Source organism: Mesoplodon densirostris, chromosome 5 (assembly GCF_025265405.1).
Source record: "Mesoplodon densirostris isolate mMesDen1 chromosome 5, mMesDen1 primary haplotype, whole genome shotgun sequence".
Lineage (NCBI taxonomy): Eukaryota > Metazoa > Chordata > Mammalia > Artiodactyla > Ziphiidae > Mesoplodon > Mesoplodon densirostris.
In genome coordinates this window covers 126,194,634-126,482,991 of record NC_082665.1, presented here as the reverse complement: position 1 = coordinate 126,482,991, position 288,358 = coordinate 126,194,634, and the positions used below count along the sequence as shown (strand labels likewise).

At 41.2% G+C, this 288,358-nt stretch overlaps 5 protein-coding genes and 1 pseudogene across 6 annotated transcripts; 3 read left to right on the top strand and 3 right to left on the bottom strand.

Annotated features, from left to right (window-relative positions):
• Nucleotides 1-19,159: 19,159 nt before the first annotated feature.
• On the bottom strand, nt 19,160-124,151 carry KAT2B (lysine acetyltransferase 2B). The gene is made up of 18 exons (XM_060099482.1): nt 123,753-124,151; nt 89,682-89,808; nt 73,274-73,419; nt 67,942-68,034; nt 66,481-66,662; nt 58,822-59,013; nt 53,371-53,477; nt 48,370-48,495; nt 45,783-45,919; nt 43,149-43,357; nt 41,374-41,500; nt 34,899-35,009; nt 31,569-31,712; nt 26,883-26,997; nt 25,297-25,333; nt 24,994-25,057; nt 24,811-24,895; nt 19,160-21,161 (listed from the first exon to the last, which is right to left on the bottom strand). Exons 1-18 carry the CDS (start codon nt 124,047-124,049, stop codon nt 20,968-20,970), a joined length of 2,493 nt encoding a protein of 830 aa, XP_059955465.1. The 5' UTR covers nt 124,050-124,151; the 3' UTR covers nt 19,160-20,967.
• Nucleotides 124,152-144,000: 19,849 nt separating this feature from the next.
• PP2D1 (protein phosphatase 2C like domain containing 1) lies at nt 144,001-164,344 on the top strand. Its single transcript, XM_060098865.1, is given in 4 exon segments — nt 144,001-144,023; nt 146,989-147,096; nt 147,098-148,029; nt 163,536-164,344. Coding segments are annotated over 4 exon segments (1,872 nt in total).
• Nucleotides 164,345-164,385: 41 nt separating this feature from the next.
• On the bottom strand, nt 164,386-197,150 carry RAB5A (RAB5A, member RAS oncogene family). 2 transcript variants are annotated; one of them, XM_060099479.1, is made up of 6 exons: nt 196,786-197,150; nt 193,464-193,719; nt 171,443-171,594; nt 171,013-171,135; nt 169,465-169,558; nt 164,395-165,943 (listed from the first exon to the last, which is right to left on the bottom strand). In XM_060099479.1, exons 2-6 carry the CDS (start codon nt 193,624-193,626, stop codon nt 165,828-165,830), a joined length of 648 nt encoding a protein of 215 aa, XP_059955462.1. In that variant the 5' UTR covers nt 193,627-193,719; nt 196,786-197,150; the 3' UTR covers nt 164,395-165,827. The 2 variants fall into 2 exon arrangements, with proteins under 2 accessions (XP_059955464.1, XP_059955462.1); XM_060099481.1 differs by lacking the exon at nt 171,013-171,135 and having other exon boundaries at nt 164,386-165,943.
• Nucleotides 190,381-191,038, top strand: LOC132491292 (nucleolar protein 16-like). Its single transcript, XM_060100170.1, has one exon. The coding sequence runs from the start codon at nt 190,407-190,409 to the stop codon at nt 190,941-190,943; it is 537 nt and encodes a 178-aa protein (XP_059956153.1). The 5' UTR covers nt 190,381-190,406; the 3' UTR covers nt 190,944-191,038.
• A 5,539-nt stretch (nt 197,151-202,689) lies between the features above and the next one.
• On the top strand, nt 202,690-243,162 carry EFHB (EF-hand domain family member B). Its single transcript, XM_060100169.1, has 13 exons — nt 202,690-203,610; nt 210,656-210,718; nt 211,176-211,319; nt 212,019-212,199; nt 212,918-213,028; nt 216,758-216,887; nt 223,269-223,352; nt 223,944-224,011; nt 227,942-228,096; nt 233,733-233,940; nt 237,663-237,875; nt 239,774-239,955; nt 242,989-243,162. The coding sequence occupies exons 1-13, from the start codon at nt 202,690-202,692 to the stop codon at nt 243,160-243,162; spliced, it is 2,634 nt and encodes an 877-aa protein (XP_059956152.1).
• A 13,217-nt stretch (nt 243,163-256,379) lies between these two features.
• On the bottom strand, nt 256,380-282,135 carry LOC132490538 (centromere protein U-like; annotated as a pseudogene).
• Nucleotides 282,136-288,358: the final 6,223 nt, after the last annotated feature.

Genomic DNA, 288,358 nt, shown 5'->3' with positions numbered 1-288,358 from the left:
CCAAAATGGTGGCATCCAGGAGATCTCACACTGATGAATATTGCAAATTACCTCTGCCACTATTTGCCTTGTCCCCACAGGTTGTCACAGCTACCCCCGCCTCCCCAGGAAACCCTCCAATATCAGCAGGTAAGTCTGGCCCAGGCTTCTATGAAATCACTGCTTTTGTCTTGGGTCCTGGTGCGTACGACACCTTCTGTGTGCCCTCCAAAAGTGGTGTTTGTGTTTCCCCCAGTCCTGTGGAGCTCCTGCACTCAATCCCCACTGGCCTTCAAAGCTAAATGCTCTAGGGCTCCTCCTCCTGATGCTGGACCCCCAGGCTTGGGAGCCTGATGTGGGGCTCAGAACTCTCACTCCTGTGCAAGAACTTCTGTGATATAATTGTTTTCCAGTTTGTGGGTTGCCCATCTTGGGGGGGTGTATGGGATTTGATTATATTGTGAGTGCACCCCTACTACAGTCTCATAGGTTTCTTGTTTATGTCTTGGATGTAGAATATCTTTTTTCGTAGGTTCCAGTCTTTTTTTTTGATGATTGTTCAGCAGTCAGATGTAAGTTTGGTGTTTCTTGTGTAAGGAGGTGAGCTCAAGGTCCTTCTACTCAACCATCTTGTCTGTGTAAGAGGAAGGGTTTTAAGTTATCCTTTGCTCTCTTGCAATCAGAAGTCTCTGATCCACTGTGAAGATTTTTTTAATCACAAAATATGATCATTTTAACAGCCATTTCCTATTTCCTGTGAAATTAAATCCCATCTTCTTCCCGTGGCCTATCTTGGTCCCATACCATCTCACACCACTCCTCTTTGCTCCTCACATTCCTGTCCTGTTGGATTTTCTCAATTGATTTTTGACTCCCTCGAGGATTTCTCACCCTGTATTGTTTCCACCTGCCTTCCTCCAGATTCTGGCTCAGTCACTCCCCATTCACCTCAGCAGACAACTTAAAAGACACATCCTCTGGGAAGCTCTCCCTTAACTCCCACTTAGCAGACTGTGCCTTCCTTTCCATGGCTTCATAGCTCTATACTAGTGGAAGCTCCAGAATTTCTCTGTACATGGGGCCCAGAGGTGATGGTTTTGTGAGGATGAGGGTGAAGTCACATTTGCTATACAGGTATCTTTTTAAATTGTATGTGTTTTTTTTTTTTTTAATTGTTGTGTTAGTTTTAGGTGTACAGCAAAGTGATTCCATTTTACGAATATGTATATATTCTTTCTCAGGTTCTTTTCCATTAAGGTTTATCAAAAGATATTAAATATAGTTCCCTGTGCTATACAGTAGGTCCTTGATGTTTATCTATTTTTTTGATTTTTTGAATTTTATTTATTTTTTTATACAGCAGTTTCTTATTAGTTATCCATTTAACACATATGAGTGTATATATGAAAATCCCAATCTCCCAATTCATCCCACCACCAACCCCTGCCACTTTCCCCCCTTGGTGTCCATACAATTGTTCTCTACATCTCTGTCTCAATTTCTGCCCTACAAACTGGTTCATCTGTACCATTTTTCTAACTTCTACATATATGCGTTAGTATACGATATTTGTTTCTCTTTCTGACTTCTTCGCTATGTCTGACAGTCTCTATATTCATCCATGTCTCTACAAATGACCCAATTTCATTCTTTTTTATGACTAAGAAATATTCCATTGTACATATGTACCACATCTTCTTCATCCATTCGTCTGTCGATGCACATTTAGGTTGCTTCCATGTCCTGGATATTATAAATAGTGCTGCAATGAACATTGGGGTGCATGTGTCTTTTTGAATTATGGTTTTCTCTGCGTATATGTCCAGTAGTGGGATTGGGGTCATATGGTAATTCTATTTTTAATTTTTTAAGGAACCTCCAAAATGTTCTCCATAGTGGCTCTATCAATTTACATTCCCACCAACAATGCAAGACGGTTCCCTTTTCTCCACATCATTTCCAGCATTTGTTGTTTGTAGATTTTCTGATGATGCCCATTCTAATTGGTGTGAGGTGATACCTCATTGTAGTTTTGATTTGCATTTCTCTAATAATTAGCAATGTTCAGCAGTTTCTCACGTGCATCTTGGCCATCTGTATCTCTTCTTTGGAGAAATTTCTATTTAGGACTTCTGCCCATTTTTGGTTTGGGTTGTTTGTTTTTTTAATATTGAGCTGCATGAGCTGTTTATATATTTTGGAGTTTAATCCTTTGTCCACTGATTCGTTTGCAAATATTTTCTCCCATTCTGAGGGTTGTCTTTTCATCTTCTTTACGATTTCCTATATTGTGCAAAAGCTTTTAAGTTTCATTAGTTCCCATTTGTTTATTTTTGTTTTTACTTCCATTACTCTAGGAGGTGGATCAAAAAAGATATTGCTGTGATTTATGTCAAAGAGTGTTCTTCCTATGTTTTCCTCTAAAAGGTTTATAGTGTCTGGTCTTACATTTAGGTCTTTAATCCATTTTGAGTTTATTTTTGTGTATGATGTTAGGGAGTGTTCTAATTTCATTCTTTTCCATGTAGCTGTCCAGTTTTCCCAGCACCACTTATTGAAGAGACTGTCTTTTCTCCAATGTATGTCCTTGCCTCCTCTGTAATATACTAGTTGACCGTAGGTGCGTGGGTTTATCTCTGGGCTTTCTATCCTGTTCTATTGATCTACATTTCTGTTTTTGTGCCAGTACCATATTGTCTTGATTACTGTATCTTTGTAGTATAGTCTGAAGGCAGGGAGTCTGATTCTTCCAGCTCCATTTTTTTTCCCCTCAAGACCACTTTGGCAAATTCCCTCGTGGCACAGTGGTTAAGAATCAGCCTGCCAATGCAGGGGACACAGGTTCGAGCCCTGCTCGGGGAAGATCCCACATGTCGTGGAGCAACTAAGCCCGAGCGCCACAACTTCTGAGCCTGTGCTCTAGAGCCCGCGAGCCACAACTACTGAAGCCCGCGTGCCTAGAGCCCGTGGTCTGCAACAAGAGAAGCCACCGCAATGAGAAACCCGTGCACCACAACAAAGTAGCCCCCACTCGCCACAACTAGAGAAAGCCTGCGCGCAGCAAGGAAGACCCATTGCAGCCAAAAATAAATAAAGATAAAATTAAATTTTAAAAAAAAGACCACTTTGGCTATTTGGGGTCTTTTATGTCTCCATACAAATTTTAGGATTTTTTGTTCTAGTTCTGTAAAAAAAAATGCCATTGGTAATTTGATAGGGATTGCACTGAATCTGTAGATTGCTTTGGGTAGTATAGTCATTTTCACAATGTTGATTCTTCCAATCCAAGAACATGGTGTATCTCTCCATCTGTTGGTATCATCTTTAATTTCTTTCATCAGTGTCTTATAGTTTTCTGCATACAGGTCTTTTGTCTCCCTAGGTAGTTTTATTCCTAGGTATTTTATTCTTTTTGTTGCAATGGTAAATGGGAGTGTTTCCTTAATTTCTACATGAATCTCACCTCTGAATTCACAGATGTTATACCCTGTCACATGGCTTACATTTCATGTCCAGTAATAGATTTTAGTCTTCAAAATCTGGCAACTCACCTTTGTATCCTTGTCATTTTATACACGAGATGTTTAATAAATGTGGAATATAGTAAGAATTCATAGTATAAAAGGAATTGGAACTACAGTTACTATCTAGATACATAATATCTAGATACGTCATGCAACAAACTAGGATAATTACTCTTTAGCTGTAGATGTGGTTGGTGTTGCACAGAGTTTAAGAATACTGACTCTGGGGCTTCCCTGGTGGTGCAGTAGTTGAGAGTCCACCTGCTGATACAGGGGACACGGGTTCGTGCCCCGGTCCAGGAAGATCCCACATGACGTGGAGTGGCTGGGCCTGTGAGCCATGGCCACTGAGCCTGCGTGTCCGGAGCCTGTGCTCTGCAATGGGAGAGGCCACAACAGTAAGAGGCCCGCGTACAGAAAAAAAAAAAAGAAAAAGAATACTGACTCTGGATCAAGAATCCCAGCATGCTACTTCTTAGCAGAATTGCTTCTCTGTATGTTTTTATTAAATTTTTGCCAGGATTCAGTGACTTAATATGCTTAAGTAAAATGCTAAGAAGAGTGACTGACACCTAGTCAGTGCTTCATAAGTGGTACATGGTAAGGAAATTACTTGATTATATGAAGCCAAGTAGTATTCACAGATTGACAATCTGCTAGTTCAAATCTACTTTGTACCAATGCAGATTTTTTTTTAAAATTCGCATTATATTAATATTTTAAAACTTTTAGGTAAAAGGTCTTTCTAATTTGTAAATTTGTAGTATTAGTTTAAATATTATATAATGTTTCACATTTCAAAACATCTTCACAGGGCCTCCCTGGTGGCGCAAGTGGTTGAGAGTCCGCCTGCCGATGCAGGGGATACGGGTTCGTGCCCCGGTCTGGGAGGATCCCATATGCCGCGGAGTGGCTGGGCCCGTGAGCCATGGCCGCTGAGCCTGCGCGTCCGGAGCCTGCGCATCCGGAGCCTGTGCTCCGCAACGGGGGAGGCCACAACAGTGAGAGGCCCGCATACCGCAAAAAAAAAAAAAAAAAAAAAACACATCTTCACATTATTTAAACACATCCTCACTACAGCTTTGAACAAAAAGGTGTGTCTAATAAGGCAATAGACACAGGAAGGTGAATTGGCTTCCCCAGAGCTATACATTGTGCTGCATATAGGAAGTGTGCTGAAAAGTAGTCCATTTATGTGATTCAAAGAACAGACAAGTGACCTATGGTAATTGGAGATGCGGTTGAGAATTGACTGGAAAGGGGCACAAGGAAACTTTCCTTCTGTGAATTGAAATGTTGTGTCTTCTTTAGGGTAGTGATTACAGTAGTGTATACAGCTGTTAAAAGTCATCAAACTGAACACCTAAAATCTATGTATAATATTGTATTGTTAATTATGCTTTGATTTTTTTTAATGTTAAAAAGATATAGGAGGGGGATGATCGAGATGGCAGAGTAGAAGGATGTGGAGCTCACCTCCTCACATCAGAAACACATCTACACATGGAACAATTCTCATAGAATACCTACTGAATGCTGGCAGAGGACTTCAGAATTCTGAAAGGGCAAGAAAGATCTCCACATAACTGGGTAGGAAAAAAGAAAAAAAACAAGAGAGAGAGGAATCAGGAGAGTACCTGTGTCCCTGGGAGGGAGCTATGAAAGACTAAAAGTTCGTGTACCCTGGGAAGCCTCCTCACTGGCAGAGAGATCAGACGGGACAGAGGGGGAGTTTCAGAGCCTCAGAGGAGAGTGCAGCAACCAGTTTATGGCAGGCAGAATGGAGAGAGACCTGCACAGAGGGTCTGTACTGCTGCCTGGCACTCCCCAACCTGAGGCGTACATCTGCAGGGATGGGCAGGATCTGGGTGCTAAAGCTCAGGCTTCAGAGGACAGACCTGGGGAGAGGACTGGGGTTGGCTGTGCGGAGACAGCCTGAAGGGGCTGGAGTGTGATGCAACCGCAAACAGGAGGGTACACAGAGGGAGCTGGGACCCACCACAGAGGCAAGGCACCATTGTTGGGTGCAAAAATGGAGGGTCGGGGCCCATCACAGCAGCCTCTCTCTCCACACACACACAGCCAACAGGGCACCACCTCCACAAGCTCCAGGAATGCCCACCAGCTCTTGCCTCCTTGGACTCCAGGAGCTGATGCCAGCTGCCACCACTGCCATGGGCTCCAAGAGAGGGCACCAGCTCCCACCTCTGCACATCCCCATCAAGGGGATAACGGCCAGCACAGGCTGAGGAAACAGTGGCAGGCATCCACTAAACAGTCCTCACACCAAAAATATTAAACCCACACAAGCTACACAGACATGCCACATAAAAATAGCCTTCCAAGACCACAGTAGGTATTTTTTTCTCTGACACTCACAGAATAAGGGAAATATAAGTAAAGTTGAGAGGTACTTCCCTGGTGGTCCAGTGGTTAAGAATTCACCTTCCAATGAAGGGGACATGAGTTTGATCCCTGGTTGGGAAACTAAGATCCCACATGCCATGGGGCAACTAAGCCTGTGTGCTCTATAGGCAGTGCACCACAACTAGAGAGCTCACATGCCACAACTACTGAGCCCATGCACTCTGGAGTCCCCGCACCACAACTAGAGAGCCCACACACTGCAACTACTGAGGCTGCATGCTCTAGAGCCCACACGCCACAACTAGAGAAGCCCGTGCACTGCAACTAAAGATCCCACATGCCGCAAGAGATCCCATGTATCGCAACTAAGACCCAACACAGCAAAATAAATATTTTTTAAAAAACAGCTTTTGCACAGCAAAGGAAACCATAAACAAAACGAAAAGACAACCCTCCCAATGGGAGAAAAATATAAAAACAAAATAAAATAAAACTGAGGAGCAGAGGAACACTCCCAGTTAAAAGACCAAGAGAATTCCCCTGAAAGAACAACAATAAAACAGACCTCTTCAGTCTAATAGACACAGAGTTCAAAAGGAGATAATAAAAATAATGAAGGGATTAAGAAAGGCTATTGACAGAAATGCAGATGTTGTAAAAAGGAACTAGAAACTATAAAGAGGAGCAAAGAAAAATTAGAAAACTCATTCACCAAGACAAAAGCTGAGCTAAAGGCAATGAATAGCAAAAAAAAAAAAAAAAAAAAAAGCAAAATGAAAGCAATACAAGACACCTATGGGATAATATAAAGCATGCCAACCTACACATAATACCGATTCCAGAAGGAGGAGAAAAAGAAAAGGTGATCAAAAATGTATTCAAAGAAATTATGGCTAAAAACTTCCCAAACCTAAAGAAGGAAACAGATATTCAGGTACAGGAAGCACAGAAGTTCCAAAACAAGATGAACCCAAACAGACCTAAACTAAAACATATTAAAATGGCAAAAGTTAAAGAGAGGATTCTAAAGGCAGCAAGAGAAAAGCAAAGAATTAATTATAAGGGAACCCCCACAAGGCTATCAGCTGATTTCTCTACAGAAACTTTGCAGGCCAGAAGGGAGTGACAAGATATATTCAAAATTCTGAAAGGGGAAAAATCTGCAACCTTGGATACTCTACCCAGCAATACAATCATTTAGAATAAAAGGAGAGAGAAATAATTCCTCAGACAAGCAAAAACTAAAAGAATACAGCAATACTAAACCTATCCTAAAAGAAATATTGAAAGGTCTTCTCTAAATAGAAGGGAAGCAAGAAGATAAAGGAAAGAGAAAAATCACAACTGAAAAGCAAATCACTTAAATAAACCAGTATACAGATTAAAAAGAAAAAAATTTATTTTTAATTTTGTAAAAGTGATAACTGCAATGACCAGCAAAAGGATGAACATGAAGATGTAAAAGAGGACATAAAAATCATAAAATGTAGGGGAGGAGAGTAAGAAAATGCTGATTTTTTTTTTTTTTTTAGAATGTATTTGAGCCTATATGACCATCAGTCTAAAGCAAGTAGATATAGGAAGGGGTTAACATGCTTGAAAAACAGGGTAACCACAAATCAGAAACATACACCAGATTCACAAAACCAAAAAGAAGAGAACAAAAGCATAAAATAAGAGGAAATCAAACCACAAAAGGCCAAAAAAAAAAAAGAAGAAACACAAAATCAACTGGAAAACAAGGTTTAAAATGGCAATAAATACATACATATCACTAATTACTTTAAATTTCAGTGGACTAGGGACTTCCCTGGTGGTGCAGTGGTTAAGAATCCACCTGTCAATGCAGGGGACACAGGTTCAATCCCTGGTCTGGGAAGATCCCACATGCTGCAGAGCAACTAAGCCCTTGCACCACAACTACTGAGCCTGCACTCTAGAGCCCGCAAGCCACAACTACTGAGCCTGTGTGCTACAACTACTGAATTCTGCATGCCTAGAGCCCATGCTCCACAACAAGAGAAGCCACTGCAATAAGAAGCCCGGGGCCTCCCTGGTGGCGCAAGTGGTTGAGAGTCCGCCTGCCGATGCAGGGGATACGGGTTCGTGCCCCGGTCTGGGAGGATCCCATATGCCGCGGAGCGGCTGGGCCCGTGAGCCATGGCCGCTGAGCCTGCGCGTCCGGAGCCTGCGCGTCCGGAGCCTGTGCTCCGCAACGGGGGAGGCCACAACAGTGAGAGGCCCGCATACCGCAAAAAAAAAAAAAAAAAAAAAAAAAAAAAGAAGCCCGCGCACCACAACGAAGAGTAGCCCCTACCCACCACAACTAGAGAAAGCCCATGCACAGCAACGAAGACCCAATGCAGCCAAAAAATAAAAAGTAAAATAAAAGATAAAAAGAATTTTTTAAAAATGTCAATGGACTAAATGCTCCAATCAAAAGACACAGAGTGGCAGGTTGGATTAAAAAAATAAGAACCTACAATATGCTGCCTACAAGAGACCCACTTTAGGGCAAAAGGACACACATAAATTGAAACTGAGGGGTTGGAAAAAGATATTTCATGCAAAACAGAAATGACAAGAAAGAGGGGGGTCACAATACTCATATGAGACAAAATAGACTTAAAACAAAGGCCATAAAGACAAAGAAGGACACTATATAATGATAGAAGGATCAATACAAGAAGAGGATATTACACTCATCAATGTATATGCCCCTAGTATAGGAACACCCAAATACATAAAACAAATACTACAGACATAAAGGTAGAAACTGATGGGTATACAATAATGGTAGGAGATTTTAACACCCCACTCACATCAATGGACAGATCCTCAAGACAGAAAATCAGTAAGGCAACAGAGATCCTAAAGGATACAACAGAACAGTTAGACTTAATTGATATTTTCAGGACATTACACCCCAAAAAACCAGAATACACATTCTTTTCAAATGCACATGGAACACTCTCTAAGACTGATCACATACTAGGGCACAAAACAAGCCTCAACAAATCTAAGAGTATAGAAATTATTTCAAGCATCTTTTCTGACCACAACAGCATGAAACTAGAAATCAACCACCGAAAATGAAATGAGAAAAAAACAACATGCCAATAAAAAAACGAATGGGTCAGTGTTGAAATCAAGAGGAAATTATCAATTAAAAAATACCTTGAGACAAATAACAATGAAAAGACAACCATACAAAAGCTGTGGGATGCAGCAAAAGCAGTTTGTAGAGGGAAGTTCATAGTGACACAGGCCTTCCTCACAAAACAAGAAAAATCTCAAATAAACAACCTAACCTACCATCTAAAAGAATTAGAAAAAGAAGAACAACAAAAACCTAAATTCAGCAGAAGGAAGGAAATAAATAATAAAGATTAGAGAGGAAATAAATAGAAATTAAAGTCAGGAGGTGATTTTTTGAAAGGGTAAACAATATTGACAAACATCTGGCCAGGCTCACCAAGAAGAAAAGAGAGAGAATCCAAATAAACAAAATAAGAAATGAAAAAGGTGAAATAACAACCAATACTCCAGAAATACAAAAAACCATAAAAGAATACTATGAACAGTTATATGCCAACAAATTTACCAACCTAGAAGAAATGGACAAGTTTCTAGAAACATACAGCCCACCAAAACTGAATCAAGAAAAAATAGTTTGAACAGACCAGTCAATAGAAGTGAAATAGAATCTGTAATTTAAAAATGCTCCCTACAAACAAAAGTCCAGGACCAGATGGCCTCACAGGCGAATTCTTCCAAACATAAAAAGAAGAACTTATACTGATCCTTCTCAAACTCTTCCAAAAGACTGAAGAGGAGGGAACACTCCCAAAGACATTCTATGAAGCCACCACCACCCTGATACAAAACCAGACAAAGATACCACCAAAAAAGAAAATTACAGTCCAATATCTTTAATGAACATAAATGCAAAAATTTTAAACAAAATATTAGCAAACAAACACATAAAAAAGACCGTATACTATGACCAAGTTGGATTCATCCCAAGTTCACAAGGATGGTTCAACATATGCAAAATCAATGTGATACACCACATTAATAAAAGAAAAAACAAAAACCAAGTGATCATCTCAACAGATGCAGAAAAAGCATTTGATAAAATTCAACATCGATTCATGATAAAAACTCTTACCAAAGGGGGTATAGAAGGAACATATCTCAACATAATAAAAGCTATTTATGACAAACCCACAGCCAATATAATACTCAACAGTGAAAAGCTGAAAGCCTTCCCACTAAAATCTGGAACAAGACAAGAATGCCCACTCTCACCACTTCTGTTCAACATAGTGTTGGAAGTCCTAGCCCCAGCAATCAGGCAAGAAAAAGACATAAAATTTATCCAGATTGGAAGGGAAGAGGGAAAACTGTCATTATATGCAGATAACATGATACTATATACAGACAACCCTATAAACCACACAAAAACTACTAGAACTGATAAACAAATTAAGCAAGGTAGCAGGGTACAAGATTAACATACAGAAATCAATTGCATTTCTTTACATTAACAATGAATTATCAGAAAGGGAATGTAAGAAAAAAATACCTTTTAAAATTGCACCCCCCGGGGCTTCCCTGGTGGCGCAGTGGTTGAGAGTCTGCCTGCTAATGCAAGGGACACGGGTTCGAGCCCTGGTCTGGGAAGATCCCACATGCCACAGAGCGACTAGGCCCGTGAGCCACAACTACTGAGCCTGCGCGTCTGGAGCCTGTGCTCCACAACAAGAGAGGCCGCGATAGCGAGAGGACCGCGCACTGCGATGAAGAGTGGCCCCTGCTTGCTACAACTAGAGAAAGCCCTTGCACAGAAATGAAGACCCAACACAGCCCTAAATAAATATATAAATAAATTTAAAAAAAAAAAAAATTGCACCCCCAAAAATAAAATACTAAGGAATAAACCTGACCAAGGAGGTGAAAGACTTATATACTGAGAACTATAAGACATTAATAAAGAAAATTTAAAGTGATTCAAAGAAATGGAAAGATATCCCATGCTCTTGGATTGGAAGAATTGTTATTGTTAAAACAGCCATACTACCCAAAGCAATCTACAGATTTAACGTGATCCCTATCAAATTACCCATGACATTTTTCACAGAACTGGAACAATAATCCTAAAATTTATATGGAACCATAAAAGACCCAGAATTGCCAAAGCAATCCTGAGGGAAAAGAACAAAGCAGGAGGCATAACCATCTCAGACTTCAGACAATACTACAAATCTACAGTAATCAAACAGCATGGTATTGGCACAAAAACAGACATATGGATCAATGGAACAGAATAGAGAGCCCAGAAATAAACCCACACACCTACGGTCAATTAATCTTTGACAAAGAAAGCAAGAATATACAATGGGAAAAGGTCTCTTCAGCAAGTGGTGTTGGGAAAGTTGAACAGCCACATGTAAATCCATGAACTTAGAACACACCCTCACACCATACCCAAAAATAAACTCAAAATGGCTTAAAGACTTAAAAGGAAGGAATGACACCATAAAAATCCTAGAAGAGAACCTAGACAAAACATCCTCTGACATAAATTGTACCAATGTTTTCTTAGGTCAGTCTCCCGAGTCTATAGAAATAATAGCAAAAATAAACAAATGGGACCTAATCAAACCTGCAAGCGTTTGCACAGGAAAGGAAACCATAAACAAAACGAAAAGACAACCTATGGAACAGGAGAAAATATTTGCAAACAATGTGGCCTACAAAGGCTTGATTTCCAAAATATACAAAGAGCTCATACAACACAACAACAACAAAAAAACCAACCCAATCGAAAAAATGGGCCAAAAACCTAAATAGACATTTCTCCAAAGAAGACGTACAGATGGCCAACAGGCACATGAAAAGATGCTCAACATTGCTAATTATTAGAGAAATGCAAATCAAAACAACAATGAAGTACCACTTCATACCAGTCAGAATGGCCATCATTAAAAAGTCAACAAATAACAAATGCTGGAGAGGGTGTGGAGAAAAGGGAACCCTCCTACACTGTTAGTGGGAATGCAAGTTGCTGCAGCCACTAGGGAAAACAGCATGGAGGTCCCTCAAAAAACTAAAAATAGAGCTACCATATGATCCTGCAATCCCACTCCTGTGCATATATCCAGACAAAACTTAATTCAAAAAGATACATGCACCCCTATGTTCATAGCAGCACTATTTCCAATAGCCAAGACATGGAAGCAACACATAAGTCCATTGACAGATGAATGGATAAAGAAGATGTAGTTTATATATTGGGTTGGCCAAAATGTGCCTTCGGTTTTTAAGTAAAAATAAAAGACACATTTTTCATTTTCACCAAGAACTTTACTGAACAACATATTCACCCTTTTGTTCCACTACCCTCTGCCATTGCTCAGGCAACTTCATAATTCCATCTTTCCAAAACTTTTTACCTTTTTGAGCAAAGAACTGTTCCAGGTGCCTTTTACAGTCTTCCAGGGAATTGAAATTTTTTTCATTAAGACAATTTTTTAAAGACCTAAATAAATGGAAATCCAAAGGTGCAATGTCCAGTGAATACAGCAGATGAATCAGAACTTCCCAGCCAAGCTGTAACAGTTTTTGCCTGGTCATCAAAGAAACATGCAGTCTTGTGTTATCCTGATGGAAGATTATGCATTTTCTGTTGACTAATTCTGGACGCTTTTCATCAAGTGCTGCTTTCAGTTGGTCTAACTGGGAGCAGTACTTGGAATTAATCATTTGGTTTTCTGGAAGGAGCTCATCATAGAGGACTCCCTTCCAATCCCAATATATATATAACATCACCTTCTTTGGATGAAGATCAGCCTTTGGTGTGGTTGGTGGTGGTTCATTTCGCTTGCTCCACGATTTCTTCCATTCCACATTATTGTACAGTATCCACTTTTCATTGCCTGTCACAACTTGTTTTAAAAATGGAACATTTTCATTACGTTTATGTAGAGAATTGCATGTGGAAATAGTCAAAAAGGTTTTTTTCGCTTAACCTATGTGGAAACCAAACATCAAAGCGATGAATATAACCAAGCTGGTGCAAATTATTTTCAACACTTGATTTGGATATTTTGAGTATGTCAGCTATCTCCCACATGGTATAACGTTGACTGTTCTCAATTAATGTCTTTATTTGATTGCTATCAACTTCAACTGATTTACCTGATGGTTGAGCATCATCCAGCAAGAAATCTCCAGCACGAAACTTTGCAAACCACTTTTGACACATTCAGTCAGTCATGGCACCTTCTGCACAAATCTTTTTTTGTGTTTCGGTGTGTTTTTACCTTTCTTGAAACAATAAAGCATAATATGCAAAAAATGTTTCTTTTCTTTGATGTTCAATATTAAAATGGCTACACAAAAATTCACCAATTTTGATGACTTTTTTATTTAAAAAATTTTTTAATTAATTTATTTATTTGGCTGCGTTGGGTCTTTGTTGCTGTGTGGGGGCTTTTCTCCAGTTGCAGCAAGCAGGGCTTCTGTTGTGGAGCACGGGCTCTCGGCACATGGGCTTCAGTAGTTGTGGCTCACAGGCTCTAGAGCACAGGCTCAGTAGTTGTGGCGCATGGGCTTATTTGCTCTGCAGCATGTGGGCTCTTCACGTACCAGGGCTTGAACCCATGTCCCCTGCATTGGCAGGTGGATTCTCAACCACTGCACCACCAGGGAAGTCCTGATGACTTTTTTAAATGCATGCTGATATGACAGCCGTCACATACAATCTAACAAAACCGTTTCAAATGAAGTTAAAGACAACTAAGTGGGGCTTCCCTGGTCGCACAGTGGTTAAGCATGTGCTTGCCAATGCAGGGAACACGGGTTCGAGCCTGGTCCAGGAAGATCCCACATGCCGCAGAGCAACTAAGCCCGTGTGCCACCACTACCGAGCCTGTGCTCTAGAGCCTGTGAGCCACAACTACTGAAGCCCACGTGCTGAGGGCCCGTGCTCTGCAACAAGAGAAGCCACTGCAATGAGAAGCCTGCGCACCACAATGAAGAGTGGCCCCCACTCGCCGCAACTAGAGAAAGTCCCTGCACAGCAACAAAGATCCAACTCTGCCAAAAATTAATTAATTAATAATTTTTTTAAAGACAACTAAGTGCTACTACAGCCATCTTACAGAAAAAACTGAATGAATCTTTTGGCCAACCCAATACAATGAAATATTACTCAGCCATAAAAATAGAATGAAATAATGCCATTTTAAGCAACATGGATGAAACCAGAGATTATCATACTAAGTGAAGTAAGTCAAAAAGAGAGGACAAATACATATGATATCACTCATATGGGGAATCTAAAATATGACAAAAATGAACTTATCTATGAAACAGAAACAGACTCACAGATATAGAGAACAGACTTGTGGTTGCCAAGGGCAAGGGGGTGTGGGGGAGGGTTGGTGTGGGAGTTTGGGGTTAGCAGATGCAAACTATTATATACAGGATGGATAAACAACAAGGTCCTACTGTATAGCACAGGGAACTATATTCAATATCCTGTGATAACCATAATGGAAAAGAGTATTAAAAATGTATATGGGGGCCTCCCTGGTGGCGCAGTGGTTGAGAGTCCGCCTGCCGATGCAGGGGACACGGGTTCGTGCCCCGATCCCGGAGGATCCCACATGCCGCGGAGCGGCTGGGCCCGCGAGCCATGGTCGCGGAGCCTGTGTGTCCGGAGCCTGTGCTCCGCAACGGGAGAGGCCACAGCAGTGAGAGGCCCGCGTACAGCAAAAAACAAAACAAAACAAAACAAAACAAAAATGTATATGGGACTTCGCTGGTGGCACAGTGGTTAAGAATCTGCCTGACAATGCAGGGGACACGAGTTCCATCCGTGGTCCAGGAAGATCCCACATGCCGCAGAGCAACTAAGCCCGTGTGCCACAATTTCTGAAGCCCACGCACCCTAGAGACCGCGCACTGCAACTACTGAGCCTGTGTGCTGCAACTACTGAAACGCACGTGCCTAGAGCCTGTGCTCCGCAGCAAGAGAAGACGCCACAATGAGATGCCCACGCACTGCAACAATGAGTAGTCCCAGCTCGCTGCAATTAGAGAAAGCCCGTGCACAGCAACGAAGACCCAATGCAGCCAAAAAAAAAAAGCATCTATCTATATATATATAGATATAACTGAATCACTTTGTTGTATAGCAGAAATTAACACAACATTGTAAATCAACTGTACTTCAATTTAAAATATATATACATATATATGGGATGTTAAGTTGTGCACAGAGCTACAACCATACAAGTGTGTTTGGGTATGTTGAGGAGAAGCAGTGATGCACTGACTTACTTAATAGCACTCTGTGGGAAAAGATGTGAATCGGAGCTTATCACAAACTCAGTATGAACCAAGTGTGTGTTCTACTCAACTCTTAAAACAGCCAACATCAACCCAACCTAAAGACTTTATCACCTTTGCTTGTGTTTGTTGTTGGACTGCCCTATCGAACAAAAAGGCAGATTCTCTGTTCCTACATATTTTTAGCATAAATTAGATATCCACCTAATAACTGTCAAAAATGGGAAAGCAGAGCAAAGAACAGAGCAAAGAACAGAGACCAGTGAATTTCAGGATGGGTCCAAGAACCAAGTGAGCCAGTATGCAGAAAGTTTGTGAACATGTGCATTATTTTGAGAAGGTCTTTTGGTGCAACAAATTCTCCAAGGGATTTCTTTAAAAGAACTTCAAACCTAGATAAACAAAAACTGATAAACCTTCGTTTCAGCTCAGAAAATTATACATGCACAAATAACATTTTTTAAGCTAACTCTGCCAAGGTGGTGGTACTGGGCTTCCCAGTAACAAGAGGGAGGCAGGAAGGTTGACTTGTGCTTTCCTGGCTTTTCTCTGCTTTGTTGAAATTATTGCTTTTAATAAACCCAAAGAAAATCTCCAGCTTTGACATTGTTAGCTTCCTTTTTCCACAAAAAAAGCAAAGATGCCCCCCCCAACAGAAACCAAGGCATAAATATACATGAATTACATTTGAAAACTTTTCGTGATACATACGGGTGTTGTCTCACCTCTGAAGTCCTCTGCTTATTTGCCGAGAGTCTTCTTCCAAAGCTCTTAGAAGCTTTTAAATAAACACCAAGGGGCTGGTCTGAAGAATATCAGCTTAAAGGGGTGATACATTATTAACCTGTCCATAGTACCTCAGTCTGATCCTGTTTCTACTCCTTAGGTTCCAAAATTATAAATTTTACTTCCAGGTAACATGAAAACCACAAAGTCATCTTTTCACTCTTTTCTTCTGATGAATACAACCAGAGTTGAGATTTTTGACCATGGATATATGGGCTGGGATGGGAGGGCAACTTAGTCTCCCTTCCGGATGTTTACTTGTCCGTAGAAGGACATCCCTCAGCCCTGGCTTCCCTCCGCCCCTCATACCTCCCTCCCCCGGGAGGAACCTGCCTCATTGATGAGTTAAGGGAAGGAAGTGGCCTAGCTCTGCTCCGTCCTCACCTGTACCTCTTTAGAGTTGACCTGCCTTCAGACAGCATCACTGTCCTGGGCCGTGCACTGTCAAAGGCCCTGCCTTGATAGGGGGACATCCGCAGTGGTGCAGAGCTGCTGGCAGCTGGTGAGTCAACCAATTCCTGGGGTTCCGTATCAGAAAGCCCATTTTCCATAGATACACAAGTCACAACCTCCAAACTGCATTTTATTATTTATAAAGATGTTTTGGCCATCATGTGCCTTAGTCTGTTGACTGCTTAGCTGGTTCAGAATTCAGAAAGGAAGCAGTGTGCTCTTTGACGGGTACTCATACCCCAACAGGATAAAGTTTACTTTCCTACACTCAGCACTTTGAGTAACAGTAGAAGCTCATATGGGAGATGTCTAAAAATCAGCTGTATTTTTTTCTGTCCCTCTCCTCATTCATCTGTCTCACAGATGCAAAGTAGAAAAACTGGGGGCGAGTGCGGGACTGTTTCTAAAACCATAACACTCTTCTTTAGCTGGATTTTTTTCCTGAGTGACAATGGGCAAGATGCAGTGGATCACTGCAGAGATACAATAAGTGTCTCTCCTCTTGAAAATCTCTCACTGATGGGCTGTGAATTTTTTTTTTTTGATGATGATTTTTTTTATTAGTTTCTGCTTTATAACAAAGTGAATCAGTCATACATATACATCTGTTCCCACATCCCCTCCCTCATGCATCTCCCTCCCTCCCACCCTCCCCATCCCTCCCCTCCAGGCAGTCACAAAGCACCGAGCTGATCTCCCTGTGCTCTGCGGCTGCTTCCCACTATCTATCTACCCTACGTTTGGTAGTGTATATATGTCCATGCCTCTCTTTCGCTTTGTCACAGCTTACCCTTCCCCCTCCCCATATCCTCAAGTCCATTCTCAAGTAGGTCTGTGTCTTTATTCCCGTTTTACCCCTAGGTTCTTCATGACATTTTTTTTCTTATATTCCATATATATGTGTTAGCATACGGTATTTGTCTTTCTCTTTCTGACTTACTTCACTCTGTATGACAGACTCTAGGTCTATCCACCTCATTACAAATAGCTCAGTTTCGTTTCTTTTTATGGCTGAGTAATATTCCATTGTATATATGTGCCACATCTTCTTTATCCATTCATCCGATGATGGACACTTAGGTTGTTTCCAGCTCCGGGCTATTGTGAATAGAGCTGCAATGAACATTTTGGTACATGTCTCTTTTTGAATTATGGTTTTCTCAGGGTATATGCCTAGTAGTGGGATTGCTGGATCATATGGTAGTTCTATTTTTAGTTTTTTAAGGAACCTCCATACTGTTCTCCATAGTGGCTGTACCAATTCACATTCCCACCAGCAGTGCAAGAGTGTTCCCTTTTCTCCACACCCTCTCCAGCATTTATTGTTTCTAGATTTCTTGATGATGGCCATTCTGACTGGTGTGAGATGATATCTCATTGTAGTTTTGATTTGCATTTCTCTAATGATTAATGATGTTGAGCATTCTTTCATGTGTTTGTTGGCAGTCTGTATATCTTCTTTGGAGAAATGCCTATTTAAATCTTCTGCCCATTTTTGGATTGGGTTGTTTGTTTTTTTGCTATTGAGCTGCATGAGCTGTTTATAAATTTTGGAGATTAATCCTTTGTCAGTTGCTTCATTTGCAAATATTTTCTCCCATTCTGAGGGTTGTCTTTTGGTCTTGTTTATGGTTTCCTTTGCTGTGCAAAAGCTTTGAAGTTTCATTAGGTCCCATGTGTTTATCTTTGTTTTTATTTCCATTTCTCTAGGAGGTGGGTCCAAAAGGATCTTGCTGTGATTTATGTCATAGAGTGTTCTACCTATGTTTTCCTCTAAGAGTTTGATAGTTTCTGGCCTTACATTTAAGTCTTTAATCCATTTTGAGCTTATTTTTGTGTATGGTGTTAGGGAATGATCTAATCTCATACTTTTACATGTCCCTGTCCAGTTTTCCCAGCACCACTTATTGAAGAGGCTGTCCTTTCTCCACTGTACATTCCTGCCTCCTTTATCAAAGATAAGTTGGCCATATGTGCGTGGGTTTATCTCTGGGCTTTCTATCCTGATCCACTGATCTATCTTTCTGTTTTTATGCCAGTACCACACTGTCTTAATTACTGTAGCTTTGTAGTATAGTCTGAAGTCAGGGAGCCTGATTCCTCCAGCTCCTTTTTTCGTTCTCAAGATTGCTTTGGCTATTCGGGGTCTTTTGTTTTTCCAAACAAATTTTGAAATTTTTTGTTCTAGTTCTGTGAAAAATGCCAGTGGTAGTTTGATAGGGATTGCATTGAATCTGTAGATTGCTTTGGGTAGTAGAGTCATTTTCACAATATTGATTCTTCCAATCCAGGAGCATGGTATATCTCTCCATCTGTTTGTATCATCTTTAATTTCTTTCATCAGTGTCTTATAATTTTCTGCATACAGGTCTTTTGTCTCCTTAGGTAGGTTTATTCCTAGATATTTTATTCTTTTTGTTGCAATGGTAAATGGGAGTGTTTTCTTGATTTCATTTTCAGATTTTTCATCATTAGTGTACAGGAATTGGGCTGTGAATTTTTTGAAACTTCACACAAATGCAACAATTCTGAACACCTTCCTCAACACACTTAAGACCTAAGAACTAAGGATGTAATCAGTCATCAACCAGATCGTACATTTGCCCTGTAAACTCAATCTGCCAGAAGAAGAAAACACACCACCAGAATAAGAGCTTTTTAAAATATAATTTAAAACTATTTTGTACCAGTACAATATATTAATTTTACAAATGTAAAATTTTATCCGCTGTTAAAGCATTTGCAAAAACCACACATCCTACTTCAGCTTTATTGCACAATATCTATAAGAAAATATTAATTTTTAAATTAGAAAACATAAAAATGCTTTCAATATAGAAGAGACAATCTGATTTTAAAGACAATACTCTATAAGAATGTCTACCCAGAAAATAACAAACTTTCACAGGATACCAAGCTGGCCAGATGGTTCGGCAGATCCAGTACAAAGCATTGTTGAAAACCAGTCCAAGTTACTTAATCCAAACTGTATCATCCTTCTTCATTAGAAATCCAGATGCCACACAAGGTGGTTTCTAATACTTTAAAAAGTTGAGGCATTTCTCAGTTGTGAGCATTCTGAATCTATCTTATATATTAAAAACAATCCTTCCAACTTCACAGCCATCTGCAGGGTTTTTTCCTTCATGCAGATTATCTCTGGCAACTGTGTTTAATGTCTATCAAATAATCATTTCAATTCTTTTATGCTGATAGAAAACATCAAGTTAAACATACCTTTAAACCTAGTCCTTTACAAAAATCAGTTTATAAATTTGTATCATAAAAATTAGTGTCGAGACCATCAAGGTGGCCTTCGTTTGTTTTATATGAGTTGGTTCTCCCAGAGCTGGGATGGCGGACGTCCCACTTTTCAATGTAGTGTTAATCAGGAAATAAATCCAAGCACTAAGCTGGAATCCCAAGACGGGTTAATAAGGTTGTATGATGGATTTTAGTGGGATAGTATTACCCTGGGTATATATACCAATGTAGGTATTAAAATACTGACAGCAAATCTTGGTGGTAATTTAATTCATCTCCGACAATGAATATAATCTGGAGATGCAATCAGTGAGGTTGTGTGTATTGTAGAAAGGGAAAAAAATCCTTATTTAATAGAACAAGGATTCACTAAATTTGATACATTAAATAGATTATACATCCTTTTTTGTTAAAGTATGTTGATTCAATCTCAAGTGTTTTCAAATGGATGCCTTTGTGGCCCAGGAAAATGCCTTTTGGAACTTATGGCCTGCATAAGCAAAGTCAAATATAGTATTACACACTCGTAGAGAAAGTAATCATTAAAATAGTGGTTATGCACTCACAAGTTTGCTGTAGGTAGACAGAATTATCAAAAACCCAGATGCTTATAAAAAAGTTTGCATTATTTAGAATTTCTTCCTTAGGAATCAAAGCAGTTGCTTTCTGGAACTGCATTTTTTCAGAACTGCTCAAAGCACCTCACCTAGATGAGTGTTTTTTAAAAATATATATAAAAAGTCTACCATGAGACTTCAAACATCACATATTTCACCTTTTACGGGCTGTTTATCATGCATCCCTTCCTTTAAAGTCCTTCAGAATAAAATAAAAATAAACTCTCACACTCCATTAGAAAAAAAGGGAAACATTCATGGTCTGAAAATTTTCTGCATTCCCCCAAATCTTGGTACTATGTGCAATTTCCTCATATACAAGTTTTGAGGAAACCCCTGATCATCTATTATTGAATATTCAGCTAATGGACATGCCATAGAAAGTTGATATTAATTGTAGTGAATAGATTAAAATCTATTCCATAAAATAAAAATGTTCTATGACTTCAATTTAAATACATATCTGAAAAGCTAAGAGGAGGTTTTCTGTTTGTTTTTTAAAAGTGCTAATTATTACAAGTATCTTCAATACGTTATGTCCAATTCTTTGTAAAACTAAACCATGCTTTAGGCACACTGCTTGATGAGTTTCTAAGAAGCAGAAGAAAAAAAAAATATCACTTGTCAATTAATCCAGCTTCCTTAATTTTACTGAAGAAGAATTTCTCCAGGATATTGGCACATTTGTAGTATTCACTCTCAGGGGGGTTGTACTCTTTGCAATTGGTAAAGACGCGCTGTAAGTCTGCCATGAATAATTTCTTAGACACGTAGTACCTATTCTTGAGGCGTTCGCTCATGGTTTTCAGATCTGCACAGGAAAAAAAAATATTAGCCATCTTTGACTCCTTTTAAACACCAGCTGACAAAAGTGAGACAGGAAAAGAAATCTATGTCATCAGTTTGATCACATTTTCACCATCCCAATGCCTTTCTTTAAGAGAAATTCATATGATCAAGGAAAACAGTTCTTGAGTCTTATGTTCTTCCTTTTGTGAGGGTATCCTGTGCAAAATCACAGTGTTTTAACATTGAAGGGACCATTATTAGTCATCTGGCCCAATCCGCTCTTCAGCACAAGGAAGCTAAGTAGATTAGCAGCAATAAGTACGATGAACTAATTACTGTTAGCTCTTCATTCAGAATTATACAGAAGAGGCTTTGTCTATACATGGAGCACAGCAGGTGGAACATTTGTATCGAATCATTTCATTACTTAAATCAGAACAATCAGACTGAGTTTGTTTCTCTAAATTCACAGTTGTTCTGGTGCTGTAGAGATAGAACTAAAATGGAGAAACAGATCATAAATACATCTGCAAATATACCAGTGACCTTGCATGTAAAATGGTTCCGGTGAATTTAGTTTCATGCTCCATCAATGAAATAAGAATGACAAACTTTACTTAATAATCTATTTTCTAAAGCAAGTAAGCCCTGCGAGACAATTGTCAAAAAGAATATTTTCCCAATATATCTACTTGCTTTAAATTATTTTACAAAGGAAAACAGTGCTTCATCTAAACTTGTAAGAATATAATGGGGCTTCTTTAATCTTCACTCTCAGAACCAATTTAAAGAATTCCATGAAGATTAGAAGATGCTAGCATTTGTCTATTTATAGGTCCCTAGTTGTCTCTAAGTCTGGTTCTATCACTAAAAATTATATCAACTATTAAACTGGATTAGCAGATACACTACTATATGTAAAATAAACAACAAGGTCTTATTGTATAGCACAGGGAACTGTAATAAACTGTAATAAACCATAATGGAAAAGAATATGAAAAAAAATTATATAAACTCTGCATGAAAAAATAAGTCAAAATCACTAAAGAAATACGTCTGACTACCAACAACCCAAATTCCCACTATATTATCAAATTTTCCAGAGGGAGAGAAACTGACAACCAAATACACTGAGATTATCATTTAATAAGGTAAATAAACTTATGTGCAACATCCCAAAATGGGGAGAAATTCATTTGCATCAAAATCCTAAATCTAAATCTAAACTCCAAAGGAAAAATAGGAAATATCTGCTTTCACCTGTTTCCTTTGACTAAAGCCTTTTTTTTATATATATATAAAGCCTATCTTGGTTAGAAGTATGTTATCACATCTGTGAATTCAACTTTCCATTTTCTTTCTTCTCTAACTGAAACAGCTTGGAGGGAGAGAAAAACTGAAAAGCATTAAGCTACACAAAGGCTTGACAAATAGCCCAGTAAACGTGTCACCTGAGTGTAACTGAACAGCTGAAGAGGTGCTCTCGTTGAATAAAGAAAGAGCAGTGGAACCGGCCTCTCTGAGTAAAACTGGATGCTTACCCTCCTCCCACCTAAATGCCCACCACTTAGGATATGATGCCTGATATCATGTTTACAATGTTTAGAAGGAAGAGACATGTGACCAAAAAAAAAAAAAAAAAAAGTAAAGGGGGAAAAAGAATGAAACTAGACACAGAGAAGTTTACAAAAAAGCTTTCCCCACTATTTTTTGGAAGGCGGGAGGAAAGGAGCGATGGGGAGAGCCTCAAATACAGCAGAAACAAATCATGAAGGTGTTTGGAGCTTTCTGAATAATTACAACCAACTCTGCAAGTTTCCTTTCTCTATTTCCTTTCCATTCTAAAGTTATAGATAACAGCTTCCTTCCTCTGGCCTTCTTAGAAGCTTTTGGTTGACCAAATGGCCTGGGTTACAAAAGAAGGTGACTGAACACTAGTGAAAGCAAACATGGAGACACCACTAAATTATTCATTAAATCCCCAAAAGTTGGGAATTCTGGGTAAATAGGAAAGCCCTGCCTAGCTACCCACATGTGGGAAGCTTGGGCCACTCCTCAGACACTGTACTAAATGCCATTTCCTTAACGAAACAGGTTGGATCTCATCCATATGGAAGAAAAGAGGGTTTTTTAGGGCATGGGGGGGAAGAGAAGAAATGTTTTTTGAAAAAGCCATGAAGGCAATGGTAGAAAAAATGAAATTACTGATTGTCAGTCTTGTCCTCAAAGACATGACCATCTTAGGGGCAAGGGCATCCCAAGAAAACAAAGCATTGCTCCAACCAAAGAGCACCATTTATTGTTTTCATTAACACTGCTTACACACACCTCAGCCCACCACTGGCCTTGTTTAGTGGGGTCAATTGTCCCCTCACGAGCATTCAGCTGTGCGCACAAGTGGTGTTCAGCTGTGCGCACAAGTGGTGTCCAGCTGACGAGGTTCCCACCCTCCTCTGGCTGGACCAAGCAGAAAGCTTCCAGAGGGCAGGCTGTGAGTAAGCTATGACAGACAGGACCCACTGGACCTGCCACCGCAGGGCTTCAGAGTGCACACGGACAGGGCCGTAAACCGTTCTCCCCAGGCTCACACAACCTCCCTTGAGCATTTCACAAAAGAACTTGAGGCAGCCCAGGTGATGAGGATGCAAAGGACTTAAAGGGTTTTAGCATATTTTTCACATCCTGGGAAATACTGATTCCCAAGTCACACCTCCATTCAGAATTCTACACTCCTTCAACCTTTACTGATTTTCATGTACTGAAATACACAGAAGCGAGGCAGATAGAAAAGGGAAAGAAAAGCGTATGGATGTGTGTCCACTTTAAGGACCAGAGACTACTGAAATCATTACCACCACTGTGGAAAACATTCGTGTGATAATGTCACAGAAAAATCTACAAATAACTCTGTTATCGGGAAGCTAATGGATCTATTTCACTCTTCCTTTCACATCTTAAGACCTTCTTAGCACCAGGTAGAAAAGGGACAGAAGATACAGGCTCTCTCCAGAAAAATGGCCACACAGCTGATTGGAAAAAAAAAAATTCAGCTCGTGGTCTGTCATCTGCACAATGCCAAATTAGTTTAATTTGGGGATTCTCAATTGACTCAATTAATCATTCCTTTTAGCCTGGTGCAGACACAGCGGCAAATTCCACAATTCTACATTTCTAAAGGTATTTTTTTGTTTGTTTTGGGATGTGGGACAAAGCTTAAAATACAAGTATAATTAGTGACGCTCAGTCTCCTTCAAGAGCATGGAAAATCAAGAGCTGCCTTAATGATTATTTCTCCATCTAAGAGTACAGCAGTCAAGCAGCTTGATCTAACTCCGTTTACCTTCAAAAACTCAGACTCTCCAAGCATTTCAAGAGGACAAGCTGATGTTTTTCCATTGGCAACCAAACTGAATATAGTCAAGGTTATGTCCACACAGCTGACTCTCATCTCCAGTGCCATCTGCAGCTCGCATTGATGGTGTGGGCGCTACAGGGCAGCGGCAGGAGCCTAATGAACACGGCCATCCCCTCCCCTTTACCCTCCTGCTCTGATTCCACCGGCCCTCCACCCTACAACAGAAGAGTGCACATCAACCTTGGCACCCCTTTGTCCCCCACACCGCCATCCAGAGAGTTTTAAATCTATACTTAGAAAATTTTAATGGCATTACCCATGGGGAACCTTATAACTTCATAATATCCTGGAGCTTCTGTTCTCTTCACGGGTTCCATGAAGGGCCAAGCGCTTTGGTGGCTCTTGGGTAAAGAAAAAAGTAAGGTATCTAATATGGAAATGCCATGTGGGAAATCATTTCAAAATATTTGCATGAGGTGAAGGAAAACAAAACACCCACCTTCACCTGCTGGAGGATGCTCTTGAGGGTGCTATAAAGCTGGTCGGGGTCTTTGGGCTCTTTACTTGAAAGGAAAAGAATAAACAAGAAGGAACAATGATTACTTTTCTCTTCTCTTGCCAAGTGATTCCAGCTCATTTTTACATAAACTTAAAATTAGAAACATTCCAGAATTTTTTAATGAAAATTGAAACCTAACAAGTGTTGTGATGGTGACTACAATCAATTTGCCTGTTTTCTCTAAGTTTCTGGGAGGGGAAAAGAAAACACTTGTATTAATATCCTCTGGCCCATCATACTTACTTTTTCTCTTTTCCACTCGGTTTCCAGCCTGTCTCTCCTATATATCAACAAAATTAAACACTGAATGAGAACTGCTTTTGGTCAAGAGAATAACATATTTAATATTTATCAAAAATACAATTAGTTATAGCCACGACTCAATAAATGTCTATATCTGAAAAGAGACTGAACTTAACTACAGTTCATTCTTTACTTCCTCATACACCTGACAATACAAAACATTTCCAAGACTGACCTTGCTCTGTTATACTTTTTAAAGCAGGAATTTCAACCTTTCAGAGGAAGGCATAAAAAACAAATATGTCTGGTACTGTGGGTGTGTATTTTTTTAAAACCCTAAGTCACAGTTTTTGCTAATCACCCTGTGAAAGGGTTAAGCTGTTGTTTTAGGTTGGAACAAACTCTGTCCTGGTCTCTAGTTTATTTGGGGCAGACCCTGCTTGTAATGCAAGATGGTTTAGTGTAGCAGAAAGAAGACACAGCCTGGAGTCCAATCGACCAGGACTGATTTCTTGTTCTCTCCTTAAAAGCTAATGTATCCGAGATAAGTTAGTCAACCTTTGCCTCTGTTTATCAACCTATAAAACAGAACTCCAAAACTGAGCTGATGTGATTCCTTTTGAGATTAGTTGATATATGTAAAAACACACAAAACAAACAAACAGAAGAATGCCTTGTACATGTAGGCATCCAGGGACAGGGTAGCTATCAATAAGGATAATACATGCAAGCAAAGTTTCCAGGTGTGACAAGAAAAGTAAGATCTGCTGTAGGGTTTACTCTGTGATGAGGAAATATATCTTGCCCATATAATGTCCTATTTTCTCTGGAGAATTTTAGTTTGCTTGCTTTGGTTTTGTTCATATTAAATCTTCAATATACTGGATGATCCTGGATTTGAACCGAATATAAGTACCGATATTCATAGCTTTTGATCTACAAAAACAGCTATTTTATATGTTTTAACCCAATACAACTCATCTCTAATATACTCACAGAGAAGAACCCTTGGGAAAACTACTCTAAAATAGGGAACTTGAAACAAAGTATATGCTTTGCAATCATCTTGTTTAGAGGTTTGTGGAAACTAATTCAGCCCAAGCACAGTTCTATGCAGGCTGCACCCAGGAGGGCAGTGAGGCAGGGTACCAACAGCAAGGTGTCTAGAAGAGGCCAGGATGGGGCTGCTACTATTCCTGACATTCACTGGCCATGCGCTGTTTAAGGTTAAAGGGCTTAACCATCCTGAGACTCAACCTTCCCCTCTGAGTAGAATTCCCTGCCATCAAGGTCACATATGGGGAGTGTCCAGCACGGTGCCACAAATAACAGGCTCTCATAAACGATGGACATTAACAGCTACAACAAGAAGAGGTCAACTAAATTCTCTTCGATTTGTTTGCACTGGGAAACAGAAAAAAGTTGTAAAAGGAAAGCATTTGCTCCCTTCTTAAAGACTACAATAACACAAATGGAGACAGACAGGGGAAAAAGCTTTCCAAATCACTGCATTCTGGTATAATTGTTTCCAACACTGTCATGGCATTACCAAAAGGTTTTGCTTTTAGAAGAAGATCTATACATACGAATTCCAGGAATGCTTTCTATAGGGATCTGCCGGACTCCATCTTTAAAACAGGAAAGTCCCGGGTAGACTTTCCGAATCTGGGCTTGTTTTCTTTCTATCAGCTTTTTAATGATCTGTAAAGCACAAGAAGAAAATATGTTTAGTGAAAGAAGTCTGTGGCTACAGTTTAAGTCAGTCTAAGGAGTCATTTTCCTAACAAAATTAAGTCTTCAGGAAACAAAAGGGTGAATGCTATTAAACAGTAAGACATGAAAGCATTCTATTATACCATGCCTTTAATGTCATTCACCCAGCCGTCTTTGAATACTTGTCCCCTGCCATTGAAAAGAAGCCAATACTGAGAGAACACACTGCCTCAAGGGCCCACTGTCCTCTTTAGCATAAGCGCCAAATGCTCTGCTCCCTCCCCTGGGAGCCTCAGCCTCAGCAGCCCAGGCAACGTCTGAACCTCTTCACATCCCATGACCAGGAACTGTTCCCTTCTACTCGAGGGGCAGACAAACTCACGAAGTCCCCAAAGCCTGGGAGGATGGTTCCTATTATTCACATTTTTCAAGGCTTGAGCCCCAACCTATGCTGTCTGCATCTAAAATGCAGCTCTAATGAGCAAAGGCAACACAACCAGGATGGGGGCCACCAGAACTGATTAGGGAATTTTGAGAGGTGTCCATTTGTTTTATAAAATAATTCCTAATGCCCTGAGGTAACTATTTCCAGAGCAGTTTTCCCTTTAAAAAAGGAAAGGAAAAAATAAAATAAAATAGCCCTCAAAAATCACCATCTTGAGATTAACCATATCATAACTGAATTTTGGAAAACACAAAACAGTAGCAGTCATTCATCGAATTCACAAAGGAAAACAAAAAAGTTCTAGTTCCTAACTGCTTGATCTCAGACATAAGGCTGGTAAATGCCATAGCATGAACGCATAATCTTAACAGTTAAACATAGGACTTCATAAAATGAATGGGACTGGCAAAATATATTCCTGGTAAATCTATTCAGGGCTGTCCAATAGAAATATCATGTAAACCACTCATGTAATTTAAAATCTTCCAGTAACTACTTTAAAAGAAAGAAAAAAAAGTAAAAAGAAATAGGTGAAATTTTAACAATATATTTTTATTTAATCCAATACATCTAAAATATTATCAGTGCAGCATATGCTCAAGAGAAAAAAAATATGAGATATTTTACATGGTTTTATTCACACTAGGTCTTCAAAATCAGAGTGTATTTTACACTTACAGCACATCTCAGTTTTGACTGGCCACGCGGCAAGCACTCAATAGCCACGTGTGGCCAGTGGCTACCACCTGGGACAGAGCATATCTAAAACGATGCTCTGCATTTGTTTGTAAGTCCAAGTCTTTTTAAAAAAGAATCCCTGGAAACAACCTAAATGTCCATTGACAGATGAATGGATAAAGAAAATGTGGTACATACATACAATGGAATATTACTCAGCCATAAAAAAGCATAAAATAATGCCATTTGCAGCAACATGGATGGACCTAGAAATTATCATACTAAGTGAGGTAAGTCAGACAGAGAAAGACAAATATATGATATCGCTTATATGTGAAATCTTAAAAAATGATACAAATGAACTTATTTGCAAAACAGAAACAGACTCACAGGCACAGAAAACAAACTTATGGTTATCAAAGGGGAAGGGGGGGAGGAATAAACTAGGAGTTTGGGGTTAACATATACACACTACTATATATAAAATAGATAAACAGCAAGGTCCTACTGCATAGCACAGGGAACTATACTTAATATTCTGCAATAACCTATAATGGAAAAGAATCTGAAAAAGAATAGATGTGTATAACTCACTTTGCTGTATACCTGAAACCAACACAACATTGTAAACCAACTACATTTCAGTAAAAAAAATTTTTTAAAGAAAGAATCCCAATGACAATTTCTTATATGAAGGCCTTCAGAAAATATAATTTCAAATATAATTTTGAAAGTTTTTTCTCTTCACCAAGGATGCCCTCAAATGTAACAGCCTAGCAGGTGGCTTCCATACCCTCAGGTAGCACCCTTGAGGTGACTGGTAATGGAGGTGGGGCGCGGGGGGCTTCACAACCTCTCTGAGCCTCTGAGGATCACTTTGGAGAAAGAAGACATTTCACTTCCGTTCCAGTCTCTTATCTTCACCTCCCTAGAAAATGTCTTCACTTCATCACCATGTTGTCATCTTTCTCTACTCAAACCCATCTCTCATTCCACCGCTGTTGGTGTTAGTCTTCCCAAACAGAAAATTGGGGGAACTCCCCCATCTTTACTATTTCACCAAGTTTTAGCATGTCTTCCTACAAAGATCCCATTGCTTTTCCTCACTCTTACTTTGGCCCCTCCAAGCCCAGTCTCACGTAGCCTCACATGTGAACTGAGATTTAAGAATTACCCCCACTTCCCAGCCCCCCAGACACACCCACACTCAGTCCTGCCTGCTCACGGCCTGTTCACACTTTCTCAAGTAGTGGGCTTCATCACCCACACGCCTATGGTCCCAGGTGTGCAGATACCCATGAATCCACTTATGTTGGACTCTGAATCTCTGCTCATGCTTGATTCCCTTCCAGGCCACCCCATTCTAGACACATGTCCCATGACGCCACCTCCGAAGATGCGAGATGATGCTAGGGCCGCTGCATCCCACCCTGCCTTGGAGTCCTCACTCCCCACAGCACTCAGCTCCCACCCGCCGCTCCACCTGTGCAACTGCACTGGTTCTCTCTCCACCCCCGCTAACCACAACCACAAGTGACTGCTCTGTATGCTTCCACAGCGGGGAAGACCCTCCATCTCCCTACAATTTGTTCCTTCCCACTATTCGTCCCTACCTTCCCCAAGGGGGTTTCCAGAGCTGGAATAAATGACACTTGTAAAAAATCACTTGAATTCTGTGGAAGAAGATATTATGTGAATCCAAATACCTTCTTAGGGTGACCTCCGATCTCTCATGCATTCAGTGGTGCGCCTGTTAGGGAAGGCTGGAGGCTGAGAGGGAGGTGGCGGGGGAGGAATCCAAGGGGAAGAAAGGGGAAGGGGATGGGGCGCTGTCTTCTCAAAAGCTGAGGCTTTGCTGCCATCTAAAACAGCTCTGCGCAGAGGGCTTCCCCTGCATGCAGGAAGGGCCCACTGATCTGGACTCTGAATTTGCAAACCCCGCAGGGGGCATCCTGCTCTTGGCTTCTACTGCGGAGACAAGCTGCGCTGCGAATTCAGACCTGCTCATGAAGCCCAGCCTGCTGTGCTTGTATTAACTCTCCAAGCACCCTATGTGGAATTCTGTCTTAGGCTGACGTCTCTGACCAAGAAACAACAGAGGTTGTTTTTATTTTCTAATTTAATAAAAGCCTTTTGCTCACTTCCATGGGAAGCATAAGAACAACTCTGAGCTACTTTAAGTAAAAGGAAAATACTTACTGAGCACCTACTATACACCAGACACTGCGTAAGGAGCTTTACATCTGTTATGTCAGTGACATCTGACAAGTAACTAAGAACTGGGATCAGGGAAATGAGCAGAAACCAGAAAACAAAGACAGGTTTAAGGCAAAGGTCTTTTTTGTTACTCGCTAGAGAAAAGTACACTCGAACGAATAACAGAAGTATAAAGTGGGACTGATGTGGGGTGACCCAGGTGCAAGTTCCCAGTTTTTGAACTCCAAGAACTAGGGGGACCAAGGGGATGATCCTGGGCTTACCACATAAAGTTCATTCATTTAATAAACGGCTTCTGTTACACTCCCCTAATTATGATCTCTGTTTCTTTTCCCTTAGAGAAATGTAAAAATTACTATGTAGTCAAATCTATCAACGTTTCCCTTTACTGCTTCTCTTTTAGTTCATATGCATAAAAGATTTCACCCAGCATCAGATACCAAATCACTTGGTACTTCCCTTGGCAGTCCAGTAGTTAAGACTCCACGCTTCTACTGCAGGGGGCGTGGGTTCGACTCCTAGTCGGGGAACTAAGATCCCGCATGCCATGCAGTGTGGCCAAAAAAAAAAAAAGAGTCCTCTCCAGGTAACAAATCACTTACTATCTGGAAGTATAAGCCTTCAGAACTTACAATGCAGAAAGAGAGGTGAATACAACCTAAGATAAATATGGAAGGTAATGACTAACTGAAATTCAAATGAGTGGATCAAACTAGTGCTCAAGAAGTTCGAAGAGGAATGGAAAACAGGCGGAAGCGGTCCCATCTCTATCTGTGTGTGTGTGTGTATGTGTGTGTGTGTGTGTGTACACGCATTGGGAGAGGAAGTGGGTAAAGGATGAAGATACCAAGCAAGAGGGTTAAAGCATCAGTAACAGCCTTTGGAGATCAGTTTAGAAAGGGAAATAAAGAGGTGGGTTTGAGAAGGATGCATGAGGCCAGCAGGTAAGAGGCCTTGAAGGTGACATTAAGATTTACTATCATATTTTACAAGTTTTGTATTTTACACCAATTTAACAGGTACTGACCCCCTGAGAAGTGGCGATTTAGAGAGAAGATAAAGGATACCTTCAAAGAAGAAATCTAGACAAAACAGAGCAAACCGAGGTCATGGTACCCAGCAGGCCCACACCCACAGAGCCCAGGGATGCACACTTCACCCCAAAAGAGACTGGTCTGCGCAGACCAGTCGGGTTCCCCCGAGTCAGTCATGTACTTACCTCCTTCTGCTTCTTAATGATGACAGAAAATTCCGTGTATGGGATCTGTGGATTTAGCTCACATCCCATTAAAGTGGCTCCCTCATAATCCTTGATGTAGCCAACATATTTGGTTTTAGGGATTTTAATTTCTTTGGAGAAACCCTGCAAAATCAATAATTTCATTTATACAGGCTTGTGCATCAAACATCCTCTCTGAGTGCTAACTATGTGCTAGGCCTGTCTTGGTGCCCAGCACAGGTCAAAGCTCTCATCCTATTATCCTGGGGAGAATTAGCATGCAACCCTTTCAAGAAGTTCAGAAACATCAAAAATCAACTGTGCAGGGCCTCCCTGGTGGCGCAGTGGTTGAGAGTCCGCCTGCCGATGCAGGGGACACGGGTTCGTGCCCCGATCCCGGAGGATCCCACATGCCGCGGAGCGGCTGGGCCCGCGAGCCATGGCCGCAGGGCCTGTGTGTCCGTAGCCTGTGCTCCGCAACGGGAGAGGCCACAGCAGTGAGAGGCCCGCGTACAGCAAAAAAAAAAAAAAAAAAAAAAAAAAATCAACTGTGCAAATAGGAAGCAATTCAACATAAAAAATAAACCTAGTAAAACACAAATAATATTAAAAAGTCTTTAACAAAAATGGCTATTAAGTAAAAATAAGGTTTAATTTTGCATTAAACTGCACAATTTCTCCCAAAGTAGACAGGGGGCCTCTAGGATGCTCCACAATCAATAACTAAAATTGATCTAAATTCTGAAAGCAAAATTTGTCCAAAAATATAGCAATAAGAACCTTGATGTTGAGGAAATGAAACACCTACTTGATAGGCAAAAAAATTCCAGACGGATTTCCCTGGTGGCGCAGTAGTTAAGAATCTACCTGCCAATGCAGGGGACACAGGTTCGAGCCCTGGTCCAGGAAGATCCCACATGCCACGGAGCAACTAAGCCCGTGCGCCACAACTACTGAGCCTGCGCTCTAGAGCTCGCGAGCCACAACTACTGAGCCCACGTGACTAGAGCCCGTGGGCCACAACTACTAAGCCTGCATGCCTAGAGCCCGTGCTCCACAACAAGAAAAGCCACCGCAATGAGAAGCCCGCGTACCGCAACGAAGAGTAGCCCCGCTCCCCGCAGCTAGAGGGAGCCCACGCACAGCAACGAAGACCCAACGTAGCCAAAAATAAAATAAAATAAATAAATTTGTTAAAAAACAGAAAAACTTCCAGACCATCACGACAGTGGTTGTTTCAGTGATATTAATGCTTTGCAGTATATTCATTTACATACTTTAAGCTGTAATAATATAGTTATACAGGGCATATAGTCATATATATATATATATATATATATATATATATATATATATATATATATATATATATTTTTTTTTTTTTTTTGCGGTATGTGGGCCTCTCACTGTTGTGGCCTCTCCTGTTGCGGAGCACAGGCTCTGGACGTGCAGACTCAGTGGCCATGGCTCACGGGCCCAGCCGCTCCGCGGCATGTGGGATCTTCCCAGACCGGGGCACGAACCTGTGTCCTCTTCATCGGCAGGCCTACTCTCAACCACTGCGCCACCAGGGAAGCCCTAGTCATATATTTTTAACAACTGTCTTTATGGTGCCTATTTCAAATTTTTGCAGAAAATTACTTGGACTTTAAATTTCCTGCCTCCTCTTTCAGCAAAAACTTATTTTCCAAGCAATTATTGACATCAGCCTCAAAGAGGACCACAGACAAGTCATTTAAGAAGCATGCCTGAGATTTCATCTCTACAATGTCGTTACTGCCTAGGAAAGCTGACACTCAAGCCCCCAGTAAAACAAACCCACTGAGTTCTCTATAGTGAGTTTTATTATGAAAGTCACAAAGGCATCCTAAAGAATGAGGAGAAAATAAATAGGAGGTTACTTATCTGACATCAGAGGAGTGAAAGCTTTCTAGTCATATAAGGACTTGTATTTTAAAAAGAGGTTAATAGATTTTATGTAATAAAATCTTTAAAATTCTGTACATTAAAAAAAAATCCATAAGCAATGTGGAAAACAAATGACAAATGGGAGAAAAATCATAAAATAAAAGGTTACTACCTTTATATATATAAGTTCTCATAGATCAATATAAAAATAAATATTTTAATAGAAGAAGAGGCAAAATGCAATGAATTGGCAATTCAAAAAAAGAAGAAATACAAAGGGTCAATGAACAAGGAAAAACAAGTCGAACTTCACAATAATCAAATAAATGCAAACATGCACAATTTGTCACCTAGGAAAGGGGTAAAAAAAATTTTTTTTTCAATTATGAACTTGTTTCCTGAGCTCCCTTATACATTGCTGACAAGAGGAGAAATTATTTGGCAGTGCAGAACAAAACCTTAAATACTTCTGGAAGTGCACATTCACACATGGACACTTACTTAAAAAAATACCTAAATGTCCCCCAAATGTGGTATTGGTTTAATAAATTATTCTCCATTTATACAAAATTTCAGAGAAGCATCAAAAATCATATTTGGAAAATCAGACTATATTAAGTTAAAAATGTAAGTGATTAAATTACATGCAATAATGAGCCAATTTTTGTATTTATATACACAGAAACACACACAGAGAAAAAATATTAGAAGGGTATCTGTCAAAACGTTAACAGTAAATTTCTCTGGGTGGTAGAATTACAAGCAATTTTTCTTCTTTTCTTTGTGCTTCATTTCATTTTCCAAAATTTCTACAGTAACTATACATTACTTTTGTCATCAGAAAAGTAAATGCAAAATGTTTAGGAATTTAGAATTACAAAGCACTATTAAAAAATATGTAGCAAAGTATAATCCTCAGAGTGCTGAAATGGAAACTTCCGACAGAAAGAACTAAGATGCAGCCAAGCTCCCAGCCGCCTGTGTGCTGTTGGACCAGGATTGTTTGGAACCCTTTGTAAACATTAGAATTTCCTCTCTGCTGTCATAAATGAAGGTCTTCCAGAGACTGAATCTATTTCTCTCATTCATGGAGAACTCTAGTCCCCCAGCAATGGGAATTTCTCCTTAACCTGGGGATAGCACATTTTAGAATGTCAGGATGTAACATTACACTTCACTTATAGATGACGTTCATTCATTCACTCAACAAACATTTATTTAGTACTTACAATATGTTGGTCATACCCTCTAGTCCAGACTGAAGCTTACCTCTTGCTTAAGGCTTGCAAAATAAATGGATGCCCCTCTTATAAGCAGAAAACAGTGGGGTGCGGAGGGTGGGTACTTATTTGCATGAAAGCTACCTGAGTGCATATTAAGAAAAGGAATGACAGAACAGGGTTGCACGTGAAAAAAACCCACCTGCTTCTTGAAATATCCAATTGCATATTCATCTGCATAGGTGAGAAAGTTCAGGATGTCATGTTTTATGTGATATTCCTTCAAGTGGTTCATCAGGTGTGTTCCATAGCCCTGTGGCAAGTCAGTATGCAGACAAATATATTAGTTTCTGGAGAAAAGAAAGTCCCATATTTTCACTGGGAAATACTGGCAAATTTAGGAGTATATATTGCCAATATAACACCAACACCCTTCTTGCATTTCTGAACTTTGAAAATGAGCTGTAAAACAAAACAAATTCAAAATCCTTGAATGGAGATGCAATCATCTTTTGAAAATACAAGTTTCTGGCTCTTCGAAAAGAACACACCAAGGCTACAAGCTGCTCATTCAGTCCTAGAGATTACACGTTGAATATTAATAAAGAGGTTTTTGGAATAAATACTGATTATGAATTTCTGCTTATGGTTAAAGTATATGAGAACCTGAGATGAAAAGAGCAATGTAAATGAGAAGGGCTAATCTCTACTAGAATATTAACTAATCCAGGTGTTTCCTGCATACAACAAATCAGCAGTCCTTCCAAAGAACTGTATCATTACATACATAGGGTTTTCAACTTGGTCTTATCAGACCTTTCCAAGCAAAGTCTGAGAAACCCCGAACCTCTGAGTGAGCCAGAAGACATTAGGAAGTAACTAAAAATAGTGAACAATGTTAAATAAATTAATAGTGAAATATGAAAAAAAAAAGTAAGTACCAGATTTTTTGGTGATGTACAATGCTTAAAGAAAAATCTATAAATTTAAAGGGATGGTTTTAGACTCCCATAAAAAGAAGATGGAAGTAAACCCAAGCATCCAGATACAAATATCTTCACATCAATATTTTAGAATTTGGTGACACACTTTTCTAAAGAACTCAAACATGCTCATAGGTATGTTATCATGGAACTATAGGCCCACAGGGGAGAAGGATCTTTGGAAGTCGTCTGGTCTAATCCTATCCCATGTGACACTAGAAGTCTCCTGCCATCTACCTTGGAAAGGTGAGCTGCTAGAACACCTCCAGTTTAGGGTGCTCGCTCAGTCCTTAGACCAATTAATTTTCAACCACGGTTATGGTTGGGAAGTTCTTCCTATGTTCACCTGAGATCTGACCCCTTGTCCCTTCTACCTATTGACCTTAGTTCTACTCCTAGAATAACAAAGACTGGTCCCTGCTTTTAACAACTCTCCAAACCCTTGAAAATTATCCTCCCTCACCCATGCCCATTCCTACCTCCCAGGTACTAAGCCAAGCTTCAGTTGTTCTTCATATGGCATGATCAGAAGACCCTTTCTCAATCTAGTCACACTTTTCAGGGTTTTCTCCTGTATAACAGGAGTCCCCAACCCCTGGTTCGTGGACTGGTACCTGTCCGCGGCCTGTTAGGAACTGGGCCACACGGCAGGAGGTGAGTGGCGGGCGAGAAAGCGAAGCTTCATTTGCTGCTCCCCATCGCTCCCCATCACTCACATTACCGCCTGAACATCCCCCCCACCCCTCCCACGGTCCGTAGAAAACTTGTCTTCCATGAAACTGGTCCCTGGTGCCAAAAAGGTTGGGGACCGCAGCTGTATAACAATACCCTTCTAAAGCATGGATCCCAAGACCAAGTATAATAATATTCAGGGGACAGTCTGTCCAGTACATAGGAGAAGAGTATTACCATCTCCCTATTCTGGAAATTATTCTTCCATTGATATTACCCATGGACATGTTAGCTTTTCCCAAACATATCACAACACCGACACATTGTGAGTTGGAATAAAACTTGGATAAAAAGACGAATGAAATCTCTCTCTTCTTGAGAAGATAGTAAAATGGAGAAGACAGACATACAGAACTCATAATTACATATACAAGTGGCTGTTCAATATGGTAGCCACTAGCCATGTGTAGCTTTTGAGCAATGAAAATGTGACAAGTCCAAATGAGACATACAAGTGTAAAATACACACCAGGGGAAAAAACTCTCATTAATGACTTTTAAAGTGACTACATGGTGAAATGGCAGTATTTTGGATACATTAGGTTAAATAGAAAATATCAAAATTAATTTCACCTGTTGCGTTTTACTTTTTTTTAATACGACTATTGGAGATTTTTAAATTACACATGTGGCTTGCATTTGAGGCTCACAGATGTATTTTTATTGCACAGCACTGGTACAGAGTGATGTATTTGTACCTATAATAGAGAAAAAGGCTATAAGATATTTAAGAGGGAGAAGGAAAAGAAGATGTGCAAGCTAAGCCTTAAAGAAGTTTTGTCAAGTGGTAAGAAGATGGACTGGAAATCTAAATGTAAGGAAAAATAAACCCATACAAAAGTATTATAAAAAGATACAGGAAAGTGGGTTTATAACCTAGGGATGTAGAAAGGCTTCTTAAAGAAAATATAAAATGTGAAAGCACAAAGGACTGATTATTAAGTAGACTACTTCAAAGTTTAAAACTTCTTTTACAGATTTCATAAGCAATTTAAGATACCATAAACAAAATGACAAAATGGGATGGTATAGATATACAAGATATTATAAAAAATTAACATCAAGAATGCATAAATGATACCTTCGATAGGATCAATACAAAAAAAGATAAATAAAATCATCAAAGGAACAGGCAATAAATATAACCAAGAAATTAAAAAAAAAAAGATGTTTGATCCCAATAGTAATCAGAGCACTCCATCACGAGATGCAATATTTCACTCAGCAATAGGCAAATTTCTTTAAGGTTGACAATACCCAGGGAAATGGTACTCTCCAGCACCACTGGTGAAAGTGTAAATTGGTAAACCCACTGAGAAGGGTGATCTGGAAATAATTTTTTAAATTGAGACTCTGGCCATAGTCATTCCTACAGTGATGCCACTTTTCAGCATCTAGAAATCATTTCCAAACAGAGCACCGTTAGTGATAGAAAATAACTGGAAATAAACATGAATGCCTTCCATAGGGAACAGTTACATAAATTATGGTCCATCTACATTAGGCAAATCTATATAAAAAGAATAAAGTAGCTCCATATTAGCACTGTCCAATAGGGATTTCTGCAATGATGGAGATATTCTGCATCTATGCTATCCAATATGGTAGCCATTAGTCACATGCAGCTACCAAGGACTTGAGTGACTAAGGAACTGAATTTTAAATTTTATTTAATTTTAATTGATCTAAATATAAATTTAAACAACCACATTTATGTACTAAAGTTGAAAGATCCCTAAGATATAATGAAAGGTTTTTTTCAATTATGTACAGTATGAATTCTAGGTATGTAAACAACAACACACCACACAGACAGGTACATGTCCATGTACATAATATAGAGAAGCACCTAGAAGGATGCACACCAGGCTGACAATGAGTGGATGGCAGGGGGAAAGGGGGATGGGATTTTTGCTTTCTCTGAAAATGTATCTGTACATGACCTATATAATTAAATATTATTTTAAAAGAAAAGTTGGGGGAAAAAAACCAGAGAAAGGGAAGGGTTGGCTACTGCATGTGCACAAGAATAGTAATATCTAGGAATCAGTAAGAAATATGTCCTCTGATGAAACTCACTTTAACCTAGATGTGAGTTTAACCTAGATGTGGTTGATGGAAGAGAGTCAGGCTTTCACGGTATACACCATCTTGTAAGGAGCTAATAGAACTATACATTTTCTCCCCTTCACCCACAATCCAAGGATTTTACTCAAGAAGAATAATAATGGTTCTTTTGTAAATAGCTTCTCAAAACCTACATAAGATATTCTTCATCAACAGCCACTAATCTGTCATTTCTCCAAAGAAATTTTCCAGATTCCAACTGCTCGTGAGTAGGGACTGAGCCTTTTAACTTGAATCCTCTCTGTGTACTTCCTTGGTTAAAGAGGCACTTACAGTGTTAAGCTATATGCAAATGTTTAGATTTTTCACCCCAGAACTATTTCCCTCCTTTGTATGCCTTTATTTTCAACTATCACCAAAAGGATTCCTTTCCAAATCTACCTGGTAACTTCATTGTTTATTTAAATACTTACTATGGTAAATAAGTATTAGCCATGTAACTTTAAAGTTGCATATAATGTCAAACCCAAATAGTTCTTAGATAAGCTATTCTAAAACCAGTTGAGGAGCTTTAAGTAAATTCTCAAATGTTATCTTGCATGTGTTTTGAGCAAGATAAATTCATACACAAATCTTATTTAAAGCATTCACAGGAATTAGTATATAAGCTTAGTCTCCAAAATGAGTGCATGCAAATTTTAAAGTATCGTTTAGCCAAGATTTTTAATATCTCAAATCAAAATTGTAAACCTCCACTTACAAACTTTCTGTTTTCCCAAATAAGTGCTACCAGAATTGACTTCCATCAGATGCATCCATTCTATCCAGTTTTGAAAGATTAATCTTCATTTTCTAAAACCAGTTAAGTCACTTACAAAAGGTGGCTTTTCTTTTAGTTTTTCCTACTCAGTTTGTGATGTTTGGCCACCTCCCTTCAAGTCTTTAGAAAATTACATGGTTTGGGGAAAAAATATACACTGCCCTTCTGGGAAGTAATAAGACAAAGCGTCCAATTCATATTAAACAGCTTTAGTTTCCCTCTGGTATCCTAGAAGTGTCCAAGGCAACCTTAACCAACCTTTCCAAACAAGCTGCTTGGTGTAGCTTTCTTTGCAAACAAAAATTAGGCAATCTTCTGAAATTATAAACCAAGGACATATTTTCCAGCTCCTCTCCCTATGAAAAGCCAAACCAAATTTTTCTTTTAAGTAAGTTCCTAAATTCTGGACACTTACCGTTTCTCACTTTGGCTAGGGGGAAATAAACCTGTGATAAGCACAGCAACAGTACCATCTAAAGACATAGAGTCAAAGTTCCTTGAAAAAGAGCCAGAGATCGGTTTCAGGTAAATGTGGGCCCTCACCTTCTCCAGTCAGAATGATGAATTTGATACTGATGAATTTTGTCTGCCCTTGGATGCTGAGTGTTGTGAGTCAAAGACAAAAGCCCCATTTGTGCTTTGTGAGAGGAAACCACAGCAGCTGTAATTGGCACCGTGACCATTACACAGAGGAGAGCTGTTAATGAAGCCAAAAGCACCCATGGCCTTGGTTTCAGCCGGCAGGCAGCGCATGATTCCTTCCAGAGATCCATTTTTGGTTTCTGTAGCTGGCACTGCTTCATTGTTGCTGAAGAAGGCAACAATGTCCTTAGGCCAGCACTGTCCAAGCCCAGTGAGCACCTGAAACGTGGCTAGTCCAAACTGACACAGGTGTGAGTGCGGAATACACTCTTGATTTCTGAGACTTGGTACAAATCAAAGAATGTAAAATGTCTCAATAATTCTTGAACGCTGAGTACCTGTCGCAATGACAACGCTTTGGACATACTGAGTAAAATAAAGTATATTTTTTATAATTATTTTTGCCTATTTTCTTTTCTTTTCTTAATGTAGCTACTAGAAAATTCAAAATCACATACATGGCTCACATTTGCACATTGCATTATAAATCACGGGACAACGCTGCCTTAGACCTGCCAATAATTTTTCTCAGCAGCCATCAAATCCTGAGCTACTTATCTTTCCACCAATTGCCATATTTTTGCATGATTTTAGGGCTCCCAAAGTACCAAATGAATTATAGCCTGAAGACACATTTCTGGTTCCACTTTCACAAAAGCAGCAGAGGACGACACAACACAATCTAAATCTTTCTGAAAATTGAGAATCTGATTTATTCCAGTCAGACTGCAATGCCAACCACACTATCAATAAGACAGTCTCGCTCCTGGGGAAGAAGGGACCCATGCCAAGGACAATCGGGAAGGCAAATCAGACACACACACATACATACACAGACACACACACACACTCCAAAAAGACCCACATTCCAAACCTGCATGAATATTTCTGAAACTCAGTCATAAATTTATTCAAATATGTCATGACTTCCCCGACAGAATTTCTGTAGTCCTTGTCCCCCATTAGGCACAAGGTCATAAGAAATCTTTCTGAGGTGTGAGCCACCTAAATCATCTCCCTAATCCACATCGCACCACACCCCTTCTGGTGGTGCAGTGTCCCCAGGTGTGTGTAGACATGTCTGCACGTGGAAATGATCAGTAACACTGAGACATGTTTCCAAACATCTCTTCACTTGCTGTAAACTTTGCCCGAGTTGCACCAGGGGCTATGTGGTGTCCCCAGACCCTGCGCCCAGGTCCAACAAAGCCTGGTAGAGCCTGACTGTGGATACAAGGAAGTGTGTACACTACACACACACATACACACACACACACACACACACACATCCACCCGCAGTGAGAGGATGCCCCTCGAAAAGTCCTGGACTCCACTTGGACCCTTCTCTGGACCTGGAGACCCTGCCCAGCTCTGCGGCTTTCGTGAGAAGTACCACATTCTGCATTTCTTCTAAGACCTTGGGTCACTCTTACCTTGACTTGCTCATTTGAGGTTACAGCACAGAAAACAATCTCTGTGAATCCTTGGGATGGAAACATTCGGAAACAGATACCACCAATAACACGGCCGTCTTTAATTAAAGCGAGGGTTTTGTGTTTCCTGAAAGAATAAGATTATGTCAAAGTTTTACTTCTCTTGGTTATATAAGTATACTGTTTGGGGTGTTCCTCATGAACCAGCCAGGAAAAGCAGGGGGTTGTTTCCTCGTGATTTTTCCATGGAAACCTCCTCTATCTAGCCACCATCTCGCCAGACCATTCTTTACTGTGGACTTCTTAGAGCAAGCTTGCCTGCCTGAGATGGCACCAGAGCTTCCGTGAGGACGAAGGTCAGCCACCTAAGGAGGCTCTGAGGTTACAAATAAAGAACAGAGCAGGTGCTGACTGGTGCTGGAACAGGGCCACCCCTGATGCCCAGGGACCCACAGTGGGAGTCCAGAGGGAGAACACAAAGGCAAGGACAAACGTGGTATGTGTTTCTGAAGAGTTTAGTCTCACTCAAAAATAGCACGGGAGATAGCTAGTGGGAAGCAGCCGCATAGCACAGGGAGATCAGCTCGGTGCTTTGTGAGGGGTGGGATAGGGAGGGTGGGAGGGAGGGAGACGCAAGAGGGAAGAGATATGGGAACATATGTATATGTATAACTGATTCACTTTGTTATAAAGCAGAAACTAACACACCATTGTAAAGCAATTATACTCCAATAAAGATGTAAAAAAAAAAAAAAAGGCATAGAAACAATATGGAAAAGAAAACCAAATCCACAGGTACAATTTGCTAAAACCTGCATTCTAGAACCCTATCAGGCCTTCTGCCTAAAACATCACTCTGAATAGTCACATGCATGGATCACAATGCACATAGGCTACTGGGTTCCATGTTTTAAAATACATTCAAGTAGGGAAGTTTACTTTTTTTTTTTCTTTTTTAATGTAATGGATTGTCAAAGTTAACCTAATACCCCAATAATCTTCGCAGGGCTTACAGACCCTGGCGACAATGGTACCTAGTTAAGATACCAAAATCAAGAATATTTTTTTTTGTTGTTTTTTTTGTTTTGTTTTGTTTTTGCTGTACGCGGGCCTCTCACTGTTGTGGCCTCTCCCGTTGCAGAGCACAGGCTCCGGACGCGCAGGCTCAGCGGCCATGGCTCACGGGCGCAGCTGCTCCGCGGCATGTGGGATCTTCCCGGACCGGGGCACGAACCCGTGTCCCCTGCATTGGCAGGCGGACTCTCAACCACTGCGCCACCAGGGAAGCCCCCAAAATCAAGAATATTTTGACTGTGAAAAAAGTGGGACGCCTTCTTAGCGTTATATATTCCTTCATTGCTGTAATGAATGAAGCACAGGACGGTCACCAGCAACTTAAAATATAAAGCCTCGTTAACAAAAAATTGACGAACTGTTGAAAAATTAATCTTAATGCCTTTAGCCATGGCAATTATCGTGATGCCACTCTGTATCCACAGTGTGACGAGAGGCAGCAGAGCTCGGTGGGTGACTACGGCTGACTTTCACTATCTGAGTAGTTCCTCTTTCATTTAAAAGGGAAAAATGGGGACAGGTGATCCCTGGCGGTCCAGTGGTTCAGACTCGGCGCTTCCACTGCAAGGGGCACAGGTTCAACCCCTGGTTGGGGAATGAAGATCGCATGTGCCATGTGGCGTGGCCAAAAAATTTTTAAAAAAAAGAAAGAAAGAAAGAAGAGGGAAAAAAGGGAGAAGAAAGAGCAGAGCACAACTTACGGGTCAAAGACAAGCCGTGTGATGTACTCCTTTGGCATCCGGGGCAGCTGATGGGAAAACACGTTCTGCAGCCCCACCAGCCAAATCAGTATCTTCTTGTTGGGCTTCTGGTTCAGGGAATTGCCCACTACGTGAAATTCAATCACGCCCCTGCGCTCCTCCAGCCTTGCCGCTTCATCCCTGGCTGAGTGTGCTGACAGAAAACTGGTCTGGGACGCAGGAGACAGGAAAACATTACACAGAGCTCTTCTCTTAAGACAGGAGGGATAGGACATAGCAAGGCCTCTCTTCTGTGTTCTAATAAGATGCACATTTGTGGATTTTCAGGGTCCCAACCAACACACACAAGTTATGAAAACAAAATAGGTAGGTAGAGCATTTTGAGGGACCAGAGTATTCTACGTGTACACAGAGATTAGGTGTAGATCAGGAGTCACCAAACTTTCTGTAAAGGGCCAGGGAGCTCATATTTTAGATCGGCAAGTCATAAGGTCTCTGTGGCACTGGCCAACACTGTTGTAGGGTGAAAGCTGCCGCAGACAACACACAAATGACTGGGTGAAGCAGAATTCCAATAAAATGTTACTTAAAGGTGGGGAAGGCAGACTGGATCTGGCCTGAGGGCTATAGTATGCCAGTCCCTGGTTTTTAGGAACTCCATCTGGCTGAGCATTATAGCACCCGCGGGATGACAGATCCCAGTACAAGCCCAATAGTGGCAGTCTTATTTATACTGTCAGCACCTCTTCTTGGAAGATGGTTTTCTTTGCACAGGGGTCTCCGTTGACCACTCTCAACCACAGCTCGCAGCACAACCTTGTGCTAGCACTCAGTGGGGTGCAGGTTAGTGTTCAACCAACAGCTCCCCAAGGGAGAAAAGCCCATTGGCGGCACGTGCTCATTTCACTGTTCTATGGCGGTGCCCAGGTGCCCGGATGCCACCGTGGTCAGTTTCAAGCTACCAACATATTTAACAACCAGCACACAAAATTCCTGAAAATGTAACAGTTGCCTTGCAACACCAGTACAAGTCAACTCCAGGACACTACTAAATCCACCCAACACATCCTAAAATGTGTGACTATATCCACATTTTACGGCTGAAAAAAACTGAGCTAAACTAATCGGTGAAGTTACTAAATCCTCAAAAGACAAGTACACAAAAGGTACTACAGTCATAAGTCCCCAGGTCTGGACATCTAGAAGGAAATGGAAAGAACAATTTTGTAAGAAGATCTCTCTCTTAACAACATTCTGGTTCTCTGAATTATCCTCACTACCATGAAATAAACTTCTAAGGAAACATGACAAATTAAAAATGGATACTTTGATCTAGCAGAGCCATACTAAAAACAATTTTGAAGATGTTTTGCAAAATAATCTCCGAGCCATTTCTTCATTTTCTGGAAGCTGCCAGAAACGTCTTAAACTGCTTTGCCGCTGGATAGGACACAATGAGACTGACAGCAGTCCTTTTACCAGAATTGCTTTACTTGAATCTAATCATGGGTAAACAGACAAATTCAGGTAGAGGGACATTATGCAAAACCAGTGACCAGGACTCTGCAACAACAGTGCTGCCACAAAAGACCAAAAGAGGGCTGGGGAACTGTTCTAGAATAAAGGAGACTAAAGAGGTGAAGAGAGGAAGTCCCTGGTGGTCCAGTGGTTAGGACTCCATGCTTCCACTGCCGGGGGCACAGGTTCAATCCCTGGTCAGGGAACTAAGATCCCGGAAACCACACAGCATGACCAAAAAAACAAGAGGTGAAGAGATAAGAACTACATGCAGTGCATGATCCCTGACTGATCCTCCAACAGCAGCAGCAAATGTTATAACGGACAGAATTTGGATATACGGGAAATTTGAATATGGGCTGTATATTAGGCCAACGGTCTAATATAACTTTGTCTAAGCAAACTTTTCTATAAAGGGCCAGGGGACAACTATCTTAGGCTTTGCAGTCAGACTTCCCCTATCTTACACTGCTTTTGTAGTGCAAGGCAGACACAGACAATACACTTCAATTAAACTTTATTTACAAAACCAGCAAGTGGGCTGGATTTGGCCCACGGGCTGAAGACTGCCAACCCATACATTAGATAATACTGTAACCTAGCTACATTTGCTGGAGGTGATAACTGCATTGAGGTAATGTGAACAAACAGTCTCAGTCTTGGGAGATACATGCAAATTTAGTTAGGGGTGAAGTGTTATGACATCTGTATTGAATTCCGAAATGGTTCCTAATGCTTCACAGGAGAGAGACCGCGACAGAAGGAAAGTAAATGAGGCATGTTAACGACTGGTGAATCTAAATAGTCTCTGGATCTTTATCATGGAGTTTTTTGCAACATTTATGAGGGTTTAAATTTTTCAAGATAAAAAGTTGAAGGAGGAGAAATGCCTTCAACTGCGTGAGATTATGTTTCCCCGTGATGTGACAGTCATCAAGGGGAATCAGCTCTCCATCGGCTTTTCTTGCCTTTCCGACCCTGACCACCAGGCAAAATGCAAACCAGGGTAGCATGACATGCCCTCTCTCGGCAATACCATCCCCATTCCCAACAGCTGGAGTGGCCCGGAGAGTAGAAGGGGTCCACCAGCTGGCTGCCTAGGTTCACCCTGCTGACCTCTGGCCCGAGCATCGCTGCAGGGTCTGTGATGGTGGACATGACCTCGTGGATTAATTCCAGTGGAATATCGCCCATCACTCGGGGTTTCTTGGCCTCCTCCAAAACATGAGAGTCATTCATTTTCCTCTTTTCTCCTTGATGATCAAAATAAAAGGGTAAACGATGGATTATTTTAACCACAAAGCACATGCCAACTAATCCAACTAATTTTCTAATAACACTGACAGGTGTGGACATCAACCCTCCATGTACCAGGGGAGGGGCACAGTGGAAGGCAGGAGAGAGAAGGGAGGAGGTCTCACAGTAACTGCCAACCATAGATCTATTCTAAATAGTTTCTATTTTCCATGATAATTTTTTAACTTGACATATGAGTTATTAAGCCATGTGTCTCTTCATTTGCATATTAAGGGGTGAGTCTAGTTATCACTTTGTGGTCAGAGAACATGGCCCATATGATACCAAAGGTCAAAATTTTTCGAAACTTGCTTTATGGACTAAGACTTGACCAATTATTTGTAAATTAAGTGTCTTCTTGGAAAGCATGTGTATTTTTCTGATTTTGAGTGCTCTCTACACGTTAGATTAATCTTGTTGATCGTGTTTGCAGGGCTTCTGTCCTTACTGACAGTTTTGTCTGCTTGATCTATGAATGAATCAGAGATGTTTCTTCCAGACTTCAACTGTTGGTTGGTTTGAAGTGATTATTTCTCTTTGCAGTTCTGTTAATTCTCCCTCTTTCATATATGTTTGCATGTATGTATGTATAGATATATGTGGTCATATGCATGTCATGTATATACGTCTATATATTTAAAATATACTCATGAACTGTTTTATTTTCCTGGTGAATTTAATGTTTTCATCACAAAATGACCCTCACTATCTCTCACAATGCTTTTTTGCCTTAAAATGATGCCTCACAAAGTGAGCAGGGCCATTGGCCTTTGAAGTAGGTATACTCTCAATATGTTACATGCTGGGAAAGGCTGGGCAAAGGCAAGGAGAACTCTCTCCCACCTTCCTCCTTAGATTACATGGTGGCTTTCTGTCCCTTCTACTATCATGTTTGGTTTTTCTTTCTTTCTTTTTTTTCCTTCTGTCATAATGCATTTATTTTTACAATTAATTTTTTTTTAATTTTTATTTATTTATTTATTTTTTGCGGTACGCGGGCCTCTCACTGCTGTGGCCTCTCCCGCTGCAGAGCACAGGCTCTGGACGCGCAGGCCCGGCGGCCATGGCTCACGGGCCCAGCCGCTCCGTGGCATGTGGGATCTTCCCGGATCGGGGCACGAACCCGTGTCCCCTGCGTCGGCAGGAGGACTCTCAACCACTGCACCACCAGGGAAGCCCCATAATTTTTACATGTTCAAATCTAATTTATTCCTCAGGTGCGAATCCCACTAAGCATGTTCCATATAGCATTCCCATCAACTTTAGCTAAAAAGGAGCAGGGCAATGTCAAGTATCTCGTCTATACAAGATGCTTCTCCAAATATTATATGTTACTTACTGAACAGTTTTGGTTGAGTTCCTGTTTTCATAACTTTTTACTTGTTGTGATTGGAGGTGAGTGAGAATATTTTCAGTCATTTGACCCAGAAGCCTTCCAAAATTCCAAGATTCCCCAAGATTAACATTATGAACTATTTATTTTGGAGCTGAGGCTTATACCCAATACGCCCCAAACTTGATAGATTGCTAACAGTGATGTGATAAGAAAGCATCTTAGGCTGCATCCCAGCTCACTGGCAAAGAGTTTCCAGGTTAGTTGGTGATGCCTCCCTCGGAAGTGGGAGAGACAATGGTGGCAGCAATGCTCCATGCTTAGTACTTCATTCAAAATCCTCTTCTCTCCCCCTTTTATGTCATTTCTTTAATGTCAAGCTTTGGTCATGCCCAAGATTTGTCTGAGGTCAAGCCTGTGGACAGAAATGCAACCTTCAAAACATCCTGTAACTGTGAAGTGCCTTTAGGATTAAGAGATGTTTTTGCCCACATGGCAGATTACATTCAAGGCCAAATTCTTTCCCCTCCTGTATCCACGCTCTGCCATGTGATTTCGCAGTTCTTCCTATAAAAGGAGTAGGGTACATTTCCCCACCCCTCTACTCTGAGTTTGACCATGTGATTAGCTTTGATGACAAAATGAGGCAGGTGTGATGGGGTACCAGTTCCGAGCTTAGGCTTCAAGAAAGTGTATTTCTTCTTGTTTTCTGGTGCTTCTGCCACCATAATAAGGACATATTCTGCCCCAAGGGAAGGGGAAGAAACCCAATGGTCCTAGAAGGAGGGTGAGAAATATGCAAGCCCAGCCTGACGGAGACTAGCCGGGATTAGCCACCTCTCAGGCAATACACAGGATGAGTGAGCTATGATAATAAAAGATTACAGTTTTAAGACTCTGCATTTTGAGTGGGTTTGTTACACAGCAATAACTAACCAATACAGCTCAAAGTGAGTTCCGACCATTGAGATCCTGGACATGTACAATCTGTTCGAAGTCTACCTTTGGCACTCCTCAGATAATAAAGCTTCTAGGGCAAATCGCAGTCCTCTATGATGCCCTCGAAGAGCTTACCTGGGTTTGCCTCAAGCCCCGAAGCGCCTTTACAGGAAGGACTGTTGCTCCCTCCATTCTGTTGCTCAAGGGAAGCTGAGTTTGAATTGAAGGTAACTGTCCCGGCCACAGGAGGTGGATTGATAACTGCCCCCAGGAAAAGGAAAAGAAGGTATTAAATGACTTCTTTCTTAGGCAATAAGGAACCAAGTGCACATGACACCATCCCATTCCTGCCCATCACCCCAAAGAAGTCATCTTTAAAATAAAAACTATGGGGCCAATGTGAGTATGATAAGAAAGACAGGGATGGATTATAACCCATTGGATAGAATAAAGATATCCGAGTCCAAACTGATAAAATAATAAATGCATAAATAAATAAGTGGGGAGAAGGTGAAACTCTTCGTACAGGAGAATGCCAACAAATAAGAAGGGAACGATGGAAGCTGGCAGGGGCCGGGGGAAGCAGCCAGTATATAATAATTGATTCAGGGAAGAATCATCTGTACAGTCTAAACCTTGTGAATATAATTTTTTTTATATTTTTATTTTTATTTATTTTTGGCTGCGCAGGGTCTTCGTTGCTGCGCTCGGGCTTTCTCTAGTTGTGGCAAGTGGGGGCTACTCTTCCTTGCAGAGCGTGGGCTTCTCATTGTGGTGACTTCTCTTGTTGTGGGGCACAGGCTCTAGGCGCACGGGCTTCAGTAGTTTTGGCACGTGGGCTCAGTAATTGTGGCTTGCGCGTTCCAGAGTGCAGGCTCAGTACTTGTGGTGCACAGGCTTAGTTGCTCCGTGGCATGTGGGATCTTCCCAGACCAGGGATTGAACCCATGTCCCCTGCATTGGCAGGCGGATTCTTAACCACTGCACCACCAGGGAAGTCCCAATGAATATAATTTTGATAAAGACAGGATAGTCTCAAAGTATCTCCCCACAGAAGTACTTTTTTTTTTTTTTATTACAAAAGGAGAAATGGTATCACTGCAGTGGAGAAACCTCATAAACCCCATCCTAAGGCAGTGATCAAACTGCACACCAGCAATAATGGGAGAGGACAACGTTACATGCCTCCCGATGTGACACAAAAATTGCCATAAACCACATCACTGAGATGAGGGGCAAAATGGAAAATAGCACATAGATTAGATAATAATATTGCATCAAGGTTAAAATCCCTTACTTTGATAACTATACTGCGGTTAAATAAGAAAACGTCCTTACTCTTAAGAGATACCCACTGAAGTCAGTAAAGGGGCATGGCGTTTGTAACTTTCAAATAGTTTAGAAGACAAAAAACATACATATATGCACACATACATATGGAGCGAGACAGAGACAGAGAAACAGGAGAAATGATGAAGCAAGTATGGCAAATGTTAACAATTAAACAAAGAACATACAGCACACAGGACTGCTTTGTCCTAGTTTCGTAACTTTTCTGTAAGTTCGAGAGTATTTCCAAACAAAACCTTTTTGTTTGGCCTTTTTTCAAAAAAGCCATCATAGGAAGTAGGACGTTGTTTGCTAGCGTGATGCTGATCCGTAGCTGATGAGGCGAGGCTGATGAGGGACACGGACATTCTCAGTGCAGACAGATGCCCAGAGAGCACATTCATCTTGGTGTCAAGGCAGCCACAGTGTGGTCTACGGGGGACTTTCCCCGTAGCCAAGAGAGTGATGGAGTAAGTAAACCGAGCCACGGAGAGACATGGACCCACAGCAATCCTAACTGAACAGCAACTGGTATGTAAAGAATCAGAATACACTGATTCACAATGTTGTGTTCGTTTCAGGTGTACAGCAAAGTGAATCAGTTATACATCTACATATACCCACTCTTTTTTAGATCCTTTTCCCATATAGGTCATTACAATAAAAAAATTTTTTAAATAAAAATAAATAAAACGTAGGTGAGGAAACCACCACCCCCAGAAGAAAAAGAAAATAACGGGGGATCAGAATATACTAAAGCACCAGGCTGTATGGCTTTCCTCCCAGCTAACAAGCCTTCTGAATTTCTAAGTACACTGGAGCGATTCTACACAAAGGGGAAGCTCTGGTGATTCAGAAGACATCTGAGTACCTTGCAAAAGTTCAGAGCCATCATTATGAATGTCATTTATCACAGCTGCATAGATGTGCAGACATGCCAATTAAGTAGGTGATTACACTTTTCTTTTCCCCCAGAGAACACACTGCAATTACAGCAGAACAGGAGAAGACAGCCTGCTTCCGACAGCGGCAGGTAATACAGACAATCCAGCTGAACTGGGTGACAACCTGAGACACAGAGATGAATCTGAAATTCCCAGAGGGTCAGAGACGACCCGCCTTCTCCATCTTGTGTGATGACAGACAACACAATGGAAGTGGGACAGACTGGGAGGCATCTTGAGCAGCTGAGGCTCAAGGGAAGTCTTCACCCAGAGAGAAATCCTCTCCAGAAGTCCCTCCAGAAAAGAACTAAGATGATCCTGCCACAGAGCTCTGGTGTCCCCGGCCCATGTTCTTCACTCATTCCTTCCACATGTGCTTGCCTGCACATTTGCAAAGCACACTGGGGCCGTGCAGAGCAGCGGTTAGAGCTCTGGCTCCTAACACAGTGCAAGAGACAGGAATTAGACCCAGTGTGAAGCCCAGTCCCATCACTCAGGAGCTCTGCTTTTGGGCAACTGGTTGCTCCTCTCTGAGCTCTCATTTCTCATGCACATAAAGGAGATAATCACAACAACTTCTCATGGTTTGCGCTAAGGCTCAAAGACAGGAAGCAAACCTCAGGGCAAGCACTTACTGGAAGTATCAGCTATTCTCGTGGCAAAACTGGGTCTCTGATCATGCAGGAGTCACACTCATAGGAGACAGAGACGTACAGAGAAAAGGAGGCGAGGGCAGCATGAGGTGAGTGCTGTGTGACTCAGACTGCTGTACGTCAGGTCACCTGAGGAGCTTTTAAAGTCTCGATGTCCAGGCCACGTCCTTGGCCAATTACATCACACCCTCTTGGGAGGGGCCTCAGAGATCAGTAGTATTTTTCTTTTATTTAAAATAAATCATTTTGTTTTATTTATAGCTCTTCTCAGTATCTAAACCAGTGCCGTAAATATTGTAGAAAATCAGGAGATAATTGTGGGAAAGAAGGAAATTATTTTCAAACATACAGAAGCATCTACTGGCAAAAACCGATAGAAGAAATTCTTAACTATTTATTGAAACAAGAACCTCTATATGGCATATTTTACTGAGTCACTAAGAGTCAGGCTATAAATTTAGGTGGTTTCTAAACTTTTTTTAAAATTTTTCTAAATTTTTAATATAAATTTTCTTTCCTTCCTTGAGAGCATCCCAAATTAATAAAGTTCTATAATTAATCATACCACAAATAAATAACACTATGCAAAATCAGTAGTATTTTAAATCACATGGGTGATGCCACGGTGCAGCCAAGTTAAACAACCGGCGATAGGATATTATCAAGCTTCCACGAACATTTGGAAGAAAGGAGATCCAGCCCTTACGAGAAGGCATGGGGAGAATTAGGAAAGAGTTTGTGGGAGAGATGCCATTTGAAAGTTAGGTAAGATAAAGACAGAGACAAAGTGAACGACATGGGGACAGAGAGAGGAATACAGCACACATGCCCAGGTGCTACACAGAGCATGTCCAGGAAGTGCTGACACTCAGGTCTGGAGCTCTGTGCATGCACAGAAAAGCCCCAGAGCGCTACAGGTTTTGAACCAGAGAAACATGAAATTATATTCTATGACCTAAGGTGAAAAAACAGCACAAAAAAATGTTTCTGGTAACAAGAAGCCAGACAAAGCTGGTTTGATCCAAACCAAAATACCTCATTCCCTAAGGACTCTGCTTGGGAGGATTTAATTATATGCATCCAAACTTGGGCTCTAGATGGACAAAAAATGGTTTCATCACCTTCTCAAATGCAGTATGCTGAGTGAAAGAAGCCAGAGTCAGAAAGCTATGATTCCACTCATATGGCATTCTAGAAAAGGCAAAACTACAGGAACAAAAAACAAATCAGTGGTTGCCGAAGCTGGGGGTTAGAGCACTGAATGGACTACAAAAGGGGTACAAGGGAATTTTCTGGGGTGATGCAGTTGTCCTATATTTTTTTTTCTATATTCTGATAGTAGTGATAGTTACACAACTAACTGTGTGTGTTTGCCAACATTCACAGAACCACATACTAAAAAGGTTGCCTTTCACTGTATGTATTCAATTTAAAAAACTGGGGGTGGGGGAATGGCGAGAATAAAATTACCCTTTGCTGGAGGCAATACTTAAGAGCCCCCATATTACACATTGAACTAGATCTACTAAAAACTCAACATCAAAATTCTGCATTCTATCTTTCCCCAAGGCCACATACAAATTACTGCTCTGGCATCTCTTGCCAAACTTCTCCAAATTTTCCGAGCATCCAAGGCAGGAGTTCAGACCCTCTTTCTAGGGTCAGTGTGACTCCAGAAGTTACACATCTTCCTTCCTCACAAAATGCTCGCTGAGGCCACTGGCTGACCCGAGGCAATGCCAGCTGACGCCCTGACCCCACTTCACGTCCTGAGACTCACCATCCTACCATTATCCATGAGAGCAACTTGATGCCCAAACCAGACCCCACAGATTCAGAAACCAGACGGGGACATGATTCCTGGGCATATGTGGCCATTGATCGAGACTGTAGGTGTCTTCAAAAAGAGCCAGCATTGACTGCAGACCTGAGCCGCCTGGGTTTAAACCTCCCATACAGCTAGCTGTGAGGCGCGGGCTGAGCAAACTCCCATAGCAGGAGCAGCAGCTGTTGTTATTTTAACTGTTTGGTTTGCACCTGCTCTCCTCACCAACAGAGACGTAGATGCAAGATTTGCCAGAGCTTTTACGTTTTTTTGCTGGTGCTAGTCTTCAATTCTTGATGAAAAACACAAATAAATGCAGAGGGAACTGCAATGAACACTTCCTGGTTGTTTTCTGATTTATGCAAAAAAAAAATTTTTTTTTTACCTGTTTGGATTCCTAGCTGGCTGGTTCTGGAAGAAGCTGAGAGAAAATCCTGATCCCAGATGGGAGAGTTTTGACTATAAACTTCTTCTTCTAACATGGACAGAAACCTAGGCACAAGGGTAAAGGCAAGCATGAGGTCAAAACTAATGCATTACTAGAGGGACAAAAGCCCTGACCACCCACAGCAATCACATGAACACCAGCATCCCATCTTCAATTTAGAAATATGCTAGTCAATTATGACTCAAGTCATGATTTAGTTGGGCAGCCCTGGTATATTCTAATAACAGAATGCATTTCTACAGATGTATTCTCTTTGGGCTCTGCATAGATAGATACGAGCTAGACTACACAGAGCCTTACATCAGTGGAAATGCATTCCACCCAGTCCCCCTCAGGGAATCTCGGAACCAGATTCCAGCCCTCCACAGAGTGGTCACTGTCACCGTCATTTCCATCACAAAAGCCGCTATAGTATTTATGGAATCCTTACCATGTGTCTGCACTGTCCTAAGAACTTCTTTTTTTTTTAATTAATCTTTATCAGAGTATAGTTGCTTTACAATGTTATGTTAGTTTCTACTGTACAGCAAAATGAATCAGCTATACAAATACATATATCCCCTCTTTTTTGGATTTCCTTCCCATTTAGGTCACCACAGTGCATTAAGTAGAGTTCCCTGTGCTACACAGTATGTTCTCATTAGTTACCTATTTTATACATAGTATCAATAGTGTATATGTGTCAATCCCAATCTCCCAATTTCTCCCACCAGCCCCCCTTTTCCCCCTTGGTATCCAGATATTTGTTCTCTACTTCTGTGTCTCTATTTCTGCTTTGCAAGTAAGATCATCTATACCATTTTTCTAGATTCCACATATATGCGTTAATATAAAGTATTTGTTTTTCTCTTTCTGAGTTACTTCACTCAGTATGACACTCTGTAGGTCCATCCATGACTCTACAAATGACCCAATTTCGTTCCTTTTCATGGCTGAGTAATATTCCATTGGATATATGTACCACATCTACTTTATCTATTCCTCTGTTGATGGACATTTAGGTTGCTTCCATGTCCTGGCTATTGTAAACAGTACTGCTATGAACATTGGGGTGCATGTGTCTTTTTGAATTATGGTTTTCTCTGGGTAAGAACTTCTTATTGAATCTTCACATCAACCCAATGAGTTACGTACTTTATTTTTATTTATCACACACATACATAGCTCTTAGTATAGGACAGACACTGCTCTAAGTAGTTGGTGTATATTAACTCATTTGATCTTCCTAACAACCCTATGAGATAGGTTCCATTATTGTACCCATTTTACAGATGGAAAAACTTAGGGCACAGAGAGGCTCAATAACTGGTACAAAGTCCCACACCAGTAAATTGCAGGGCCAAGATCAGAACGTGTGATTAATTACTACGTTATATTTCCTGTTGTGTTATAAACAAATATCTCAAGTTTTGGGGGCCCACAGAAATCACCCGAATACCTTGGTAGAAGTATAGATACCCAAACCCCACCTATGCTTACTGAATTGGAGTCTGGGAGAATGGTCTGGGCAACTGATTTTTGACAAGTACCTTGGACAGTTCTTATGTGCCCCAAAATAGATGAACTATGATTAAAATACCAACACAAATCTATACTTCTGGTACTGGAATGTCTTCCTGAAAGCCTCTTTTTAAGGCACATTCATTCTCATGGAGGGGTATAGAATAATGGCTAAGAGCTTGGGCTCTAACATCCAATTACCAAGCTCACCACTTATTATTTGTGTGACCTTGGAACAAGTTCTTAACCTCCCTCTTCCTTGGTTCCACTTTTATAAAATGGAAATATCAACAGTACCTCCTATAGAGGTGGTAGTGAGGAGTACACTAATGTCATGCTTCAAATGGTGATGAGCCCTTAGGAAGTGCTCATTCATTCACTCAACGAACACTGAATGCCCACCACATGCCAGGTGCTGTGCCAGGTGCTGGAGGACAGAGGGAACACAACCTCGTCTTGCCCTCAAGAAGTTTACACTGCAATGATGTAATAAAGCTTAGCTAGTATATACGTCTACTATCCTGTCTCTGAAATTTTGAAATCCAAAAGCCCTTAAAAAAAGTATTTTCCCTAATCCATTTGGCAACAAAACATACGTAAGACTACTTATAGTCTTTATAATTATAAATGGATTTGCTTTGGGGGACCTGCCCCAACCCCTAAAACTATGATAATGTATAGTCCATGTGTTATGTTACCTTTATAAAGGTGTCAAGTTACCTTAAAACTTGAACTGAGAAACATACCAAGTATGAACAACTGATCAAGGACCTGCATTAACATCATCATCATCATCACAATTACTGAAAGTGCCACTAGTCTTCTCATGAATCAAATCCGGCAAGACTTTAGAAGGTCTCAGGGTGGGAGAGGTTGGGTTTTTGGAAGTGAAGACAGGTGGGGAAAGGTCCTGAGGGTCTTCTGACTTGCTGCTCATACTCAGAAGATTTAAGAATAAGGTGCCATTTGCATGAACATCTACCTGCACTCAGTTGTGTAATTCATGGTTTACAGACACGACATGAGTCGCCTTTTGCCAAGCAAGCCACCACTAACTTATGCTTTAAAACACTTTAGTATGCTTCTTATCTAACACAGAAAGACTGACAGCAACAGGAGGTAAAATCCTTACTAAGATCACATTCTGACCTTGCTGACAAGAGGGAAGTTTCTCGATGCATTTCCCCCTTTTGCTAAGCAGACCCTGCCTTCACCTCACACAGCCCTCGAGATTTCCCCAACTGCCCTTTATCACAGAAGTAAATTCCTCTCCTTTTCCAGGCTTCTTCTTTATCAGTAATTATATAATGGGAACACTTCACAAAGCCCTAAAGAGACTCACCAAAGAAGAATGCCATTAATAATTTAGGAAAATAATCATGTGTGTGTTATATAATATATATATATAATATATACATACATACATATATTTAGTTATTTCAATAAAATAAAGAACAGGCTCATCTAATGCTATGAGAAAACGCTTGTTTTATATACAGAGGATACAAAATTGTATGTAGAATAAAAGAACGCAGTACACGGAGAAAAAAATTGAAATATCTAAAAGCACAAAAAGTATATCACAGTGGTAGGGTTATAGTGGTCTTTTGCTTCTTTGTTCTCTGTGAATCAAATTTTCATCAACATGTCCATTTATCACTTTTAGAACGAAATGCAGATACTAAAGCTTTTAAAAACAACTGTGTAAATAGGTGGATGGGGGTGGCATCGGGGAAAGGCACACGTTAAAGCCAAGCAGAAGAAAGGGCAACATATGAAGAGCAGGAAGATAAGGATGTAAGCTCTGAAGATGCATCTGAGAATCATGGCAACCTCACCAGGTGTGAGAAGCGGTCTGCAGCCCTCACCTTGAGCTGGTGCCCAAGATCCAAATGGCACCTCCGGCTTCAATATGAGATTCTGCCGCCAAATCCGCAGGTATAAATCCCTAACAGCTTCAAATGTTGTCAGATTCAATGAAAAGGGATTTAAAAGGAGAAGTGGGTGGTAGTTTTACCCTACCATTAGTAACAGAGATAAAAGGAAAGCAACGTTGATTTTTCAGCTGAACAGCATAAGCAGGCCAGAACTATGGGCTGAACGAACAAAACACTATAATTAGCAAATACCTGCAAGAAGCAAAATGAGTTTGCTATGGGAAAAATAAAATTGCTACTATGCAAGGTAATTAAAATGTCTCTTTAAGCACCACAAAAGGTGTGAGGGGGGAGGGGAGAGGGGTCCTCTTTGTCCCTTGGCTTAGAGACAGAACGACTACTATAATCTGAACACATGAAACGCTACTTATGTGGCAAATGTAATAGAGAAATAAGAAAACTGCTTTAATCTCTATGGAAAGAAGCTTAGAACAGTTAAAAGGTAGCCACTGAAATACATGAGCTCGCCCAGAGTTCATTACCCCTTGAGGGGCAACATTCAAACTGCAGTTTAAGTGCTTCTGAACCTTCCTCCCTGGAGGATACCAAAGGGTCCATGTCCTGCCTCAGTCTCGTGTGCTGGTTGCCTTCAGGAAATACTGAAAATCAGGTGGCTAGGACTTATGTTCAAATATTGGACGTTCAGCTAAAGCTCATTAGAATTATCCTCTACCTAACGTTTGAGATTCGTGTTAAACTGCAAAAAAAAAAAAAAAAAATTGTTCAGTCCATTTTCATCAGAAAACCATTTTTGTTGTTGTTTGTTTTGGGCCTCACTTATTTTTAAAAATTAAAAATATCACCTTAAAAACAAAACAAAACAAAACTATCATCTTTCCTGAGATACAAATTGGGTAAACCAGAAATAGTAATAACAAAAAAAATCCAGTTTCTCAGATAAAACAGGATTTCATCAATCTTTGCTCAAAGACTATAATGGCTCCTCTCTGAAACTCTGCTATCTTGCAGTTCTCCATGGCAGAACTCTATCAGACCTAGAATGTCTTTTCAAATGATACCTTCCACCCCGCAAACCAGTGCTACTCCAGGCAGAATGAACTGCCTCCTTCCTGTCTTGCTGTCACTGCTCCATGACAAGTCATCACCTGCACCCCCAGCCTCTCACCAGCACCCAGTCTCTTAGCTTAAATTTTGCGTTCTTCGCACTGAAAATTCATTTCCAAGGCCAATGGTGTGGCACTGCAACTTCCTATCCCTTTGACACGTTTCATGTATTTGAAAAACATTTAAATGATTATTCACATGTTGGAGTTCTGGCAGGTGCGAGAAGCAAGGTGCACAAGAGCATGCACATTCTACAAGAAACTGAGTACACAGGCACAAAGATCATTCTGAAGGAGGCCTCTCTATTCCCGGCCGGCCCCGCTCTTGGGGTCTAGTTCACTCTAGCTGAGATGGGACTGATCCGCCAATCTTAGCAAGGGCTGGATGGGACTTCCCTGGAGGTCCAGTGGTTAAGACTCCGTGCTTCCAATGCAAGGGGCGCGGGTTCAATATCTGGTCGGGGAACTAAGATCCCACATGCCGCATGGTGGGCCAAAAAATTAAAAAAAGGAAATGGCTGGAGACGTGGGATGGAAGAAACAGCCACCTGACTTCTCCTGCACCACTTCTGGGAAGATGGAAATGGCTTCTGCACCACCTTTCCCACCCACGCCCACTAGCATCCTGGCAGTTGAATATACAAAACAAAGCATCCCCCCTGCCCCATGAGACTCAGGTGGGATGAGGCAAGGCTGAGAGAGCAGTGGCACAGAGTCAAGCTCATCTCACATGGGCTGGAAAGTACCCATGGAGGCTCCCAGAGGGAGCTGAGAAAGATGGGGTCCCACTTTCCCACCCCTCCTGATTGTGTCACTGAGGCAGGCTTTGCTGTGTATCCATCAGTCTTAAGCCCTTGCATCAAAGACCCACAGGAGCACTCCCTTACTTTGGGAAATGGGTGAGGATTAGAGTCCGTTTCTCGAGTGGCAGTTTGTCTTTTTCCTGCCTCGCCTGTTCCAGGAGCTGTCGTCTCATCACGGTGAAGACGGAGCGGAGCAAGGTTCTCCCGAACACCTGGGCGGTCTCGTACCGAGGCAGACTGTCACAGAACTGGGGCACGTTGCAATAACACAGCCACCTGCAACCAGAGGAGAGCACGCCATCAGTATCCCTTAAGCCCCAGACCATGTGGAACACCCAAGGACAGCTACTCTGTATCATCAACCTGAGCAGGAGAAACCAGGTCTGCAGTGACAAGCAGAAGCATCACCACCAGCTAGTAAAACGTGGGAATTAGGTTAGCTCACCCTGCCATAGCCACTTGGGTCCAATTCTACTAGAATCATTCCATTCTGCAGCATCCTTTAAATAGGAGGAGGAATTAAAGGGGAAACCGAGGAAGTCCCTCTTGCAGAAGACTCAGAACTCCCCCATCTAATCCTCTAAGTAAAATTTAAGGCTTCTTTAAAATGCCTACGCAGCATTCCCATACCTACACAGCTTTGGTGGGAAGATAAAGATCTTCAAGACTGTTCAAAACTCAGTCAAAACGCAGGAAGTAATGAGCTTCCACCATCTGTTGCTTAGGTACGTTTTCAATGACTCAGACTCAAAGTCAAAAATGCATTTCAGCGTTGCACAGGGCTGGAGGAGTTCCTGGAGCTCAGAGGGAAACCAGGGATTTCCTGAAACCTGATCACAGTTCTGGGGCACACGGGCTATGTAGAGCATATGATTTAGAAAGCTCGTTCAGCCAAGAGAAGCTAGAAAATGAGCGTCCATCCACAACGGACCCACCTTCTCCAGGGTCTCCCGGAGATGCAAGCCCTGAAGTTCCCAGCAACATGGGCACACAGTGGGGCGCAGAGGGCAGCAGAGACCAGGGTCAAGGGTCGAGGCTTCATTGCCCGGGTCCCGCTCCTTGGTAGCAGATCCAAACATCCTCTTCCAGGACAGGACTGCTTTCCCCAAATAAAACCCTCTCCTCCCTGCATGCCTTCCTGATCTTGTTTAAGATGGGGGGCCATGCTCTGATGCACCCAAACTGCTGAAGGATGCCCCAATGAACTGTCAGCCCCTCAATAAAGAGTGAAGCAAGATTCACTTATTCATGCTTCTTGACTTATTTTTTATCTTATTCTGTATTACTTCTTAGTTCTCCTGTGTATGGGGTGGGACTGTTTCATCTTTGGGGAAGAAACCTTTCATTAGTGTTAGTTCATCTACTTAGATTCAAAATTAACCTTAAAACCCTGCTACTATTTCTGTTCTCCTCTCAACTCTTCTGTCCTAACAATTCACACCCAAATGTCATTTTATGACACAATACCCAGATGGGCATCTTAAGGGCTGCACTGTATCTTGTCAAGTTGGAAACAGTGACCTTGGGAGCAGAAAAAGCGAGGAGGTTCACTGATTTTGTAATTCATAAGGCACTTCATAAAGAAATTCATCACCTTCAAAGACAATCTTTGCTGGAAGTTAGCCTGTGGCCACTAAATGAAGTTAAAATATTTGGAGTTGAAGGGAGGCCAGCTCCCAGGGAACTAATTATGAAACTACAAATGTAATCACAAGCCATAATTATCAGTTCAATTTCATGAGACTTAGGCTATCATAAGATTGTTTATAAATGTTAATAATATTAAAAGTATGTCCAATCTGCTGCAATGGAAGATATATAAGGATTTAAGGATTTAGACCAGTACTGTCCAATAAAGCCTCTATGATGATGAGACTGTGGTATACCTGTGCTGATACAGTAGCCACCAGCCACGTGTAACTACTCAGCACTTGTACGAATGAAGAGCTTAATTTTTTTTCTTTCTTCTTCTTTTTTTTTTTTATTGAAGTACAGTTGGGTTACAATGTTATATTAGTTTCAGATGCAAAGTGATTCAGTTTTATATATACACATATGTGTATATACATACATGTGAATATATAATTCTTTTTCAGATTCTTTTCCCTTATAGGTTATTACAAAATATTGAATATAGTTCCCTGTGCTATACAGTAGAACTTTGTTATTTATCTGTTTTATATATAGTAGTGTGTATATGTTAATCCCAAACTCCTAATTTATCCCTCCCACTCCTTTCCCCTTTGGTAACCATAAGTTTGTTTTCTTGAAGAGCTTAATTTTTTTTTAATGAATTTATTTAATTTTTGGCTGCGTTGGGTCTTCGTTGCTGTGTGCGGGCTTTCTCTATTTGCGGCAAGAGGGGGCTACTCTTTGTTGTGGTGCAAAAGTTTCTCATTGTAGTGGCTTCTCTTGTTGCGGAGCGTGGGCTCTAGGCACGCAGGCTTCAGTAGTCATGGCACACAGGCTCAGTAGTTGTGGCTTGCGGGCTCTAGAGCGCAGGCTCAGTAGTTGTGGCACATGGGCTTAGTTGCTCCGCGGCATGTGGGGTCTTCCCAGACCAGGGCTCAAACCCTGTGTCCCCTGCATTGGCAGGTGGATTATTAACCACTGCACCACCAGGGAAGTCCCGAAGACCTTAATTTTTAATGTAACTTAATTTTAATCAATTTAACATTTACTTTCAACCAACAAGGGCCTACTGTAGAGCACAGGGAACTAGCCTATGATAAACCATAATGGAAAAGAATCTGAAAAAGAATAGATTTATATACATCAATATATCTGAATCACTCTGCTGTACACCTGAAACTAACACACCATTGTAAATCAACTATACTGAAATTTAAAAATACATAAAGGAAAAAATTAAAATAAAGTAAATAAAATTTACTTTCAAATGGAAATGCTGTGAAATATTTTTCCATTAAACAAAACTTTACTGTTTTGGTAGAACCCCATTTATCTTTAACCACTTACAATTTAGTGAATGAATTAAAATGTGCTTTAAGTATAAAACACACACTGGATTTGGAAGACTTAGTACCAAAAATACAAAAGTAAAATACATCATTAATAAGTGTTCATACTGATTCCATGGTGAAGTGATAATATTTTTATATATTGGGTGAATAAAACATTATTAAAATTAATGCCCTGTGTTTATTTTTTTTAATGTAGCTATGAGGAAATGTTAAATCACATATGCGGCTCACTTTTGTGGATCATATTATATTCTATTTGGCAGTGCTGATTTTGTGTCTAAAAGAGCATTTCCATCTATAGGGGTCACAGATGTCGGAGACCCTACTTAAAGACAGATGCTCTTTCTGCTATGGCAATGACAGGTTATAAATACTATCATAAAATCATAAAATGTTGTCCCAAAGTGCTTAATAGGTCATTCACTCTCCCCAGAGTAGAGGAAGGCAGCATAGATTATTATCTAGCAAAAATTTTCAAATAATAGGTTGCCATTCATTTCCTCTGAGAATCATTTTTATAGACCTCAGTTTACTTTGTAATTTAGTTTTGTTTTTACTTGCAAGACTAATCTTATTTTATAAATCGTAAGGGCACAGTATGAAAAGACAGGAGATGAGTCAGCGTGTGGTGTTTCAGGGACTGCTCTAGTAAATGACACAGTCCAGGTGTGTGGTGAGACAGAAAGAAGGAAACGGGAATGAATGTGTGCCTTGTCACTGCTCACACGCTCCCCCAAAGACTAACCTGGAGAAAAGATTATACCTAAACGACTGGTTTCAGGTCTTCTCCAAAGAAGTGAAAGGGCAGCTCAGGGATCTTTGTATGCCTAACGGTGACGGCATGGGCGTGCAGTTGACTGATGGTTCAAACAACTGTCTCTGACTCCTTAACGGCATCATGGTGATTTGCAACCACCTTGCTTTCTTTAAAACGTGAATAGAATTGGAGAACTTGACTGCAGAAGACCATGTCATCCTACTTACTTGCTGGACTGAAAATCCTAAGGTTTTCAGGAATTAAGTGACCTCTCCCAGTTCTCCCAAACTAAAGGCTACTTTACTTTTAGAGACCAGACTAGAAGCTAGGTCTCCCGAGCACCAATCCACTGTTCTTTCCACGCTCTGTGATAAATACTGCCTAGATTTACACACCTAATTATGAATGCCCAGGAAGCATGGTGACAGGCTACACCTCATACAGCAGTAGTTATATACAACTGTTTCACCAAAATCAATTTAGTTATATCTAACTTGCTCAGTATTCTTACAATGCATCTTCCCAGTACAGGCATGACCTCTAATTTTGAGAAGGTCTGCACAACTGAGAATCTAAGGCTAATTATTTGCCACTTTCCTTTAGCATATTCTGTTGGTCAGATGTATTGTAAGAAGTCGTATTCCTTTGACACTTTATTTTCCAGTTATTTCCTCGTGAAATTATATTAGCACACCATTATGGAATTCAGGGAATTTCAAAATATTTGTCCAGATTTTTTTCCAACACCACAGTGATTTCTGGGGGACATATAAAAGTATATTTAATATATACTTATATAAATTATTAAGTTAGGTATATTAACATTAATATACCAGATATTTTTAACATATAAAATATTTACGTTTTTCCTTAAGTCAGAACAGAGAGGATAAGTAATTTAAGCAGTTCTACTGTTCAGTCTGCATTTAATTTTTTATTGGCTAGATCCTCACAGGTTAGCTTTGTGAGGAACATAATCGTTTTCTGGGTCTATTCTCTTCCACGGAGAATCCTGTTTCTCCCCATCTTCATGCTGATGTGCACTCCACGAGTTTCCCGCCCCTCAGTCCTAATGGCTACAACTGCTGTAAATTACATGCTGAACTAACAGTCCAGCTCCTGAGGTTCACTGACACGTCACGTGGTGCCTGAGGCTGTAACAGGACCTATTTTGGAGAAGATGGTATCAGTGAGACACCATGCCGCAGCGGCGTGTGGTTTTTTTTAAATTCCCACGTGGTCGAAACAAGCCTCGCTTCTGATAATGTTCACAGGTTGTTCCTCTCTGCTTCCCTTTCTTCCTCAACACAGCGGTGGTGGGGAAGCCCGGGTTGGGGGGGGGGTGGGGGGGCGGGAGGCACATTTACCTTCATTCCCTTATTTATTATTTACAGAGGCTCCTGATCTCCGCCCGCCTAGAAATCGGCAGGTTGCAGGACAGGCTCACTCGAAACCCTCGCCGCTTCCCTTCCCCACGTCGGACTCCACCCTTCCGCCCTCGGCTGGGGCGAGGAGGCGGGGCCAGCCAGGACCCTGCGCCTGTCTCTCGGCGCCTTTTCTAAAGTGACCCTCAAATCGCTACCCTCTCATCCCACTGCACACACTCCAGCTGAAGAGTCGCGCGCTGGCAGTGACTGAGTTTTGGAGGGCGTGTGTTGGGGGGAAAGCATGACTAGCATCTTCCCAGCGCCTGTGCTGTGCGCCAGACGCCATGCACGGGCCACCTCAGGGGACACACAACAGCCATGGGACCGGGCAGAGGAAGAAACAGAAAGTCCAGGAGGCGAGGTGAGAGCTCTAACACACACCCAGAACTGGGGAGGGATGGAGCCATGGTTCAAACCCATCGCTCATTCCAGAACTCGACTTATATTTTTTACGACTCCTTGAGTATTCATAAGTGCTGCCCATTTCTTGGTAATTCCCAAGTGCTACACAGTATTTTTATTCTGTTTTCTAAAATACAGCATTAAATCCCGTGCTGCTTCACAATTAATTCTCCTTCTTGATGAAACAATTTTTCCTCTCTTAAGGGCGGCATATATTGGGAATTCCCTGGCGGTCCAGTGGTTATAACTCCATGCTGCCACTGCAGGGGTCACGGGTTCAATCCCTGTTCAGGGAACTAAGATCCCACAAGCTGGCACGACCAAAGGAAAAAAAAAAAACAAAGACAGACCAAAAAACGACAAAAACAAACAAAAAGAGAGGCAAATATTTTCAGGAGTTTGGCTTTCACAGATATTCAGCTTTGTCAGTCGTTCACAGATGGAGTTAAAAGACATATTTTTGAGAGTTCTATTATCTCAACTCATTATAAACAGGAGTAACAATACTATAGGAACTACTGTTAATATAAAACTGTGAAATGAAGGTGTGAAAATGAAGGCATAATTTAAAAAGCTGATTTTGAAGAAATCTGTAAATCTTTACAATTTTTTTTTTTTTTTTTTTTTTTTTTTTGCGGTATGCGGGCCTCTCACTGTTGTGGCCTCCCCCGTTGCGGAGCACAGGCTCCGGACGCGCAGGCTCCGGACGCGCAGGCTCAGCGGCCATGGCTCACGGGCCCAGCCGCTCCGCGGCACATGGGATCCTCCCAGACCGGGGCACGAACCCGTATCCCCTGCATCGGCAGGCGGACTCTCAACCACTTGCGCCACCAGGGAGGCCCTTTTACAATTATTAAGATAAAATACTTTATAACTCAAACTGTATATATTGTAAAAGGGAAGAAAAGAGGGAAAGGGGGTTTTACTCATGAAATCAGGTCAGTGATCAGAGAGAAAAGCTATCTTCAACTACACCCATTCCTCTTTGTCATCCGCTGTTACAGAAAATAACCTGGGTACAAGTGGTCTTTACAAGCTGTTGAAAAACACTGCCTATTTTAAATTGGGGTGGGGGGAACCCTGAAGCAAGCCTGATGTGCCTATAAAATATAAATGGGAAAAGTTATAAAAAAGGTGAACAGAATGGATAATACAAGTCACTGTCTTACTTAAATAAAAATGAATGTAAGTCATTCTATTTTGTAGGGCCCATGTTTATGACTCTTAAGTCAATTCTATTATTCTGCAAGTCATAAGTAATAAAAATAAATTCCCACTTTAGAAAAATGTGTAATTCTTGGATGTGTAATCCAAGAATATGTTTGATGTCCACCAATAGGGACATGATTAGGTAAATTACAGTACATCAATTCAACAGACTATAATACAACCAGTAAAACGTCTGAATGGGGGACAAAAAGGATGCAAATTTTGTATTTTCTTTCATTCTAACAAATGTAAATTATCTATTTAAAGGGACAATGACTGTAAGACAATATGTATAATGATACTATTTATACCATGCTGCTGGGACTATGGTGATCTTTCCTTCTTTAAAAAAAAATTTTAACACTATTATATTCACCGTCATTGCTTATTTTTTTTAATCATGTCTCTATATAATAATTACAGAGTCAGTATAATTATCTAGATCAGCAGTGCTCGATAGAAATACCATGCAAGCCACACATGTAAATGTAAGCCACACGTTTAAATTTCCCAGTAACTCACATTAAAAAAGTAAAAAGAAACAGGTGAAATTAACTTTAATATATTTTATTTAATTCAATATTTCCAAAATATTACCATTTCAACACGTAATCAATATAAAAAACTATTAAACTATTAATGAAATACTTGACATTCTTTTTTCTTTTTTTATACAATCTTAGAAATCTCCATTCATGCCAGCCACACTTCAAGGGCTCAGTGACCACATGTGGTTGGCAACTATCGTATTGAATAGTTCAGGTCTAGATGATTTGGATCCCTCAGCCTCCAAAACATCATGCTATTAATGAAGAGTAGGAATCTGGGGAGTTAAATTAAACCTTCTCTCTAACTGATGGATCCCGTGATAACTGGGCAACCCTCTGCTTGCAGAGGCAGGTAGCAATGTTATGTCTGCAATGTACTTTATGGGCCAAAGAAGAAGAACTGGCCATCTGCTTACCTTGTATAGTTCTCCTTGTATCCAGAAATATCATCGTTGGGAGATCGCAGTCTTCGTTGAGATGGAGCCTCCAGATGCCAATAGTTGATGCGGTTCAGGAACATTTTTGCCAACTCAACTATTGTTTGCCTTTCTTTGGATGGCAGGTGACTAAATTTGTACTGTACAAAGTTATTCACACCCTTAAAAGGAGGAAAGGCAATTTATTCACGCAGCTGTGCAATCCTGAACACTCACATAGTCAGCCCCGCTGGTGGTCATTAGCAAAAGAAAAGACATTTCTCTATTCACAAAAACCTCTTCCTTTTCCCTGTTAGAAAACAGGAACGCCCAGAAGGAATCATGCCTCAGATCACAGTCTATGAAAAGTGACAAGACACAGAGGCTGTGAGTTGCAATTCTATGCCTGCTGCAATCGTGATGTGCTAAAGAAAAATTCAAAATCACGGACCGAAAAAGTCAAAACCCCATAAACAATAAAATATGGCTATTGTGCAGCATAACTCTTGTTGTACTGTCAACACAGTAGCTCACATATAATGAGATTCTTAGATAAATATAATGTTTTTACATTCATAAAATTTTAATTTTTGAACTAAACCACCAGAATTTGAACTTTTACTATCACTCTTTCGGTTTTAGTAAACCTACCAAAAGAAAATTCTTATTCAAAATTATGGCCTTTTAAAATAATCTGTGGATTTGTGGATTAATTTAATCTTTCTTCAGAACACTCCCATCTAATTTAATTTCAAATAAAGGAACAATGAATTCTTATTTCGTAGGGATTGAAGACATTTTTTCTATGAAAAACTGACTGATAAAATACATTTATTTGTTTCTGATATCATGTCTTCTGTAATTATTCTCATCAAGAAATTCAGTCCAGAGTATCTGAGATTTACTTAGGCGAACAATGATGGGCCAAAAAATTGATACTGATGAGAGATCCTGACAACACCTAATAGAAAAGGTCTATACATATCAACAGATTCCCCAAGTAAATCTCGGCTTCTTTGCAGGAATCATAATGTACCAGGAAGCCAACTTCTGGAAACAAAATCTCATTTCTTTTCTGTGCTTTTTACTTGACTTACAATGTTTTTCACATTGCTCCTGAATTCCCTCGCCTCAATAGACTTTTCAACAGTGCAAACAGAGGGACAAAGACTTAATTTTAAAACATCAACACCAAGAAAAAGCCCATTTCATGTGTTCTGACGAACTACATGCTCTACTTAATTTTTTTCTTTCCCAAACACACAGTGAATTCTGAGTGTTCAGCAACCCTAAGAGACACAAGCTAGATCATTTATTACATTAAGTATTCACTTCTGATCCAAAGGGCCCAAGACAATTCCTACAGACTTGAACATCTCTAATCCAGCAATGAGGATGAAGATGAGAATGTTTGTTCAGCCCTGAAGCACGAAAAAAGGGGCTTCTCTTGTATCTCTTTACCTGTTCAATGCTAGGTTTCTCAAATGGGGGTTTTTTCTCCAAAGAGCCTTCAACCACAGGTTTTCCTCTTTGTAAAATAGACTTTCTCAAGAGCTGTAAGGAAATCATTTAAAAAAAAATCAGTCAGTGTCACACACACACACACAGACACTAGGGACTCTCCAAGCTTACAATCTCGCTGGGAAAGGCCACATTAATCTAGAAAAATGGTACAGATGAACTGGTTTGCAAGGCAGAAATAGAGACAGAGATGTAGAGGACAAACTTATGGACACCAAGGGGGGAAAAGGGGGATGGAATGAATTGGGAGATTGGGATTAACATATATACACTAATATGTATAAAACAGATTACTAATGAGAACTTGCTATATAGCCCAGGGAACTCTACTTCACTTCACTGTACAGTGGAAATTAACACAATACTGTAAAACAACTATACCCCAATTGAAAAAGAAAAAAGATTACAAATATTTTCTCCCATTCTGTTGTTTGCCTTTTAGCTTTATTTATGGTCTTTATAATTTTTTTTATTTTAATTTACTTAATGTGTCAACTCTTCCTCTTTTTATCAGAATTTAGGTCTTAACGATATTTCTAGATAATATTAATAATGTTGTCTTGCTTAATACTAATACTATCATAAAAGTATTACAAAACCTTAAAAAAAAAAAAAAAAAAGAGGCGGGCTTCCCTGTTGGCGCAGTGGTTGAGAGTCTGCCTGCCGATCCAGGGGACACGGGTTCGTGCCCCGGTCCGGGAAGATCCCACATGCCGTACCGCAAAAAAAAAAAAAAAAAAAAAAAAGAGGCCACATAATGGAGCTGGGCCAGGCCATACCATGCTGTCTTCCCACATACAAAAGGAAAAAAAAAAAAAAAAAGATTGGCAGAAGAGAAATTCCAAATAAGTTGCAAAGGCAGTAAGTGCAGTATAAAGCCCAGAGGATGAGAGCTCAGAAGTCTGCCTTACCAAGGGAAGATGTCACAGAAGAGGAAGGGTATAAACTGAGTCTGGAAGGGGGACAAACATGAAACACAACAAGAGGATGGAAAAGCATTTGCAGGAAGGTGAGGTAGGAGGTCAGCCTTGGAGGGAGGTTAAGGGCTCAGTACAGTTGAGGCTACATCAGTTGGAGGTTAGAAGCCCCATTTAAACTGTGACGTTATTTTTTCCCTAAGATATTTAATCAACCAAGATGTGGATTAAAGGTAATACACAAGAGTAACAAATTTAGTTTTCTTTTTTGTTTGTTTGTTTTTGTCTTTTTGTTTTTGGCGGTGCCTTCGGCATGCCTGCTGCAATCGTGACGTGCTAAAGAAAAATCTTAGTTCCCTGACCAGGGATTAAATCCGCGCCCCCTGCAGTGGAATGAATTCCACTGGACCACCAGGGAATTCATTTTAACATCTTATTTTGAGACATTTTAAGCTTAGGCTTTTCTATAAAATACACAGTCTCTCTCTCTCTCTCTCTCTCTCTCTCACAGACACACGCACAGACACACATACACACAGCCTTCGAAGGGAAGCTACCATATTCTATTTATCTTAATTACATGTTAGTAAATCCTTAGATCAACAACATGGGTGACTACCAGGTAACGCAATTTGCCTTCACACCCATGACCAGAGCTGTGAGAAGCTAAACACTTTTCATTTTCTGGGCAGCCGGGAGCACACAGCAGCGCACCACACACCTTTCCTGCTCACTCACCCTTCCCCACTCTGTTCATGCCTTCTGCTGACCCAAAGGCTGGTGGACACTGCACCCTCTGCACACGCCCATACAGGCCACTGCAGGTGTGCTCATGCTCTGGATGGCCTGATTTAAACCCCTGAAAGGCCGAGGTCCACTGTGTACGCAGGGGCTGTGTGTGACGGCCCAGGCTCTTCGGGAAGGAATTCCGTAGGGCTCTCAATTGGCAACTTTCACTGTTGAGGTCTTTTTTCATTTCTTCTCCATCCACAGAATGCGGGCCAAGTGTTCTGGCATCTCAACGCCCATAAAACAAAAACGTTGCTCCTAATCCCTGCCATTGGATTTTAAAGCCCTCAAAGAGGGCTTCCCTGGTGGCGCAGTGGTTGAGAGTCCGCCTGCCGATGCAGGGGACACGGGTTCGTGCCCCGATCCCAGAAGATCCCACATGCCGCGGAGCGGCTGGGCCCGCGAGCCATGGCCGCGGAGCCTGTGTGTCCGGAGCCTGTGCTCCGCAACGGGAGAGGCCACAGCAGTGAGAGGCCCGCGTACAGCAAAAAAAAAAAAAAAAAAAAAAGCCCTCAAAGAGCAAATATCAGAGAGAAAAAAGAATGTGGAACCACTCATTAAGACCTAGTCTGAAAATAAATTTGATCTTGAAATTCTTTACCTTCAACCTTTGCTTGAACCTTCAGTAACCTTTACACATGGGCCAGTCATGATATACGACCATGCATTCATTCACTCACTCACTCATTTATTCATTTATTTATTACATATTTATTGATTGATTACACATTTATTTACATCTTTCTCTCCTTTCTCCACTGATTGCCTTTTCAATAGAAACAAAACATGGCAAACTTTCTCCCAGGAGTTAGTGGAAATAGACGAACCCCCAAGGTTGAAGAACACCCTGTGTGCCCCCTGAGCTGGGTCTTATAAGGGCCTCATTTCCTTCTAGAGGTGCCATATAAATTATTCACATGTAGTATTTGCTGATCTTATCAATGTATCATGCCCATCTTTACAAAAATAAAGGTGCCATAATGATAAGTTGTTGTATGTGTTTCTAAGGATATAAAAAGACTGATCATCAAATTTAGATACAAATAATTCTGGCTGCCTACTTTTTTGTCCAGTTAAAGTAAGACCATTTGGGAACTTGACCCACTGAGGGGTTTCAATTTGGAGGTAGACGGATGAACTGGGGAGATGTCGAATCTCCGCTTCTTCGTCTACAAAAGGATGAAGCTGGGATAAATAGGCATATACGAAGACTTTAATAATAGCAGCGAGCATTTGCTTCCTGACTTTTGCCAGGCACTCTCAGTGGTTCTTTATCTGTATTACCTCATTAATCCTCCTAACAACCTCTTCAAGTAGGTGCTATCATTGTCTATAGATAAGGAAACGCGACTTGCCTGAGGTCACATTCACTAAGTGATGAAGCCAGGATTGGAACCCAGCTAGCTGAGCTCCAGAACCACGCTGACAAGCACTAGGATAAAATGAGCTTCAGGAAGCAGCTTTTCACCGAGTTCATTTTCAACCTCTAAGGCAGAAGCTTCCAAAATGCTACTAAAATGCACAATAACATTTTAATTTAATTTAATTATGGAGACATAAGAGACACAGGAACTGCTTTTCCAAAACTAAGAAACGGATGATTTATAACTTATTTGCCCGAAGAATGACTTTGGGGGAGGAGAGGGGAGAATGCTGAATATTTTGGATTTTGTTCTCAAGAGCAAAGATATTTGCATGGCTAAAGATGAGAGAGGTAAGAAAGGGAGAGAGAAAACATACTTCAAAGCGGAGCAGTGTTTTCTGGCCTGTTGGTTGGTTATAAACAGAACCTAGAGGAGGCCGACAGGACGGAAACCTTCCCTTCCAGCAGGGCGGTGAGGAACCGCCCGCCAGGGAGCTGAGTTCCAAGACAAATAATAGCTGCAGTCATGCAGACGTTGTTTTCCTTCAACTAAGGCATTTTTCCAAAGAAGCTCTAAACAGTATGAACCTGCCAGGGTTCAGTCCAGATGACTCAGGCCTCACGGTCATGTCAACAAGTTGTCACCTGGAGCAGCCTGGCGCCTGCTAATGGCTGTGGTCTCTCTCCCTTGCCTTTTCCTCCCTCCCCCTACACCCCGCCCCAACATTTACCGTTTTGGTGTTAATAGCCCCACGTGACTCCAAAAGTTGAAAATGTAATTCCCTCTCCCACTCCTGTCCCCCATCGACCCCCCCAAAACCCCAGTAGTACAATAAAAAACAAAAGTTAATAAAAGGGGAAAAGGGAAAATTACATATTTCAAGTAAATTCAGACCCCTCTGCCCTCACCAGCGTTCTAAGAATTGGGTATAAAATTTGCCCTGAGATTCCTAGCAGCCAAAGCAAAAGAGGAAACTCAAAGGAAAATGGATCTCTCCTTGTCAAATAAAATGAAGCCCAGCCCCCATTAGGAGACGCAAACTTTTCCTGGCTGTAAGCCCGGAGGGGAAGGGGAGTGTTTTGGGTTTTGTTTTTGTTTTTAGAGATCCTTATAAGGGTTACACAATACAACATAATCAACAGTGCCTTCAGTAGCAGGTCTTGGGGCTTTTTAAATTATTCCTTCTGTCGGCCTCCTTTGTGAATCTATTTTTGGCAACCTGAATTTCCTCTCTCCATGTTCCCACCCCCGGTTTCCCTCCCCCATCTGTCAGTCCTGATCGCCATCACCAGCGTGGGGAGACCCATATCAGTGGGAAACGAGGGGCTGGGACCCAACGGAGCTGAGGCAGAGCCATGAAGAGGCAGCGGCGGGGAGTGGCAGCAGTGCTAGGTGACGGGTGTCGACAGGCACAGAGAACAGCAGTAAGACGCCAAAACAAATCTGGAAATTCTTGATTCCTCCCCTCGAAGAGCCGAGGTCTTAGCAGCATCCCTCCAGCCGCTTCTCCTGCCTCCCCCTGCCGCCTGGGCCCCACCATGCTGGGCGTCACACCCAGCTCACTCGGAACATGGTCTACACGCCCCTGCCTGGAAGGCGCTTCCCCGGCCCTTTTCAGGGGTGGCTCTCACGCCCCCGCTGTGGTTTCTGCTCAACTGTCATCGCAGACAGGCCTTTCCCAACTGCTCTTCCTTAGTACCACGTCGCCGCAGCCCCCAGCATCCCTGCCATTCCGATGCCACTTACCCTGCTTTGTCTCCCTTCACAGCACTTATCACCACCTGCAAACATACTGTTGACTTGTTGATTGTCTGCCTCTCTTACTGAAATGTAAACTCCATGAGGGCAAGGACTTTGTTTTGCCCACTGATCCATCCCTCATGCCTACTGGAGCACCATGCATAGAGTAGGTATGTGGTAGGTCCTTGTTGGATGGATGGATAGGCAATGGAAAGAAATCTATAAGCACATAAAGATATTCAACTCTGTGTACAAGTAGGAAGGCTCTTGAGGAGAGTGATGTGTTCAGAGTACGGTGGGTCATTTTAGAGAGTCCCTCACGGAGAAACACATGCTTCTGCAAACCCGACGGCCAGATGTATCTAAGCTGAGAGCGTTCCCACGTGACCTGGCCCACGGATAATGAGCACATTTGAACAGTGAGAGAAAGAAGAAAAGCCCTTCAAAATGTGGAAGTCTCACCTTGAATAGGTAGAAATAAACTTGTTTGGTATCTGCATCTTCTTCCTTGTGGACACAGGTAAAGAGATATTCCACATCCAACACGATTCCCAGGAGTCTGTTCATTTCTTCCTCTGACACATTCTCCAGGTGGGAAACGTGAGCGGCTTAAGATAAACATCAAAGGAACACAGGTGAGAAGTAGATGGAAACCACCAACAGTCTCCATTTTAAAATGGAACATTCGGGAATTCTCTGGCAGTCCATTGGTTAGGACTCTGTGCTTTCACTGCAGAGGGCCCGAGTTTGATCCCTGGCTGGGGAACTAAGATCCCACAAGCCAAGTGGCGCAGCCAAAAAATAAAAATAAAATAAAAAATAAAATAAAAATGGGACTTCCCTGGTGGCAAAGTGGTTAAGAATCTGCCTGCCAATGCAGGGTACATGGGTTCGAGCCCTGGTCCAGGAAGATCTCACATGCCACGGAGCAACAAAGCCCGTGCGCCACAACTACTGAGCCTGCACTCTAGAGCCTGCGAGCCACAACTACTGAGCCTGTGTGCCACAACTACTGAAGCCTGCGCGCCTAGAGCCCATTGCGCCACAACAAGAGAAGCCACCACGATGAGAAGCCCGTGCACCGCAACAAAGAGTAGCCCCTGCTGGCCGCAACTAGAGAGAAAGCCCGCACGCAGCAACGAAGAGCCAACGCAGCCAAAAATAAATAAATTTTAAAAATAATAATAATAAAATAAAATAGAACATCCTCTCCCAGGAACCTTCTGGAATGTCAACCCATCAGACTGCACTGTCAATAGAGGAACTTTCTGAACCCCTATAAGACTGATATCTTCACACAAAATCGACTTATAATTGTAAGAGACCACCACCTTGTCAAGCACGAACCTCCCCCTCCAACGCTGAAAATGACCAGCGGCTAATGTCCGGTTTTAAGATCTGGAACTTGTTGGCACCAAGTCTGGGTACGACAGTGTTAAATTCTTATATGTTTCCATATAAGCTGATTTTCATCGTACCAAGAGGGCCCTGTGGTCCTATAGGCTGGATCCAGGATTTGAGGACTGCGGGTTCAGAAGGACCCCAAAACCAGGCTCCCTAAAGGTTTAGCTCTAAGTCCTGTGAACAGTTCTGGTGGCCAAGAATATCACATATCAGGAAAGACCAAAAAAGAGTATCAGTAAAAACTGAATGAAGGCCCTTTTCCTCAGCCCTCCTGAGATGCAGTGAAACCTCACTGTCTCTGCAGCAAAGCCCCAAGGCCTGTCTGAGTTTGTGATTCAATGTCCTGCACGGTCACGCTCGAAACCCACCTTTCCTACCTTTATTCAGTTGCCTCACTATCGTTAAGTGGCATATCCATCACCCTCCTCCCCTCCCACACCCCTGTCCTCTCTTCTTCCCAAATCCAGCCCATTTTTCAAGATGAACATGTCTTATCCTCAAAATAATCCTATGAAGTAGGGATGAGTAGCCCCATTTTACGGTTGAGGAAACTGAGGCTCACAGAGACTGAATGCTGTTTTCTCCAATGTCAACTGGCCAGCAAGGCAGAGCTGGGGTCTGAAAGCAAAGGATGTTTGACCCAAATTCTGAAGCACCCACACACATTTTTTGGATGATTAGGTGATTCACTTCAAGGTCCTTTCACTTGAAAGGGACTCTCTCTAGGTAAGCCATCCAATACCCAACCAGGAGCCCAGGAGCGCCTTGGGCGGGACCGTGGCTCTCAGGTCTGTGTCCCCAGAAGTAATCACTATGCTCACTGTGCTAATAGGCACTGCCCTTCAAGAGCGATCCTCTCAGGTATGAAAATGCTTGGACCTAGAAGCACTTGAAATGACTTCTAAAGAAAGATTAAACTATGGAGAAGGGTAAGCTTTTCCTTGCCTTTTTAAAGGGAGATGGAACTAAAGATTCTCGAGGAACAATCCAGGTGTCAAGCATGGGTCAGGCTACTCCAGAGACCAAACCATGAAGCCCAGTCCGAAGTCTGGGATAGAGAACGCAGCTGGTACCCCACCCAGATCCCCTTCCCTTACCACCTCTCCTGGCCTCCAACTGCCAGCAGCTCTGTTCCCTCCTGTCACCATAATCTGCTCTGCCACCTACACGCCCCTCAAGAGCAGCCTTCAAGTTAGCGTATAAAGACCCCAGTTGCCTCGCCCCTCGGGGGGAATAACTCTGAGCTAAGTGCTCCAGACCAGCTCTCACATCTTCCCCACAGAATTACCCACCTGTTGCTCACAGCGGGAACTGGCTTAATAATGCACCCAGGGGCTTCCCTGGTGGCGCAGTGGTTGAGAGTCCACCTGCCGATGCAGGGGAGACGGGTTCGTGCCCCGGTCTGGGAAGATCCCACATGCCGCGGAGCGGCTGGGCCCGTGAGCCATGGCCGCAGGGCCTGTGCGTCCGGAGCCTGTGCTCCGCAACGGGAGAGGCCACGACAGTGAGAGGCCCGCATACCGCAAAAAGAAAAAAAAAAAAAAAAAATGCACCCATATTGGCCACCTTCTCCTCCTGGTCTCACTTTCCCACACCCCTACCTCCATCCCAAATAAACTAGGACTTGCACTCAAATCCTTGTCTTTGACTCTGTGTCTGTGGGACCTCAAACGAAGATATCTGATCAAAAGCATTTTCAGAGAGGTAAGAGGATTACATACCAAGAGGGTGGGCCTTCCACGCGTCCATGAGGAAGCCAGATTAAAGGGGTTCAAGTTAGAGGGGCAGAGGCCACCCACCTTTCATTCCTTTCTAATGAAGAAAAGCAATGGAAAGGCAGAGGAAAGGGCCCAAGTCACCGGCCACTGGTGATGAGCGTAGGTGTGCACACACCTACATGTGCATGGGCGTGCACCTCTAGACAGCGTTTCTAACAGGGAAGAGGGGAGGAAGGAAATTTGGTGAGGTCTGCCTTAGGTACCACAGACACATCCACAGATACATCTCAACTTGACAGCGCCCACACTATATTACTACATTATGTGCACACGAACGTCAGTATTCAAATCTATTACTTTCTATTTGGCTCTACAATATGTGGCTTTATCACTTTCTAATAGATGCCCTTTTAGGTAGAACATTGGCTGGATCATCTTGTTTTCTCAGGAATGCAAAATTTTCTTTGAGGTTAGTCCGAAGCCTTTGGCAGACAGGCCTTATTCTGACAAGTAGGTCAAAATTTTTATGTCACTTATTTACAGAAACAATTTTATTTAAGACTGTTTTGGTCTTGTAATGTTTTAATCTCTTTCCAGTGATAAGTTATGCAAGCAATCAGTCTCCAATATAATATAAATGCCTTCAGATTCTCCAAAATATGAAAGTCTAATTAAGGTGCTAACATATAGTGGCTTTAACTCGTAGAAGTATATGCCACGATTCATTTTTGAAACCAGTGGTTCACGTTCTTTAAGCCACAAACGCTTTGCTCAGATAAATCCTTAATCAGAATTTAGAAAGAGTTGCTCTTTCTAAACAGAGGTTGAAACAGCGGTTGGAAGCTCCAATTTTCAAAATGGGGTGGGAGTTGGGTGGGGCCCAGCATCCCCTCCCCTTGTTGGGGCTCTAAGCTGCATGGTTTGAAAACCACGAAATTCTGAAGAGGAGACTAGATAAAACTTAAAATGCTTAAGACATGAGACCTGAGGAGGTCCATTTCCTTCTGATTCTGCGCATAAGGAAATCCATGATCTCTCCTCCAAGCTCTGTGTCTGACCCCAAGTAGAGAGGACTAGAGCTGGAGATACGGGGAAATGGAAACGAAGCTGCAGGTTCCCAGAGGGAGGAAGGGTGAGGCTGTGCTGGACAAATGGGGGTGTCCCTCAGAGCCGAGAGGGGAGGAACCTTCCTCCAAGAATAAAGGAAGGGTGGGTCGGTGGGCGAAGGGAGCTATACCGAGGCAGAAGGATGACAGTGCACGCAAAGGGTTAAGCTTCCTAGAGTGAATGATGAGGTGGGGTAGGGGGAGATCAGATGAAAACAGAGGGAGTGGACCATCTACTTGAGAAGGAAAAACGCAGCTCTGGACAAGTTGCCATGAAAGAGAAGCTTCCGTATAGTGAGAAAGCCGGCACGGGCAGATTCGACCACACTGCATCAGTGCTTAGTCGTCTGCACCTGCCCCGTTCTCAGACTCTCCAAGCATGGGCCCCTTTCACCAACACTCCTTTTCAGTCTCTGAGCATCTAGTACTCAGCTTTTCCCTCTCACCAAATCGACATCACCAGCTAACGTCTCCTCCAAACCGAATCATCCATCCCCACACCCTACCTCACCACTTCGCCATCCCAACAAACCAGTGCACCACCATCCTGGCAAACTTGACTCCAGGATTAAAATCCTCAAGGCCATCCTCAAAACAGCAACTCCCTCTTGCCAAGGAGCCCAGCACTCACTCCTTCACTGTCCTTCATCCCCCAACCAGTGCCACCACCGGACGGACGCAGCTGAGCTTTCCCACCCCTACTTTTGTGATCACTGGGATCTCAAGCCCACGGCACAAAACAACCCCCAGGGCTTCCCTGGTGGCGCAGTGGTTGAGAGTCCGCCTGCCGATGCAGGGGACACTGGTTCGTGTCCCGGTCCGGGAAGATCCCACATGTCGCGGAGCGGCTGGGCCCGTGAGCCATGGCCGCTGAGCCTGCGCGTTCGGAGCCTGTGCTCCGTAACAGGAGAGGCCACAACAGTGAGAGGCCCACGTACCACAAAAAAACAAAAACAAAACAAAAAAAAACCCAACCCCCAGACTGCTCTGCTGCCATGGGAGTCTCCCTAAAGCCCCACTGTCCTCATCAACCCCACCTCCACCAAATCCAGAGACATCTCCTGACTCTTGGGGGCTGCTGAGCAGAATTAGATAGACCCTACAGTCAACACCACGTCACGCCAACACCCAGATACACTTCACTCTAACTGTAAAGCGAAACTACTTACTGAACTCGTATTTAACTAAAAAGAGCCACTTATTACTGAAGAAAAAACAAAAACACAAAAAACCTCTTAATGTTTTCCAAAGAAACCTTTTTGATGCAAATAAGCTCCCTTCGATGAACCAAAAGCATATTTTCTTAAAGAGATATGCCTATATTATTTACAAGCCTGGAGGCATATATTAAAAATATAAAAATCGGGCTTCCCTGGTGGCACAGTGGTTGAGAGTCCGCCTGCCGATACAGGAGACACGGGTTCGTGCCCCGGTCCGGGAAGATCCCACATGCCGCGGAGCGGCTGGCCCCGTGAGCCATGGCCGCTGAGCCTGTGCGTCCAGAGCCTGTGCTCCGCAACGGGAGAGGCCACGACAGTGAGAGGCCCGCGTACCGCAAAAAAATAATAATAATAATAATAAAAATCTGTAAACTACAATGTACAAATCTGTAGCAGTTAATCGGCCACAGAACTCATAACACTGAGTCAATGCTATTTAAAGCTTTGATACATGTTCCCTAATGTATCTTCCCAATAAAGTTTGCATCCATGTCCATCATATCAGCAGTGTGCTAGAATACCCTTTTCCCCATGCTTGCTAACAGTGAAGAATCATGCTCAGTCATTTCATCAGTCTTTTGAAAATTAATCAGGGTCCCCCACTGTTTTGATTTGCATTCGCTGGAACGCCCTTGGAGTTGTTTGTTTTTCATGTTACTGGCCATTTGTATTTGTTCTTTTGCGCACTACCTATTCATGCCCTCTGCCTGCTTTTTTAGGATGTGGGTCTTTTTCTAATTGCTTGAAAGAGCTTTCTGTCTACCTCCTGGATTTCACTGGGGTTTTTGTTTGTTAGGTTGTGGTTTGATTATATAGGAATTTTACATTTTTCAGAAAGTCAAATCTATGTCTGGCATTTCTTTAAGGTCTTGCTTGCAAAGGTCTTTCCCACAGAACCAAAAGATGACAAAAATGTATTTTCTCCTAGCTCTTCAACAGGTTTGTTCTTAACATTTAAAACATTCCTCCACTGAAACATCATTATCATAAAAGACCAAAAAAAAAGGCAGAGGAACTGTTCCATGTCAGAGAAGACTAAAGAGGCCGGCTGTGATGTTGTGATTTATATAAAGAAACATATATTTGGTCTTTGTCCCCTTTCCTAGCACAGTTTCCTAGCAAACTTTCCAAAACTCTTGGAATTTCATAAGTAAAGGTGAAAGGAGTGTCTGTTGTTATTCCTAACATGTCCCTTTAGACCACACCTGAGCTTCTGTGAATGGGCTTTTGGAAAGCCCCTACTGATGGGGACTGGTTGCCAGGGGAACCAAACCAGTGATGAGAAGGTTGGAACTCAGCCAGCCCCCTCCACCTCCCCAGGAGAGAAGGGGGTCTGGAGGCTGAGCTAATCACTAATCAATCACTATGCCTATGTAAACAAGACCTCCGTTAAAACCCCTAACTGAAGGGCACGTGAAGGTTCCAGTAGTTGAAGCCTGGAGGTGCTGGGAGGGCAGCTCGCTTGGACACAGCAGAGGAGCTTTGGGCTCTTTCCACCCCACCCTGCTCTGTGCATCTCTTCCATCTGGCTGTTCCTGACTTGTATTCTTTTTATAAAAAGCCAGAAATCTAGTAAGTAAACTGTTTTCCTGAGAACTGTGAGCCACTCTAGAAAATCATCCAACTCGACGAGGGGGCCGTAGGAACCTCTGATATACAGCCGATCGGTCAGAAGCACGGGTCAGGGCCTGAACTTGGGATCGGCATCTGAGCCCTTACCCTGTGGGGTCTGTGCTAACTACAGGCAGATAGTATCAGAATCCAGTTAAGTCGCAGGACACCCAGTCAGTGTCTGATGGAGAGCTGGAGAACCGCTCAATGTGGAAAAACCTGCACATCTGGTGTCAGAAGCATTCCGGAAGTGCTGGGTGTGAGAAGACTCACTGTTTTCCGTTCACATGACAACTAAATACATACGTAATTCTAGACTGGGGGCTTAATGGAGAGGAAAATACGCTCTAAAAGACATTTTGGGGTCAACTATAAAACTGGAATACAAGCAGTAGATTAAGTATTACATTAATATTAATATTTACTGAAGTTGGTAACTAAACTGAGGTTATATAAAAGAATATCTGGGAATTCCCTGGCGGTCCTGTGGTTGGGACTTGGCGCTTTCACTGCCGTGGTCCAGGTTTGATCCCTGGCCGGGGAACTAAGATCTTGCATGCAGTGAGGTGTGGCCAAAAAAATTAAAAATTAAAAAAAAAAAAAAAAGAATATCCTTAAATTTAGGAAATACATACTTATGTATTTAAGAGGAAAAAACCATGATGTAAATGCAACTTATTCTCATATGGTCCAGGAAAAAAGTATAATACATACAAATACACACAGACGCACAGACTCATATATATGATATCAGTCTGTGTGCGTATCTGTGTGTGTGTGCACACGCACGCACACGCAAACACACATATGAGAGCAAATGACAAAGCAAATAGGGCAAAATGTTACTCAGAGGTAAATCTGGGCAAAAGATACATGGGATGCTCCTTGTTACTATTCTCATGACTTTTCTGTAAGTTTGAAATTATTTCCAAATAAATAGTTTTTTTAAAAAAATCATTCTTGGGCTTCCCTGGTGGCGCAGTGGTTGAGAGTCCGCCTGCTGATGCAGGGGACGCGGGTTCGTGCCCCGGTCCGGGAGGATCCCACATGCCGTGGAGCAGCTGGACCCATGAGCCATGGTCACTGAGCCTGCGTGTCCGGAGCCTGTGCTCCACAACGGGAGAGGCCACAACAGGGAGAGGCCCACATACCACAAAAAAAAAAAAAAAAAAAAAAAAAAAAATCATTCTTCCATCTAGAATTTGATAATCAAATGTAAAAGGACCCTACTTTCATTTCAAATTGACTTCCAAGAGCCTGGTACAAAGCATCCATATAATTACCCAAGAATGGCCAACTCTTGACTTGTGGGAAAAGCTCCCTTCTGCTCAGCGCTGTTGCCCACAGTGTCCAGGGCATGGGGGCGCAGGGGGATGCGGGGGACGCGGTGCGTCAAGGACTGGGTGGCCACCACCTTGCACCTCCCAGCAGGGTGGACCCTACCATCCCGCAGGGCTGGGTCAGACTTGCAAACACCCAGGGTGCCAGAGCGACCTGCCAAAACCTGCTGCCAGGAATCACAGTGCAGCTGTGGCCTTACTGGGAACAGGAAACGCACTGTCACTGCAGGCTGTGACCTTCACTCACTCAGCTCTGGCCCCATAGATCTGTCCTGCACTTCTCCTGCGGACAGCCTGCCAGTCCTCAAACGCCCTGCGGCGGGAACAGGCTGCTGCTGGGCAGGCTGCTACCACAGCTCCGCTCCTCTGGACCGGAAAGAAAGCAAACGGCACAGCATCTGTAGGATCTGTGAGCTGTTCAAATACAGTTTTTGTTCATGGGAATTTGAGGTCAAGGCTAGAAGAGGTCAAATGAAGTCTTTCAATGAAAGCCTCTGAATTGACTATGTGCAAAAGGCTTATAATTTAACAGTAGTTTCCTAAAATGGAAAAGAATCTGAAAAAGAATAGATAGATAAACTGAATCACTTTGCTGTACACCTGAAACTAACTCGACATTGTAAATCATCTATACTTCAATAAAAAATAAATTTTTTTAAAGGAATTTTTTCAATTAAATAAATAAAAGTGGTTTCAGGGCTTTCCTGGTGGCGCAGTGGTTGAGAGTCCACCTGCCGATGCAGGGGACGCGGGTTCGTGACCTGGTCCGGGAGGATCCCACATGCCACGGAGCGGCTGGGCCCGTGAGCCATGGCCGCTGAGCCTGCGCGTCCAGAGCCTGTGCTCCGCAACGGGAGAGGCCACAGCAGTGAGAGGCCCGCGTACTGCAAAAAAAAAAAAAAAAAAAAAAAAAAAAAAAAAAAAAAAATGTGGTTTCACCTTTAGTAATCTCAATCTGGAATGAAGAAAAAGGGTAGTTTAAGAGTAAGAACCTTAGGAGAGTTCAGTCCAACAGAAATATGATGTGAGCCACATATACACTTTTAAATACTCTAGTAACCACTTTATTTTTTCTTATAATAGTTGGTCAAGAAACACTTATTTTATTTTTTTTAATTTCTTTTGGCCGCTCCACGCCGCTTATGGGATCTTTGTTCCCCGACTAGGGATTGAACCCGGGCCCCCGGCAGTGGATACAAGGAGTCCTAAACACTGGACCACGAGGGTAGTCCCTAGTAACCACTTTAAAAAAGGTAAAAAGAAATAGGTGAAATTCATTTTAATATGCTTTATCTAACCTAATATACACTAAATTATTTCAACATGTACTCAATATTAAAAATATTTTACATTCTTTTCTCATACTAAGCCTTCAAAATTGGTGTGCATTTTCCAAGGGCAGCACATTTCAACTCGAGCAGCCACAGGTGGCTACTATGTTGCACAAGGCAGGTACCCATCATAAACCATGAAACCTCCTCCGCAAATAAATGCAACCAGCCGTCTCTTTAGTATTACTAAATGTAATGGATATCTACTAATGAAGAAACAATCCAATTACATCCAAGGAACTAAATGTATTAGGAACTAGAGAAAAAGTCAGTCCTTCATCTCAGTCCAGTATAGAAAACCAATAAGGGTGTATAGAGAACTATAGTTATACAAGCAGGAACACTGCAGTGCAGCTCCAGGAAGTCCTTTATTGTCTGCGCCAAGGGCTGGGATAGTCAGGCCTTGGAGGTGAGTAGGGTTCCCCCAGCAGAGAAAGAAGGAGAGGCATGGCAGGTGCTGTGCACCTCCACATCCAAGGCAGAGGTGGGAGAAAGTGTGCAGACCCTTCAGAGAAGGTGGAGCAGCCCTGGGACCAAAATGCAACCCAGGAGGAGGAAAGGCCTGACCCACCTCGCACACCCAGCTGAAGTGGGCCTTCATCCTGAGAATGAGAGGCCGCCCAGTGGGCTGAAGCAGGAGGATGTGACCACATTAGGTCGCTAGTGCTTTCTTGGGAAGCCAGGTGCGCAAGCATGGAAATGGGGCCTCCAGGTGCTGCTGCAGATGCAACCACAGAAGGCAGAGAAGCAGCCTGAATCCAGGCAGAGCTGGCGGGAGGTGCACTCAGACAACATCCACAGGACTTCGAGGCCCGAGGAGCACAGGGAAAAGTAACAACCTGCATCAGGTGAGCACAAAAAATGCTACCAGGTTTATCCCCTAACTGCGGCTGTACCAGACTCACAGGTCCTGACAACTCTGAAGCCCGTGTAGAAAAACAGAGGACCCCCAGCCAAGAGGAATACGCAGACCTGACCCAGGCGGCTGTGTCTGTGTGCTGGCCGGGCCCCATACTTCTGTCACTTGGTATCTGCCCAGGACATGTGTAAATGGGGACCAGGTATGATTAAGTGGTGAAGGGGTTTGCAAATGCGGCAAAGCCAGAGAAGAGATGTTGGATCAATAGTCCATGAGAAAAATACTGGTAAGATACTTCATACTGTTCAAGAAATAAGCTCTGGTGTAACTGTTAATGCTGGTCTTTACTTTCCTTGGAAAAGTTTCTACCGTAAATAAGCAGGTAAGCAGAGGTAACCATAGGAATATATACCAATTTCCACTTCTGTGATGTTTAAATATACGTGTGTGTATCAGAAAAAAACTGATGACATTAAAAAACAATCAGAAACCGGGACTTCCCTGGTGGTGCAGTGGTTAAGAATCTGCCTGCCAATGCAGGGGACACCGGTTTGATCCCTGGTCTGGGAAGATCCCACATGCCACGGAGCAGCTAAGCCCATGTGCCACAACTACTGAGCCTGCGCTCTAGAGCCCGCGAGCCACAACTACTGAGCCCACGTGCTGCAACTACTGAAACCCATGCACCTAGAGCCCGTGCTCCACAACAAGAGAAGCCACTGCAAAGTGAAGCCTACGTATCGCAACGAAGAGTAGCCACTGCTCGCCACAACTAGAGAAAGCCCGCGCGCAGCAACGAAGACCCAATGCAGCCAAAAATAAAAAAAAAATTAAATTAAAAAAAAAAAGGAAAAAAAATCAGAAACTTCCTAAAACTGCAAAAAATGATCAATAGTCAAATTTCATACTCAGTATGTTCAGGCACAGTTCAGAACAATGGACTCCAAAATGACAACAAAAATTCCAATTGTGTTTTGATCACAATGGTGTTTCCTACTGTCCTGGTCATAAAAGGAGGTTGCTATTTAAACAAGCAGTCCCAAAATAAGAAATTTTGATTAATACTAAAGTAAGGAGACATGTTTGGGCCAACTGAAGTACTTTGTTAGTATCCTTCGCCAAATTTTTATAAACTGAATGTACTTATACCAATCCCAAATATCAAATAATTTCAGAGAATGGAGTAGAATGTTCTAGGCCAGCACTATCCAGTAGATATATAATGCAAGCCACACATGTAATTTTTTTTTTTTTTTTTTTTTTTTTTTTTGCGGTACGCGGGCCTCTCACTGTTGTGGCCTCTCCCGTTGCGGAGCACAGGCTCCGGACGCGCAGGCCCAGCGGCCACGGCCCACGGGCCCAGCCGCTCCGCGGCATGTGGGATCCTCCCAGACCGGGGCACGAACCCGTGTCCCCTGCATCGGCAGGCGGACCCTCAACCACTGCGCCACCAGGGAAGCCCCCACACATGTAATTTTAAGTTTTCCAGTAGCAACACTGAAAAAAGAAACAGGTGAAATTGATTTGAATAATACATTTTATTAACCCAAAATAGCCAAAATATTATCATTTCAACATGTAAGCAAAATTAATGAGATATCTCACTTTTTTTTTCATACTAAGCTTTCAAAATCTGACCTGTGTTTCACACCTACAGCTCATCTCAATCTAGAGCAGCTACAATTCAAGGGCTCATTAGCCAAATGTAGCAAGTGGCTATAGTATTAGCGTAGGTCTAGACTAACAATTGCATTCTGTGGATGAAGATACTGAACAGCAAAGCGGTTAGGGGACTGGTAAACTGCCAAGCCAGGCGTAGAATTGTTAGTTTCTAACTCCTGCCCGAATGTTCTTTCTATTTAATCGGCCCATCAGCCTGCAGTAGCCCTGCGTTTGACACCCAGGAGACACACAAGGGTATCAAATTAAGGCAGGCCAAGGACGCCTGGGATGCAAGTCGCTGTCAGGAGACCGCGTGAAACCAGAGCTCACTGTCAAAAGACCGTGTATGGCTGAGCCAAAGGACACCCAACAGCAAATCAACAGAACAGACACCATCTCAATCGATACGCCTGAGTGTTTTGTTTTGACAAGTCCAAGAACACTACATATATTGTAGGATCTAAATTCATCATACTCAGAATAGTAACTGTGAAAATAGCACAGTGCATACAAATCAAAATGTTTTTGAGAATTCAAGCTTGCGTGACACTGGACAGAATTCCCTAGACCCCAACCTCTACTTTGTTGGTAATATTTAAGAAGTCATGTGCAGGAATAAGAAAAGATGCCTGGCAAAAAAAAAAAAAAAAAAAAAGTGGGGAGGGAAATTGTCAAATGTTAATCATTGTTAAAGCTGGCTGATGGATACAAGGCTGTTTATTAAATGATTCTTCCTACCTTGATACATATGTGGAAGCTTCCACAATAAAAATTTTTAAAGGGAATTCCCTGGCAGTCCAGTGGTTAGGACTCCAGGCTCCCACTGCTGGGGGACCAGGTTGAATCTCTGGTCAGGGAACAAAGATCCCGCAAGCCTTGCAGCCCGGCCAAAAAAAAAAAAGCGGGGTGGGGGGTTCTTTAAAAAAAGGGGTTGGGGAGGAGGCATAATCCTCCTTCTAGAAGAGGAAAAAGTTTTCTCAAGCCCCGGCACTAAGACCAATAAATAATCTATGGCATTCGGGCAGTAATTCCAAGAGCATTTGAAAATATGCAGACATCCCAATTCTAAGAAAGCAAACCAAATAGAGAAGAGAAAGGAACCGACAGGGGGAAAATATTTTTAAAACGCCTACAGCCCCAATACCCTGAGAAAATCACTGTCAGCAATGCAACACATATCTTTCCAGATCATCTCCTGTTCGTATGTATTAAAATATTATCTAACCTAAAGAAATGAGATTATCCTCATGAAGCTGTTCTCAAGTCAGCAGCCCTGCATTTGGGAATGACCACCTTCCGGGTAGTTCTCACAGGGTGAAACTCAGGGCTGGGCGAGTGACAAATACCACACTAATCAGCCCCTCCTCTGATGATTTAAATCCTGAACCAATACTCCCAGGGACAGAGGTTAATGGACCTGAATCATACAGGGTCCTGGACAGAAGGCCCATGAATTCCTGCAGCTGGGATCCCAGGACCTGATACCGGGTTTCCCTCTGTTTCCGGCTTGTGGAAGCGACCAGTACTCTTCTTATGAATACGGTTTTCTCATTCAAACTGGACAGAGTTCCCATCTGTTGTTTGAAGTAAAGAATCCTAATAAGAGTAATAAGAACCCATTAATCTTCCAGGTATTGTGCTAAAATTCTGATAGGCGTTCATTCACTTAATCCTCACGACGCTCCCATGAGGTAAATACTATTATTAACTCCATTTCAGAACTGAAAAACTGGAGGGCCAGGCTGATTACATAATGTGCCGCAACTCACAGCTACTGGCTGTTGAGCAAGGATTTGAACTTGCGCTGGTGGATCCTGTCATTTAGTCCTCCAATTAAGCTGCTTTCTGACATGCTTTTTTCATTAATAATACATTAAGAATATCATTCCATGCTGGAAAACACACCTTTTGTTAACAGCCATATTGAATTTCATAATATATATTTTCATAATTCAACCAAGGATCTCCTCCATTGGGATATTTAGATTGTTTCTAGTTTATTTAATATCATGAATATGGCTATAATAGCTGTCCTTTTAATCTGAAGGCACGTCTTAATTTATATTTACGTTAACTTTCTGGCATGGATTTGTCAGGTCAAAGGATATGTACCCTTTTTTTCCATTCTCGATTATGTATTGTCAAATAAGGGTACTTGTTTTCAAAGCTTGTTAAGAAATATAAAAGGGAACAAAGTTGGCTTTTCTTTGAGAAAGGCTGTTTCTGCCTTTGGGCATTCCTGTGTGTTGACCTGCTCAGAAAGGAGACAATCTGTGCAGCTAACAAAGAAAAAGGACTCTGTTTTTAAATGTTAATTGGTGTAGGATAATAGGATTTCCCAATCAATACCAAATACAGTTCAAGTCCAGTGTTTAAGGAGTTCTCTACTGCATCATATTTCCTGAGGCAATTCTAAAGGGCATCACTCAGGGATCGATAGTGGAAAAGGTGAGTTAAAAGCAAAGATATTCCTGTGACTTTTGGCATCTGTCCTTTGCACTGGCTGCTTCAAAACTCAGAACTTACATTATTTGAGACTCCAGTTAAATCAACACATAGATGTGATTATCAATGCTTTTATTTCTCTTGTGAGATTGATGTTCTCTATTTCCTTTTCTCAGAAGGTCACTCCAGTGCAGTAACTTCCTGAGGAGATCACACTAGTATCTACTTTTTTGCTCTATAAGGACTGAAATCCTCTCCAGCTGAGTACAAAATAACACTTCAGACTAGACCTAACTCCAGGCTAACGAAGGCTGATGCTCCACCATCTGACATCAGCAGGAAGCTTTAGAGAAAGATGATGGCTAAAAGGAGCCACCCATACTATATGACCCTGCAATCCCACTCCTGGGCACATATCTGGAGAAAAACATGATCCAAAAGGATGCACGCACCCCAGTGTTCACAGCAGCACTATTCACAATAGCCAAGACATGAAAACAACCTGAATGTCCATTGACAGATGAATAGATAAAGAAGATGTGGCACATGTATATAATGGAATATTACTCAGCCATAAAAAAGAGTGAAATAATGCCATTTGTAGCAACATGGATGGACCTAGACATTGTCATACTGAGTGAAGTAAATCACACAAAGACAAATATCATATGATATCGCTTATAGGTAGAATCTTTAAAAAATAATACAAATGAACTTATTTACAAAACCGAAACAGACTCACAGACGTAGAGAATGAACTTATGGTTATCAGAGGGGAAGGGTGTGTGAGAGGGATAGTTAGGGAGTTTGGGATTGACATGTACCCACGTTATATTTAAAATGGATAACCAACAAGGATCTACTGTATAGCACAGTGAACTCTGCTCAATATTATGTAGCAACCTAAATGGGAAAAGAATTTGAAAAAGAATAGATACATGTATATGTATAACTGAATCACTTTGCTGTACACCTGAAACTAACATGACATTGTTAATCAACTATACTCCAATATAAAATAAAAAGTCTAAATAAATAGAGACTTCCCTGGTGGTCCAGCAGTTGAGAATCCACCTTCTAATGCAGGGGATGCAGGTTCAATTCCTGGTCGGGGAACTAAGATCCCACATGCCACAGGGCAACTAAGCCAGAGCACTGCAACTACAGAGCCCAGGCACTCTGGAGCCCATGCGCCACACCTAGAGAGAAGCCCTCGTGCTACAATGAAAGATCCTGTGTGCCGCAACTAAGACCCGACACAGCCAAAAATAAATAAATAAAGTTTAAATAAAAAAATAAATAAACAGATGGAGCCACCCCCTTATCAAGGGTCAGATGGAAAAGGCCAAAGTACATTAGTGAGAATGTTTGGCGCTGCGTCCTTGCAACACTGGACAGTAAACTGTACACAGAGACGTTCTTTGGGAGACCAGATAGCTGAAGGCAGAAAAGTAAATAAAATAAGTACAAGAGTCCCAGATCCCTTGGGAACTGGAATTTTAATATCTCGGGAAAACGAATTTCTCAGTAACCTTACCCACTCAAACAAAATACAATTTAAAAAGAAAACCTGTATCCTAAAAGTAGGATCAGGACACAGAACATATTAGCACAGGCCTGTTGACTGATTCTGGCAGAGTCTATATGGCCAGGCTGACAATGATTATCTTGCAGGGACAGATAAGAAAGTTGAAAGGGAAAACACAAGTAAATATTTACTAAGCACAACCCCAAGGAAGAAAAGAGCTAGCAGACACAGGAAACTAAAGAATATGAAGATAAAATGAAGCATTCCCAGAAAGTTCAGGGAATCAGAAAATAATAAGAAAAATGAGAATCAGAATCAGGACATGTTACGTGTTAGTCTAAGTAGCTTGGTTGCCACGTTTCATCTTATTTGGCAATCCCCTTCTCCCTCACTCCCCCGCCAACTCCGTCCCAGTCAACCAGCTCTTAGGGAAAACCGGGAAGAGACAGACGAGGAATCCATGCAAACAGTGCAGGATTTGTCTCCCACGTGAAGCCTCCCCAGCAGACTCATGAAGCTGAAGAGTCTCTTTTGTTGCCTCATATGGAGGTGAGGTGTGCAAGTCTGGTTAACCCGCAAATTCAGTGAGTTAGAACTTGCAGGCAACAATGACATCGTTGGTCTCCTTGAAGATTTAGGAACTCACCGAGGGCATGGCTACAACTCCGGCAGGATTCCGTCAGACTGACGATTATTTGCTGCAGGTCGGCTCTGGGGGGAGTGGGAGAAGGGTTGGGGTTTTTCCAGCCATTACATTTACAAGATTCCTCAGCCTAAAAAAAAATGAATAGAGAAACAACGTTATGTAACAGGCAGCAATGGACTGAATATTACACGCGAATAATACACTCTAGTCACGTGACAGCTACCCACCCCACTCCAGACTTAATAATATTCTCTATATTCACAAGAAACGAATACAGAAAGAAAGCAAAGAAGGTGTGTGACTTGGGCCTTCGGGTTTTTTGTTGTGTTTTTGGTTTGGGTTTCTTTTCTGCTGGCTGGCATCCAAGTACTGCCTCAGAAAAAGGACCATCCCGTACACTTCGGTAACACCGCCCCAAGCGAGCCTCCATGGGGGGTCAATTCCAAGGGAGTCCATCCATGAAGCTTCCCAAAGGGATGAGCCAGACTCCTGAGGTCCCTGCAACACAGCTGGGGCTCTAGCCGCAACTCTGCCCTGCAGAACTGAAGAAGTCAGCAATCTTGGGGACATGAGGAAGGACACAGCAGTTGAAGCCACACGTGCAGGGTCCTCCAAGTCCTTTGGGGGCGGTCCCAGCTGTAGAAGTGGACAGGGCTCGCCACGTCGTCTGGGATTTCTACCTCTGTGTATTTCCCAGGCCTCCTGGACTAGAATACTATTATTTTGGCAATGCTTGGTAGAAATCTTCCTTAACTTCCTCCACTTACTTCACACTTCCCCACCTTCTTAGAGAACAGCGAATATGATTGAGCATTTCAGTGATGACTTGGGTGGTGAAGGAGAGGACAAGGATGGAAAGATATTGATTATTCCCAGTTACTCTACCAAGCTACCATGCTGGGTATTCAGGGGTCGTAAGTTGTGGAAGGCAATGTGGAAGGCTTGCACTGAATGACTCAAGCCACTTAGAATTCTGCCTACTTCTGGTGTATCCTTCACCACTCCATCCCTCTCTTATTTACTGCTTCAAATCTGCTGTGGCTGGGAAACCAAAAAGTTAATTGTTAGAACAACACGAGACACAGGCAGATTCATTCTGGGCCTTCTACGTGCTTTGTCCAATACGGGAGTCACAAGCCACGTGTGGCTATTGCTCACTTGAAATATGGCTTGTGTACATTGAAATGCATTGTAGGTGTAAAATACACAGAGTTAGAAGACGGGTGTGAGGGAAAAAAAGTCTCAGTAATTTTCATATTCATTACATGTTGAAATGTCAATATTTTAGATACATGGAGTTAAATAAGAGATATTAAAATTCACTTGACCTGTTTCTTTTTACTTTTCTTAATGTGACCACCAGAACATTTAAAATTACACATGTGGTTCACATTACACTTCCACTGGACAGCACTGGCCTTGAAACAATCGCAGTAGATTTCTGTGCTTGGGCTTCGTGTTAGATCTTTTGTTCCCTCAGACGTCTCTCCTCCCTGCTTTGGATCCTGCCCCCCACCCCACCCTCCATCCCCTCGTGTACCAGATGGCTGAAGTTAACAGGAGTCTGATTTGTAGAAAATTCCAGAATGGCTGCTGCCTTGACCTCACACAGAAAACTCTCCAAGAGAGGAACGGTTTCTGAAGTATAGGCGTGTATATAGGAGAGTAAGAAAAGAAAGAATAAATAATTGGTAAGGCAGGAAGGCTCAAGGTGGAAGAAGAAAAATCTGCTTTGGATGGTAAGTGCTCTCCAGGGGGCCCCGTGAACCTGGCAAGCCCAACCCGACAGCGCCTCACATTTCATCACAGCGCGGATGGGGAAGGATGGGCCCGAGGAAGGGCCTTACACCAGGTACCCCAACAGAGCAGCCCCCCGCCAGTAGCCCCCGTCACCCTCCTCTGTTTGGCCAGGCACTAGGCAGGACCTACCGTTACCCCCATTGCTCTGCTACTAAGCTGAGCCAGGCCCTGAAATTCTCTGCCGTGAGCCATCCACCTCCTTAGAGACTTGGAAAGGTCTCCGAGGCCATGTTCTTGAGGGGGACACTCATGAGAACCTGCTCCCCGGAAAGTAGCCCGACAGTCTCCGGAGGGCTAAGGGACACCCCCCCCAGTGGACCCCTCCTCTTCTAATCATGGGAGAGCTACTTGAAGGGACTCCCACAGCCCCCAGCTTCTCTGAGCGCTTGGTCTGATCCCACTGCCCTTTCCGAAATGGCGTTTGGTTGGAAAAAGAAAAGTGATGACAAAACAAGTTAATTAAGGAGAGCAGGACAAACCTAAGAAGAGAAAACAGTGATAGCCAGAAACCCTGAGTTTGGAGAACTACATTCTAAGCCAGACAAAGACTACTATGCATACTGAGTCACTCACTACCACAGTATGTGCTGAGGTTCTACTATGGGCCGGGTACTTTTGCTGGGTATGGAAGGGAATGAAGAAAGATCCTGCCTGTCCTCAAGGAGCTGACACTGGGGTGCTGCAGGAGAGGGCAAACAGGCAACACCAATAAGCACATCATACGGTATGTCAGAGAGTGACAGTGATCGGAAAGAAAGATGGAGCGATGGATACAAGGGGGTTCGGCGGACAGTGAGATCGAATGTGCAATTTTAACCAGGCCTTTTAGAGAAGGTGGCATTCAACCAAAGGCTTGACCATTAGGGACCTGGCAGAAGAGCATCCCAGGCAGAGGAAACAGCCAGCGAAAAGGCAAGCATGCCTGGTCTGCTCAACACAAAGGCCAGCACGGCTACAGCACAGCAAGTAAAGGAAAGAGCCGCAGACAGCGAGGTAAGGTGGACGTGGCGGGGGATCCTATAAGGCCTCCCGGGCAATGATAAAGACTTTAGCCTGGTTACTTGATCTCTTCCCTTCCTCTCAAACACGATCCTCCAGACTTGAAGCAGGGACAGGAATGGAGCACAAAGACATGAGGCAGGGTGTCTCCAAACTCATTTCTTTCTCTTTCACTTTTTCCTTTAGTCATTAGGGTCAACCATCCCCACTTGCTTTTTTCTTTTTCTTTAATGGCAATCACTAAGGTAAAAAAAAAAAAAAAAAAAAAAAAAAAGTCCATCCATTTTCCTGTCCCTAAATTACATGAGCAATCATCCTATTTCCTTCTTCTGTTTACTTCCAGTCCAGGACCAATGATGCATTCTATCACATGGAGAAACACCATAATTCCTAATACAATCCAGAACTTTATAAGGCCCACCGAGGGAACACAGGATTGTCATAAATGTGCCGAGTTGCCTAGTCAAGGGTTTCCTAACTTAGTAAGGCCAAGGATTTATGTTAGGGTTTGGGGTCAACTGGATAAGGACTGAAGTTCAGGACGCTGAGGAATCATGTGACTTGGGAGTCTGTCCTCAGTTTGCCTCAGCAACCCCTTTAGCTTTTGACAAACCTGATGGATTTTGCATCTTGGCAGGTTAGCAACCACAGCCTAAGTCTCCTTCTTTGGCAGGCTGGCTCGGGGCAGGAAGTAAAACTGGCAGGAAGTCTGTATAGACCAGAATTAAACCCACCAGAGCCAGCATCTGTGACTCCAGATTCTCAGAGAGACGGTGACCTAGTTAAGCATGAAGTTCCTCATTACAGGAAGCTGAGAAGCCAGCGTGCTCTGAATCAATCCCATACACTCCACATCTACGAGAAGAGCCATCAGCCTGGACAAAACAGGCTGGACATAAAGCTCTGAGTCCACAGGTAAGAAACCCCTCGGTATGTGCTTGGGTCTGATGGGACCTCCCCACTGCTTTTCACACAGTGTGCAGACTGGATTAGCTCAGAAGACACTGCTAATGGGGTGGGCTCTCTCTGCATTTGCAGGGTGGTGGGAAGAATGCACAGGGAGGAGAAGGAAAAGAGTAGATAAGGGACTTCCCTGGTGGCGCAGTGGTTAAGAATCCACCTGCCAGCGCAGGGGACGTGGCTTCGATCCCGGGTCCGAGAAGATCCCACAGGCTGCGGAGCAACTAAGCCCATGCACTCTAGAGCCCGCGAGCCACAACTACTGAGCCCGCAAGCCACAACTACTGAAGCCCGTGCACCTAGAGCCTGTGCTCCGCAACAAGAGAGGCCACCTCAATGAGAAGCCCGTGCACCACAACTAGAGAAAGCCCGCGGGCAGCAACAAAGACCCAACGCGCCAAAAATAAATAAATAAGTTAATTAATTAATTAATTAATTAAAGAGTAGATAAAACACGAGCCTTTCCTGCTTTCTTTCCTGCGCCATCTACCTATTCTTCAAACCATGAGTGCCCACTGCACGACACTCACAGGCCTGGATACTGAGACACAAGAAATCTCTGTGGAGCATGGGCTCTAGGCACATGGGCTTCAGCAGTTGTGGCACATGGGCTCAGTAGTTGTGGCTCACGGGCTTAGTTGCTCCACGGCATGTGGGATCTTCCCGGACCAGGGCTCGAACCCGTGTCCCCTGCATCAGCAGGCGGACTCTCAACCACTGCGCCACCAGGGAAGCCCTAAATATTTTAATAAAAACAATTCCACAGCATTTATTGTCACCTGGTAATAACATAAAGGTGAGCAAAACAATATGAATAAATGCTTTAGAACTACACTCCTAACAAAGGACACCTAAAAAAACTGTATTGCCTTCTCAACAACTTCTCACTTCATTGATCATTTCTAGTTGGAGACACTTTGGAGCAGAGTAATGTTAGCATGATCCGACCCAGTTGTTTTCTTGACTTTGTTTTAGAATGAATCTCTTCTGCATCATCTAGTACGAGGTTCATATACTCATCAGTACCAATGATACAGCCCTCTATCCCCATATTCACTTGCCCCTAAAGCCACATCTGAATCCGAGATCTATTTTGCAAGTATCTGAAGATGAGATTGATGGGCTGCACCATCACCTTCTGCACCTTCTGGCCCTGGTCTGGTGCACCATGGTGGAAGCTCACAAAGACCACACTAACCCCGCACACTGCCTCAAAAAATAATGGCAGGCGGATTCTTAACCACTGCACCACCAAGGAAGTCCGCCCTTGCTTTTTTATGTCATAATATTTACCTTAAAAATTCAACCGAAATTACAAACAAAAGGTTGAACCATTGGCCTAAAATAGATAAGACTTTGGGATTGAATCAGATTCCTCCTGAAGCTCTGCTTAGCAACTAGATTCCTGGAAATTTTCCCAGATAACCTGGGAGAATGAGACTGGATGTTCCTGCAGCAAAGCCCTAGGACTAGGATGTTCTTTCATGATATATGGTTTCCTCAGACTCTGGAGCAGCCGAGAGGGCAGGGATGGAGAAACGGGGCAGAGGAAAAGGGAGCCGGGAAGGTTGAGGCAATCCTCCATCACAAGAGGCTGGCAGGAGACTGGGGAAGGGGTCCTTTCTGAGCCCTCCCGCAAGGACTTGTCCCCTTCCTCCGCAGCCCTTCAGCACCCTGCCCTCGACCAACCCCCAGCAACGATAGGGAAAGGAAGGGAGGCAAACTCACGGTCAGCAAAATGTTCCACTTAGGTTGAAGCTGGTAGAAAGGCTGCAGGTACACAGTATCAAAGCCGTGGTCAGAAGGGTGGGCCTCACAGTGATATAAATGTGGTTTCAAATCTTAGCTCCAACATTTACTAACTGTATGAACCCGGGGTAAACCCCTTAACCTCCCTAAGCTTCCCAAGCTATAAAATGAGTATAAAATACCTATCTCGGGGCCTCCCTGGTGGCGCAGTGGTTGAGAGTCCGCCTGCCGATGCAGGGGATACGGGTTCGTGCCCCGGTCTGGGAGGATCCCATATGCCGCGGAGCGGCTGGGCCCGTGAGCCATGGCCGCTGAGCCTGCGCATCCGGAGCCTGTGCTCCGCAACGGGAGAGGCCACAACAGTGAGAGGCCCGCGTACGGCAAAAAAAAATAATAATAATAAAAAAAAAATAAAATAAAATAAAATAAAATAAAATACCTATCTCACAAGACTGGTGGGGGCATTAAGTAATGAATGTGGGTAGGCGCTAGAGTGAACACAAGTGGTTATAAAGATGATGGTAATATGCCAGGAGTGCCCTGTTAGGTGAAGGATGAGCTGGAACGAGAGCTCTGTAAGTCATGATGAACTACAACAGTTAATACTTTAAAGCAAGGACCTGAAGAGGATGCAGCCAATGAAAGTAGCTTCAGGATACTGGCCCCAATCACTAGAGAATCACAGCTCTTACTGAGCAAAAGATTGGACAGCTTACAAATAAAAAGTTATGCCCCTCACACATATGACCCAGCAACCCCACTCCTGGGCATTATCCAGACAAAACTCTTAATTTGAAAAGATATATGTACCCCTATGTTCACAGCAGCACTATTCACAATAGCCAAGACATGGAAGCAACCTAAATGTCCATCAACTGATGAATGGATAAAGAAAATGTGGTATATATACACACACACACACACACACACACACACACACAATGGAATATTACTCCACCATAAAAAGGAATGAAATAATGCCATTTGCAGCAATATGAATGGACCTAGAGACTATCATACTAAGTGAAGTAAGTCAGACAGAGAAAGACAACTATCATATGATATCACTTATATGTGGAATCTAAAAAAAAATGATACAAATGAACTTATTTACAAAACAGAGAGTCACAGATGTTGAAAACAAACTTATGGTTACCAAGGGGGAAGGTGGGGAGGGATAAACTGGGAGATTGGGATTGACACATACACACTACTATATGTAAAATAGATAACTAATAAGGACCTACTGTACAGCACAAGGAACTCTACTCAATACCCTGTAATGACCTATATGGGTAAAGAAAATTTAAAAAGACTGGACATACGTATACGTATAACTGATTCACTTTACTGTACAGCAGAAACTAACACAACATTGTAAATCAACTATACTCCAATAAAAATTTTTTTAAAAAAAGTGATGCTCCTAGCAGAATCAATCAGCTCCATTCCCACCACACATGAGAACAATGGGAAGTCACTCAAAAGGCTCATGGGGTGACCTTGGTGGACATTTTTATAACAGAGTGGATGTGAAAAGAAAGAAATGGCAAGGTTACATATACACAATCACTCAGTAAGAACACAATATATCAAAACCTATGGGATATGGTTAAGGCAACACATAAAAGAAAAACAAAGACCCTTAAATGCATTTACGGGAAAAAGCAGAAAGATTAAAAATAAATGAATTAATCATTCAACTCAATAATCTAGAAAAAAAGTAAAAAACTCAAGGAAAATTTTTTAAAACTCAAGGAAAATAGACAAAAGAAATTAATGCAAAAAATATTTAAGGAACTCAATAATGAACAAAAGCATATACCTACCCAGTATAATAAATGGTTTTTGAAAAGAACATTAAATTAAACAAACTCTTGTCAAGTCTAATCAAGAGGGAAAGAAAGAAGTGAGAAAGGACATAAAACTACAGATTTATTTTATAGCTTAAATAAGTACTCTGTAGAACTTTATACCAATAAATTTGAAAAACTAGATGAAACAGGTGACTTCCTGACTTCCCTCAGAAAATATAAATTATCAAACCTGATTTAATAAGTAGTAAAGTGTCTAACAATCCTAGAAGAAGTGAAAAGGGGGTCAAAAATCTACTCCTAAAAAAGGACCCAGGTCCAGATAGTTTTATAAGAACATTCTGGTTAATTCTCAAGGGTCATCCAACATAAATATTATGTGAACCACAGACAAAATTTTAAATTTTCTAGTAGCCAGATTTCAAAAAGTAAAAGTAGGTGAGATTAATTTAAATAATAAATTTATTTCATATAACATCTAAAATGTTACCATTTTAATATGGAATTGGTATAAAAATATTATAAATAAGATATTTTACATAGTTTTTTTTTTTTGCAGTGCACGGGCCTCTCACTGTTGTGGCCTCTCCCGTTGTGGAGCACAGGCTCCGGACGCACAGGCTCAGCGGCCATGGCTCACGGGCCCAGCCGCTCCGCGGCATGTGGGATCTTCCCGGACTGGGGCACGAACCCGTGTCCCCTGCATTGGCAGGCGGACTCTCAACCACTGCACCACCAGGGAAGCCCCAACATAGTTTTTTATGCTAAGTCTTCAAAACCCAAGGGATATCTGACATGGCACATCTCAACCCAAACAAGCCACGTTTCAGGTACTCAATTGTCATTTGTGGCTAGTGGCTACCATATTGGGCAGCAGGAAACCAGGTCACTGGTATTGAAAACTGTGCCAAAGCATTAGAAAAAGATTAAAAAACACATATCATTCTATGAATTCAGTATAACCCTAACAGTAAAACAAAATACAGAGAGCAAAAAAACATAGGAAAAGTCACCAGCCCAACCTCACAAAAACAAAAATGAAATACTTGTAAATCAAATTCAACAATACAGGGGGACTTCCCTGGTGGTCCAGTGGGTAAGACTCCGCACTCCCAATGCAGGGGGCCAGGTTCGATCCCTGGTTGGGGAACGAGATCCTACATTCCACAACTAAGAAGCCCTCATGCCACAACTAAGAAGTCCGCGTGCTGCAACAAAGATCCTGCGTGCCACGACTAAGACCTGGCGCAGCCAAAATAAATAAATTTTTTTTTAAATTTGACACTACACAATCCAATATCATGCATCTTGACCAGTACATAATAACTAAACTTTATTACAGGAATGCAAAGACAGATCATTTGAAACAAATTAATTGATACATTAACAAATTAAAGGAAGAGAAAATAATTACGACTGATGCCCAAAAAAGCTTTTCAAAGCATTCAAAATTAATTTCTGATTTTTTTTAAAAAATAGCAAATTTGGTATAGAAGAAAATTATATTACCTTGAAAGCAAACATTATACTAAATAGACATAAAATCATTCCTATTGGGACTTCCCTGGTGGTCCAGTGGTTAAGACTGTGCTTCCAATGCAGGGGGCACAGGTTCGATCCCTGGTCAGTGAATTAAGATCCCACATGCCATGCAGCACAGCCAAAAAAAAAAATCATTCCTATTAAAGTCACCAAAACAAGAAAGTCCTGAATATGCCCAGAGTTCAACACTGTACTAGTAATACACAAAAACTATGAATATTGCTAGGCAATTCTTAAAGATTATCAAAACTAATAAAGAAATTAATAAACTGGCTGGATATAAGAGCAACATAAAACTCAGAAGCTTTTCCATCACCAATAGCCACTCAGAAAATGTAACAGAAAAAAAAAGATCCTAATAGCAAGAGCCATCAAATACTTAGGGACAAAACTTCAAGATGAGTAAGACCGATATTCAAAAAACTACAACTGTCTACTAAAGATGAATAAATGAAGAAATATGCATTGTTCTTGGTAGGAAGACTGAACAGTGTAAAGATATCAATTCTTAATCTATAAATTTTGTAAATCAGGATCAGTTGAGAGAGTATACACTTACAACCCATAATCAAAGTATTAAGATCCAGAGCATATATAGATCATCTACAAAACAATTTGAAAAGGCAGTCTGATAGAAACAAAATGGCAAATCCAAGTGATTCCAAGAAAAATGAATGCTAATAACAAACAAACCTGTACAAAGTGGTCAAAGTAACTATTAATGGGGAAATAAAAAATTAAAAGCCCTGTGATGAAATTTTTAAAAAGCAAAAACAAGAAAAATAAATAAATAAAAGATAAAAACCCTGTGATCTATTTCCTCACACCAATCAGTTTGCCAAAAAATAAAAATAAAAGGTTGACATCTTGCAGGGGAAACATGCACCTCATACACATGTGTGGGAGGAAACACTGGTGCAGCCTTTTGGAAGTCAAATTGGAATGTTCCTGCCCTTTGGCCCGACAGCACAATTAGGAAGGGCACCTACAGAAATATTCACATGTGCTCAACGATATTTGTATACTGTTTATTAAAGCAAAATATATATATGTCATCTTATATATATCATATATATGTCATCTAAAATTTGATCAAGAGAAGAATTTATTAAATCATGTAGCTTGTTACTACCGACTATTGTACCACCTTTATCAAACATAACGCTAGGGACTTCCCTGGAGGTCCAGTGGTTAAGACTCTGTGCTTCCAATGCAGGGGCCGCATTCGGAAGCAGCAGGTTCGAACCCTGGTCAGGGAACTAAGATCCCACATGCTGCATAGTGTGGCCAAATTAAAAAATAAATAAATAAATAAGGCTAACTCAAGACATGGAAGCAACCTAAGTGTCCAGTGACAGATTAATGGATAAAGACGTGGGATACATATATATATATATTTATATATATATATAAAGTAATATTCCATTGTGTATGTATATATTCCATTGTGTATGTATATATATTACATACACAATGGAATATTACTTAGGCCTAAGAAAGAATGAAGTAATGCCATTTGCAGTAACATGGGTGGACCTAGAGATTATCATACTAAGTGAAGTAACTCAAAGACAAATATCATATGATATCACTTATATGTGCAATCTAAATAATGATACAAATGAACTTATTTACAAAACAGAAATAGACTCACAGATATAGAAAACAAACAAAGTTACCAGAGGGGATAGCGGGGAGCGGGGGATAAATGAGGAGTTTGGGATTAACATATACACACTACTATATATAAAACAGATAAACAACAAGGACCTACTGTATAGCACAGGGAACTCTATTCAATATCTTGTAATAACCTATAAGGGAAAAGAATCTGAAAAAGAATATAGGGACTTCCCTGGGGGCGCAGTGGTTAAGAATCCTCCTGCCAATGCAGGGGACACAGGTTTGATCCCTGGTCCAGGAAGATCCCACATGCTGTGCAGCAACTAAGCCCGTGAACCACAACTACTGAGCCCATGAGCCACCACTACCGGAGCCCGCTCCTAGAGCCCATGGTCTGAAATGAGAAGCCACCGCAATGAGAAGCCCGCACACCACAACAAAGACCCAATGCAGGCAAAAATAAATAAGTTTATTTAAAAAAGTATATATGTATGTATGTACAATATAAACTGAATCACTTTGCTGTATACCTGAAACTAACACAACATTGTAAATTAACTATACTTCAACTTTTTAAAAAATGGTTTAAAAAAAAAAAAGAAGAAGGCTAACTATTTGTGCTGATGTGGAACCTCTCTAGGTCCTGGTAAATGGCAGAAAAGGCAAACCACAGAACAATATATACCATAATCTGATGTATGTTTTTTAAAAATAAATGAGTAAGCAATTAAAATATATACGAATGTGGGCAATTCCATGGTGGTCCAGTGGTTAGGACTCTGCACTTCCACTGCCAAGGGCCTAGGTTCGATCCCTGGTGGGGAAACTAAGATCCCGCAAGGCAGGCGACGCAGCCAAAAAAAAGTGTGTGTGTGTGTGTGTGTGTATGAATGTGGGTGGGTATACAGAGGACCTAGACAGATACATACTTATGGGGGACGGGGCAAAAGTTGGGGAGGGGAAGGGACATTCCCACTGTACTCTATATTCTTCTCTGTGGTATTCATATTCATGGGTTGCTTGCTAATTTTCTTTAACATTGATTCCTCCGAAGGGAAAACATAATTCCGGAGAGATTCCAATAACAATAACAGAGGCTCAGTATACATCAGTTGTGTGAGGGAGGGTGGAAACCACCTTCTTATCACAGACCACATTTAAGAATTCAAGGATCCAGGGTTTCCCTGGTGGCACAGTGGTTGAGAGTCCACCTGCCGATGCAGGGGACATGGGTTCGTGCCCCGGTCCGGGAAGATCCCACATGCCGTGGAGCGGCTGGGCCCGTGAGCCATGGCCGCTGAGCCTGCGCGTCCGGAGCCTGTGCTCCGCAACGGGAGAGGCCACCAGAGTGAGAGGCCCGCGTACCGCAAAAAAAAAAAAAAGAATTCAAGGATCCAAAACTCTTCTCCCTGTGGGGCTGCTTATAAACCAACCCCTCCCCTCACTGAGGTTCAAGCCAAAAAGTAACAAGCTTGAAACTCTTGGAGAAGACAACACAGATTTTTAGAGATATTAATCTTAACTTCATGATTGCAAAAGACTCAGAGCAATCAGCCCAGAAAGAAAAGTTTGTGCCTCTTCTTGTCTTAGCAGGACAGAATAATGCCGCGTTCATGGAGGGGCTGCTAAATGGGTGGATCACAAATCTCATGGCAGGGAGATTCCTCCCAATAGCCTACTCAACAAAAAATGTTACATCCCAAATATTAACCACATTTATTTACGCCACTTGTGATAGAAGTGCTTAATAAACTGTACAACAATGAACCCTGATGCTTAAAAATGTAACTGAATAAAGGACTTTTCTTTCAAAACTGGCTAACTTGGTTTCCTCCACTGAGTGTTGGGGACCCAGTAGCTTTTACAAAGTAGGTTTTTATTCCTTAAGCTAAGAGGAGGGTAAAGGGAGGGCGAGAAGAGAGGAGAGAGGGCGAAAGTACAGGGCAAAACACTGAGAAGCATAAAAGCTTTGTCAGCGTGTTGGCCAGCACATGGCAGTCAGCCACAAGCCACTATGCAGCCCTCAGAGAAAGTCCAAGTTGAGATGCATTGTAACTGTAAGATATGCACTGAATTTCAAAGACTTCGTGTCCAAGGGGGAAAAAAGAATGTTAAAATATCTCATTAAGAATTCTGTTATATTGATCACGTTATAATGATATTTTGGAATATTACATAAAACATTAAAATTAATGAAATGGAATTGTTTTCTCTCATTTTTTTAATGTGGTGTGGTGGGTGGAATAGTGTCCCCCCAAAGTTTAGGACCACCTGGAACCTCACAAAGGGAATTTATTTGGAAATAGGATTCCTTAAGGATTTTTTTTTTTTAACTTATTTTTGGCTGCGTTGGGTTTCTGTTGCTGTGCACGGGCTTTCTCTAGTTGTTGTGAGCGGGGGCTACTCTTTGTTGCAGTGCGCGGGCTTCTCATTGCGGTGGCTTCTCTTGTTGCAGAGCACGGGCTCTAGGCATGTGGGCTTCAGTAGTTGCAGCATGCAGGCTCAGTAGTTGTGATGCATGGGCTTAGTTGCTCCGTGGCATGTGGGATCTTCCCGGACCAGGGCTTAAACCCATGTCCCCTGCATTGACAGGCGAATTCTTAACCACTGTACCACCAGGGAAGTCCTACTTAAGGATATTGAGATGAAATTATCCTGGTTTAGACTGGGCCCCAAAACCAATAACTGGGTTTTGTTTGTTTGTTTGTTGTTGTTGTTTTTTGCGATACACGGGCCTCTCACTGTTGTGGCCTCTCCCGCTGCGGAGCACAGGCTCCGGACGTGCAGGCTCAGCGGCCATGGCTCACGGGCCCAGCCGCTCCGCGGCATGTGGGATCTTCCCGGACCGGGGCACGAACCCGTGTCCCCTGCATCAGCAGGTGGACTCTCAACCACTGCGCCACCAGGGAAGCCCAATAACTGGTATTTTTATAAGAGAAAGGAGAGAGGGAGATTTGGAAGCCGAGTCCCTGACACTCAGGGAAGATGCCATGTGAGAACGGAGGCGGAGACTGGAGAGACACAACTGTAAAACCAAGGAAGGGGAATTCCTTGGCAGTCCAGTGGTTAGGAGTCCGCGCTTTCACTACCATGGGTGTGGGTTCAATCCCTGGTCGGGGAACTAAGATCCCAAAAGTCACGGGGGAAAAAAAAAAACAAAAACAAGAAAGGCCAAGCGTTGCCAGGAACCACCAGATGCTAGAAAAGGCAAGGAAGGATTCTTTCCAGACCCTTCAAAGGGAGCATGGCCCTGCCGACACCTTGACTTCAGACCTCTGGCCTCCAGAACTGAATTAAAGGAACTTTCTGACAATTTGTTATGGTAGCCCGAGGAAATTAATACAAGTGGCATAAAACAGATAACTAATAAGGACCTACTTTATAGCACAGGGAACTCTACTCAATACTCTGTAATGACCCACATGGGAAAAGAATCTCAAAAAGGGTGGATACATCTATATGTACAACTGACTCACTTTACTGTACAGCAGAAACTAACAACATTGTAAATCAACTATACTCCAATGAAAATTTAAAAGAAAATATACACGTAGCTATAAGGAAATGTCAAGTTACAGATATGGGCTCACGTTCTACTTCTGGTGACACTGCTGCACTAGAGTTTAAAGGGAATTCACCCCCTCAAACCCAAGTCTTCACTATGGACCCTAACAGCTTAGGCAAAGAATAGTCCCCATATTTCTTAAGTGGTTCTAATTGATGAAAGTTATACCCCATTGTGATATCTGGAAGTCTCTCGATTTTGCTCACTTGTTTCTAAATTTTTCATATTGGTAGGATATGAAAAATACTTCCTAACATGTGTACAAGCATCATGGGACACTCAGAACCTAAATGCACAACATTTTTAATATGTATGGGACTTATTGCCCAATTTACTGAAGGGGACATATTATGTCCTTGGGAAACATTCAACCATTATCCTCAACTGCCAGCGAAGCATTTTCTGCCAACTGTCCCAAGCTGCTGCCACCCTGCCCTCTGCCTTGGCCTTCCTATCTCCCTTCCAGATGTTCAGGCCCAGCCACTGTGCTTTGAGATAAGACGTTTGCCTCCAAAACACCTTTCCCATGTCTCTCCTTAATAAGACAAGACAGCTGCTGTTTCAGGGAACTCCCAAGGGGGTTGGCCTTGCAGCTTCAACAAAGTATCAGCTGCAGGACAACCTTTTAGGGCGTGCACTGCCAATCCAATTACCACCGCAGCTAGCAACCCAGGCACAGGCGGGGAGGCTGCCAGGGGGAGTGCATCTCCCCTCCCCCACCACCCGGGGACAAGTCTCTGCAGATGTGGCAGCACCGAGAAAGGAAAGGCCACCTCATTGCTTTCAACAGGCCTAGGATAAACATGGTTTTTACCCCAACAGGATCCAGAGTGAGAGGTCAAGAGAATGCACCAGGTTTTCTCAGAGTACACAGAAGCCAGGACGGATGATGAGAAGGAAGCAAAACCGCATAAACAAGTGATCATGACCCAGATGACAGGCAGGCAAGGGGGCAGGGTGCCCCCAGTGCACTCAGCGTCGATGAGAGACATGAGCGTGAAGATATTTGGGTGGCATCCAGAGGAACCGGAGAGAGATGGCCAAGCTGCTAGCAGGGCTCTGTTATGCTTAAAATGCTGGAAAGCCATATTTGCTGGAAAAGTTAAATCAGTGACAGGGATGTCCCACAGCAAAACCACACAGATGGGAAACGTAGGGAGTAAAACTGTGAATCCAACATTTATTAAGAACCAGAAAAAAAAGGCACTTGTATACTTGTTTTTATCTCACCTTGTGTGAGAAAGCGATTTTTTTTTTTTTGTGGCCATGCCACATGGCATGTGGGATCTTAGTTCCCCAGCCAGGGATCGAACCCATGCCCCTTGCAGTGGAAGCTCGGAGTCTTAACCACTGGACCGCCAGGGAAGTCTCGAGAAAGGGATTTATTATTCCCGTTATTCAGAAGAGAAAGCTGAGGCTCTAAGATGTTAAGACACTTGCCCGAGCTTATTCAGTCTACCCTGCAGAAGGACTAAGTGTGTTCAGGCAGATAACTGGTCCTGTAGTTGTGTGTGTGTAGCGGGGAGGCAGGGAGGATGTCTTCAGTCTGTCTTACTACCTCTCTGTTCCAGGCTGGACAAAGGCAGAATGGTCAAAGGTCAAGGACCAAAACCACAATGAGATACAACTTCACACCTACGAGGATGGCTATAGTCAAAAGAGCAGGTAAGGTGACTTCCCCGGTGGTGCAGGGGTTAAGACTGTGCTCCCAATGCAGGGGACCCGGGTTCGATCCCTGGTCAGGGAACTAGATCCCACATGCATGCCGCAACTAAGGAGCCCACATGCTGCAACTAAGGAGTCCTCGAGCCACAACTAAGGAGCCCGCCTGCTGCAACTAAGACCCAGCGCAATAAAATTTTTAAAAAAAAGAGCAGGTAATAAATTTTGTCAAGGATATGAGGAAATGGGAATCCTCACACATTGTTGGAGGGGATTGTAACATGGTGCAGTTGCTTTGGAAACCGTTTGCCGGTTGCTTAAAAAGTTAAACCAATAGAAAACCCCAAAATAAACCCTCACATATATGGTCAAATGATTCTCGACAAGGGTGCCAAGACCATTCAATGGGAAAAGGACAGTCTTTTCGACAAACAATGCTGGAAAAACTGTACATTCACATGCAAAAGAATGAAATTGTTGGACCCTTACCTTACACCATATACAAAAACTAACTTCAAATGGGTCAAAGACCTAAACATAAAACCTAAAACTATAAAACTCTTAGGAGAAAATACAGGGGGGGAAAGCTGCATGACATTCAATTTGGCAATGACTTCTTGGATATGACACCAAAAGCAAAGGCAACAACAACAAAAAATAGGATTTAATTGGGAAGTCTCTGGGGGTCCAGTGGTTAGAACTTGGCACTTCCACCGCAGGCGGCCTGGGTTCGATCCCTGGTTGAGGAAATAAGATCCCGCAAACCGCACAATGCAGAAAAAAAAAAAAAAAAAAAAGGACTTAATCAAAATTTTAAACTTCTGGGCATCAAAAGAACATAATCAACAGACTGAAAAGTAGTCAAATCACAGAGACAGACAGAATAATGGAGGCTGGCAGGAGCTGAGTGGACAGAGCCATGGGGAGTTACTGTCCAGTGGGTACAAAGTTTCAGTTTTGCAGGATGAAATGAATTCTAAGCAAAGACGGTGGTGATGGCTGCACAACACAGTGAATTTCTCTGTGCCGCTGAACTGTACACTTAAAAATGGTTAAGTTGATCAATTTTATGTGATGTCTATTCTGCCACAACTTTAAAAAATAATCCTTTTAAAGTTAAGCATAAATTTATCACATGACCCAGCAAACCCACCCATGGGTATCTACCCAACAGAAGTGAAAATATCCACACGAAGACCTGCATGCAGATGTCCACAGTAACGTGATTCATACTAGCCAAAAAGTGGAAAGAAACCAAAAGTCCATCAACTGGTGAACTGGTTCATAAACAAAATGTGGCATATCCATACATTGGAATGTTACTTCGCAGTAAAGAAGAATGAAGTGTTGATACAAGTTACTGCATGGATGAACTTCAAAAACATTATGCTAAGTGTAAGAAGCCAGTCACAAAAGACCATGTATTGTACAATTCCATTTATATAAATGTCCAGAAAAGGCAAATGTATAGAGATAGAAAGTCAATTAGTAGTCTGGGGCTGGGGGGTGCAAACAGGGTTGACTGCAAATGGACACAAGGATCTTTTTTGGGGTAATGGAAACCTGGATTTTGGTGATGACTGTACAACTCAATTTCTTAAAAATCACTGAAGTGCATGCTTAAAACCAGAGGAATTTATGGAATGCAAATGATACCTCAATAAAACTGTCTTTTAAAAGGGCAAGAACTTGCTATTAAATTATCACTTCAAATATGAGTCTTCTACGAAGTTTCCCCAAAGCACGTCCCAAAATTGAGGCTTATTTTCTCAAATACAAATTAAAGAAGCTTAATACACTACATTAAAAATCATCATCATCATAAAACACCAGCACATGGGGGTCTCCATCTCTGTCCTTTCAGATAGAAAAAAGCAAAAGAAGTCAGAGCATCTAGGTGGCCACACCTCTGCTGGCAGAATCTGTCCCAGCAAAAGAGAAATAGCAAATGACAGAAATAAGTCATTAAGTAGGCTGCCCTGTTTTTAAAATTAGTGGAGAGTGTGAAACAATTAAAACTTGCTAATAATAAAGCCATGTTGCTGGCGTTCCTTTCGGACTCCCTCACCCAACACCTTTGACCTGCCGCCATGCAGCTTTCTGGCCTGTTCACAAATTCATTCGAGCCTCATCGGAATCGAAAATGGATTTCTGTACAGTGACTCTAGTTCCCCTCCTCGAATTCTAGTAGAAAATGTAAGATGCAGCCTCAGGAGGGTGGCGGAGGGGAGAGCAACAATTTCTGGAAATAAGTCCAAGGGAATGAGGAGTGAGCCTGGGGTTGGGGAAGACTGGGGTGAGAGTGTCTAATTTTTCATTGGCCACCATTGCGAGTGGTCTGAATTTTGCTCTTAACTGTGTGCATGTATTCCTTCGGGAAGAAAATTCTTTTAATCCTATTTTAAAACAGCAACAACACCCAGAGTCTGCTGTATGAGCTGTGATCCTAATAAATGTTCTCTTTAGAAGTGAACTGCTGTGGAAGTAGTCTGACTAATGCTCATGGGATTTGCAGCAGTGCCTCTCAAACTTCACTCTGCTCCTGAGTTACCTATAGGCAATCGTGTTAAAACACATTCAGAATCAGTAGGGCCAGGGCGGGGCCCAAGATGCTGCATTTGGAAAAAGTTCCCAGGTGAGGACCACACTTAGAGTAGCAAAGGTGCAAAGGAAAAAGACGGTCTCGGGGATGTGGGTGTTAATACCCCTCTCTTCTCCCTGGATTAACGTGGCTTTCCATATACAGTTTAAATTTCACGGGCTAAGTAATCCTTTCTGCGACATGAACACTTTTTCTCTTCACTGTGTGATAATACTTCCAGTTGACACAGTTGCCCACGGACAGCCAGCAGACACCATAAAGTTATGACTCGAAACTGGGATTTTTAAAGTTTGGTGACTTTTAGTACAAGTGAAAAGAATAAAGTGGGAGTGGGGGAGGGAGTCTTCCCTCAGGAGATCAAATTTGCCTGGAATTGAGAGTGAAAACAGAATCGGAAGCGGGGTCTAGATAACCGGTGAGGTAATTCAGAGCAGAAGCGTCTCTGAAGACCTTAATTAAGGGTGCCATTTTGGTCTGGAAAGCCACAAGGAACCAAAAAAACCAAATATTGAAGAGAGGGGTCAAGGGTACAGAGGAGAAGAGAGTGGTCAAGCCTGAGGAAATGACCCAGGACAAGACAAGCAGGTACGGACACCCTATTCAAACAACACCCTTGCAGGCCCTCCACGAGGCACCAACATCCAATCCACAGAAAACCTTCAGGAGGAGACCTCTGGATCTGGAAGAAATCCCTGTGTCCGTGCTGGACTTCAATAAGAAACTGCACTCTTTATGCTAAATCATCAGATTTGACTGAACCCAAGGCCCAGGACCCTCAGACATGGTCTCAGAAGGTGCTAGAATGACTCTAGTGTTACCAAACGGCCTAGGGGTGGGCCAGCCCCTTCCTTATGTCTGAGTCACCTCTCCAGGACCAAACCGAAACATGCATCACCCTTGGAAGGGCCTCAAGAGGTCCTGAGTAACACCAGGGCCAAGAAACTGGTGCCCCAGAACCCTGAAGCCCAGACAATTCCTGGAGTCTTTTCATACACACACCGTCCATCTCAGACTTCACCGGTGAACCTGCCAAAGCAGTCAGCTCAGCCTCCAACGCAGTGGGAAGATTCCTCAAATTGCTTGGCTGGCACTGAGCAGCCCAGGCAACCAGCTGACTGACAGAATGTCTCACTCCTCAGCCTGCTGTCTTGGCACCAAATCAATCATGACGAGCAAAATAAACAGTGCCATATACACTGCATCCTGGGCCGGCTCACGCTCTTAGAGTATCAGCCAGTATCTGGGCTGACGCCTCGCAAGTCCCCTTAACCAGCACAACCTGCAGAGCAGAGCGTCCAGTCCACATTCCCAACTGCCCACACCTGGCATCTCGGCCCAGGTTTTACTTGAAGGCTTGCCCTCAACTCCAACACCCCCTTTTCAACTATGCTCTTCCCTACACAGGCATTAGGCTTTTCTCCCAGCTCCTGAATGAGATACATCTGCATTCAAGGCCCTCACCCAAGGCCACCTGATTCTCCTTTCAAAGTCTTTGCCAGATTTATACCTTCTCCTTTCCCACTGCCAAGGCCCTAGGTCAGGCCCTTACTAGCCAGTTAGAAGCAACAGCCTCCTCCCCACCTTCAATCTGTTTCCACTCCCACCCTCCATATAACACCTACTGCACACATGGCTCTACTCTAAAATGACACTGAATAACGTCAAACACTTCTGATACTTCCCAAGGCAATTTTCGCCTACATCATCCTATTTTCCCCACCCAATAGCCCCGTAGGAAGGGCCAGTGATTCAGTCCTTAGAGAAGGGTGTGGCTTTGCATTCACCCAGCTGGCAGAGGAGCAAAGACCAAAACCTAGACCTCCTTGCTCTAGAACATTTCATGTCTCCTCTGTCTTTTTTTTTTTTTTTTTTCTTTTTGCGGTATGTGGGCCTCTCACTGCTGTGGCCTCTCCCGTTGCGGAGCACAGGCTCCGGATGCGCAGGCCCAGCGGCCATGGCTCACGGGCCCAGCCGCTCCGCGGCATATGGGATCCTCCCAGACCGGGGCACGAACCCGCATCCCCTGCATCGGCAGGCGGACTCTTAACCACTTGCGCCACCAGGGAGGCCCTCCTCTGTCTTAAAGTGCAAAGACTCGCTATTAGTAAGTGGATTCAGTTTGACTTTTTCTACTTGAAATTCAAGACCTTCTATCAACTGTTTTCTTCTTTACCCAGTGGATCCTTTTTCCCATGATTTCCATTTACTCACTTTTCCTTTTTCTCCAGTTGGGCTAGTTGCTTTACTGAGATCAATCATTATTACTTTGCACTGCTTTTTTGTTTTGTTTTGTTTTGTTTTTTTAAGTACAGTTGACTTACAATACTGTGTTAGTTTCAGGTGTACAGAAAAGTAATTCAGTTATACGTATGTATGTATATATCTATAGTCTTTTTTTCTGTTCTTTTCCACTATAGGTCATCACAAGATATTGAATATAGTTCCCTGTGCTATAAAATAGGTCCTTGTTGTTCATCTATTTTATATATAGTAGTGTGTATATGTTAAAACCATACAGTTTATCCCTCCCCCTGCCTTGGTAACCATAAGTTTGTTTTCTATGTCTGTGAGTTTGTTTTGTAAATAAGTTCACGTGTGCTATTTTTCAGATTCCACGTATAAGTGATATCATATAATATTTGTTTTTGTTTGACTTACTTTACTTAGTATGACAATCTCTAGGTCCATCCATGTTACTGCAAATGGCATTATTTCATTCTTTTTAATGGCTGAGTAATATTCCATTGTATAATGTACCATGTCTTCTTTATCCATTCCTCTGTTGATGGACACTTAGGTTTATTTAGCATTGCTTTTAACTATAATAGTAGATACTATTTGTTGAGCATTTAGAATGTTCCAGATATTAGGCTTCTCTGGTGGCGCAGTGGTTAAGAATCCGCCTGCCAATGCAGGGGACATGGGTTCAAGCCCTGATCTGGGAAGATCCCACATGCCACAGAGCAACTTAGCCCGTGCGCCACAACTACTGAGCCTGCGCTCTAGAGCCCGCGAGCCACAACTACTGAGGCCACGTGCTACAACTACTGAAGCCCGTGCGCCTAGAGCCCGTGCTCCGCAACAAGAGAAGCCACCACAGTGAGAAGCCCACACACCACAACAAAGAGTAGCCCCCGCTCGCTGCAACTAGAGAAAGCCCAGGCACAGCAACGAAGACCCAGTGTAGCCAAAAATAAATAAATTTATTTAAAAAAAGAATGTTCCAGATATTACACACAACTACTAAATGGATTACCTCACTTTATCATCAAAACAACACTTGGCAAAGAGATATATGTTAACACGTCCGTGAAAGAATTCTTGACTCTCACCCACCCCAATATGCTTCTCCCACGGTCTCACCCATTTTTTTTTTAAACATCTTTATTGGAGTATTGCTTTATAATGTTGTGTTAGCTTCTGCTGTATAGCAAAGTGCATCAGCTATGCGTATACATATGTCCTCATATCCCCTCCCTCTTGCATTTCCCTCCCACCCTCCCTATCCCACCCCTCTAGGTGGTCACAAATCTTGGTAAATGGAACTACCATCCTTTCAGCTGCTCAGGTCAGCAACCCAGACATTACATTCACTTCTGTCTTTTCTTCGCATGCCTCCCACCCACCCTGCCAATAAATCAAATCCTGTTGCTTCTAAACTCATCACATAGCCCCAAACTGTCTCCTTCTCACCCCTCCACTGCTACCACCCTTATCCAAGCCACCATCCACTTATACCTAGACTGCAATAACTTCAACTGGCCCTCTTTTTCCACTCTTTCTCTTAAACACTTTATTCTTCTCAGAGCAGCCAAAGGAGATGCTTGAAAATGCAGGTTTTCTCTGAATCTACTGGAAACAACCCAGATGTCCATCAACAGGTAGACAGATAAACTGTGGTACATCCCGTACAGTGGAGTATTTCTCAGCAATAAAAAGAAATTAACTACTGATGCATGCAACAACATGGATGAATCCCCAAAACCCTAAGCGGAGTGAAAAAAAGAATAGTGTATACTATGTGGTAGCATTTATAAGAAATGCTAGAATATCAAAACTAACCTGTGGTGACACAAAGTAGATCAGTGGCTGCTTCTGGGAGTAGAGGGCTATGAAGGTCAAGGAGCAGTAGGGAACTTTCTAGGGTGACAAAACTGTTTGGGTCTTGATATGCATTTGTTGAAACTGCTCAGAGGTGGAGATCAGTTCATTTCACTGTGTGAAAATTATACTCTGGCAATCTGGCCCCATCTACTTCTTCTTCACCTCATCTATGCTCATCCCACGCACCACCCCCATCCAGCCACGCTGGTCTCCTGGCTGCCCTTGATCCTGCCAAGGCCTCTCCCCTCGCACCCCACTCAGAGCTGGCTTCCTGTCATCATTCTGGCCCAGGACATGTCCCCTCTTCAGAGAGAGCTTTCCAGGCACACATCTGAAGGAGCTCCCCAAGGGTTCTCATCTATGTCTCTGTTTTCATTCTCTGTGTGTGTGGCACTTAACGACTTTCTGTTATTTTCTTGTTTACTGTCTGCTTCTGCTACCAGAAAGCAAGCTCTCTAAGAGCGAGGACCCATCTGTCACTGTATCCCCAGCATCTAAACCAACGCCTGACACATTCAAGAACAAGTTGTTGGATGAATGGGAAAAGTTGACAGTAACGCTCTCTCCACTTCACAGCTCCGAAATTGAGGCTTGTGAAGGGTACGGAATCTCCCCACAGTCTCAGAGCAAGATAGCAGCACATCAGGATTCCAACTGGGCCAACCTGTTGCCCAGGTCCGCGTTCTAAACCGCTCTGATGCCTTGCTCCCTTCCGCTCTGCTTTCTACTTTCTACCGTTCACTCCACCTGGGCTGGGCCCCTCACCTCCGCTCCCACCCACCCCAGCTCGTGATGCTTTCTCTTTGCACGGACTTCATGCCTGATTACTCGCTTCCATTTTTCTTTCCGTTCACGTCTGTCTCCCCAGCAAGATGAGGACTCCTTGTGGCTTGCACGTCCTTTTGTCACTCACCACACACCTAGGAGAGAGCTGGGCACAGGCAGCTGGCCAATACATGTTCCCCTGGAGATGGGTGAGTCAGGTACTCCTGTGGGTATGTGCAATGTGCAAGTCCTGGCTCCCATGACTCACTTCGCTGTTTCAAAGTACGCTGACCTTGGCTTCCCTGGCATTCTGCCAGCCAGTTTCAACACCAGCTTGTTAGAGCAAATGCAAACAGTAGATAGAGCTGCGGCGGCCATCAATCACTAGGGTATTACTCAGGTATCATCCCTATACTTCTGGAATCTCCTGTGTGCCAAAGAAGCCTCGTAGACAGCTGCGCAGGCCCAGGGCACGCGGGGGCTGGTTAGGATGGTGTAGAGTTCATGGAAATATCTCCACACACCTGAGGTCACTGAAGAGATTACAGAAAGCCTCCTCCTAAGGTTAGGTGGTGTGTCAGGCCAAGGGGATCACTAGCGACATTGTTCCCATTTTTTTCCAAAATCAATACATTTGTCTCCTGATTTAAAAAAATAAGCCCAGGGCTTTCCTGGTGGCACAGTGGTTAAGAATCCGCCTGCCAATGCAGGGGACACAGGTTCGAGCCCTGGTCCGGGAAGATCCTACATGCCACGGAGCAACTAAGCCCATGCGCCAGAACTACTGAGCCTGTGCTCTAGAGCCTGCGAGCCACAACTACTGAGCCAGCGTGCCACAACTACTAAAGCCCACGTGCCTAGAGCCCGTGCTCCAGAACAAGAGAAGCCACCGCAATGAGAAGCCCGTGCACTGCAACAAAGAGTAGTCCCCGCTCACTGCAACTAGAGAAAAACTGCACGCAGCAACGAAGACCCAATGCAGGCAAAAATTAATTAATTAAAATAATAATAATAATAATAATAAGCCCTGTGTCTGTGCCTCTGGGTACAGACAGAAGAACAAATTAAAGAAAGCCTGTTGTAGCCTTTAGTTTAAGTGGACAGCAAAGGAACAAAAAATATAAATAGTAGTTAGAAAACATACCTTTATAGGCGATCTTTTTTGTTCACTAGCATAATTTAGACTTTTAGACTATACGGTAGGGCCTTTCCCCCCACTCCCCTAGGTTTTAACCCACTGGTCTTACAATATTCACAATCCCCTTGTGCAAATTGCATTTTAATTTGCAGATGAGGAAATGCCGGTCGGAGAAATTCACATCATTCACTCAGAGGAGGATTAAAAGGGGGTTTGATTCCTTCTTGCTCTGTCTTGAGCAGAAGTCCAGGCCATCAGACAAGTACCGCATGTCATCAGGTCCCCATGAGCTGAGTACCCGGAGCTGCTGTTCCAGCCCCAGCTCAGGGCTGCCCGGCTGCTGACCACATGGCTGTGGGCAAGTTACGAAACCTCCCTGGGCCCCAGTTTCCTCGTCTTTAAAACAAAACTTCCTCTCCTCCAACCTCACAAAGCCTGTGAATATGACCCACTTAGTCAACAAATATGGATTGAACACCCACTATGTACATGGTCCATGGACCTGGGATATGGAATGAACCAAAGTCCTTGCTTCAGGGAACTTCCACTGTCGTAAGGGAAACAGACAAGAAACTATATGTGATTTCCAAGTATTGACAAATGCAATAAAGGAAAGCAAACCAAGGTAAAATTATGGAGTGATGGGGTACTGCTACTTTGGCTGCGGGGGTGGGGGAGAGTGGTCAGGAGGCATCTCTGAGAAGCTGGCATTTGAGAACAGACCAGAATGAGTTTTAACAACAAGCCAGAGAAAAAAAGTGTGCGATGCAGGGGGTACCAGCATGCCAATTAGAAGCCCGAGATGAAAGCAATTCATCATTATAAAGGATTTGATTCTATTTTGATGATAACTAGGTGATGAGTTGTCCTAAGGGGTTTGGGCAGGAGCTACCTGAGTAGCAATCTTCCAGAGCAGCCCACAGAAATAAATGTTACACGAATAACTACACGGTATAGGTGTAACACCTCCGTGTACGTGCACACACAAGTAAAAAAGATGAAACTCCCATTGTGTTAACTATATCAATTACAGAAAAGATTACTTTATGGCCCATATGATCCCATTATATAGTAAGCTCATCTTAAATATTTAATACAAGTTTTCAAGGATGAGCTGTTATGGAAAAACTGTAGGCTGTATAGTAATCTGTGTCCCTCACTGCAACTCCTAGGGAGAAGGTGGCCCTTAGTGGCCTCAGCACACAGTTCTGGAGATGGTGTGGGGATAAACCGGAAGAAACATTCTCTGTCCTGCATCTCCATCCCCTGGGCCAATAACAGAGGTGTCAGCACTGGAGCTTTCTGGACCTGTCTCCAGCCAGCCTTCTAGGAGCCCCGCCACTACACCCAACACGTATGACTCTGCGTGGTTTACAGGACACAGTGTATAACTCCAGTCAACTTCCAGAACCAAGGACGGGTAACAGCAGGGCTTAGCATGATATTTACCAGTAAGGGCTCACCAACGCAGACTCCACGGGAGAAGGAAGGACGCAGGCTGGGCATTCTGCAGCTGTGACATCACAGCCCCCAACATTCTGCCTCTCCTTTCCAATCCTTCTCTATGTCTGCTCAGCCAGTACGCCTCCTGGATTTCCTGTCCACCTTCCTGCCCTCGTGGGTTCTTCCCAGCACACCCAGAGATCAAATTCCCATCTTTTCTTTCGAAAGCATATTAAAATTCATCTTAGGAAGCTGTCCACATCCAATGACTTCCATTCTGGAAATGGTTAGCAATTTTTAACTTGTCTTTTAGCTTAAACACATGTGTCTTGACAAACTAGGGCTATAGGAAACAACGCACACGCAGCGCACAGACGCCACGTGGAGTGACAGAAGTCAGAGGCAAAGGAGCCCAAACCATGCGATGCCACTGGTGTGAAGTTTCTGAGAGGCAAAGCTGATCTCTGGCAATAAACATCAGAATAAGGGTTACCAGAGGTGGCGAGGGGGCACAAGGGGGCCCCTGAGGTGCTGGAAACACTCTACAGGTGCTTTATCTGGATGGCAGTTGCACAGACGCATGCATATGTAAAAATTCATCCCCCAAATCCTCATGCATAGTGATGATTTGAGCACTTTACTGTCTGCATAATAAAAGTTTTTTTTAAAAATGACTCCTGGGCTTCCCTGGTGGTGCAGTGGTTGAGAGTCCGCCTGCCGATGCAGGGGACACGGGTACGTGCCCCGGTCTGGGAAGATCCCACATGCTGCGGAGCAACTAAGCCCGTGAGCCATGGCCACTGAGCCTGCGCATCCGGAGCCTGTGCTCCGCAATGGGAGAGGCCACAACAGTGAGAGGCCCGCGTACCGCAAAAAAAAAAAAAAAAAAATGACTCCTCTGGATTGTGCTGAAATACTACTGTGTGTGCAGTCTTATACAGAGCTATTTGGGGACTTCTAAATACCCAGGACGGGCAATTCCTGACCTCTCGGGCACATCTGGCACCTTCAACAGCCCGAGTAGATATCTGTTTCATCTTCTTTCAGCAGGGAACTCTCTTGGGCCAGCCCAGTGACCATTCTTGATTGTCAGCTTTAAAACCATCAAGGGCATGCATCTGTCTACCCGGGGCCGGTCATAAAGAACACATTTTGTTTGCCTTATGGCCTGCAGTTTCAATGAACTAGAAAAGCCTTTGAACATACCTCTCAATAGGAGTACAATCAACATCAAATGAGGGCAGGAGAATGCCTGCCACAAGTGAAGTCCCCTCTGTAAACCATGTGGAAGGACAGCATCCTCTCCACCCCATGAGAACGCCTGGGAAGAGGATGCAGAGGGCACGTTGGAAAGAGAGCCTCTGTGGGCAGCTTCCCCCTGAGCCACCCCTGCAGCTGGATGAAGCTGCTGAACCTCTTTGGGTCCCGGTTCCCTGCTAGTGAAATGACCTTCCCTGCCTTTCTCTTACCCCAGGTGACGTGGCAAAACACTAACGACAAAACTGCTGATACCAATGGAAAGTTTTTAAAAATTAAAGAGACATCTGTGGAATGCCTGTGTTCTAAGAACGGTCACATATGCTAGATGATTTCATCTTCACGGTAAATTGATGAGGTGGCACCTCGCCTCCCACTTCACCAATGAGGAAACTGAAAGATAGGCAGTTAAGAAACTGCCCGGGGGCACCCGCCGGCCGGTGGTGTGGGAGGAGTGATCCTCCAGGTTTTCTCCAGGTCGCCAGGTGGTCGGCACGCCTGCAGTTCTACCACAGGTGCTGTGGCAGATTCGAACACTCGAATCAGATCAGATTAGGAGTAGGAAACCATCCAGAGCCAGAAGCCGTCGACAACCGTTCCTAAATGGCTATCTTCCTCTCATGGAGAAACAAACGAACTCCATCGGAAGCCACTGAGCCTTGGAAATCCAAGTTTTATTGGCACTGTGCTGAGTATCCAGGTCTTTCAGCTGAGAAGCAGATGTTCTGATTGTTCCAAGGTACCTGGCGTGAAACTGTATATTTTACCCTTTTACCCTCAACGTTCCCTATGACGGGTCAGACCTGTGGATTTACAGAATTAAATGGACACAGAACTAAATCCTGCCTATGGGGACAGGTAACTAGGCTTAGATCTACTGAATGGTAAAAACAAACAAACAAAACCCCACGAGCACTGTGTCACAAAATGCTATACGCAAGCACGAGCTTCCTAAAACAAAACAGTCCTCAGCAGATTTTGTACTGTTTTGCCCTATAAGCTACTTTTTTTCAGTTACAGAAAACTGCAAACTGCAATCCAAAGGCTTTTCAGGCTTGCATTTCCATCTTCCCTGAAAGTTTAGGAGGAAACATAATTCAATTTGGTCATCTTTCTCACTTTCTTCATGGTGCCTGCCAAATGAAACATTTTGCTTGTGTGCCTGGCTCCATGATACTACCTTTTAGAGAAGTTACCACACGTGAAATAATCATCTGCATTAGATTTATGTGGCTAGAGACTGAGTTTTTAAAAACATTTAATCTACCCCCCCTCCTGTGTTGTGCTTTGCCGTAACAATACTGATGATCTAAGAGTCTCCAGAAAGATACTCTCAATTGGGTTTCTGTTTGCAAACCAACAATCAACTGATATAAAATATCACCTTAAAAAGTTGCCCACGGTGGGGGGAACTGGTGGGGGGGAACCACCAGACCTTTGCGGAGGTAAAGGGGTGGGGGGAATGGTAGAGTTATAAAACTGGACTGTGGTAATGCACGCACAATTGTACACATTTACTCAAGAGCATCTGCACACTTACAGTTACTGAGTTTTACGATCTATAAATTATACCACAATAAAGCTGTTTAAAAATATGCCCAGGATTCACAAAGTGAGATTTTTCAGGTTCTGAGTGTTATTCAAATTAACATGAAAAGCATTCGTTTCTCCTCCACTGCAAATGTATTTATGGTATTTGGGGGCAATACGATTTTCTTCCAAGGCAGAGTTTCTCAACTTCAGCACTACTGTCATGGGGGCCAGATCATTCTTTGTGTCGGCGGGGCTGTCCTGGGCGGTCCTGTGCATCCGGGGATGTTTAGCAGCATCCCTGGCCTCTGTTCACTAGCCGCCAGCAGCGCTCCCTCACCCCAAAATGTGTCCAGACCTTGCCAAGTATCCCCTGGGGGGGAAAACAGCTCCTGGGTAAGAGCCACTGCTCTAGACACTGAACATTGGAAAAGAAACTTGCTCTCGGGAGGAGTGACTGACAAATACAAACACAGGCGTTCAGGACTCCCCCTAACGTGAAGGCTGGGTCTAGTGCCCCATTCGCAGCTCCCTGGCCAACGTAGGAAGCTTTTCCTCTTATGGTGGTGCCTCTGCCTGTGCTCGCTGCATATTCTACAGCCAGTGTCATTTCTAGATTATAAAACATTATTTTTTAAGTGAAGACTAATTTTCGAGTCCTGTGCCTATGTCAGTCTCTAAGTAAGGCACTCAGCCCAGAATCAAAGCAAAGTTCTCCGTAACTGCTTTGCAGCCCCTGACTGGGACACTGAGTACAGCAGCAGGCAATTTCTTTTCTTTTCTTTTCTTTTAATTCATATTGGAGTGTAATGAATTTACAATGTTGTGCTAGTTGCCTGCTGTAAGCAAAGTGAATCAGTTATACATAGACACATATCCACTCTTCTTTAGAGTCTTTTCCCATATAGGTCATTATAGAGTATTGAGTAGAGTTCCCTGTGCTATACAGTAGGTCCTTATTAGTTACCTGTTTTATATATAGTAGTGTGTACATGTCAATCCCAATCTCCCAATTTATCCCTCCCCCCCTTTCCCCCCTGGTAACTATAAGTTTGTTTTCTACATCTGTAACTCTATTTCTGTTTTAGCACCAGGCAATTTCATTTTGCCAGCATGAACCCAACACATTTAGGTTCCAGGAACTCTGGAGAAACTTCCACCTTTGAACTTCAAGATTGAAGTCATGGTCTCCATCTTAGAGATGAAGCAATCCAGGCTCAGAGGAAAACTAAGTGACTTGTGCCCAAGACCATAAAGTGGCAGAGCTGGGATACGAGACTAAGCCCCATGTTCTTTCTTGACTCCCAAGTTTACAGGGTATCCCCTACTCTGAGCTGCTGAGAAAACGTAGGGTGGACTAGACACCTGCAGGATGCCTCATACACAGGAGCCCATTTGAAATCCTCACTGTTAGGCTGTGAGGTGAGGGTTATTATTCCTACTTTACAGACAAGGAAATGGAGGCTGAGGTAAAGTCCTTGTCCAAGGTCACACAGCTGGACCTGAAATGTGAACTCAGGTGGCTCTTGGCCACCACTTCCTCCAGACTCCCCTCATGTAAAAATGGCCTATTTCACTAGGAAGAGTCAGTCATTGGTTTTTGGTTTTTTACTGCCTAAGTTACATTTTCATTCAAATAGATGTGGATTTCGGCTACTCATAATTTACTAGGGGCTCCTTTTATAACACTAAAAATCCAGTCCTATGCACATCCGTGAGAAAAAATCCTCTCTGCCCAGTTGTCAAGAAGTGGTCAGGGGCTTCCCTGGTGGTGCAGTGGTTGAGAGTCCGCCTGCCAATGCAGGGGACGTGGGTTCGTGCCCCGGTCCGGGAAGATCCCACATGCCGCAGAGTGGCTGGGCCCATGAGCCATGGCCACTGAGCCTGCGCGTCCGGAGCCTGTGCTCCGCAACGGGAGAGGCCACGACAGTGAGAGGCCCGCGTACGGCAAAAAAAAAAAAAAGTGGTCAGGCTAAAATTTCACTACTGCTCTTCTAACAGTTAATCATTTCCTCCGTTTTCTCTTCTCTCATTCATTCATCCAGTCAATAACCACATCACCTAGGATCTATTCAGAGTGACAAACACATATCAAATAATCACACAATTAAAAATCATGATGAAAGCACCAGTTAGGAAAAGTAAGTACAGAGGGGGTTCCAAAAATTTAGAATGGGAAGGCTGGCCAGGGTTGTAAAGGACACGCAAGGAATCTGAGATTTGCAGGAAGAGCTGGGAGTTCGTTTGAAAGTGAGGCAAGGGACTTTCCTGGCGGTCCAGTGGTTAAGACTCCATGCTTCCACTGCAGGGGGCACAGGTTCCATTCCTGGTTGGGGAACTAAGGTCCCACATGCCATGCAGTGCGGCCAAAAAGGAAAAAAAAAAAAAAAGAAAAAAGAAAGTGAGGCGAGAGGAGCTTTTGGTCCTAGTAAACAGTGTGTGCAAAGGCCCTGAGGTAGAAAGGAACCATGCACGCTAGGCCCTGAAAGGGGGCCAGAGATAGCAGTGGCCAGGCCACACAGGGTCTTGTGGACCCCTCGTAAAGAGAAATTAAGGGTCCTAACTAAGTAGGGGCAGAGCATGGTCAGATTTACATTTTTAATGATCAGTCTGGCTGTGTCACACAAGCGACCTGTGCCAGGACACAGTTCAAAGAGCTCTACTCTGGATCCTGCAAAACAAGTTTGTTTGTTTCTTTTCCCGCCCCCCCCTCCACCTTCTCTCTGGGCTGTGGTGCACCTCCCTGGCTGTGAGCTAGCTCCCTTCTTTCCCTGTTTCATTTGTGAAGTTTAAAGGACAAATCTTTTATCAGGTCTGGGACCTGTTTTCTTTCAGTAGCCCCCCCAGTAAAGTACTTCATCTCTTCCCAGAGCCCTCCCCACTCCCTAACCTCTCTATTCCCTCCAACTTGCTAAGTGGCCAGTCAGTGACAAAAGGTAGGAGCATCTGTCCTTTGGGGCATTCTTACATAGAGGGTAGAGACAAGCTGAGAAAGAAATACAGATTCTACTCTCTTGCACCTCCTCACACTCAATCAAGCACAGTTGGAAGAAAAAAAAAAAAAAAAGCAAATCTGAGATAATGTTAAGATTCCTGGATTCCCTCTTGGCCGTGCACACCCGCCTCCACCAATCCAGTGGCCGCCGCCAATGGACTTTAGCTCCCGCTGGCCCAACTCCAAGCTTTCATAACTACTTTCAGTTTCTCCACTACAAGAAGCTTCAGCTGACCGCACCCTGCCCCGCTAAGAGTCCTTAGCAGCCACTGACACTTCTTCCAGGAAGCCCTTGCTACCCCACCCACGCTTCGTGCCTCCTGCCCGTGAATGCCCTGCTCTGAGTTCCAACAGCGTTCTAAGAAAGCAGGTTCTTCAAACTTCATTGTAATTGGTTCACCCAACACATGCATGCAAGTGCATGCACACACACGGTCAGTAGCTCCAGAAGGACAGATTCTGGGGGTCACTGTCCCAGCATCTAGCACAATGCCTGGCATCCGGTTGGGAACCCCTCTAAATACTTACTGAATGAATGAGCAAATAGAAGTGGACACACTCAGAGTCTCCCAGGGGCAGGAAGAGAGACCTTAAATGAGAGAGGTTTTCCCTTCCTATAGGTTTGGTTGTGAATGTGAACATGAAACACTAAAGTTACACATTTTAGAAAAGGCGCTACATTTCACTCACGGAACTTTGAAAGGATCAAAAATATCAAAGCAGGGCACACGTGCTCATGGTTTTAGACAGGACCAAGACTGCAGGAAAGTTTTCAGACGTTAAGGTGGTAGCAGGGAAAGAAGATGCTCGTGAAGGGAACCCAATAAAAAGCCGGAACAGAAACACAGAGCTGACACGGCCCCCACCTGAGCCCACCCTGGCTGCAAAATGCCACGTCAACCGAGTAACGGACCCCGTTCTTATCTCTGTACAGTTCTCCCTTCGGTCCACTACTCTCCCGGTCTTGTTCTCATTTGTCAAATGCCCTTCATAACCAAGTCCTACCCCTTCACCTTTCTTAAAAGCACACTCCCCACTGGATCACTTTTGCATTCTGTCTTCAGAAACGCCAACCATGTGGCATTACTGTCTCACAGTTTCACTTTCTTGGCTGAATTCAAATGGGATAATCTTATATTGTCCAGGTCTGAACTAGGGTCTTGCTACTTGGAGTGTGGTCGGTGGACTAACACCACATCACCTGAGAGTCTGTTAGAAATGCGGTCTCTCAGCCCTTATCCCAGACCTCCTGATGCAGAATCAGAATTTAAACAGCTCCCCAGAAGAGTTCTGTGCACGCGAAAGTTTGAGAAGGGCTAGATCCTATGTTCACTCAACAAATATGTATTGAACCAGTGCAGGGTCTACAGTAGGTGTTCAACATACACAAGAGGATGTGAATGACGTGGAGAAAGGAAGTACAGATATTCCACTGAGGTTGAGAAGCTCCTGTAAATACTAAAAACAGCATCACCGGGGTGCGAGGTTCTAGCAGGATTAATAACCTTTACGCCCAAATTCAGACGTGGCCAACTGCATCTGGGTTGTGGGAATCTGGAATCTGGGAACTTGACCCTGTTTGCAGCAGGCGGGAGGAACACAGGGGAGGTGTGTGAGTGTGTGTGTGTCTCTTCCCCGCTTCAGCCACAGGCCGCAGGAGCTGACAAGGCCAAGTCCCCGCCCCCCTCAGCTGTCACCTTGTCAAAACAAAGCCGCTGCTGACAGCGCAGGGCCGGCCAGCCTGCCCGCGGCCTCGGGCAGTGCTCCCACCCCGGGAGCACGGCGCCCACATCTGGATCCGCAGCTAAGGGGCGACGGGGTGCCCGGAACTGGGGTGGAGAGGGGATGGCCAGAAACGCGCGTCCTCAAACTGAGCAGTAGCGCCCGCCGCGCTGGGCCGTCACCTTGCCAAATCCTGTTTACACCCCCGAGAGGCTGGGGCAGCGTTTCAACTAAACAAGTAAAAATACAGTAATGACTGGGCTGTCACCGCGCGCCGCAGAGCCTCCGCCCCCGGCCGAGGGCGCCCGGAGCTCCAGGACCCTAGCTTGGGGCTGCGCCGCCCAGCCCGCGCATTCCGCCCCTTCGAGCTCCCAAAGCGCCGGGAGTCCGGAATCCTATTCCAGCCTCACTCCTTCCACCCAGCTCCGCCCAGTGGGACTCGGGGAGAGGAGGGCGGAGAGGGGTCGCTCAGGTTCCCCAAAAGATGTTGCCTTGGCCCCGCTCCACTCCCTGGGAGGCGCCTCCGGCGAGCTCCTACAGAGCAACAAAGCCCCAGGGCAGCCCAGGAGCTCGGAGGCGGAGGCAACTCCTTCCAAGGCGGAGGAAGGAAAGGCTCTCGGTCGCGGCGATCCCTCCTTCCCACCCGACAGCACTCTGGTCCGAGAAGCAGCTAATTGGGCGCGGGCGACAGCAGCACTTCCGCGGTGCCGCGGCCCCGGGCGGGAGAAGGGGGCGGGAGGGGGATGGGGTACCGCGGGCCCGGCCGCGGCCCCTCGCGCGGGCCGGGCGCCGAGCGCGTACCTTGCAGGCGGAGTACACGCCGAGTTTCTCCAGTTTCTTGGCCCGCGGAGCGGAGCGCAGCTGTGCCTTCTTCACTGCGATTCGGGCCGAGCCGCCGCCTCCCGGCCCCTCGGCCGTGCCCGCCGCCGCCACCGCCGTAGCCGGTCCGCAGGCGCCCGAGCCCCCGGCGGCGGCGGCGGCGGCGCCAGGGGAGCCCTGCGGCGGCGCGGGCGGGGGCGCGGGGGGCGGTGGGGGCAGCGCCCCGAGCCCGGCCCCCGCCCCGCCGCCGCCCGGCCCGGCCCCGCCAGCCTCGGACATGCCGCTCCGGAGCACGGCAGGAGACGCCGAGTGTCAGGCGCCGCCGCCGCCGCCACCGCTGCCGCCGCCAGGGTCTCCCTCTCGGGCTCTGGTCGCCAGGAGCGCGAGACCCTCCCCCCGCGCCCTCCCGCCCCTGCGCCCACCCCCCTCCCCGCCCCCGCCCTCCCCCGCGCGCCACCCGCCCGGCTCGCTCCGGCCGCGGCCCGCGCGCTGACGGTGGCGGCGGCGGCGGCGGCGGCAGCTGCTCCCCCAGGAGGGAGGGGACTAGCGGCTCCGCGGCCGCGGCCGCCACTGCACACGCCCTCCCCCGGCTCTCCTCCCCGGGGCCCCGCTCGGCGCCCGGGCCGCCGACATGGTCCTGGGGTGCGGGCGGCGGGTGCCGGCCTCTCGGTATGGTTGGGGGCCAGCCCCCCGCCCCCAGCCCCCGGCTCTTTCCCGCTGCCTGCCGGGCGTGCGCCCCCCACTCCGCGCCTGGCACCCTGCGCTCGCCCGCCAGGGGGCGAGGCCAAGCCCGGGGGAAGGGGGAGGGGGAGGGGGGGGGGCAGGGGCCGGAGCCCAGGCACCTGCTGGCCGCCTGCGTCTCGGCAGCCCACCCCGCGCCCCCCAAGCTGACCCGGCGGAGGGAGGGGGCGGGGGAGGAGCGCGGGGGAGACTCCCATCATTTGTTCCTCCGCTCCATTCCACCCTCTGTCGGAACAGAGGCAACTTCCTCCACCCTAGCGGGAGCCAGAGAAAAAAAATATATTTTTGTAAAGTACTCGTCCATGCTAATCCTTTTCTTTGTTGCCAGTTCACCAAAATAAAGGCGTGATGTTTTCCATTTCTCTTTTTAGATACTTTTCCGTCCACCTTCACTCTTTTAGTTGAGAACGCTTTCATCCTATAATCAACTTCTGGATTGCATCTGCCAGAGGAAGGAAGAGACTGTTAATCGATATTTTCTGTAATTTTTGTTTGAAAGTGCTGGTTGTTAAAAGAACTGTCGTCCCAAAAGCAGGGTCACAATGAAAACTAAGCGCAGTGAGAAAAGTTTGCTAATAGGTCTCATCTCTGCAGAGTGGGAGTATAACCTCACTACTTTCTTTTCTATAATGTTCCATAGTTTTCCATTTTGATATCACCAGCATGCATTATTAAATAACCATGAAAAAAAATTAAGAAACATCCAAAAGAATGTGTTGATTTTGGCCTCAAACTTAAAAAAAAAAAAAAAAAAAGAACAAAAAGGAAAAAACTCGACTCAGCGTTTTCAACTTCGTTGAAACTGTTGCCAACTGTCGTTTTCATTGTTGATGACAATGAAGGTGGTGTTTAGTAATTCGGAGACCACGTTTCAGTTTTTTTCATTTGAAATTGTGAACCTTTGGTTGGCCTCTCTAAAGCAGTTTTTTAAAAGCGCAGCACTGTATCTCAGGACCCTTCACAAGTGCCCTGCTTTTGTAATGTGAATCACAATTTCTATATAATATGGGTCATAATGTGCGTATTATCAAATTCTTTACATACTGTAAAGCTCTTGCCCAGCTCCGGCCAGACCGCCTGCAGAAATGTGCTTTTCCCTGGAAATATTCCCCTTCCCATCCCGTTTTTTCCAGTTAATTTTCCTCTATCCTTTTTCTAGATTCTCTGTGTTCTTTTGACTTTTAATGCAAAGTGATATGTAAAAATGAACATTTTTTTTTAAGTTTGTAGATCCAGACAGTGACATTAGACAGCACAAAAGGAAATAACCTCTCCCAACTTGAGTCCTATCTCAAGGTCTGAAATTTTAGACTCTCTGGTTCCACCAGGACAGTAACCTGGGGCTTCTTTACTTAGCTTGATGTGCTCCGCTTTACCACTGTTACTCGCTTCTGGCTCTACTGAGGTGTTTTGCAGATTTTTATGATTCTTGCCTAAGCTGGATGGGAGTCTTAAAGACTGAGATCCCATGAACAAAGTCCAATATCATGATGTCAGCAGCTATTGATAGGGGTTTAGGTTCCACAATGTAGGCATTTGTCAAACTGATGGCCCCCTTGAGATCTGTGCATTTCACTGGATAAAAATATCCCTCATACATTAAAATTTTTTTTAATATTAAAGTCTAGTTGGTGGTGCTTCTGCTGAAAGTTTAGGGGTGCAGTGTCGTGATATATGCAGTATGCTTTAAGAAGCATTTAAAAAAAAGATGGAGTGGGATAGGGAGGGTGGGAGGGAGGGAGATGCAAGAGGGAATAGATATGGGGACATATGTATATGTATAACTGATTCACTTTGTTATAAAGCAGAAACTAACACACCATTGTCAAGCAATTATACTCCAATAAAGATGTTAAAAAAAAAAGATGGATTGATGCATCTGTGAATGCGCTAATAGGCAGATGAACAGATAGATACAAGATAAAGCAAGTAGAGTGAAATGTTAAGAGTTGAATCTAGGTAGTAGGTATATGGGTGTTCACTGTGTGGTTTTTAAAATCTTCTGTGTTTGAAATTTTCATCATAAAATGTTGGGGGGGACCCCAGCCTCAATATTAACTCACCCATCACCCCGTCCTCCCAAGCTGTCCCCAGAATTCAGGAGGCAGCCTATTTCCAGGATGTTCTGAAGCAGAAGAAAACAACCTCATTTCAACCGGCCCTGAAAACCATCACTGTCTGAGTGGTGAATGGCTTGTGACATCGACTGAACATTATTTTTCATTATTTCCCTGCTCAGAGCACCCAGATGACATACTGCCTTAGGCTGAAGGCCCACAGTTTCAAGGCCTTATTCAAAGTGTGTTATGAGCAGCAGGCAAGGACAGTTCAAGGGCAAAGGATTCAGGAGGCTTGCTGCCTCTGCATAATCAGGCTGCTGTGAGCATTTAGTGAGCTCCTGTGTGCAGTCCTTTTATGAAGTGAGCACCAAGAAAAGAAAAGGCAATGTTTTCATTTACAAAGTATTCACAACTGTGAAAGGATGTCCATCTAAAATGGAAATCTCATGCATGTTCCCTGAAAAGAACGGAACTTGGAACTTAAGAACTGAGAGACTGATTTGCCCTAAAGGCTGTTATACAGAAGACCCAGATTTACCTCCTGACCAATGAAAAAGCGCCAAGAGTCTCTTCCTGTCCTCAAGCCAATGAACTTACTGCTTGGACTGCAACCAGACTCCCCGTCTTTGCTCTCCCCCAACCCCATAAATACAGCCCACCCACACACCAGCACAGTCGCCCGTAGCTTGCTGTGGTTTGCATTTCCTTAAATTGCAATTCCCATGCTATTCCTGGGTAATCTCAATTTCTGGTAGTTCAAGCTTGCCTCAGTTTACCTCTTCATTTAGTTTAACACAACTTGCTGAGGTAAGCAAACCACAATTAGGAAAGAAAAGGCTTGGGGAGTAGGAATTGAGGGAGCAGGTTTACCCTTGGAGGTTACTTCTGGCTTATTAATACTATAGAATAGTATGCAGCTATCACAAAGAATGACCATTATACAAATGTAATAGCATAGGTGGGTCTCCAGGAAATGCTGCTGAATGAACCCTGTACAGTATAATACCATCTATACTAAAAGCAAACCCACACTGGCATATAAGTACAATTCTCTATGTGTTCAGTCAATGCATATAAAAATGCAAAAGCCAGAGAAAGATTTAGAAAGATGTGCAGCCAACTCCTAAATGTCGTTGCCTTTACTGGGCTCCCTTGAGAGTAAAACTTCTTTCTCTCATTTTTGTATTCCCAGTGCCTCACTCAAAGAAAGTTCTCAATAAATAGTAGTAGTTCTTTCTACGTGCAAACTGGACTGTCTGCTTCCCTTGCTCTACCATGATCCCCCTCTTCATGGTAGAGTTTTAAAACTGTAAGTGCAGGGGCTTCCCTGGTGGCTCAGTGGTTAAGGATCCGCCTGCCAATGCAGGGGACATGGGTTCAAGCCCTGGTCCAGGAAGATCCCACATGCCACGGAGCAACTAAGCCCGTGCGCCACAACTATTGAGCCTGCTCTCTAGAGCCCGTGAGCCACAACTACTGAGCCCGTGTGCTACAACTACTGAAGCCCACTCACCTAGAGCCTGTGCTCTGCACCAAGAGAAGCCACCGCAATGAGAAACCCGTGCATCACAACAAAGAGTAGCCCGCACTTGCTGTAACTAGAGAAAGCCCGCCCGCAGCAACTAAGACCCCATGCAAACAAAAATAAATAAATAAAAATAAAATTTAAAAAAAAATTGTAAGTGCAAACCTGATCTCACAACCCCCTGCTTGAAACCCTCCAAGGGCTTCTCATAACATTGAAAATACAATCACAACCCCATAACCTGACTGGCAAGGCCTACCTCTCCAGGCCCTTCTCCCAGGTGTGTGGTTTACTCCAGCCTAACTCAGGAAGCTTTTTCCTGCCTCAGGGCCTTTGCATTTGCTGTCTTGCCTGATACCTTCCCCCAGACATCATGGCTGGCCCTATTCATCTAGTATCCTTTGCCTGAGATGCCTTCCCATCTAAGGAAGGAAGGATGGGGACCATCTGCTGCTACTCCAACATCTAGTACCTCTTTGCCATAGTCCTTCTTACCCACCTTCTATAATACACCAACATCCTGAAGCCCACGGATGGATTGAAATTATCCCCACTGAGGATGCAGACTCTAAGGACTAGTCTGGACAAGGGGGTATCACAGCAGGTTTGGCCCAGTGTGTGGCCAATGGCTGGCATCCTTCCCTCCCAGCACAGCCACCTGCTTATTTAGAGACAACAGTCCGATGAGAATATAAAATAAAGAAGGAGGAGACAGATGTCTTAGGCTTGGGCCAACTTCCCACTGGAGAAAGTGGCTGTGATCACTGGACATTTATTTTAATAACCTCTAAAATAAACTCTATCTGTCTAAGGAAAAATTACTGGAAAACAATTATGAAATGAATCCTAGGATGGGGAAACATAAAATCTCTGTCCCTGGTTTTCAAGCATCTTTGCAATTAAATCATGATTTCCAGTGTGAGTCTTAACTATGCAGCAAATACCACTAGTGCTATTTTTTTCATTTTTATTTTTAGTTGTTCTTAATAGCAATTTTCATATCTAATGTGAATAGGCCTAAATGTATTTGGCTGAGCACTGCCCTTGTAAAGAGAGAGGGTTTTTTCCTTTTTTTTTTTCTGTTTATAATTACTAACACATATGGCTGTTTTACCAGCCTACCTACCATTTACAATGAAGGTACAAAGTAAATAAAAGAAATGAAGTCTCCTTCTTCTGAACTCCGGCTAAATGGCTGACTGCTTTTCTGAAGCAATATGTGAGTATCTACCTCTTTGAGCAACTTGAAAATTATGTAAGAAAATCAAATTTCCAAAGAACCAAACTTTGGTATGCCCTAGATTTTCTCTAACAATCTGAATATCATGAATTTTACTAATGTTAGTGCCAAATTATTGTTTAAAATAAACGTAAGAGGGAGTCTAATTCCCTAACTCTATAAAAGTGTTCATATACATAATTTCACAAATTAAGGAAAAGATTTTTAGGACAGGTTTTCTAGTTTAGGGTCTCCTTATCAAGGGAAAATCTGTTTCCTCAAGTCCTTAATCTTAAGTCCTGGCTGGCTGGCCCTCTGGGTCTAAAATCAAAGCTCAGAGTGGAGTGTTTCAAAATTTATAAAGTAGGTGCTATACATCAGCAACCACTTTGGGTGAAAACAACAAACAAACAAAAGAAAGTGTGAAGCATAGTAACATGACATCCTCCCAAAGCACAAAACTGTGTATGTTGTTATAAAATATTTCAAACACATAGAAAAATAAAGGGAGTGATTTAATTTCTGTACATTCACCAACCACATTTTCTTAATATTTTCATTTGCTGGCAAGATATATATTATTAGTTTAAGAAATCCTCCTTCCTAAGTCCCTTTATCTCAGTTTCCCAGTGCCTGCCTCCCCAGAAGTAAACACTCTAAGGCAGGCTGTATCCTTCTTGTTCATGTTTTTCAACATTTACAAAGTAAAGCCTGTAGTAAGCACACTAATTTAAAAAAAATTTTTTATTAAAGTAGAGTTGATTTACAATGTTGTGTTAGTTTCTGGTGTACAACACAGTGATTCAGTTGTACATAAATATCTATTCTTTTTCAGATTCTTTTCCATTATAGGTTATTACAAGATACTGATTATAGTTCCCTGTGGTATACAGTAGGCCCTTGTTGTTTATCTGTTTTATATATAGTAGTGTAAGGTATATATGTTAATCCCAAACTCCTAATTTATCTCTCCATCTCCCATCTCCTTTGGTAACCATAAGTTTGTTTTCTATGTCTGTAAGTCTGTTTCTGTTTTGTAAATAAGTTCGTTTGATCATTTTTTAAGATTCCACATATAAGTGATATCATATGATATGAGTCCTTCTCTGTCTGACTTACTTCACTTAGTATGATCATCTCTGGGTCCAGCCATGTTGCTACAAATGGCATTATTTCGTTCCTTTTTATGGCTGAGTAATATTCCATTGTATATATGTACCACATGTTTATCCATTCCTCTGTCGATGGACATTTAGGCTGCTTCCATGTCTTGGCTATTGTGAATAGTGCTGCTAGGAACATTGGAGTAAGCATTCTCATGTTAATTGTCTAGCTCAATGAATTTTTATTTATGCATATACTTGGTCATCCACCATCCAGATTGATATAACAATATATTCCCAGCACACAAGAAGGCTTCTTTTTGCCCCTTTCTCGTCAGTACCCTGAGGCAACCATTATTCTGGCTTCATCATCATAGATTAGTCTTGTCTGTTCTTGAACTTCATGTAAATATGCCCATACAGCATGGACTCATGTCGTCAGGCTTTTTTTTGGAATACTGTTATGTTTATGATACCTGTCATGTTGTTCCATGTGCCATATGTCACTTATTTTTATGGTTGTGTAGTATTCTATTATATGACTATCACAGTTTGTTTATTCATTCTCTTGTTGGTGAACATTTCCAGTTTTTTACTACTATGAATAAAGTTGCTATGAATATTCTTATAATGCCTTTTCGTAGTCGTATATGCTTATATCTCCAGGGTATATACCTAGGGGGGACAGTTACTAAATCATAGGGAAAGTGTATGTCAAGCTTTAATAGGTCCTGTCCCTCCCAAAATAATTGTACCAATTTATACTCCTGCCCACAGTGTGTGAGGATGACAGCGCCGCCCTCCTCATAAAGCTTCGGTACCGTCGATCTCTTTAATTTTCACCATTTTGGTGGTTGTCGAGTAGTCTATTTCTTTGTGGTTTTCATTAGCATTTACAACATGCATAATAACATTGAGCACATTTTCATTTGCGTCTTGGCATCTAGGATGTCCATCTTTTGTGAAATAAATGTCTGTGCTAGTCTTTTACCCATGTTTTATTGTTTTGTGGTAGATTTCTAATGTACAGTCTGGATTTGAATCCTTCAATGGATATATATGTTGCAAATCTCTTAGTCTGTGACTTTCTCTTTCACTCTTTTGAGTGTTCTTTGATGATCAGAAGCTTTTACTTTTATGGGTTTGATTTGTCGGTTTTTTTTTTTTTTTTTTTTTTTTTTTTTCCTTTTGCGGTATGCGGGCCTCTCACTGTTGTGGCCTCCCCCGTCGCAGAGCACAGGCTCCGGACGCGCAGGCTCAGCGGCCATGGCTCACGGGCCCAGCCGCTCCGCGGCATATGGGATCCTCCCAGACCGGGGCACGAACCCGTATCCCCTGCATCGGCAGGCGGACTCTCAACCACTTGCGCCACCAGGGAGGCCCGATTTGTCGGTATTTTATTTTATGTTTAGTGCTTCCACGTGTCCCATTTAAAAACTCTTTGCCTGGCCTGTGTTCGTAAAGATACTCTCCTATGCGTTCTTTGAGTTTTACAGACCTTATCTCTCACATGTACGTCTCTTTTGCAGCTCAGTCAACTACCGAGTATAATGTGAGATGGCAGTGGTCGTGGTCACCATCTTATTAAACTTTCTCTTTGTATTTTATTTCTAAACTATCATGTGAAATGTTTGGAGCAGAAGGATTGCCTTATAACATGGCCTTCTAGCTCAGTCTTTACTGAGAGTTCACTGTAATATTGCCTTTTAAGAATAGTCTTGATACTCCCATTAAAGACTGCATGCTCTTTAATTCGTTTTTAAAGCAGGATCACCCTTGGCCTCAGGCAAAAGGAGCCCCTACACTGGGGTCGACAGTTTAAAGAATTCCTTGTGCCGTAAACGCTCAAAGACAAAGTGGAAGCGGGGGCATCTCTGTCACTTGTCACTTGTCACCTGATATGAGCTTCAGACAGGGCAACCCCGTAAACCTGGACTTCACCCTTCTACCCAGCGGGATCAAGCCCTTGCCTGAGACGCACTTCCTCGCATCTGTTGTCCTTGAGCCTGGAAACAGAAGGCGCCTGCATAGGAATACTGAGAAGTTTTGCATGTGAAAGAGGCACCGTTTTGGAGTGCAGGAAGGATTTGAGTGGCAGGAATGCTTAGGTAAGAGAAAAGACAAATTAATTAACTTGTCAAATCCTCCTTCTAAGCATGAATGCAAAAGATTCTTGCATAACAAAGTATTCTTTCCCAGAGTACCAAGCAGCCGTTTTCTTGCTTCTCTTTGTGTTCCAATTCATGGTTCTGAGGATCCTCGTCAACTAGCGCCACATTCACTAATGCTGCCCAGTGTCTGAGGAACATTTTGTAATGTTAAGGAATTCATTTGACCCTTAAATGTATATGTATACAGATCTAAACATTATCTCCGGGAAGCACGAAATAGACTTTTTCATTGGCAAATAGATGAACATGAATGCAGAGTGTGAACAGTTTTATAAAATTATTTAGGAAGACGTCACTGAATTTTCTAAAAAGCTAATAAAACATTCAGCTTATTTTAATATCTTTGACTAAAAATTTGATAGTGATTAACTATAACTTCATTTTGCCTTTTAGTTTTGAAAGGGCACTTTGACTATGGTAGAAGAAAGAGCATTTTTTAAAATATAAAAAATAATTTGGATTTTTAAATTTTTTTACATTCATGTCATTCACCTTTTTTTGGATGAACATACATTTAAATTTTGTACACTTTAAATACGATTACATTTTGGCCGGGTAGTTATGTATAATTTTGAATTTAAAAAAATAAAGAAAAAAAAGTCCATGAGAAAAAAGTGCTTAAAATATTGTCTGGCAAATAATGAATATTCCATAAATATTAGGGATCCCTTTCTGCCACCCACCCTTTTCCTCTCTTGGTTTAAACTTGATATCAGATTAAACATCCTTTCCCTCCCTCTTTTTCCCACTCTCCACCCTCCAAATACAAACATACATATCCTGTTTGGAATGTGGTTGCCTTATGGAAACAAGTCTAAAATTTGGAAGAAAACAGAACCAGCAGAATTGACAGGAGACATTAGGGGAATCTAGTTGAGGCCAAATTAAAAGCTCAGTTGTTAAAGATACCCAATTCTTTTTGCAGAATTCTGACATACCACATATGTCAGGCACTGCTCAGCCTAGTGAGAAGTTTTGGGCATCTCAGAAATGTGGGTCTGACCAAAGGGAATTTAACCAATTCTTGCTAATCGTTTGACTTACAGGTTGGGCTGCCAGCCCTCAGCAAACCAAATGAAAGCTTCAGGAAGCTAGCACTGCTGGCCACATCCTCACAGCTTTAGACACACACCTGGAACGTTTTAACAGCTGGAATCCAATTTCTGAGTTGATCTATGAGAAAATCAAATTTGTTGTAGCACTCAACAATAATAAAAGAAGAATAACAGCTTGGGGGTACTTACTACATGGTAGGCACTGCGCTAATCCCTTTCTGCAAAATGTTCTATCTAACCCTTACCAGGACGTGAGGGCTATTATCTCCATCATAGAGATGAGGAACTTGGGGCTCAGAGAAGTTAAGTAACTTACACCAGACTCTCTCCTGATTTTAACCACTTTAACTTACAGCTGATGACAATGGTGGCTACTGTTTTTTTGTTTGCTTGTTTGTGTTTTTTATAATTTTTATTAGAGTATAGTCGATTTACAATGTTGTGTTAGTTTCAGGTGTACAGTAAACTGAATCAGTTATACGTACATATATGTATACACGTATACATATGTGTGGGTGTGTGTGTATATATATCTATATGTCTATATATCTATATCTATCTATATATATATCTATATATATACTATTTTTTTAGATTCATTTCCCGTATAGGCCATTACAGAGTATTGAGTAGAGTTCCCTGTGCTATACAGTAGGTCCTTATTTGTTATCTATTTTATATATAGTAGTGTGTATATGTGAATCCAATCTCCCAATTTATCCCTCCTCCCCCTTACCCCCTGGTAACCGTAAGTTTGTTTTCTACATCTGTGACTTTATTTCTGTTTTGTAAATAAGTTCATTTGTACCCTTTTTTAAGATTCCACATATAAGCGATATCATATATTTGTCTTTGTCTGACTTACTTCACTCAGTATGAAAACCTCTAGGTTCATCCATGTTGCTGCATGTAACATTATTTCGTTCTTTTTATGGCTGAGTAATATTCCAGTGTATATATGCACCACATCTTTGTCCATTCCTCTGTCAATGGACATGTAGGTTGCTTCCATGTCTTGGCTATTGTAAATAGTGTTGCAGTGAACATGGGGTGCACATATCTTTTCGAATTATGGCTTTCTCCAGGTATATGCCTAGGAGTGGGATTCCTGGGTCATATGGTAGCTCTATTTTTAGTTTTTTAAAGAATCTCCATACTATTCTCCATAGAGGTTGTACCAATTTACCTTCCCACCAACAGTGTGGGAGGGTTCCTTGATGGTGGCTACTGTTTACTGAGAGCTGACTAAGGGTCTGAACATGTGTTATAACAAATTTCATCTTTGTAAAAACTCTATAATGGGAAGCACTTAGGAGTCCCAGCTACAGATAAAGAACATTCAGCTGCAGCACCTGGAATTATGTGGAATACAGACGATAATAATAATAGGTGCAGAGTCTCTTCCCCACCTCCTCTTTTCTGTGCAGAAGAGGCTGTTTTTCATTCTAGGGCCGTACTAGTCAATATAGCTTTCTGTGGTAATGAAAATGTTTTACATCGGCACTGTCCAATATGGTAGCTACTGACCACATGTGGCCATTGAGCATGTAAAACGTGGCCGATAACACTGATGAACTAAAATTTTAATTTTCTTTTAACTAGTTAAATTTAAATAGCACACGTGGCAAGTAGCTACCATTTTGGACAGCACAGCTGTAGAGGGTAAAACTGCTTGGTGGCCAAGTTCCCAACAGAGTCTAAGAGTTTCTCACACTCCACTCTTCTTTCTCTTAGCTCTACTATTGGTCAGCTTCTGGGACAGGATCCTCAGACTAAGGCACTGCTAAGAACTGAGGAAGAGGGAAAAGGATCAGGATCTTTCTTACTCCCTTTATTCAAAATGAAATATTTATAGGGAATTCCCTGGCGGTCCAGTGGTTAGGACTCTGGGCTTTTCACTGCTGAGGGCACGGGTTCAATCCCTGGTCGGGGAACTAAGATCCTGCAAACTGTGCGGACACAGACAAAAAGAAAAAAAAAAACCTAAATATTTAAGTGTGCAAACACTTATTTCACGTGTTCATTTATTTATCTAACAAATATTTATGGAACTCTCCCCACATGGCAGGTATATCTGCTTATTATAAGTCTATGCATTGGCCCCTGGGTTAAAACAGCAAGCAAGGCAGGACTGGAGAGACAGACATTAATTAAATCATCACACAAATGCATCATTAGAAACTCAAATAAAGGGAAAGTATCAGAAGTTGTGAAGGCATTTAAGGATGGAGGATTCACGTGAGGCATTGGGAAACACTTTAATTGTTTTTTTTTTTTTTTTTTTTTGGCTGCGTTGGCTCTTCGTTGCTGCGCACGGGTCTTTCTCTAGTTGCGGAGAACAGGGGCTACTCTTCATTGCAGTGTGTGGGCTTCTCATTGCGGTGGCTTGTCTTGCTGTGGAACACGGCCTCTAGGCGTGTGGGCTTCAGTAGTTGTGGCTCGCAGGCTCTGTAGTTGTGGTGCACGGGCTTAGTTGCTCCACAGCATGTGGGATCTTCCCTGACCCGGGCTCGAACCCCTGTCCCCTGCATTGGCAGGAGGATTCTTAACCACTGTGCCACAAGGGAAGCCCTGGGAAACACTTTTCTGATGGTGCTCAAGTTCAGCTTGTGGAAGTGATGTTTTAGCTGAGAAACTAAGAATGAGTTAGAATTAACTGAGTGACAAGGAAGCAAAAGCATTCAGGGTGGAGGGAATAGCATGTACAGGGCTGAGGTGTGCAGAGTGTAGACATGATTAAGGAACTTTAAAGAAAGGGTCAGTGGGGGAATTCCCGGGCAATCCAGTGGTTAGGACTCTGCGCTTTCACTGCCGAGGTCCCAGGTTCAATTCCTGGTCAGGGAACTAAGATCCCACAAGCTGCATGCAGTGTGGCAAAAAAAAAAAAAAAAAGAAAAAGAAAAAGAAAGAAAAGAAAAAGAAAAAGGAAAAAAGAAAGGACAGTGGGAAGAGACAGGCTGAGGCTTTCTACACAGCTTCATTTGCCATATCAGGGCTTTTGACCTTTATCCTAAAAGCAGTGGCTGGCTACTGAAAGGATTTAAGCAGAAGAGTGACCTGATTAGAAGATAAACTTAAAAAACAAAACCAAACACACAAAAACCTTGGCTTTTCACAAGGGTGTCATTGTTCCCTGTTCCTTCCTTCCCTCTCCAGCAGGCAGGCAGGTGACTTCCCCAGACACAGGGCTGCAGCTGGCTCAGGACAGACTAGAAGAGCTTGGTCCTGGGCCCAGGGGATGAATGGAGCTGAGCTGTGTTCTTTCCTCTCATGCTCTGTGTGTTCTGTGTGTTTCTGCCATTGAATAAATACTGGGTATTTATAAAAACTGTCAGCAAGCCACCCACTCCCTTTTCTCTGCCTCAGGCTCAGAAGCCCTCAAACAGTAACAGGCTGTACCAGAATCTCTGTGATATCCAGAGATCCAGCTCCTAAAGGACAGCTAAATATAACTCTCTTCCACACGCTGGTGCCTGTCGTCTCCACTTTTACGATACTAGCTCTGGAACATCCAGGAAACTTGAACTTGACGGGCAGTTTACACCAAACCAGGGCAGAGGGGTGTCACTGGGGAGGTGGGGTGACTTTCAGTATTTTCTTTTCTGGCCACCTTTCCATTGAGCCACAGGTCACGGATTGGCCTTCAGAGGGTAGAATGACAAGTGAAAGAATTTATTCCAGTGAGAGAAAGGCAAGAAGAGTGAAAAGGAGAGGAATGACTTGTGAGTGTATTTGAACTTCAAAATAATGAGACTACAACTTCCTTCACAAAATGCAACTGTTACAGTCCTCTTCTTCCAAAATGAATTGATTTTACCTCCTTCCCTGGCATCGTAGAAAAGTCACCCATTTTGCTGTAACACACTTGACCTTGATTCCCAGCTCTGCCGCTTACTCGGGGCAAGGTAACTCACCGCACAGAGCTTCAGGGTCCTTGTCTAAAAATGAGTTAATGGTGCTTGTTTGCAGGGTTGTGTGGCTGTGAGACAATGTGGATGGAATGCTTAGAAATAAGCAGGGATTCCCCTGGCGGTCCAGGGACTCCACGCTTCCAGTGCTGGGGACGTGGGTTCGATCCCTGGTCCAGGAACTGAGATCCTGCAAGCTGTGTGGCACAGCCAAAAAAAAAAAAAAAAAAAAAACAGAAAAAGAGAAAGAAATAAACACTGGCTTTGTTATCCAGTAATGCATCTGTGTGTCTCTCTTCCCCATGACACCGAGCTCCTCAAGTGCAGAGAACTCTCACTGGCCTTTATATTGACTACCTACTCCTGAAAGTGTTCAAGATAAAAAATGAATTGTTGATGTAGTTATCTAATAGTAAAGGAATTCCTCTCTTCCTGCCCAAGATGGTCTATCTTCTAATTTCCTACACCCTTGACTGTTTATTTAGACACAAATTGGGAAAATAAAATTAGTGGATACACTTCCAGAAAGATAGTTTCCTACAATGTTTCTACTTACACATACACATACATATCTTAAATTAAATAACTTTATTTTTAAAGCAGTTTTAGGGTTACAGAAAAATCAAACAGAGAGTACAGAGATTTCTCACATGCCCCTTCACTCCCTTTCCTCTACTGTATTAACATCTGGCAATAGTGTGGTACATTTGTTACAACTATTGAGCCAGCAATGATACGTTGTTATTGACAAAGTCCATAGTTTACATTAAAGTTCACTCTTTGTGTTGTACATTCTATGAGTTTTGACAAACGTATAATGGCATGTAGCCACCATTACAGTTTCATACAGAATAGTTTTGCTGCTCTAAAAAGCCCCTGTGCCCACCCATTTATCCCTCCCACCCCACCCACCAACCCCTAGAAACCACTGATCCTTATACTCTCTCCGTAGTTTTGTCTTTTCCAGAAGTTGTGTAGCCGGAATCATACAATATGTTGCCCTTTCAGATTGGCATCTTTTACCTAGTAACATGCATTTAAGATTTATCCATGGATGCAAAGTTGGGAGGCCCACACGGCAAGGAGGTTGAGGGCAGCCTCTGGAAACTGAGGGCCACCTCCAGTGAACAGTCAGCAAGAAGCCAGGGTCCTCCATCTTGGAAATGCAAGGAAATGAACTCTGCTATCGACCTGAGTGAACTTGTGAGTGTATCGTTCCCTAGCTGAGCCTCCTGATGAGAACCTAGCCCTGACCAATATCTGATGGCAGCCTTACAGAAGACCCACCCAAGCTGTGCTGCACAGAAATCATGAGGTAATAAATATATGTTGATTTATGTTACTAAGTCGTGGTAGTTTATTGTGCAGCAATAGATAACTAATATACACTTGTTGAGAGATATTTGGGTTGTTTCCAGTTTTTCCTGACTATCAACTATGCTAATATAACTGCTCTGATGCATGTCTCCTTGGTGCATACCCACAATTGTTTCTATAGAGCAAATTACTTGAAAGGGACTTACAGGCATAAGGCATTGGGCAAGACAGAGGGTGGCAAAGTTTTTCTGGGAAGGACCAGGTAGTAACTGTTTTAAGCTCTGAAGGCCCTGTAGTCTCTGTTGCAACTATTCAATTCTGAAATCGTATTACGAAAATGCCGAAGACAATCCATGTGAGAATGAGCATGGCTGTGTTTTAATATTTCATTTGTGAACACTGATACGTGAATTTTGAATAATTTTCACATGCTACAAAATATTGTATTTCTGGTTTGTTTCAACCAATTAAAAATGTAAAAAACATTCTTAGCTTGCAGACTACATAAAAACAGGTAGAGACCAGATGGGCCCACAAGCCATAGTTTGCAGGTCCTTGGGATTTTCAACTTACAGGATAGGGCAACATTGTTTTCTGAAGTAATGGTCCTGATTTTCCCTCCCATCAGTAGTGTAATGTTTAGGAGTTCTCGTGGCTCCACATCCTCGCCCATATTTGTGACATCTATGCAATATTGAGTTTTCCAATCCAAAACATAGATGAGTCTTTGCCTTTATTCATATTTTCTTTTATGTTCTTGGTAGTTTTTTCAGATGAATTTTTCCCTCATACTTATTTTGAGTTTCTTTTTTTTTTAAACGTTCTTTTTGGGTTTTTTTTGGCTGCGTTGGGTCTTCATTTCTACGTGTGAGCTTTCTCTAGTTGTGGCGAGTGGGGGCTACTCTTCATTGCGGTGAGCGTGCTTCTCATTGCGGTGGCTTCTCTTGTTGCAGAGCATGGGCTCTAGGCACATGGGCTTCAGTAGCTGTAGCTCAGAGGTTCAGTAGTTGTGGCTCATGGGCTTAGTTACTCCACGGCATGTGGGATCTTCCCGGACCAGGGATTGAACCCGTGTCTCCTGTATTGGCAGGCTGATTCTTAACCACTACACAACCAGGGAAGTCCCGGGTTTATTTCTAATTAAATTATTTTCTTGTTGTAATATCTAGTGGGTTCTTTTTTCTCTTGTATTTCAAATTATTTTTTGTACATTAATTATGTAATCCTCCACCTTAGAAGGTTTCTTTATTTTTTCTTTATATTTGGGCAAACGTAGTACAAGTTGTCATTTTAGTGGACACATGATATTCTCAAGAATATTAAAGGCTTGGGTGGCTTCCCTGGTGGTGCAGTGGTTGAGAGTCCGCCTGCCGATGCAGGGGACACAGGTTCATGCCCCAGTCCAGGAAGATCCCACGTGCCACGGAGCGGCTGGGCCCGTGAGCCATGGCTGCTGAGCCTGTGCGTCCGGAGCCTGTGCTCCGCAATGAGAGAGGCCACAACAGTGAGAGGCCCGCGTACCAAGGGAAAAAAAAAACAAAAAACAAGAATATTAAAGGCTTGGGACATCCCTGGTGGTCCAGTGGTTAAGAATCCGCCTTCCAATGCAGGGGATGCGTGTTCAATCCCTGGTCTGGAAAGATCCCACATGCCGCGGGGCATCTAAGCCCACACAACTGGAGTTGAGGCCCGCGCGCGACAACGAAGAGCCTGCATGCCGCAACAAAGACCTGACACAGCCAAAAAAAAAAAAAGACAAAGTCTTAAGACTCTGAAATAGCTTTGCATCGTTTCCTGCCCACTCTTCTAGGTTGCTTTTGAAATATGTATATGTACATATTACATATGTGTGTATGTGTGTGTGTGTGAGTGTGTGTGTGTGTGTGTGTGTGTGTAAAGGTGACATGGAGCTAGGGTGGTGAGGATGGATATAGACATAAGCAGGGCCGAAAGTGAGCAGAAAGAAACAAATAGGTGAAAGTGGATCATGGGGAGAGAATTTAATGGAAATGTTTATGCAAAGGTGGTTGTGGAACATGGGGAGACTAAATAATGTTACTAAGTTAACATTAATGATAATAACAATTACGTATTGAGCATCTACGCTGTACACTGTGCTCAGTGTTTGATAGACATCGCTTATTTCACATCAACCAGCAAGGTTCCTAGTATTATCTCTATTTCACCGCTGACAAAACTGGGGTCCCAAATGGCTAGATAACCTAAGAGCACCAACAAACCAGCAACAAGCTGGGATTCGAGTCCAGCCAGCATGCTCCTAAGCCTTTGCTACTTCCATTCTGCCATGTTGACTTTCCGTGGGTCGGATATCCCGCAAGCAGCAGCATCCACATGAAGAGGCCTGGACCTCTGTGTTCGTGTTCATTGTAATGTTATTATAGCAAACAAAACAGAACAAAAACAACTACTTCATTACAGGTAAATGGTTCAATAATCTATGTTACATGTTTACACTTACTGTAGAATATAATAGAGTGGTTAAAAAGAATGGGGTAGGGGGAATTCCTTGGCGGTCCTGCAGTTAGGGCTCAGCACTCTCACTGCCGAGGACCAGGCTTTGATCCCTGGTAGGGGAACTAAGATCCCACATGCCATGCAGCATGGAAAAAAAAAAAATGGAGTAGGTTGATAGGTACTGACTATCGACCTAAAAAATCATCACCCCAGGGCCTCCCTGGTGGCGCAGTGGTTGAGAGTCCGCCTGCCGATGCAGGGGATACGGGTTCGTGCCCCGGTCTGGGAGGATCCCATATGCCGCGGAGCGGCTGGGCCCGTGAGCCATGGCCGCTGGGCCTGCTCATCCAGAGCCTGTGCTCCGCAACGGGAGAGGCCACAACAGTGAGAGGCCCACACACCGCAAAAAGAAAAATAAAAAATAAAAAATAAAAAATAAAAAAAAAATAAAATAAAATAAAAAAAAATCATCACCCCATACTAGTAAGTGACGGGAAACATTTACAGAATAATATTATGATTATGCTGCCATGTTATTTTTTAAGATACAGAAAACAAGACTTAATGGAGTCTACAAGTGTATTCCTATATAAAAATTCATCAAACTGTACATTTAGAATTTCTGCAACTGACTGTACGCAAATTAAATCTGAATTTCAAATTAGACTGTGTCCATGTTTTCATGCACATCCATATGAAAATACATAGAAACCAGTCTGGAACAATTTACACCCAATTTTTGGCAGTGGTAACTTTGGGGAAAGGAAGCTCTCTTCTTTTCCTCTACATACTTCTGTATTGTTTGAATATTTTAAAAAGGTGTCATTGGGTGTCTAATAAATAAATAGAAGTACATGTTTTTGTCAATAAAAGAAATAACATAAAATAATTAATCAATTCATAGACAACATTAACAGACAGCAAATACACTTTGGAAGAAAAGAAGCTACTGAGAATCCATGTAGAGATAGACCCAACGGCTTCCTTGCAAAGTATTTCAGGAATATGTTTTCTCTATTTTTGCCTCTCTGGAAAGAAGTTGATCCTAAGCCACTTTTGTAAGGAGGTTTTCCTACAACCCTAATCACCAGCGGGCCTGAGGGCTGCATGTGGAGATATGAACACTCAGCCACCCTGAGAGAGATACCTGACCCCGCCCGGGAGCTGGAGCTGACAGGAGACTCAGGACTTGCTTGAAAAAACTGCCTCAGTAACCTTCTCACACTGACGTGGCATGGGTGTGATGCAGCTGCTGGGAGTGAGCAGGCAGTACACCTGCATGAGTGGTGTGAAGGAATTATGGAATGAGGAATTCATTCTGGAGGACTTCCCTGGCGATCCAGTGGTTAAGACTGTGCCCTTCCAATTCAGGAGGCATGGGTTTGATCCCTGGTTGGGGAACTAAGATCCCACATGCCGTTCGGCGCAGCAAAAAAAAAAAAAAAAAGAATTAATTGTTGAAATCTGACCTCACACGATTTGTGGAAGGAGCCGGGCAACTGAACATCTGGTAAAGGGAGCTGGAAGGACCAGAGGAGTCCCTAGCCAGTCTGAGAAGCCAAGGATATCCAGCCACTGAAGTAGGACCACAGAAGTCATGCTGATGGAGGAATCTGGAGGCAGTATTTGCCTTTGGGGGTCCACCTGCTGGTGGATCTGGGGCTGCTGTTGGCAACGTAGAGGGAGTGAGGACAAGCTGGACCTGCTAGGCACCTCTGCATCTGGGGTCATCTCATTGAACCATGGCGGCGTTCAGATATACTGCCCCCAAATTCCTTTCTTGCAAGTCTAACCTGGAACCACACAGGGAAAAGCATTCTGGAAAACATAGTTTCTAACCTAACCAAGTTAATGGTGGGAGATGATTCTGGAGGGAAGGTGGTGAGTTCCATTTTGGACATGTTAATTTGGGGTTGACTGGGATATGTGCTCGTGGTGATGTCCAGTAAGGAGTCGGGCTTGTCCAATCTTCTTCAATATGCAAACAAACTGTTCTAAGACTCTAGTTCTAATCCAGGCCTGGGGTGAGAAAGTGGAAGGCCACTGTGGATTAAGAACCTAGGAACTAAAGATATCGACCAGGAATAAAGTCAGCCTCAAGAAATAAAGTCCAAAAAACAAAAAGCCTGTACCTTTCAAGCAGTGACTTGGGGCGGCAGGATGGGAGTGGGGATGGCGAGACTCTCCAGGGCAGGTAGGAAGAGCTGGAGAGATGGCTTGAGATACCTTACCCTTGAGTGGGAAGACAACTCTACATTAATTGAGAGTCACTCTTTTCATTTTTTTTCTTTTTTTTTTTCTCTTTTCATTTTTTAAGTCTTATTATGCAGGCATAAGGCAGGCTATTCAATGAATGATCCTTCTTTCAGAAATTTCAAAGACAAGTTTGTTACTTAACACAATTGGTGACCTTATTGCTTCACAATTCTTCAGAATCATAGAGTGAGTTCTGACTGAGGTTCCAGGTGATGTAGTAAACATTCCACGCAGAGAGGTCCACCAGCAGGTCAGGGGACCCTCCCGCCGGCATCACCACCATCACCACTATCACCCACCCCTCCACTCCTGCCACTGCCAACACTAGCCAGGTTGGAGGAACAGAGGCTGGGAAAGGTGGTAAAGAGAGGGCAAAGGATGGTGGCAATCCCAAAGGAACATGGAAGTTAATAGCGCTTTCAGGTAACGTTTCTTCATTTGTATTGGATAACAAATGTAGTCAATGAACAATTATATCTGCAGTTTTCTTTTTCCTCCACTTTCTTAGTCATCAAATGAAACTTTGGCTTCCTGTTAGACTATGTACGTGGAGGAGTGGTATATTCCTCTGACTGCCTTATACAAAAAGGATTTCTTTCTCTCTCTCTCTACTTTTATTCTGCTATATTTTTCATGATAGTACTTATCTCTGATATTATGTGTTTCCATGTTTCCTTTACTTATTGTCTGTCTTTCATATCAGAATATAAGTTTCATTACAGAAAATGCCTTCGTTCACATCTCTATCCCAAGCAGATAAACCAGTACCTGGCAAATTGCAGACATCCAAGTGTTTGTTGAATGAATGAACGAATATATGAAGATGCATTACATTCTAAGAATGGCTCCATGTGAGAGAGAGTTGTATTATGGTTATATATAGGAAAATAAAATTCTGATATAACTTTATTTTTATCTGATGACTTTAGGTCTAGCTATAGAATTGGTATGCCTTATATATTATCCCAACAGTTCCACAAGCCTCAGAAAAACTGTATCCTTTATATGAATATTACCAAATAATAGCAAGTTAAAAATATTTGATATACATTTTGGTCAGAAGAGCTGAAAAGCTTTGCCGGTACCCATTTTTTCCACTACTCTGTGTGCCTGTCCGCCTCCTTGGCTGGGTCCTCTTCAGCCTTCTGCCTGCTAGCTGGTCATCCCTTTGGTTTGGCCTTGGAGCCCTTGCTCCTCTTTCTCAACTGAGCATTTTTCTAGGTCAGCTTCTCAAGTGTCATGGTGCCATTCCTAGCCAGATGAAGTTTGGGCCCCTGGTTGAGCCCTGTCATGGGGCTCTGTTCTGGCTTCATCTGACCTGTCTGGTTCTTTGTATGAGCACATGGGTGGGACTACAGACTCCTCCGCTCATAGCTTCAAGGGCAAGACACCAGCCTTATTCGTAAGCTGCACTGTAGCTGCACAGTAGCTGGCCTGTTGTAGGTATTGAAGAAGTGAATGGATGTTGACTAAATACTGAAATATCGATGAGTGAGGTTGATAGAACTGGGGGATTTGCTTTAAAATACTCCAGTAAAAATGAGTAAAATGAAATAACGTGGCTGAGGACACAGAGGAAACGAGAGTGAAAAAACGTTGGTAATGGTTGAAGCTGGTGATGGGTATATGGGGCCTCATTATATGTTTCTATTTTTGTGTGATTTTAAAATTTTTCATTAAAAAAGAAACAAGTTTCTTTTAGATTCTTATGGTGGTTTTCTGCTGCTAAATCCAAATATTTGTACATTTTATAGACAACATTAAAAAAATATACTGTTTTAATTAAGATAACTGAATAAAGAAAAAGTTAAAAATAGAAAAGCAAAACAAAAAAAGAAACCAGAATTGGTTGGTGAGGCAAAGCCAGGGAAACTTGCTAATAGGCTAATAGTTCAATGAGCATTTATGAAGTGGAAATTTGTAAATGAAATTTTACTGTAGGGATGAGTAGCTGTATCCAATAGAGTTGTGCACATCAGGGAATTAAATACACATAAGGAAAGGAGCAGACTAAATATACCCATATCAAATACAATTCATATATGAGTTGAGTTGAAGTTAGCTAATTTTTTAAAATTAAATTGAAGTATGGTTGATTTACAATGTTGTGTTAAGTTTCTGCTGTACAGCAAAGTAATTCAGTTATACATATGTATACTTTTTAAATATTCTTTTCCATTAGGGTTTATCACAGGATATTGAATATAGTTCCCTGTGTTATACAGTAGGGCCTTGTTGTTTATCTATTTTATATATAGTAGTTTGTATCTGTTAATCCCAAACTCCTAATTTATCCCCCCCACCCCCTTTTCCCTTTGGTAACCATAAGTTTGTTTTCATTTTAAAAATTTATTTTATTGAAGTATAGTTGATTTACAATGTTGTGTTAATTTCTACTGTACAGCAAAGTGATTCAGTTATACATACATATATCTTTTTCATATTCTTTTCCATTATGTTTATCACAGGATACTGAATATAGTTTCCTGTGCTGTACAGTAGGACCTTGTTGTCTATCCATCCTATATATATATAATACTAGTTTGCATCTGGAAGTTAGCTGGTTTTAAGATATCACATTTCATAAACATTTAAAATCACTAACTTTGATTTTTCAGGTTTTAAAATATTTTGTAACCAAAGCATTTTTTTTCAGGTCTCTCATACCTCCACAGGCCCTTTCAAAGATCTCTTGCCCTAGGAATTGCCCATAAAAATGGATACAAATGGCTTCATGTGCTGAGTACTGTTGTAGATGCTTCAGATAGGAAGGAGTGTAAGAAGGGGTGTCTGCTTTCTGGAAATGTATCATCCAGCTCCTTTCCTTTCCACAGGCCATACCTCTTTCCCTTTGCAGTCCTAAAAAATTCTGTCCTTACTATCCATTCTTTTCATCATTCTGCTTGGTTTTGGCATATCCCATTCATTTTCTTGAGAACTCTTTAATTAGGACAAAAGTGGGTTTTTTAAATTATTATATTTCTTTATATAATATTATTATATAAATAAAATTATTTTATTATTAGGACAAAATCGAATACAAAAATAATTATGCTTATATTTGAAATCACATTCCTAGATCTCAAGCATATACCTTCACTTGCCTAGAAAAAATATTGTGCTGATTTATCTGAGTATTCGTTCTTAGAGGTCTAGCTGACTTTATGGAGATTTTGCCGAATTTCATTTGGGCCTACACAGGCCAATCACCAATTCCTTAAGTACTTACTATGTGTTTTGGGGGGGAATCACAGAAAGAGGAATAAGAATATTCTAGGCCGATATAAAATATCAAGGAGCCAAAGCAAATTGCAAAGATAGGGGCCTGCTTGAAGAGATTTTCAGTGCATCATTCCAGGCATGTAAATATCTTTTATCCTGTTTGCAGAGTGTTTTGGAAATCAAGGCAATTGTACACAAGAAAACTGACATATGATTCAGATGAGGGAGTCCCACTTACATGGAGAAGAAAGCATTTTAAAAGGAAAAAGACGAGACCATCACAAAGTGCAGGTCTACAATGAGATGATCACATTTCCCTGTTCCATATGCAAGCATGAAATTGACCTACCTGGAATATTCCTCCATAAAAAGCAGCATGTAGCTCTGGCTACACTGGGCTTTCAGTGGATGGATGGGAAGAAACCAGGGCTCTCAGCGATTGTTGATGAGAGGCAGTCCATCATTGCTAAACTATTGTCATCTTCTGCATTTACTGAAAAAATCTTACATAGCATTAATAATGCTTTTGAGCTCCTTTGGAAGAAACAAATACCAGCATACTATAAGATTATTGATAACATTCACAAGAGTTCAATATATCCTCAAAAAATCTGTCACCTATTAATTAAAGGAGCAGCCATCTGCGAAGACAGGAATTCTACATGGAGAGCTGTCATGAATGATAAATTCACTGTCGTGAATAATTTTGGCAACAAACCCAATGTGTGTTTTTTTGGTTTGTTTGATGGACATCACGGTGCCTCGGCAGCAGACTTGACTTCAATGGAACTCCCAGTTTTACTTCTCCATCAACTTTCCGGACTTGATCCTTCCTACGAAATGACCCCTGAAGAGCAAAAAGTAATCAATTCTTTTCACACAGTGTTTAGAGAAGACTACAGAGCTATAGAAGACTCCTTCTCCTCCATAAAGAAGAAGACAAAAGCATTGAAATGTGAGTATGAGAACATACACAAAGCCTTTGCAAAAGCATTTTGGAGAATGGACAGGCTTTTACGTCTTGGAAGGAAAGAAGTGTCCAGGGCTCGATGGAGCGGCTGTTCTGCAGTTACTTGCATATTGGAAGGCAACATTAAAAGTCCCAAAGCTAAGATGTCTTGGAGAAGATTCAGTGACCTTGATGCTTTGGTCCCTTTCCAGGGGATGCCGAAAATAATTTCTGGAGTGCTACATATTGCAAACACTGGTATGTATATTGAATGGTACCAGGTTACACCTTAACATGTTTTATTCCTGGCAGCAAAACCTCTCTTGCTTCCAGAATTATCTAGTGACCTATTATTTAATGACTTACTAGTGCCTAGATATTTCACTGACCAATTTAAGAAACGATCAATAACCACAGTTTAAATGTAGATTTGCAGGCACAAAATGAATTGTAATTATGTCTCAAGGAGGCACGTATATGAAATAATGTGACCAAAACATGACGTTTTCTAAATGGGGTAGCAACACATCTATTGATAAAGGCAAAGCAAATCTGTTACATTTGCTCAGATCGGAATGAAACCAAAACATTTCCCACACTTGCCTTTTTCGGGAGAATGGAAAGTTTTTTGAGTGTTGTTAGTATAGCTGCTCAAACTGGTCAGTTTTTCTGGTAACTAACATATTTGCAGCAGGTCACTCTTGTGCTCACTGGCCAAGTTGCATCGATTTCATCTTAGGAAAAACAATCGTTCATGATTCAGTTTTATAGGCGTGTATTTCCTTCTCCAAAAATTTTGGCTGGATTCTTTTAATTTTATTTCAAGAAGCAATTCTTTTGACATGCTGTGCTAAAGTTCTAGCTAAGGAGCTTGCCAAAATGGAAAGCCCAGAGGTAAGAGTTTTAGCCAAGTTAACCCAAGTTCCATGAGATGCTTAACTAGGGTTCCACCACCCCTTTCCTTGGTAAAATTATTAATGACAGTGTCCACTTACTGAATATTGCATACAGAGTAATTTCTCATGTAGTCTTCCAAGAACTCTGATATCTAAAGATATCTAAGTATTGTTTTTAAAAATATATATATTCAACATGTAACACTGTGTAAGTTTAAGAAGCACAACATGTTAATTTGATACATTTTTATATTGTAAACATGATTGCCATTGTAGCGATAATTACCATTTCTATCACATTACATAATCATCATTTCTTTATAGTGGTTGAAAAAAATTAAGTTCTAGTCTCTTAGCAAGTTTGATGATTAAAATATATACGTTCTCTCTCTTCCCAATATTGTGTATTAGACCTCTAAGACATATTTCCTGCTCATTGCAAGTTTGGACCCTTAAACCATATCTGTTCTCCTTCCCAACCCCTGCCGCCATTTCTAAGTGATGTTGACCCAATTGTCCAGATGAGAAAATAGAACCTCGGAGAGGTGAAATTATTTGTTCAAGGTGTCAGAGGTAATAGGAATTGGAGCTGGAAATCAAACTGCCTCTGAAGGGGATTGCTTCCAGAGTCTGAGGAGTCTGGGACTCAGGGAGTGGGACTTTGGCCCACACCAGGGCCAGATATACTCACCAAGACCATGACAATGTCAAGGTCCCTGGAAGCTGGCCTGTTTCTGATCTAACTCTGGTTGTGAGCCCAAAATGAGAACACCAGATTAAGCAATACCACGGAGCCAAGTGCAATGCCAATTTCCTTGGAGCATTTGCCATTTCTCAGGCCCTACCCTGAGGTTCCAAAGTGCTTCAGAGCAGGCCTACTTCATGGATGGAGAGTTTTCGGATTTCAGAATAATCTGGGAACAGACCCATATCCTTGAACTTTGAACCTCTATTAGAAAATATCATTTGATATCATGGTTCCTGGGAAATTAAAGGAAAATATATGAGATACTTAATAAGTAGACACTATCATCAAATGTTCAGTTTACTATGATTCATTACTTCCAAACCCACTGTTGTTTGGCAGGTTCTAATTTCCAGGTCAAACATTTTTTGGATCTAATTTACAGGCTTACATACATAACTGTGTTAAAATGTTTTCATTAGGGCATCCTTCATTCTAATAGAAACAAATAAGTAGGGGGAAAAAATCCAACTTGTGAAAGGGAGGTCATGATTTATGATACAAAAGTGCTCCTAAAAGAAAGTAATTTAAATGAGTTGCAAAAAATAAATGTTCACACAAATTTATCAAGGGCATGTTTTGTATTTTATAAAACAAGACCTATAAAGATAGCAAGGGAATTCATTTTTCTTGTTTGAAATTTGTCAAATACCAGTATCATCACAACTCTGGAATTAAAACCAAGAAAAAACTCCACCTCACTTTATAATGAAACATGAGTGTGGTGATACAGTCATTGAATAAGTGTTGAATTTGTGCATGTGGAAAAAGATCCTTCCAGACATTCTTGACTTTTTGCTCTTAGCACTTCTCATTTATATTGCATTTTTTTTTTTTTTTTTTTGCTGTACGTGGGCCTCTCACTGTTGTGGCCTCTCCCATTGCGGAGCACAGGCTCCGGCTGCGCAGGCTCAGCAGCCATGGCTCATGGGCCCAGCCGCTCCGCGGCATGTGGGATCCTCCCAGACCGGGGCACGAACCCGTGTCCCCTGCATCGGCAGGCGGACTCTCAACCACTGCGCCACCAGGGAAGCCCTATATTGCATTTTATCACTTCTCCTAGTGCTGTCTTATTTTACTTCAGTTAATCCTCACAGGATTAAAACTCAAACATATTGATACAGCATACATAATTACACTTTTTTCACAACATCAAATAAACCACAAATTTTTATATTTCTAATTAACCACACTAGTTCCTTATAAACATATGGGATTCTTATTTGATCCCTTAAATCCTTTTCCCCAGTGATTTTATATTTAGTACCTTTATTGAGATACAACGCACAAAGCACACAGTTCATCCAGGTAAAGTCTACAGTTCAATGATTTTTAGTATATTCACTGATACAGCCTTTTCTCCCCATCTTTTTATCTTTGAATCAAGTGTCTTCTTAGAGAACATATAGTTGGATCTTGTTTGTATTCCTTTACTGTGGTTGCTGTTATAAATTTACCATAGATTTGGTGGCTTACACAACAGAAATTTATTCTCTTACAGTTCAAGAAGTTCTAAACCAGCATAACTGGCCCAATGTCTTCATGGCAGTGCTCCCTCCAGAGGATGTGGGAAAGAATTTGTTCCTTGCTCCTTCCACCTTCTGCTTGGCTGCCAGTGTTCCTTGGGTTGTGGCTACATCACTCTGATCTCAAATGTGCCTCCATATGCACATTTCCTCCTTCTGTGTCTGTAGCCAAATCTCCCTCTTGTGGTTGAATTTAGAACCCACCCAGACAATCCAGTGTTAAGCATCTCAGGATCATTAATCACATCTTCAAAGTCTTTGCCATATAAGGTAATAGTTACAGGCTCCAGAGATGAGGTTCTGATATCTTTGGGGATTTTATTCAGCCAGCCACCATGTTTGTTTATTTGTTTTTCCATTCTGCTAAACTTTGCCTTTTGATTCAAGTATTTAATTCATTTACATTTAAGGTAATTAATTATAGGGTAGGATATATGTCAGACATTTTGCTGTTTGTTTTCTATATATATATATCTTTTGTTTTTCTATTTCTCTATTACTGCTTTCTTTTTTTTTCCTCAACTAAGATTAGTCATCCTTTTCTTTTTATTTAATTTTATATATATTTTTATACAGCAGGTTCTTATTAGTCATCCATTTTATACACATCAGTGTATACATGTCAATCCCAAGCTCCCAATTCATCACACCAACTCCCCCACTCCCTGCCGCTTTCCCCCCTTGGTGTTCATATGTTTGTTCTCTACATCTGTGTCTCAATTTCTGTCCTGCAAACCAGTTCATCAGTACCATTTTTCTAGGTTCCACATACATGTGTTAATATACGATATTTGTTTTTCTCTTTCTGACTTACTTCACTCTGTATGACAGTCTCTAGATCCATCCACATCTCAACAAATGACTCAATTTCGTTCCTTTTTACAGCTGAGTAATATTCCATTGTATATATGTATCACATCTTCTTTATCCATTCGTCTGTCGATGGGCATTTAGGTTAGTTCCATGACCTGGCTATTGTAAATAGTGCTGCAATGAACACTGCAGTGCATGTGTCTTTTTGAATTATGGTTTCTCTTTTTGAATTATGGTTTTCTCTGGGTATATGCCCAGTAGTGAGATCGCTGGATCATATGGTAATTCCATTTTTAGTTTTTTAAGGAAACTTCATACTGTTCTCCATAGTGGCTGTATCAATTTACATTCCCACCAACAGTGCAAGATGGTCCCCTTTTCTCCACACCCTCTCCAGCATTTGTTGTTTGTAGATTTTCTGATGATGCCCATTCTAACTCGTGTGAGGTGATACCTCATTGTAGTTTTGCTTTGCATTTCTCTAATAATTAGTGAGGTTGAGCAACTTTTCATGTGCTTCTTGGCCAGCTGTATGTCTTCTTTGGAGAAATGTCTATTTAGGTCTTCTGCCCATTTTTGGATTGGGTTGTTTGCTTCTTTAATATTGAGCTGCATGAGCTGTTTATATATTTTGGAGATTAATCCTTTGTCCAATGATTTATTGGCAAATATTTTCTCCCATTCTTAGGGTTGTCTTTTCGTCTTGTTTATGGTTTCCTTTGCTGTGCAAAAGCTTTGAAGTTACATTAGGTCCCATTTTTTTATTTTTGTTTTTATTTCCATTACTCTAGGAGGTGGATCAAAGACAATCCTACTGTGATTTATGTCAAAGAGTGTTCTTCCTATGTTTTCCTCTAAGAGTTTTATAGTGTCTGGTCTTATGTTTAGGTCGCTAATCCATTTTGAGTTTATTTTTGTGTATAGTGTTAGGGAGTGTTCTAATTTCATTCTCTTACATGTAGCTGTCCAGTTTTCCCTTCACCACTTATTGAAGAGACTGTCTTTCTCCATTGTATATTGTTGCCTCCTTTGTCATAGATTAGTTGACCATAGGTGCATGGGTTTATCTCTGGGCTTTTTACCTTGTTCCATTGATCTATATTTCTGTTTTTGTGCCAGTACAATATTGTCTTGATTACTGTAGCTTTGTAGTATAGTCTGAGGTGAGTAAGTCTGATTCCTCCAGCTCCGTTTTTTTCCCTCAAGACTGCTTTGGCTATTCGGGGTCTTTAGTGTCTCCATAAAAATTTTAAGATTTTTTGTTCTAGTTCCGTAAAAAATGCCATTGGTAATTTGATAGGGATTGCATTGAATCTGTAGATTGCTTTGGATAGTATAATCATTTTCACAATATTGATTCTTCCAATCCAAGAACATGGTATATCTCTCCATCTCTTTGTATCACCTTTAATTGCTTTCATCAGTGTCTTATAGTTTTCTGCATACAGGTCTTTTGTCTCCCTAGGTAAGTTTATCCCTTTTGTCTCCCTAGATAGGTTTATTCTTTTTGTTGCAATGGTAAATGGGAGTGTTTCCTTAATTTCTCTTTCTGGTTTTTCATCATTAGAGTATAAGAATGTAAGATATTTCTGTGCATTAGTTTCGTATCCTGCAACTTTACCAAATTCATTGATTAGCTCTAGTAGTTTTCTGGTGGCATTTTTAGGATTCTCTATGTATAGTATCATGTCATCTGCAAACAGTGACAGTTTTACTTCTTCTTTTCAAATTTGTATTCCTCTTATTTCTTTTTCTTCTCTGATTGCCATGGCTAGGACTTCCAAAACTATGTTGAATAATAATGGTGAGAGTGGACATCCTTGTCTTGTTCCTGATCTTAGAGGAAATGCTTTCAGTTTTTCACCATTGAGAATGATGTTTGCTGTGGCTTTGTCATATATGGCCTTTATTATGTTGAGGTAGGTTCCCTCTATGCGCACTTTCTGGAGAGTTTTTATCATAAATTGGTGTTGAATTTTGACAAAAGTTTTTCTACATCTGTTGAGATGATCATATGGTTTTTCTTCTTCAATTTGTTAATATGGTGTATCACATTGATTGATTTGTGTATATTGAAGAATCCTTGGGGCTTCCCTGGTGGTGCAGTGGTTGAGAGTACGCCTGCCAATGCAGGGGACATGGGTTTGTGCCCCGGTTTGGGAGGATCCCACATGCCGCGGAGCGGCTGGGCCCTTGAGCCACGGCCGCTGAGCCTGCACGTCCAGAGCCTGTGCTCCTCAACGGGAGAGGCCACAACAGTGAGTGGCTCGCGTACCGCAAAAAAAAAAAAAAAAAAAAAAAGAATCCTTGCATCCCTGGGATAAATCTCGCTTGATCATGGTGTATGATCCTTTTAATGTGTTGTTGGATTCTGTTTGCTAGTAGTTTGTTGAGGATTTTTGCATCTGTATTCATCAGTGATATTGGTCTGTAATCTTTTTTTGTAGTATCTTTGTCTGGTTTTGCTATCAGGGTGATGGTGGCCTCTTAGAATGAGTTTGGCAGTGTTCCTTCCTCTGCAATTTTTTCGAAGAGTTTGAGAAGGATGGCTGTTAGCTCTTCTCTAAATACTTGATAGAATTCACCTGTGAAGCCATCTGGTCCTGGACTTTTGTTTCTTGGAAGGTTTTTAATCACAGTTTCAATTTCATTACTTGTGATTGGTCTGTTCATGTTTTCTATTTCTTCCTGGTTCAGTCTTGGGAAGTTATACCTTTCTAAGAATTTGTCCATTTCTTCCAGGTTGTCCATTTTTTGGCATAGAGTTGCTTGTAGTAGTCTCTTAGGATGCTTTGTGTTTCTGCAGTGTCTGTTGTAAATTCTCCTTTTTCATTTCTAATTTTACTGATTTGAGTCCTCTCCCTCTTTTTCTTGATGAGTATTAGAGTATTTTGTATTAGATAGTTTCTAGTACATCATTTTATTTCCTGTATTTCTTTTACTATATATATATAGTCAAAGAAACTGTTGTGGCCTCACTGTTGTGGCCTCTCCCATTGCGGAGCACAGGCTCCGGATGCGCAGGCTCAGCAGCCATGGCTCACGGGCCCAGCCGCTCCACGGCATGTGGGATCTTCCCGCACTGGGGCACGAACCCATCTACCCTGCATCAGCAGGTGGACTCTCAACCACTGCGCCACCAGGGATGCCCCCTTTTACTATATATTTTTAAAATATATATTTTTTGTGGCTATTCTGAGGATTATAATAAAATCTTAAGTTAAAAACAATTTGGCTTGCATTAATGCCAACTTAATTTCAAAAGATATATGTGGCATCTTTGCTCCAATATAGCTCTATTTCCTGCAGCCTTCTTTTTACTTTATAGAATTACATCTTTACACATTACAAGCCTATAAAGTTTTATATCATTGTTTTATGCAGCTTTCTTCTAAATAAGACAGGATAATAAAAGTGTTAAAAGTAAAATACATTTTTTACTGCTTTATATTCACCGATATACAGTTGACTCCTGAACAACATGAGTTTGAACTGTGTGGGTCCACTTATATGCAGAATATTTTCAATAGTAAACACACTATTACACAATCCATGGTTGATTGAATCTGTGAATGTGGAACTGCAGATATGGAGGGCTATTGGACTTGAATATCCACAGATCTGTTGTGTGTCCTAGAACAGTGCTCCCCAGATTCTGAAAGACAATTGTAGTTACCTTTCTTTTTTTGTATGGGTTTGAGTTACAGTCTAGTGTTTTCATTTTTGCCTGAAGGACTCCCTTAAGTATTTCTTGTATGGAAAGTCTGCTAATGATGAATCCTCTCAGTCTTTTTTAACTGGGAATGTGTTAATTTCTTCATTTTTATTTATTTATTTTTTTTTGCTGTACGCGGGCCTCTCACTGCTGTGGCCTCTCCCGTTGCGGAGCACAGGCTCCGGACACACAGGCTCCGTGGCCATGGCTCGCGGGCCCAGCCGCTCCGCGGCATGTGGGATCTTCCGGGATCGGGGCACGAACCCGTGTCCCCTGCATCGGCAGGCGGACTCTCAACCACTGCGCCACCAGGGAAGCCCTCTTCATTTTTAAAAGGATAGTTTTGCATTTTGAATATCATCACATTTCCATCTAGCCTCCATGGTTTCTGATGAGACATAATTGTTGGTCTTATTGAGTATTCCTTGGCTGTATGTAATGAACCACTTTTCTCATTCTACTTTCAATATTCTTTCTTTCTCTTTGTCTTTTGACAGTTTGACTATGATGTGTTTAAGTACTGACTTCTAGTTTATACTCTTTGGAGTCTGTTGAGCTTCTCGTATGTTTTTATTCCAATTTGGGAAGGTTTTGGCTATTAGTTCTTCAAATATTCTTTTTTTCCCACTTCTGTCTTCTCCTTCCATTATGCATATGTTGGTATACTTGGTGGTGTCCCACAAGTCTCTGCGACGATGTTCACTTTACTTCATTCTTTTTTTTTTTCCCCTATTCTTCAGACTGGATAATCTCAATTTATCAATCAAGTTTGCTGATTCTTCTGCCAGATCAAACCTGATGCTGAGCTCATTCTAATGAATTTTTTGTTTAAGACATTGTACTTTTCAACTCCAGAATTTCGTGCTTCTTTGTTATAATTTCCATCTCTTTATTGATAAGTCTCTAGTTTGGTGGATCATTGTTCTCATGCTTTCCTTTAATTTTTAGCCCCATTTTCCTTTAAACATATTGATAAATTTAAAAACATTTTTTGTCCAGTTAATTCTAATGCTTAGACTTCCTCATGGACAGCTTCTATTGACTTACTTTCTTTCCTGTATATGGGCTATGCTTGCATTACTATGTTTCATTACTCTCTCATTACTCTTTTTTTGTTGAAAACTGGACATTTAGAATAATATAGATGTCCTCCCTCTCCAGGGTTTGTTGTTGTTACTGTTTGTTTTGTGACTTTTATGAACTAATTCTGTAGAGTCTATATTCTGTCATGTGCAGACACAATGTCTCTGCTTGGTTGGTTATCTTAGTGTTCAGCTAAGGACTAGATGGAGATTTCCTTAAATACCTACTACTAATATGCATGTCTTCCAGTCTTTGCTGAGGCTCTGTCTTTTTTGAGGCTTGTCTTGTAAAAAATGGCAGTCAGTTTACAACTCTATGCTTTTACTTCCTACTTGGGTTAATCATCAAGATTAGTCATAGGTGAGAAATTAAGTCTTGTTCAGGTCCTGGGCATGTATACAGCCTGCACACGTGCATGCCCTCTGTTTCCCCAGGAGTATGTTTGAGCTTTTCAAAACCCTCTATAGGTTTTCATTCCTCAGCTCTTTCTTATACTTTTTGGGGGGTCAGCCTCTTGTCATCCCCAGATGCTTTCACTGCCTCAGGCAAGTGTGATTTTAAACAATTGCTGCTGATTGTTTTTGGCAAACACATTGAGGATGAGTTATTTGCATAGAGTAAGCTCTGAGTCAAGTCAAATGATGACAAGATTTGAGAATGGAGCTTTCTTCAGGGACTTGCAAGATAGTTCACATAATGACAATTCTCCGGGGATAGATATTTTTAGGGAGGTCTAAAGCCACCCTTTCTCCTGCAGAGGCTGCTAGACTGTTGATTGCAGAGCTAGCATCACTATAAAATGTTTGGTTTTCAAGGCTACTGTAGAGCTGAAGAGAAGTGGTTGGAAGTAGGCCAGGTTACAAGGCCATGACCACTTGGTTTTACCTACTTTAAACTGTTTCTCTTCAATGTTTCTCAGGTTTTTGCAAGCCTTTGGTTAATTTCCAGCATTTTAGAAAAGTTGACTTTAACAATTTTTGCCCGTGCTCTCATTCCTTTTACTGAGGAGTAGATTTTCAGAGATCCTTACTCTGCAATATCTAATCTTTTCTTCTGCAATATTGAATCTGTTCATTTTAAATTTTGTATTTTTCATCTTCAGACGTTTGATTTTTAAAATTATCTTCCATGTCCGTATTTAACTTTTTGAACACAGGCAATGCACTTATAACATTGAGAGTTCTTGCCTACTAATTCCAACATCTGCATCAATTCTGGGCTGGTTTTAATTGATTTTTCATTTTATTATGGGTAGTATTTCCCTACTTATTTGCATGCTTGATGTTCTAGTTTCTTAGGGCTGCCATAACAAATTAGCCGAAACATGGCAGCTTAAAACAACGAAAATCCATTCTCACAGTTCTGGAGGCTAGTTGACCAAAATCAAGGTGTTTGCAAGGCCATATTTCTTTCCTCCACTGTTCAGCATCAGTTTGAAATAGTCCATTATTCTGGCAGTCTGTGTGGTGGGTGAGCAGCATATATTTATTTTCGGTTCAGTGTTTCAGTGAGGGCGTGGTTCTTTGGGCTCCTAGCTTTGTTGGGGAGAACCACTAGTTTTCCCCACCTTGAACAAGCCCTAGGTTTTGTTTCCTGTTCCATAACCCCGTGAAAAGTCTAAGCTCATTTATTCAGCTCAATAAATGCTCTCAGGTAAAAACTGGCTTTTGCTCTTGGCATACTCTGGGATTCAGCCATTATTCTTTTGACAGGAGAATTCTTTACTTTCTTACTAGCTCATCAATGTATATGACTTAAAAGTATATACAGGGCCTCCCTGGTGGCGCAGTGGTTGAGAGTCCGCCTGCCGATGCAGGGGATACGGGTTCGTGCCCCGGTCTGGGAGGATCCCATATGCCGCGGAGCGGCTGGGCCCGTGAGCCATGGCCGCTGGGCCTGCGCATCCGGAGCCTGCGCATCCGGAGCCTGTGCTCCGCAACGGGGGAGGCCACAACAGTGAGAGGCCCGCATACCACAAAAAAAAAAAAAAAAAAAAAAAAAAAAAAAAAAGTATATACATTATCCAGGATATTTTCCTATTCTCAGTGGGAGTCAATCCAAGACCCACAATGGCACATTACTTCTCCTTTGTAATATTTGAGTGTTTTAGTGTATCTGCTATTCCAGTATCTTTATGTCTAGATTATATATATTTGTTAATACCTTCTTTTAATGATGCCCCAGAAACTACGCTTTTTCCCTAGTGTCCTTGTTCTCTGTCCTGTGAGCTCACTCTGGATCCAGAGGCCAAGCATGAATTTACCCACTACTTCCCTATTACTCACAATTCTTTGTTCCTCAAGTCCCCTTTCTTCTCTCTTCTTCTCAAGGTTACCAATGACTCCTTTACCTAATCTTCACAACCTGTGAGGTAAGAATAATCCCATTTTAATAGAAGCTTGAGGCTCACCAAAGCCTTATTATATATGGTTATATCATTAGTGAGCCAGAACCCATGTCCTTTAGTCTATTACTTCAAATGAACACCAGCAGCTTCCTGTTTCTAAGGTGTCCCTTCATTCTTATGTGTCTTCACCTTCCTCATTCACAACTGAGGCTGTGTTTGCAGATCTTTTAATTTGTTGTGATTTTCCTATCTAGATGTGATTGTCCTTAGTGGTTAAATAAGTTGCTTTTAAAATTACTTCCAGCCCCATCTGTTTCCCCTAAAACCTAATTCAACTCCAGAATCACCTTATCTTAAGCAGGGGGTAAAAAAAAAAAAAAAAAAAAAATACACACACACACACACACACACACACACACACACACACACACACATTCTTAAATGACACTGACCTTTTATAGACTTTTCCTTCCCCCATCTCCCTTTTTTGGGGTATGTTGGTTTGTATATATGTGGACTCACATATATACAAACTGGATTCTGAGAATATAATCAACAAATATTTGACAGATAGTTGAGACTGATGTGTGAAGTACTGTTAGGCTCCAGTCAGAAAATGGTGAACTTGAGTTTCATGTTCACACATCTTACAAAACAATCAAAGGAATCTTTTGAACATACAGTGAAAACTAGCTCCACATCAATAAGGCTCTAATGCTAATCACCAGTAGGAAGAGTCAACACATGGCACCCATGCATACAATTTCAGCCTCTTTTGCCAAAATCAGAATCCTGAAAAAACTGGATATAAGTTGTTTTCCTAACCTCATCTACAGGTATTTCTACTATGCTTCCATTTTAGGGATACTTCACTAGGGTTTAAATTTTCCTTAGTTTGTTTATGCTGCTTTTCAACTGCTCCTTTTTCTTTGTCCAATAACTATTTCCTCATTTCCCAAGTTCCAAGTTCCTGCTCCCTACTCCCTTAAGCCTATAACTCTTTGTAAGGATTTTCTTGTAGTTTTTTTTAAATGGGTCTGAAATGAAACATTCATAGCTTCATCTCAATCTCTTTTGGATAGACTCTCTTCACCTGCTTTCCCCCTTCATGGAACACAAAAGAAAATAACCTTTGTTAAGTGTCTACTTATTAAGTTACCTTCTTAAACTTGACAAAAAATATTGCAGGTGGTAAACTGTTACTCACGGAAATAAAGTGACTTAATGAAAGTCACACAGACAAAACTGGAATTGAAGTCCCAAGTATCAAGCTCTCAAGTCTTTCCTCTTCCCCATGTTGCTGCTTCTAAGCCAAGCCATCTTTTTATCCCGGGCACTCATGCATCCTCGGGATGTTTCCTTTTCTCACCACCGTATAACATTTCTCTTACTCTTTCTTCCAGTTCTTTCCTAAAACTTCCGTTTAAATGACCTTCATGGCCCCATCTGGGAAAAAAAAAAAAAAAAAAAGATCTTGCCCATTCAGATCTTGAGTTCCGTTTGGGATTGATTCTAGAGGTCATTCTGAAGTTGACAGGGACACTCCTTTTCACAAACCAGAGACAACCCAGCAATTGCAGAAGGCAGTCATTGCCTTCTGCATAAGGAACACTTTGCCTGACTATACATGTCATCTATTTTATTTATTATTTATTTATTTTATTGCTGAGTTGGGTCTTTGTTGCTGCGCACAGGCTTTCTCTAGTTGTGGTGAGTGGGGGCTACTCGTTGCGGTGCACGGGCTTCTCATTGCGGTGGCTTCTCTTGTTGTGGAGCACGGGCTCCAGGCACACGGGCTTCAGTAGTTGTGGCTCGTGGGCTCTAGAGCAGGCTCAGTAGTGTGGCGCACAGGCTTAGTTGCTCCACAGCACGTGGGATCTTCTTGGCGCAGGGCTCGAACCCGTGTCCCCTACATTGGCAGGTGGATTCTTAACCACTGCGCCACCAGGGAAGGCCCCATACGTGTCACCTTAAAAAGGCTTAAATATCATCTCAAAGCAGTTCATTTTAGTCCCCATTAATGTCCTTAAACATGTTGCCCTTCCAGTAACAGTTCCTTTTTTTTTTTTTAATTGGAGTACAGTTGATTTACAATGTTGTTAGTTTCAGGTTCCACTTTTGTTCGATAACATTTTTCTGAACAGCACCATCTCTCCAACTACTGAAAGCTGGTAACTTTATGTCTAGGAATTTGAATACTTATTTATGCTCAGATTCATTGTTTTTGTGTAAAGGTCTTCTTCATCACAGTTCACTGCTTAGTTATTCCCATTTCTTCCAAACAGATATTACAGGAACCCTTTAAAGCCAATCTACGTCTCAAACTGTCATGTCTTGCTCCTCTCTCTTCCTTCAGTTCTCCAAGACACACGGATATAGTGTTATTTTTAAATCTCCCTCCAATTTCCCAACTTCCTTGAAGCTCTGTTCATTATTCTATTCTAGCTTTCAGCTTAATGTAGACAACCACTTTCAACAACCCCGATTGCAGCTGACAGCACATGCAACCCGAGGTTCAGAAAATAGAACTATTAACTCTGCATATCCACTTTTTTGCCACGTCTATTCCACTGATGCTCTTCCAGGGCCTCTTATTGTCCTCTATTTCCTGAGCTATGCACGAATAGTTGAGAAACACTGGGTACTTCTCCTTTATTTTCTTCTTCCTTCATGCAAATTCACACAGGTTAAGGATGTGAGTTAGTCAGAAGGCACCATTTATCAGGATGAATAAACTGTCCAAGTAATTAAATAACTCAAATCAGATAGCAAGTCAATGGCAGGGCAAAACCTGCAGCCATTACTTACTGTCCTCATTTTCTAGAAAATTTTATTGTGCTGAGCTTAAGGGATGTTCACAATAATAAAATCAACGAAAATGGCACTTCCTACTCTGTTGCACAGCAATTAAAAAAAAAAGGCAAAGAGTAGTACATAAGATATGTTTATCAAGCTCTCTGCAGAGGCAACTAAAATCAAAATACCAATGTATTACCCTTCCACTGTAACTACATAATCATATTAAATGCTTTTCAAATCACACAGAAGAAACATAATGCTTTTTCTTTTTGCTGAGTGAGCTTTGGCTTGCCACATGCAAATAAAACATTTAGAAGTCAGTGGATTGACTATTTTGAACCCCTGTATTTCCAGAGCTATGGTTGCACTATTTATATGTGTAGGTACACAAAGAAAGAAATTTTCTAATTTAAAAGAGGAACTGAACCATATGTTCTCCTAAGAGAACAATTCAGTCTACCCAGTTGGCATGTTCAATACCAACCCATGCTACTTTGCTGGTACAATAATAATTTAAAACTCAGCAGAAGTCAAGAATTATTTTACTGATTTCTGCAGAGTGTAAACAGAATGACTGGCAAAAAAGTTAATAGAAAATATTAATAACCAAACCACAAATAAAAGAGGTCATTCAGTTTTGAGGACTATCATTTATACAGCTATCAGGTTTCCAAAATATTTTCCACACAATCATCTTTTGGTCCCATCCAATAGCTCAGATATTAACAATTGCCATTATGTAAATGAGCCAATAGGCTCACTCTATGCCTGACACTAATGCTTCACCAGCTCAGGCTCTGTCCAACATATTAGGTGTGTGAACCTTACCTTCTGAAACCTAAATCCCTTTACCTAAAACGTTAGGGGATTAGAAATGAAGGCCTGCAACAACAAAATTCTGATTCCAGGTACGGTGCCATGTTTGAAATCAGAATATTCTAACGTAAATTTTGCCTATGATTCCAGCAATATTAACTCTCATAGGTATTATAAATATACAATTATGTTCCTAAAAACTTGGGAAAGTCAATTTTTCCTAACAAACTAAAAGATTCTCAGTCTTTTTTTGTATAACAAAGAAAATTTTGGTAATACAACCATCCTTCAATCTGTTCAGAGCATTATGTTCAGATTTTCTTAAGATTTTAATAAAGCACACATCACAGGTTCATCTGAATCATGAACTACAATCAGATTTTTAATACCTCAGTTTTCAATCAAAGGGTTTAACGTTGGTTAGCTATTATCCATGTAATACATTAATAACACCTATTTTTCTTCACGGGGCTGACTTAATTTCTTTTTAACACACATAACAAACCTAATAAGATGGGCATTAACAGTGGCTTTCTAATTTTTTAATCACCCATACCTATAATATATTCAGGTTTTAACTTTGACCAGTTAAAAATTTACCAAACTGCACTCTTAGAAAAAAATCAAAGTTTGTATTTTTAATTGAAAAGGCATTTATTAAAACATTTTTAAAATGTCTGCTCTATGGAATATATGTTGGTTATAAAAAAAGTTCAATTCTTGATTCTACAAATATGTAACGCTCAGAATCTGCTTCATAAAAAAATTATTTTTCATTATCTGTAGTTTGTTATTTTAATACTAAATTCAGTATTTTAAACACTAAATTGCTTAAAAATGAGGAATAAATTAGCCCCCCAGTTTGAAATCTGAATTACTGTAAATCTTCTAATAATGATATCAATACTACATATATTTTAAAAATATTTTTAAGCGGCCTGATTTCTATTTATGAAGTTAACAGCATGCTTTGATATAAATGGTTATAAATATCGAGGATCAATTTTTAAAAATAATCTTTTAGGTAATGTGCAAGCAGTCTTATGCAGAAATGGGAAAGGCTTCTGCCTAACCAAAGAACACACTACACGAAACACAGATGAAAGAAGAAGAGTACTTCAGAATGGAGCAATAATTAGTTCACATGAACCATACGGGCTCCTACAAGGGCAAATAAAAACCACACGAGGACTTGGATTTCACGGAAATCTCAAACTGAAAAAATTCATTATTCCAGCACCTCAAACTATTTCTGTGCCTATAGATGACTTATGTCAATTCCTTATCTTAGCTACTAATGGACTCTGGGAAGTTCTGGATACAAAGGAAGTCACTGCACTGACAATGACAGCTTTTCAAGTATATAAAGAAGCAAAGTGTTCTATCACAGGAAACAAATTGTCACCATCCAAAGGGTCTCTGCTTTTCCCAATCGATGAACAAAACACATCTAAACCAGAAACTAACATCCACATAGTGTTTCAGTGCAAATCTGAAGAATGTGTGTCAACTATAAATTCAAAAGAAAATTTGTCAGATTCAAAATATTCTATTCGTAACCTTAAAAATACAGGAACATTTCCACCAAAAATGACTAAGCGTGATCCTTGCAGTGAGAAAGAAACTGATGGACCAACCAGTGTAGATGGTGTGCCAAAAGACTCAAGTGAAAAAGAGAAAGGATCATGCACTAAGAGTTTCTATGGAGGTGCTGCCGAGTATATCAGCCATGAACTTGTAAGTGCTGCTTTGGCGGCTGGCTCCAGAGACAACATTACAGTCATGGTCACACTTTTCAATGGAAGCGAGTATCTCCAGAGAGCAAAAACATGAAGACAATTCTTCAGTGAACCAGATGCTAGGATAACATCAACACCACACAAATCATTTTTAAGAATGTAGTAAAGGAAATATAAAAGCAGATTGTGGGTTATACAGTACCATTTATATATGTTCACTGTTTCATGCCAAAAAAGAGAAAAACCAGTACCTGCTTTTTATACCACTTTATTCCAACCTGAGCACCTCAATATAAAACTAAACACTGGTGAACTGTTTTCCTTACTAATTTTGAATTGCTGTAAATGTACAAGTTCTGCTAGCAGTTCAACATTTAAATAGATTAAATCATCTCTGACACATGGTAGATTTCATATAATGAAAATACCTAAAACAATTAGTGCAATATACTGAACTGATCAAAATAAAATGAACTTTGGAAAACAAGGCTGCAAGACTGTTACTAACATATCCAATACTTATGTTACAAATTACTGGTACATTGTTTATTATGGTTCTAGCCAGGTAAGAACAATTCAAGCCCCTTTCTTTCAAAGGGGGAGAGAAGGAAAAAATTAGCTGTTTAGTAACTGTACATTTTGTATACTTTTAAGCAACTCTTAAATATTACAGAAAAGTAATAAACATATATGGAGACTACAATGCAGTACCCTATTTACAGTACAGCTGAAGATCGAATTTGAAATAATCAAGTTTGAATGTACATAATTGTTAGTGCATTGACTATTTCTATGTCCAAAGGGCACAAAAGCCCCTCCCTACTCCCAAACAACAAAAGCTATGTAATGGCCAGCAGTGATTAAACAGAAATCACAGACACCTGGTTTGTTTCATTTTTGTTGAAGAACTTACATGTTTGAAGGGAACACTATTCTTTAAGATGCATTTTATCAGTTTTCATATTCCTAAAATAAGACAGGGTTACATATGATTTTTTTTTAATCCCATTTAAAAAATAACAGGACTAGCTATAATTTAGATGCCATTGATGTTCATTTTTTCCCCCTGAAGATGTGGGAATGTTTCCTTGTGGCTAATTTGTTAAAATGTGGAATGTGTACTTTAAATAAGGATACTAAGAGAAATTACAGGTGGCCTGAATATCGGAGCTAAGCATAAATATCTTTAGAACCTCCTTCCAAAGAAAGAATTTTTTCTGAAAAGCCCAAATGAGTAAGTTCCAAATCTTTTTCACAGAACTGGCTGGTTAACTGTGGGTTCAGAGTCATCTGTTTATATCCCTGGTGAAGAGAAATGAGTCCCGCTAACATTCCAAGGAAATAAGTGTACACACAGCTCTCATTTTCCCCTTTCACTGCTGAAACATTAGTCAGAGGGTCACATGCATGTTATTAAAAATTAAGTTCAAAACACTTAAAATAATTCTGTATTAGAAACTTGACTATCGTAAGTCTCTTCTTTTTGGAAGTCATACTGGGCTGGTTAAATGCTCCAATTCCACTGTTATTAACAATTAGGAAGCAGAAGAACATTCCAGTTAGTTTAAACTGGAGGTTTAGTTACTACAGCACTGACTCCTGGCTGGCTGCGTGGGTTCAGTAAGGTCTACTCCTCTTCCTCTGGCAGAATTTGCTCCTGGATTCTGTGGTTCATTCTTCGGCAACTTTTTAGCTGAGAGATAAATTATCAGAATAAACACAATTAGAATAGCTGTATTTAATTCTTTATATAGATTCACTTAACAATACCAGAAAAGTTGTACTTTAAAGAAAATCTAAGTAAGTTCCTAAAGATAATGACCAGCCATTATGTTTATAATAAAGAAGCTCAGCTGCAACCCATCAATGTTCTCTGGACTGCCACAAACTTTCTGGAACAAGTCAGGATATAAACAAATACTATCATCCCAGGAGAACTTGTCCTCTACTGTGCAAATTATTACCCCACATCACGACAGACTGTACCTCCTATTTTCTTCACTTATAGACTTTACCCTTCAAACATCTATCATTTTCCTCTCTTGTGGCTGATTAAGAATCCTAATCTGATTCATCAGTAGCTCTGCCTGATATACATGGACTTGATCCTGAAGGCACTATCTCAAAAAAACATTTCCCAATCTTGAGCCAGATAATCATGGCTTGCCACACATTTGGACAAAGCCCCACAACTGGCAGTTATGGCTTTATCTTTGCTAAGTTCTATGGAGCTTAACAGCTCTTCTCTGGAGTATGGCTCCCAGTGATGAGAAAATGTACCAGCTAGATGTAGTCTGCTTGGATCCCAAAGATCCTTGATGTGTTGGGATTCATTAAACATTAAATATCTCTAAGAGCACCGACTGTAAGGGTGGCTAGACACACTGGTTTCTATCAGCCTTGGGGATACATCACTGAGGTAAGACTCTAGCTTTACCTTAGCCGTGAGGTTACACAAAAGCTGAACAAGATCTACTTCAAAATCTAAATGCCTAGTTGTGTTCTGGATCTTTTACAGTTTCTTTGTTGTAATATTCTATGATAGCATTAATCATCTTTAGAATCCTAGATGCTGGGCTGGGCAATGGATCTGGGAGCCAGGAGCACTGAGGTTTGGGAAGAAAAGCGTTCCCTTGGGCCACTTCTCTAGGAATGGCTCTAGGGATGGTAGTGTATATGGTAATAAAATGGTAAATTTCCAGTCAAATGTATTTACAAACAAAGCCCAGCCAGGACAAGACTAGGCTAACATTACAAACTTTATTATAATTAATACCAAATTAGGTTTTGGACTAAGTGATCATTTCTCCCTTTGGCATAATTCTGCAAGGGCTTATTGTAATTAGATCTGAGTGAAATCAGGAGGCTGAATTAAACTGGAATGAGGAAACTTTAACTTGTATTGATTAATTTTTACTGTGTGAAGATGAACTACAACGTATCTTCAGGGGGTCTCAAAAGAAGTAGTCTCCTGTCTCCTACCTTAGTGAGTGCTACCCAAAGCGAAGCTGGTACTATCTGCTTTGTATATAGATAACTGCAGCTTACCAACCTGACCCTGAATTGATTAGGACTGTGAGAAGCTAAAAATCCTGAATCAAGTTAAGGAAGGTGTGCAATGAAAAAAGCCACTGAAGACCTTATCAAATTAAAAGCAGATGATAAATTTATGTAGACTCCTACTAAACAAGTGTACTCTACTTGGGAACCCATCAAAAGTACAAATATGGGGCTTCCCTGGTGGCGCAGTGGTTGAGAGTCCACCTGCCGATGCAGGGGACATGGGTTCGTGCTCCGGTCCGGGAGGATCCCACATGCCGCGGAGTGGCTGGGCCCGTGAGCCGTGGCCGCTGAGCCTGCACATCCGGAGCCTGTGCTCCGCAACGTAAGAGGCCACAGCAGTGAGAGAGGCCCGCGTACCGCAAAAAAAAAAAAAAAAAAAAAGTACAAATATGAGTTCACTGTGTGATTTATTTAAGTTACTAATGGAGAGGTTACAACTCAATTTACACTTGAAGTTTCTTTCAAGGAAAGATACATTCTAATTTTAGAAAAGTAAATGAAAGCTCTAATACATAGCCTACTTTCTGACTGAAAGAAATAACCTTATTATGAAGTCTAAATAAAAGGTACAAATTAAATAAAGCCCATCTGGTGGAGTCTTAATAGCATCAGAAAGGTTTAAAAGTTCAGCCTGATTTGAAGGCCCTATTATCTCCTTGTTTCCTAACTTTTCAGATGTGGCTGTGGGTGTGATCTGTCCCATTTATTAAAAAAAAACCAAACTATATATTGTCTCGTAATCCTTCACAACCATGCTAGTATTTCCCTAATAAAATGCAAGCCTGAGTTTCTCAGGAAAATATTTTACACAGTACACAGGCAAGTTTTTACCTAAATGAAGCCGCCACTAAACTCTCTCACCTAGTGAAAGATAATATGACAGTACCTGCAGCTCTTATTGAGTTTTCTTTAGCCTCTGAATCAGCTGTTCATTTGTATGACTTCAGTATAAAAGAATACTTATTTGGGACCAAGGATGTGGACACCCCAGTTAATAATCACTGCTGTATAATAAAAGATGTTGTGGGATGAGACCAGCGCTTGGCACACAGACATTGTGGATGCAGCAGACTGTGAGAGCCACCACAGTAGACCCCTCCCATGGGATCTGCACCTGAAAACTACTAGGAGGCGGCTAGGGTCAATAAAAATATTTTAATTGTTGTTATAGAAAAAAGGAGGCTTCAACTTCATTACCTATAATCAACGACTGTGCAACAGCAATCATTATTAGTTAAAAGTACTTAGAGGAAAGGTAAGAGCAGTGTAGGATCAAATGACCATCAAGGCACTAGAAAGCCTGGATATTGTTTTGCTTTCCCTTGTTCTCTCTGTGCCTCAGTGCTTTGAATCTTTCTCCATTACAATATTTGCGTTAAAACAATTTGCTAAATCTGTATGTACAATGTACTTGTCTGTGTTATAGTTGTCAGTAATCAATGATTTAAAAAGAACTTGAAAAATAAACAAAAATAGTGTTCAGAGCAAAGGAGAGATGAAAATAGTTACTGATCAGTAAGAAAAAAATCTCATCATGTCTGTATGTTGCACTGAAAAACATTACTGAGTTTACCTTCCTTTTATATAAAAACTATAATCTAATAGAAAAACATGTATTTATCCAATTTTTTTTTTTTTTTTGGCGGTACGTGGGCCTCTCACTGTTGTGGCCTCTCCCGTTGCGGAGCACAGGATCCGGACGTGCAGGCTCAGCGGCCATGGCTCATGGGCCCAGCCGCTCCGCGGCATGTGGGATCTTCCCGGACTGGGGCACGAACCCGTGTCCCCTGCATCGGCAGGCGGACTCTCAACCACTGCGCCACCAGGGAAGCCCTATCCAAAATTTTCAGTGAAATCTTTAGAAAATCTATCTGCTTGAACTATCAGCTCCGAGTTCAGGCTTTCAATTCACCTAGAAGAAACTTAACTAAACTGAAAGCACTGCAACCTAATAGGTAATAATTTTTCAAATTTAACAATATGCCTAACAAAGTAATGCTTCTGGAAGAAATCTAGGATAGTAGTATAATCATTAAAAAACAAAACAAAACAAAATTCCAAGAATTAAAAAAAAGACAGTCAAAACAAATATGCCCCCAGTGTAACTTATTCTACCTACATTTTTACTGTTTGCAAAAAAGTTAATCTTACCTATTGCCATGAATATTTCATTTACATTCATTGATGTTTTAGCTGATGTCTCCATAAATAATAAACTGTTGTCATCTGCATAGGACTGTGCTTCCTGTTTATAGAACAAAAATTGAGATATATCCTTTGCACATACTATTACTATACCTGCCTTATTTCTGTTATAGAAAAAAAGAGGCTTCCTTATTACTACTCCAACTTGATCATCTACAACCAACAACTGTATAAGCAATTATTTATAGTTAAAAGTAAAACAAAGGTAAGAGTACTGCATAGTTTATAATTTCCTTTTTGCCTTAACTTCTTGCACTATCCCATCCTACTTTATCTGGCCTCACACTAAATCTACTTTCAGATGACGAGTTTCGGAGAGAGGGACGACAATCCTAAATATAAAACTCTCTTTGATCTTTATGGCAATTTTACCTATGCTCGTTATTTACAAGGAAGGTAAAGGGAAACCAAGTGTTTAACACTGGCTTCAACCACTAAATGGTACCCTTGTATTTAATTCTGAATGACTTCTACAAGCAACATTTTAATTCTGAGTATGCCATGAACCATTCCTTTGAAAATTCTATTACTACTTTACGTTGTCATGCTTTACAGTTTACGTGTATTATTGCCTTTGATCCTCACAGCTGTTGTGAAGAACAACCAATTATCATTCCAATTTGATAAAGAAAAAAATGAGGTTCCTTTGAAATGTATGTGACAGGGCCACTTGTGACTACATAAGTGTGCTATCTGCCTCTCTATGCTGAGGAGGTAACTATCTTAGAAAGAGTAATAGATATTATACCTCACATGGTTGTCACCAGAATTAAATGAAACCACATGTGCAGATGATGCTCAGTTTACTACCTAATAGTGCAAGAAATATTAGTGCCCTTTCTCCCAGGACGTGTACTCCATCATCAAAAAAGAACATTAACCCATCACTGATATTATACATATAATGGCCACAACCAATCTTCTCTGGTAGAGAAGCTGAAGAGCAAGAGGAGGGGAAGTTTTAAAATGTCTAGAGACATTGCTTTATTTTAAATGACTGTACTTTATTTTGCATCTGGGAACACTCTTAATTAGCTATATTAGATAACATACACACTGGATTTTTTTAAGCTTTTATTTTTGAAGGCCCTTTTAAGAACCACCACATATATGTATGTGTGTATGTGGGTATGTATATGTGTGGTGATATAGATAGGTAGATAAAAAAAGTTAGGAAGGATACTAAAGTATACGTGGGGTTGGAGGGATTAGGGTAGGAGGCAATCACCTTTTGCTTTATATATTTCCACACTGTTTGTGAACAATTACTTATTTTGTAATTGTTTAGGTCAACAAAAATCTTTGAATCAACTTATATATTAAAATTAAATAAAGATATTTAAAAATTCAGGTTTATCATGAGATTTTATTACATAGTACACATCTGTCTAAAAATTTTCTATCATTTGCATCGTTTTAAAATTGTAACTGTAATTCAAGTGTGGGTACAGAAGAAAAATATGCGCCTCCAAGTGAAAGTTAAATTCAACATACCTGGAAATCGACAGCTCTTTTATTTGCGAGGTCAGCCTTGTTTCCTGACAAAGCTATAACAATGTTAGGGCTGGCCTGCCTCTGAAGCTCTTTAACCCAGTTTTTGGCTCTGGCAAAGGACTCCTGGGAAACAAAGAAACAGCTATTCGGCACAGGCTCAAAGAATGGCTAGAGAGCGTGTCTGTGAGGCGAGGCTTTAAAGACTGTCCAATGTGACTCCTGGAAAGCAATTCTTAGCACTACTGTAGTAGCTGAGACAATTGTATCTTATTTTTTTAAATCAGCTTCTCTATTTCATAAAAGCTTTGGCAGAAATGTCATGCTTGGCTAACAGAAAAAGATTAAGAAAAAATCTTTTCTATAATGGAAATTCTGAATACCAAAAACGGATATTCAAACAAGTTTTTTTGTAGAATGCATTTCTACTTACCTCGTTTGTGATATCATATACAACTATGGCTGCTTGTGCTCCTCTGTAGTACATTGGTGCTAGGCTATGGTATCGTTCTTGACCAGCTGTATCCCATATTTCAAACTTTACTGTTGTGTCATCAAGACACACAGTTTGGGTTAGAAAAGCAGCTGAAAGAAGAAAATGTCTGCAATAAGTTTATCATTTTCCTACTAATATTTTAATACTACAGAAAACACCTAGGAACCTGATATACTGCATACCCACAGTTAATAGTGGCTTTAAATACCTGTAAGATCTATGCTTCAAAGCTAGATAAATATATGCTTACATATAAAAACCTTCATAGTAAAATCACAGCTTGAAAGTGTTTCCTACATTCTTAAAAAGTGTGTTGTAATATTAAATAAGTTTTTTAAAGTTCTTAAATTGTTTTACAAATTGTGTATTTAAAAACTTTAAATTGTAACATGATTTAAGAAATATATATATTGATATTCTTTTTTTTTTTTTTGCGGTACGCGGGCCTCTCACTGTTGTGTTGTGGCCTCTCCCGTTGCGGAACACAGGATCCGGACGTGCAGGCTCAGCGGCCACGGCTCATGGGCCCAGCCGCTCCGCGGCATGTGGGATCTTCCCGGACCAGGGCACAAACCCGTGTCCTCTGCATCTGCAGGCGGACTCTCAACCACTGTGCCACCAGGGAAGCCCATTGGTATTCTTGAAAAAATGGGGGGGAAGGTGGATCAGCATACCTATAACTACCATCTATACTGACAACAGCATACCTCTTGCTCCATTCTCCTGGGTTTAACTGGCATAATCTGGGAATTTAGTCCCAGTCCATTACCACTAAATCAATATATTTTTTATATTATTCCATCAAAACATCAACACTAAGTTTTGTAATCGTTATTACCTCAACCTAGACTTAATTTGTTTAACAGAGATTCAATATTAACTCCTTTCATTCCTTGCCTTATGGATTTTGTGATTTGTACTTTTTCCATCTGTTCTTTTCTGAGGTTTTAATCTTAGTAAGAAAGTAGCATTTTATAATGATATTCCTCCTTTTAAAATTAAGAGATTGCTGTCACATCCTGCAAAGAATTACTGTATCATTTATTTTCTCAATTGCTTCCTGAGAACAATATGAAGTAAAATGTCTATTATAAGTATGATTCTCTTGGCTCTAAGAATAAACATCAGGAAAGACACCACATAGATACTTCTGAAAATAAGAAATTGATTTATAAGAGGTACTTTATAATCAAGTGAATTGAACTTTAAAATATAACTCTTAGAGTAAGTTTTTAGATGTTGTTAGCTGCACCAAAGACCTACACACAGCCATTTTCCCCAGCATGCATGCTGGCCAACAGTAAGCACACCTTACAGTTCCTTTCCTTCATTAACTTCGGTAGTTAAACTCTGCTGCTCTATCACTCAATATTAGTTGGTAAGCTCCTTCCTTTTTCTTTCAGGTCAAGGTGTATTCAACTCCTCTGAAATTGGCATAGAATTAAGTTATAAAGTTTTCAAAAACTCTGTCCTCCCATGCAAGAGAATTATGATCCAGTCCTGTAAATTGTAGCAGTTTACGAGCGATGTCAATCATAAGAGATTTACTAGTTAATACCAATGTGCTGAATAAACCAAGTCTAATTTGACTTACATCTCTTCTATATTAGACATAACATTTATTTTCTGTGCTATTTTTATTATGTCAACTGACTGCTGTACTGGCTTTGGTATCAACAACCTATAATCTTCTAAATTTTGCAAACATCATGATTGGAAATTTCTTTATTTTGAACTAATTCTATTAAGGGTTCTGTGAATTCTCACAATTGGCTAGTCATATTTAAAATATACTCCAATTCAAACTTCTTTTACCATCCAAAATGAGCAAAAATATCCATTTTTTAAAATCCTGTATTTATGATAAAGGATACCAAGAAAGTACTATGTCACTTTTTCCCAGTCACGAAAAGTTCTCATGCAGAATCAGTATTTTTATTTTTATTTATTTATTTATCTATTTTTTGCGGTACGCGGGCCTCTCACTGCTGAGGCCTCTCCTGTTGCAGAGCACAGGCTCTGGACATGCAGGCTCAATGGCCATGGCTCACGGGCCCAGCTGTTCCGTGGCATGTGGGATCCTCCTGGACCGGGGCAAGAACCCGTGTCCTCTTCATTGGTAGGCGCACTCTCAACCACTGTGCCAGGTGGTTAAGAATCTGCCTGCCAATGTTGGGGACACGGGTTCTAGCCCTGGTCCGGGAAGATCCCACATGCCGCAGAGCAACTAAGCCCATGTGCCACAACTACTGAGCCTGCGCTCTGGAGCCCACGAGCCACAACAACTGAAGCCCACATGCCACAACTACTGAAGCCTGCCCGCCTAGAGCCTGTGCTCCACAGCAAGAGTAGCCACCGCAACGAGAAGCCTGCACACTGCAACGAAGAGTAGTCCCCACTCACCGCAACTAGAGAAAGCCCACATGCAGCAACGAAGACCCAACACAGCCAAAAATAATAAATAAATAAAATAAATAAAATAAAAAAAAAATGTATCAAGTGTCCATTCCATCCTTAAGCCTGAAACCTGCATTTTGCACAAAGCTCTTAGGCAATCTCTCTAAACCTAGAAACCAGAAGAGAATGTCCACCATCATGATTATGTAATATCACTTCAGATATTCTTATAATAATTAAAGTAATAAATTATTGGAAAGAGACATTATTTGGAAGAGGCAAGAAGACTAAAATGAAAATCCAAAGGTGTCAGCTAAAATAAAGCAGATAGTAAATTCTTTAAATTGGCTGCAACAGATCAAAGAAACAGCTTTACAATACACAGGCAGTGACCAGATTTCAGTGTTATGCTGGGAGGAGACTGGATCCCTATCAAATTAACAAAGAATAAGAACAATCAATTCACGCAACTCCTCTCAGAAGCCATCCTTCATCACACCCTTTTAAGCAGGTCCTACCTTTGTGCTCCCAGAGTTCCCTATGCAAGAACATGTTTCACACTTTATAATCACTGGTTTACATTATCTTCTCCTAGACTGGGAAGTTCCTTGAGAAACTAGCTATTCTTGTCCATATTTAATATCTAAAACAAATCTCAGTTCATATAAATGTCCAAAAAGTTTGCTGAAGTCCATGAAAGATATGTACAACTATTTGGGGGCTATTTTGACTAGATACAGTTCCCAAATGGGAAAAAATAGGTATTTCAAAAGGCCTGTCTCTACTCAAGTTATTATGTAACAAACACAATCTCAAAGTACCAACAAGATCTCTTTACCTGGGTAACACCATACTGTTAACGTGATATGATAAAAAGAGCATAATTAGGGGGGGAGGAGAAAAAAGACCAATATTAGAGGCCAGTGGAATGAGTTTTAGGGTACAATCAAAAACACATTAGAACTACTTAAAAGTGCTGTAGTGCCACAAGGGCAGAAATATTATGGGAATAGGATAACCCAGTATCATAAACATTATATATCACAAAGACCATCAAGATTTACCAAAGTTCTCAAGTTTTCAAATACTACCAAAGTATTTAACTTCCCCCATAAAAGTCAGTGAAGTACAGCTGACATCTTCAAATCCTCTGTGCTTCTAAAAGTACATTACTAGTCATTTACAAAATTGTAAAAATAAATTCTAGCACTCAAAATATAAACTACTACATAAATACTGTAGCAACATTAACCAACCACCAACTTACCTGAATCTGCAAAACCACTTTAATTTATCCAAAACATCTATTTTCTGGCTAAGAACCATCACTTTCTTAGACCTCTTCATTTTCTCTTCACTTCCATCACCAGCACTAGCAGTTGGTTTTCTTTTCGGGCCCATATTTCACAAAGAAACAGCTTTTATCACTTCGAGAGTTACTGTGTACACGACGACAAGTAAAGAAAAACAAAGCTGCATTGAGATGCAGGTGCTGGCCTGTCTAATAGGCTCTCTCTTTGGGCTTCCACGATCAGTTCCTATTTGCAAGCTTGGCAGCAGGCAAGTAACACTTCAGTCTCAGCAAAACCACAAATTACTGAATGACAGACCTTGGGGTCAGCTGAGAGTTGGTGAAACTGTAAATGTTAAACCTGCAAATACCAAAGGCCTATAATGTGTAAGACCTTGATATATAGTAAGCAAGGTGGAGACACTGCAATACACTGGGCAAGGGAAAGAACATCCAAAATCAATAGCATTAACCAAAGGTTAACGACTCATAAAAAAAAGTTTAAACTAACACCAAAAATGATTCTACATGAACTAAACAGAAGGGCAAAAAAGGAAAAACCAAGGAACCAATATCACCCCAACCCTCAACTTATTATTTTATCGAATTTGATTGGAAAGAATTACTTTATTAGAACTGACCAAAAATCCTATAAGACTATCAGGTTTGATTATATAAAAATTAAAGACTTCAGGTTTGTAAAACATGTATCATACACTCAAAACACAGGGACAAACCCATTTAGAAAAATTTCTATAGTGGATGTTATGAGATTAATTTTTAGTATGTAGAAAGCTCATATAAATCTTAACTCCAAAAGCATCAAAGATAAATGTGTAAGAAAATCCACAAAAGGCATGTAACACAGAAAAAGATCAACACCACTAGTAATCAATGAAATAATCCTCACAGCAAAAATAGTTAAGGATTTATCCCTTAACTTAGCAAAATTAAAAAATGAAAATAAAAGAGTATAGCAAAAACTCATGCTCTGCTGGAGATACTGTATAACTGTTTTGAAATAATTTTGCCAACATGTGGCAAAGCCATGAAAACTCTATTTGTTAACCTAGTATAATGGAATCTCTAAAAGATGATATGGGAGCAGGAGCGTAGGGAGAACACACCTTTAAGTTCAAAGTATTTTTGTATTTAATAATAAGAAATAACCTAATGTATAAGTGAAAAGGCACTGATGGCTTGGTTAAGTATTAAGAAGCGACTAAATTTAAAATACTAATAAAATGACCTCTTAATTGCCAAAAAGTAAAAAAAAAAAAAAAAAAACACAAAAAAACCCACATACATACACACACACACACACACACACACACACACATATATATATACATACATACATACATATATATACATACGTATATATATATATAATATTTTTTTCCATGACTACGTTCTCCCTTACATAAAACTTGCACGTAAGTGGTGGATTTGATGCCCTATTAAAACTGAAAGGATATAGTTGTTAGAGAGGGGAAGAGCCTTGTTCAACATCTCAGATGCTGATCAGGGGCTTGTGATCATAAAATCCAAGTTAGAGGTTGTTTGGAAGTGATGTGTAGGGGAAGCAAAGGTTTTTAGAGCCAAGTAATTCAATGGTTGAGTTCGATGAATCTGAATCAAACTTCAGGGAGAAAGATGGCAGAAACTGACCAAATGGCATCAAGAACAAGGTATCAAAGTTATCTGTGAAGGTAGAAGTTGGTTTGCTGGGAAAATGAGTATCAGTGGCAGTAGTATTATAATACAATACAATGAATTTTATCAGACAGATGAGCACTGACTTCAGATGATAAAATTGTACACAGACAAGGATATACGGATGATCTATGGCAGTAGTCCCCAACCATTTTGGCTCCGGGGACCAGTTTCATGGAAGACAATTTTTCCACGGATTGGGGGAGACAGGTTCAGGAGGTAACGCAAGCCATGGGGAAAGATGGGGAGCAGCAGATGAAGCTTCGCTTGCTTGCCCGCCGCTCACCTCCTGCTGTGCGGCTCGGTTCCTAACAGGTCACGGACTGTTACTGGTTCGTGGTCCGGGGGTTGGGGACCCCTGGTCTATGGGACTTCCCTGGTGGTGCAGTGGCAAGAATCCACCTTACAATGCAGGGTAGGTGGGTTCGATCCTTGGTAAGGGAACTAAGATCCCACATGCCGCAGGGCAACTAAGCCCGCGCGCCACAACTACTGAGCTCATGCGCCTCAACAAGAGAGCACGTGTGCTGCAAACTACAGGGCTCACGCGCTCTGGAACCTGTGCGCCGCAGCTAGAGAGAAGCCCACGCGCCACAATGAAGAGCCTGCGAGCCGCAACAAAAGATCCTGCATGCCGCGACTAAGACCCAAAGCAGCCAAGAATAAATAAAATAAATAAATAATAAATGATAAATCTTTAAAAAAAGTATATGGATGGTCTAAAAGCCAACAACAGCCAAAATAAAAGCTGAGGCCATTTTTTATTTTCAACTGTATATGTGTATAGAAGAGAGTACCCAGTAGACCATGGCAGCAATGATGAAGACCACGTATTCTTGGAATAGTTACATTTCAACTAACGCAAGGAGGAAGGTAAGAAAGGGGATAAAAATAGATTGGGGTAGAAAGGAAAGCATACACAGTGATTAAGCCCCAACAGAAAACACTCCAAAAGCCTGGCAACAAAGTAAAAATTTAATAGAGATCATACATAAAAGATGGCCATACATGGGCTTCCCTGGTGGTGCAGTGGTTGAAAGTCCGTCTGCCGATGCAAGGGACGCGGGTTCGGGCCCTGGTCTGGGAAGATCCCACATGCCGCAGAGCGGCTGGGCCCGTGAGCCATGGCCGCTGGGCCTGCGCATCCGGAGCCTGTGCCCCACAAAGGGAGAGGCCGCGACAGTGAGAGGCCCGTGTACCACAAAAAAAAAAAAAAAAAAAAAGATGGCCATACAGATGGCCAAGAAGCACATGAAAAGCTGCTCAACATCACTAATCATTAGAGAAATGCAAATCAAAACCACAATGAGGTATCACCTCACACCAGTTAGAATGGGCACCATCAGAAAATCTACAAACAACAAATGCTGGAGAGGCTGTGGAGAAAAGGGAAGCTTCTTGCACTGTTGGTGGGAATGTAAATTGATACAGCCACTATGGAGAACAGTATGAAGGTTCCTTAAAAAACTAAAAATAGAACTACCATATGACCCAGCAATCCCACTACGGGGCATATACCCTGAGAAAACCATAATTCAAAAAGAGTCATGTACCACAATATTCACTGCATCTCTATTTACAATAGCCAGGACATGGAAACAACCTAAGTGTCCATCATCGGATGAATGGATAAAGAAGATGTGGCACATATATACAATGGACTATTACTCAGCCATAAAAAGAAACGAAATTGAGTTATCTGTAGTGAGGTGGATGGACCTAGAGTCTGTCATACAGAGTGAAGTCAGAAAGAGAAAAACAAATACTGTATGCTAACACATATTTATGGAATCCAAAAAAAATCAAGAAAGGTCAGGAAGAACCTAGGGGCAGGATGGGAATAAAGACGCAGACCTACTAGAGAATGGACTTGAGGACACAGGGAGGGGAAAGGGTAAGCTGGGACAAAGTGAGAGAGTGGCATGGACATATATACACTACCAAATGTGGCAACGATAGCTAGTGGGAAGCAGCCGCATAGCACAGGGAGATCAGCTCGGTGCTTTGTGACCACCTTAGAGGGGTGGGATAGGGAGGGTGGGAGGGAGGGAGACTCAAGTGGGAAGAGATATGGGGATATATGTATATGTATAGCTGATTTACTGTGTTATGAAGCAGAAACTAACACACCACTGTAAAGCAATTATACTCCAATAAAGATGTTTTTTTTAAAAAAAGACACATGCGCCCCAATGTTCATTGCAGCACTATTTACAACAGCCAGGTCATGGAAGCAACCTAAATGCCCATTGACAAACAAATGGATAAAGATGTGGTACATATATAAAATGGAATATTACTCAGCATAAAAAGGGACGAAATTGGGTCATCTGTAGAGAAGTGGATAGATCTAGAGACTGTCATACAGAGTGAAGTAAGTCAGAAAGAGAAAAACAAATATCATATATTAACGCATACATGTGGAACCTAGAAAAATGGTACAGATGAACCGGTTTGCAGGGCAGAAATAGAGACACAGTTGTAGAGAACAAACATATGGACAACAAGGGGGGAAAGTGGTGCAGGAGGTCATGGTGGTATAATGAATTGGGAGATTGGGACCGACATATATACACTAATATGTATAAAATGGGTAACTAATAAGAACCTGCTCTATAAAAAAATAAAATATAATTCAAAAATTCAAAAATAAAGATGGCATAAACTAATCAACCAAAAATAAAAAGATGGCCATATTCCCAAAGTAAATCCCACTTATGAGATGATCTATATAAATACTCATCATATTGAACTCATTCTTAAAGACCAATAAGCATCTGATAAGGATTGATATCCAGAATATACACAAAACTCCTACAACTTAGCAACACAAAAACCCAACTATCCAATTAAAAAAAAGGGCAAACGACTTTAATAAACATTTCTCCAAAGATAAATGGCTGGGAATTCCCTGGTGGTCCAGTGGTTAAGACTTGGCACTTTAACTGCTGGGGCCCAGGTTCAATCCCTGGTCAGGGAACTAAGATCCTACAAGCCGTGCAGCATGGCCAAAAAAACAACACACAGACACACACAGACACACACAGACACACACAGACACACACACACACACACAGCCAAGAAGCACATGAAACGATGCTCAACATCACTAATTAATAGGAAAATGCAAATCAATACCACAATGAGATACCACTTCACACCCATTAGAATAGCTATTATCAAAACGGAAAACAAGAGTTCCCAGGATATGGAGAAACTGAAACCCTTGTGCACTGATGGTGGGAATGTAAAATGGTGCAGCCACTGTGGAAAACGGTATAGAAATTCTTTAAATACTAAACACAGAATTTCCGTATGATCCAACAATTCCACTTCCAGATATATGTCCAAAAGATGTGAAAGATATTTGTACACCAATGTGTACAAATATTTGTACAAATAACACAGTGTTATTCACAATAGCCAAAAGGTGGAAGAGACCCAGGAGTCCATCAAAGGATACAAGAATAAGCAAAATGTTGTATATACATAAAATGGAATATTATTCTGCCTTAAAAAGAAAATTTTGACATGTTTACAAGATGGATGAACCTTGATGACACGCTAAGTGAAAAAAGCCAGTCATAAAAGGACACTATCATATAATTTCTCATATATGAGTGAGGTTCCTAGAGTAGTCAAATTCAGACAGAAAGTAGGATGGTAGTTCCCACAGGTGGGGGGCGGAGTGGGGAAATAGGGAGTTTTTGTTTAATGGATAGGGTTTCAGTTGGGCAAGATAAAAAAGTACTGAAGGTGGACATGATGTTTGCATAACAATGTGAATACACCTAATGCCATAAAACTGCACACTTAAAATGGTTAAAACTGTAAAATTTTTATTATGCGTATTTTACCACAACAAAAATCATTCAAGCAACATCTAAAGATAATTGTTGCCAAATGAACGCAATCTTGGAAAATATGAATGATACATAGGGAAGTCTGCATGAAGTCATGCAAAATGAGGATCAGTTTTTCTCCAACATTATCTAGGAGGAAGATATACTTTTTAAAAGACTAACTCATGCAATTTTTTTCAGAAATAATATGGGAGTAACAGAGATCAATGTGTTTTTCTTTTACTATCATAGCTTGACAGTTACTCTTAAAGGACACCCAACTCTCCTAAGGGAATCTACTAGCCAGGACATAAGCTAGTCACATGTCACTAGCTGAACATTATCATACTAATATTTCCGATAGTACATTAATGTACACTGCTTTAAAATTAGTCGTAGGAGTTTGAACTTGGTCAGTATTAAGTTAGTACCCCAAACCCAATCACCCTAGAATGAACTGATAAAACCAATAATTGAACCTTCAAGGCTGAGAGTCTGTGGTTACCACACCAAGGGCACAATCCTTAAAGCCTTTACTCACCTGATTGGTTTTATATAACAATCATGTTCCAAATACTAAATTGGGAAGCAGAATGAAGGCACACGTCACAAAGAGGAAAGGTGAAGAAATGGGAGAAAGAGGAGAGGTTGTTACAAGCTATTAGTTAGTATCAGACAAATGCTCCCCAACAAACACCAAGAGAAAAAGTTAATGAAATTAACTCAGCTTTAAGGGATATATGTCCATGAAAGACATTTAACAGATACTTTGTTAAACAGTTTAAACAGTACATTAAAAAATTCCTATAATGTGCAAGCAAAGATGACTTCTGGTTCTGCATGTAAGGAACGTAGAAGTCGCCACTCCATCCTGACAAATGAAAAGCTAAATAAACTGAAAAATCAACAGTTGTTCTTGGATCTGAAACAGAAGTGAGGTCACAGGGCAATCTGTTGTCCCCAAAATTGGAGAGACAAGCCAGGTGGATACAGAAAACCACAACATGTAAGAGTAGAAACCTGAGGAAACCAGTGCTGGTGTAGGAAACTGTAATTGACAAATTGCTGGAGGTTAGGTATGGACAAATCTGAGTTAAAAACTCCAGGGGAACCCACCAGACATGGGGTGGGGTGCACCACACTTTTGTGAGTTTTACATCCAGGAACTTGATCAGGTTCTCACAGTACATATCAGAGAAAAATCCCTGCCTGCTTCTGGCAAGGTAAGAGGAAAAGGAACCATTTTGAAATAAACCAGACTAGCATGTTCTTAACAAAGCCTGTCCCCATGAGAAACTAGTTAACTAGTTAACCTGTTGGAGTATTATCAGACTCTTAACTGACTTGGGGGAAGAAATATCCAACTCAAGCCAGTTCTATCCTTCCATGTGGGAGAAGGCAAATCTCTAATTCCAGTCCATTCTAGCCATCCTGTCTCATCCAAGGGGGGGAGAAAAAAACTGATGACCACTTGTGAAGTTCACTGTTTAGACAAACAGGCTCACTAAAAGACAGACCTAAACACAGGACTATAGAATCGTCCCCCCCCCACACACACACCTCTTTACTGCACTACTAAAGGCCTATTTATGGCACTTGTTTTCACCCACTATATCATATCCAGCTAGCAAGAAAAATCACAAGGCATACTAAAAGGCAAAACACAGTTTGAAGAGACAGAGCAAGCATCAGAACCGGAAACAGCAGAGATGCTGGAATTACCAGACTGGGAATTTAAAACAACTAGGATTAATGTGCTAAGGACCCTAATGGTAAAGACAGAATACAAGAATAGATGGACAATGTCAGCAGAGAAATGGAAATCTTAGGAACACCCCAAAATTGCCAGAGGTCAAAAACACCGTAAGAGAAATAAAGAATACCTTTGATGGGCTTATTAGATGACTGGACATGGCTGAGGAAAGAACCTCAGACCTTGAGGCCTATCAATAGTAACCTCCAAAATATAAAGAGAATAAAGACTGAAAAACACTGAACAGAATATCCAAGGACTGTGGGACAACTACAAAAGGTGTACTATATTCATAACGGGAATACCAGAAGGAGAAGAAAGGAATAGAATATGTGAAGCAATAAAGACTGAGAATTTCCCCAAAATAATGTCAGACACCAAATTACAGATCCAGGAAGCTCAGAGAACACCAAGAAAGAGAAATGCTGAAAATTCTACACCCAGGCATATAATTTTCAAACTAAAGAAAATCAAAGATAATGTGCAAGGATTGTGCCCTGGCTATTTTGCAGAGGAGGCCTCTTTCCCCCTTCTCCTTAGTGATATCCCTTCTCCATTTGGTTTCAGAACCTAGCACTTAATACTTCCCAAGTCTCAAGGAAATCTACCAGACTTTAAAAAAATTACTGGCCTTGAAAGTGACTCTTTTAATGCTTAGCAATAAACCTATCCACTAAGTGAGCTTAAAATAAAAGTTCTGATATCTGAGTATTTTACAATATAAGACTGGAAAAGGGCAAGCTAAAGAAGGCAGAAGAGACAGAGAAGACTAAGCCCCAGAGTAACAATTACAGGAAACCTGCAATCCCAGAATATAATTATTTATGCCAAGCAAGGCCCAAAGAAATTGCAAATATCTATCTTTAAGGGAAGAAAAAAGTGATGAAGAGACCGGAATCCCTTTGATTCCATAATCATTAAATAAAATTACTTTGGTTCAGTAACCACATCTAGAAATTGATTCTACAGAAATAAGTCCAGAGGAGAAAAAATTCCAAGAATACATCCACTATTAGATAATTACCTAAAACAGCAAACAAAAATGCAAACATTAAATGTCTAACAATAAGGGTATGGTTAAAAAATAGGAGACTGCCAGTTACTAAAATTAGTATGAATACAATATAATACAGATATTGAGTATTATCATTAATAAATGAAACAATAGTATGACTATTATAAATGATTCTATATAAAAATATCATGAAGTTATAAATAGTTCACAGAGAATGGAAACATAATGGGCTCTAAAAATATGAAAAGATGCTTGACCTCGCCCCTATTATGGGAAAAATATACATTAAAAAATGCAGAGATCAATGTACATAAGCATGGCAAAGATCTGTAAGTATGACACTACCCTGAGTTAGTAAAATAGGGTAACAGGCATTCTGTGCGCTGCTGGTTGGAGGGCAGTGTGGAAAAATGTATCAGAATTACAAAAGTATATAACCTAAGACACAGCAATCAGAAATACTTGGAATATGTGAGAAATAACTATGAATTAAATTATTCAATGCAGCACTGTTAACGCCCCAAAATATAAAACAATGTGCAAATCTGAAACTAGAACTGATAAAGCATATTGATTATGATCCATTCAAAGGAATGCTGATACAGCCAAGAAAAATGAGGATGCTCTTCATAAAATGATATGAAAAATCAGACTGTATTTTCCAAGATGGCCAGAAGATTTCACACACATTCTTGTTACAACATGACACTGACATTCTTTCCTCAAATCTGTACAAGCCTGTGATATGAACATAATTGACACTATCTACGTGAACTTCTGGGGGGTAGCTCATAAAAAGCTACCCAGCCTCTGCCTGGTATTTTGGGGATATTCATGTTTGAACCCAGCCATCATGCTGTGAGGAAACCCAAACCAGGTGGCAAGGCCACACGCAGGTGTTCTGGCTGACAGCCCCAGCTGAGGTCCCAACCAATAGCCAGAATGAGCTGCCAGATGTGTTGAGATGATTCCAGCCCCAGCACTGACTGCCACCCATGACATCAGAAAATCACCTAAGCCCACTCAACCCCCAGAAACAAAAGAGATAATAATTGTTTTAAATGACTAAGCTTTGGGTTCATTTGTTTCTGAGCAGTAGATAACTGGGACAGTATTAAAGTGAAAAGTAAAAAGTATACTACAGTAGGTCTGGTATGTTTCAAATTGCATAAAAAGGAGAAAATACACAGATTTAAATATAATAGTAACTTTGCAAGGACAAAGTAACACTACCTCTGGGAAAAAGAACTAAGTGGGTAGAAGACAGGAGGGAGACTTTTCGGTGTCAACCATTTGAGATTTGACTTATAAGAACAAATCAATGAAATAATAAAAATGTGATACATGTGGATGGCATAAAAATGAACACAGCGGTGCTCACTTTGGAACACGAGTGATTTGAATTTTTATTTAAAAATACTTTCACATTATTTTCCTTACATCAATAAATCAATATATAAGGGGCTCTGTACCTGCCAAGTACCACATATTTTATAACAGAGTGCTTATCTCATGCATATCCTGACCCTAAACTTTATCAATTCCAGAATACAGGTGGCAATGAAGAAAGACCTGTCTTTAATCCCAGCTGTCACTTAGTTGCAAAACCTCAGGCAAATCACTTTTGTTGCCTCAGTTTCCTCATCTATAAGATTAGTATTTCCTCATCTATAAGATTAGTATTTCCTCATATAGCTATGGTAAGGTCCAGATGACACTGTGAGAATGCTGTATAAGTTCTATGACTGCATCATATGACATGTAACTAACTTAAAAATTACCTTACAAGCTAGCCTAAAATTACCCTGTATTTCCTCGAAGTCACATTTTTCTAAAATTTACAAATTACTTATGAATACGATAGATGAGAAAGTTAGGATTGTTGAAGTTCAAGTTCAAGCACTCTAATATTAAAGTACCCTATGTGTCCAAGATACATTCACGTTACACCTCAAACAGAATTGATATCAAGTAAGTGGAACCCCCCTTGGCTCTCGTTCTATGTGAAGATAAATAACTTTAAAAAAAAATTTCTTGGCCATGCTACATGGCACGTGGGATCTTAATTCCCCAACTAGGGACTGAACCCACACCCCCTGGCAGTGGAAGCAGGAGTCCTAACCACTGAACCACTGAAGTCCTTAAATAACTATTTTTTTAACTGAGAAACGCTGAAGGTGTCTGATAATTAGAGTGACTACAGTCCCATATCATCACAGTATTTCTTCTTTTTGAATCCAAAGAGTGACTGCTATCTTCAGCTTTGCAAACAGGCTAAAAAACCATGAATGACTGGTTCCTCATCCTGCTGTTACCCTTCCTCATCTATATTACCTGGAAAAGAGGGTGAACATGTTGTTCACCAGCACTTCCCTCAAATACTGTTTTTTAACACTTGTAAAATACTAAGGATTATTTCTTATTTTCAAAATCCAATATGTGACTTCACTCTCATCTTGAGGAATTTAGTAATTTGGTAGTTGCAGTTCATGTTTACATCAAAATAGCCAATGATCAAAAATCAAAAGCCTCTGGAATTACTCCTGTTGCTTTTCTCACTCTAATACATCCCTATTTGCTACCAAGAGGCCTGGTAACAAAAGGCTCTCAATGATAACTCCAAATGATGAATTAATTCAGCATGCATGGTAAGGAAGACTGCATATAAGTAACCTCAGATTACTATGGTATAAGACCCAAAAGGCGGAAAGGTTAACTTTGATTCCTAATATTTAGCACAGTGCTAGGAGCTTGGTAAATGTGTTGAGTAAATGAATTTCAGAAAAGCTTGATAATCTTATTTCCCAGTAATAACAGAATAAAAGCAGCAAATTAGTGAATCAACAGAGGTAGTTCACCATAGTTAGAGCTAATTGGCAAAATCATTCTACCAAACAGCTTTGAACACTTCAGCAACAACAGAGGGCATCGATGAATTAAGTAAGACAGGGCAAAAACAGACGTTCATGATCCCAAATTGTGAAATAAATTTTAAGAGGAAGAAAAGGTTTAACTATATTGATTGCATTGTTTAACGTGGAGCAGAGTACACACTTTAAAAAAAGTCTGCCCTCAAAGAATCCTGATTTAGCTCACTCTTCTCATTTTATAAGTGTGTACATAAACAGTGCTGTTTGTAAAAGGAAACCAGGATTGAAGCTAAGCTTATTGGCTCCTAATTCACAGCAATGCTTCAGTAGCCACATATGATAACATTTTAAACTGGAACACTAGGGAATAACTGATGTTAAGACTATTAAAATTTTTTAGGTCAGAACTGGTACAAACATATAAAATACCAAATCTTTACAAATTTCTCCTAGTAATACAACCTATCTCAAATACTGAATATGTACTTTCTAGAAGGAAATATTATTATGCATAAAGGTAATATTCTTTCACTTAGAACCAAAAGATAAACTCCCACAAATTTTAACTCTCACTGTAACAGAAAGAATAATGGATATTTAAAAAACCATTTTTCTCATGAATTGAAAACTATATGCTGGTGGTTTGTCCCTAGGTCTTCTATCCTTTCTCAAAAGTACTTTTAATTGAAAACAATATGCAGATGCAAAAAGATAAAGGAAGTAAAGAAATGCACAGATTACAATTACACAAACAAGTCTTTTGACAGCTAACGAGTGAAGGGCAATAGTAGAAAGCTTACTACTACAGGAAAAACATGAGTTATTCAGATTTAAATTTTCTAGCTGCTTTTATTTCTCAGTTTAGGAAGCAACTTTAATATCTACATACATGTCGTATTCTATCTAACTGTGTAATTACTCTCTCTGAGAAAACTTCCAAAATATCTTAGTTGATGTGGGGATAAGGCATTTAATGTAACATACATAAATAACCGCTTTTTTGAAAATCAACAAATGGTGGGAGGGTTAAGCAACCATCTACCATATAGAACTTAAAGAAACTTAGCTGTATATGCTCATGCTATTTACTTGAAGGAATTTGCAAAAATTCCATTTTTGGAAAGGCTCAAATTTAGGAAGTACCTGCTCATAAAGTTTTTTACATCTTATTTGTTCCTATAACTTTTTCTTTTCTTTTCTTTTTTTTTTTTTTTTCGGTACGCGGGCTTCTCACTGTTGTGGCCTCTCCCGTTGCGGAGCACAGGCTCCGGACGTGCAGGCTCAGCGGCCATGGCTCACAGGCCCAGCCGCTCTGCGGCATGTGGGATCCTCCCGGACGGGGGCAGGAACCCGTGTCCCCTGCATCGGCAGGCGGACTCTCAACCACTGTGTCACCAGGGAAGCCCCTGTTCCTATAACTTTTATTAAGAAACTTTATCTTCCAAGAGGAGAAAATCTGGACATAAAATTCTTTAACACTGTCAAATCTTAAATTGAATGCTCTGCACTAGGTGGAAAAGTCACGGTTCTAAAATAATGTCATGTAATGACAATACAACAAAAATATCAACAGTGATAAAAATGACTCAGCAAGGCTTCCCTGGTGGCGCAGTGTTTTAGAGTCCGCCTGCCGATGCATGGAACACGGGTTCGTGCCCCAGTCTGGGAAGATCCCACATGCTGCGGAGCGGCTGGGCCCGTGCGCGTCCAGAGCCTGTGCTCCGCAACGAGAGAGGCCACAACGGTGAGAGGCTTGCGTACCACACACACACAAAAAAGACTCAGCAAACAGTAATGGTGGTGATGGTAATGGTAATAGCTAATATTTAATAAGCATTTTACTCCATGCTAGACATTGTGCCAAGAAATGTATATGCACTTTCATTTAATGTTTACCAAAAACCTCTCAAGTAAGGTACTATTATTTCCATTTCATATAAGACGCAAATAAAGCTGGGTATGACTTGCTGCAGATGATACGTGGTATGTGCTGGAGCTAGAATTTTAAATCAAACAATGTGGATATAGAGCTGACCGCCACCCCTTTCTTAACCACAATGCTCGACTCTTAAGAAGGTCCTGGTCGTAAATTGATAAGGTAAGGTAAAAGACTGTTAATAATAACTTTGAAACCAACCTTGTTTTTCTTAATTTTAATAATTTTTCCCCCAGATGTTTTTGAATCTGAATAGAAAAACAAGTCCTGGTAGCCCCTTAGAGGAAACTGGACGGATGTTAAATATAGAATAAACTTTGTTCTTCCAGTAAAAACAACCCTGAAATAATTATTTTAGACACTCTACTTAGGGTTAATAACTGCTGAAAATAGCTTAAAAAAGAAGGCACTTATTTCTTTAATTTCGTGTATAACCAGTCCTTGATTATTTGTGGCAATAAAAGGGAGCAGCATTGGTACAGATAACTGACAACTATGGATATTCTAACTCCTGTAAGTAAAGACAAGGCAGGGTATCCTTGATGGAACAGAGAAGGAGCCATGCTCTCTTTTTTTTTTTTTTTGCTGTACGCGGGCCTCTCACTGCTGTGGCCTCTCCCGTTGCGGAGCACAGGCTCCGGACACACAGGCTCCGCGGCCATGGCTCGCGGGCCCAGCCGCTCCGCGGCACGTGGGATCTTCCGGGATCGGGGCACGAACCCGTGTCCCCTGCATCGGCAGGCGGACTCTCAACCACTGCGCCACCAGGGAAGCCCTGAGCCATGCTCTCTTAAAGAGGCCTAGCAGGTTAACAGGAAGGGGTTCCCATATAAAGAAATAACAGGTTAATACGTAATGTAACCAGTACATAATACTTGTAATTCTCAAACTGGAGGAGTTAGATGAACAATAAGTTTTTTAAAAATCCTACAGTTTAAAAAAAAGAAAAGCAATTATTCCATTTTTGGGAGAACTTTAATATGTAGTGTAAATGTAATATTGGCTCCTCAGAACACAGAAAGCAGGGGTTCTCAAACTTTGGCATGTATTAGAATCATTGGAAGACTTGTTAAAACTTAAGATAAATCTTTAGGGGTTCAAGGTGTTAAATGAAAGATGGCCAGTCCAAACATCCAACAAGTATTTACTGAAGAGCTATGCGCCTCCAGATGAGATAGCAAGAAGGGTGACAACCCTCTGAGCCTAATGCTCCCTGCTAACCTTATGGGCTAGTCTTAGACAGACAACGGGAATGTAAATGTCATGCAGACTTCAAACCCCTACAAATAAGCTAGAACTCCCCAAAGCGCTAAACCCACCACCTAACTACCTATCTCATTATGAGTGCTATAGAGCCAAGGGGCAGGGGTGTGGGGTATATTGTGAGACAACGTGGATTCTTAAATCAAGCTATCATGTTTAGGAAGAACCACAAAAACTAAAGAAACCTTGATGTTTTTGATGAATATAAGGTTCTAGAATACACAAATTCAAGAGTGTATTCTTTTTTTTTTTTTTTTTTTTTTTTTTCTTTTTGCGGTATGTGGGCCTCTCACTGTTGTGGCCTCTCCCGTTGCGGAGCACAGGCTCTGGATGCGCAGGCCCAGCGGCCATGGCTCACGGGCCCAGCCGCTCCGCGGCATATGGGATCCTCCCAGACCGGGGCACGAACCCGTATCCCCTGCATCGGCAGGCGGACTCTTAACCACTTGCGCCACCAGGGAGGCCCAAGAGTGTATTCTTGAATATGATTTCCACCTTACAACATAACCAGAGATGAAAATTTTAAGTGAGCTCTTCAGACCGCAACTAATGTTATTAAACATAAACAGTTAAGTAAAAAATAAAGAACAGATGAAATGTAAAACATCTGGCCAGGTTCATTTTTAGACAGATCCTACCACACATCAGCCAAAACAAAAAGACATATTACCTACAAGTTACAGACCTTAAATAGCTCAAACCTTGAGATCCTTAAATGCTTAGATTCTACTCTAGTCCTTAAGGGTGAAGAGCTGCAGCAAAGAGCATAAAAAAAAAACAGTGCTGGAGTCTGAGTTACCCGTGCTGGGGTCAGCGCGATGCCTAAAGCCAAGGGGAAGACCCGGAGGCAGAAGTTCGGTTATAATGTTAACCGGAAGCGTCTGAACCGGAATGCTCGACGGAAGGCAGTGCCGCGGATCGAATGCTCCCACATCCGACATGCCTGGGACCAGACCAAATCGGTGTGGCAGAACCTGGCTGATATGGGTTTGGCTATGGACCCCAACAGGGTAGTGCCCCTTCTTAAGAGAAAGGTAAAGGCCCTGGAAGTGGACGTGGAGGAGGGGCCTAAGGACCTCATGCGGAAGCCCTATGTGCTCAATGACCTGGAGGCAGAAGCCAGCCTTCCAGAAAAGAAAGGAAATATGCTATCTCGGGATCTCATTGACTATGTTTGCTACATGGTGGAGAACCATGGGGAGGACTATAAGGCTATGGCCCGGGATGAGAAGAATTACTATCAAGATACCCCAAAACAGATTCGGAATAAGATCAACGTCTATAAGCGTTTTTACCCAGCGGAGTGGCAAGCGTTTGTCGATTCGTTGCAGAAGAATAAGATGGAGGTTGAGTGACTGGTTTACACCTGCCCCAGGTTGAGGCTTCCTCCTGGACCAGAGAAGCTGAGCCAGGGTTTAAGGCAGGGAGAGGTGTGTGGCTACAGATGAGGCTAGCCAAACCCCATGGAATCAAAAGGTTACAGTGCACACATACACACACACACACAAAATCTCTCTCACACTTCCCTTTGGGGAAGGCACTGTCTCCCAGAGGCTTCAATTTATGTTCTTCTGGAGTCTCTGGGAAAAGCCAGAACCTGCTGTTTTCAGAGTGGGTGGTTTGTTTGAATATAGTCTGTGTATAATAAAATACAGTAATAAAAAAATAAAAATAAAAAAACAGTGCTCATCCGTAGGCAAGTTAAACCAATACGTCTTACACCTTAAACTTACAAAATATGTCAGTTCTCTCAAAAACAAACAAACAAAAAACCCAGGATTCACAGCTGTAATCATAATGACACTGTCATACCTCCTAAGGATATTAATATGTGGTCAACATAGTGGAAAGGTATCCAGCCAGTATCCATTAAAATAGAAATTGGGATGTAAAGTCCTTCTAAAGTTGGTTTAAAAAGCCAGCTCAATCTGTACTCATAGAAAATATTAAGGAAGTTTTATGTGTTAGAATGAAAACCTTTTGACAATTTCATTAATGAAATGTAGACAACCTAATTGGTATTAAATGGAAATGGAGATTATATATATATACACACCCATACACACATATCAGAGGATATGTATATGTATGATGATGCACTGATAAGGGGTTAAATTTCTCTTTTAAATGTCCTTCTTAAGACGTCATTAGGAAAAAATACACTTCGAAGATAATTGGGAGCATCCAAAACAAAAACAAAGTTCTAGTCTTAGGCTACATTTCCCAGGAGTTAAGTTCTTTACTACAGTACTTCAGTGTTTTTGTTATTTTAATATGTACTGCGAAGGGGGGCAGGGTTAGCACAAAGCAAGTCCCAAACATATCAGCCCAGGTATTTTGCCTATGATGCATATGTACTTTGGAAAATGCTGCAACTGACAATCACTTGCCAAAAAGCAGTTATAATAACTAACTTTTTGCACCAGTTTAAGGTGGGTGGACATAACCTCAATCTCTTTAAAACTCTTCCTACCATGTGGGCTAGTTAACTTTGGCCCAATTTGCTTTCTGGAGGAGGCTAAAGCTTGAGAGGTAATACTTCATTATTAAATCATACGTATCTATATTTTTATATTTCATTATTAAACGGTATACACACACACACAAATGTATTAACAAAGAAACCACAAAGAACGTGTGATACACTTTATTAAAATTTTTTAAAATACCAAGATTTCTGAATCAAAATAAAAGCTGCATGATATGGACTATATTTTTGATGCTCATCCATTATAAAAACCATAAAATACTAAAGTGGGATCACACTGTAACATGATATACAAATGGAGGGGGTTGACAATCACTGTTATACTGCTGAGTCTATTAAAGTGGAAATACCACTTATCTACTATATTTCCTATATATAGGGAAAAGCCAGGAGATAGTAGAGTTCTGTAATTTATCTTATTGGGAGGATCTGAAACTACAAATAAAATTCTCAAGTGTACTTACTTGAGAACATATACTCAATGCATAGCATAAAGTTATGCTCCTGAAAGATGGACTCCAAGAAGTTGCTACATGCCAATGGGTATCTGCCTTACATATTTCAAAAGTATGACTTTAAAACGTATAAAATACCTGGAAAAAATATGGTACTGCTTATTACACACCCCTTGTAAAATATTGCAAATCTTAAAGCTGTCCACACAGTACCTAATTCAAAAGCTTCATTTGGCAGATGAAACTGATGCCCCAAAAAGGCTGTTCTGCCCCGCTGCTATATACAGTTGTGGATTTCTCTGATGAGGTTCAATTCAATCTTGTCTTCTATTCACAGCCATGCTCTGTTAGTTGTCTCCTCTTTGTCCTGCATCTTACTGTTCCCTTGCCTCAGTCTTACCAAAAACACTGTAAGCAGTGCTGCTTACTCTACCTCTTTCCCCTCTCCTTCCATCTTTCTCTCCAGGTCCCATTTCCCTTTCATGTCCCTCTTCATTAATCACTTATTCTTTCTCTTCCCTCAGTTATTTAGAATTAGAATTTTAATGTTAACTCTTTTACTATTTACTTTTACTATTTTCACTATTCATTCTAAAGCCAATATAATTCAGCACAAAACATGTAATAACTTGAAGAAGCTTCTAATCATTATCAAGAAAGATATCAATCAAATCTTATACTTGGGGACACTGATTCCACTTATGTTTGCATCTGTACTTTAGCTTCCATACAAGCATCTTGGGGATAACCAACAAATCAAAATATTAAACAACATTACCTTAACAAAAACCAAGTTATAAAGCTTGAGCCTGCTGCTCAGCTCTTCACTCTGTGACCTACTTAGTACCCATCATCATACAATCAGAACAGCAAAATCTTATTTGTCAACGTATGATTCAATTAAATGAAGAAAGGATAAAAGAAAATCTTACCCCCAATGGTACTCTCTTGAAATTCATGAAACTGGCCCTTCACAAAACGAAGCACCAGGCTCGATTTGCCAACAGCAGACTCTCCCAGAAGTACTAATTTGAACTGGCATATTTTATTTCCAGTATTTGGCCCATTGGGTCTTGTTGCTCCTCGATTAGCCATGTCCAAATTTGAAAGAAGTCCCTAATTTCAGTCTCTTAAATGAACTTCCAGGATGCAAGGTGTCAAGTTTTTTCTTTCTGGAGGTAGAGAAACCTGTAAAAAAAAAAAAATGAAGTAATTAAGTATACAAAACAGCAAAACAAAGCAAATCTACTATTAATCACTTTGGTAAATTCTTCCTGTAACACATTATTGCATGACAATTATAACCTCTAATAGACACTGAATGTCATTTAGTTTAATTCACTACCTTTGTCAGTATTGTAAAGGCATGAGATTTGAGCCTAAAATCATGCTGTAATTTTCAAGGCTTTTAAAACATTTTAAAGTTAACCTTTATCAAAGACTCAATTTTGTGCCAGGTGGTTTTAAGTACTTAACACAGCCACTCAACAATCCTATAAAGTTGACTATTGCAATCCTTAAAAATGAGGAAAACAGGCACAGAGAGGTTAAGTAACTTGAGGTCACACAGTTACTGTGACAGAGCTTCAACAGAGCTGAGTTTCAAACCCTGGCAACCTGAAAGGTGACTCAAGCACTTACGTTAAAACAGTTTTGAGTAAAATTAAGTTAATAAGTGGAAAGCTCTTAGAATAGATCTTAGAACATAGTAACAGCTCAATAAATGTTGGCCATTATTACTTGAAGGCTTGTTAAACGGTACATGTCTTTTGTTTATTTAACGGTAGTTTTGGAGCAACAAATATATTAAGTAGGTGGTGTGTCTGGTGCCTAAAAGACTTAAAACCGTTTTCTGATGTGCTCAAGTACATCAGACATGGAACTGTTAACTGTGGTTCTCTATGTGGTGAGTGAATTAGTGTCTTATTTAGTTATACTTTTCTGTAGTTCTGGAGCTAACAAATGTGTTGTTACTTTCTATTTAACACATTTAGAAAAAACTAGCCTGAAGGGCAACTTCTGTGTCTTCTACTATTATCTAAGAACGCTAATTTTCAATCTCAAAGGAATTAGGGAACTTTCAAAGAACTCTTTTCCAATCTACTCACAAACCAATCATAATAGTTTTCTTCCATCTTTAATCAAAACTTGATCATGTGCTAATAACATTAAATCTGATGATTCCTCTTCTCAAATCACTGTTCTATTTCATTTAGGTACCTAATAAGAAATTTGCCTTACCCATGAAATGAGTTTATACAAGAATCCCTCTTGACCATGAACTCATTAATAAACATATCCATGAGAACTTACATTCATGGCAACAAAATCACCTCTGCCTTACCTAAACAGCAGCTTTGAAGAGTCCTTACCTTTTAGTAACACGTACTGAAATACTGACAAATGAAATAATAGGTCTGAGTTGCTTCCAAACAACGGGGGCGTAAATAAAACAAGATTGGCCATAAGATAACTGAAGCTAGGTGATGGGTTCATTATACTATTCTTCCTACTTCTGTACATTTAAAAAATTTTCTGTAATAAAAAAATGCACCAACCCCACATCTACCCTCCTACCACCCCCAAAACATATCAGATTTGGGGATCTAATCCTGCCTAGCTATACCAGTTTCTGCTGGAGCAAGTGCTTTCATTTCAAAGCCTCTATTTCCAGTATACCTAACTTTCATAGCTACTGTGGAAAGTAAACAAGAGACTATATATGTAAAAAGTTTCTAATACAGTGGTCAACACACAGCAGGGATTGAATATTGGCAATTAAATTGCCCCTTTGATGAAATAATGACCAAGTATCAATAGAAAGTCACGTAGACTGAAAATGCACCAACACACCTTCAAATAGTACACACGATAGCAACTAAAACACTTCCCAGCTGTCTGATTACCTACAAAACAGCAAACTGAATTACTCATCAAGGACAATATGCTCCGAATTTCCACAGTCCTCCCAAAATTTCACGGAAAACATTAGATGCCCATTAAAAAAGATTATGATTTAGCTTTGTCTTTTAAGGTTTAAAGCCTTGCATTATAGTTCCCTCCAAGGATCTCAAACAAAACATAACTAAATCTAATTATAAATATACAGTTAGCATAACATTAAGGTTAAAAGTTACATTTTGTAATAGTTGCATTAACTACTTAAACTTTTGTTTCACAAAAGCACAAGATTTTGCATAAAGTGCATTTTAAATCTTTTGAAAACACCTGGCATTCTAGAGTTAAAGTCCTCCTGGGTGCTCTTTGATGAAAACTAACAGCAGCTTACATTTCTGGGTATTTATTTTGTGCCAAGCACCATCCTATGAATTAGGCTCACAGCAACCCTACGAGCTCTTTTTATTATCCCCATTTTACACTAAGAATAAAGTTTCTGAGCTGTCCTGAATTACCGCAGTGGTGAATTACCGCAGTGGTGTCCATGTAGGTTTTTTCCCTACTAGTTATGTGAAAGGCAATTGACTGGACACTTAGGCACCACTTCAGCAAAAGACAAAAAACAAATATGTGAATTATGACGTTCAGAGATTGAAAAAGTCTGAGTCTCAGGAGGGTGACCAGCTTCCAGGGAGGCGAACAACAGAGCACGTTTAAAGGGCTCTACCCACTGAGTGTGTTCAGCGACCTAGTTGTGCCGAGTTGTTTAAGGCTGCGGTTCACCACCTTCCAACGATGAGACAAGAGTCCCTAGACAGCCCGGCTTCCCGAGCCGCCTCCTCCCTCCATTACCCGGCTCAGGGAGTCGGGGGGTAGGCGGAGCTCCCCAAATTCACACCTGCTGGAAGCCCCAAGTCCTCCTCCGAGAGCACCTGAGCAACTGACACCCAGCTCCGATCGCCCGAGCAAGCAGGCCCCGCCAGGCCCCTGGGCCGTCTCTCCCATCCTCCTCCCCGGAATCCGGCCTGCTTCTGGCCGGAGACCACCCCCCCAACCCCGGGCTGCCAGGACGGAGCAGGCGGAACCGCGGCCTCCGGCCCTCTCTCGCGGCGCCATCTTGAGAAGGGAACAGGGTGACACCCGTCGCTCCCTCGGCCGGTCCCCAAATCCTGGCCTCCGGAGCCCCTCGAAGGATGAGTCACCAGGGCCGGCGGGTCGAGACGCCGGGTTCGGCCCATCTCCGGTCCCGGGCCCCGACGCGCGAGAGGGAAGGGCGGAGGACTCCGCGCCGGCAGGGCCCGCGGACCACCCGGGGTCCCGACCCGCTCCGCGCGGGCGGAGGGCCGGCTCGGTTACCTGAGTCCGCAGCGCGCGGGGCGGCGTCGTCGAAGCTTCCGGCTGCGGGTCCCAGGCGGAGCCCGAGAGGAGGCTAAGGCGGCGGTAGCGGCGCGTCTCCTCGTCTCGCCGCTCCCCTCAGACTGGACGGTGCGGGGCTCGTGCCGCGGTGCCGCCCCCGTCGGTCTCCGTCTCCGCCTCTCGCCGCTCCGCCTTCCTCTTTGCTTTCTCCTCCTCCGCCGCCGCCGGCGCTCGAGTTCCCACTAAATCTTCCTCCTCCTCCCTCCTCCCCTCAGGCCGGCCGCCGGCTCCTTCGCTAACCAAAACACAAACACTCCAGTCCCAGCGCCGTAGCCACTTCCGCCGCCCGGCGCCGGCCTCGCCGCCACGTCGCCGCACGTCGCGGATTACGCCCCTTCGTCACTTCCGGTCGTTCCCCGTCCGCCCGTTCCATCCGCTTCCCCGCCCCCTCTCAGAGCCTTAAGACGCCAGGCTGGGCCGCGGGGCGGGGCGGCCGCGTCACGTGACCCCAGCGAGCCGCGGGGTTGGCTACGGCCGCGGGCCACCTTCCCTCCCCCGCTTCCCCGGGGCGCGCTCGGCCCCGCCCCCGCCGCCGCCATTGTTATCTGGGCGTCTGTCTGTGGCTCCCCGTGGCCGAGGGCGGGGACGGGGCGGGGACGGGGCGGGGACGGGGCGGGGACGGGGCGGGGTCACTCCTTGGCCGGCCTGCTCTAGGAGGAGGCCAGGAGAACTTGGGTTTGTTTCTCCCAGCAGGTGTGGGGCTGCGAAGTTTCCTCTGTGAATATTAGCCCCCAGTTCCCCTTACCCTACCTCTGCAACACCCCAACTCTGCCAGCTCGGCTAAGGGGCTTTTTTGTGGGGGCTTTTCTAGCACAAGAGAGCCTTCCAACACGTCCCTGGGGATGGCTGGATAGGTAAGGGGCATTGACTCCAGGGAGGAGGATGCGATCCTTCCCCCACCCCCGAAAGTTGTCTTTAGGCGGGGACATTTTCAATAATAACTTGCTTTTCTTGAGAGCCTACCTGTTTTGGGTGCGAAGGGGCAAGTTATAATAGGTAGCTTGTACAAAGAATTTCCCGTCGCGGGTTACTGCACTAAACGCTTTACAGGAATTATCCCATTTTCTTCCTACGCTATGAGGCTCTCACTCTGAAAATAGCTCTATCGTCCTCCTCCCTACATTGGAATATACCTCCCCGAGGTGGTCCTCGCCGCTGTCTAGCACAGCGGCTGGCAGCCAGGAGTCTTCAGTCGTGGCTGTGGAATTCACGAATGTGCCGTGCCTGTTTTACAGGTAAAGAATTTGAGGCACAGAGATTGTGTAACTTGTCCCAAATCACCGCGGAGTAGGTGATGAAATTGTGTTCTAACCTGCAGGCTGGCTCCAGAATCTGAGTTCTTAAGCACAATTCCAGTAAAAGAACCCAAGACATTCATTAGCCTCCATTGCAGACCTACTTAAGGCAAGCTGTTTTGGCTCCATCTCACACAACAGTTCCTGGCTGGGCATCTGAAACAAAACAAAACAAAATTCCTTTCGGAATTTGGTAGAATGTTAAATCGATTTTTCCTCAGGATGAGGGTTGCTTTTTCAGTTTGCTGTTTACTATTTATAGCCCTGCCGTGAGGCCACCAGTATTGATCGTCTAGATGTGTACTTGGCCTAAGGTATCCTGTCGGTGCTCAGTCAACATTTTGCAGTGAAGGTGATTTGAACCCTTGAACAGCCAGCCTTTCAGATCAACCTCCCAGTTACTAACCCCAAGAACATTATGTGTTATGTGCAAACGGTGTCTGTGGCACTTTATCCCAAGGGGTGGTTCCAATATGGTATGTTAGTCATGGTGATACCTCTTGGACAATCCCAGGAAGAATCTGGAAATAGGATATGTCACATCAGCTTTGGCATGTCAACAGTATGCCCCAAACCAAACCTATTCCATCCCAAACATGCTTCTGCTTGGTGACTGGTATTAACAGCCTCCCAGTCACCTAAACTTGAAAGAGCAGAATCATCTTCAGCTCTTCGTTGTCCCATTCTGTCACCCAAAATTCTCTAATCCCAAATCTGAGCTCTAATCCCAAAGCCTGGGCCATGGTAGTATTTGTATAAGCTGAAATTAATGCACACATTGAAAAATTAATGCACACATTGAAAAATGCCTTTTCAACCCATTCTTTACACTGTGGCCAGTCACTCTCCTACTCAAAAATATTCAATTGCTAAATAGAGTACAAAGTTCTTCAACTCTGGTCCCAACCCATGTTTCTTTCATTCTGTTTCTAAAGCCTCCCTCTCCCCAAACTCTTGCCTTGTGACCTAATCATACCAGTCTACTCTGTGTTCCCAGAGTGTCGCCTGTGTGTTTCCATCTTGGCATCTTTGATCACTTTGTTCTCTGCAACTTGGAATACCACTACCTCTCATCCCTGCAGGTCTCACCTTGTCCAGGATGCCAACTCCTCTGGATGGCACCTGAGGCTACTTCTACTGGATTTAGTGATCTTTTTCCTGTAGTTTCATGATACTTTACTCTCTGTAATAGTTCTAATATGTATCTGCCTTATTTTACAGTTAGAGAGTACCTGCCTAGACTTTCCTCCTCAGGCTTTCATTCCCATTAGGATTTTAAAGTTCTTAAGGACCAGGACCATAATTTATTCATGATTTAAATTCCTCTCAGAGGAACCCTGATTGATATAATAGGGACTCCCCAAAATTTGTGAGCTGAATTGCATTATTATTATTATTATTTTTTTGCCACACCATGTAGCTTGTGCAATCTTAGTTGCCTGACCAGGAATCAAACCCCGCCTTCGGCAGTGAAAGCACTGAGTCACTAACTACTGAACCGCCAGGGAATTCCCAAGCTTAATTACATTTAGAATGGTGAACATTTGACTTAAGTCCTCACAAATAACACCTGGATGCTGAAATTTATACATTGTTAGGAACTCCCCATCATTGTTCTAGGGTATTGCTTCCTCATTCATTTCTTTCTACCAATTTTAAAAATATTTATTTATTTATTTATTTATTTTGGCTGTGCCAGGTCTTAGGTGAGGCACACAGGATCTTTGTTGAGGCATGCAGACTTCTTAGTTGTGGCATGCATGCGGGATCTAGTTCCCCGACCAGAGGTCGAACCTGGGCTCCCTGCATTGGGAGCGTGGAGCAGAGTCTTACCCACTGGACCACCAGGGGAGTTCCGCTTTCTACCAATTTTGTCTTTTAATTCACCTCCTTCGTGAGGGAATTCCTGGCTTTCCAGAGGTTAGCAGCGCTTTCATTGCTGGGGCCTGGGTTCAATGGTCGGGGAACTAAGATCCTGCAAGCTGCGGGGCAAGGCCAAAAAAAACCCCAATTGTCTGTATTCATGAATACATTTCACAGTATTTTATAGTTTAGTCATAATGTTTGCCTGGGGAGTGCTGCTCCAGTGGCTGGTACCTCCAAGATCCAGTAGTAATTTTGGAGAGATGTAAATGCCACAGTAAAGCTTTGCTCTTGTACTGCCACTCACAATAGACCTGTGTTTTTTTTTTCCCTAACCCTGGATAACTGAGGAGGACTGATAATTGGATACATTCTAGTAGCAAATGGGAGATCCTACTGAAACTGTGTAACTTGGAGTGGGATTGAACCCACAGGACGGGATCCAAACCCAGCCAAAACCCAGATTGGGACTTGAACCCATGGTCTATTAACGGAGATCACACCTAGTCTCAGGACTTAATGAAGCTCAGGTTCTTGATGTCTCATCGCAGAAAGAATTCAGTGAGAGACAAAGTGATAGGTAAGAAGTGCATTTATTTAGAGAGAAACACACTCCATAGACAGAGTGTGGGCCATCTCAGAAGGTGAGAGCAGCACCAGGGTACGGGGGTTGTCAGTTTTTATAGGGGTGGGTAATTTCATAGGCTAATGAGTGGGAGGAGTATTCCAGCTATTTTGGGGAAGGGATGGGGATTTCCAGGAATGGGGCCACTGCCCACTTTTTGACCTTTATGGTTGGTCTTGGAACTGTCATGGCGCCTGTGGGTGTGTCATCAGCTTGCTGATGTGTTACAATGATCATATACTGAGGCTGTAGGTCTAGTGGAAGTCTACTTGTCCACAATCTTGGACCTATTTGGTTCTAATCTGTTTATGTCGTGTCCTCGGGCTATGTCATTCTTTTAAATGTTGTGCCCTGCCCCCTTCTCTCCTGTTTAACTACTAGGTGGTAAAATTTCTTAAGGAAGCTACAAAATGGATGGAGCCTAAATAAAGTCATGCAGAACTGAACACTGCCCTTAGTGCTGTCTTTGCCCTCAAATCTCTAAACACCGACTCAAGAATTCCCAGCACCTTGCATCTCTCAATCATACACAACACTCCATGTCTTCTACCTTCTTCTCCAGGAAATCTTTCCATTGTGTAGTTGAAGAATGACTCTTTGCATAGATGGTAATGAATGGTAACATTTACTTTTAAATGGGACTGTCTGGAGACAAACCGAAAGGTAATTCTGGCATAAGGAATTGTAGGCATGGTGGCAAGGCAGTGAGAAAAAGGCTATGGAAACTTGAGCTATTCAGGTTTAAAAGCTAGTGTCTTTGCAGGGCATCATGAAAGCCTCAGCTCAATGTCACATACCTAAGGGATTTCTAAGCCCATCAATTCTAAAGTAGCTTCCCTCCATATCAAAATGTTCTATTTTCTTCATGATAGTCATCACTCATCATGTGAAATGATCTTATTTATTGGTTTACTTGATGGCTATCTATCCCTACTAGAATATAAATTCTATGAGGTAGGGATTGGCTTAGTCCATTGCATTCCCAGAACTGACACAAAATGAGGACTCAGTACTGTAGATATTTGTAAACAAAAGAATTGAATGAACACTTATACAGACATACCTTGATTTACACACAATCAAGTCATTTAAATTGCTTAGGGGGAGAAGAATATTTATATTAGCTATCTAGAAAATTACAGTACACTGTTTTTACAAATGTAAAATAGTATCCCTTAACTGCTTTTTAAAAAAATTTGGATTTTGCAAGTTTTTCATGGGGCTTCTTAAAAAAGTGGAATCTCATAAATTTCATTCAAATTCTAAGCGAGGTGTTCTGTATCCCCTGTATGTGTAGAACATGACAAATATTCACCAAATACACATTCATTAAAACTTGAGTTTTAAAAAAATCCCATACTTAATTTTGAGTTCACCACATTATTTAAAAAATTCAATATGCATTATTGTGTAACTCATTTCAAATTTTAATATATTTACTTGAAATGCTATTTAAAGCCTATTTATTGAAGTATGTTTTCAAAGACTTTAAGATGTTCCTTACCACAGCTGCCAAATATAGTAACTACAGAATTTTTAAGGGATGTCTTAAGCGCTGAAAGAACTACATGCAGTGTGCATGTACTTTCACAAGGAAGGATCTAAAATTGGTGGTCACCACCAGAAAGAGGGTTATTTATTCTCTGATCGCCAGAAAAATTAATAGGCCCATGGCCAGGAGTAGGCCCCTGGCTGAACCCATCCTAACGGGACTGTGTTGCTTGGAAAACCAAAGAGAAGTTTGGGGTCATTTGCTCTGGAGCCCAAGACCACATCCTTCAAGTTTTCCTGCCCTCCAAATCTACTAAAGAAGGGGGAAAAAAGAGAGAAGGAATAAGGGAGAATGGGGGGAATGAGGGAGAGAGAAAGAGGAGAGAGTGGGGGAGAGGAGAAAGAGGGAGAGAGATGGGCGGGGTCCTGACCTGGAAAGAGCTGAGCTCCAAGCCCCGCCCCCGTTTCCCAGGTAACCGGGTAAACAGACCTCCATTTCCTTTTCCCCAGTGAACTCTGCTAGGTGTGAAGTGGCGGGCAGGAAGCAGTGGGCAGGGAGTCCGAGTGGAGATGTGCTCTTTCGTGAGAGTGGGGTCCCCCAAAGGGTTGGGGCGCTCCAAGGGATTGGGATCTTCCCTCGAGCCAGGTGCAGCTTACCCCTTAGAGATGAGTGCCCTTGGAGGAATGAGGGTATCTGAGAGGAAATCTCCTCTGAGCATGGCTGTGGCACTCACCCAGGAAGGAAAAGATGATTTAAGAGAGAGAAGGGTCTTCATGGGAACAACGTCTCCCACGGAGTTGGGGCTCAGAGTGGGATTAGGAAAAGAAGATTCTCCATGCAGTCATATATATGAGGAGAGGATGACTTCACCGGAAACAAAATGTCCATCGAGCAATGGGCTTGATATAAGATTAAAAAGACAGAATATTTCTAGGACTTTCATGGACGGGAGTAATTTAGGAGTCAATAGGGTCTCAGCCTCACAGGAAACAAAATTTCCTCTGAGAATGTTGCCAGGAAGAGCGGGTTTAGGAAATGAGCGTTTTCTGGCAGGGTGTTGTCCTGGAAGGGTAACACAGTCTCCACTGGGCCTGGTGTGTGAAAGTCCACAGGCTCCAGGCAGCAGGAAATGTCCTGTGGCTGGTGACCCTGAAGAGTTAGGGGCTTCAGTGGGGAAGCAACCTACTTTGGGTATGGAACCTAGACAGGAAGTGGAAAAAGAGTCCACCCGTGTGGTGATGAAGCCCAGCATGGAGATGCAGCCTCCTGTGGAGGTGGCCATGGGGTTCCCCCAACCAGAGGATCCAGATGAAACTAAGCTTACAGAGCCCCAAATGGGCTTGGTGATAGAACCTTCTGAGTACCAGTTGGCTCAACAACCTGAAGAGCAAAGGGAGGTTGAGAACATTGAACCAGGAGTAGAACCTCCAGATCGCATCAGACCCATATACTCTGGGAAATTTTTTGATCGGTTGCCTTGCTGGCCAAGTGTAAGTTTTTTCCTAGTACTTTCCCTAGGAACTATGTATAGATAGCCATGTCTCTATCAAGATGATAAACTTTTGAGACTTGTTTGGATTTGCAGAGTCAAATTGCAGAGATTTTGTTGAGATTCTGATATTCCTTGTCCCAAGAAACTCTTTCCAGCTGTTACTTTGTCCGATCTCCTCTGACTCTCTGCCTCCTTTTCTAATGTCAGCTTTGTTTTCTGTGCACATGAATGGTTCCTCTTGATTTCTCCCTCCTTTCTCCTTTGACCTGCATTTCATTCCTCAATCTGCATTTTCTCAACCCTCCAACTGCAATACATGTTATATCCTAATATTCATGTACTTTTTTCAAAAACAGTTTGCTTTTTCTATTCATTATTCTGTGAGTTATTTATTCTTTCAGCAAAGACTTGTGGTGGTCCTTATGCTGGGTCCAGGGTACTGTCAAATGAAAAGCACATGATTCTAATCCCATGGGTTTAGGCTCTCACTCCAATGTTGGAGACAATAACTAAACAAATATTATATAGATGTCTAAATGCATAGAAAACAAATTCTTCCTTAATAGAAGTACACTCTAAATATGAAGTGCAATGGAAAGTTTGGACAATTTTTTTGGAGGAGTTAGGAAAGGCTTTACAGAGCAAGTAATATTTCAGCTAATTTAAGAAGGTGTCAGTATTTGTCAGATGGAAACAGTTGGAGCATCTTGGGCAAAGAATGGCATAGAGTATGACCAAAGCTTCTTGTGTTGGGAGGTATAAGCAATTCTGTTTAGCCAGCATGGTGGTAAGAGATGAAGAAGAAATCTAAAGGTCCAGAATGCAGAGGTAAAACGTATGGGTACAGAAGCAATGGTGGATCTTCATGAGGGAAGAAATAAATAAAATTTGCCTTTTGGAAAGATAATTCTGATATCAATAATAATGGTGGACTGGAAGGGGAAGATATTGGATGACAGGAAAAAGTTAGAAAGCTATTTCAAGGTAATAATGGCCTGAAATTAACATAGAGTTGGAAAGAATTGGAGAGGAGAGAGCAATTCTGAGAACCTTTTAGGAGATGGTATTGTTAAGAATTGCCATCCAGTTGTGGATCTATGTGGTGAAAGAGAGGGAAGTTCATGGATGACTTAGGAGTTTCTAGTTTGAGAATGAGACATCTTCTGGTTTGGTGACACATGAATATCTGGTGTTGGCCATCCTGAGTTTCAGTTATTTACAAGCTATCAGATGAAAAAGCCAGGGAGACAGTTGGAGCCATGGGTGGAAATGGGACAAAGAAGGTCTAGGCAAGATCTTACCTTGGGAAACACATGAGATGATCAGAGAAAGAAATGTCAACTAGGTGAGTTCTTGAGGACAAGGATTTTCTCTTATTTATCATGTAGCTTCATGACATATCACGAGGTCCAGCTTACACTGGTCATTCAGTAAATATATGTTTGATAAATGGAAGGAAGGCTGGATGATTAAGTGGGAGAAAAAACAGTCAGAGAAGAAAGAGGTGAGTCTGAGAGGGTGGTATTGAGCAACATAAAGGGAGCATCCTTGAAGTATTCTGAGAATAAAGGAGAGATTAGAGAACACAATTCTGCTGAAGTGGTCACAGGGATTCTGCAGAATTTCTTTTTTTTTTTTTGGCATCTGCAGACTTTTGTTCCCCTTGGGAGTCAGGGTGTTCTTTTGTCTTTGACCCACTTTGCTTTCTGGTTCCCTTATTGGATTTCCCCAGCCACTCTCTTCTCAGTTGACCATGCCTGCTTCTCCTTTCTGGATCGGTTCTGCAGTCTATGGGTCTATGGCTTCAGACCTGATCTCACGCACGGCAGAAACCAGCTTCCGGTTTCCAATACGGGCTGTTCTAAAACCTCTGCTTCCTGCCTCCTCTCACGTCCTCCTTTCTAAATGTGAGAGGACAGGGAAGAGAGCTTCAAGGAGAAAGTGACCAGCAGTGTTAAAATGTCTTCGGTAGGGTAAATAGAATAAAGATGAATTAGCTTTGGGCATTAAGGGAATTAGCAACATAGTGAGAATGCAGATTCCAATATACTGAAGAGTGAAATTAGAATTGGAGAAAACTATTGTAACTTTTTTTTTTCCCTTAAGAAGTGTGACAGTGAAGAGAACAGAGTAAAGATTCCATTTAGGAATAATTTTATTTATTTAGTGAATCAGTAGGGGAGTTTGAGATAACACAAACGAGATAATGGGTGGAACCAGACCCCAGGTAAGCAGGAGGGAGTGGAAACGGGATCACAGGCCAGAGGAGAGATTAGCCTAGATTAGAAACAAGGTTCCTTTTAAAATAATTTTTTAAATATTAAAATATCTACTTTCACTATAAAACAAAGATAATAATATGGAAAATTTAGAAAACAGGAATGAAAACACAATAATCTTATCACCCTAACACTATGCCTACTGGCATTTTGCTGCCCTCACATTAATTGTTATCAGTGGCTTTACTATATCAACATCACTACCCATGGAGCTTTGCAGGTATTAACTCTTTATCAGTGAGGAAACTGAGGAAAATTAGATAATTTGGCCAAAGTCTTACAGCTAAGAAGTGGTAGCCTCAGGATTTGAAGTCACCACTTCCAATTTAAGAGTCTGAGTTCTAGACTGTACTATACTTCCCATGGCACTTTTCTCCTAATTCATTTTAATGTAGTTGTTACAACAAGCATAAAATTTTTCTTGAGTTTTCACTTACTATTATTTAATAAATTTTTCAGTGTTATTACAGACAACTTAAAAGATGTTTTAGTGATAAAAGCAATACTTCTTTAAGCCCATATATGATTATTTAGATAACTCATTCCCTCTCTTTTTGGACAATAGATTTTTTTTCCAGATTTTTCTATAAGAATAGTCTATGAACTTCTTTATGTATATGTCTTAGAATATTTCCTTAGGATAGAGTTTCAACAGAAGCCAAACGATGAATCTTTCTCTAGTCCTTTTTTTTCTTGCGGTACCCGGGCCTCTCACTGTCGTGGCCTCTCCTGTTGCGGAGCACAGGCTCCGTACGCACAGGCTCAGCGGCCATGGCTCACGGGCCCAGCCGCTCCACGGCATGTGGGATCTTCCCAGACCGGGGCACGAACCCGTGTCCCCTGCATCGGCAGGCGGACTCTCAACCACTGCGCCACCAGGGAAGCCCTTTTCTCTAGTTCTTGTTGCCAAATCCCTTCCTAAAAGATTGTACCACTAAGTTTTAAAAATTAATAATGATTTGTAAGGCATTGTTTTAATTCACATTTCTTTGATTTATAATGAGATTGAAAATTGTTTCATATGTTTGTTTTCATTGTTTTGGTTTTTTTATTCTTATATCTGGTCATCTTGCTTAACTCTGATTGGTCTTAATTGCTTATTATTTCTTTTGGATTTGCTAGGTAGACAATCATATTGATACTTTTGTCTTTCCTTCTTTAATATATGTAACTCTCATTTCTATTTCCTATCTCACTGCATTGCCTACGATCAATAATACAATATTGAAAGGTCACTTTTCAGACTTTAATGGGAATGATTCTAATGGTTCACCATTAAGTATTATTTTTGCCATATCCATTCCCAGTTTGCTAAGTATGTTTAAAAGTCAGGAATAGAGGGGCTTCCCTGGTGGTGCAGTCGTTGAGAGTCTGCCTGCCGATGCAGGGAACACGGGTTCGTGCCCCAGTCTGGGAAGATCCCACATGCAGCGGAGTGGCTGGGCCCATGAGCCATGGCTGCTGAGCCTGCGTGTCCGGAGCCTGTGCTCTGCAACGGGAGAGGCCACAACAGTGAGAGGCCCGCGTACCACAAAAAACAAACAAACAAAAACACTAGGTAAAAGTTTAGTGAGGAACTGGATATTTACACAGAATAATTTTTTAAATTGATGCATAGTTGATTTACAATGTTGTGTTAATTTCTGCCGTACAGCAATGTGATTCAGTTACACATATAAATCTTTTTTATATTCTTTACCATTACATTTATCACAGGATATTGAATATAGTTCCCTGTGACTTACAGTAGGACCTTGTTGTTTATCCATTACATAGAATAATAATAATAATTATTATTATTATTATTTTTTGCTGGTACTTCTACTCTGTTTTCAGAGCTTCTGCTGTTTCTTAAAATAATTGGTTCAAAACAATCCTTATGCCAAAGAGGCATAATTGGTGGTGGCAGGTTCTGCTATCCTTCACATCTCAAATTGATGAACAGGCATCCTTGAAAACAACTGAAATAAAAAGAGATAAAAAGAGATCCATGGCTGGAGCGAGACTTGTCACACATAATATGACACTGTAGATAGAAATCAGACTTAATGGCTTCCATCTTTGTGTCCCCAATCAAATGGCCTGAGAACATCCAAACCTGATTACAGCTACTGATTTGGAATCAAATTGCTTTTCAAGTAGGCAACTAGATGAGGAATAGTGAAGGCATTTCTGTCCAACAGAATGTTTACAGTGATAGAAACCTGGAATATCCAATGTCAAACACTTGGAAGGTCAGCAGATGACGGACAAGTAAAGTCATCTCTCAGGCCATGGACTGATTGATCTGTCAATCAATCCATCCTTCCTTCCATCTCTCTCATCATGTAGCACCTGGTGAGTAGCTGCCCTGAGTATCCCCAGCCTTAGGAGTTAGTCTTTTTTCTTTTTAACTTTTTATTTTATGTTGGAGTATAGCTGATTTACAATGTTGTGATATATCATTTCAGGTGTAGAGCAAACTGATTCAGTTATGTATATGCATGTATCTATTCTTTTTCAAATTCTTTTCCCATTTAGGTTGTTACATAATATTGAACAAGAGTTCCCTGTGCTATACAGTAGGTCCTTGTTGGTTATACATTTTAAATAGAGCAGTGTGTACATGTTAATCCCAAACTCCCTAACTATCCCTTCCCCCAACCCTTCCCCCTGGTAACCATAAGTTTGTTCTTTAAGTCTGCGAGTCTCTTTCCATTTTGTAAATAAGTTCATTTGTATCATTTCTTTTTAGATTCCTTTCTCTTTCTCTTTCTCTGTCTGACTTACTTCACTCAGTATGACAATTTCTAGGTCCACCCATGTCGTTGCAAATGGTATTATTTCATTCCTTTTAATGGCTGAGTCATATTCCATTGTATATAGTTACCACATCTCCATTCCTTATGAGTTAATCTTTACATTAAATATTTAAAAGAATGGCTGGAGCTTCTATAACATGTATAGCAAGAGAGACTTTATGTTCCCTGATATCTCTGAGATTTCTTACAATTTCCAGCTGAATTAAAAATCACTTGTATCTCAAAAAAGAAAATAAAACAAATAAATAAAATAAAAAACAAACAAAAAGAAATTTTAAAAAATCACTTGCATCTCTCCTCTCTTTTCCCCACCCTGCTTCAGCTCAAGTTAGAGCACAGCCCCTTTCCTTTTTAACCCAAGGTTCTTCTCCCATTGTGTAGCTGTGTAAGTAGAATTTACTCAAGATTTGGCATTAAGGTTGGGCTGCTTGTGACTGGCCAGTTTCGCATCTTGGGCCCCCTGGCCTCTGACCTTGTTGCTAGATCATTCCCTCCTCCCATCTTTCTCAGTCTTTCTCTCATCTCTCTTAATCCTTCTTTAGTCTATCCCATCAAGAGTTCATATTTTCTCCTATTTTTTAGCAAAGCAATTAACTTCTCTGTCTGACCATTTCTATGGGCTTCCTCTTTTATACACAGAGGTATCATCAAGATACTCTCTTAATCTCTTTTTTTCAATCAATCAATCAATTAATTAATTTTTGGCTGCATTGGGTCTTTGTTGCTGCACACGGGCTTTCTCTGGTTGCGGAGATCGGGGGCTACTCTTCGTAGCAGTGCACAGGCTTCTCATTGCAGTGGCTTCTCTTATTGCAGAGCATGGGCTCTAGGTGCACAGGCTTCAATAGTTGTGGCACCCCGGCTCAGTAGCTGTGGCATGTGGGCTCAATAGTTGTGGTGCACAGGCTCTGTTGCTCTGCGGCATGTGGGATCCTCCTGGACCAGGGCTCTAACCCGTGTCCCCTGCATTGGCAGGTGGATTCTTAACCATTGAGCCACCAGGGAAGTCCCTAGTCTCTTAATCCTTGATGGTTCTCCCTCTAAGAGGAATTCCCCAGTTAACATTTAACATAATAAAAAACTTTCACCTACCCATCTATATCCATCTGTCTTTATTGTCATCCAGTCATCCCTCATTTGTCTAATTAATCCATCCCCTGCCAACACCTACACATTCATCCATTCACCCAGCTCTCAGCCTCTCTGCTTTTCACTGATTTCCTCCCATCCTCCTCCAGAGACCTAGAACATTCTGTATGGGAAGTTTCTTTCTCTAGGTTTTTTAAAAAGAAACTTATGCTTTGCAGAAATAACTATCAGCTGCCTTGAAATGATAAACTGGAAATAGATAAGAGGTGCATTGCTGGGAATGAATTGTTATAATCTTTGCTTGGGCAAGGGAAGGGTAGATAAGACCCAAATTAGAATTAAGTGAACAAAGCCAAGTGAAGTTTGGGCCATTCACTGAAGGAGCTTGGCCAGGGGTGACATGTTCGCATATATCAAAAGTTAGGGTGTTGGTGGAAATACACCCACAATGCAAACACACCCACACCCACTCAGAAATACTTAATAGTTTGAGTTTAGCTTGAATCCAGCCACACTTTCATTGTACTGATGACAATGGGACAGCCGATAATTGACCTGTGAACTATGACGGGATTATTTCTGAAAGTTGAATCCCTGAGCGTGTTGCAGAGGTCCTATAATTGATGGATCACTAACAATGCTGTACTGTAAAAAAAAAGGTATGCTTGAATATATGTAACATCTAATGTTTATATTATACATCAGGATTGTCTTAGATTTGCTAATTGTTCTTACTACTTTTCTTAATTGTGTTAAGTAGTTGAAAGTAACTTTTTAGCATTAGATACATAGGCCAAATTTGAAATACATTCCATTCTTCAAAACACAACCCCTGGACCTGACAATGACCAATTATTGCTTTTTATCTCTTTAGGCAGGGAAAGTTCTTCCGATTGGATACAGAGCTGCAAACTGCTTGACTGAAAAACTTCCCAGGGTGAGTGTTTTCAAAATGCATTTGTGTGAACATAAGATAAACAACACTCAACATTCCTTCTGAGAGTTGCATAAATTTAATGTGGTCAATTTGGATTATTTTTACTGTATTTTGGGGCCTTCTATTGAGTTTGTCGGAGGAAGTGAAAATTCCAGGCTTACAATTTCCAGCTCTACAAAAACTACTGGAGATTCCATTTATTTTGATGGGAAATAGTCATTTATGGTATGCTTCCTAACCTGGATACTTCTTGGTTGTTTTCTAAATATAATTTTTAAAATATGTTGTTTATTTCTATTAAAAAATTTCAGGATGTTTCATTTTTTGGAGCTGTAGATCACCAGGTACTGATTAAACTCATGTAATGAAGGGTGTTCATTGATTGGTATAGATCAGTCTTGCTAATATCTAATTGACTGTACTTAATAATTCTATTTTCTTCTCTCCCTGTTGGTAGCTAATGACCCTACCTGAGGCAAAAAAATTTTTCAACTTCAGATATCCACCTGCTGGAGCCGAAAGAGTATTTTATGGCAGAGCAAATGATCCCCAAATTGCACCTTCTTTGACACATGGAATAAGATCTAAAATTTCAACACCGGTAACTTCTTTTCTATTTTTCCCTGTACATTATGCACTTACCAAGGTGAAATTGAACAAACGAGGTATTAGTGAAATATCTCCTTCCCACTCTTAATCTTGGGCAGTGAAAATAATCCAAGCAGCAGCAGCCAAGAGGGTGAGTGTAGAGAAGTTGATGGTTTAAGCCACAGACTAATATTCTCCCCTCAGATAATAAAAGCCAAGCTGCACTTAATTTTCTCACTGTAGAGAGAAGTGCTGTCAAGGTTTGTTAAAGCATGGTTGGGACAAAGGCTGGGTGATATTGCTGGAGATGCCAAGAGCGCTTGTACATGCATTGTGTGCATGCAGGGTCTCGGTGTTACCTGCTACAGATTGAATGGACAGTCAAGGTTCAGAAGACCTGATCTTATACCTGGAGGGAGCTGGTGGGAATCACGTGGCTGTTGTGCTTGTCATTCCTACTTTTCTGGAACCTTTGAGTCAAGTAACCAGGGAGTTGCCCTCATAAATGCTTTAGCCCCAATGAAAAGTCATATTTAGACTTGTCTAAGCTGCATAACCCAATTCTGATGGTTCATTTGAAGGTGAGCCAAGACAACGATCATGAAATGTTTCCCCACAATCATACTGTCTTCTCCCCAGCTATTGAGTTTCAGTGTTCAGACTTTTTTCCTTATTTTGGTTATTACATCTTTGCTTTGTATGATTTCTTTAGGCAAAGGTACTGATCAACCCACAGCCTATTACAACCTTTCAACAGAAAATGGAAGATAAGAAGGAATCAGTATATTTTAGCAATCAACGGGCACCGTTAGGAAAATCTCATGATCAGACGCCAGGATTACCTAAAGGCCTGGATATACTTAATACGACATTTGGGACGGCAGTCATCAGAGGTAGTGAAAATAAAGGGTGGGGAAGGAGTGATAAAATGTCTCCTTAGAAAATGGGATTAAATATCCTGTTGGGATTTATTTAGTGCTGGTGTAAATGTTGATTCAAGAATGAAAGATGGGAATCATAGCAAGAAAGTTACTCTCAGACCCAGAAGCCTTAGAGTTGATGTATGTCAAGGCAGTAAGAGTTCAGGGTTTGGAGAGGAGATTCAGGGAGCAGAGTAGAGATGGTGTAAAGACAGGAAAGAGACTCTGGGAAGTTGATGTTGGAACCAGCTGTGAGGGCTGCTATCTCTTTCCCCTGGACATCTATTTGTGTGTTTTATTTCCACCAAAGCCTCTAATGTGTTCATAACTCTTAATTCTTTTTTTTTTTTTTTTTTTTTTTTTTTTTTGCGGTACGCGGGCCTCTCACTGCTGTGGCCTCTCCCATTACGGAGCACAGGCTCCGGACGCGCAGGCTCAGCAGCCATGGCTCACGGGCCCAGCCGCTCCACGGCATGTGGGATCTTCTCGGACCGGGGCACGAACCCGCGTCCCCTGCATCGGCAGGCGGACTCTCAACCACTGCGCCACCAGGGAAGCCCTGTATGTTGGCTTTTTGCCCATGTAGCTTATGTAGTTAGCATACCAGTTTGTCATTTGCTCTAGTCAACTTAAATATGTTGTAAAGAGCTGAAAAATGCCTTAAAACTGATTTCATTAATTCTTCCTTCAGAATTATCCGCTAGAGAGGTGGTGAATCCACCAAAATCCTATCAAGAAGTATTTGAAGAAGGACAGGCAGGACACGATCTGTATATTGTATCTCACAATGATTATTATGCAGGTAAGTCTCCTCCAGTGTAAAATGGGCCTGAGAATATGAGACTCAGATTTGTGAAGGGGAATAAGGGAGATGATGTGCTTAAAGTTAAAATGCCTGGCATATAATAGGTGATCAATAAATAATAACTTATTACTTATAAGGTTATAAACCCCGATAGCTGGGAACACATACACTTATGCATTTTGGGTGTAAAATGTAGAAAGATATGTTTCATTAAAATGAAAAAAATAGCTAAGTAAGATTAAATGTTGGGTAGTCTAATCTTGTTTTTTATTCAAATAGTAGGATTATTCTAAGTGCTTCACTTTACATGAGGATTATTAGATAATGGTCAACTGCAGAAATTTTGGAGTCAGATCAAGTTCAAGGCCTAGCTTGTCCATTTATTATCTTTTAGACCTTGAATATTTTACTTATCACCATCTTTTTTTTTTTTTTTTGCGGTATGCGGGCCTCTCACTGTTGTGGCCTCTCCCGTTGCGGAGCACAGGATGCACAGGCCCAGCGGCCATGGCTCAAGGGCCCAGCCACTCCGCGGCATGTGGGATCCTCCTGGACCGGGGCACGAACCCGGTCCCCTGCATCGGCAGGCGGACTCTCAACCAGTGCGCCACCAGGGAAGCCCTATCACCATCTATTTTAAATTTCTTAAATAGGGATAATAATGTTGCGAGGATGAAGTGAGTGCCTGCAAAATGCCAAGAATGGTGCCTGGAACATAGTGAGGGCTCAGTAACTATTATTATTATTATTATTATTATTATTGTTATTTTTATTAAGTGATCTTGACTAAAAGCCTTATTACTAGAATTATTCTATAGCATAACTAAAAGGCATTGGATGTTTAAGTGCTGTAAACTACAACTTAATTGTTGACGTGTGGGTGCTAAGTAGAATCTTGACCTAACAGAGGATTGACAATTAGACTCTGATACCTGTCCTGAGAAAGCCGATGGCCTGTACATGATTCACGAACTAATCTGCATTAGTTAGAAGCAAGACTAGCCCTTCACTGCAGCACAAGACCCCTCTCTCCGTCTTTCTTTCTTTACTTTTCTCCTCCACCGCCCCCTCACGTCATACTCCCTCTGGGGCTTGTCTGCTATGCCCATTTTTCCGCGGCTGGAGTCAGCCATTCCCTTCTCCCATGACCAGTCTCTGCTGGTGCCTTACGCTGCCGGGTACACCCCGGTCCTGAGATCATCTCCATCCTCCCACGGCTGCTTCCACCCCGTGCTTTTTCACAGCCTTGACAAGGCTTCTCTCCGTGTCTCCTCCGTCGCCACTTCCCTGGCTCTGTCCCTCCCTTTCTTCTTCTTTAATATAAATTTATTTATTTTATTTTATTTACTTTTGGCTGAGTTGGGTCTTTGTTGCTGCGCGTGGGCTTCCTTTAGTGGTGGTGAGAGGGGGCTACTCTTCGTTGCAGTGCGTGGGTTTCTCATTGCGGGGACTTCTCTTGTTGTGGAGCACGGGCTCTAGGCACATGGGCTTCAGTAGTTGTGGCACGCAGGCTCAGTGGTTGTGGCTCGCGGGCTCTAGAGCGCAGGGTCGGTAGTTGTGGCGCACGGGCTTAGCTGCTCTGTGGCATCTTCCCAGACCAGGGCTGGAACCCGTGTCTCTTCCACTGGCAGGCATATTCTTAACCACTGTGCCACCAGGGAAGTCCCCTCCTTTTCTTCTTTTCCTCCTTCTAGTCTTTCTTTTCTTTATTCCTCCTTCCCTCCATTCCTCTCTTGTGAAAATATTTTATTCATTTTTGGAAAAGTTTAGCATCGATAGCACAATCTAATCCAATCCCATTTAATTGTTTTAAGAAAGAACTATTTCAATGAATATTTATATAGACACCCTTTACATGCATTTAGCATTTGGAGGAAAATTTGGAGGAAAATGAGTGTAGTTTTAAAAATTATTTATTTATATTGGAGTATAGTTGATTTACAATGTTGTGTTAGTTTCTGGTGTACAGGAAAGTGATTCAGTTATACATATGTGCATTGTTTTCCATTATGGTTTATTACAGGATATTGAATATAGTTCCCTGTGCTCTACAGTAGGACCTTGTTGTTTATCCATTCTATATATAGTAGTTTGCATCTGCTAGTCCCAAACTCCCAGTCCAAATTTTTTTTAATATTTAGAAGACTCTAATGGACTATCACATGACTGAAGTTACTTTCATTTGCTGACTTTTACAAAAGTTTCACTAGCCTCTTGAAAAAGAATAGAATCCAATCCTTTAAATATTTATTTTTCACTTTTTCCCTTTAATGAAAGCACTATTTTTTATTATAAAAATATAATTGTAGAGAATGTAAATATCATGGAAAAATGAAGAAAAAGTAAATGTAACCTTGAAATCCCATTAGCCAGAGATAACTACATTTGATATATCGAACATCTTTCTAACCCCCATCCACGGAGCTATCTTCAGTTAAATGTGACAATAATCTCCATGCTTTTGGAGAAACTGCTATATGCATTTACTTGAAATAGTATGTCAAGGACATAATTCAATAACAATAACAACCTCTTTTAAATGCACTTAATTTAAATTATTACTAAAGTAATAGATATTTTCTTTTATAAAATGCAGGTTGTATAGAAGTATATGAATTGCAAAGAAAATCTCCCACAATTCCCAGTCTGCCATAGGTGATACTTTCATATATGTTTTCTTTGCTCATTCATATATGAGTGTTTGTGAGTGTTTTGCATCCTACTGTACACACTTTTTTTTCCCTTTTGCTTCCCCCCCCCACATATGAAATTTCTTGGTTGTCTTTTCAGGTCAGTTATCAATATTGTATTTTTCAGGATTACAAAAATGTATTGTTTATATATCTTTGTGAATGTGATTTGTTTCCTTAGGATACATTCCTAGATTTCTAAGCATCTGAAAATTTCACTCTTAGAGCCAAACTCTCCACCTGAATAGCTGCCCCAGTTTGCCCTCACAGGCACAGTGTATGAGAATTTCCATTTCCCTGCATCCTCCCCAATGGCGAACTTTGCCAATCTTCTTTATTTTTGCTTAACTGAGAGTCGAATTATGACTGTGCACTATTGTTTTTGCTTACATTATTTGGGTTACTGGTGAGGCTGAATATCTTTTCTCCATCATTTTATAACCTTGTAGCTGATCTCTAGTTTCAGTCTTACCCTCTTATCTACAAATAGAAAACTAATACCACATCATGACTTGAAAAAAGTACAGTACTAGATCTTAAAAATAAAGACCTCCCTGCTGGGTTCTCAGCCCTCTATCACCCTTTGAATGTCTCTAATATGAGATAAGTGATTATAACGAAATGTGAAAGTTGTAACGCAAATCTCAGTGAAAGCAAGTATAAAACACCAATCTCTCAAACCTTAGCATAGCTTAAAGCACCACTGGGGTCACAAAGCCTTGCAATACCTCCCCTGATCTTAAGGATTTCTTTAACATTGATGGGGCCTGAATTTTTCATTAGTTATATGTCTTTCTCCTACATCATTTTTCTACTTACTTTCCAAATATTAACACAAGGAACCCTTGTTCCACTAGTCTCCCAGCTCACATGGGAGAATGCCTCTGTCATCTGTAGCCAAATGTGTGCAGTTCCCTGTGCTGTGACAGTTCCATTCTTTTTCCCACTCTCATTTTCATTGTCAGTGAGAACATCATGCGCTTCTTGCACAAAGTTGTGTTGCTTAAGTCAGAAGCCTTCCCTTTTCTTTTCTTAGGAGAAGCAAAGCACCGAAAGTATAACCCATCAAGTTTTCATAGATTTAACTTGTACGGGATCCCAACACCACATTTTAATGATGGACGAAATATGGCAAAAACTTTACATTGGCTTCACGAACTACAAATGTAAGTTTAAGTATGTTGTGTCTTGGAACAAGTGTTAGATATATGGCATATGGACTTGAAAGCTTATTACGTTTATTTTTTGAAGAGATAATGCAGTGACATGGTTCAAACATAAAAATAATAGAAAAAGATACACAGTGATATGTCTTCTAAACTGTCCAGTTCCCCCAGAGATAACCATGATACTGTCTTTTTGTTGTTTTTGTTGGGTTTTCTTCTGTTTGATTTTTTGTTTGTTTGTTTTTGACCGCGTGGCTTGCAGGATCTTAGTTCTCCCAGCAGGTATAGAACCTAGGCCCCCTGCAATGGACGTGCAGACTCCTAACCACTGGACTGCCATGGAATTCCCTGTGTGTGTGTTTGTGATTCTAAAGTAACTTCATGTCTTTTCAGCAGATTGGAAGACATACATGAATGTTTTTAATCTATGGGATCAACCCTACTATGTTTCTTAAAGATAGTGGGCTTTCAAGTCTCTACAAAGACAATCATGTCACATATAATTGACCTGTCATTTATCATTCAGCTTTGTTTAATAGTTATTTGAGCACCTGAGCATCTGACTTAACTCTCACAAACTGTGACCTTTTTACACCTGCATTCTACATTTTGACTACTTTCCTAAGAAATTAAAATAAGGTTCCTTAGTTTTTCATTCCCTGTCTTATATTTTATATCTAAGCCAACAAACAAAATAAAAACCTATATTTTCTACTATGTTTAAAAAATCAGAAGATTGAAAATACTGAGGTACTGGGTTGAATGGTGGCCCCCCAAAATGTCCATGTTCTAATTCCCAAAACCTATGAAGTTTATATTATATGGGAAAAGGGTCTTTGTAAATGCAATTAAGTTAAAGATCTTGAGATGAAGAGATCATTCTGGATGATCTGGGTGGACCCTAAATCCAATGACAAGTGTCCTCATAAGGAAAAGGCAGAGGGAGGTTTGAGACAGAAAAGCAGAAGACATTCAGAGGAGAAGAAGGTGATGTGAAGATGGAGGAGGCTGGAATGATGTGACAGCAAGCTAAGGAAGGCCAAAAAAAAAAAAATGCCAACAGCCTCCAAATGTTGGAAGAAGCAATGAACAGATTATCCCCTAGAGCCTTTGGAGGGAATGCAGCCTTGCTGTCACCTTGATCTCAGACTTCTGGTCTCTAGAACTGTGAGAGAATACATTTCTATTGTTTTAAGCCACAGGTTCATGGTAATTTGTCTAGCACCCACAGGAAACGAATATACTGGGCTTACATTTCTATACATCAATGGTGGGAGTGGATTTGCTTTGCTCTCTGTCCTCTTTATTTTTTTAGTTTATAACTTTTTAAAAATTAATTTTTATTGGAGTATAGTTGATTTACAATGTGTTGGGACTTCCCTGGCTGTCCACTCCGAGCTTCCACTGCAGGGGCTGCGGGTTGGATCCCTGGTCAGGGAACTGAGATCCCACATGATGCACAGTGCGGCCAAAAACAAAAACAAAAAAAACACAAAACAAAACAAATACAATGTTGCATTACTTTCTGCTGTACAGCAAAGTGAACCAGTCATACATGTACATCTATCCACTCTTTTTTAGATTCTTTTCCCATATAGGTCATTACAGTGTATTGAGTAGAGTTCCCTGTGCTCCACAGTAGGTCCTTGTTGTTTATCTATTTTATATACAGTAGTGTGTATAAGTCAATCCCAATCTTCCAATTTATTCCTCCCCCCCATTCCCCCTTGGTAACCATAAGTTTGTTTTCTACATCTGTGACATCATTTCTGTTTTGTAAATAAGTTCATTTGTACCATTTTTTACACCCTCTGCCCTCTTTAAAGGATACACTGGCCCTCCAAGTTTCCATAGGCCCCCGGGGTGCACACAGAGTTTGCACATTCCCACAGGCACCCAACTGCCTCGCTCATTTGCCTGTCTGGTTGCTGAAATAACAGCTCTCAGTTATAGAGACCAAATGCTTAGTACTTTATGTATGGTTAATTTAATCCTACCAACACCTCTGTGAGGTAGGTGTACTATAATTTTTTTTCAGGGGCGTATGGAAAAGTTTATTCACTGAACCTATCTATGAAACAGAAACAAAATCAGGGACACAGAGAATAGACTGGTGGTTGCCAAGGGAGCAAGAGGGTGGGAGAGGGTAGGATTGGGAGTTTAGGATTAGCAGATGCAAACTGGTATATACAGAATGGATAAACAACAAGGTCCTACTGTACAGCACAGGGAACTATATTCAACATCCTGTGATAAACCATCGTGGAAAAGAATATGAGAAAGAATGTATATATATGCATAACTGAGTCACTTTGCTATACAGCAAACTAACAACACTGTAATTCAACTATACTTCAGGTGTACTATAATTTTTAGCCTTTCCATTTTACCAGACGAAGAAACTGAAGTACAGAGAAGTGAAATCATTTGCCCAAGATCATGCAGCTGAGAAATACTAGGGGTAGGGATGAAACCCTGGCAGTGTGTCTCCAGGGGCTCCCTTTAACCACTACACCAGGGGTATAGACACTGGATTCTGTGATCACAGGCCTGAAATTTTGATTTCCATTCTTCTCCCACTCCCTTATTATATGAGTTTCTGATACTTGAATTATTGAAAACAATAATGTTAAAACACAAACACAGAAGAAATTCTTTCAATATTATACTAAACCCGTATGAGATAGTTTTTCTTTAGGGTATAGAAGAAGAGCTTATAAGACAAATATTCATTAATTTATCGCTATTAAAGTTGTTAAAACATACATAAAGGAAAACGTGAAGAAATGATTTAAGTATTTCACCAGATATTTATAATTAAATATAACATAGAAATTGATACTTAAAAGGAGACAAATATGGTTTATCCACTTCTGAAAGCTTAGAAATATTAAACCTACTATCCATTTCTTAAAGATATGAAATCAACATATTCACAAGGTGGTCCTTAAGAAGGTCCTAAGAGCAGAGCTTTTGGGTCATTAACAAGCACATATTTATCAATGATTTGGGATAGTCATAGAAAAACACACTGAATTTATAAAAGCAGGCCATATGCAGGATGCATTTCCCTCCAACTTGTCTCTACCCACAAGGAAACATCATTTATGGAACACTGTTTAATTTGATCATTCTTTCTGTATTTCAAAATTTAGTTGGAAAATTATTGCTGAAATGATAGATTCTTTATTCCCTTGATTTGTTGTATTTCAAATAGGACTCACTACTTCATTCTTCAGTGTGATTTCTATTATAAACTTGGAGTGAAGTGTATTTGTTTACATCTCTTTTTTTTGTTCCTATTTTCTTCTTTTTTTGTCTTTATTTTTTTTATTTTTATTTTTTTTGTGTGTGGTGTTACGCGGGCCTCTCACTGTTGTGGCCTCTCCCTATGCGGAGCACGGGCTCCGGACGCTCAGGCTCAGCGGCCATGGCTCACGGGCCCAGCCGCTCCGCGGCATGTGGGATCTTCCCAGACTGGGGCACGAACCCGTGTCCCCTGCATCGGCAGGCGGACTCTCAACCACTGCGCCACCAGGGAAGCCCCTATTTTTTTTTTAATTAAAAAAATTTTTTTTGAGGTACGCGGGCTTCTCATTGTTGTGGCCTCTCCCGTTGCGGAGCACAGGCTCTGGACGCGCAGGCTCAGAGGCCATGGCTCACGGGCCCAGCCGCTCCGCGGCATGTGGGATCTTCCTGGACCAGGGCACGAACCCGTGTCCCCTGCATCGGCAGGCGGACTCCCAACCACTGCACCACCAGGGAAGCCCTGTCTTTATTTTTTAATGGAAGAATAGTTGATTTACAATGTTGTGTTAGTTTCAGGTGTACAACAAAGTGATTTATTTATTCATATATATATAAATTTAATCTTTTTCGGATTCTTTTCCATTCTAAGTTATTATAAGATATGCAGTATAGTTCCCTGTGCTATACAGGGACTACTGTATAGCACAGGGCCTGCTGTATAGCACAGGGAACTATATTCCCTGTTATATATATTGGCTATCTATTTTATATATAGTAGTGTGTATCTGTTAATCCCAAACTCCTAATTTGTCCCTCCCCCACCTTCCCCTTTGGTAACCATTAAGTTTGTCTTCTATGTCTGTGAGTCTCTTTCTGTTTTGTTTACATCTCACTTTGATATGCACTATTTTAACATAAATTTGGTTTACTTTTAACTTTTGAGAGTTATTAGGGATATATACTTTTAAGGAATATATTTCCTCCATAAAACTACCTCTATCTATATTCTGTTTATGACCTTTGGTCTGAAGAATCAGTTAGAATGTTGAAATGGGGTGTGTGTGCGTGTGTGTGTGTGTGTATGTGTCTGAAAGAAAAAATTGATTGGCACACAGAGACTTTACTCTGAGTTGGTTAGTGAATACTGTGAGGTGTGTAATGATGTTACAGTTATTGATACTCTGACATACTTGGCTGCTCAGAAATACTTCCCAATTCTCCCAGAAACATAACCCAGGCACTTTTAGGATGAGAAGCGTAGGCTCCATGACTTAGAATCCTTACCCTTACCATCCAGGCATGTTCCTAATCATGCCCCTTGGAGCTGGTTTTATTTATTTATTTATTTAAAAAAATAAATTTTATTTTTTTATTTTTGGCCGCGTTGGGTCTTCGTTGCTGTATGTGGGCTTTCTCTAGCTGAGGCCAGCATGGGCTACTCTTTGTTGCGGTGGGCGGGCTTCTCATTGAAGTGGCTTCTCTTTGTTGCGGAGCTCGGGCTCTAGGTGCGTGGGCTTCCGGGCTCCGTAGTTGTGGCTCTCTGAGCTCTAGAGCACAGGCTCAGTAGTTGGGGCATGTGGGCTTAGTTGCTCTGCGGCATGTGGGAATCTTCCTGGACCAGGGCTCGAACCTGTGTCCCCTGTATTGGCAGGTGGATTCTTAACCACTGTGCCACTAGGGAAGTCCTTGGAGCTGGTTTTAGATTGTCAACTTTGTTCAAATTACAGCCCTTATACTGCCTCTGATTTATTCTGACTTTACCCATATTGTTCTTTTTCTCCCTTTTTGAACTAATGGGAAGTAAATGAAGAAATAAAAGATGAATTACTTTATATTTCATCCTTTGTTTCTCCACAGAGTGTCACTCTTCTCCAGAAATTTATTCAACTCCATATTTCTCCAGTACAGGAAATAGTTTTAAAAGCAAATGGAATCTAAGAGTTTAACATTCATTGTTTTTAGTCTTAGCAAAACAATAGAGAATTTATTAATTTTAATGTTATTAAATAGTGGTGTTGTAATTTTGCAGTTCTCAAAAGAAATCCTTAGTCATTTAATCACAGTGATAGAAGTAATGAAATTATATTACAGAAAATTGGCAAAATAAAATCACCCATAATCCTGTCACCTTAATTCAACCTTTATTATCTTTTTAATCTATTTCTTTCTAGTGTGGCTTCCTGTGTTGATTTTTGCATAGCTTTAATCAGAGTGCAATAACATTTTATATTTTGGTTTTTCACTTAACATAAAATAATTTTATATTGCTGTGTATTCTAAATAACCAACATTTTGAATGCACACAGAGTGTGTTCTTGTTAATACAACATAACTAATCACCCTCTAGGACTGAACATTTAGATTCTTTTTTTTTTCCCCATCGTAGACAGTGAGGCTATAAGCATTTTTATAAATGTAACTTCTTTTCACACTTAATTATGTAGATTATCTCCTTATGATTGGTTTTCAGATGTGGATAAAAGAGGATGAACATTTTTATGCTTTTTGAATCATGTTACCAAATTATTTCCAAAAGGATTATAGCAATTTGCACTCGCAATCTATAAGTGTTTTACCATACTTTTTGCCAATGTTAGATATTCTCTTTCTCTGTCTCTTGTCTCTCTCTCTCTCTCTATATGTGTGTGTGTATATATATATATTTACTTATGTACTGTTTAAAAGTGGTACTTTGTTGTTCTTTTATCTTATATTTCTTTTATTACTGGAGAGTATTATAACTTCTCCATATATTTGCTTACTAGATTTGAGTTATTTGTTTATATCCTTTGGTTATTTATTTCTTTGATGCTTACTTTTCCGTTGGCAGTTTTAGGAGTTACACTTATAAGAATGATATTAACTATTTTTGTTTACTGAAAAAAATTTTGTTTGCTTGTCTTATTCTTTAATCAAAATTTTATATTCTATTATAAACTTATCTTTATAATAGAATATACATGATAGAAGAATGAACACATAAAGCTTTCTTTTTAGCATATAATTTCTCTTGAAACTGGATTTATTTTGTGATGTCCCAAATGATACTATGGTATTCCTCACCATATGTATATTTGGTAGCCAAGAATACTTTAGGTAATACAGATACCTGACAATTTTCTAATTTTATAGGAAAAGAGGAGCTAAGGTTGTATCCAAGAGAGTTGATGATTTCAAAGAAAAATTTCAACATAAACTTGGAAGAATTTTAGATCCGTAAGTTCATGATTAACTTAGAATTGAAAATGTTTTTGGATCAAATTTACAAACTACTCTTGTGGTAAATTTTGGTTTGTGTTCTATTAGGTTCTATCAATTAAATAAGAATCATCCTTTTGTGTTAATCAGGGAACTCTTGTTAGCCTCTATAGCGCTTGGGGTTCCAGGAAAGTACTGAGTCTCCAAAATGGACAGGGCATTTGGAGAACAGGGTGGAAGAATTTTGTGTAAAGCTTTATTTCTGAGATCTCAGAAATTTAACTTATTGCATTATATTTTCCTCTCTCTTCCCTGTCCACCCCCCCCCCCCATATATATGTATGTACTTCCATAATTCTGCTTTGAGTATGTTCTGTTTTTGTCTTTTTCAGTCTGGACTTTTTCACTGGAAGCCAGTGAAAGCATTCAGCCATTGCTAATGCGAGTGGGAGATTAGGAAAAAGATATGTTGGAGAACTTCTGTTTGATTCTCATAGTTTGGTTATAGGAGAAAATATAGGCGATTAAAAACATATGGCAAACATATTTTAAATTCCAGGGATGCCATGTGGTGGGAATTTTCACTAAAGTATTTGTTTTCTTTGATAGCATTGCAGAAACAATGAATGTTCCCCCAGACCACACATTTGGGGCTTGTCTCCGTCCTGAGGAGTATGGTAAATATACAAACTTTCTTCTTAAAAAACAAACAACAAAATCCCCCCCCACCCCCCAAATCATGCAGTTAAGTTCACCATCTCCTTCTCTCAAAGCTTCTAATTTTAATGGCTTAAAATATTACATTAACACTAAAGAAAACAATTTGTAGCACAAGAAAGAAACAAAATTTTCATATTATATTTGAAATAAGAACAGTTTAAAGCCCTTGTAATGAATTCCTTAAGTGTATTTAAGGCTCAGAATTTTATTTATAAAATAAATAAGGCCTGTATTAAACAAGCCAAAGTGAAGTGAGGCAGCTTTTTAATGAATTCCAATATTGTACTAGGCCCTTGTTACTCAAAATGTGGTTGCAAATGGCAGTATTGGTGGCCCCTGCAAGGTTCTTAGAAATGCAGAATCTCAGGCTCCACCCCAGACCTACTGAATCAGAAACTGCATTTTAACAACATTCCCAGATGAACTGTAGGGACATTCAAGTTCCAGAAAGCACTGTACTCTACAACCACATACTTAAGAACCACTCTTCCCACCAGCCAATCAATTAATCAACCTATAAAGTGGCAGAAGAAAATTCCCAGGACTTTGTCTTTAGTGCTAAGGGATCTAAACAGCAGACTTCCAAAGGGAAAACTATGCCCAAGCTTATCAGGATTGGGCTGTATTTTACTGGTTTTCAATATACAGTCTGCAGTCTATCTGCATTAAAATCACCCAGAGAATTTATTAAATATGCAGGTTCTTGGGACTCATGCTCATATATTCTCAGGTACACTAAACTTTAAGAACTGCTACTAAAATGTGTTAAAGCCCACTAACTGACAAATAAAATAAATATTTACTGAGCTTCTGCAACACGGTGTTTCAGAGCACCATGAATCACCACATTAGGAGATTATATTTTGGTTCTGTTTTTAGATCAACTGTTACATGTTTAATGGATGCCTGCCCATCTTAGAGGCTCTTCATACCTCTAGAAGTGGGTAAGGGATGATTTAGGAAGCCCATCAGTGAGCCTGAAAGACAAGTAGATAATCATGCTCAGCTGCCTACTTGAGGGCAGGTTCATGCTGGTTGGCGCCCCATCTTGCTGTCTGTTGGATTCTTGGGGTCTAGCGCACAGTACATTGTTTTTGCCAGTATCTATAGCATGAATCAATGTATCTAACACATAGTTTATCATGTTGACAATTAGGTAACATTGACAAATTTCCTAATAGTTGAGCTACATTACCCTTAAAAGTTGAATGATAAGATAGAGCTATAAAATGAAAAGGAAGAACACTGACATTAATAGTTTAAAAAATGTGTCAGTATTGTCCTTGGCACTGTACAGCGTAACTGTGTAAGGGGACTGTCAGTTCTCTCTAGACTTTTCGTGGAGCTCATGGGTGGACACAGATTAACTCCAGTGGCCTTTTGTGACTACTATTGGGGTTAACTAGCAGCATCTATTCCGTGGAAAGCTTCAGGGTCTGCCTGCTTCCGAGAACATATTAGTTTCTTTACTGGGCCTGGATTGCTCCCTTACCCTTACTTAGGGAAAGAAAGGCAACTGCACAAAGAATGCCTCATCCCTCAGGCCTGGGGTTGTTGGTTATGTTACGATGCTTCCAGGAAGAGTGCAAGGGCTGTGTCCAGCTCCCAGAATGCACCAGGGCAGAGGCGATGTGGAGGAGAATCCGGCTCCCAGAATGCACCAGGGCAGAGGCGATGTAGAGGAGAATCATGGGCAGTAGTGCATCATGGGAATTGGTTGCAGGCAGGGTGCAACTGAGGAGCAGGCGTGGCTTTTCTGATGTCCCTGGCGTTGTAGCAACATCATGGTTCTCTCTCTTAGGGCCACAGCTTGTACTCCTGATTTCAGCTCTTTAGAGGTGGCTTTTGAGTAGTTGTCAGTGATTTGACATGAGCTTCATAAATATTCTCTCAGGGCCAGGCCAGAAGAGGGTATCAGCATACCTCTCATCCACTAGGCAGTCATACCTGCTAGGGTTGTAGCGGGAAAACCAGGTAGAGTTGGAGATACAACCATTCAAATGGTTATTTTTGGATGTTAATGGAGAGTGAAGGCCTCTCAAGATAAAAAAAAAAAAACAACTCAACCAAGAGCCATCTTGTGGAAGAGCCGGGGTGGGGGGAGGTCCTTATACAGAGCAGCCCCCCAGAGGGTTGACATCAGGGGAAGAAATGTGGAAGAGGAAAGGAAGCCACACTTATTTGTCAAAAATAACCCCTAACCACTTTGATTTCCTCTCGCAGGTCCTTACTTGGGTTTTGCCTACATTAGGATGGTCTGATAATAGCTGACCCCAGTTTAGATGATCTTGTTCTGAGGCACTTGGCCAGTTCATGGAACCAGCACTGGTTGTGGGCTTTTCACCATACTTAGGGTCTACCCTTAGAAAGAAGGCTTTTATCAGAATATGCAGGATTAACTCCTGATTTTATAATAAACTTAGAGGTGCTATGAGTACCTATTAAAAAAGACCCTTGACAGAGCCTAATAATATAGAGCCTTGTACAAAGTAGATGTGAATATTAGTTGCCTTGAACTGCCCCCAATGTTGCAATTTATTTTTTTTCAATTTTTAAAAATTGAAGTATAGTTGATTTGCAATGTTGTGTTAATTTCTGTGGTACAGCAAAGTTATACATACATATACATACACATTTAAAAAAATTCTTCTCCTTTATGGTTTATCATAGACTGTTGAATATACTGCCCTGTGCTATACAGTAGGACTTTGTTGTTTATCCATTCTGTATATAATAGTTTGCATCTGCTCACCCCAAACTCCCACTCCTTCCCTCCCCCAACCCCTTCCCCCCTTGGCAACCACCAGTCTGTTCTCTATGTTTGTGAGTCTGTTTCTGTTTCATAGATAGGTTCATTTGTGTCATATTTTAGATTCCACATATAAGTGATATCATATGGGATTTGTCTTTCTCCTTCTGACTTACTTCACTTAGTATGATCCTCTGTAGTTGCATCCATCAATGTTGCAATTTAAATTAACCTACCCAGGATATCACAGCCAACTGCCGGCATGACCCTGTCGCAAGAAAGCAGGAAGGGAGGGGTATAGGCCAGGGGAAAAAGAACAGAGGCAGAAGGTTTCTTCTGGTGACATCCACCAAGCTGTCACATCTGAAGCAACATGGTCAACTCTGGTCTGATCTGTGTCACCATTAACATCCAAGGAATGGGGTTTAGAGGTAGTGTATTTGTACTTTCTTTGTGTCATAATTCAGGAAAGTTCCTTTAAGTCATGAAAGAAAAGTGAAAGCAAGGGCCGGGTCTGGTGGTGGCAGCAGGTGGATTGGAGGGGTTATTACTCGGGGCTGTGGGTCAGGAGTCACTTAATGGACTGTGAACGGAGGTCTCCTGTGCTGGTAATAGTGTAGGGGAAGCAGGACAGAAATGGGGACTTGGTATGCAGACTGAAGGCAGACTGGAAACTCACATTAGGAAGGAGTAGGGAACTTGTGTCCAGTTTTTACAAGGTTTCCCAGATGTTTAGTCAACCCTGAGGCACACAGAGTGACCCCACGTGGAATCAGCCCCAGCTTTCAGATCCTCAGCCTTGTAGACAAATGTCTGCTAAGAGGGTGTCAGGCAAGGACTTTGCTGTCTTAGGAAAGGATTTGACAGCTGAGTGGGCTCATGATTCCCCCATAAAATTCATTTTTTCAGATTTTTTTCATTGAGCAAAGAAGTCGCATAAAGCAGAAGTATTCATTTTTATCAATTACTTTGTACTTTTTTTTATACAAAAGGATTTTCTGTCATGCTGCATAATAGTATTGGAGTTAGGTTTTTCATTCACAGAAGTTGCTAGATCTCTCTCTTTTTTAGTATGGGAATAATTGTGACAGACTTTAAATTCAGATAAAAAGACTTTTTTTCCCCCTCTCTTCAATAGGAGCTGGTGATCTCATCCACAGAAGACTTCCGGGAGAATATCTCCGAGGCAAGGACAGACAGAGAGCCCTGGTTGCAGCAGTGCGACATCACTTAAAGAAAGTTAACTACCAAAACTTTGACACTTTGCTGGCAGCCTTCAGACACTATGACAAGGCCAGTAGTAAAGTGAAGCTTTTTTGGTCTACGCATGGGCTTACAGGTCCCAGGAGGCTGGTGTAGATCAGGATCAAGTGCAGTCCACCACCTGTTTTTGTAAATAGTTTTACATGCCTATGTTTTAAAAAATTGGGTGCATGTATCTCTTTGAATTAGAGTTTTCTTTGGATATATGCTCAGGAGTGGGATTGCTGGATCATATGCATGCATATTTGTTTTAAGTATTGTCTCCGGCTGCTTTTGCAGCTACACATGCAGAGTAGTACATCAGAGACTGAATGGCTTGCAAAACCTATGATATCTACTTTTTGGCCCTTGACAGAAAATGTTTGCTGGAGTAGATCTGTGTTGTCAAAATGTGGTTCTTGGGCTTCCCTGGTGGTGCAATGGTTGAGAGTCCGCCTGCCGATGCAGGGGATGCGGGTTCGTGCCCCGGTCCGGGAGGATCCCACATGCCACGGAGCGGCTAGGTGCGTGAGCCATGGCCGCTGAGCCTGCGCGTCCGGAGCCTGTGCTCCACAATGGGAGAGGCCACAACAGTGAGAGGCCCTCATAGCGCAAAAAAAAAAAAAAAAATGTGGTTCTTTTACCATCATCAGTATCACTTGGGAACATGCTAGATATGCACATCCTAAGGCCCACCCCAGACCTCCTGAATTAGGAACTTGGGGTTGGGGTCTAGCAATTATGTTTTAACAAGCTTTTCAGTGATTCTGATGCAGGCTGAGGTTTGAGAACCACTGTTGCAGATCATTGAACTGGAGTGTGCTGGGAGCCTGGGACAGTCTCTGCCTCACTCTGAATGTGTACACACAGTACTGTCAGTCTGGTCCAAGTCAAGCTTAGAACGCTCTCCCCTGGGGACCAGGTGTGGTTTCAGTTTTGAGAGCAAGATCACTCAATTTTCAAGCTACTCTAAATTTTATTCTTTGATCAAGTCAGATCAACCCGGGGCTGCATAATTACCTGACATCATTTTAGGCCATTACAGGATTTACCAAGCTGCACAGTGCCTTAAGCTTTCACTAAGGAACGCTACTACACAAACAGTTTGTGAAACGTGGCCCATTTTTTATTAGTACGCCCACGCGGCTGTTATTTATTTCTGTCACATGCATCCCCTTTATAAGGAAACCCAGTCTTTCTAAAGCACATAACTGTGCTTTGTCTAAGTATCTGGTTTGTTTTTACTTCATGTACAGCATGACTTTGGACCAATAGTGCACACCATTTTGACTTGGCTGCCAGGAAGCTTAGAGCCAATACAGAGAAACACATCTGGTTTGTGAACGTGATCTTATAGCATACATTTTGTGCACTCTTTTTATTTCAGGTTTTATCTTATTTTAGTCCAACTTTATTTTCTCTTTGCCCTTATTTCCTCACTGTTTTTGGCTCTCATTGTACTTCTTCTTTTTTTCTTTTTTTGCGGTATGCGGGCCTCTCACTGTTGTGGCCTCTCCCATTGAGGAGCACAGGTTCTGGACGCGCAGTCTCAGTGGCCATGGCTCACGGGCCCAGCCGCTCCATGGCATGTGGGATGTTCCCGGACCGGGGCACGAAACCGTGTTCCCTGCATCAGCAGGCGGACTCCCAACCACTGCGCCATCAGGGAAGCCCCTAAATAGTTAACTTTTAATATGTACAATGTAGTGCTCAGTGTCCTTGAGGAGCTTTTCTTTTCTGAGTGGGTAATAAGATGTGGGTCTTCCTAGTACAGCTGTAGGATTGTTTTTGATGATTTGAATCTTATACTGTTGAATGCCCAGATTTAATTTAATTGAAAAGCAAAACAAAACAGAACAAATAAACTGTGATTTCCTAAATGACTCTTCTTGGGTTAGAGGATTAATTCTGTTATTTGTTGAACACTCACAGCACATCAAACATTATCCCAGATAATGTGAAGGCTTTTAACTCAGGGAACTTAAAATCTAAGGGGGGGGGGAGGAAATAAAGACTCATCATGTCCAAGAATGGTCACAACAGAGTCTCAGATTTTCAAAATAGGTATATATAATTCCAACTCCTTTTATTCTGCTTATTATCCAGGAAGTAGCTGAGATGGGATGATTCCGTTTGGGGGACAGTTGCATTCATTGACAAAACTGGTTTACTAAGACGTGTGAGCAAGGCTGTTCCAAAGCTCAGTAATACCAGACTGCTGTGGATGGTTGGGGACAGAAAAGGTTCATTGAATACTTTGACTAATAGCTCATTGTTGAGTAGCCTTTGTGCTATAAGTCACGCCACTGTCAGACCGAAAGTGGTCCAGAAAGCGAAGCACGTGACTCAGATGAATTGCACGGGCCACACTTTTGTGTCTGGAGCTGGCTCATTGGACTGAAATAGCAATTCTATAACTTGAAAATGTGTCAACAGAGAGATGCACCATCAATAGCTCTGAGTGGGGACAAAGGTTCATGTAGTCAGTATGCCAGGAGCATGGGGCAATGCCTTGTGTGTGACGTGTCCTCCTTCACCATGAGACAAATGGGTCAGCTTGTGGCAGGAGTCACAAGTTAGGCATGTGGTGGTAGCCTCTGCCTCAGAAACGTCGACTGCTTTTTTGGCACTTGGTCTAATGATGTGTGTATTGTCGTGTCTGCTACAAGGATGGATCCAGGCAGCGATGGTGTAACCTGGGTGGTGCAGGCTCAATCCAAAGCTTGATTCCTCTCAGCCACATCAGAGGATGGACACTTATCCTGGGCATCTATATGAATTACCTGGATGGTTCACTCAGCAGCCGTGATTTGTTTCCATAGTTTTCTTTTCTCTCGCTTTTTTTTTTTAATTGGAGTACAGTTGATTTATAATATGTTAGTTTCAGGTGTACAGCAAAGTGAGTCAGTTATACATATACATATATCCACACTTCCTGTTTTAGATTCTTTCCCCATGTAGGTCATTACAGAGTATTGAGTAGAGTTCCCTGTGCTATACAGCAGGTTCTTATTAGTTATCTGTTTTATATATAGTAGTGTGTATATGTCAATCCAATCTCCCAATTTATCCTTCCCCCCCATTCCCTGTAACCATAAGTTTGTTTTCTACATTCGTGATGCTATTTCTGTTTTGTAAATAAGTTCATTTGTACCCCCTTCCTTTTTAGATCCACATATAAGTGATATCATATGATATTTGTCTTTCTGTGTCTGATTTATGTCACTCAGTATGACAATCTCTAGGTCCATCCATGTTGCTGCAAATGGCGTTATTTTGTTCGTTTTTATTCCATTGTATACATGTGCCACATCTTCTTTATCCATTCCTCTGTTGATCCATAGTTTTATGTCTCAAAAAGAGGTGTCTTTAATTTTCCAATCTGTAGTGTTCTTTTTTTAAATTTTTAATTTTCTATATTTTTGGCCATGCTGGGCGACATGTGGGGTCTTCGTTCCCCAACCAGGGATCGAACCCATGCCCCCTGCATTGGAAGCATGGAGTCCTAACCACTGGACTACCAGGGAAGTCCCCAGTCTGTAGTTTTCCAAGTGACAACCAAGCAGGCAGGCCATTGGCAACAGTCCAAGAGTCAGTAAAAATATAACAGATTCATCAATGGCAGTATTGGCCGGAGCTGTGAGAATAACCTTGAGTTCTGCCCACTGAGTAGAGTGACTATGCCCTTTTTTGGTCCTTAGCTCTTACTGAGGTTGAAAGCAACAGCAGACCAGTGAAGACCATTGGGTTTCAGGTTAGTGAACCAGGCCCAGCGGCTCTACGTGGTGAAATCATTATTCATAGAGACTTGCAGCTCAAAGGGATCATGAAGGTTGAGGGGCCCCAAAGGTACTAGCATTCTCTCCATGTGGCTTCTCTTGATCATAAGTGCCTGAACATTCATAAGATAGGTATGGAAAGCATCAGTACCAATTGACACATCCAGCAGTGGAAGCCACAGAAATAATATATTGTTAACTTGCCTTCTCCACTTTGAACAAACCCTGCCCAAAGGCCACCAGCTGATTCCTGACATCTCTTCCTGCTGCACACTCAATAGGGTAACGACTTTGGCACCCATAGCCAATGAAGCCGTACTAATTTCAGTCTCCACCCCCCTGAAGTTCCACAACATATTGGGACAGATACTTGTGGCCTGTGATCCCCCTTGGGGACAAAGAGATCTTGTCCCATACCTAGTCCTCCTTAGAACAGCTGAGGTTGGGGTATGGGGGGAGGGAAACGTCAAGGCTGCAGAGGCAGGAGTGGCTCTGTACCCAGTGAATAAGAAGCGCTTTCTTTCATTATCGCCACCATCTTTTTCAGATCCGGGGACCCTCGATTCAACAGCCCCCCCTCCTTTGCTTTTCAGTTAGGTCTGTGGGGCTCGTAGTTTTGGTTGACTTGGGCTGGCAGCAGAGACTTTCATAAAGCAGTCTACTTTAATCCAGGGCATTGCAGCTCCCTGTCCATAGAATATGTTTTAAATTCTCATTCTGTTTCAACATGAGGGTTAGGAACATTCTCCAGGCATATGGGTCTGGCTGCAGGAATGTATCTAGAATTCACTGGGTCAGTTTCTTGTTCTCAAGGGGATTGCCTTCACCAGCATTGTGAATCCAACCCTGGGCCTGGGAGCTGATTGTTAGTGAGTCATTTATGTTTTCCCTTGGGAGTTTAACTATCTCGGGGAAATCTCTCTGAGAGGGCCAGAGCTCCCTTATAGCAGCTGGCACCCACTTTGAAAACACTGGGACCTTTCCCTGTCATCTCGGATGGATCTAAGTTTGGCTTGAAGGGCTGCAGTAGGGCTGAGTGGTAAGACGCCCAGCTCTGGCCATTCTTCCTTAACAAGCATTATATGTGCTCCAGCCCCTCACCCTGCAAGTGAATCAGCTGGGTTCTGCCCAGGGCCTTTCTAAATTTCCCTCCTTTCACGCTCAGCATAGGTGTTTCTGTCTTTAACTGTTGTCTGAAAGGGGTGGAAACTTCCCCTCCACCCGCTTCCAAGATGAATCTGAGTGAATCCTGTTGTCCATGGGAGTGTTAATATCCAGGGGCAGCTGCCTTTGAATCCACTCTCTGTGCTTGGCCTGCAGCCACTTCCCTAATTTCTTCTTTTTACCAGGCAATGGAGTGTAGGACAATCACTGCCCAGTTGACTTTTTAATTTTTTCCCACACCGCGCGGCATGTGGGATCTTAGTTCCCTGACCAGGGATTGAACCCAGGCCCTCGTGAGTGAAAGTGTGGAGTCCTAACCACTGGACCACCAGGGAAGTCCCTGACTGCCTAGTTGGAACACCAACTTTGAAAGCACTGAAAATTGCAGAAAGCTGTCATAAGTACACAACATTGGTCAAATGAAATGTCAAGCATGAATCATGCTTAGGCCTGCTCAACTCGAGTGTAAACAACATGATTTAATGAGAAAGATATTAAAATGAACAAAGGCTGTGAGCCACACTCCACTCCAACCAGGGTTGAAATTACCGGGCACATATCAGATGGACACGATGGGGACCAATCTCGCTTAATATCTGACTCTCCTTATGTGAAAAATGGGACCGATTCTTTGAATTTATGTGATAGAGCGCTTTCTTTTTTCTTAAAGGAAATAACAGATGTTGCCCACTCTGCTCATGAAGACAATGCTCACGTCACCTTTTTTTGCTTCGTGTCCAACAGAAGGGAGATGGGGCCATAGATAAAGCTGAGCTTCGGGAAGTGTGTGACCAGGCCAGTGTGCACATAGATGAGAAGCTCCTGGACCAGCTATTTGAATACTGTGATGTGGATAACGACGGGCTGATTAACTACCTTGAATTTGCAAATTTTCTTAACTGGAAAGATAAAATCCCCCTTAAAGAGTATGAAGAGAGGGTCATTATTAAAGGTATTTAATTTCTGAAGGCTTGCTGAATTCTTAAATGGACTTTAGTATTTTCTTTTTCTTAGGAGTTTGACTCTTGTCAACTTTAATATTATATATTTAAATGCTTTAAATACTTTAATATTTGCTTTAAATACTTTAATATTATATAATTAAATATTAAATTTTTAAATATTTAAATAATTTAATATATTTAAATTATATATTTAAATTTATTTATATGTTTTCTTTTTTATGCATAGGATATCTGTAGAAGGTTAGGAAAGGATTTGATAACATTTATTATTTCCGGGGAGGGGACACTTGTTGCTGAATGTCAAAGTGGCAGCAAGACTCACTTTTCAATCTATGTTTTTGTATCTTTTAAGTTTGGAACCATGTATTACTCATTCAAAAGAAAACAATTACAAGGAAAACAATTTACACAGAAGCCCAAAATATGAAAGAGAGATCCTCAGAAAGCTGTTTGAAAACCATTTTCTTAGAGAAATTAGCTCCTCTCCCCCAGGAAAAGTCAATTGTAAAATAGAATTTGATCTGTTAAATTTTTTTTTTTTTTTTTTTTTTTTTTTTTTTTTTTTTTTTTTTTTGCTGTACGCGGGCCTCTCACTGCTGTGGCCTCTCCCGTTGCGGAGCACAGGCTCCGGACACACAGGCCCCGCGGCCATGGCTCGCGGGCCCAGCCGCTCCGCGGCATGTGGGATCCTCCGGGATCGGGGCACGAACCCGTGTCCCCTGCATCGGCAGGCGGACTCTCAACCACTGCGCCACCAGGGAGGCCCTGATCTGTTAAATTTTTTAAGAAAAGGAAAAACATAGTCTTTACTTTTATTCAAATATCTTCATGTTGGGCTTCCCTGGTGGCGCAGTGGTTGAGAGTCCGCCTGCCGATGCAGGGGACACGGGTTCGTGCCCCGGTCTGGGAAGATCCCACATGCCGCGGAGTGGCTGGGCCCGTGAGCCATGGCCGCTGAGCCTGTGCGTCTGGAGCCTGTGCTCCGCAGCGGGAGAGGCCACAACAGTGAGAAGCCCGCGTACCGCAAAAACAAACAAACAAACAAAAAAACACTTCATGTTTACACATTATCTTCCTGCATCACTAATCATATATACATATGTGTGTGCGTATGGAAATTTTTTTATAAGCTTGTTCTTTGTTTTTAAAATTAATTAATTAATTTTATTTTTGGCTGTGTTGGGTCTTTGTTGCTGCATGCGGGCTTTCTCTAGTTGCGGTGAGGAAGGGCTACTCTTCGTAGCAGTGCACAGGCTTCTTATCGCGGTGGCTTCTCTTGTTGTGGAGCACAGACTCTAGGAGCACAGGCTTCAGTAGTTGTGGCACGCAGGCTCAGTAGTTGTGGCTCGCGAGCTCTAGAGTGCAGGCTCAATAGTTGTGGCGCATGGGCTTAGTTGCTATGCGGCATGTGGGATCTTCCTGGACCAGGGCTCGAACCTGTGTCCCCTGCATTGGCAGGCGTATTCTTAACCACTGTGCCACCAGGGAAGTCCATGTATGGAAATATTTTAAAATAGCTAAAATCACGGTGACTGTACCATTTTTATTTGGCTAAAAAAAAACTTAGCTCTCAAATTTCTATGGAATGAAGAGATACTTTTATGGTTTCTGTAAACTTCATTTTCAGTTCCCTTAAGCCGAGGTATTATGAATTACTAAACCATTTCCTCACTTTTTAAAACTTAGATTATTTCCAGATATTTTAAAAGTAATATGGGTGATGCTATAATGATTATCATCTCTCAGAAAGCATTCCGTTTCTAATTATATCTCATTTCTTATGAATGTTATTTTTGTCCCAGAAGTAACTCTCTCTTTCATTTTGCTTTTTTTTTTTTGTGATACGCCGGCCTCTCACTGTTGTGGCCTCTCCCGTTGCGGAGCACAGGCTCCGGACGTGCAGGCTTAGCGGCCATGGCTCACGGGCCCAGCCGCTCCACGTCATGTGGGATCTTCCCGGACTGGGGCACAAACCCGTGTCCCCTGAATCGGCAGGTGGACTCTCAACCACAGTGCCACCAGGGAAGCCCCATTTTGCTTTTTTAAATGGTTGTACCAATTTGCAATTTTATCAGTCACGTTGGTGAGAAGGTTTTACTCCAATCTTGCTACCATTGACTGTTATTTCAAACATTCTTGTGATTTAGTTGTTATATAATGATACCTCGTTTGCTTTAATTTTCAAATCTTGATTCTTACAGACGATTAACTTTTGAAAGATTGTCTACATTTTTATCTCCTCTTGGAATATTTCTCCTCTAAAACGTGAAGATACTCCTGTTTTCACTTTTATTCCTGCAAAGCCAGTACAACACTTGGGGCTTTATTGACCACGGGAGCCCTTACCAGTTTCTGGGATGGCTTTTCTCTGCTGTCCACTAGGAGAGCAGGAGGATCTTCTCTACCTAATGAAGCTTTTTATAGAAAACAAGTCTACTCTAGTTCTCTCAGAAATAAATAGAGGGTGACAGGGTATTTTCCTTCTTGGTACAACTCATGAAGCAGTGGGGGACACAAAAGCCTGCTTTCGAACCAGGTAGTTCTTCTAATTGTTCCTGGTTGGGGGGTCCTGACTTGAGCAGCCATTTTCAATGGAGTTCTTGAGGTTTTCTCTTCTTCTAAGACAGTGACTGGGTCAGTCAGAAGGGACTCGGGAATGTATTGCCAGGAATTTTCTTATATCAAGTTCCATCTTACTGTTGACGGCTGGAGAAAAGGGAGTGCGTCCTTTAAGGCAGGGGCTTTCGAGCAGTTTTCTGAGAAACTATTTTTCATACTTGGTCCAGATTTCTGCATTTTGCGCCCACCAACCCGTGGGTGCAGGGAGTGGGTCCAGAGGGTCTGAAACACTGGGCCCGACGCTTTCACGGCAGCGATTGGCAGGGGCTGAGTCGGGGGGTGCAGACTTTAGATGGGCCTGTCTTTTCTGGTTTGCCACCCCGATCGGGCACTGGGGCACCCTTCCCCTGTGTAACCTGTGCTGGGCCTTCCCCAGCACCTTGAGTTCCTCCAGCGCTCGAGAGACCACAGTTCCGCCTAGTGCTAGCTGTGTACTTAGCAGCTCCATGAAAAAGCTGTGTCAGGAATTTCCTCCTCAACTTCAGAACTGACTCAGCAAAGCAAATCTGCAAAAGAGAACAGACTCTTACAGGGTTTTTCTCTTATACACTGATTGGAAGGGAGTTATTTATAGAATCGGTTCCTGCGCTCACAGCGAGCTCTCGTCGCCTCTCCAAATGTCACAGTGCATGGGGGCTCCCTCCCTACCACGATCAGGTATGTGTGGAACTTACAGCTCCAAATATTTCTTCTCCTGTCCCTCCCCAGGGCACAGTCTTAGGAACAACTCTGGTAATCCTGTAGTTCAAGTCAAATACGAAAATAGGCTCTAATTTTAAAAACGAGGAAAGAAAAAAAAGTTCTCAGTTTTCATTTGGTGTTTCAGATTTAAAAGCTTTATTCTAGCATAAAGTGAGCGCAGTGGTGAGCAGAAACATTAGACCTTGTTCAGATTTCCTGGTGTATGACCTTGGACTGAACTTGTGCTTCCACAGTGGCTACTGGTGTCAGCGGAGGGTCTACACCAGCTCAGCCTCTGTTTCCACCAGCAAGAAGAGACTAAATGGGAAAACTCATCTTGTTACAGGGTGAGCACCAGGTATTAACTTTGTCCTGTACTTTTTTTCCCCCTTTCCATCTTTGCTTGAAGGTGGAAAACCAGATTGTGCAAACCCTGCTGAGGCTAATGTAGAAGAATCTGAACCAGCTTTCCTGATAAAGCCTGAAGATATTGTCTTGAAAGAGCCAGGGAGCTCAGAAAAGACTCTGCGGACACTTCTGAGGCCAAGCGATAAAGTTTCTAATCACTACAAGACCACTTCTTCGGAGATCAGTGCAGTTGTAGGCGCTGTTCCTTCTACTTGTGAGTATGTCACATTATTTGCTGAGTGTTAAAAGGATCAACAAACACAGAAGGGGAGTATCCTTTGTCTGTCCTTGCATTGTCCCCCAGCCCCTAATAGACTCTAACTTTCTCAAAGCCCAGGACCTTTCATTCAGTTCTGTATTCTAAGCACCCAGGAGGGCTCAATAAATGTAGACTGAATTGAACTAGTGTTCATGGTGACCTAAGTAAAATGATTCTCTCTTTATCAATGAAACTGAAACCATCATAGCTCAGAACCCGGAATGTTAGACCTCGTCGTAATTCAGACTTCACCAAGTGCTAGGAGACTTTTGAACCACGTGATTCTTAGCTACAAACAGATTTGCCTTCAAATATTTGAAGAGCTCTTACAGAACGGTTCCTTACATCTTTATTCCCCATCTGTTAGTCTGCTAGGGCTATCATAACAAATACCACAAACTGAACGGCTAAACAGCAGAAATTGATCATCTCATGATGGCTGGAAGTCCGAGGTCAAGGTGTTGGCAGGGTGGCTTCCTTCTGAGTGCTGTGAGGGAAAATCTGCTCCAGGCCCTATCCTGGATTCTGGGAGGTTGCCAGCAGTCTTTGGTGCTACTCAGCTTCTGCTGCACCAGCCTGATCTCTGCCTTCATCTTCATCTGATGTTCTCCTGTGTGAGCATCTGTGTCCCAATGTCCCCTTTTTGTAAGGACTCCAGTCATATTGGACTAAGGGTCCACCCTTCTCCCGTATAACCTCATCTTAATTAATTATTCCTGCAATGACCCTCTTTCCAAATAAGGTCACCTCCTGAGGTACTAAGGGTTAGGACTTTAACATAAAAGTCTGGGGAGGGTACAGTTCAACCCATAACTGCCCAGATCTCAATATCAAGCATGATGAATTTAGAAGACTCTTTTATATTGGTTAAGATCCCTTTTTTGGACTAAGGCCATGATTAAGGATTTACATATTTTTCTTAACTGGATTGAATAGACATGCTTTACATTCTGTTGAGATGAGAGCTATCTACTTGCTTTGGAATAGTGTTGCCTAATAGAAATACAATTGGTGTTGCATGTATTTTTTTTGTTTGTTTTAATTTATTATTTATTTTTGGCTGCGTCGGGGCTTCCTTGCTGCGTGCAGCCCTTCTCTAGTTGCGGCGAGCGGGGGCTACTCTTCATTGGGGTGCGTGGGCGTCTCATTGTGGTGGCTTCTCTTGTTGCGGAGCACAGGCTCTAGGCTCGTGGGCTTCAGAAGTTGTGACTCGCGGGCCCTAGAGCACAGGCTCAGTAGTTGTGGTGTGTGGGCTTAGTTGCTCTGCAGCATGCAGGATCTTCCTGGACTAGGGCTCGAACCTGTGTCTCCTGAATCGGCAGGTGGATTCTTAACCACTCCGCCACCAGGGAAGTGCTGGTGTCATATGTATTTAAAAAATTTTAGTAGCCACATTAAGAAGAAGAAACAGGTGAAATTAACTTTAATAGTATATTGGGAATTCCCTGGCAGTCCAGTGGTTAGGGCTTGGTGCTTTCACTGCTGAGGCCCAGGTTCAATCCCTGGTCAGGGAACTAAGTTCCTGAATGCTGTGTGGCGCAGACAAAGGAAAAAAATTTTTTTAATTATATATATATATATATGTGTGTGTGTGTGTGTGTGTATATATATATATATATATATGATATACAATATGTATCTCCAAAGTACTATCATCTCAACAAGGAATCAATATAAAATGATTAATTAAATGTCTCACATTCTTTTTTTGGGTACTACATCTTTGAAATTGTGTATTTTACACTCAGAGCACAGCTCAGTTTGGACTAGCCACATTTCCAGTGCTCAGTAGCCACATGGTTGGTGGCGGCTGTATTTAGAATGTCTGTTTTCCTCCCCCATCCATGTCCTAGGTTATCCCATCTATGGTGTTCCAACCATTCGGTCCGATATTCCCGCCCCCCGAATTCGCCGCATCAGTGACAGAACCAATTATGGTGAAGAGGGAAATGCCTATTCATTGCTGCATCCTACCATCTTTGGCCAGAAAGGATTGTTTGAAAGAGACTTCTTCAAGACCAGATCCAAAAAAGAGGTACATGTGATTTCAAAAGGGTTGAAAGGCCAACGACACACAATGGTGGACATGTTTATTTGCTTGAGCATGTATATTACAAAAGTCATCAGGAGCACACATCCCCCCCCATTAGGATTCTTGAGGATAATGTTCAATTTGGTTGTGATATTTGGTACAATTCTTGAAGTAGAATTTACTCTAATAAGAAGCATTACAGAAGAAGCATTACAGAAGAAGCATTACACTCACTCACGTCATGTATTCACTATGACCTATGTATAAAAAGAAAACTGTTTTCCTAAGATATTCAACACTATTCTTCATTGAGTAAAAGCAAAGAGGCTCAATCCCTTCCTTGTGTAAGTACCCTTGTGGTCGTGGGTCTCTGAAACCAAAGAGTAAGTTTGAGGAGGGCCACTCTGCCATCCTTATGAGCTGCTATCTCAGATTATCTACAACAAGCACTGATTTAAAAAGTTCTGTCCCGTTGCCATGTGGCAGCCCATGTATGTTGTTTTTTCGCTCGGTAAACATGGTCTTCATGGCCCAGGTGATTTTCTTCCTAGGTTGGTTATAAGGCAGGTGCAACCGGCTAGGCCAGAATAGCCATTGGGGTTCTGAGGGCCGAGGTGTAACGGCAGGTCTTGGTCACAGCAGCCTGTCTAGATCTGCCATTGTGGAAAGCAAGCTGTGATCAAGGGAGCAATTGCTTCTTTGAGCTTTCAGATCCAGAGCTAGAAATAATGTGAACAGACGTGTGATGCTTTCTGGGACTTCACAGGCAGGGTTGATGGCTTGCAAACTTAGTAACAGATTCATTCCAATGATTCATTCCCACTGATGTGGGGGGAGAGGAGGGGAGAAACTCAGAGGAAGATGCCTGCTGGCTGGTCCCAAAGAAGGAACCCAGGATCCACCCCAGAGGGTCAGAGAAGAGACCTTCGCAGACTGTTATTTTCTCTTCCCACAGTCACTCTAAAGGGCCTATGAAATAGGGCTTCAGGGCCACCAAAAGAAACAAAAAGCTCCTGCTGGTTTCCTGATGCCTAAAATTCTTTTAACTAGGAAGTCATCCTTTATCTCATAATTCTAGGTAGGAAGTAAGAACCCAGAGGCCTGCACATATACTATTCCAACTAAATGACATTCTAGAAAAGGCAAAACAATGGAGAAAGTAGAAAGACCGATGGTTGCCAGAGGGTTGGAGAGAAAAAGGGAAGGATGAATAGGTGTAGCACAGAGGATCTTTAGGGCAGTGAAACTATTTTGTATGATGCCATAATGGTGGGTACGTGTTATTATACATTTGTCAAAACCCATAGATTATGCAACACAGAGAGTGAACCCTCATGTGAACTATGAACTTTGGTTAACAATAATGTATCAATATTGGCTCATCAACTGTAACAAATATACCACACTAATGCAAGATGTTACTAACAGGGGAAAAGAGGGGGCAAGTGATAGAGCATACGGAAACCCTAGATAATTTCTGCTCGATTTTTCTAGAAACCTATAACTGCTCTAAAAAATAAAGTCTATTAAAAAAAAAAAAAAAGAACCCAGAGACCTGGTTGGAGTAATAACGTCACCTTGAGAATAGATGGGTTTTTGTAAAAGTGTTAGCTAATCAATACATGAGGATGGAAAGCTGAACGAGGGTAGGAATACCTCCCAAAGAGTTGGGAAGGAAGCAGGGGAGAAGGGCTGAGATGCCCAAGAATGAACCTCAGGGCTTCACTCTGCAGGGACATTTTTTTTTTTGGCTGCACCACAGGGCATGCGGGATCTTAGTTCCCTGACCAGGGATTGAACCCTAGCCCCCTACAGTGGAAGCGTGGAGTCTAAACCACTGGACCGCCAGGGAAGTCCCCGCAGGGGCTTTCTTTACCTGTCACTGGGTGGAGAAAAATAACAACTATGCACGGGCGCCTTGAGGCGCTTCTGCTGTGTAACTGCTGCCGCTGACAGCACTGCTCTCCTGAATTTCAAGTGTATTTGATTATATTGTTAATTTCCCACAAGGCACATCATATCTAGGGGATCTTATAATTGTTAAGATTTAGTTTAATAGAGGTATTCTGCAGGTCTTCTATTTCTTTGGCTTTCCTATTCACTGTCTAACCTTTATTTCCATTTCCCTCTTTGCTTCCCTCCTGTATGCTTCATAGTAAATGTCTTTCCTCTTTTAAATTTAGTTTCATTTTTTTTTCAAATCTTTTCTTCCCTCTACTCATTCTAATATTTCTTCCCACTACTGGTTCTTATCTTTCCTTTCTTATATTTTCCCTGGGACATATAAAGCATGTTTCCCCCCTCCCTTTATCTCTTTTACTAATTATCACTGCAGAGAGATGGCTAATAACCAAAGTTTGCTAGTTTTCAATATGCTCAGATTTTAGTCTGCTCACTCGCTCGCGCATGTACTCTCTCTCCGACATTTGCACACCCCCAGCTATAATTAACGTTTACAACAGGCCAGTTAGAGACACTCCATAAATGTTCTTTATCTTTTGGCCACGTGGCTCGTGGGATCTTAGTTGCCCGACCAGGGATCGAACGTGTGCCCCCTGAAGTGGAAGCGCACTGGACCACGAGGGAAGTCCCATAAATATTCTTATTTTAAAGAAGAGAAACTAATATGCAAGGGGTCTAGATAACATACATAAGAGGTGACTGGGATGGAAATCAAATCCAGCAAGTCTTCTATCTTTAACTCTTTTACCCTTTCTGCTTGAATTTGGCCACCTCCCTTTAAAATAAACAGAAACACTTGGAGTTGAAAGTAATTTTATATATTGGCTAGTAGAGTTGAACACGCTCATATTCATTCATATTAGCAAAATGATTCCTGAGCTGAAAGTACTGGAATTTTAATATTGGCTTATTATACATAATAAGCCCTCCTCCCCCACCACACACACACATCCTCACATCTTTTTTGGGGGATATATGTCCATAGTCTTAGATATTATAAAGATATTTTTAAAAATACAAACTGAAAAACACATAAATATTAGCCTGACTTTGAAAGTTTTTTTTTTCCTCTAGATTGCAGAGATATTATGTAACATTGGTGTCAAGCTTTCCAAGGATGAATTTGAAAATGTATGGAATCTTGCATCAAAAAAACATCACAGAGGAGAAGTTTGCGTTGAGAATATCAGAAATGTTCTGAATGAGTTACAACACGCAGACTGGACCAAGTGCAAAACAGCCATGTGATCTTTGTGGTGTTCATTCATTTACAACAAAGAATTGTTAAATCCATGTTCATCTAAAATGTTCAGTCCATTCTGGTTTTAGATATTATAATTCAGCAATCACTGTGGTAGGGCTTATATGCCTGGATGCATTGCTAATAAATTAGATCTTGGATTTTAAACTTTATTTTCTTGTTTCTTATAAGGCACCAAAGAATTTGCTGAGCACTTGGAGTTAACCTTTAAGCTCACCAAAGACATAGCTCAGAATGATGCTGGAAGTTTGTCATGTTTAGTATGCTTAAGAATGCTATGTGTTTGAGTGGGTGGCCTGATATTCAAAGTCTGGTTTTTGATACCAGGTTCACAAAATTTTGCCTTCAACATTTTGTTATTTTTCTCTTTAGGTGTCACTGTGACACAACTGAAGCTTAATGGGCTTTTAAGTTTCTGTCAGCATCTGGGGAAAACTGACTTAATTACAAGGAGCAGAATTTTGGGAATAAAAACTTGACTTCCAACAGCGACATGATGTCTGGTGGCTTTTCACATCTTTTTATGGCCAGAAAAGCATATTGTCCTTGGAGTTTCTGAAGAGGACACAGCTGACCACACTGTTAGATGTAGCTTTAGAGAGTTATTGTAGCAAATTGTGCTGAATCATTCCTTCCCTCCTGCCTCGGATCTTTTTTTTTTTTTTTGCAGTACGCGGGCCTCTCACCGTTGTGGCCTCTCCCGTTGCGGAGCACAGGCTCCGGACGCGCAGGCTCAGCGGCCATGGCTCACGGGCCCAGCCGCTCCGCGGCATGTGGGATCCTCCTGGACCGGGGCACGAACCCACGTCCCCTGCATCGTCAGGCGGACTCTCAACCACTGCGCCACCAGGGAAGCCGCTGCCTTGGCTCTTTGATATACAAATGTGATGCCGGGGCGGGATGAGATCCGGATGGTGATGGGGAAGTGGGAACCCAGTCCAGCGTGTTCTTTCTGTGCATCAGGAAAGCCCCAGGGTGGGTTGAATCCATGACTGAAGCTTTCTCAGAAATATCACTTGATGAACTGAATGATCAATAGCATGTATTCTACCCGTATTTCTCTGTGATAGACCTTGACATTTTGTTGTTTGGTTTTTGTCTATTAGTCTAAAAAAATTACTCTTTAACTTAGATATTGTGGTTATTCTGTAGTCTACTGTTACTTAAAAAAAAAAAAGAACTAAGGTTCAAAAGATTGCTTTACCCAATCTCTAGGAAAAAGTTTTGTAATCCATTTATTTTATAGGAAATTTATGTGAAAATTTTTAACTTTATTTTGAAATGATTTTAGACTTACAGAAGATTTGCACAAGTAGCACAAAGAATTATGCAGGGGTGGGCTGGAGCCTGCTCTTACTGTCCACTGTGGTCAACTGTGGGCATTTCTTCACAGCACTGTGTCCCTGACCCCATGTTGGTAGCCTGAAACCAGCTACAGTGAGAGTATTTACACTAAGCAAACCAACACATGCTACAGATTGGGGATCCCCGCCCTTCCCAAAGAACATTTACAAGCACTTCTACATCTATCTGTCTATCTATTTCCCTGTCTATCTATCTCTATCTATCTATCATCTGTCTATCTATCTTCCTATCTATCCATCCATCCATCCATCCACCTACCTACATACCTATGTCTCTCTCCATCTATCTTCCTATCTATCCATCCGTCCATCCATCCACCTACCTACATACCTATGTCTCTCTCCATCTATCTTCGTATCTATTTATCTATCCATCCATCTACCTACCTATGTCTCTATGTCTCTATCTATGTCCCTATCTATCTATCTATCTATCTGATCTATCATCTGTCTATTCACCCATCTATTGACAGAGGGAGGCTCCTTGACTGAACTTTAGTCAGGCTCCTTTGAACCCTTTTCTCAATTAGGTTTTGATCTTGGGCTTCTGTGTCTGTCCTTCCTGGGCCTGCATTGCATAGTTTTAGCAAGAATCTTGCTAAGTCAGTTTACAGAGAATCCTCCCATCGTCGATATCTGATTACCCTCCATATCTGATGAAATTCTTCATCCCCCAAATATGATGTATTAACTTAGATCTGCTTTTTTTTGGATAGCTATTATAAAATGTTTATTATTGATTTGTATTTACTTCCCGAATTTTTTCTTTTGAATTTTATCTATTTTTTTTATACAGCAGGTTCTTATTAGGCATCAATTTTATACACATCAGTGTATACATGTCAATCCCAATCGCCCAAATCAGCACACCACCATCCCCACCCCACCATGGCTTTCCCCCCTTGTTGTCCATACATTTGTTCTCTACATCTGTGTCTCAACTTCTGCCCTGCAAACCGGTTCATCTGTACATATTTTAGGTTCCACATACATGCGTTAATATACGATAGTTGTTTTTCTCTTTCTGAATTACTTCACTCTGTAAGACAGTCTCTAGATCCATCCACGTCTCAAAAAATGACCCAATTTCGTTCCTTTTTATGGCTGAGTAATATTTCATTGTATGTATGTATCACATCTTCTTTATCCATTCATCTGTCAATGGGCATTTAGGTTGCTTCCATGACCTGGCTGTTGTAAATAGTGCTGCAATGAACATTGGGGTGCATGTGTCTTTTTGAATTATGGTTTTCTCTGGGTATATGCCCATAATGGGATTGCTGGATCACATGGTAATTCTATTTTTAGTTTTTTACGGAACCTCCATACTGTTCTCCATAGTTACTGTAACAATTTACATACCCACTAACAGTGCAAGAGGGTTCCCTTTCCTCCACATCCTCTCCAGCATTTGTTGTTTGTAGATTTTCTGATGATGCCCATTCTAACTGGTGTGAGGTGATACCTCACTGTAGTTTTGATTTGCATTTCTCTAATAATTAGTGATGTTGAGCAACTTTTCATGTGCTTCTTGGCCAGCTGTATGTCTTCTTTGGAGAAATGTCTATTTAGGTCTTCTGCCCATTTTTGGATTGGGTTGTTTGTTTAATATTGAGCTGCATGAGCTGTTTATATATTTTGGAGATTAATCCTTTGTCCGTTGATTCATTTGCAAATATTTTCTCACATTCTGAGAGTTGTCCTTTCGTCTTGTTTATGGTTTCCTTTGCTGTGCAAAAGCTTTGAAGTTTCATTAGGTCCCATTTGTTTATTTTTGTTTTTATTTCCATTACTCTAGGAGGTGGATCAAAAAAGATCTTGCTGTGATTTATGTCAGAGAGTGTTCTTCCTATGTTTTCCTCTAAGAGTTTTATAGTGTCCGGTCTTAAATTTAGGTCTCGAATCCATTTTGAGTTTATTTTTGTGTATGGTGTTAGGGAGTGTTCTAATTTCATCCTTTTACATGTAGATGTCTAGTTTTCCCAGCATCAATTACTGAAGAGACAGTCTTTTCTCCACTGTGTATCCTTGCCTCCTTTGTCACAGATTAGTTGACCATAGGTGCGTGGGTTTATCTCTGGGCTTTCTATTTTGTTCCATTGATCTATGTTTCTGTTTTTGTGCCAGTACCATATTGTCTTGATTACTGTAGCTTTGTAGTATAGTCTGAAGTCAGGGAGTCTGATTCCTCCAGCTCCGTTTTTTTCCCTCAAGACTGCTTTCTCTATTGTGTCTTTTGTGTCTCCATACAAATTTTAAGATTTTTTGTTCTAGTTCCGTAAAAAATGCCATTGGTAATTTGATAGGGATTGCATTGAATCTGTAGATTGCTTTGGGTAGTGTAGTCATTTTCACAATATTGATTCTTCCAATCCAAGAACATGGTATATCTCTCCATCTGTTGGTATCATCTTTAATTTCTTTCATCAGTGTCTTATAGTTTTCTGTATACAGGTCATTTGTCTCCTTAGGTAGGTTTATTCCTAGGTATTTTATTCTTTTTGTTGCAATGGTAAATGGGAGTGTTTCCTTAATTTCTCTTTCAGATTTCTCATCATTAGTGTATAGGAATGCAAGAGATTTCTGTGCATTAATTTTGTATCATGCAACTTTACCAAATTTACTGATTAGCTTTAGTAGTTTTCTGGTGGCATTTTTAGGATTCTCTATGTATAGTATCATGTCATCTGCAAACAGTGACAGTCTTAATTCTTCTTTTCCAATTTGTATTCCTTTTATTTCTTTTTCTTCTCTAATTGCCATGGCTAGGACTTCCTAAACTATGTTGAATAATAGTGGTGAGAGTGGATATCCTTGACTTTTTCCTGCTCTTAGAGGAAATGCTTTAAATTTTTCACCATTGAGAATGATGCTTGCTGTGGGTTTGTTGTATATGGCCTTTATTATGCTGAGGTAGGTTCCCTCTATGCCCACTTTGTGGAGAGTCTTTGTCATAAATGGGTGTTGAAATTTGTCAAAAGCTTTTTTTGCATCTATTGAGATGATCATATAGTTTTTATTCTTCAATTTGTTAATATGGTGTATCACATTGATTGATTTGCATATATTAAAGAATCCTTGCATCGCTGGGATAAATCCTGCTTGATCATGGTTTATGACCCTTTTAATGTGTTGTTGGATTCTGTTTGCTAGTATTTTGTTGAGGATTTTTGCATCTATATTCATCAGTGATATTGGTCTGTAATTTTCTTTTTTGTAGTATCTTTGTCTGGTTTTGGTATCAGGGTGATGGTGATCTCATAGAATGAGTTTGGGAGTGTTCCTTCCTCTGGAATTTTTTGGAAGAGTTTGAGAAGGAAGGGTGTTAGCTCTTGTCAAAATGTTTGAGAGAAATCACCTGTGAAGCCATCTGGTCCTGGACTTCTGTTTGTTGGAAGATTTTTAATCACAGTTTCAATTTCATTACTTGTGATTGGTCTGTTCAAATTTTCTATTTCTTCCTGGTTCAGTCTTGGAATGTTATACCTTTCTAAGAATTTGGCCATTTCTTCCAGGTTGTCCATTTTGTTGGCACAGAGTTGCTTGTAGTAGTTTCTTAGGATGCTTTGTATTTCTGCGATGTCTGTTGTAACTTCTCCTTTTTCATTTTTAATTGTCTTGATTTGCATCCTCTCCCTGTTTTTCTTGATGAGTCTGGCTAATGGCTTATGAATTTTGTTTATCTTCTCAAAGAACCAGGTTTTAGTTTTATTGATCTTTGCTATTGTTTTCTTTGTTTCTATTTCATTTATTTCTGGTCTGATCTTTATGATTTCTTTCCTTCTGCTAACTTTGGGTTTTGTTTGTTCCTCTTTATAGTTCCTTTAGGTGTAAGGTTAGATTGTTTATTTGAGATTTTTCTTGTTTCTTGAGGTAGGCTTGTAGAGCTATAACCTTCCCTCTTGGAAATGCTTTTGCTGCATCCCGTAGGTTTTCGATCATCGTGTTTTCATTGTCATTTGTCTCTAGGTATTTTTTGATTTCCTCTTTGATTTCTTCGGTGATCTCTCGGTTATTTAGTAATGTATTGTTTAGCCTCCATGTGTTTGTGTTTTTTACGTTCTTTTCCCTGTAATTCATTTCTAATCTCATAGTGTTGTGGTCAGAAAAGATGCTTAATGTGATTTCAATTTTCTTAAATTTACTGAGGCTTGATTTGTGACCCAAGATGTGGTCTATCCTGGAGAATGTTCTGTGCACACTTGAGAAGAAAGTGTAATCTGCTGTTTTTGGATGGAATGTCCTATAAATATCAATTACATCTATCTGGTCTATGTGTCGTTTAAGGCTTCTGTTTCCTTATTTATTTTCATTTTGGATGATCTGTCCATTGGTGTAAGTGAGGTGTTAAAGTCCCCCACTATTCCTGTGTTACTGTTGATTTACTCTTTTTTTGCTGTTAGCAGTTGCCTCATGTATGGAGGTGCTCCTATGTTGGGTGCATATATATTTATAATTGTTATATCTTCTTCTTAGATTGATCCCTTGATCTTTATGTAGGGTCCTTCCTTGTCTCTTGTAACATTCTTTATTTTAAAGTATATTTTATCTGATATGAGTATTGCTACTCCAGCTTTCTTTTGATTTCCATTTGCATGGAATATCTTTTTCCATCCCCTCACTTGCAGTCTGTATGTGTCCCTAGGTCTGAAGTGGGTCTCTTGTAGACAGCATACGTATGGGTCTTGTTTTTGTATCCATTCAGCAAGCCGGTGTCTTTTGGTTGGAGCCTTTAATCCATTCACGTTGAAGGTAATTATCGATATTTATGTTCCTATGACCATTTTCTTAATTGTTTTGTTTTTGTTTTTGTAGCTCCTCTTCTCTTGTGTTTCCCACTTAGAGAAGTTCCTTCAGCATTTGTCGTAGAGCTGGTTTGGTGGTGCTGAATTATCTTAGCTTTTGCTTGTCTGTAAAGCTTTTGATTTCTCCATTGAATCTGAATGAGATCCTTGCTGGGTAGAGTAATCTCGGTTGTAGGTTCTTCCTTTTCACCACTTTAAGTATATCATGCCACTCCCTTCTGGGTTGTCGAGTTTCTTCTGAGAAATCAGCTGTTAACCTTATGGGAGTTCCCTTGTATGTTATTTGTCATTTTTCCTTTGCTGCTTTCAATAATTTTTCTTTGTCTTTAATTTTTGCCAGTTTGATTACTATGTGTCTTGGCGTGTTTCTCCATGGGTTTATCCTGTATGGGACTCACTGTGCTTCCTCCTCATGGGTGGCTATTTCTTTTCCCATGTTAGGGAAGTTTTTGACTATAATCTCTTCAAATAGTTTCTCTAGTCCTTTCTCTCTCTCCTCCTTCTGCAACCCCTATAATGCGAATGTTGTTGCATTTAATGTTGTCCTAGAGGTCTCTTAGGCTGTCTTAATTTATTTTCATTCTTTTTTCTTTATTCTGTTCTGCAGCAGTGATTTCCACCATTCTGTCTTCCAGGTCACTTATCCGTTCTTCTGCCTCAGTTATTCTGCTATTGATTCTTTCTAGTGTAGTTTTCATTTCAGTTATTGTGTTGTTCATCTCTGTTTGTTTGTTCTTTAATTCTTCTAGGTCTTTGTTAAACATTTCTTGCATCTTCTTGATCTTTGCCTCCATTGTTTTTCCGAGGTCCTGGATCATCTTCACTATCATTCTTCTGAATTTTTTTTCTGGAAGGTTGCCTATCTCCACTTCATTTAGTTGTTTTTCTGGGGTTTTATCTTGTTCCTTCATCTCGTACATAGCCCTTTGCCTTTTCATCTTGTCTATATTTCTGTGAATGTGGTTTTTGTTTCACAGGCTGCAGGATTGTAGTTCTTCTTGCTTCTGCTGTCTGCCCTCTGGTGGATGAGGCTATCTAAGAGGCTTGTGGAAGTTTCCTGATGGGAGGGACTGGTGGTGTGTAGAGCTGACTGTTGCTCTGGTGGGCAGAGCTTAGTAAAACTTTTATCCACTTGACTGTTGATGGGTGGGGCTGGGTTCCCTCCCTGTTGGTTGTTTGACCTGAGGCAATCCGACACTGGAGACTACCTGGGGTCTTTCTTGGGGCTAATGACAGACTCTGGGAGGGTTCACGCCAAGGAGTACTTCCCAGAACATCTGCCTCCAGTGTCCTTGTCCTCACGGTGAGCCATAACCACCCCCCATCTCTGCAGGAGACCCTCCAACACTAGCAGGTAGGTCTGGTTCAGTCTCCCCTGGGGTCACTGCTCCTTCCTCTGGGTCCCAATTCACAAACGACTTTGTGTTTACCCTCCAAGAGTGGAGTCTCTGTTTCCCCCAGTCCTGTCGAAGTCCTGCAATCCAATCCCACTAGCGTTCAAAGTCTGATTCTCTAGGAATTCCTCCTCCCATTGCTGGACCCCCAGGTTGGGAAGCCTGACGTGGGGCTCAGAACCTTCACTCCAGTGGGTGGACTTCTGTGGTATAAGTGTTCTCCAGTCTGTGAGTCACCCACCAGCAGTTATGGGATTTGATTTTACAGTGGTTGCACCCCTCCTTCCATCTCATTGTGGCTTCTCCTTTGTCTTTGGATGTGGGGTATCTTTTTTGGTGAGTTCCAGTGTCTTCCTGTTGATGATTGTCCAGCAGCTAGTTGTGATTCTAGTGTTCTCACAAGAGGGAGTGAGAGCACGTCCTTCTACTCCTTGGCCTACTTTTGGCAAAAACTCCTGTTAAGTCAGGTTAGCAAGAATTCCCCCTACCCTGATATCTCTTCTTAATAACTTTCCATCCACTGACCTCCCTTGGTTATAAATCTCTTCTTTTCCTTGTTTCATTCAAAATTGAGCCCAGTTTTATACTGAGGTCCCTTTCCCCCTATTGCAATAATTCCTGGATAAAATCTGTCTTTTGCTGCTTTAACTAATTTCCAGCTCTGTCTTCTTTAATTCCATCCATCCTCCCATCTGTAAAAATGAATAAAGGAAAACCTCATCAAAAGGAGTCAGGAAGCTGTGAAGGGGAAGCTCTCATGCACAGCCTGCTCTTTGCAGCTAACTTCGCATACCCCTGCAGGAAAAAGCTTGCTTCACATACCCCAACAGGAAGAAGGAAGATTTTTCCCCTTGCCCAGCAACAACCCAGCCAATGAGGAACCACCACAACTCAATGAGAAGTTGCCATGGTGCCTCTCAATCTCCTCCAATGAGCTTTTGTTCAAAACGGCCCCTTTCAACTTTCTCCTTTCCTCTATAGACTAATGCTCTTCTCTTTTGTTCTCTAGACTTGCCTACGGTTCGCCATAGTTTGAATGACCAGAATTGCAATTCCTCTGCTATTCCCAGCTAAACACGATTTTGTTGGATAAATCACTTAACTTTTTGTTTTAAAGGTTGACACATCTATCCTTTCCTTCATCTTTCCATCCATCTACCCACCCATCCATACCCGTGCCCATGCACATGTTACTTCTAAATACTTTGGTATGTGTTTCCTGAAAATGAGGACATGCTATTAACCCAACCATAGTGAAAATTTCAAAATCAGCAAATTGTCATTACCAGGGCATTATTATCTAATTCACAGACTGTATTCAAATTTCTCCAATAATTTTTATACTGAAAAATTTTTTTCTTGATCTAGGTTGGATCCAGTCTACAAACACATGCTGCATTTAGTTGTCATGTCTCTTTAGTTTGCATTAACTTGAAACATTTCTTTGTATCTTTAAGCTTCAAGCCTCTAGGGACTGAGTTGAGTGTAGGTGTTACATCACAGCCTGTTACAAATATTTCTTTGTGAGTGGGCTCCTTCAATCCTATACCCAGGAGCTGTTCCATTGCTTCTTGCTTTGGAATTGCTTACAAGTCAGAAAACTACCTCCTGTGAAAGTTTTTTCCTCCAATGAATTAGAACATCTAGAGTCATAGGATGTGTGTAGGGGGGTGATCCTTAAGCCACATGAATCCAAGTGAAGCTGACAGATGGTTTGCTCCCCACCCTGATGCAGGTGTCTTGGGGGCCATGGACCTAGTGATGCCTATCTGGGTAAGCCCTGTTTAAAAGCTACTACCAAGCTCTGTAGTAAAAAGGCATCTGAATTAATTTACCATTTAAAAGTTTTATCTCCTAATGTCTAAAAGGTTTACATACATGGAAAACACTTTTCTAGAATTGAATCCTTGCCTTAGCTCCTTCTTACTGGGTCTTGGCAATGTGCTATCAGCTGAGGTCACTGCCACTCACAAGCACACCTTGTGTTGTAACTGAAATGCACAGTCAAGTTTAAGCACGCTGCACTCTGAGGCCACCTCTGCCTGTTACAAGCCTGCTGGCTGCTGTGGGCTTGCTAGAAGCCTAGCTGAGGGCACCTCTATGGCTTGTGGTGTCACCAAGGTCCCCTTGTGGCTTTAAATACGTTGTTCTTTTCTAACATGTGAGCAATTGGAAACTTTCTAGTTTACCTGTAGTTGAGGCCAGCATCTCTGCTGTTTGCTTGATGTTATTTGCATATGTCGTGCTGTCACTGAAGAAGCAGCCTTTAACCTGTGGACAGAGCTGCCACAAGCTGCAGTCCTCTCTGACGAGGGCTCAGTAGAAAGCAGGCAACCCAACTGTGAAATCAGCTGTGTTGCCCCACACAGACTCCTGGAATCAAAGAGTTGTAGGGCTGTTCAGGGTGCTCGGGAAGCTGTAAGGTACATGATGCTAGAAATTTTGTTTTCATGCATAATATGAGCATTTTGTGATTTAAATTTCTTACCTTTGGCTCTAATAATAAAGTATGAAGAACTGGAATCTCAATCAAGTTTCTAACCTCCATGATTTCTAATTCATCCTTAGGTTTTTTTCTGCCTTTTGCTACAATGAGTCCCTTTTCCTAAATTGTATTTCATCAGATACGGAGTGCTGGTTTCTTGATTCCCATTTGCAGGAATCATGGTCCCCAGTATGACCCAGTCTTCAGGCCCTCATGCTTCACTAAGTCAGACTGCACAATGTTATAAAGCTTAACAGTTCATCAATCAGACCCCTTCTGAGGAGAAAATTGGGAGCATTAGATATGAATAATAAATCTGTCATTCACTGCTCTATGACTTTGGGAAAGACCCCTAAACGTACAGAGCTGTTGTGTTCTTATTTACAAAATGGAAATAACAAGGGCTTCCTTATCAGCTTGTAAGCTGGTTTTGATGGTTATGGAGACATTAGGCAGGGGAGTACCTTGTACTATTTTAGGTCAGGAAATATTATCAAAAGGCCTAGTTTAGGTCATAGTTCATCCCATCCACTTGTAAGTACCCCTTTTTTCTCCACCTATTCATATAATCTTTATGTTGACCTCTTGGCTTTGCCCTCATCCCCGTGATTCTTATTTTTCTTAATTAGGTGTCTATTGTTGATTTTGGCAGATATAACAATTCCTCCTAATACCTCTCATTGTCTATCACTTTTCTATGCTTTGAGCACACCTCCTCATTCTATTTTTTTAAAAATGTGCATGCGCACACACACATACACACACACAGTCTGCTGGAATTTTTATTGTGACCGTATTGACTCTAAAGATCAATTGGGGGAACTGACATTTTGATAATGTTTTGACTTCCAAACAATAAATACGGTACATCCATGCATTTACTTAGCTTTTCTTTATCTCAGTAAACGCTCTTTCGTTTTCCACGTTAAGATATTGTACATCTTCTGTCAGATTTATTTCTATATTTTGTTTTTGATGTTGTGATAAATTACATCAATTTTTAAATAGGTTTCTTGAAATATCATTTACATACATTAAAATCCACTCTTTTTAAGGGTGTAAGTCTACGAGTGTTGACAAATGCATGGAGGTTGTGTAACCACCATCACAAACAAAATAGAGAACTGTCCTATCACTTGCCAAAATTCTCTCATTTCCTTTTGTAGAGAACATCTCCCACTCCCCACTCCATTCCCTACAACAACTGATCTGTTTTCTGTCCATATAGTTTCGCCTTTTTCAAATTGTCATATAAAGGGAATTGTGGAGTATGTAGTTAACCTTTTGAGACTGGCTTCTTTTACTTAGTCCAATGCTTTCGAGATCCATCTATATCACTGTGTGAATCAGTAGTACATTCTTTTTATTGCTGAGTGGTTTTCCACTGTATGGATAGACTACAATTTATCCATTTACCAATTAAAGGCATTTGAGTTGTTTCCAGTTTGTGACAATTCTGAATAAAGCTGCTATGGATACTCATGTATAGGTTTTGTGTAAAGATAAGTTTTCATTTCTCTTGGGGAAATACTTATGGGTAAGATTGCTGGGCTATATGGTAAGTATATGTTTAACTTTATGAGAAACTGAAAATCTGTTTTCCAAAATGGCTGTATCATTTTGTGTTATCACCAGTAATTTACGATGGTTTTAGTGCATCCTGGTATTGTCAGTTTTTTCTTTTTAAATTTTAGTCATCCTAACAGGTGCACAGTAATAGCACATTGTAGTTTTAATTTGCATTTCTGTGATAACTAATGATATTGAGCATCCTTCATGGGCTCATTGGCCATGCCAGTAACTTCTTTGGTAAAGTGTCTGTTCCAATACGTTGCCTTTTTTTTGAATTGACTTGTTATTATTGAGTTTTGAGAGTTCTTCATGTATTCCAGGTGCAAGTCTCTTATCAGCTTTGTGTTTTGTAAAAAATATATATATATTTATTTTTTTTGGCTGCATCGGGTCTTAGTTGTGGCAGGTGGGATCTTTCTTTGCAGTGTGTGGGCCCTTCATTGGGGGCACGTGGGCTCAGTAGTTGTGGTGTGCGGGCTTAGTTGCCCCACGGCATGTGGGATCTTAGTTCCCTGACCAGGGATTGAACACACGTCCCCTGCATTGGAAGGTGGATTCTTAACCACTGGACCACCAGGGAAGTCCCTCAGCTTTGTGCTTTGAAGATATTTTTAAATTTAAAAAAGAGCAGAAGTTTCAAACTGTGATAAAGTTCAGTTTATCAATAATTTACTGAAATTGCCAGCCTTCTTGAATTTGTAGATTAAAAATCCAAGGTGAGACTGATCACTCGGTTTTGTGTTTATCTTCAGTTAGTTTCTTCATATGCAACCACTGAACTTCAGATGTGGAGTAAGTGGAGCTCTGGATTCAGCGAGGGTAGGAATTTCTCCTGGTGAATAAGATGGTGGGGGGGGGGATATAGGAGCTGAGTGCATGCTAGGAAACGATTCTAGTGATTACCATGGAAACTAAGATGGGTAAAGAGGAAGTTCAGAAGTGAAACGGTAGTGAAAAATGGCAGGGTCAATGGATTGGACCATTCCAGCGGGTCAAGAATTGTGGAGAAGTATCACAAAAAAGAAGCTAGAAAAATAGGAGACGGTGATCAGAGAGTGGAACGCTTGCACGTGAGATCCTGGAGATGGTAGGGTTGTTGGTAATAATGTTTGGGGTGTGACAATGGGCGTGAGTGACTGAAGTCGGTTGGAGAACAAGATCACTGAAGGAGAGGAGTTCAAAAAATGGGAAGTCTGGTGTTAAGTAGGAGATCACCTACAGGGATGTTGACGTTACCAAAAAAGGTGACAGGGAAGGTGGCAGAGAGAGAGTGACCCTGGTTACATATCTCTTTGAAATATGATGAAAGCTACACACTATCATTTTTAAAAAGTGCACATACACATATATTTTTGGTGGTGTAATATTCAAACCTCCTGCCCCCTTCATGGATGGATCTCTAGACCAGGCTGAATATTAAAGTAGCTCTGCTCCAAAATTTTAAATTTATCCGTAGGTAGGGTTATTATTTCTCCCTCCCTCCCTCCCTTCTTTCCTTCCTTCCTTCCTTCCTTCCCTCCCCTTTCCCTTCCTCCCTCTTTCCCTTCCTTCCATGTGACTAACCATCACTTATGTGAACTTTGGTTAAGTACTCCTTTTGGAAGAATCCTGTTCCCCGAATGCAACAGCGAAGAACCGTGCTTCCCCATTTGCAACGGTAGGGGGCACCCTAACATTTCTAAACTTCGCGATGAGGTTCAGCCCACAGTGCAGAAGAGCAGCAGCCCGTTCAATAATACTTTCAGAAAAAAGGAGAATGTCAAGCTGGAGGGAGGAGACTGTTTACCACTGCACTTTCTGAAATCCAGGGTGATCCTAGCAGTTTCTTCTTTCATTATTTAGTGGCAGTGCTTAGACTGGAAAGGAACATTTTCAATAGTAAGCTAGAGGGGAAGTCTGTTTGGATCATGAAGTTCCATCTCTTAGTGAAACAGGTACAGCAATGTAAAATATTCATGTGAAATATAAATAAATATCCAAATATATCACCACGTTTTCACCTAAATCATGTTTCTACAGAGTTCAGGATGGTCTTGTTAATAGTAAAATATGTTCAACTAATACAAACTTTAAAAAGCCACTGTTTCCTAGCCCAGACTAATAAACTCAATAAATTTTCCTCACAAAATAGCTAACAAATGGAGGAACTTGTTGGAAATATTATGGGGACCAATAAAAGATAATTTTATTTTATGTAATAACCACTTATGAAAACTCACTGTGGCTTGATGTGAAGAGCTGGACTCCTTAGAGGTTAACACCCCAATCATAAACCAACAATGAGGGTAAACTTGAAGGGCATTTCTTCTATTATGAAACATTTACAATAATAACCTTGTAAAAGATAATGGGATCTTTTTAAAGCTCATTTATTTCCTGGCTAAGTGGCAATTTCCCATCACTCAAAATGCCAGTACTTCCTCCTGAAACCCTAGGGATAATCCAATTCATGTATGTTCGTTAAAAAAAAAATCTGGTTAAAATAAGCAAGTGATTCTGTTTTAATAACATTTGTCCTGCCAGCAATAAGACAGTCTCAGGTGCAAATAAATATATAAACAAACAGATTTTCTTTAAAGCACATGGGGTCTCATATCATTTCCAAATTAGCCAATTAGCATGGTGTTATTGGAAGAGATAATTAAAAAGTACATTTAGACTCAGAAATGTTTCCTGAGAGTAATCTGGAGCTTACAGTCCTTATTCCACCTGTAATTACTTTGCCTGATTTTCCACTCTGTAGATAGAGGTGAACACACCTTCATCTGGGCAGAGGGAAAGCCTTTTTCTTTCTCTCCTGGAGTAAGCTTACATATATCAATACTTCAAACCGATCAATAAACAATTATCTTTTAACAAAAGAACTCCCCATACCAACTCTCTAAGTTGTTTGAGGGAGAGTTAACTACTACAGAATTTAAATTAAGACTAAAAGTGTTGTCTTTGTCCAGAGATCCAGACTGTAATTTGTTCTGTTAGAAATATTTTCACAATTAGAATTCTTGGTAAGTTCATCGACTTTTGTAGTAAAGGATGTCTATCAGAAAAACTGAATTATTAAACTGTATGAGGTCACTTATATGTGGAATCTAAAAAAGACAATAAACCAGTGAATATAACAAAAAAGAAGCAGACTCACAGATATAGAGATCAAACCAATGATTATCGATGGGGAGAGGGAAGAGGGAGGGGCAATATCGGGGTTGAAAACTGGGGTACAAACTGTTGGGTGTAAGATAAGATCAAGGATGTATTGTACAACACGGGGGAGATAGCCAGTATTTGTAATAACTGTAAATGAAAAGTAACCTTTAAAAATCGTATAACAAATTTAAAAAGATAAAAAGAAAAATAAAAACCGAATTATTGAGCTTTATAGGTGAAAGAATTTTGCTGGGGAGAGGTGGGGCTTGGGGAGGACAAGATGAACAGACAATCTGTATTTGAGAGTCATTAAGCTGGTGCCTTTTAAATTTTAAAGTGCATATAAATCACCTATAGAGTTTGTTAAAATGCAAATTCTTATTCAGTAAGTTGGGGTAGGGCCTGAGACTCTGCATTTCTAATGTTTCCACGCGATAAAGTGTTGCTGGTTAGAGGTCACATTTGGAGTGACAAAGCGTTAAGCTTTCTGACAATTCTGTGCCTTTGCTTTATGTGTGCTAGCTCTCCACCATTCACCCTCCCTGTTGGTATAGCTCTTTTACTATTTACACGCCTGCTCTCTGCTCAGGCGTGCATGCATTCCTTCTCTTTGGGTAGCATTCACTTTATTTTTAAAAATAAAATTTTGATTGTAGAACCGTGTTAGGTTTACAGAAAAATTGTGAAGATAGTTTCCCGCACTGATTCCCTTATTATTAACTTCTTAATAATTAATTAAGGTCCATTACAATGAATGAACCAATACTGATACAGTATCATTAACTAAAATCCACACTTTATTCAGATCTCTTTGTTTTTACCTAATGTCCTTTTTCTGTCCCAGGATCCCATCCAGGACACCACATTCCATTTAGTTGTCATGTCTCCTTAGGCCCCTCTTGGCTATGATAATAGTTTCTCAGACATTAGTTGTTTCTGATGACCTGGACAGTTTTAAGGAGTGCCAGTCAGGTATTTTGTAGAATATCCCTCAAATGAGAATTGTCTGATTTTTTCCCTCATGGTTAGACTGCAGTTATGTGTTCTGGGGGGAGGACCACAGAGGTGAAGTGTTATCCTCATCACATCACATCTAAGGAACATAACCTCAACATTATTTATCACTGTTGATGTTGGCCTTGATCACTTGGCTAAGGTAGTGTTTTCAAGTTTCTCTACTGTCAAGTTACTCTTTTTTCCCCTTTTCCATACTGTTCTCTATGGCAGGCAGTCACCATGTGCAGCCCGCACTTAAATGGGAGGTTATGTTCTACCTCTCTGAGAGTGGAGTGTCTACATAAATTATTTGCAATTCTTCTGCATGGGAGATTTGTATATCACCCCCCATTTATATGTCTATTTCATCATTTATTTATATCATAGATATTTATTCTATACTTTGGGTTATAACCCCATGCTATTTAATTTTGTTGCTAAAAACATTCCAGTGTAGTTTTGTTTTTGTTTGTTTGTTTGTTTTTAGCACTTTTGAAATTTCTGGCACTATAAGATGCTCCAGGCTCATCTTGTATATTTTCTGTCCCAGTCATAGAATTAGCCATTTCTCTAAGGAGCCCTAACCAGCCCTTTTAGTAGAGAATGCTACGGGAAACTAAGTTCTGGGCACTAAGTGTGTTAGTTGCTACAGGGGTATCTTTGCTTCTGTGCCCTCTTGGCTGATAGAGCAAGCAAATATACGTGTGAATATTAATCCATGTATATACACATATCTGCAAATATTTCTATGTATAAATATTTGTAACTACATTAAGCTAAACATGAGTTTATATTGATGTCTCTGACTCCATTTTTTTAAACATCTTTATTGGGTGGGAGGGAGACGCAAAAGGGAGGGGATATGGGAACATATGTATATGTATAACTGATTTAATTTGTTATAAAGCAAAAAATAAAAAAAAATCTTTATTGGAGTATAATTGCTTTACAATGGGGTGTTAGTTTCTTCTGTATAACAAAGTGAAGCAGCTAGATGTATACATACATCTCCTCCCTCTTGCATCTCCCTCCCTCCCACCCTCCCTATCCCACCCCTCTAGGTGGTCACAAAGCACCAAGCTGATCTCCCTGTGCTATGCGGCTGCTTCCCACTAGCTATCTGTTTTACGTTTGGTAGTGTATATATGTCCATGCCACTCTCCCACTTTGTCCCAGCTTACCCTTCCCCCTCCCCATATCCTCAAGTCCATTCTCTAGTAGGTCTGCGTCTTTATTCCCACCTTGCCCCTAGATTCTTCATGACCATTTTTTTTTTTTTTAGATTCCATATATATGTGTTAGCATACGGTATTTGTTTTTCTCTTTCTGACTTACTTCACTCTGTATGACAGTCTCTAGGTCCATCCACCTCACTACAAATAACTCAATTTCGTTTCTTTTTATGGCTAATATTCCATTGTATATATGTGCCACATCTTCTTTATCCATTCATCTGTTTATGGACACTTAGGTTGCTTCCATGTCCTGGCTGTTATAAATAGAGCTGCAATGAACACTGTGGCACGTGGATGGCTCTGACTCCATCACTGCATGGATCATTCTAGACCTCGTTCCTTGCTTATCTGTAACCATCCACTCCAACAATGAAAATCCAGGCTCCAACCTCCCGCCATCCACTGAGGGCCTGCTGGCGGGTGAGGCCATGTTGCTACGAGGCTGCCTGCATGCCCCAGAGGGGTGCGAGGCTAGCGCTGGTTTGCTGGTGGGCGAGTATGTCTCTGGCACTAATAGGTTAGATGGAAGATTCCAACATGGCATGCGCCAGTGCTGGCATCATTGTGGTAGAATGAACTCCCCAATATGGCTGCAACCAGTGTCTTCATCCCCAGGGGGAGTCCCAGTTGCCTCCTGCCCCTCTGGCAGGATCTCCAAGGTCAGCAAGTGGGTCTGACCCAGACTTCTTTCCAATTACTGCCTCTGAATCGGGACTCAGAACATGTGAGGTTTTGCATGTGCATGTGTATCTTATAGTACTCTGGCTCCCAAACATAAGCCCTACTAGTTTTCAAAGCCAGACGTTTTGAGGGTTTGTCTTCCTGGTGCAGGACTCCTGGCCAGGGAGCCCAGTATGAGGCTGGGGCTGCTTGCTTCTTGGGGAGAACCTCTGCAATTGTGATATTTCTCCTGTTTTGGGGTCATCCACTCAGGGGTGTGGGTCCTGACTAAACTGTGTCTCTGCCACCACTACCCATCTCATTGTGGTTCCTTCTTTGTGCCTTCAGTTTTGGAAAATCTTTTCTGGTCGTTCTCATAGATAGTTGCTCTGTAAGTGGTAATTTTGGTGTGCCTGCAGAGGAGGTGAGTTCAGGGTCTTCCTACTCTGCCAGCTTGGTCATACCCTCAATCGCATTTTTATTTTCAATCACATGTTTTAGTTGGATGTGGAAGTTTGCCTGGCAATTTGATAATTATTGTCACTCAGCATGTTGGCAATATTCATGGTATTTTAGTTTACATTGTTACTTTAGAAATAACTGCTTTCTGACTAATTATTGTTTATTTGTAGGCCATATGTCTTTTCTCTCTGCTTGCTTTCAAGAATTTCTCGTATTTTTTGTGTGACTCTATTTTGTTTATTTTGCTCAAAACTCATCTACTCCTTATATCTGGATTCACTTTTGACAAGAGAACTAAAAAGAAAACCCAAGAGTTTCATATGCTTTATTCTCTCAAGTTAAAAAATAAGAATAGGGCCTCCCTGGTGGCGCAGTGGTTGAGAGTCCGCCTGCCGATGCGGGGGATACGGGTTCGTGCCCCGGTCTGGGAGGATCCCATATGCCGCGGAGCGGCTGGGCCCGTGAGCCATGGCCGCTGGGCCTGCGCATCCGGAGCCTGTGCTCCGCAACGGGAGAGGCCACAGCAGTGAGAGGCCCGCATACCGCAAAAAGAAAAAAAAAAATAAAATAAGAATAACCTGATGTAAATTTGGTGGGGATTTTTGCTGAATGAGACTGAAGTTTCAGAGATTAGGAACAGAACTGAAATCTAGTTTTGGGCACGGGGACTGGACTAACACTGTTTTTCCTCCCATTACTAATACATGGACCTGATGGATAAAATACAAGAACAACAGCAAAACTAAATCATACCTTTAAAAAAAGAGATGGAAATCTGTGGGTACTTCATTTAAAGCAAAGGTAATTTGAAGTTAGAGAAACGTTTGTAGCATGATATCCTGATAACCTGGGCCTGTGTGGTATACACGTCAGAACTGAAGCTCTTACATCCAGCCAGGGCTCTGTAAGGGCTGCTGTGGCAGATTGCATTCTCCAGAGATGGTCATAAGAATATTTCTCAGTCCACATGGTTTTGTAGAAACTTGCCCCTCCTTTATCAAAGGTGGAATCTAATTCCCCTTCCCTTGAATCTCTTATGTCTCACGTTTAACCAATAGAATTGGTCAGTGGAAGTGATGTTCCATGATTTCCAGGTCTCAGTCAGAAAAGGTGGTGCATCTTCCAGTTGCTGGTTGGAACACTCTTGCTGGGGGCCTGTGCTGCCATGGAAGCTGGCCAACTGCCCCGAGGCCACCGTGCCATGAAGAAGCACAAATTATCGCATGTGGAGAGACCACTTGGAGAAGCCCTGGAACTACACTCAGAGCCTGGCCAGCACCCATCTGCTCCTGCTGGCCTCAACCCCACCTCCCCACCCCACTTCCAGCTCCAGTCACCTAGCACTGCAAATGTTTCAGAGATATTGAGCCAGAACTGCCCATAGAGCCAGTGTCAAATTTCTCATCCACATGAGATAAGAAAATGATCATTTATATTATTTTAAGTCACTTAAAATTTAGTGATTTGTTATGCAGCATTAACGACTTGAACAGCTGTTCTTTTAGTGGAAAAGGGACTACAGGGATCCTTTCCACAGACCCACTGATGTGGCGAGAAACCTCCTCCCTGTCTGGGGATTCTGGGCAAATAGTCTCTTTTGAGAAATTAAAGTCATAAGAGATCTCTCACCTTCTGAGGTTGTAAGGTATGAAGACAAATTAAATACGGATTGTTGGGGATTTTTTCATTATATGGTAATTGCCTTTTAGGAAATAAAGCTAACATGGAATGAAGTAGAGCCAATAGTTAGAGGGAGAGAGAGAGTCCTGAATACAATATTTGAGCACCTAATTCCAGCTATGCTTGATTACAGTTACATGAGCCAATTTATTTTGTTTTTGCTTTAGTTTGTTTGAGTTTCATTACATTTAACTAAAAGCATTCTGACTATTACAACTCCACTTTTCTAGACCAGTTCATATTCAAAGAGATAGGAAGGAGCAGCAAGTTAGCCAATGAGGTAGACTCTTACACAGTGGCTTAAATGAATCACAGCTCCTGGTTTCATGTTCTCTGTGACCCCTCCCACAGTGAGTCTGGGTGTGACCATATGACTATTGGTGTTTGCATTTTGGGGCTGGTCCTCTTGGAATTCTCTCTCCTAGAACTCAGCTGCCATGCTGAATGGATGTCCAGGATATTCTGCTGCAAATGAGAGGTCATTTGGAGAATGCCCAGAGGATGAGATACATCACTGAGAGATAAACCATGGGGAGGAAGACCAAGGCAGCCCAGCCCAGCTCCTAGCTGAATGCAGCCACATGAGTGATCCAGCCAACAACACGTGGAGCAGAAAAAACACCCAGCTGAGCTTAGTTAACACACAGAATCATGAGAAATAATGAATTGTTAATTTTTTAACCAACTAAGTCTTGGAGTAGCTTATTAGGCACCAAAAGAGAACTGAAAGAGCCAAGGATCAAAACACCCAGTCAGAGTATATCTTACCCAGTTGCCCAAGACAGAGTCCATGATATCCATCCATCCATATAGCCATTCGTCATCTATCCATCCATCTATTCATCCAGATATCCATCCATCCATCAATGCATCCATCTACCTATTTATCCATCCATCCAGCTATCCATCCATCCATTCATCCAATCAATGCAGCATTTAATAAATGCCTAATATATACTGGCCAAAAAAATTTGTAAAGGAAAAAAGTCATAAATGGCAAGTAAATATGCACAATCACTATGTAAATAAGGGACTTTAGAATTCAATGTTTATTTCTTTCAGAAGATTTAAAATGGTCTTGACTGTGAAGGAAATGACTTCTGACTAATCAATATTTACAACTAAATTTTCCAGCATATGTATGGAGGTAGAAGCTATGTTTTAAGGCCACATCCTCCCAAAGTGTATCACAATCACCTACATTTATGAACAGACAAGTTATTTTAAGGTTTAAAGGGAATACGTTTTCATTGCAATGAGAAACCAGCCATCATTTTCTGCTTTGAAATTCATTCCTTCACTAAGAGGCATTTGACTACCAGAGTTCAAATCTTATGTCCATCACTTTGTAGATTTATGACCTTGCGGGCAATTATTAACCATTCCAAGCTATGATTTCCCCATTTGTTAAAAGACACAATAGTAGCATTTACCGCTTGTGGTAAGCCCCAAGCAAATAAATGTTATTATTATCCAAGATGATTCCTGGATCATCAACTCTGTCCTAGGAAACCCATTTGCTTTTCTTTATTTGAAAGGAAATGGTAGTCATCTTTACTTCCTAACAGGAAAAACTAGTAAATAAATCCTTATTAGTATTAACTGACTCCATCCTTCCTTTTCACTCCATGCTTTGGGTAATAAAGATTTTAGTAAATAATGTTAAACTTGAAAAAATGCATTAATGTATTAAATGATTTTTATACCCATAAGCATTACCTTATTATATGATGTCTGAAGGAGGAGCTGGTGCAATATCTGAATATGATTAGTTTTATAATGGAATGGGGAAGCAGGGAGGGAGAACTGGGCTCATTTTTTCCTTTTTGGAAGAATGCATAACACTGTGTTAATTGACGAAGGAAAGAACTTAGCTTTCAGGGGATTCAGGTTTGAGGAGTGAACAGTAAGTTCTAGCCAAGCTGGGAAACTTTGGGAGGTTCTAATCTGCAGAAAGTAGAAAGCCTCCATGTACCAAGAACATGGAAATCATGGCCCCAGTTTGGGCTTTGAATCTGCCACAGTTCTATTATAATTTAACCCCGTGGTCAATTCATATCGTCACGTTTGAGAATCTGAGGAGGATGTGTCAGGTATTGTTCAGAAAGCTCTGTGATACCCTGTGCATTGGGATTATACTCTTTAGAATGACAATGATAATTCTGATCCCAGAAATGCATGAAGTAGCTCAAAGTGTGTATGAGCTGGAAAAATATTTGGAAGGCTCTAGAATTGCCATGATGAAAAAAATAAAGTCTCCTGTCTCAGTCCTCACAGAGCTTATAGTTTAGAAAGGGAGGTAGATTTAACCACACATAGAAACAAAGCTGAAGTTACGCTGTGACGGGTGGGAAAACTGGAGCCACACAGAATACCAGGAAAGCCTCTAACTGGGGAATTTGAACCTCTGTATTTCATCGAAACTTAGAGGCAGTTTTTATGTGATGCATGGTTATTCTAGGTACCACTAAGAAAAAAAATCATCCACAATGGAATTCCTAAAAGGGAATCTCCACATGAAGCTGGGATGCCCCCCGCAATAAAAGAGCAAGTGAGAAATAAATGTTCTCACGGAAAGGGACAGCAAGGAAATTTACTTGTCTCAATGTCGGCACTGAGCTGAAGGAGGAAAAGAAAACTCTCCCGAGAATTTCAACGTCAAGTCGGTGCTTACGTGTTCTCCGTCTGAATTCACATCAGTAATATGTCCCAAAACTCAAGGAGAGAATTTAAAATGATTTCAGACTGGTAGTCACCTGAGATGACTGGCAGAGGCAAACGCAATTCTTGTTGGAAGAATTGACTTGCATCTGGGCCAACAGTACTCACAAGACTCCACTTACTTGTGGGACACACTGTAATCTCAGAGAGGCTAAAGTATGAAGAAACTGGGATGGAGGTTGGGTCTCAAAGATTCACAGGCTCTACCTTGGTGAGGAGGTGGGATGACATTCCAGTCAGAGGCATGAGCACATGCAAAGGGACCCAAGGAGAGGGAGGCTCAGGGAGGTCAGGGGACAGGAGGGCCGAGTGTGCAGAGCACAGATGCAGGGAACGTGGTGGTGGGTCAGGCTGGAGAGGTGGGCTCAGGTGAGATCGCGCAGGGCATTGGAGCCACATGAAGGAGTTTTGTCCAGATCCAAAGAGAAATGGGGGAGACTAAAAGGTTTTTGGAGGGAGAGTTTGAGAGAATCACATTTGTGTTTAGAAACAATGTTTTTGGCTGCAGTAAGAAAAATGGATCGAGGGTAGATGGAAGCTTAGTGGATGGTGCCTACAGTATAATGGTCCAGCAGTCCCCAACCTTTTTGGCACCAGGGACCGTTTTCATGGAAGACAATTTTTCCAAGGACTGTGGGTTGGGGATAGTTTCATGGTGATTCAAGCACATTACATTTATTGTGCACTTTATTTCTATTATTATTACATCAGCTCCACCTGAGATCATCAGGTATTAGATGCCAGGGGTTGGGGACCCCTGGTAACCTATGACTCTCCTCTTTGCAAGAAGGATAACCCAGAAAGACTGAGGCTCACTTTGGACTTAACTGACTGAAAGGGAATAGTCCTCAGACATGGCGAGATCAGAGAGCGTCACCCAAGCCAGGAGGTCTGTGGGTGATGGGGATCCTGGGGAAGGACCCTGGTGGACTCTGAAGGTGTGGCCTGGCTTTCTCATAATATATCTTATAACACATTACTTGCCTCTTTTTTGTTGTTGTTCTCAAGTGAACTACCAAGAAACCATAAGCTTTTTGAAAGAGATTTTCACAGAACAGATGATAATGTTTTCCTTAAATTCTCACCTGTCTTATTTTTAAAGGAAAATCTCCTGAAATTCAGTAACTTGGGACTGGTTCTACACTCAGAGAAAGACAGGGTGTATAGTCTCAGTGGTTGAATTTGCTATGTTTGGTCTTTCTACAGATGCCTTAACTCTGGCTTTTTATTGAGTATTTTATCTTTGAACTATGAAGACAGTGTTAGGAAAGTGACTTCCAACACTTATAAGAGATTTAAAATTTGCTCACTGTTTTACAATTTGGCTTTATAAATAAGCATAAAATTATATAAACAGGCATTAGTGAGATCATATCACACATATTGGGATTTTATTTAGTGAAATTATATTTTTCCTGTTTCCTTTTTCACTTGCTTTTCTCCATTCCTAGCCTTCCCAGTCCATGACTCTGTAACCCCCTCCCACCAGTAACCCATGAAATATATTTTTATTTGTTTAATTAAAACTTACGTAGTGCTAATAGGAACTGGACATGTTTTAAGCACTTGACAAACTTTAGAATCTGGTGAACCATGTGGGTTTCTTCTCAGAATAATGTTTTTAAATGCATAAAATAAAATGCATGGGATTACAAAGTAAACCAATTATACTGAAAAAATTATCAAATCTTTAAAATATTGTGATATTAAATATCATATTATTTAATAGCACAGTAAATAAAAATATCTAGTGTCAGGTCAAATAACTGGCATATTTCAAAATAATGATGAGCATAAATAACATTTTGAGATACTTGGAACACCTCTGACATGATAGGAAAATATTTGTAATTGTATTTGTAACACAGTCACAGGTATAGCAAATAATACTGCAGTTTTTTGTCTACATTCAGAATTGAAGGAAGTGCTAAACTTCAGGTGGATGTTGTGGATATCATTTTTTCTATTCAAGTTTGTGCATCAACCCCCAGTAAAGATATTAGTACCTTTTGTGGGAGGAATGCCATTTCTGCCAAATGAACAGAGTATCTTGTACTCTGTGTGTTCAGAGCTCATAAGAACGTAGTTTGGTATTCAGGGAAATAGAAGTTGATGTTTCCATGTTGGCAGAGGAACACATGGGAATTGCTTATATGTCGAAGCTAAAAAATGATACAAATGAACTTATATACAAAACAGAAATAAACTCACAGACACAGAAAACAAATTTATGGTTACCAAAGGGGAACATGGGTAGGGGAGGGATAAAGGAGGAGTTTGGGATTAGCAGATACACACTAATATGTATGAAATAGATAAACAACAAGGTCCAACTGTATAACACAGGGAATTATATTCAATATCTTATAAACAAACTATAATGGAAAATAATCTGTAAAAGAATATATATGTATATATATTTATATATATGTTATATATATATATATATATATATATATATACATATATATAACTGAATCACTTTGCTGTACACCTGAAACTAACATAACATTGTAAATCAACTATACTTCAATAAAAAAAAGAACCCCAGGTTTGTGGACAGACACCTGCACGTGGGCATCTAAAAGCGCATCTGGATGCATGTAAAGGAGGCCTGTGGTCTTCACTCCTTGTTCTCTTCTCAGACAAATTACTTTCCCAACTCAGTAAGGGCCACCCAATTATAAAATCCACTCACTCAGTTATAGAAACCATTTACCCAACTGTAAAAACAATTCACCTGACTGTAAAACCCAGAAGCCTGGGAATCATCTTTAACTTTCTCCTTTCCCTCACCCTCATGTTCAGCCCATCACCAGGGGCTGTCAGTGTTCCCTCTAAAATTTTCCCCTGATCCACTCATTTCTATCTCCATTGCCGTTTCCCAATCCAATCTCCATCATCTCTGACTTAGCCTCTTGGATTCCACTTTTCTTTCTCTGAAACTTGTTCTCCATAATGATCTTATAACACATTCACTTATGGTCAATTAATCTATGACAAAGGAGGCAAGAATGTACAATGGAGAAAAGACAGTCTCCTCAACAAATGGTGCTGGGAAAACTGGACAGCTATATGTAAAAGAATGAATTTAGAACACTCTCTAATACTATAAACAAAAATAAACTCAAAATGGATTAAAGACCTAAATGTAAGACCTGAAACCATACAACTTCTAGAAGAAACAAAGGAGAACACTCTTTGACATACCCTGTAGCAATATATTTTTTTTTGTTTTCAAAGGCAAAAGAAACAAGAACAAGAATAAACAAATGGGACCCAATTAAACTTAAAAGCTTTTTCACAGCAAAGGAAACCATCAACAATATGAAAAGACAACCTACTGAATGGGAGAAAATATTTGCAAATGATATGACTGATAAGGGGCTAATATCCAAAATCTATAAACAGCTCATACAACTCAATATCAAAAAAACAAACAACCCAATTAAAAAATGGGCAGAAGAACTGAATAGACACTTTTCCAAAGAAGACATACAGATGGCTAACAGGCATGTGAAAAGATGCTAATCATCAGAGAAATGCAAGAGAAAGACAAATACTCTATATCACTTATATGTGGAATCTAAAAAAAATGAAACAAACTAGTGAATACAGCAAAAAAGAAACAGACTCACAGATATAGAGAACAAACTAGCAGTTACCAGTGGGGAGAGGGAAGGCTGAGGGGACAAGATAAGGGGAGGGAATTAACAGGTACAAACTACCATGTATAAAGTAAATAAACTACAAGGATATATTGTACAACACGGAATACAGCCAATATTTTATAATAACTTTAAATGGACTATAACCTTTAAAAATTGTGAATCACTATGTTGTACACCTGAAATGTATATAATACTGTGAATCAACTATATGTCAATAAAACAAACAAACAAAACTCGCTTCAGGGTCACCCCTCAAAAATTAGAATAAAATCCAAACCCTTTAACATTGTGTAAAGGCCTCGCATGGTCTGACTCTTCCCTACCTTTCAGATCGAAGTTTTTCTTTCTCACTCTTGTTTGGCCTTCCAGCTATACTGGCCTCCTCTCTGGTTCTCAAACACGCCAAACCTTCTGCTGCCTCCAGACATTTGCACATGCTATTTCCTTTGCCTAAAATATGCGTTCTCTAGATCTTTGCATCACAGGATCCTTCTCACCCTTTGGGTCTTAACTCAAGTAGTACCTTCTCACAATGGCCTTACCAAACTGCTCTGATGTGGTGTCCACTTTTTCATTACTCTACTATGATTACTTCTAGATTTTAACATGCACACTAAAATGTATTGTTCTTTTTTTGAATTTTATTTTATTTTTTTATACAGCAGGTTCTTATTACTTATCCATTTTATACATATTAGTGTATACATGTCAATCCCGATCTCCCAATTCATCACCCCCCCCCACCGCTTTCCCCCCTTGGTGTCCATACATTTGTTCTCTACATCCATATCTCAATTTCTGCCCTGCAAACCGCTTCATTTGTACCACATTTCTAGCTTCCATATATATGTGTTGACATACGATATTTGTTTTTCTCTTTCTGACTTACTTCACTCTGTATGATAGTCTCTAGACTCATCCATGTCTCTACAAATGACCCAATTTCGTTCCATTTTATGGCTAATATTCCATTGTCTATATGTATCACATCTTCTTTATCCATTTGTCTGTTGATGGGCATTTAGGTTGCTTCCATGACCTGGCTATTATAAATAGTGTTGCAATGAACATTGGGGTGCATGTGTCTTTTTGAATTATGGTTTTCTCAGAGTATATGCCCAGTAGTGTGATTGCTGGGTCATATGGTAATTCTATTTTTAGTTTTTAAAGGAAGCTACATACTGTTCTCCATAGTGGCTGTATCAATTTACATTCCCACCAACAGTGCAAGAGGGTTCCCTTTCCTCCACATCCTCTCCAGCATTTGTTGTTTGTAGATTTTCTGATGATGCCCATTCTAACAGGTGTGAGGTAATACCTCATTGTAGTTTGCATTTGCATTTCTCTAATAATTAGTGATGTTGAGCCATTTTCATGTGGTTCTTGGCCATCTGTATGTCTTCTTTGGAGAAATATCTATTTAGGTCTTCTGCCCATTTTTTGATTGGGTTGTTTTTCTAATATTGAGCTGCATGAGCTGTTTATATATTTTGGAGATTAATCCTTTGTCCATTGATTCGTTTGCAAATATTTTCTCCCATTCTGAGGGATGTTTCTTCATCTTGCTTGTAGTTTCTTTTGCTTTGCAAAAGAAACTTAAAACTTCTAAGTTTCAGTAGGTCCCATTTGTTTATTTTTAGTTTTATTTCCATTACTCTAGGAGGTGGATCAAAAAAGATCGTGCTGTGATTTATGTCAAAGTGTGTTCTTCCTATGTTTTCCTCTAAGAGTTTTATAGTGTCCGGTCTTACGTTTAGGTCTCTAATCCATTTTGAGTTTATTTTGGTGTATGGTGTTAGGGAGTGTTCTAATTTCGTTTTTTACATGTCGCTGTCCAGTTTTCTGAGCACCACTTACTGAAGAGACTGTCTTTTCTCCATTGTATATCCTTGCCTCCTTTGTCATAGATTAGTTGATCATAGATGTATGGGTTTATCTCTGGGCTTTTTATCCTGTTCCCTTGATCTATATTTCTGCTTTTGTGCCAGTACCATATTGTCTTGATTACTGTAGCTTTGTTGTATAGTCTGAAGTCAGGGAGTCTGATTCCTCCAGCTCCGTTTTTTTTCCGCAAGACTGCTTTGGCTATTCGGGGTCTTTTTTTTTTTTTTTTTTTTTTTTTCCGTATGTGGGCCTCTCACTGTTGTGGCCTTTCCCATTGTGGAGCACAGGCTCCGGATGAGCAGGCTCAGCAGCCATGGCTCACGGGCCCAGCTGCTCCACGGCTTGTGGGATCTTCGTGGACCGGGGCACGAACCCGCGTCTCCTGCATCGGCAGGCAGACTCTCAACAACTGCGCCACCAGAGAAGACCTCGGGGTCTTTTGTGTCTCTATATTAAATGCATTGCTCTAATGTCGGCAGTTAAGTAGTATCTCTCTAGCCTTCCATTAAACAATAGAAAAAATGTAGCATGCTTTTTTGTCTTCTGCTTCTTCTCCTTTCTCCACCTCCCATCTTTTTTTTTTTTTACAACTTTATTGGAGTATAATTTCTTAATAATGGTGTGTTAGTTTCTGCTTTATAACAAAATTAATCAGTTATACATATACATATGTTCCCATATCCCCTCCCTCTTGCGTCTCCCTCCCACCCTCCCTATCCCACCCCTCCAGGCGGTCACAAAGCACCGAGCTGATCTCCCTGTGCTATGCAGCTGCTTCCCACTAGCTATCTACCTTACGTTTGGTAGTGTATATATGTCCATGCCTCTCTTTCGCTTTGTCACAGCTTACCCTTCCCTCTCCACATATCCTCAAGTCCATTCTCTAGTAGGTCTGTGTCTTTATTCCTGTCTTACCCCTATGTTCTTCACGACATTTTTTTTCTTAAATTCCATATATATGTGTCAGCATACAGTATTTGTCTTTCTCTTTCTGACTTAATTCACTCTGTATGACAGACTCTAGGTCCATCCACCTCATTACAAATAGCTCAGTTTCATTTCTTTTTATGGCTGAGTAATATTCCTTTGCATATATGTGCCACATCTTCTTTATCCATTCATCTGATGATGGACACTTAGGTTGTTTCCATCTCTGGGCTATTGTAAATAGGGCTGCTATGAACATTTTGGTACATGAATTTTTGAATTATGGTTTTCTCAGGGTATATGCCCAGTAGTGGGATTGCTGGGTCATATGGTAGTTCTATTTGTAGTTTTTTAAGGAACCTCCATACTGTTCTCCATAGTGGCTGTATCAATTCACATTCTCACCAGCAGTGCAAGAGTGTACCCTTTTTTCCACACCCTCTCCAGCATTTATTGTTTCTAGATTTTTTGATGATGGCCATTCTGACTGGTGTGAGATGATATCTCATTGTAGTTTTGATTTGCATTTCTCTAATGAGTAAAGATGTTGAGCATCCTTTCATGTGTTTGTTGGCAGTCTGTATATCTTCTGTGGAGAAATGTCTGTTTAGGTCTTCTGCCCATTTTTGGATTGGGATGTTTGTTTTTTTTGTTATTGAGCTGCATGAGCTGCTTATAAATTTTGGAGATTAATCCTTTGTCAGTTGCTTCATTTGCAAATATTTTCTCCCATTCTGAGGGTTGTCTTTTGGTCTTGTTTATGGTTTCCTCTGCTGTGCAAAAGCTTTTAAGTTTCATTAGGTCCCATGTGTTTATTTATGTCTGTATTTACATTTCTCTAGGAGGTGGGTCAAAAAGGATCTTGCTGTGATTTATGTCATAGAGTGTTCTGCCTATGTTTTCCTCTAAGAGTTTGATAGTGTCTGGCCTTACATTTAGGTCTTTAATCCATTTTGAGCTTATTTTTGTGTATGGTGTTAGGGAGTGATCTAATCTCATATTTTTACATGTCCCTGTCCAGTTCTCCCAGCACCACTTATTGAAGAGACTGTCCTTTCTCCACTGTACATTCCTGCCTCCTTTATCAAAGATAAGGTGACCATATGTGCGTGGGTTTATCTCTGGGCTTTCTATCCTGTTCCATTGATCTATCTTTCTGTTTTTGTGCCAGTACCATACTGTCTTGATGACTGTAGCTTTGTAGTATAGTCTGAAGTCAGGGAGCCTGATTCCTCCAGCTCCATTTTTCATTCTCAAGATTGCGTTCGCTATTCGGGGTCTTTTGCGTTTCCATACAAATTGTGAAATTTTTTGTTCTAGTTCTGTGGAAAATGCCAGTGGTAGTTTGATAGGGATTGCATTGAATCTGTAGATTGCTTTGGGTAGTAGAGTCATTTTCACAATGTTGATTCTTCCAATCCAAGCACATGGTACATCTCTCCATCTATTTGTATGATCTTTAATTTCTTTCATGAGTGTCTTATAATTTTCTGCATACAGGTCTTTTGTCTCCTTAGGTAGGTTTATTCCTAGATATTTTATTCTTTTTGTTGCAATGGTAAATGGGAGTGTTTTCTTGAGTTCACTTTCAGATTTTTCATCATTAGTGTATAGGAATGCCAGAGATTTTTTTTTTTAAGAAGATGTTGGGGGTAGGAGTTTATTAATCAACTTATTTATTTTTGCTGTGTTGGGTCTTCATTTCTGTGTGAGGGCTTTCTCTAGTTGTGGCAAGTGGGGGCCACTCTTCATCGCGGTGCGTGGGCCTCTCACTATCATGGCCTCCTTCGTTGTGTAGCACAGGCTCCAGACGCGCAGGCTCTGTAGCTGTGGCTCACGGTCCCAGTTGCTCCGCGGCATGTGGGATCCTCCCAGACCAGGGCTTGAACCTGTGTCCCCTGCATTAGCAGGCAGACTCCCAACCACTGTGCCACCAGGGAAGCCCCCAGAGATTTTTGTGCATTAATTTTGTATCCTGCTACTTTACCAAATTCATTGATTAGCTCTAATAGTTTTCTGGTAGCATCTTTAGGATTCTGTATGTATAGTATCATGTCATCTGCAAACAGTGATAGCTTTACTTCTTCTTTTCTGATTTGGATTCCCTTTATTTCCTTTTCTTCTCTGATTGCTGTGGCTAAAACTTCCAAAACTATGTTGAATAAGAGTGGTGAGAGTGGGCAACCTTGTCTTGTTCCTGATCTTAGTGGAAATGGTTTCAGTTATTCACCATTGAGGATGATGTTGGCTCTGGGTTTGTCATATATGGCCTTTATTATGTTGAGGAAAGTTCCCTCTATGCCTACTTTCTGCAGGGTTTTTATCATAAATGGGTGTTGAATTTTGTCAAAAGCTTTCTCTGCATCTACTGAGATGATCATTTGGTTTTTCTCCTTCAACTTGTTAATATGGTATATCACGTTGATTGATTTGCGTATATTGAAGAATCCTTGCATTCCTGGAGTAAACCCCACTTGATCATGGTGTATGATCCTTTTAATGTGTTTTGGATTCTGTTTCCTAGTATTTTGTTGAGGATTTTTGCATCTATGTTCATCAGTGATATTGTCCTATAGTTTTCTTTCTTTGTGACATCCTTGTCTGGTTTTGGTATCAAGGTGATGGTGGCCTCATAGAATGAGTTTGGGAGTGTTCCTCCCTCTGCTATATTTTGGAAGAGTTTGAGAAGGATAGGTGTTAGCTCTTCTCTAAATGCTTGATAGAATTCACCTGTGAAGCCATCTGGTCCTGGGCTTTTGTTTGTTGGAAGATTTTTTATCACAGTTTCAATTTCAGTGCTTGTGATTGGTCTGTTCATATGTTCTATTTCTTCCTGATTCAGTCTTGGCAGGTTGTGCATTTCTAAGAATTTGTCCATTTCTTCCAGGTTGTCCATTTTATTGGCATAGAGTTGCTTGCAGTAATCTCTCATGATCTTTTGTATTTCTGCAGTGTCAGTTGTTACTTCTCCTTTTTCATTTCTAATTCTATTGATTTGAGTCTTCTCCCTTTTTTTCTTGATGAGTCTGGCTAATGGTTTATCAATTTTGTTTATCTTCTCAAAGAACCAGCTTTTAGTTTTATTGATCTTTGTTATCGTTTCCTTCATTTCTTTTTCATTTATTTCTGATCTGATCTTTATGATTTCTTCCCTTCTGCTAACTTTGGGGTTTATTTGTTCTTCTTTCTCTAATTGCTTTAGGTGCAGGGTCAGGTTGTTTACTCGAGATGTTTCCTGTTTCTTAAGGTGGGATTGTATTGCTATAAACTTCCCTCTTAGAACTGCTTTTGCTGTGTCCCATAGGTTTTGGGTCGTCATGTGTCCATTGCCATTTCTTTCTAGGTATTTTTTTATTTCCTCTTTTCTTCAGTGATCACTTCGTTATTGAGTAGTGTATTATTTAGCCTCCATGTGTTTGTATTTTTTATAGATCTTTTCCTGTAATTGATGTCTAGTCTCATAGCATTGTGGTCAGAAAAGATACTTGATGCAATTTCAATTTTCTTAAATTTACCAAGGCTTGATTTGTGACCCAAGATATGATCTATCCTGTAGAATGTTCCATGAGCACTTGAGAAAAATGTGTATTCTGTTGTTTTTGGATGGAATGTCCTATAAATATCAATTAAGTCCATCTTGTTTAATGTATCATTTAAAGCTTGTGTTTCCTTATTTATTTTCATTTTGGATGATCTGTCCATTGGTGAAAGTGGGGTGTTAAAGTCCCCTACTATCAATGTGTTACTGTCGATTTCCCCTTTTATGGCTGTTAGTATTTGCCTTATATATTGAGGTGCTCCTATGTTGGGTGCTTAAATATTTACAATTGTTATATCTTCTTCTTGGATCGATCCCTTGATCATTATGTAGTGTCCTTCTTTGTCTCTTCTAGTAGTCTTTATTTTAAAGTCTATTTTGTCTGATACGAGAATTGCTACTCCAGCTTGCTTTTGGTTTCCATTTGCATGGAATATCTTTTTCCATCCCCTTACTTTCAGTCTGTATGTGTCTCTAGGTCTGAAGTGGGTCTCTTGTAGACAGCATATATATGGGTCTTGTTTTTGTATCCATTCAGCCACTTTGTGTCTTTTGGTGGGAGCATTTAGTCCATTTACATTTAAGGTAATTATCGATATGTATGTTCCTATTCCCATTTTCTTAATTGTTTTGGGTTCGTTATTGTAGGTCTTTTCCTTCTGTTGTGTTTCTTGCCTAGAGAAGTTCCTTTAGCATTTGTTGTAAAGCTGGTTTGGTGGTGCTGAACTCTCTCAGCTTTTGCTTGTCTGTAAACGTTTTAATTTCTCCATCAAATCTGAATGAGATCTTTGCTGGGTAGAGTAATCTTGGTTGCAGGTTTTTCTCCTTCATCACTTTAAATATGTCCTGCCAGTCCCTTCTGGCTTGCAGAGTTTATGCTGAAAGATCAGCTGTTATCCTGATGGGGATTGCCTTGTGTGTTATTTTTTGTTTTTCCCTTGCTGCTTTTAATATGTTTTCTTTGTATTTAATTTTTGACAGTTTGATTAATATGTGTCTTGGCATATTTCTCCTTGGATTTACCCTATATGGGACTCTCTGTGTCTCCTGGACTTGACTATTTCCTTTCCCATATTAGGGAAGTTTTCAACTATAATCTCTTCAAATATTTTCTGAGTCCCTTTCTTTTTCTCTTCTTCTTCTGGAACCCCTATAATTCAAATGTTGGTGCGTTTAATGTTGTCCCAGAGGTCTCTGAGACTGTCCTCAGTTCTTTTCATTATTTTTTCTTTCTTCTGCTCTGCAGTAGTTATTTCCACTATTTTATCTTCCACCTCACTTATCCGTTCTTCTGCCTCAGTTATTCTATTGATCCCATCTAGAGTATTTTTCATTTCATTTATTGTGTTTTGAAGCGTTGCTTGATTCATCTTTAGTTCTTCTAGGTCCTTGTTAACAATTTCTTGCATTTTGTCTATTCTCTTTCCATGATTTTGGATCATCTTTACTATCATTATTCTGAATTCTTTTTCAGGTAGACTGCTTATTTCCTCTTCGTTAGGTCTGTTGGGTTTTTATCTTGCTCCTTCTCCTGCTGTGTGTTTTTCTGTCTTCTCATTTTGCTTATCTTACTGTGTTTGGGGTCTCCTTTTTGCAGGCTACAGGTTCGTAGTTCCTGTTGTTTTTGGTGTCTGTCTCCAGTGGCTAAGGTTGGTTCAGTTGGTTGCGTAGCCTTCCTGGTGGAGGGGACTAGTGCCTGTGTTCTGGTGGATGAGGCTGGATCTTTTCTTTCTGGTGGGCAGGTCCATGTCTGGTGGTGTGTTTTGGGGTGTCTGTGGACTTTTTATGATTTAGGCATCCTCTCTGCTAATGGGTGGCATTGTGTTTCTGTCTAGCTAGTCGTTTGGCATAGGGTGTCCAGCACTGTAGCTTGCTGGTCTTTGAGTGAAGCTGGGTGCTGGTGTTGAGATGGAGATCTCTGGAAGATTTTTACCATTTGATATTATGTGGAGCTGAGAGGTCTCTTGTGGGCCAGTGTCCTGAAGTTGGCTCTCCCACCTCAGAGGCACAGCACTGACTCCTGGCTCCTCAATTTGGGATGATTCATTGTCTATTCATGTATTCCACAGATGCAGGGTACATCAAGTTGATTGTGGAGCTTTAATCTGCTGCTTCTGAGGCTGCTGGGAGAGATTTCCCTTTCTCTTCTTTGTTCTCACAGCTCCCGGGTCTGAGCTTTGGATTTGGCCCCGCCTCTGCGTGTAGGTCGCTGGAGGGAGTCTGTTCTTCACTCAGACAGGACAGGGTTAAAGGAGCAGCCACTTCAGGGACTCTGGCTCACTCAGGCTGGGTGGGGGGAGGGAGGGGCACGGAGTGCGGGGCGAGCCTTCAGTGGCAGAGGCCGGCATGACATTGCACCAGCCCGAGGCGCGCCGTGCGTTCTTCCAGGGAAGCCGTCCCTGGATCCCGGGACCCCGGCAGTGAGGGGCTGCACAGGCTCCCCGGAAGTGTGGTGTGGACAGTGACCTGCGCACGCACACAGGCCTCGTGGAGGTGGCAGCAGCTCCAGCGTCCAACGCCCGTCTCTGGGGTCCGCGCTTTCAGCCGCGGCTCGCACCCGTCTCTGGAGCTCCTTTATGTAGCGCCCTTAATCCCCTCTCCTCGTGCACCAGGAAACAAACAGGGAAGAAAAAGTCTCTTGCCTCTGTGTCAGGTCCAGACTTTTTCCTGGACTCCCTCCCGGCTAGCTGTGGCGCATTAGCCCCTTCAGGCTGTGTTCACACCGCCAGCCCCAGTCCTCTCCCTGTGCTCCGAGTGAATCCCAAGCCTCAGCTCCCAGCGCCACCTGCCCCGGCGGGCGAGCTGACTAGCCTCTCAGGCTGGTGAGTGCCCGTTGGCACCGATCATCTGTGCGGGAATCTCTCTGCTTTGCCCTACCCAGGTACGTGGGGAGTTTCCTCACTTTTGGGAGGTCTGAGGTCTTATGCCAGCATTCAGCAGGTGTTCTGTAGGAGTTGTTCTACGTGTAGCTGTATTTCTGGTGTAGCTGTGGGGAGGAAGGTGATCTGTGCGTCTTACTCTTCTGCCATCTTCCCCGGAAGTTCTATCTTTTTTTTTAAACACATTTTTATTTGCACATTTTATTTTGGTCATGCCCCATGGAATGTGGGATCTTATTTCTCCTACCAGGGATTGAACCCATGCACCCTGCAATGGAAGCATGGAGTCTTAACCACTGGACCACCAGGGAAGTCCCTCTCCATCTCCCATCTTGATTTCCACTGGAATTTTAGTTTCAGATTATTTTGAATATTTTAACAAACAATTATTTAGACTTAAGAATAAATTTTTCTAATAGTTCATGCATTTATCTGTTTCTCTGAGATCCATTTTCTTTTTTCTGAAGTTTGTTTTCTCATCATTCTTTCAGCATGTATCTGTCGGTAATAAATTGAGTTCTTGGATATAAAGGTGGATATATACATTTGTTAAAACTGATCAAACTCTATACTTAAAATCAGCACATTTCACTGCATGTAAGTTAGAAATATAGTATCAGAAAAAATTTAATAGATGAACCAGTGGATACCACTGAGAACACAAGCTGAAGAAATTTCTCTTAGAACACAGCACAAAGAGATAAAGAAATGGAAAGTATGAATATGAAGTCAGGAGAGAGAGAGAGAGAGAGAGAGAGAGAGAGAGAGAGTGAGAGAGAGAGAAAGAGAGAGAGAGAGAGGGAGAGGACAGATTTAGAAGGTGTAACATTCAATTACATTCAATTCATGGGAGTTTTAGGAGAAAAGCTAGTCTCTTGGAATGAGAACTGGAATGAAGGATATACTCAGAGAAATAAAGGAAATTTCCTAGAATAGAAGACAAATGGAAAGGGCCAACTGAGCAATATAAATATGTACTTTATATCCATATTTAGGCACATGGCAGTTATTGAAGTTAAGAATAGCAAAGCTGACATGGAAATACTTAGGTGTCAAATGTGGTTTTACCCACTGGACAGAATGTAGTATGGGCCATGTGTTCATCACAAATTTTTGAATATTTCCTGTGCACCAGGCATTGTGTCAGATGCTTAGTGATTTAGAAGCATGTGAGAGATGACCCTTGCCTTGGAGAAATTCTTTGTCTAGAAGGAGTAATAGACAGCTCAGTGGATAAGTGCAACCAAAGGCTGATAAATGGAAAAATGGAGCACACACATACACTAATGGGGCAGCACCAGGGGTTAATCAGCCTGGTAAGGGGAGAACAATGTCCTATCTAATTGAAGTGAGACATCTAGAAAGGAAAAATAACATGTAAAAAATTTTCTTTTCAGAATACAGTTCTTTACATTGCTTTAGTAACAAGGTGTGGGTGTGAAAGGCTGGCAGTGGGGAAAACACAGGTGTGAGGTCTGTTAGCTGTAGTCTCTAGTTACTCAGGTTAATGTGCAGTCACTGGAGTGCTGCTCAGAGGCCCAAGTGGGTTTTGGAAAGCTATCAATCACAAGCAACCATGAGGGCAAGTGCAGATGAAGAGAAAAGATCTAAATATCTCTGGGCTTCCGCTATATCTGTGAGGGACAAAAAGGGAAGAACAAAGAATTTATGTATGTAGAATTTTCATGGAAGAATACATTATTTCTTTTTTTTAATTGAAATATAGTTAGTTGATTTACAATGTTGTGATAGTTTCAAGTATACAGCAAAATGACTCAGTTACACACACACACACACACACACACACATATATATAAATTTCACTCTTTTCCATTATAGGTTATTACAAGATATTGAATATAGTTCCTTGTGCTTTAAGTAGGTCCTTGTTATTTATTTATTTTTCATATAGTAGTTTGTATCTGTTAATCCCAAACTCCTAATTTATCCCTCTCCCTACCCTTTTCCCCTTTGGTAACCATAAGTTTGTTTTCTATGTCTGTGAGTCTATTTCTGTTTAGAATACATTATTTCTTCATAGAGTACTTGGATTTTACCTTTTATGGGTTCTATCTACAAAAGGGATAGAGAACAGGTGGGTAGGGCTGGTACTAAATGTGGAAAACCCTTTTCTGGCTGAAATCTGTAAGTAAGATGAGGTTTAGCTAAAATTTTCTTTGTTATTTGGCAGTTGATTTCTCAAAGAAAGATAACACTAATACTGAAGGTAATTTCAAGTTTCATAAAATAATTTAACTGGAGACAAATATCCCCAGATCTATTTATGCAAGGAGCCAGAGGCAATAACTGAGTAAACTGCAGAATTTGGATGAAACAGAAACGAGACTGTTCTATTGGCTGCAGCTCATTACATAGATCCTAGAAATGCTGGTCGTATCACTACTTATGCTCGCGAGAAAATGCTAAAGGGAATTGGATGTCTTAAATTCTACCTTTTAAAAATGGGGTCCCAGGCTTCCCTGGTGGTGCAGTGGTTAAGAACCTGCCTGCCAGTGTAGGTGAAATGGGTTCGAGCCCTGGTCTGGGAAGATCCCACATGCTGTAGAGCAACCAAGCCCGTGTGCCACAACTATTGAGCCTGCGCTCTAGAGCCGAGCCACAACTACTGAAGCCTGTGCATAGCAACGGAGACCCAACGCAGCCAAAAAGAAAGAAAGAAAGAAAAATAAAAGGCAAGTTAGAAATTAGAAAAAAACAAACACAAAAAGACAAAAGAGAAGTTGCCTTTTCTTTTTGATATCTGAGATCTTCTTAGCGCTCTTCCTTTTCAGAGTTTTCAACATCTGGATTTCTTTAAGCAGTTCGATGAGTTCTTCTTTCAAATTAGAATGAAATTTGTCGATGGCTTCCTTGTAAATTCTGAGTCTATTTTTTGTTTATACTCTAAGGGGGTGCTTTCAAATGCAGACAAAACAACATCTAGCTCCATGATGTCACTGGTTTTCTTTTAAACACCAAATAGGTACACAGTCGGAAGTATCCAAATCTGTGACTTCTTGGTTTCTTCCTTTTGCCACAAAACATCTTTTTCTGAGTTCTCAGTTGACTTTCTGTTGCCAGGGTCTCTTTTTCAACAGAGAGCTCAGCACTAAGGGGTCCTATCTTTTTAGGCGTGTCTGATTCAGCTGGTTTCTCTGAAAATTCTGAAGATGCTGTAGCTGAAACAGCTTCATGTTGTCGTGTATTATGTTGTCTGCTGGTTTAACTTTTCTTCTTATATCATTTTCTTCAGTGCTTTCAGATTCATTACTAATGGGCTTGAGTTTTCTTCCTGGCTTTTTTGCACTAATTTTTACAGAATCATTTTCACTTGCTTCAATTTCAGAAGTGTCCAAACTTCTTTTTGCTTCTTTTCCTTGAGGAGTTGAGGGGATAAATGATCCACAGTGTTTGGAGAATTCTTCCTCATCAGCATATATAGAGTGCTGTGTAGAGGAGGGTATCTTTCGTGGAGTGTGTTCTTCCTACAGTGTTCTTTGAACATCTCGTACCTGAGCACCGCACTCGCCCCAGCAGGGCCATCCCAGCCCACCACTCTCTCCAGTCCCCTTTTTAAGCTAAAGTATTTTGAAGCAAATCCCAGAGAGTATGTTATTTTACCTGTAAATACTTCAGTAAAATCATGGCCATCTTATAGAGAATGAACAAGTGGCTATCAGTGGGGAGAAGGAGGAGGGAAGGGGCAAGATAAGGGTAGTGGAAATAAAAAGGGTTATTATGGGATTATATTAAATTATGTGTGTGAAACTTTTGAAAATTGTAAAGCATAATAGAATTTAAAGAATCACTCAATAAAAACTATTCCATTTAGACTAGTTAAAAAAAGAAATCATCTTTCTTTCATATCATACTTGTTGCAGATACTCAAAGTATCACTAATACTCATCATTACTTTAAAATTATAGTCATTATTGGAGCCAACACTATATCTTGTTATTTAATTCATTAGTAATAAAGCACATATTTCACCATATCATATTTTTAAAATGATTTGACAATTGTGTTTATAACTGATTTTCTTTTTTTTAAACAAAAACATTTTTTACTTATAAAATGTAAAGAGTTACACAAATTTAGAAGAATATACACATGTATACATACATATTTATCTTTTTCAAAGGAGAATTTGCATTATGACCTATTACTAAATGTTGTCTGAAAAATGAGCTTTCGTTGGCAAGGTTTATCACTATTGTCGGTTTGGTTTAACATCAATATTACACCTTCTACTTTGAGTGATCATTTAGAGTAATATATAACTGATTTTCTTTGTAAATTTTTTTTATGTCTTGTATTTTAAAATATTAATATTTAGTTAATATTTTTCTTAATAGTGTTGACCTTTGTTCCAAGCTAGAATAAGGGTAGGGAGAAAAAGGAGATTTGTGGTTCCCTGGGGTTGGTGGTGGGAATGGAGATGAACACAAATGGCATGAGATTTCTTTTTGGAATGGTGGAAATGTTTCATATTAGATTGTGATGATGGCTGTATAATTCTGTAATTTAAAAATATTGAGTTGTAGGTATAAAATGAGGGAATTTTGTGGTATGTAAATTACCCCTAAATAAAGCTGTTTTAACAAAAGAAAAAAAATCATGGCCATTTTAATAATCATCTATATAGGAATGAGAATAAAATAGATTATTATAGTTTACATGTATTAAGTTCTGTGTTCAGAGCTCTTTATTAAGCATTCTGTATTGTGTTGTGTCATCCTTTCAACATCTAATCAACTAGGCATAACTGTTCTCACTTTTCTGATGGGGAAAGTGAAGGTCCAAGAGGTGTAGTAAATTGGCAAAGATCACACAGCTAGGAAGTGATGCAACTAAGATTCAAATTTTTTTTTTTTTTTTTTGCCTATTCTGGATCTTCTGCCCTTAGCCACTGTGTACAAATGCCTCACCACTACAACATACTTGACTTCTGAAAATAGACCCACCCTTGCATGCATGAATTAACTGCTTTGCATAAGACTATTTATTCTATTGTTTAATGCCCTTAAATAAATTCCTTGTTGACTGAGAATTTGGGGGCAGAAGGAGTATTGGCTTTGGAGTCATACAGCTTTAGGTTAGTTAGACATAATATTCCATCACTTTCTGGTTGTGAGACTTTGGGTGAGACTCCAGCTCTGAGTCTCAATGTTCTCATCAAATCCCATGAAGATTACATGAGACACGTGAAAGCTCTAGAGCAGCTCACTATATGGGGACTGGAACCCAGTATATGTCAGCACTCTGATTCCACTATCTCTTCCTCCAACTCCTTCATCCCACTGAGTGTGCTTTCTCCTTCCCCTCCCACCATCTCTCTTCCATGCTATATTGTCAAGGCTACCTTTATATCCACATATCCTAGGTTTCTTCATTTAGCATTTTTGGGGATTTAATTTCTACTTCTTTACCTTCTCCTATATACATTTAAAAATGCCCAAGCCTGGCTATTACCTTGTGTTAATTCTCACTGCATTTTTAAAAATGTAGGCTATGTAACACATTTTCAGAAAGTCGGCAGGGTGTAAACGACCTATCTCATCATTTCGTATCACATTCCCTATGAGATTATGAAGTAGTATGTGCTGTATAAACAATGGCACATTTTGGTCATCGCTGTATTGTCAATTTCAATTAAGGCTGAGAACGTCTGATGAATAGATGGGGATGGCCAGGGGAGGGGAGGGGAGGGTCAGACAGGTTGATGGTCACTTGGGCAGCCTGGCATATTCTTAAAACTGATTTACAAGGCTGTTTTAATTACCTTGGCAACTCTCCTTGGGACACTCTTCAAGTTCCTCACATTAAAGTCTTCTCATCAGCAACCACCCAAATTATCAATGACTAAAATGCATAAACCACCCAGTTCTCTGCTGGGCTCATCATATGGATGAACTCTAAGGTTTTCATAGTCTGAGATGTCAAGCTGATTCTCTGGTTGCCATTGGAAACAGTTTCGATCTCTTAAAAACACTGAATAATCTCTCCAGGTCAATTCATATTCATATTGTGACTACTGAATAAATCAAATTGGGTTAAAGAATCTTTTATAGAGAATTAAAAGGGGCTTTTTGTCAGAAATTGGTACGTTATTAGTTGGCACTGGGAGACATATAAAGAGGTAGACATCTAGGTTGTATTATTCAAATATATATAGAATTAAATGTAATTTTGACTTGGTTGAGACCTAGGGCATATAAATAAAAATAAGTATGTGCATACAGATATACATATGCACATTTCCGGATCCTCCTTATGCTCAAAAATAACCATATGCAAATTGTGATTTTAGGGTCTCTGAGGGAAGATCCAAGCTGAATATGGTAGTGGCCTTGCTATTACGAGACAGAGGTGTTGCAGAATAAATCAGAAATGGGGAAAATTCCTAAAAGTTTATCTGAGGCAAAGCAAAGTGGAAATGGGACAAGACTGGCTTGGGAAATGTGGGCAGGAAGCAAGCCTGCTGGTCCATTTTGGCTCCAGGGAGGATTTTCTACCTGGGCATCGTTTCTTGGCTTCCTAAAAACACCCAGACAGATGAGATCTGGAATGCAGTTGAGTAATAGAGATGAGGAGGTAGGGGAAAGAGATGGCTTATAAGATGGTTGCATCACAAGCCGCCCCAAAACCTAGTGCCTTAAAACAACGCCATTTATTGTGTAAAATTCTGGGGGTCAAGAAATCCTGGCAGGACTCAGCAGAGACAGCTTATCTCTGCTCCGCACACTGCTGGCTGAGCTCACTCATGCAGCTGTGCTTGACCGGGGCTAGGAAGGCTCTAATGTCCAAGGTGGCTTCACTCATAATACTGGGAGCCTTGGTGCTGCCTGTCAGCTGGGTTGCTTCGGTTCACCTCCACTTCACCTTTCTCTCTCTTTTATTTTTATTTATTTTAATATCTTTATTGGATTATAATTGCTTTACATTTTTGTGTTAGTTTCTGCTCTACAACAAAGTGAATCAGCTATATGTATACCTATATCCTCTCCCTCATGAGCCTCCCTCCCTCCCTCCCCATCCCACACCTCTAGGTTATCACAAAGCATTGAGCTGATCTCCCTGTGCTATACAGCAGCTTCCCACTAGCTATTTTACACATGGTAGTGTATATATGTCAATGTTACTCTCTCAATTCATCCCACTCTCCCTTTCCCCCTCTGTGTCCACAAGTCTGTTCTCTACATATGTGTTTCTATTCCTGCCCTTCCAATACCACCCTGAATGCACCATTCTCTTTTCTCTTTTTATAAATTGAAATATAGTTGATTTATAATATTATATTAGTTTAAAGTATATAGTGCTCCAGTACTTTTATAGATTATACTCTATTCAAATTATTATAAAATATGGCTATATTTCCTGTGCTGTACAATATATCCTTATAGCTTATGTATTTTATACATAGTATTTTGTACCTCTTAATCACCTACTCCTTTTGTGCCCCTGCCCCATCACTCTCCTTATTGGTAACCACTAGTTTGTTCTTTATATCTGTGAGTCTGCTTCTCTTTTGAGTATTCATTTGCTTGTTTCATTTTTTAGATTCCACATATAACTGATATCATACAGTATTTGTCTGTCTTTGACTTATTTCACTAAGCCTAATACCCTTAGGTCCATCTATGTTGTTGCAAATGGCAAAGTTTTGCTTTTTTTTTTGTGGCTGAGTAGTATTACATAGTATATATATACCACATCATCTTTATCCTTTCATCTGTTGATGGACACTTAGGTTGCTTCCATATCTTGGCAATTGTAAATAATGATGCTAGGAACATTGGGGTGCATGTATCTTTTCAAATTAGTGTTTTCATTTTCTTCAGGTATATACCCAGGAGTGGAATTGCTGGATCATATAGTAGTTCTATTTTTAGTTTTTTGAGGAACCTCCATATTATTTCCCACAGTGGCTTCACCAGTTTCCACCAACAGTGTATGAGGATTCCTTTTTGCCACATCTTCACCAATATTTGTTATTTGTGGTCTTTTTATTCATAGTTATTCTGACAGGTGTGAGATGATATCTCACTGTGGACTTGATTTTCAGTTCCCTGATGATTAGCAATGTTGAGCATCTTTTCATGTACCTGCTGGTCATCTGCATTTCCTCTTTGGAAAAAAGTCTGCGCAGGTCTTCTGCCCATGTTTTAGTCAGGTGGTTTTTTTTTTTTTGATATTGAGTTGTATGAGCTGTTTATAGATTTGGATATAGCACCTTATCAGTCATATCATTTGCAAACATGTTCTTCCATTCAGTAGGTTGTCTTTTTGTACTGTCAGTGATTTCCTTTGCTGTGCAAAAGCTTTTAAGTTTAATTAGGTCTCATTTGTTTATTTTTGCTTTTGTTTCCTTTGCCTTAGGAGACAGATCAAAAAAAAACTTGCTAGATTTATGTTAAAGAGTGTTCTGCCTATGTTTTCCTCTAGGAGTTTTATGGTTTCCAGTCTTACATCAGGTTCTTTAATCCATTTTGAGTTTATTTTTGTATATGGTCTGAGAAAATATTCCATTTTCATTCTTTTACGTGTAGCTGTCCAGTTTTCCCAGCACCAATTATTGAAGAGACTTTTTTCCATTATATATTCTCATCTCCTTTGTTGTAGGTTAATTGGCCATAAATGTGTAGGTATATTTCTGGGCTCTCCATCCTGTTCCATTGATCTATGTGTCTGTTTTTGTGTCAGTACCATACTGTTTTGATTACTGTAGCTTTGTATTATAGTCTGAAGTCAGGGAGTGTTATTCCTCCAGCTCTGTTGTTCTTTCTCAAGATTGTTTTGGCTATTTGGGTTTTTTTGTGTTTCCATACAAATTTAAAATTTTTTTGTTCTAGTTCTGTGAAAAATGCCATTAGTATTTTGATAAGGATTGCACTGAATCTGTAGATTGTCTTGGGCAGTATGGTCATTTTAACATTAATTTTTCCAGTCCAAGAACACAGTGTATATTTCCATCTGTGTTGTCTTCAGTTTCTTTCATCCATGTCTTTTTAAAAAAATTTAAGTACAGCTGGTTTGCAATGTTGTGTTAGTTTCTGATGTACAACAAAGTGATTCAGTTCATTCATATATATATATATATATATATATATATATATATACATATATATATATATATATATATATATATATAATATTCTTTTCCACTATGGTTTATTATAGGATATTGGTATGGTTACCTGTGCAATACAGTAGGACCTTGTTGTTTATTTTATATATAGTACTGTGTATCTGTTAGTCCCAAGCTCCTAATTTATCCCTCTCCCCACTTTCCCCTTTGGTAACCATAGTCTGTTCTCTATGTCTGTGAGCCTATTTCTGTTTTGTAAATAAGTTCATTTGTATCATTTTTTAAGATTTCACATATAAGTGATATTGTATGATATTTGGTTTATCCCTGTCCCTGGCATGTAGCCATTTTGAGGTGCCAGCTGAGAGTCCAGATGAAATATTTACTAGAGCTTTATACTTTCTGGTCTTGAATTCCTATTTTTGCCTCCTTGGCACTTGAGACTGTTCAAAATTCTTCCTTCCTTTCAGCATCTTTTTGTTTAACCTCTTAGATTTTTGCTCCATTCAGTGTATGCATCCAACAAAAGCCTTGGGTGGAATACCACGACGTGTCACACTTCTCTCCATTACTTTTCTCTTTATGAACTTGAGCACTCAATTATTAGCTGCCTTAGGAGGCCCAAGTTCTAATCTTTCTAACTTTGTCAGGAGCTCCACGTTTGTAGTTCTCTTCCCA

Excerpts from the sequence above, each read along its gene's own strand:
- KAT2B (XM_060099482.1), bottom strand. The coding sequence starts at position 124,049 with ATGTCCGAGGCTGGCGGGGCCGGGCCGGGCGGCGGCGGGGCGGGGGCC. Across the intron at positions 59,014-66,480 it reads TACAAGGAGAACTATACAAG|GTGGCTGTGTTATTGCAACG; the intron begins GTAAGCAGATGG and ends CTCTGGTTGCAG. Across the intron at positions 26,998-31,568 it reads TCATTAAGAAGCAGAAGGAG|ATCATTAAAAAGCTGATAGA; the intron begins GTAAGTACATGA and ends TGTGCTTTACAG.
- LOC132491292 (XM_060100170.1), top strand. The coding sequence starts at position 190,407 with ATGCCTAAAGCCAAGGGGAAGACCCGGAGGCAGAAGTTCGGTTATAAT.
- RAB5A (XM_060099479.1), bottom strand. The coding sequence starts at position 193,626 with ATGGCTAATCGAGGAGCAACAAGACCCAATGGGCCAAATACTGGAAAT. Across the intron at positions 171,136-171,442 it reads TATATGATATCACAAACGAG|GAGTCCTTTGCCAGAGCCAA; the intron begins GTAAGTAGAAAT and ends TTTGTTTCCCAG. Across the intron at positions 165,944-169,464 it reads TGAAATATTCATGGCAATAG|CTAAAAAGTTGCCGAAGAAT; the intron begins GTAAGATTAACT and ends TTTATCTCTCAG.
- EFHB (XM_060100169.1), top strand. The coding sequence starts at position 202,690 with ATGTGCTCTTTCGTGAGAGTGGGGTCCCCCAAAGGGTTGGGGCGCTCC. Across the intron at positions 223,353-223,943 it reads CTTGGAAGAATTTTAGATCC|CATTGCAGAAACAATGAATG; the intron begins GTAAGTTCATGA and ends TTTCTTTGATAG. Across the intron at positions 228,097-233,732 it reads CCTTCAGACACTATGACAAG|AAGGGAGATGGGGCCATAGA; the intron begins GCCAGTAGTAAA and ends CGTGTCCAACAG.